This window comes from Saccostrea cucullata, unplaced genomic scaffold (genome assembly GCF_032062105.1).
Source record: "Saccostrea cucullata isolate Sc308-1 unplaced genomic scaffold, CSIRO_AGI_Scuc_v1 ctg21, whole genome shotgun sequence".
Lineage (NCBI taxonomy): Eukaryota > Metazoa > Mollusca > Bivalvia > Ostreida > Ostreidae > Saccostrea > Saccostrea cuccullata.
The window spans coordinates 195,001-471,338 of NW_026931375.1; the positions used below are offsets into that span (position 1 = coordinate 195,001).

At 33.6% G+C, this 276,338-nt stretch overlaps 21 protein-coding genes and 6 non-coding genes across 45 annotated transcripts; 15 read left to right on the forward strand and 12 right to left on the reverse strand.

Annotated features, from left to right (window-relative positions):
- Window positions 1-1,395: 1,395 nt before the first annotated feature.
- On the reverse strand, window positions 1,396-5,379 carry LOC134232421 (large ribosomal subunit protein uL11-like). Its single transcript, XM_062714368.1, has 6 exons — window positions 5,208-5,379; window positions 3,537-3,610; window positions 2,401-2,581; window positions 2,035-2,142; window positions 1,749-1,840; window positions 1,396-1,527 (listed from the first exon to the last, which is right to left on the reverse strand). The coding sequence occupies exons 1-6, from the start codon at window positions 5,242-5,244 to the stop codon at window positions 1,522-1,524; spliced, it is 498 nt and encodes a 165-aa protein (XP_062570352.1). The 5' UTR covers window positions 5,245-5,379; the 3' UTR covers window positions 1,396-1,521.
- A 7,924-nt stretch (window positions 5,380-13,303) lies between these two features.
- Window positions 13,304-14,454, reverse strand: LOC134232441 (uncharacterized). The gene is made up of 2 exons (XM_062714407.1): window positions 14,435-14,454; window positions 13,304-14,257 (listed from the first exon to the last, which is right to left on the reverse strand). The coding sequence occupies exons 1-2, from the start codon at window positions 14,452-14,454 to the stop codon at window positions 13,540-13,542; spliced, it is 738 nt and encodes a 245-aa protein (XP_062570391.1). The 3' UTR covers window positions 13,304-13,539.
- Window positions 14,455-14,765: 311 nt separating this feature from the next.
- LOC134232422 (uncharacterized) lies at window positions 14,766-33,401 on the forward strand. Its single transcript, XM_062714369.1, is given in 10 exon segments — window positions 14,766-16,049; window positions 18,178-18,242; window positions 25,465-25,582; window positions 26,981-27,072; window positions 28,289-28,461; window positions 28,801-28,904; window positions 29,206-29,334; window positions 29,665-29,770; window positions 29,923-30,006; window positions 31,778-33,401. Coding segments are annotated over 10 exon segments (2,211 nt in total). The 5' UTR covers window positions 14,766-14,885; the 3' UTR covers window positions 31,954-33,401.
- Window positions 33,402-34,215: 814 nt separating this feature from the next.
- On the reverse strand, window positions 34,216-35,922 carry LOC134232445 (leucine-rich repeat-containing protein 1-like). Its single transcript, XM_062714412.1, has one exon. The coding sequence runs from the start codon at window positions 35,920-35,922 to the stop codon at window positions 34,216-34,218; it is 1,707 nt and encodes a 568-aa protein (XP_062570396.1).
- Window positions 35,923-42,476: 6,554 nt separating this feature from the next.
- LOC134232423 (kinesin-like protein KIF21A) lies at window positions 42,477-93,712 on the forward strand. Of its 8 annotated transcripts, XM_062714370.1 has the most exons (40): window positions 42,477-42,784; window positions 47,000-47,173; window positions 47,784-47,826; window positions 49,701-49,883; window positions 50,016-50,072; window positions 50,171-50,263; window positions 50,522-50,650; window positions 52,733-52,891; window positions 53,118-53,233; window positions 53,391-53,586; window positions 53,853-54,045; window positions 54,259-54,325; window positions 54,416-54,697; window positions 54,848-54,998; window positions 55,204-55,294; window positions 57,960-58,354; window positions 58,730-58,906; window positions 59,256-59,288; window positions 62,136-62,229; window positions 62,525-62,616; window positions 62,942-63,010; window positions 63,120-63,191; window positions 63,478-63,597; window positions 65,019-65,120; window positions 65,388-65,547; window positions 68,226-68,271; window positions 69,330-69,386; window positions 72,398-72,488; window positions 74,334-74,348; window positions 76,893-77,131; window positions 77,430-77,588; window positions 86,983-87,120; window positions 88,327-88,466; window positions 88,759-88,942; window positions 89,192-89,353; window positions 89,535-89,652; window positions 89,780-89,950; window positions 90,154-90,353; window positions 90,619-90,662; window positions 91,457-93,712. In XM_062714370.1, exons 1-40 carry the CDS (start codon window positions 42,726-42,728, stop codon window positions 91,564-91,566), a joined length of 5,181 nt encoding a protein of 1,726 aa, XP_062570354.1. In that variant the 5' UTR covers window positions 42,477-42,725; the 3' UTR covers window positions 91,567-93,712. The 8 variants fall into 8 exon arrangements, with proteins under 8 accessions (XP_062570354.1, XP_062570361.1, XP_062570360.1 ...); XM_062714377.1 differs by lacking the exons at window positions 72,398-72,488; window positions 74,334-74,348 and adding an exon at window positions 71,751-71,763; XM_062714376.1 differs by lacking the exon at window positions 90,619-90,662.
- A 2,985-nt stretch (window positions 93,713-96,697) lies between these two features.
- Window positions 96,698-109,003, forward strand: LOC134232424 (putative ankyrin repeat protein RF_0381). Of its 2 annotated transcripts, none has more exons than XM_062714380.1 (22): window positions 96,698-96,816; window positions 98,586-98,681; window positions 100,800-100,913; window positions 101,992-102,225; window positions 102,466-102,555; window positions 102,650-102,745; window positions 102,891-102,989; window positions 103,496-103,567; window positions 103,961-104,053; window positions 105,599-105,700; window positions 105,808-105,900; window positions 105,988-106,113; window positions 106,256-106,372; window positions 106,548-106,655; window positions 106,822-106,890; window positions 107,235-107,324; window positions 107,497-107,580; window positions 107,707-107,793; window positions 108,105-108,206; window positions 108,431-108,544; window positions 108,651-108,746; window positions 108,828-109,003. In XM_062714380.1, exons 1-22 carry the CDS (start codon window positions 96,790-96,792, stop codon window positions 108,915-108,917), a joined length of 2,199 nt encoding a protein of 732 aa, XP_062570364.1. In that variant the 5' UTR covers window positions 96,698-96,789; the 3' UTR covers window positions 108,918-109,003. The 2 variants fall into 2 exon arrangements, with proteins under 2 accessions (XP_062570364.1, XP_062570363.1); XM_062714379.1 differs by lacking the exon at window positions 103,961-104,053 and adding an exon at window positions 104,956-105,048.
- A 2,968-nt stretch (window positions 109,004-111,971) lies between these two features.
- On the forward strand, window positions 111,972-119,016 carry LOC134232425 (uncharacterized). The gene is made up of 9 exons (XM_062714381.1): window positions 111,972-112,016; window positions 114,475-114,618; window positions 115,378-115,523; window positions 115,719-115,802; window positions 116,099-116,226; window positions 116,447-116,574; window positions 116,722-117,772; window positions 118,114-118,308; window positions 118,560-119,016. The coding sequence occupies exons 1-9, from the start codon at window positions 111,982-111,984 to the stop codon at window positions 118,632-118,634; spliced, it is 1,986 nt and encodes a 661-aa protein (XP_062570365.1). The 5' UTR covers window positions 111,972-111,981; the 3' UTR covers window positions 118,635-119,016.
- Window positions 119,017-125,703: 6,687 nt separating this feature from the next.
- Window positions 125,704-141,857, reverse strand: LOC134232426 (four-jointed box protein 1-like). 2 transcript variants are annotated; one of them, XM_062714382.1, is made up of 7 exons: window positions 141,542-141,857; window positions 137,392-137,545; window positions 135,506-136,401; window positions 128,978-129,154; window positions 128,246-128,420; window positions 127,765-127,923; window positions 125,704-127,459 (listed from the first exon to the last, which is right to left on the reverse strand). In XM_062714382.1, exons 3-7 carry the CDS (start codon window positions 136,227-136,229, stop codon window positions 127,033-127,035), a joined length of 1,662 nt encoding a protein of 553 aa, XP_062570366.1. In that variant the 5' UTR covers window positions 136,230-136,401; window positions 137,392-137,545; window positions 141,542-141,857; the 3' UTR covers window positions 125,704-127,032. The 2 variants fall into 2 exon arrangements, with proteins under 2 accessions (XP_062570366.1, XP_062570367.1); XM_062714383.1 differs by lacking the exon at window positions 141,542-141,857 and adding an exon at window positions 139,513-139,695.
- A 3,493-nt stretch (window positions 141,858-145,350) lies between these two features.
- Window positions 145,351-146,140, reverse strand: LOC134232442 (complement C1q-like protein 2). Its single transcript, XM_062714409.1, has 2 exons — window positions 146,011-146,140; window positions 145,351-145,810 (listed from the first exon to the last, which is right to left on the reverse strand). The coding sequence occupies exons 1-2, from the start codon at window positions 146,138-146,140 to the stop codon at window positions 145,395-145,397; spliced, it is 546 nt and encodes a 181-aa protein (XP_062570393.1). The 3' UTR covers window positions 145,351-145,394.
- Window positions 146,141-150,455: 4,315 nt separating this feature from the next.
- Window positions 150,456-163,151, forward strand: LOC134232431 (dolichyl-diphosphooligosaccharide--protein glycosyltransferase subunit 2-like). Its single transcript, XM_062714394.1, has 20 exons — window positions 150,456-150,534; window positions 151,245-151,438; window positions 151,788-151,883; window positions 153,508-153,616; window positions 153,777-153,840; window positions 154,026-154,140; window positions 154,621-154,710; window positions 155,026-155,133; window positions 155,622-155,690; window positions 156,176-156,297; window positions 156,734-156,851; window positions 158,655-158,746; window positions 159,263-159,377; window positions 159,583-159,663; window positions 159,777-159,881; window positions 161,162-161,245; window positions 161,571-161,666; window positions 162,015-162,090; window positions 162,438-162,567; window positions 162,764-163,151. The coding sequence occupies exons 1-20, from the start codon at window positions 150,525-150,527 to the stop codon at window positions 162,783-162,785; spliced, it is 1,896 nt and encodes a 631-aa protein (XP_062570378.1). The 5' UTR covers window positions 150,456-150,524; the 3' UTR covers window positions 162,786-163,151.
- On the forward strand, window positions 154,174-154,415 carry LOC134232452 (small nucleolar RNA SNORA73 family). The gene has a single exon (XR_009984780.1). It is a non-coding gene; the product is annotated as a small nucleolar RNA SNORA73 family (small nucleolar RNA).
- On the forward strand, window positions 155,847-156,092 carry LOC134232446 (small nucleolar RNA SNORA73 family). The gene has a single exon (XR_009984775.1). It is a non-coding gene; the product is annotated as a small nucleolar RNA SNORA73 family (small nucleolar RNA).
- LOC134232450 (small nucleolar RNA SNORA73 family) lies at window positions 157,025-157,268 on the forward strand. The gene has a single exon (XR_009984778.1). It is a non-coding gene; the product is annotated as a small nucleolar RNA SNORA73 family (small nucleolar RNA).
- LOC134232451 (small nucleolar RNA SNORA73 family) lies at window positions 158,126-158,369 on the forward strand. Its single transcript, XR_009984779.1, has one exon. It is a non-coding gene; the product is annotated as a small nucleolar RNA SNORA73 family (small nucleolar RNA).
- On the forward strand, window positions 158,943-159,185 carry LOC134232447 (small nucleolar RNA SNORA73 family). Its single transcript, XR_009984776.1, has one exon. It is a non-coding gene; the product is annotated as a small nucleolar RNA SNORA73 family (small nucleolar RNA).
- On the forward strand, window positions 159,920-160,164 carry LOC134232448 (small nucleolar RNA SNORA73 family). Its single transcript, XR_009984777.1, has one exon. It is a non-coding gene; the product is annotated as a small nucleolar RNA SNORA73 family (small nucleolar RNA).
- Window positions 163,152-163,544: 393 nt separating the features above from the next.
- LOC134232437 (tumor protein D54-like) lies at window positions 163,545-180,373 on the reverse strand. Of its 4 annotated transcripts, XM_062714399.1 has the most exons (8): window positions 180,209-180,373; window positions 176,560-176,669; window positions 175,674-175,822; window positions 174,493-174,552; window positions 170,424-170,483; window positions 168,434-168,535; window positions 168,063-168,123; window positions 163,545-165,485 (listed from the first exon to the last, which is right to left on the reverse strand). In XM_062714399.1, exons 1-8 carry the CDS (start codon window positions 180,252-180,254, stop codon window positions 165,360-165,362), a joined length of 714 nt encoding a protein of 237 aa, XP_062570383.1. In that variant the 5' UTR covers window positions 180,255-180,373; the 3' UTR covers window positions 163,545-165,359. The 4 variants fall into 4 exon arrangements, with proteins under 4 accessions (XP_062570383.1, XP_062570384.1, XP_062570386.1 ...); XM_062714400.1 differs by lacking the exon at window positions 174,493-174,552; XM_062714402.1 differs by lacking the exon at window positions 170,424-170,483.
- A 159-nt stretch (window positions 180,374-180,532) lies between these two features.
- LOC134232443 (splicing factor 3B subunit 6-like) lies at window positions 180,533-183,537 on the forward strand. The gene is made up of 5 exons (XM_062714410.1): window positions 180,533-180,605; window positions 180,825-180,941; window positions 181,276-181,332; window positions 181,853-181,996; window positions 182,954-183,537. The coding sequence occupies exons 1-5, from the start codon at window positions 180,582-180,584 to the stop codon at window positions 183,041-183,043; spliced, it is 432 nt and encodes a 143-aa protein (XP_062570394.1). The 5' UTR covers window positions 180,533-180,581; the 3' UTR covers window positions 183,044-183,537.
- A 2,968-nt stretch (window positions 183,538-186,505) lies between these two features.
- LOC134232427 (zinc finger CCCH domain-containing protein 13-like) lies at window positions 186,506-190,305 on the reverse strand. Its single transcript, XM_062714384.1, has 4 exons — window positions 190,187-190,305; window positions 188,460-188,733; window positions 188,057-188,224; window positions 186,506-187,098 (listed from the first exon to the last, which is right to left on the reverse strand). The coding sequence occupies exons 1-4, from the start codon at window positions 190,191-190,193 to the stop codon at window positions 186,702-186,704; spliced, it is 846 nt and encodes a 281-aa protein (XP_062570368.1). The 5' UTR covers window positions 190,194-190,305; the 3' UTR covers window positions 186,506-186,701.
- Window positions 190,306-190,541: 236 nt separating this feature from the next.
- On the forward strand, window positions 190,542-195,792 carry LOC134232428 (kelch-like protein 2). The gene is made up of 7 exons (XM_062714385.1): window positions 190,542-190,671; window positions 191,517-191,979; window positions 192,318-192,826; window positions 193,078-193,306; window positions 193,603-193,743; window positions 193,998-194,190; window positions 194,411-195,792. The coding sequence occupies exons 2-7, from the start codon at window positions 191,580-191,582 to the stop codon at window positions 194,631-194,633; spliced, it is 1,695 nt and encodes a 564-aa protein (XP_062570369.1). The 5' UTR covers window positions 190,542-190,671; window positions 191,517-191,579; the 3' UTR covers window positions 194,634-195,792.
- A 789-nt stretch (window positions 195,793-196,581) lies between these two features.
- Window positions 196,582-214,529, reverse strand: LOC134232429 (coiled-coil domain-containing protein 60-like). 5 transcript variants are annotated; one of them, XM_062714389.1, is made up of 20 exons: window positions 214,482-214,529; window positions 213,850-214,156; window positions 211,031-211,111; window positions 210,650-210,726; window positions 210,347-210,416; window positions 209,737-209,864; window positions 208,489-208,587; window positions 207,872-208,024; window positions 207,544-207,666; window positions 207,060-207,150; window positions 205,071-205,290; window positions 204,762-204,873; window positions 204,572-204,629; window positions 204,357-204,457; window positions 204,109-204,249; window positions 203,589-203,759; window positions 203,199-203,289; window positions 202,276-202,320; window positions 199,534-199,849; window positions 196,582-198,614 (listed from the first exon to the last, which is right to left on the reverse strand). In XM_062714389.1, the coding sequence occupies exons 2-20, from the start codon at window positions 214,129-214,131 to the stop codon at window positions 198,610-198,612; spliced, it is 2,364 nt and encodes a 787-aa protein (XP_062570373.1). In that variant the 5' UTR covers window positions 214,132-214,156; window positions 214,482-214,529; the 3' UTR covers window positions 196,582-198,609. The 5 variants fall into 5 exon arrangements, with proteins under 5 accessions (XP_062570373.1, XP_062570371.1, XP_062570370.1 ...); XM_062714387.1 differs by lacking the exon at window positions 202,276-202,320 and adding an exon at window positions 201,527-201,559 and having other exon boundaries at window positions 196,582-199,849; XM_062714386.1 differs by having other exon boundaries at window positions 196,582-199,849.
- Window positions 214,530-225,839: 11,310 nt separating this feature from the next.
- On the forward strand, window positions 225,840-232,868 carry LOC134232430 (uncharacterized). 3 transcript variants are annotated; one of them, XM_062714393.1, is made up of 7 exons: window positions 225,840-226,006; window positions 227,988-228,175; window positions 228,421-228,530; window positions 228,776-228,832; window positions 229,028-229,138; window positions 231,092-231,256; window positions 232,538-232,868. In XM_062714393.1, the coding sequence occupies exons 2-7, from the start codon at window positions 228,004-228,006 to the stop codon at window positions 232,571-232,573; spliced, it is 651 nt and encodes a 216-aa protein (XP_062570377.1). In that variant the 5' UTR covers window positions 225,840-226,006; window positions 227,988-228,003; the 3' UTR covers window positions 232,574-232,868. The 3 variants fall into 3 exon arrangements, with proteins under 3 accessions (XP_062570377.1, XP_062570376.1, XP_062570375.1); XM_062714392.1 differs by having other exon boundaries at window positions 225,840-226,010; window positions 232,210-232,584; XM_062714391.1 differs by having other exon boundaries at window positions 232,210-232,584.
- Window positions 232,869-237,388: 4,520 nt separating this feature from the next.
- LOC134232444 (uncharacterized) lies at window positions 237,389-238,537 on the reverse strand. Its single transcript, XM_062714411.1, has one exon. The coding sequence runs from the start codon at window positions 238,535-238,537 to the stop codon at window positions 237,389-237,391; it is 1,149 nt and encodes a 382-aa protein (XP_062570395.1).
- A 4,371-nt stretch (window positions 238,538-242,908) lies between these two features.
- LOC134232436 (G patch domain-containing protein 11-like) lies at window positions 242,909-243,930 on the forward strand. Its single transcript, XM_062714398.1, has one exon. The coding sequence runs from the start codon at window positions 242,943-242,945 to the stop codon at window positions 243,723-243,725; it is 783 nt and encodes a 260-aa protein (XP_062570382.1). The 5' UTR covers window positions 242,909-242,942; the 3' UTR covers window positions 243,726-243,930.
- A 136-nt stretch (window positions 243,931-244,066) lies between these two features.
- Window positions 244,067-247,150, reverse strand: LOC134232435 (uncharacterized). The gene is made up of 5 exons (XM_062714397.1): window positions 246,652-247,150; window positions 245,306-245,557; window positions 245,120-245,194; window positions 244,749-244,839; window positions 244,067-244,330 (listed from the first exon to the last, which is right to left on the reverse strand). The coding sequence occupies exons 1-5, from the start codon at window positions 246,911-246,913 to the stop codon at window positions 244,072-244,074; spliced, it is 939 nt and encodes a 312-aa protein (XP_062570381.1). The 5' UTR covers window positions 246,914-247,150; the 3' UTR covers window positions 244,067-244,071.
- Window positions 247,151-250,063: 2,913 nt separating this feature from the next.
- On the reverse strand, window positions 250,064-254,216 carry LOC134232433 (uncharacterized). Its single transcript, XM_062714396.1, has 5 exons — window positions 254,145-254,216; window positions 253,447-253,549; window positions 252,981-253,120; window positions 252,482-252,610; window positions 250,064-250,959 (listed from the first exon to the last, which is right to left on the reverse strand). The coding sequence occupies exons 1-5, from the start codon at window positions 254,214-254,216 to the stop codon at window positions 250,294-250,296; spliced, it is 1,110 nt and encodes a 369-aa protein (XP_062570380.1). The 3' UTR covers window positions 250,064-250,293.
- A 17,002-nt stretch (window positions 254,217-271,218) lies between these two features.
- On the reverse strand, window positions 271,219-274,170 carry LOC134232432 (uncharacterized). The gene is made up of 4 exons (XM_062714395.1): window positions 274,041-274,170; window positions 273,598-273,737; window positions 272,376-272,504; window positions 271,219-272,104 (listed from the first exon to the last, which is right to left on the reverse strand). Exons 1-4 carry the CDS (start codon window positions 274,081-274,083, stop codon window positions 271,433-271,435), a joined length of 984 nt encoding a protein of 327 aa, XP_062570379.1. The 5' UTR covers window positions 274,084-274,170; the 3' UTR covers window positions 271,219-271,432.
- Window positions 274,171-276,338: the final 2,168 nt, after the last annotated feature.

The window sequence follows — 276,338 nt, forward strand, 5'->3', positions numbered from 1 at the left end:
GTACTTAAGGCTGACCACCGACATGACGCATTTTACTTAATGTTGCCATTACGCATGCCCCAAAATTTAATTCGAATTAGCTTCGCTTAGCGTTCACACGGAGCTAATGCGAATTAATTTAATGCGCAGTAAATTAATTCGAATTAAACTAATTCGCATTAAATTCTCCGTGTGAACGCTAAGCGAAGCTAATTCGCAGTAAACTTACGTTTAATTCGAATTAAACTCTCCGTGTGAACAGGACACAAGAAAGAGACACCATTTAATTAATTAAACAGGTTCTTCCACAAGTACCCCAATCATGTGCTTTGGAATAATTTTAATCGACATGGGTTGATACAGATTTTTGATAAGAAAGGGAGGGGGGTCTTAAGGCCCCCAGACAGCCCCAGTTTTTAAAATTACGTTGGATTTATAAACATCATGTTAAAATCTGGTGTAAAGAAGTTCTATATACATGTACTAGCATTCACTGCAATACTTAATAAACATTGGAATAGAATTTTTAAACCCACTTATTGTCCCCCGCTTTCGCGAAAGCGAGGGGACATTAAATATCATCGTCTGTTGACCAATCTGTAGTTCTGTCGGTCCGTCACAAAAACTTTAACCTTGGTCATATTTTTGAATGAGAAAGGATGGGGTTTTCATATTATTATATAATAAATAACTTATGATTTTGACCCCGTGAACCCGAAGTTTGACCTAACTTTAAAAAAAAAATAAAGATAAGGAGCCTACCAGGTACTAAGTAATTTGAATTGGCCATGCCGTAAGTTTTGAATAAGATTAAGGCTTTCATATAAAACATGTTTATTACCTGTTACAAGACCTTTCTGAATACACTATGATTTTTCACTTCATAACCTTGAAGTTTGACCTACTTTTCAAAAACTTGCACCTGGCTTTCATATTAAACCTGTGTATTGCTTGTGACAAGACCTTTCTAAATAAATATACATGTACTTTGATTTTTGACACAGGGACCTTGACCTACCTTTTAAAAAATTATATTTTACTTTGAAGTGGCCATAACTTTTGATTGAAAAGAGATAGGTTTTTCATATTAAACATGTGTATTACATGCAGTTTTGTTGTGAAATTAGTGAATTAATAAGTTTGTAATACTTTGAAATATATGGTAAAAAATCTCGAAACAGCACACATTTTTGTGCGCAATAAAAATGTATTCTATGGGTGGCACTGTAGCTCTCTGGTTGTACTTTTTCAGACCAGCGAGCACCTGGGATTTTGTTTACACGTATCTGTGTTCAAAAGGTCCGGATGTTGTGCATCAATTGAACTTTTTTTGAACACAAAGGTAGAGAAGCCATCTTGATAAAATTAGTCTCCAAATCGCAATTCCTATCAGTACAATTAAAATTTCAAATGAATTCACGCCCACTGCAATGAAAATCATTCATCCTGAGCAAAATTCTAATCTCTGTTCTCAAATAAAAACAGCAAGACATTTTCTTTTCAATATTTTTTTAATTTCTATTTTCCTCGTGGACACAGTCTCTACTCCTGCAAAAGAAAAGACAGAGAATGAAAATCAAAAGTCACTTTTTCAGTTCTAAAAATCATAACATCTACATGTATGAACTGCATTGCATCCGCAACATTAGTTACCACTTTTTTCCATTGAAGTCTTAAAATGAACAGGGAAAAAATTGCTCAATATGAAGAGGGGTGTTAGGACTTTTTTTTAAAAAGATATTTTTTTTTTTATAAAGAGGAGAACTTACATCTGGTACTTCGATCTCGCCTGAGTTGATTTTATCAATGATATCGTGAGGTGGACACCTCTCAACAGAGCATCCAACGGACTGTGCAGTACCTATAAAGATTTACAATAAATGTCTGAGGAACCAATTCAAAAACCTTACCTTCCGCCACTGTAGAAACATCGTTTTTTCAATTTTACATACCATTCAAAAATCTAGCTGAACAGCGTTTTCAATGAATAGTCATAAGCAAGAAAACAAATTTGATTGATTTTAATTCCACTTTCAGAACCCCTGGATGATTTACCTAAGATTTCTTTACAGGTACCAGCAAGTGATTTAGCCATACTTCTCGGACGCATCTGACGTGCAATACCGATGATGTCATCCATGCTCAGGTTTCCACTGTGTTTCACTGTGAAAGCAGAGAGAAACATCCACATTCATTTATGACTGATATTACACACAGTAAACATTTTCAATGTCACTTCCGTATTAAAATGAAAATGGACTTAACAAACTTTACCACTTTTGCCAAAAGATTTTTATTATGCTTAATTTAGCAGACTGAAATATCTGGAAAGCTAAAACAAATTATTTACTTAGAAAACTTTGAGAATGGGTCCTAATTAAACTTCACTCAGCAAAAATAAAAAGAGTTGAGCAGTCTTACCATGTTTGACCTTCTTCCTGTCTCTGGGTGGCTCCTTCAGAGATTTGATGATGAGGGAGGAGGCGCTGGGCACCACCTCGACCTTGGCCTGTCGATTCTGTACCACTAACTTCACCGTTATCTTCAGTCCTTTCCAGTCTGTTGTGCCTTTGGCAATGTCATCACCAATTTTCTTTGGGGACTAAAATTTAATAAATATATAAAAATTAAAAAGAATCATGTTTTGATTACAGTAACACATTCTTGAATATACACATAATTCGTTATATGTTTTCTCAATTGTGGTCAGGCTCTCTTTGTCCAGTTAAAGCAAAGTTGTGTTTAATTCTAAAATGTCAAGAGGCCCATGGGCCACATCGCTCACCTGAGTAACTTGGGTGAAGCAGTTCTCTACCAGATTCCCCCTCTTGCTATACCTATCATGCCCCAATACCCCCTTCCCTTTTATGATTCTAAAACTTTAGAATCTACACTACCCAAGGATGCTTCCATATAAGTTTCATTTTTCCTGGCCCAGTAGTTCTTGAGAAGAAGATTTTTAAAGATTTGTTCGATATATTTCTATGTAAAACATGGATTCCCTATTGTGGCCCCGCCCTACCCCCAGGGGTCATGATTTTAACAATTTAATATCTGCACTACCCAAGGATGCTTCCACATAAGTTTCAGCTTTCCTGGCCCAGTGGTTCTTGAGAAGATTTTTTAGTGACCCCTATTTTGTCTTTTCTTGATTATCTCCCCTTGTAAGGGGACTTGGCCTTTCATTTTAACAATTTAAACTCCCCTTCACCCAAGGATGCTTTGTACCAAGTTTGGCTAAAATTGGCCCATTGGTTCTTGAGAAGAAGTCGAAAATGTGAAAAGTTTACAGACAGACGGCGGACAAAATGTGATCAGACAAGCTCACTTGAGCCTTTGGCTCAGGTGAGCTTATAAAAGTTTATCTTTACATAATTCTACAAAATATTTTCACAATTCCTAACATCAAGAGATAGTTTACATTCATTAATAACATGAACAGCTAGCTATTAATATATATATTATTTTCGGATTTTCAAAACGTTGGGAATCTTTTATATTTCTTATGGTTATGGAATTAAAACCAAACTCTTAAAGTAATTTTACTATTAACTCACCAGACCCAAGGGACCAATCTTAGGAGCCAGGGAGGAGGTAGCTGGAACTTCTCCACCGACTGCCTTCACGTAGACTGAATGACAGAAAAAAGAACATTTATTTCTCATGATACCTACTGCCTTCACGTACACTGAATGACAAAGTAAAAAAATTTACCTCTCATGACATTCATTGGCAACAATTCCCAATACATACAGAGTACACAAATTCACGCTTAAATGCAATGTCATTTACTACAGTCTACTTGTCCAAACTTTTTGATTCCTCTGACTCAGACTCTATTGCCAATGTGGCTGTCAGATGGGTTCGATCGCCGGTGGCCAGATAGCTCAGTTGGTATAGCACCTGACCGGAGTTTCAGGGGGCCCGGGTTCGAATCCCGGTCTGGTCCGCTGCATTTTCTCCTCTCCCATTACATTTGCTGCTGTGCCATTCCCTGGAATTGACAGGTGAAAGACCTGCCAGGGATGAGCCTGGGTTGGGGTCTTTGGAGGGCCAAAGACCTTTAAGGAGGGAGAAATGTGGCGGTCAGCCGGGTTCGATCGCCGGTGGCCAGATAGCTCAGTTGGTAGAGCACCTGACCGGAGTTTCAGGGGGCCCTGATTCGAATCCGAGTCTGGTCCACTCAATTTTTCCTCTCCCATTACACAGAGTTCTTGAAATCTTTTTTTCACTGTCAGTCATTTGGACTGACTGCCATGGGAAGTTTGTCAGTCCAGAGAAATTTATATCGGTTCAAAAAAAAAATTTAATAAAAAGATGAAAACTGTATTTGAATTTTATTATGAATTATCAATACATTTTGCACCCTGCGTCAATACACACTGCACACTTCATGCCGATTTGATCATTGTATAACAATTTTTGTTGAATTCTTCTTAAGTTTTTAATCTAGTTCAATTTTCTCGCCTGGCTTACCCTAGCACCGTCAAAATACTTCAACAGTTAATCAATCATAGTTTGGTACTTGCGTTCATCAAAGAAGCCATTACGAGATACTGAAAAGCGTTTAATAGATTATGATTGGTCGGTTATATGGAATTCGTACGAAATTTAGTCGGATTTTCACAAGTTGCTATTTCAACATCTACTAGTCATTTGGACTGACACAGAACGTAAAGTTATCGGTCCTTGGTTGTTTTTATCGGTCCTGCTGACAGGACCGAAAGATTTCAAGAACTCTGCGTTACACCTGCACTATGTTGGTTGATTACCCAATACATGACTATATTCATTCTTGTGTTTTAAATCATAGATCATACCCAGTAACTTCACTGCTTTGGTTTGGCTGAGGAAAGATAAATTTACACTACTAGTTGCTTTTTGACATTTACCGCCTTATTGCCTTACAGCAACAGCTTAAGCACTCTGACTGTATAAAGTTGTTAAGTGTAGAGTTAGAAGTAAAGCTCTCCTTCTGTTCATAATTCATAACAATAATCTGATTTTCGTCAATTGGTTTGGTAAAACAAAACAAGATCTAACTCAGAAATAATTTCAACATGTTTAACGACAACAATGTATACAAACCTGATCACTCTGTCTACATCAGTCATCACAGACTGCTAAATATACCATCACGTCGAGTACACGACGATACTGGGAGGGAACATGTTGAAAAGGGGGGTCTATTCATAAGCGAAGTTTTTCCACATGTAATATTATCTTACCAATCATAATAGCGGTTGGATCAAATTTGGGACCCATCTTTGTTTTATCTTTTTACTTTTACAAATATCTAGATGACAGTTATGGTGTTGGATGAGCCCAGCTGGACACGACCAATCGCAAGTTGCACCACACCGTCGAAAAGGTATGGGGGAAAAGGAAGTTGGCTTGTTTACTTCCGTTTGAAATTCTAAAACAGGGAACCAATTTAGGCGGCAAATTTAAAATTAGGAAAATTCTGTTACATGTACAAAATAATTACAATATTTTATTTTATGGATCATAATTCTAAATATTTATTTGCATAATTTTCAGCATCCTATTCTCTTTTATTCAATCAGCATATGTACTTATATGTCATTGACGGCCCTGAATTAAAAAAAAAGGGGGGGGGGCACCTGTTGGGATTCGAAGTTATGCCTATGCAAGCTCTTCACGGAAAGGCTTTTTTCTCTTACTTACTTCAGCTGTAATTAAGGGAAGAAAACACGCCTAAATATTTATTTAGTAACCTATTGTATATATATTTGGTTTACAAAAGACTCCCCCTTTTTTCACTCTAAATCCACCATTAAAATTGATTGAAAATTGATCAGTTCAAACATTTTTCGAACATTTAATGTCATGATTTTATTCAATGTCACTAAAACTAAAAATCTATTCAAAGGCGGACGGTGTGCCCCCCCCCCCCCTCCGTTTGTTTTTTGTATGTAAAATTTAGTGTTGTCACGATGATCGATTTATAATCGATGATCGGTCAGAAAGGCTGTCGATTTTATAACAATCGATCAATCGGTAGATTTCAGCACATATCTTTTTTTTTTTTTTTTTTTTTTTTTATACAGTTTTCTTCTTACTTTTATTTCAAGAACAGGCTCTTGCATGTTATCAAAATATATATCTTTCAAGGGTTGTCCTTTACTATTTTAAAATACATGTACTTAAAATCTGTTTAAAATAAATCAAAAGATAGTGATATTTGTATTTCTAAACTGAAGAAACTAAACTACATGTGTAAATGAAATATATTAGTTTTCAGTATATGGGGGAATTCACCTGTCATTTCATACGGAATCACAAGGAATATGCAATTTTAAATGTCTCATAACAGTTTAAAAAAATAATTCCATATACATACATTTTAGATGATCATGTAAATCAAAACCTGATCTGTCAATGCTTGCTTTTCCCAGGCCAAGTAATTCCTAATCATGCAAAAATCTGTATTACTAAAATTGTTAATCAAACTGCATACATACTGTTTTTAGAATTTCGATCTGTACAATGCACCTTCACTTACACTTTTAACAATAAAATTCTAATTTTTATGAAATATAATGACTATTTTATGCAAAGGGTTACCGATTCGATTATTGACCGATGATCGATGATCAGTTGGTTAGGGTCAACCGATGCTACCGATTAATCGATTCTGATTTTCAACCGATTTGACAACACTAGTAAAATTTATATGTCCTAAAATCAAGGAAAAACATCTCTTATTTGTAAGAACTTGTCAGCTTCCGGGGCTTCGCCCCCGGACACCCAAAAAGGACCTTGCCTTAGACCCACTGGGGGCTTCAGTACAGCCAACTGACACTCTGTCTTCTACTGCGCCCCCCCCCCCCCTCCACCCCGTTCCGAAATTTCTGGATCCGCCACTGCTACTTACGCTACCTTTCTGCACAAATGTCATAGATTATATACCAATAATTATAACTGCTGTTCAAGTTATAATTTAGATGATATCTGCCATTTTCTTCTTCGTATTAAAATACATAAAATATTTTAAGCTTACTTTCACCAAATATACATCATTTAAAAAAGGGGGCATATCAAATGATTATTTGACCTTTTACATCTGCATGTAGATGCACAATTTTCCGTTTGTATCATTTGTATTGTATACTGTACTATACCGTAAATTTCCACTTGTAATGTACAATTCTTTTATTTGCATTAATATATATTTTTTGATTTGAACTCTTACATGCACAATTTTTTTTTTCATTGTATACATGTTTATTTTGATAATTTGTATCCATGATTTTGATCCATTGCTTTGTATGTATTCTTATTTGTATTGCATAATGTCTTAGTTGTATTCAATCATTTTTCATTTGTATAATTGAGTCTTTTTTATGGTTTAGTTACGAAGGATTTCATTCCTGAAAAAAATGCATTGTGACTACGCACTTTGAAATTTTTTTTAAAAGTGCGTTAAATTTGGGACAAAATCAACGCACTTTGAAAAAAATTTTCAAAGTGCGTTAAATTTGGGACACACTCAACGCACTTTGAAAATGTTTTTTAAAGTGCGTTAAGAGTGTACATAAACTTTTTTACCATGTGGACATTTAACGCACTTTGAAAAAAAATCTGTATAAAACAAATATTCTAGACTTAGATTTTAGTAATTGAGAGAATAAATTTTTAGTAATTATATCTTTCGAAAAACGTTTTAATTTACATGCATTGATTTACCTTCATTGAGAACAAGGAGAAGATATAGAAGGTCTCTCAGCCAAACTCTTTTTTTTCCCTATACATATAGCCGTCGGTAGCATATTGAAAGTGTCACTCCAAGGTAAGCCCCAATTTTTAATGTGTACATTATGTATATCTTTGCAAAACATTTGTGTGACTACCCCTCCCCCCCCACTACCGATGCCTATATATGCTACATCCAAATAAATGTATTTGCATAAGTGATACATGTATGACGATAAAAACTTTCAATAAATTTTAGTTTACATTAAGTGCATGCAAATTGGAAAAAATTAAGTACAGTAAACATTTTAGAGAGAAAGAATTTTCGAAGAATGGAGAAATCTAAATCGCTCACTTTCGCATCCTAAAATGACCTGATCACCGAAAAGTTATCCAATAGGTTCAATCATTTATCATACCTAAGATTTTCAAGAATATTGACTAAGACATACACATTTTTTTCAAAGTGCGTTAATATGGTCGATATCAACGCACTTTGCAAAGAAATTTTATTTTTTCAAAGTGCTTTGATTTGGTCCCAAATTTTTTTTTTTTTTTTTTTTTTTTTTTTTATTATCTTTTTTTTTTTATTAATACCAATTGTCACAGTATACATGTTTATAATATCTTATTAACATCAAAACATCATTAATACATATAGTAAATAAATACAAAAAAAATATAATAATGACAATTGAGATTGAGAGGAGGAAAGAAGAAGAAGAAGAAAAGAGAGAGAGAGAGGTGAGAAAAGGTGAAAGAAGAACAGAAAAGCATGTTCATAGAAATAAAATAGTGGTCTATGTATGTCCAAGCATTGCAAGAAATCTTTAGGTGTCTGGTTTCAGGGTCTTACATGAGTAGAAGCCAGTCTTTCCATTTATCATTAAATTCATTAATTTGATTACTTTTTGTTGCACTATATTTCATCGTAGATAGCAATGTTTTAATATCTCCACGTAACGCTTGTAATCTTAAAACCTCATTCCGACATTTAGTTCTGTATATAAATGATTTAATACATAAAAATATTGTATTTAATTCAGTATTGTTGGGTTTTGGATTCCCAAATATGAAATTACAACTACCTTTTGGAAAGTCTATATTATGAGCTTCACAAAGAATGGTAAAACTATGTAAAAGCTCCTGAACCTTCTGGCATTCCCACATAATATGAAAAATTGTTTCCTCACATGTCTCACAGAAGCTACATAGTTTAGTATCCTTCAAACCTATTTTATATAACATTTTATTTGTAACTAAGATATGTTGATTTATTCTGAATTGTAGCCATTGCAATTTAGAACTTTTTGTACATTGAAAAGGAATTTTGTATATCATTTCCCATAGGGAATCTTCAATTTCAAAATGTTTACTCCATTTTACTTTTGAAACAGGCAGTATATGTTCTGTATTCAGAATATTATACATAGCTTTTGTTCCTTTTTTACATAGACAGAATAATTTTAAATAAAAAGGTAGGATGGGCCTTGGGTTTACTCTTTCTTTGTTTATTTTTTCTACAGCCATAGCTTTTTTTACTGCTTTCTGTAAACTTGCATATGTTAAAAAGTTGGTTTCTATATGAAATTTTGCTTGTAGATCCTTTAATTCTAGAAAAGTTCCCTTTTCATCTAACAAGTCTGAGATAAAAACTACACCATTAATAAACCATTTGGAGTAAAAAATGGGCTTATTGTCAATTTTAAGTTTTTTATTGTACCATAATGGTTGAGAGATAAAATCTTCCCATGATTCTATTTTCATTTTGTCTTCTATATTTTTGAAAGCAATTAAAGTATCTTTCCAAAAATCATTAGTTATACTTTGTAGTATTATTTCAATATAATTTGAACCAGTATTAAATAACTTTTTAATATTAAAAGCTTTTTGAACAAGTGATCTCCATTTAGACTCCTGTCCATTGAGTAGTTTTTTAATCCAAGATGATTTTAAGCTCTTAATGTAGTTATTTAAGTCAATCATATTCAATCCTCCACTCTTGTAATCTTGAGTAATTTGTTTTCTTTTTATCTTGTCCACTTTTGATCCCCAAAGAAAATTAAATAGAACACTATTTAGATTCTTAACAAAATTTTCAGAAGGTGAAGGTAAAGCAATAAAAAGATGGTTTAGCTGTGCTATTAATAATGATTTTATAAGTGAAATCCTACCCAAGGGGGTAGTACGTCTTTTACTCCACTGTAGTATTATATTCTTAATTTTGACCAATTTTTTGTCATAGTTGAGTTTTGGAACTCTACTTAAGTCAACATCAAAATAAATACCCAATACTTTAAATTGTGTTGACCATTGAAAATCCATTTCATTAAGAGGTTTTTCAGATGAATATTTTTTGCTTCCTATCCAGACTATTTGTGTTTTAGAGAGATTTATTTTAAGTCCTGATAATTTATAGAATTGATTTATTTCTTCAATGCAATTTCTTAGGGATTTTTCTGTTCCATCTAGTATAACTAATGTGTCATCTGCATATTGAGACATTAGGTATTCCTCCCCATCAATTTTAATCCCTTTTATATTTTTATTATTTTTTATTTTTAAAGCTAAAATTTCTGCACAGAGTAAAAATATATATGGTGAAATTGGATCACCCTGACGACAACCACGGCCTAGTTTAAAGAAATTAGATAGGTGGCCGGCTTGATTAATTGCTGATACAATATTACATTGAAATAATGAAACCCATCTTCTTAAAGAAGGACCAAAATTAAAGAATTTCAGGGCTTTATCAATAAAATTCCATGACACAGTGTCAAAAGCTTTTTCAAAGTCAATCATTAACAACATTCCAGGAATATTTTTTTCTTCTGTATAATGCATTAGATCATAGATTAACCTGGTATTTTCTCCTATGTATCTTCCAGGTACAAAACCTGTCTGGTCTGAACTTATAATTGTATTCAAGATATTTTTCATTCTACTTGCTATACAGCCAGATCCTATTTTATATACAACGTTTAATAATGATATTGGGCGCCAATTTTTTATGAAAAATTTACTTTTTCCTTCTTTAGGTATACAAGTGATAATTCCCTGTTTTTGTGTAACAGAAAGCTCTCCTTTTTGGTAACCATAATTTATTGATCTTACTATGAAATTTCCCAGCTGTTTCCAGAAAACTTTGAAGAATTCTGTTGTAAAGCCATCGCTTCCAGGACTTTTATCATTTGACATATTTTTCAAAACTAATAATGCTTCATTTAAAGTTATCTCCCCTTCAAGACTATTCTTTTGTGTATCACTAAGTTTTTCTGCAGCAATGTCCCAAGTATCATCATTTAGATCAACATTTGTCATATCAGAATTAGCCTCATAAAGTACTTTATAATATTTTTCGATTTCAAGAAGAATATCTTTCTGATTTGTTATTTCTGAATCAATTGATTCATCTTTAATCAATTTAGGGATTATTTTATTTGTATAGTGTCTGTTCTCTAGGTTTAGAAAGTAATTAGTAGGTTTTTCTCCTTCATTCATCCATTTTACTCTAGACCTTATGATATTTCCCATAAGTTTATGGTCTCTTATATTTTCCAATTCCTTTTTCTTATTATAAATTGTTTGAATATTTTTATCGTAGTCTTTTTCCAAATTTTCGATTTCAGAAATTAACTGATTTTCTTTCTCATTGCTTTTTTTTTTACATAACTAGAATAAGAAATGGTCTTGCCTCTAATTTCCATTAGGAGTGTTTCAAGGAAAAGCTGTTCATCCGTAGTAAACTGAATTTCTGAATCTGATATTTCTTTGATATATTCTTTAGAATAGATAGGTAATGCATAATTTTCCTTTGTTTCCTGAATAACTTTGTTGACCGTTTCAATATATTTAATATCTTTAAGAAGTGAGTTATTAAATTTCCACAAACCTTTTCCATGAGTAAACTCATTCAATTTAATCTTTAGGCATATTGGTGAGTGATCAGATTTATAACTATTCAAAATTCTACTTTCTTGAATACTATTTAAAAAAGAATTTGATATGAGAAAGAAATCTAATCTTGCTTGTTTACAAGGGGAAGGTTTACGCCAAGTATATCTTGTTTCATCAGGATGCATTTCTCTAAAAATATCACTGAAATCATACTCAGAGATGATTTCTAGAACTTTGCTTCTTGCCTTTGGGTTATTAATATGAAGATAATTAAAATAATCTTTTTCTGGGTCTAAAACTAGATTAAAATCTCCTACCAAAATAACATCTTGATTTGATAAGTCCTTTACAATATTTGACAATCTTTCATAAAATGAGGGTGTGTCCTCATTTGGTCCATATATTGAAATTAAACTCAGACGCTTGTTTTCAATTGTTAAATCTAAAGCCAAAAGATTTCCCGCGTCATCAGCTATTCTATTATGAACCTTATGTTCAAAATTATTATTAAAAAAAATAGCAACACCTCTTGACTTTGACGAAAATGAATTAAAATAAGCCTCGTATCCCCATTCATTTCTAATATCATTCTCCATATCACTTGTAAAATGGGTGTCTTGTAGACATAGAATATTGCATTGAAATTGCTTATAATATTGGAATACGTCCTTTCTCTTTTTAAAATCATGAAGACCCTGACAATTTGCTGAAACTACTGTAAACCCAGACATGAAATATGAAATTGAACTGGTGCAAAAAACTTGGACAAATATTTACTCACCATCAGAAAAAGTGTTGCTCTAAACATGCGAAAGATAGAAGAGAAGATAAAAGAGGAGATTAAAGAATGGTTTAGCAATAAAGACACATGCATCATAGAGTGATAGGTGTGCACGTCTTGTTAGAGATTTAGTCGATAGGGCAAAGACATTTTACAAATCATATCGGATATGCCGCTTCGAGAAAAAAATAGTAAACCAAAAAGGGTAAACATTTAAATCGGGTGCGTCGATTTACCCAAAAGGACCCAAAAGGACCCAAAAGGAACCCAAAAGGACCCAAAAGGACCCAAAAGGAACCCAAAAGGACCCAAAAGGAACCCAAAAGGAGCCCAAAAGGAAATCAAAAGAACTCAATATAATATATTACGATACATTGAAAAATAATAATTTGAATTAAATTATGAATATTATATTATAAATTTACCTAAAAATTGGCAAAAACATACATTTATATTGTTGCAACTTTTCTTAAAGAAATAACATACGACTTTTATAACACATCAATCATTAAATCTGGTCAGATATGCTTTGATTTCTTTTAGCTGAATTTAACAAAGTGCACTGTATTATTCTATTTCTCCTTCTGTTTTATTATATCTTATTATATGATATTTGATAAATAAAGAAATAAGTTTATTTAATGACATGTTCTAGGCATATGGTATCGGGGATGGGTGGGGGTGGGGGATGGGGGGGGGCTCCCACCTCAACCCAAACACGCACTTTACCCTCAAAAAACTAGTTTTAGTTTTAATAAAATATGAAAGTATTCATTATATATCCATTTAATCTCTTTATTTCAAGTCCTTTTGGGTCGTTCTTAATTTCCTTTTGGGTCCTTTTGGGTTCCTTTTGGGTCCTTTTGGGTTCCTTTTGGGTCCTTTTGGGTTCTTTTGGGTCCTTTTGGGTAAATCGACGCACCGTTTAAATCCGGAAAAGTATGAATATATTTTCCAAGTTGAAAACTACTTTTAAATCCGGCTTTACCCATTTATATATTAAACAAAAATAATATTCTTAATAAAAACTTTCGTTGTATTGAATTTGAAGGGAAAACGGCATTAATATTCGTACTTAGGCCTATATATGAAAAATGAACATATTTACAAGATCAAAAAGGTCACCTGATATTATAGTTACCGTCAGTCTTAAACTGTTTGAAAAGTCACATTTCTAAAGAATTGGCGACTTCATTAATCACTTGTTCCATAATTGAAAATCTCTGGGGTCCAATATGGGCATCCCCCATCCACCTTGTGATAACGAAAGCTGCATTGTTTATATTGTTTTCTTTCATGTAGCGCAGCATCTTACGCCCAGCCCCGTGTTCTGAATCGTCATGATAATTTTCGTGAACGGTACCGTTCTCTGTAGATAATCTGTACACCAAAATTCGGTTATCAGCACTTGCTGCATAGGGATCTATTAGGACTTTGCTGTACATCTTCTTCACATCATCCACATTTTTAACTCGAGCACCGAAAGCCATAAATTCCGAACCGTCCTTTTTGATTGGGTCCGAGTTTTTTATTTCAACCGAGTCTAGGTGTTCTGTCTCTTCAGGTGTTACCAATAAAGCATCTGCATTTGTGAGAAATGGTACGTCATCTTTATATGTGGAGCCGTTGGGCAAGATGACCTGATTCTTTTGAATCTTAACAGTGATGTTTTGGCTGCGCAAACTATCTGCCGTATCAAACACCTTGTTTCGAGCGGAAACAATAGATGCAGGTTGCTGCGTTGTAATAAAGAAAGGCAATGGTTGTTTAGCAATTTTCTTTAGCTTTTGGGCATTAAGAATTGTGTTGATTTTACTACGGTCAGTCAGCTTTGCGGTAATGGATACAGGTCGATCGGAATTATATTCTGGACGCACCCCATTCCTTTGGTCCCAAATTTAAAGCACTTTGAAAAATTTTTTCAAAGTGCGTAATTTTTCAAAGTGCGTTGTAACAATGCATATATATACAAATAAAAAAATATACAAATCAAATAACTTTTTTATTATATAAATTGAAAAATTATAAAATACAAATGGAAGATTATCGAATTCTTTTTACAGAAATGTTTTTGTTTTCATTTGCGATTGATTTGTTCAGTATAGTAAGGAACCCAGCCACTCATGTTTGCACTTAAATTTGATTTTTTCTAATATCAGGATTATGCTTGAATTAAGCTTCTATATTTTGCAATTTATATCAGATTTAATTTTTATCAATATCCTTCATGTGTCTATTTCTTTCCATTTTGGCAATATTTTTATCTTCCTAGAATTATTTTAATTTTGATAATCAACATATTTCTTTTATGGAAAATCTGACCCTTCTTCATCTTCCGGGTTGATAGTAGGCACTATATCTGTATAAGGAAGTACTCAATCCACTCCAGTAAAACTCGAAGTTTGAAAAAAAAAATATCAACACTCCAAAACAAACACAGAGTTATTGAAAGTACTCTAAACGTTTTCCTGGATTAACTTCACTTTTTTTTCATTTTAAAGAATACAACAAGATGGAGTGGCTCAACCAAACCACTAGTGACCGATTTCAATCAACAGAGGATTTGAATCATTTTCTTGCTCACAAGTATCAAATCAACACAGTATTGGTATCAATATTGTTGAGTATCGGCGTTATCGGGAACTCGATTGTGATCTTGACTTATCATTTTCGAATGAAAAACAAAAGAGATGATCGTTATTTCATACCATGCCTTGCGATCACAAACATGTTGGCGTGTATATCTGCTTCGGTCATGTCAGTGACGATGAATTCGATTCCAGCCATGTTTACGTCAGCGTCGTTGTGCAAGGGTCTCAATTTCGTCACACGATTGACTTGTGTTGAATCGTTGACCATGTTGCTGATAATATCGATGCAACGATACAAGAAGATTTGTACGAAAAGAAGGAATCGATTCTCTTTGCTTTGGAAGCGATTAGCAATCATGATATCGATCATTGTGAGTGCGATATTCTCGTTTCCTACGCTGTTATTTTATGGCATACAACAAATCAAGAAACCTAAATACAACAACATTACAGAATTTCATTGTGAGCTAACAACTAACAGTGACCACGCCCAAAATGGCCTACACGCATATTTAGCTCTTGTTGCTCTGTTGTTCCTCGGGATCGTAATAAGCATCAGTGTCATCTACACCCTCATTGGTAAAAGAATCCATTCAAACATACAGCCGCCTCAGAAGAACGCAATGTCCACCTCCTATGACAGTTTACATTATAATTCTTTGTTGAAGTATTCCAAATCAGACAGTAATCTACAGAACAGGCTCCAGGCGCCCCTGGATGAGTCTTCCGATGCTATATTACAGAAGTTTACCGAGAAAAACGGAGTTCCTCCAAAAAGAAGCCAATCAGAGGCTGGAAAAAGAAAATACACCGTGTCAGAGGTCAAAAAGGCGCGGTCAAGATTGGGAATATTTGTGTTCCGATATTATTATATGTTTGTCTCCATATCTTTTGTGACCTTTGTATCTTTTATACCACCAATCATCATCATGGTACTGGAAGCTATTGATTCGGAAGTCATTGGTGACATTTCTTCAGACTTCGGATTTAATGTCATTCTACTTCTCCGCCGTAGCTATCTCTTTAGTTACACCATTAATCCATTTATGTTTGGTTTGTTCGATACAACTTTCCGAAAAGCCCTAGTAGATGTTTGTCAACTCTTTCGTCTTCCATTTAGCCTGCAAAACTAAATGATTATATGCAAGCATATCACTTATTTTAAGTTCTTGTTAATACAGACCTCACTTCAATGGATTATGATACAGTCGGGCTTCCGAAATTATCAATAATTATATGGCTGATGTATAGCTGTTCTATATATAGTTCTACTTCATGGAATGGTTTTTCTCTGTGTCATGCATGTTATTGATAGAATATCTTTTCAAGAATACAAACAAAGTTTAAAACGGATAAAACTTAACTTTCAAAATCAAATAACGCTTTAAAATTCATATCATATACATTATTTAAAACTTTATCAAGTTCGGGGGGGGGGACTTACGGTTCAGTGAGGAACTACATATTTTAAGTATATCACAAGTTTTGTATAGTACACGTTTTGATATATTTATTTTATTTTATTTTTTGACATACTCAAGAATGTTCGATATTATAGTATATGGCTATTTTTTAAATAAACAAAATATCATTTGAATTTTTTTTTGATTCACTTATGTATTACAGATTAAAGAATATCTACCTCTGTATTAATTATATCAAGGGAATTAGCAGATAGTAGTAACGATTGTAAAAAGAGTATGCATATAACGCTTAGAAACTAAAGACACATTGCAGTTTCGGAAAATGTAGTGTTGAACACATTTAAGATCTTCCTTCCACGTTTAGTGGAAATACCGCAAAAATGAAACACGGTTCATCAAATAATATCTTATCTGTTGGAATCATTATTTACATCCCTATCTCATATTTTATTTTTTCGAGTTGAACACTTTAAAAATCATATACGGAAACGTTGCTTTTGAATTCCCCCGTTAAAATACTCAGTAAAAGTAATGTAGTCCTCAAGCCTGCATTTTTGAGGAGAAGACTCAAATATGGGAAGATTCTAAGTTTTTCATCCCCAATTATGGTCCAAGATATCGCGAGGACGGTACTAGTATTGGAAGGGACTAGGATGTGATGCATCCCATGCACCAGTTACGAAAAGCTTCGGTGATTACAGATATAATGCTGAATAAGTTCTATCATATAAAATATTGATTAAGTTCCATCACGGTTAATTTGTTGTAATTAATTGGGAAATACAATTTTAAAATACTTGGTTATAAATGTGAATAAGTTTAATTTTGTAAGTAATTCACATAAAACAAACGCAATACATGTAAAGTATACATTAACGCGACACGGAAAAGTATTCGAAGTTGTTCTTAACTTCACAATACCTCCATTTGATAATTATAGCAAGTTGGGGCAAAAAAAATCTCACTTGGGAAAAGAGAATAAAGTATAAGTGTATAATTATAAGTCTTGTCCAAAGTACATGAAATCTAGTGCAGATTTGGAACTTACTCCCTTTCAGTAGCTAGCGCAATAAGTATAGCGGTATATCTTCTTTGTAAGTAATAAAATGGGATCATGGACCAATATTTACAATTTTTTTTACAAATTTTTAGAGCGTCGTTTCTTCATTGATCTGAAGTTATCAATCCATTCTGTATGTGTGCCAATCTGATATCTCTTGTCTGGAACATATTTTTTCTTCCCTCTGACTCAGTTTGTCTCAAAGTTCACCCATCTGGTTGTGCGATGACCTTGAGAGAGAGAGAGAGAGAGAGTGTGTGTGAGGGTGAGGGTGTGTGTGTGAGGGTGTGTGTGTATGTAACCAGCATCAATTTCTTGGACACAATCCTAAAAATGATAGAAGACAAGAATCTGAAGGGGAGGGGGTCAAATATGTGATCTCTGGCTATTGATAATTTTTTTGATATTGTTCTTCACCCTTTTAAAGTTTTTGGGGGGGTGTATTGTGTAATAAGAAATTTATTTGTTTAAAATGCTAATTTGAGCTGTTCTTTATTTTAACTGTGAGTTTATGTAAACGGACATAGAAAACGCAAAATACACATTCCTGAAACCATATGGTCTATTATCTGCATTATTTAACATCGGGATCGTAATTCTTATTTGTAAACTTCCGTCAAATTTTACCTGAATTTACCTGTTTAATATTTCTCATTTTTCTGAACCTCTCATACTTTTTTCTGAATTCTATGTTCAGTGTAAGTTAGAATGGGTTGTTTGCTGACAAAGCTCGGGTTTGGCCGAGCCCATCACCATGAGGAACTCGTGGAAGAGCCACCCAAACAGTATTCATGGTAAGTTTACACCGGTATCGAGCGTAAACAACAATAGAGCACAGGGAACTCTGATTGCATCAAAACTATTTTTGCACTATTTCAGAGCAAGAATAAATACACTTGTAGCCTAACGCAAAAATGCATTGATAGGCATAATTTTTAGCATTAAATAGTAATCTCCAGGCCCCGCATAATCTCTAAATGCTAAATGTATATTTACTATAGCATGAAATAGCCATATAGGCCAAGATTTATTATATTGATGGTGCACAGCCATAATGGCTAGTCCAAAATCTCTGACGTTTTCCAGCCTTTTTTAAAAAGATTTTGATATTTTACCTACCAGGAAAACGTCAAAACCGGCGCCATTACGTAAACTGGGAATTTGTAGACTCCAAACGAAGGAAGCATTCTTGGGTGAATTTTTGTTACTTAACTTGCGAACCGAATTAAACTTATATAATATCAATAGTACAATACTTTTAGTACTTACCAACATTGTTTTTATGGTTCATTTATAAAATATACAATCCAATAAAAAGATTTTATCAGACTGTCGAAATTTGTTTTCATTTCGTGCATTTTAAAATCTTGTTAAAACCTGTATTGAAATATGGAGTGATGTTTTTCTTTTCATTGCATTGATGAGTACTACAAGCATTGTGGCATTGATAAATTCTGATTTCGGCATTTAGTTCGTTGCGCAAATATAGAAATTCAACTCCGGTTGTAGAAGATCAAATTCCCAGTATTTGTAATGGAGCCAGCTCTGACATTTTCCTGGCATGTAAAGTGTGAAAATCGTAAAAAAAGCCTGGAAGATTTTTCAGACATCTGTTATAGCGAGCTTAGATACCTTGAGGTTTCTAAACTGAAATCTCTTCATACAGCATGTAGCATTTGGGGCATTTAGACAATGGACACTGACACCACATGATCTGAACAGTGTTTAATGAAGAAATTGTTTTATTTATTACTACAGTATATTGCAATTAAGATAAGGCAAGCTTATTTTTTGTTGACCTTTTCTTGCTATTCTTGTGGGAACGTAGCTTCTAACAAGTAATTTAGTTATGCATTGTGGGTCCAGATTCAGTTACTGCGGAAGAAAATTCTGTTGAAGGATGAATGTGCAGTAGTCAGAAATTTCTCAATGCAAATATGACATAAAACATAATTTGTGTAATTTTCAACCCTTGCCCTTATTTTCAAAAATGTTAATTTTTCCTTAAAACTTTTAATTGATTGAGAAGAGATTATGAGGGCTTTCATGTTTGACATGTGCATTTCCTGTGACAAGATATTTCTGAGCATGCTATGATTTTAGACCCCTTGAACTTGTAAGTTGACCTTCAAGATCTTCAAAAAAATCAAATTCGGTGATAACTTCAGAATGACATATGAAAGGGTGTTCATATTTGACACAATGTGCCACAAAAAATGACATCTCACCCACAAAGACACCGAGAGCGGGGCACCACAATTCTTTGATTTTGCTTGTTTTATCACATGTCATGGCATTACCTACTGGTGGTACTTTTAATTGATTTATTGTTCCATTATTTGCATGAAACTTATAATAGCTCAAAGAAATTTTACTACTTGCTGGAAATCAATTGTATTATAACACATAAATGACATTTGTATAAGAAATGTACGAAATAACATCAAAGTTGCAAGACATGTTCTTATATTTATTGGTAGGGAGTAATTATGGTAATATTCTACATATCTTATTGGAAGTCTGTATCCATGGTAACACAGCAAGAGTTTTTAATCTATATGATGCTTTGTAAATGATTTTCTGCAAAGTTCTTATTTCTAATAGGAGTGTTCTGTCCTCCAGTTACAGACATAATTTTCTAGTTTTTCTCTGCATCATGACATGATGAAGTATCTTGTTTCAATTTTATGACTTTAATAAAATTAATTTCAGTATTAGTTTGTATTGGCAGAACTATCATGGATGTTTGATTTGGACATCTTGAAAAATCATTTGCTCAGAATTTTTGCTTGGTAGATTCCAGTCCCATTGGAGGGGAAGGAACTGACCACCGGTGGCCCCCATCCCCCAACACTGAAGTAAAACTAAAAACTCTTGATAAAAATATCAATCAGCTGTGAAGACATTTTTTCCCGAGCTTCTAGTTGAAAGCGCAAGTGAGCTTTTCTGATCACCCATTGTTCATTGTACATCTGTAATTTTTTTCACACTTTCAACATATCCTAAAGAACTTGCCAATTTTAAGTTTTAACCACACTAAAAGTTATAAAGATCCTTGGGTGAAGGGAAGTTTAATATGGTGGACTGGGTCAGTAAAGCTGAAACTTATTTGGAAGCATCCTGGAATAGTGTAGATTCTAAATTGTTCAGATCATGACCCCCAGTGGTAGGATGGGGCCACAGTAGGTAAAACAAAGGGGAAAATCTGGTGAAGAATAGCATGACCAAAGTTACTCAGGTGAGCATTGTGAATCATGGACCTCTTGTTGTAAAAGATATATCAATGAACCAAGAACCCAGTTTTTGCATTAGAGATGTAAAAATTCATTGCAGAAAAAGAGACATTTCTTATTTTTGTTCAAATTTTTTTTTCTGTTGAGGTCATTTTGATGAGGCGAGAGGCAATTCCAGACATTGTTTTTTAAAAATCAATTTTTAAAAGTAAAGAGAAAAACGTGCCATCTCGTAATTACTTTTTCTATCCTAATGTGTATACCCACTCTCACTGCTAATTAAGAGTGCAGATCAATATTATAAAATTTATCTTGTAAAATCGTCATTGATAATATAAACTTCAAAGTACTTTCATTTTTACGCAAATTTCTGTAGTATTCTGAATTACCCTAACAGGCTTGGATTGTTACAGACTGGTTAAGTGGTGGTAGTTATGATGGCTCTAAAACCACTTGAAAAGAAGCCCCATCTTCCTTGTCATCAGACTATCTGTGTGGTTCACATCGTAAGTTTGTAGATAGAAGTACCGGTATAACCTCACCCCTCTCAATTTAAGTGTAGACTGGAGTCAAATCTGAATGGCCAAATTCTCCTCAAAGTTAGAAGTACACTACAGAAATAAATGACCTATGTGTCATTTCCATGAAATGAGAAGGTGAGTTCGTATGTTTTATGAAAAGATTCAGAATTGAGAGTCTGACTTTGTATTTATAAACATACGAGGGTTGTTTGAAAAGTTCGTGGACAACTGTCATATCTTTTTTATTTGACGTCATATGTTATCCAAATTTGGTAGAAATATATTAACAATAAATCCAAATGATATGTATTAGATTTGACAAAATATTACTATTGATTAAAAACTTATCCAGATTTTAAAAATGCAAAAATCGGATCGCGGAGCAGGTCAAAATTTAGTCAGTTACAGAAAATACAATAAATGTTTCTAGTCATATTCTCTGTAAAATGTAGGAAAAACGAAAAACAACCTAGAAATTCAAATTAAGAATTGTTACATTGATACGTGTACCAAATTATGGTTTTATATTTTGTTTTGTTGAAAAGAAATCAACTTGAGAAGATAAGTACTCCTTATTGAAAATGACAAAAACGATGACGTTTTAGAACGTCACGGGGCAGCAGATACCGAAGCAATTTTGTGTTTTTCTCAGGAAAAATCCCGAATAAAGTCTAAAAACGTTGAAGGAATCAAGAAAATATGTAACAGGCGAGTTGTGCATGTGTGTACAAATAGTACATGCAATATTTAAGAGACAGAGACTCTGTATCAGATGAGGATGACGGTTTTACTGTAAACATCTGAACAAAACTTTAAAATTTGAAACGTAAATGAAAGACAAAGGCGCTTCAGAGTTGCTTATCCTGTAAAGGCAGAGTTAAGTACTAAAATAAATTAAAACCTTAACAAAGGAAATTATACAATGAGTTCAATTCTTAAAAAAATAAATGTCAAGTATTAGAAAAAGAATTTAATGAATGGGCATTGGAATATTCTGTGTGAAATGTATAGGTATAGTATCTATTATAAATTCTCGACGCTATGTGTTGACGTAACAGTGCCGTTTTCTGTGCTCCGCGGGTACAAAACATGTTGATTTTAAAATGAAGTAAATTTATTTGTGTTAAATCGAATGGAATGAAACTTTACAAATCAACAAAACAAATATTTTTACATATTATAATGTGCTTGTTTTGAATTTCCAGTGAGTAATATAACAAAGATGGACATCGTCCACGAACTTTTCGAACAACCCTCGTAGAAATAGGAAGTCTGTAAGGAAATTGTTTGGGAATTTGCATTGTGAATTTTCACAAGGACATTTTATATTTGTAATATTCCTTTACAGGTTCCTTCTGAAGCTAATAATCTTTTCCTTGACTAACTGTAAATGTTAGGTACTTTTTTCCACAGGGTCAAAATTCTGTGAATTTATCACAATTTTCAGTTCAATCTGTTGGTAGAAAATTCCGTGGATTTCTAAGACTGCCACTATATGCCTCAAATGTACCTCAAGTATGCTGGGACAATTTTCCTCAGACTAGATTACCGGGTAAAATATTTTAAATGAACTTTTGAAGTTAGGGAGCTTAATTTGTCTTTTACCCCCACCCACAAACAACAGTTATCCCCCTAGGGCTAGGATGGAGTCATGAAAAGGGTAGAGGGTTTTCATGGAAATGAACATTTCTAGGCTGCAATACAATAAGTAAAGTTCCTATTGGCTTTGTTCACCATTTATATGTACATTGTTTGAATGGATTTTTGAACTTGACCACTGTCCATTATCTTCATTATAATCTCAGTAAACTGTGGAATCAAATTGTTGAAATCATGGCTACGAAAAGTGGTTTTATTTTCGAGTATCTACTGTAAACCAAGTATTATACGCGTGCGATAAATATCCGCGAGTTCCGCGAGTAACCTCTGCTCGCGGATATTTATCGTCGCGAACCAGTTGTTCATTATATTCCCATATCATGATTTATTTAGAGTTATTTGCCCGTTTTTCAATACCGATCCCGACGGTTCAACAAGTAATCACGGAAGAACTTTACTGTTAGTGTACAAGAAGCAGTTGAAATTTAATTACAAACATAAAAAAAAAAAATAAAAACGAATGGCAAATCTAAAACTATTTGTTTAAAAATGATTAAAATGTCAATAATCATTTCAGCTTGTGTTATTATTGTTCATTTATTGTTACAGACGAGTCAGAGATAGCCTGGTTAATTACGGCTAATTATGGCCCAGTCCTGCTCTGTCCCAACCATTTATAATAATTGCCCCTTGGCCGTGTAGATCTTAAAAAGCGTCGATTTAATTACCCAATTAGCATGAGGCACTTTTACAATTGAGTTTTAAATCAATTTTAATCTCCTAGATTTTTCCCCGATTTTCGTTTGAGCGTTGTGAAAATGCGTATGAATGCACAGAATGTTTTGAATAATGCGTAAGCAGACCTCACGCTACCATTTTACCTAGTTTATGGGCGGATATAAATTTTTTATTTGATTCAAAAATACTCGTGGAAATAAAAAGAATGTGACCACTCGTTCGCGGAAATAAATCGTCGCGGATAAGTTCTCTGGCGGTCAGTCGCGAATAAAAAATGACGCGTATAATAATTGGTTTACAGTATATTTCTTGGGATGTTAATGATCACTAGGGCTTCTTGGTTAAACCTCCTCCTCTCTTTTTGAAAGTTTATATTTAATAATGGCCATAAATTCAAATTTATACCTTCGCTTTTGTGCTCTTTAGTGCATTGCATAATTTTGTTTAATGAGCTATTTGTTATATAATTGATGCTAAATACAGATACTGGAATAGTAAATTGTGATATAATTTCAAAGTTAGTAGCTAAAATATTGACAACGGTAATTAGTTTTGATCAACTTTTGACAATGTCGCTTTGTTCAATATTGAATGCTGGTGAAATTTTATTTGCATAAAACATGATGTGTTCCTTCCTATTATGGCAATTTTGTTTTCTTGGTAATTTAAAGCTGCCGTTCCCCTACCAATTTCCTTAATGTCAATAATTTATAAATATTTCATGCCCCTAGTGATAACAGGTTTACAGGTATAATCAGCGAGAGAGGGGGAGAAAGAGCCGTGTATCTTTTCTATTCTGATCATCAAATGCTCATTCATTGATTAGACTTTGATCTCGGGATCAATATTAGATGTGACAGCAGACTTCTGTGTGAGATTGTTGTGGATAACACAATCTCCCATGCTAGATTAATTTCTATGGTGAACCGATGAACATTCCATACTGATGGTGAAACAAGTATATTGGAATGTTTCGGTTGATTTCGTTGTAATGAGACACCCAAAATTATGATTAAACTGAATGGACTTCAGTTTTGAACTTTGTGATATTTCCTGGAATTTTTCTGTTTTTAGCCATGTGGGCAGTTGATGGTGTAAGATGTAATGAGTTGGAGAGGAAATATTTCTGTTATATTAATTTGTAGTGATATTTTTTTTTTAATTAAAAGAATGGATTTGTTATGATTATCAGGAAGTGCACTTATATGATTGTGACATTATGATGTATTTTCTGGAATTCAATTTATGGACCTGAAAAATCCATACCAGGATGCTTCTTGTACGTCATATTCTGATTGAAGATTTTCGTGAAATATGTCGCTAAAGGCAGTCAATAATTTTCACACACCTTAGTGACAAAATTGAATGGACCAGGTTTTCTATGCTGCGTTATTAAACAATGAAAATCATTGCTTGAATCAATTTGGCTGCATATTATGAACTGTTTGAACATTTACTGTGAAAGATTGAGGGCACGTATTAAGAAAGCCAGGTACAGAAGAGTACTAGTATTATGTTGTCTCTAGTTTCTTTATGTTATATAAATTTAACCTCCATTTTATATTCTTATAAAAAAACAATCAAAGGCAAAATTAGCACTGGCATGCCAGTTCCACTTTCCCCTTTGAAATTTTTTTGCTTTAATTTATACATTTTGTTTCATTGACTTTATACCCTCAATGTGTTGCAACATTCATCCACATATATCAAGGTAGATTGCAAAAGAATTTTACAGTCCAAAAATGTTTGAACTGCCATTCATCCTCATATAAACAAAGAAATCCTAATACATGTACTAGTATTTTAAATGAATGCATGAAATGTTATTGATATCTCTCAGGTCCTGTTTTGAGTAAGCAGATGTATGTTCATCACTGTACATTGATGTGCTTGAATTAAATCAATGGAGCCTGATTTATTTTTAGGGACAAGAGAAGGGAGATAAATGTGAAGGACTATATGATAGAGAACCAGTCAGATTCCACCTTAGGGAGGGTACCAGGCCAGGTCAATGGACAACAGTTTGTCATCCAAAACTGCAAGGTATTCATGTTCATCTAGGTGGTATTGGTCACTCAGCTCTCAAACTAGCATTGTGGGCTCACCTGAGCTGAATGCTCAAATGAGCTTTTCTGATCCGCTATTGTCCGTCATCCATGCGTCTGTTCATCTGTTTGTCCATTTGTCTGAAATCTTTTCACATTTTTAACTTCTTCTCAAGAACTACGCGGCCAGTTTTTACCAAACTTTGTACAAAGCATCCCTGGGTGAAGGGCAGTTTAAATATTTAAATGAAAGGCCAATATCCGTCTTCCAAGGAAAGATAATCAAGAAAAGATGAAAATAGGTGGGGTCATTAAAAAATCTCAAAAACCACAAGGCTAGGAAAGCTGAAACTTATGTGGAAGTAACATGTAGTAGTTTAGATTTTAAATTGTTCTCACATCCTGTAAACTCATGCCAATTTCAACCAAACTTGCCACAAAGTATCCTTGGGTGAAGGGGGTGGGGCCATATTTTAAAAACAATAACCACTGTCCAGGAAAGTTTTATTTTGAAATATATAGGAAAAAGCAAAATGGCTGACCAAAGTTTTACATAGAAATATATAGGAAAATTCTTTAAAAATCTTCTTCTCAAGAATGACAAAGCCATAATTCCATATTTATGGGACCAGGTATTGTAGATTCAAGTTTGTTCAAATCATTACCCCCAGGGGTGAAACAAAGTTTTACATAGAAATATATAGGAAAATTCTTTAAAAATGAATGTCAAAGCCATAATTATCCTCAGGTAGTGGGGTAGTGTAGATTCTAAATTGTTTAAATCATGACCTCCTGGGGGTGGGGTGGAGCCACAATAGCAAATCCACATTATACACATTGAAATATATAGGAGAAAGAAAACCTTCCTCTCAAGAACACTGGGCCAAAAAGGCTGAAACTTATGTGGAAGCATCCTGGGGTGCTGTAAATTCCATATTGTTCAAATCATGACCCCAGGCATAGGGCTGGGCCACTATATGTATTACAAGGGGTGAATCTGTTGATGAACAGCATGGCCAAAGTTACTCATGTGAGCGTTGTTACCCGTGGGCCTATTTTATTGTTTATAGGGAAACTGGTATATGTCTGAGACAGTTCTTTATACAAATAAATATTATAGATGGTAATCATTTAAGGATATTGTATGAAAAATTTCCAAACTCTGCAATAAAAACTTCCTTATTTCTGAAGATTTTTTTCCTAGATTACTTTCTTTTTCTTAAATGTATGATCAAAATTGATGATAGGCTTTAAGTCTTTTTAAGCTAGGCCTTAAAGTCCTAAATTTTAATTAATTTTTTTTTGTCTTCAAAACCCCCATAAATTTAAGCTACATTTTGTGTATATTAAATTCATATATTATTTATTACTCAATATATTTTTGTTTTCTTTTTAGAACTGTAATATCTATGTGTTTGACTACATAGCAGCCATTAATATAGATGATTGTGTGGACTGTAATATATTTCTAGGGCCTGTAAAATCTAGGTATGTGTCATGGTGGGAAATTTAGTTTTCTACAATCACTTTCTTTGTGTGCAGAACAAGACAAACCTTAAGGAGGATTAACCCTGAGTGCATGTACTAAAAGAGAACTATTCAATTTATGCCAGCGTTGAACACATGACAGATGTGTTATTAGAACCTTATCATTTACCAATATTCTGCTAAAACCTAGCGGTATAAGGGAGTAATACTTATAAAGCCTATAAAACATGATGTAACTCTTTTATCTCCCATAAAAGCCACAGAAATTGATTAATGGTACATGTATTATTAAAACAAATGTTGGCAGAATTTTGGGGAAAAACATTTGCTTTTTTTTCAAAAATAAAAGGTTATAATTGTTTGCATTAGTGTAAAAATAGAATTTAGATAAACTAAATTGACCCCCCCCATTTTTGATGAAAAACAATTAACTGAACAGTTGTTTTTCATAAAAACATTACCTGGAGTCAAATTTGAAAAATCATAGAACATGTACATGTATGCATGTACAATAAAATGAAAATTGCAAAATTTTAAAAAGCCTATAAACAATACAAATATATTCCAGAGGTGGACCAGGTGCCTAGGAGTATTAAGCATTCCCTGTTCATTATAATATTATAATATTTTCCTGATAATTTTTGCTATCAATTTTGAAATTCAAAATTTTAACTAAAGGTGCAAAACAAAATTTATATAGAGAAAACTCTTATTTTAGAGGAAACCTCCTTGATAAAAAAAAGAAGTCCTGAATTAATAATAAATGCAAACATTTACATTTTTGAGTCTAAAAGTGCCATATTACTTAATGGGAAAAAAATTCACTCAGTGATTTAATCAGATAGCAGTTAAAATAATATCAATATCAGAGCACAACCCATTTCTTATACAGTATATTTACTGTATATGGGGTTAAAAAAATTTTGTGAATCCCCCGTTTAATTTTCACCCTTTCACACTTGCAAACAATTCTGCCACATTTTTAACTCGCCCAGTACTAGTTTTGTTTAAGAAATAATACTGTATTCTTTGAATTTGCCTTGTTTTTTAAAGGGGAGATAATTTCCCTGTATACAGTATTAATAATTTTTCCTGATATTTTGTTGAGAAAATAATAGAATTTCATTTTATCTGATACAAAAATTTGGACCATCATAATATTTTTTGATAATCATGACATTGTTAACACTTGTCTCCCTTTTATGTCTGTTTTCAGTGTTTTTATACGGGATAGTAAGAACTGTAAAGTTATTGTGGCCTGCCAGCAGTTCCGCACCCGAGACTGCAGTAAGGTGGACATATTTCTCTGCTGTAACACACAGCCTATTATTGAGTCATCCTCCGGAATGAAATTTGCCTGTTACCAGTACCACTATCCTGAACTCAAAAGTAAGCACTGCAGGAATGGCCATAATAACATAAAGACATTTTCCAATGTAATATAACTTGAAATATTGATATTTACTTGTTGATCTACATTCTGTACAGTAGTCATTAGTTCCAGACCAATTTTGCTGAGTTTCGAAAGAATTTAGTGAATACTGTTGAATCATTAAAATTTGTAGGACCAATATTCAGGGAATAAATCTTACAGGTTCATGGGGATGCAATTTTGTGTATTCTCTTTAACTTATAAAAGGAAATATGATAAAATGATCAAATCTAATATATGTTGAAACTTAGCTTATTGATTGACAAATGCTGTAACTATAATTTGGATATTTTCAGTGCAATTCAAAATGGCTGGTCTGAGTGTGTTCAGCAATAACTGGGGAAACATCCATGATTTCTCACAGGATCCAGATGAACAGCACCACTCTCTTCTACCAGAGGTCAGAGGGACTTAGAATTACACATCTTCTACTAAATAGTTAAAATAAGCTACAAGGCATTTGTCCATTGCATACTGGTACTTGCAATGAAATATAATGTGAATGCATGACTGTAATGATTTATATGAAAATATATTGCAAGCAATTCTACATAATCTTACATTGCATTCCATGTTTGTCAGTTTGAGGGTCAAACACACATTATATGAATCAGAAAATTCATATTTTCATTGATATTTGCTTTAAAAAAAGAATGCTGATAGTGAAAATGTCAATGATCAATTTAATTCTTTTACTCTAGGACTCCAAGGTAGAGAATTTTGTGCCCCTCCCCAGTACAGAACAGTTTCAGTCAGTAACCGTGTCCACTTCTAGGGTGGATAGTGTTGTGCCATTAACACTGGGTCCCAGGAGAAAGATCTCAGATGAGGTAAGGCACCAGATCACTTTAGTGCAGTCAGTGTACATTAAATATATTCCATGAATAAAATGTCGGACAAGAATTCAAATACTTTCTAGCCTAACATAAAATTTCATCAATTGGTGGGGGAGGGGGTGGCTTTAAAGGTACCATTCAATTACTCAGGTACATAGATGACTTGACAATATGTATGTTTTAACAATTTGGATATCTGGACAATTAGAATATCTGAGCAGTTGGTATGAGTCACATCTTTAAATTTGAGGTGGGAAATATGATAAATTTATTCACAAATACTTAGGAAATTGATTATTAGATGCATGTTTAATTCTCTTACAGTCCTGTTTGGTTGTATTTTTCAATGATGGCAAGAACTCCAACATCACAAGAGCAAGACAATTCATCGATAAATTATATGAAAGCAATGTAAGTTTATACTTGTTAAGCTAATAATAAAACACATGAAAATCTTCTTCCATTAAAAAGAGCTTTATAATTATATGCATCTTGTAAAATGTTGCAAACCACATGCTTCAAAAATACATCATAATTTATTTGTTCTTGTCTGTTTATTTAACATATATCCTTAATATATAGACACGAGATATATCGCGGAGCCCAGTGATGCTATATCACAAAAATGTGGATAGTTAGAACTATACATTCCATTTGTTCAAAGAGGTACTTATGCTCTCTATTTCTCTTAGATATTACACTAGTGTTAAAACTTGTTTGCTCAAAATAAATCGGTGGATAAATCATAATGGACAAAATGAGGGGAAGAAATCTGCTCAAAATTAACACAGCTGTTATTGAAATGTTTTTACAATTGCTCACTTTTTTATGTAGAATTACATCGTAAAGGCTAAAAATTGAGCTGTGTCATTTACTGTTTCATGTTTTGTCCGTCGTACCGTGCGTCTGTCTGTTAGGAGGTCTGTAAAACTTTTCACATTTTCGACTTCTTCTAAAGAACCACTGGAAAATAATTGGACACTAAAAAGTTAGGCCAAACTTGGTACAAAGCATTTGATGGTTAAAAGTAAAAATTTAAATTACACGTTTATGCAAAAGAAGGGCCAAGTCCCTTCACAAGGGGTATATAAAATAAATAAGTGAAATATAAAAAGGGTGGGGAAATAAATAAAAAATCTTCTTCCAAAAAAAATCAATGAATTGGCCAAAAAAGCTGAAACTTATGTGGAAGCAGGCTTTTTTTTTTTTTTTTTTTTCCTGGGGTAGGTGGAACTTTTTTTAAGCCCATTTGTTCAATAAAATGATAATATGTACTAATTCTTAATTTTTGGGGTAGAAATGGGGCCACAATGTATTTAACTTTAAAAATGTTATTAAAAAGTTAACATACTGTAAATATATAGGAAAAATGTTTGAAAATATTTCTAATAAAAACGTCATCTGGGCCAGAAAAGCTGAAACTTACATGGAAGCTTTTTCAACTTGGGGTAGTGCAAATTCTAAATTGTTAAAAATCATGACCCCCGGGAATAGGATGGGGCCACAGTGGGGAATCATTAATTTTTTTTACATAGAAATATATGTTTTAAAAATCTTTGAAAATCTTCATTTGCAAAGAAATAATTGGTTTATTTCAATGCAAAAAAAATTTTTATATGCAAAAGCATCCTGATACAAGTCGTATTGTTCTAAATTGTTCGTATTGATATCATGACCCCCGGGGGTAGGGCAGGGGCCACAATGGGGAATCAAAGTTTTACATAGAAATATATAGGAAAAATCTTTGAAAATCTTCTACTCAAGAACCACTGAGCCAGAAAAGCTGAAACTTATGTGGAAGCATGCTGGGATAGTAAAGAGGTACTTGTTCTTCTAAATTGTTAAAATCATGACCCTCGTTTTTACAAAGGGCGGGGCCACAATCACATGGGAATCAAAGTTTTACATAGAAATATATAGGAAAAATCTTTGAAAATCTTCTTCTCAAGAACCACGGGGCCAGGTAAGCTGAAACTTATGTGGAAGCATCCTTGGGTAGTGTCAATTTGAAATTATTCAAATCATGACCCCCGGGGGGTTGTAGGTTCCGGGGCCACAATGGGGAATCAAAATTTTACATAGAAATATGTATAAAAAATCTTTGAAAATTTTCTTCTCAAGAACCACTGTGCCAGAAAAGTTGAAACTTAAGTGGAAGCATCTCAGGGTAGTGTAGATTCTAAATTGTTCTAATCATGACCCCTAGGGTAGGGCGGGGCCACAATGGGGAATCAAAGTTTTACAATGTTGAATCAAAGCATCCTATGGTAGTGTAGATTTCAAATTGTTTAAATTATGATCAGTTAGGTAGGGTGGGGTCACAATATGTATTGCAAGGGGTAATCTGGTAAAGAACGTAATGGTCAAAGCTTCTCAGGTGAGCAATGTGGCCCATGGGCCTCTTGTTTGGTTTAAAATATGCTTCTCTTTTTTGTAGGATCTGTTATAGGCTTAGAATTTAATGGTGAAGGCTGTATAGATATCATCCGTGCAGCACTTAATGCATTCCAGCAGGAAAATATCTGTGACTTTTTCTGTTCTGAAAGTCGCTCAGAAGCTGAGAAAGAGATTGAAGACTTTTATAATTATGCAGACATGCAAATGGCTGTTTGATGACGATTATGGACAATATTTTAGAACTTAAGTGTTGTGAAAGTCAATTTGTACTTATTTTTAGAAGTGTACATACAATGTACAATATTTTTTTTAATGTAGTTCTCTTCAATAGATCTGACAAGAAATGTCTCAATTAGGCCTCGTTGTGGCATTAGTTTCAACTGTGATGTTAGCATTGTAGAACAAAACGGTGCATTTATCATATCAAGCAAAGATACAATTTATGATTAGTATTTGTGAAGAGCTGAAGTGTTGTAGCTTTTTACAAACTGTAAACGTTGACATTTATATGTGGTGAATTTTACCATCAATGTTAGAAGAAATTGTTGTTGTATAATTTGTTTAGCATAAATAATTCAGGATCATGGAAATGACCACCACACATACAGATTCTGGTACAGTTTTATATGGTCAATAAGTATCCTGTTAACAGTAGGTAGTTAGAATTTTTAATCTTTGTAAACCAGAAAATTGTAAACAAAAAAAAATATTTTTCTCTAGGTTCTTTTTTTGCTCAGTACTTTGTTTGCAATTGGGATATTTCATACAAAGCCAAGAACCTTGTGATGTTTGCTATGCCTTTCCTGGACAGGGTTGTACTTTAAATTGATATTTAGGTTGTTAATCAAATTAATGTTTTGTTATATGATAATGTTTTACAGTTTAGTATTTTGTGGTAGTTTGTAGCATATCATTATTTATTTTACAATGAACCCACCAAATGAGATAAATCAATCGCAGTAGTGGTCTCCCTTTTATAAATTACAAACACAATTGTACACTTGGTCATTTCGGGTTTTCCTGCCATTGATTGCATATATGGGAATTTACCTTTAGATAGAATATAAAATGTTTATATCATGCCATTTGAACAAGCATACTTGTCTGTACTTTTTTTTTTTTTTGCAAAAGTATCCTAGATTTCTGTACATGAAGTGGTTGCTTTTTCCCTGTACATGTATTAATTTACTCACAGAATTCCGTCCTTTTATTACTCGTTATCTGAGTTCTTGATTTATATGAGATTTGCAAGTTACATTTTATTATTACTCTGATAGATTTTAATTATATTCTGTAGGTTCAACACAATTTTTGTGACTTGTATGAAGTACATCTTGCTTCATGTTTCTATTTATTAAACATATCATAAAACATGCTTTGTATCAATGCCTTCATTGTATTTAAACATTCCATTGTTATTAATTATGAAACTTAAAATCAGATAACTATATTCATGGAAGTAATAAACATATAATAACATGCAACTTTTTAATACTGATATAAATTGTAAAGAATACTGTACATTTTAAGATGGTGCAATGAACACACATATTTAAAAAAAAGTAACATAGTTTTACATGTACATGTACATATATTTTCATTGAAATTGTCAATGTCATATGTGTAATGTGAATTGATAGAAAAGTAAATCCATTCAAATTGTCTTGATTTTTCTCTGTATTCAACTTTCAAAATGTAAAGGGTGACCAAAAAAATCTAGTCATTATACATGTACCTTCTTCCTACCAAACTAGCTGTTATGATTTCTTCTTAATGTTTTAATACATTTATAAGCATTTTTTCAACATTTATATCTTCATCTAACATTGCATTCAATAAGACATTCCTCATTCCAGACGACTGTGATTGCTATGAAGTTTGAAACGCTGCTCACAAAAGTTTTAATTTCACGGAACTTTTAGTCATATAAAGTGATCTGTGCTTAGATGTAAAATAGAATAGATTTGATTTTTACCGTAAAATCAAGTTAAATCTTTTTAGTATAAATTATATCAGAACAATATAAAGTTAATTTTATCATTATTGGAATATTTGCAGTATTTTCACAAGTATAATTTATCTTATATCTTGTGAGAATTTTTTACGGGACTTTTTCAAAAAAAAATTTTCATTCTGTTTTTTTTTAATATTGGGGGAACTTTTTTGAAAATCCTCTCGAAAAATTCAGTAAAAACCGGTAAATAATTTCCGATACCCCTCCTCTCAAATAATTGTCAAGTGTTTTATTTAGAAAACATATATCGATAGAATTGCAGAGAATATTCTAGGAAATGCGGTTTAGTCCAGTGAGTATAGTACAATGTATTTAAGTTAAACTTAATGCAACCTGAATTAAACCTCTGATATATTTTTTTAAATTGATGTCAAAATTCCTCAGATAAATTCAAAATTTTGATTCGAGTACGATGTACACAGCCAGAAATCGCCATCATCCAATGTCAGTAGAATGATGGTTCCTCAAACTGCAGGATGCAGAAGTTGTTTGTTGAGCAACATCTCCACTTGATTACAAATTCCCAGCAACTGGAAATCAGCATCACCTGATCTAAGAGTGCCGTTGTCATCTTCGAACGCCATCTGGTGTCTAGTCTCTCTTCTACCGGAAGTTGTCGGTCTTTCTATCACGTGTCTGTCTCCAACGTGCCGTGTGTGTTGTCTGTCCGTTTCTTCGTCTCTTCTGTAGTGATGCATGACAGAATCGTGACCATTCTCAATATGACGGAGAGAAAATCCGTTTTGTAACAATTCATCCAAATGTTGAGATTGTTGTTGTCTTGGCCTTTTACGGAGGAATTGGTTGCTACCTGGCGAGGCCTTCATTGGCTTGTGGTTTGAAACTGGAGATTTGACTGATCTCGGTGAAGGCTTGTCTTTCTTTACCTTCACTGAAAAACCCTGAGGCCAGACTTGCATTGGGGAACCTTCTCTTTGTTTCATGAAGTTTCCACGAACGTTGAAGTAGTCCAGTTTAACCATTTTGTCAATGACTTGGGGGAAGCTTGTCAGTTCATTGTTACCGAGGTCCAGCACTCGTAATTTTTGAAGTTGTATGATTTCATGAGGAATAACCTGTATTTTATTCCCGTTCAATTTTAGCTCTTCTAATTTTGGACACGAAAACAATCCCATTGGAACGTTGTCCAGTTGATTGAAACTGGCATTCAAATACTGCAGCTTTTTCATTCGTCCAACAGAAAGTGTGTAGATTCTGTTTTCGGACACATTTAGGTAGTGCATGTGCACAAATCCTTCTGCAAAATGCTCGATTTCATTACCTTGCAAGTGCAGTACTTTTAGTTTAGAAACTGTGGCAAAATGATGTGAAACATGCCGAATTTTATTCCCAGCAAGATTTAAATATTTGAGGTCTGGAAGATTTGTTATACTAGGTGGTAACATCTGAAGCTTATTAAAGCTCAGGTTTACCTCTTTCAGTTGTTTCAAAGAGTCAAAATCTGGTGGCAAATTAGAAAGACCATTTCCTCGAAGCTGAAGAACTTTCAGTGAATTTATATGACAGACGGGAAGAGGCAGATGCTCAAATTTGTTATCTGCAAGGTTCAAATAATGGAGCTTAGCCAAGAGGGATAGAGAAAACGGCAAATACCAAAGATGGTTGCCATGGAGGTCAAGACATCGTAAGTTCGCAAGAAGACTGATGTTGTGTGGAACACTTTCAAATCGATTTTCCCCAAGCCGAAAATATTGCAATGCTTTCAAAGCTCCAATGTTTTGTGGCAGAGAGGACAGTTCATTATTGGTCAGATTGATATCCTCCAAATGTATACAGTTCGTCAGTGTTTCTGGCAAGCGACTGATTTTGTTATCATGAAGATAGAGTACTTTTAATCTTCGCATTCTTCCAATGGCACCAGGAATTTCCTGTATGGCATTGTGGGATAGCTCAAGGTGCTGAAGACCAGTGAAATTCAGGATATCCCTTGGGAATTCCGTCAAATGATAATGATTGAGTTTTAGCTCTAAAAGACCCTTTTGATTTTTAGCCACTGAGTATCGCGTCGGCTGCTGGGGACGAGCCGAATTTCGCGGTCTTGCCAAAGGACGTCTTGTTCTATATACAATCTTACCGTTCTTTGTCCGATATGGTCCTGACTTTGTAGTTATCGTATTCCATGTGCCGTACTTTGATGTACGTTTGGACATTATCTACATTAGAAAAAAATATCGCAAATACATCGGAAATATATTTTATAACTCAATATGCATAATCTTGACCATTATTACTATCCAAAGGGGTGGTGGTTGTCTGGGTTTACTGTAACGCCCAAAGTGATTAAGATTAAATAGAACTTTTTCAGCAAAGAGCTGGACAAGACTTTCGTTCAAACAGAAAAAAATTCTTACCTTGAAAAGATCCAAAGATGAGTAGCATCAGGTAAATTTCCTTGTACCATGTAGATATATTGATTTCAGAGCTCCCTCGCACCATTACCTATTGACCTCGACATGAATATTTAACGCTCTTTGATTAAGTGTCTCAATACATAGATCCTCTACCTTCCTGTTAAGAGTCAGTATTGATTAAGAAATATCAGAAAACAATCATCAAATTAGTTGCAGTAAAAGGTATAGATATATCAGATGCATTAATGTATTATTTAATGAATGCCATATATTTTTTTCTTTGCTACTGTGTTCTACATTTTTATAAAGAACGTTTGTTTGTTGGTTTTTTTTTTGTGTTCTTGTTTAACGTCTTTCTCGAGAATTCATCACTCATATGCAGACGCAACCACTTGCAGGTGGAGATCTTCAAATTTTGTCCTACTCTCGACGTTCAGGGCCATTGAACAGTAAGGGATCTTTTTCGAGCCACCATCTTGGTTTATACGGGTTCATCCGAAGGACCAGTCTCCTCGTCCCACAGTGGGATTCGAACCTGCGGTGCAAGGATCAACTCCAGTCCTTAATTGTAGACAACTTTAGAGCAGACGCTCTAGCCACTGCAACACGTTGGAGACTATAAAGAACGTCACTTAGCTACTAATGCATACACTGCTTCTCTGACAATAGTTTATGATACAGCAATATCTTTTTCCGAGAGGGATTTCTCTAGAAAAGATATATCTCTGCTCCTAAAAGAGTCCTCATTCTAAAAGAGGGATCTCCTTTATATAGAGGGGATGATTAACCGACTATCTATTTTATTAAAATCATATCATTTTCCTTGACCACGAATTAAGTTAATAAATTCTTCAGTCGCATGCGCGGGTTGTGGTTACATGTAGAACGTCTGCTGTAGAGTTTTATGGAGTTTATCCTAATATCGCGGCTACGAATCCCACTATGAGACGTAGAGACCGGTCCTTTGGATCAGACCGTATAAACCGAGGTCACAAGTCGCAGTAGGTACTTGCACGAAAAAGATCCCTCGTCCGCTCAATGGCCGTAAGTGCCAAACATAGGTCAAAATTTGGCCCTCCACCTGCAAGTGGTGGTGTCTCCATATATGAGGGAAAAAATTCTCGAAAGGGACGTTAAACAACAAAACAATCTGTCAATAAATTACTACCAGGGAGACAAGAGAAGAGATAGCTTTGAAACCTGGAAAGTATGAGCAACCGTAGCGACATATAACAAGAAAAGAACAATGCAACGGACAACGACAGCGATTTTTTAAAAATGGAAATGTTGGCAGTTGTGAAAAAGTTTGCAAGAAACAACGAGACCTTTATGATTCATATGAAAAGGATGGGATGTGAGTCATATCCGCAGTTAAAATAACGTGTGTGGCAACCTGATGAAATGGACAAAAGGTAGGTTAAGGAATGAAAACTACATGGACCACATCATCCAACTCAGGCAATGTTTACAATGTTTTACTAAGCCAAAGGGATCTTGCAACATGGATATTGACAGATGACCCATAGTTTGTCTTTTACTTCTGCACCAAATCAGTCATTTTGAAACGCATTCAGTAGTTTCTGGATGTAAGAATCACTTGGAGAGATGATAGAGTTCTACAGAAATAACTACGGGTTACTGAAAATCACAAAAGAACTAACTTTGTCTTTTTGTAAAAGAAAGGGGAAAAGACATAAAACTATTCCTCGAAGAACTAGTTTGCTGGGGAAGCAGCAGATTAGCAGATGTGGGTTAACCCGAGAAAAAGACCTGATTTAGCAGTAACAAAAATGGGTTCCGACTTCTGGTCAGTGGCAACAATGTAAGAAAGGCCATTCTCATGGAAATGATGGTGGCATTGTGATCAGAATGGATGCATATACATGTAAGTGAAAACCCGACCCTTAAAGTAACTAGTACAATGTACTTTTTAAGGACTGTCAACACAATAGATTGAGGCAGTAAAATGGGATAGAGAGGAGTATCATTTGGATTGTGGAGAAAAAAAGGCAGATACTAGTACATGTTCGCAAGTGGATAAACATTCAGTATAAAAAGAAGAGTGGTGATGGAGACCGGAATGGTTCCAGGCTGGAACCTGATCACGTATATCCAGTTGGAACAACTCTGGATTCTGTAGTGGATATCACCAAAAGCAGCTGATAAAGGAATATCTATCTGATGACGAAGCAACACATCCTATCTATCATGATCAGGTACAGGTACATGTAACTCTTGCAATTTATATCAATGTCAAAATAATGAGATTTGTAAGTTTGCTACATTTATACTAGGGTCAAATGCTGGTATTGGTCTCGAAAGATGCCTCTAAGTGTCACTAGGTGTCATCACTAAAATCGAGAGTTAATGCATACCGTCTCAAATAGGTTCTGTCACCACAGAAAATCATATGTCACACCTCCTTGTCATGGTGACCATGGAAATGCTTCGGTAGCGGAATGTCAATGGCGAAAGGCGAGATTCCAGCGCCTTTAAATAACCATAACAAGTGACTAATGGAAAGAAAACCTAACAAAAAAAAACCAGTCCTCTGAATCCAGTGGAAGAGCGTAGGGCTAGCATTTACACTCAGTAAAAAAGCTAAAAATGCAAGAAACGATACTTAAAATGAGCGACGAAATTTGGCGCCGTTAATAGAAGGTTTTTACAATGCTTGGATATGTAGCTCTCGGTTTTATCTCCGAATTTTCTCAAGCAGAGAGCTGCCGTTAACCTTTTAAAAGATTTCTGCACTTTCAATATCTAGTCATCGGAGGTTCCATCATTCCACACAATAAGAGACACGAGTTAAATTAACTCTGCCAGATGTAAAGATGGAAAAACAAAAAGATCATATCATAATGATGCGAGAGTGGACAAGAGGTTTGCTTGATGTTAAGTCAATAGAATCAACCAGTGTCAGGATACTCAGCGAAAGAGGAAATTGAAGACATAATATAACCAACAAACAAGTCAAAAAGAAAGCTTGGAAGGACAAGAGACAGTTCGTCCATGACATGACTGGAGAGACAGAGAGAGCAGCCTGACAGAACAATATGAAAAAGCTATATGAACACTGTCGGGAAGAAATGTGAACACCAAAACCTTCAATGAAGGACAAACAAGACAAAATTATCACTCGTGTTGGGGAAGAAGGGGTAGAATTAGATGAGCGAAGCACTTTAAGTAAGTTCAGAATCGACCACCACCACCCAGTCTTGCAGCATACCACCAACTAAGGAGTAGCTTTACATCAATTCATCACCACCATCGAGAACAGAAATTATCAATGTTATAAAATTACAGTAAAATGGAAAGAATGCTGGTCCAAATAGTATACAATGTACATGTATTTCCCCCTTATACACTCAAAGATATTCCAAGTCAGCAGTAACTGCAAATATAATATGAAGAGGAAAAGGTACCAGATACACAAAAAACAGGATATCTGGTTAAACTGCCATAGAAAAGGGCCTTCCGCAGTATCACTGTATGGATATTGGTGAGCAGTCATGTTTTATCCAGTGCCAGCAAGATTTTAAAAAGAGTAATCTCGGAAAGATCGGAAAGAATGAAAGTTTCATTGGACAAGAACTTAAGATCAGAGCAATCAGGGTTCTGTCAAGGCAGATGATGTACAGACCAAGGACCATACTGTCACGCTTCGTATTATTAATGAAAAATCCAGTGAATGTCAGTCTACTCTTTACTCAACATTTGTCGGCTTTGAGAAGGCCTTCAATAGTGTAGATAAGGTAGATATGGAGTTCCACCATAGTTAATTAGCATCATCAGGAATCATTTTGGTGATGCGACACCTCACATCATCCAAAGTTAATTAGATCCAGTGTGGAAACAGGGATGTTTGGTGTCATATGCCACATGATAATCATTATCAGGAAACAACAAAGGGCAGTAAGACCGGAATTCAGAGATCCTCGGAAGCAAATTGAAAGTGTGGAAACAGGATCAAGAAAAGTAGTGCTGCATCTTCTCACTAACCATATTCCAGATACCCTTTTTTGTTTGACTGTCTCTGGAAATGCATGAGCAATGTTCAACTATACTAGGTATATAGGAAAAAAAGTGGGGGGGCTAAGCCCCCCCTAGCCCCCCCGGTTCCGACGCCTATGCAGAGGACAATTAACAAACAGTTCTCTCTCTCTCTCTCTCTCTCTCTCTCTCTCTCTCTCTCTCTCTCTCTAGCATTTCTATACCAAAATGAAAATAAAAATCAGATGTTACTTTATAAACTGGTAGGGTTCTTACAGCTGTTGCACACAAAACTTCATACCTGACAAACAAGAAACCAACATGCAGCTAGTCTTCGGACTTTTTATGAGTTTGACAAATGAGTGGTTTTCCCTTTCTGCCAGGGATGGGGTGGATGCCGGTAAAAATGAAGACTTGATTAATGTCGTACGTGTAGAACGCTGATTAAAATCAGATCTTTGATTCGTTCCAAAATTAAGATAGTGGCTAAGGAGGAGAGACTATCAGAAGGGTGTAGATCTAGAATTTTTTTTCCCCTAGGGATAAGAGGTTCCACATGTAATCTTCTTGACAAATTGATATCAAAGTCGGATTTTTTTTTCTAAGAAGCGGGGGTTTCGCGTTAACTCTAACATATGTTAGACTCGGAAACTAAAAACAAAACTAGTTGCACAGACCTGAAAAAATTAAAGTTTACAGCTATGAAAGGTTAATTGACATGTAGGAGGAAGAGCTAGGTGTTAATGTATCATTTTCTTATATATCCCTTGACTCCCCCTTATACATTTTAAAGGGATTCGTATTTCCTAACGTGGGCAAGGTTTTAATTTTTTTTCCTGTTTGTTTTTTGACATAGATATTACCCCTACTAAAATTCGCGCAAATCAGAATTTCTGAGAGAAGAAAGATAACTAAAAATTCACTCGCCAGTAAGCAGATTAGAGCATTAATTCCTAACACAGCCTCCAAGAGATTAGAATAGTTCCCCACAAAACTGAGACATCGTTACAAAACTTTTGAGGGACAGTTTTTCATACAAAACTGTTAAAAATCAGCTCCCCCCCCCCCACACACACACAATTGTGTTGTGCATAAAGCGTTGTGAGAATTTGCATCATCCACAAGTTTTTAGAGTCACCCCCCCCCCCCAATACTTTAAAGTCAGAATTCTCCAAAAAAAATTGAAATCAGACAAATTTTGGCCTGATCGAGTCTTTTTCTTAGAGTATGTGGATCATAATTTCAACTTGTCGCACATCGTGAAAAATATCAAAAATTGGATATGTTGTGAAAGCATATCCTTTTTTTATTTCTTTTAGTTAACTTATTCTGTAACATTCCACAAACCAAAGTTGAAAACTTAGATTTATTCACGTTGACCATACATGTTATACTAAATGAGGGTTTTTGAAACATACATTAAAAAAATTAAGGGATAAGAGGTGCAGTGTGTTATTTCAAAATTCGAATAGCTTCTTTTTTATATAAACAGTTTACTTGCTTAATTTTTTTAATGTATGTTTAAAAATTCTCGTTTACTATTACATGTATGGTCAACAAATGACTCAGATGAATAATCACAGGTTAGAGGGGTTGGGGTTGGGTGGGGTATTGAAATGAGAACAAAGTGTTGAGATATGGTTACTATAAAAATATACCAAAATATTTTTACAATAAAAAAGAGAGGGTAGTAGCCATGTATTGTATGTTGCTTTTGTATTGAACACGAATGTCAAGGTCATTTGTTAGAACCCTAGGTTTTAACGTATTTGCAAAGGGAAAAAATGTATCTTAATCTTCATTATTTCTTAAAGTTTATGATTTTGTTTAATCTTCAAGTTGTAATACTCTGCATAGTTGACTTCACTGATCCTTACACTTGCATGTAATCTATGTATTTTATTATTTGTCTTTTATATGTAACATGGTTGTATGCCAACATTTTTGGTGAATCAATAAAGAAATTGAATTGAATAAAGTAATTTTTTTTAAATAAGGGATAACTATATTGATCTTTTCAGCCCATTATCCAGAACAGCAACGATATCAACGCTGTCAGTCCCTACCAATTTTCTGGTCCCTGTAAAAAAAGAATGATTAGTAAGAATGCTCGGATTGCTTTTTTAAGGAAAAAAAAACTCTTTCACCCCCCCCCCCCCTCTCCCGTGTTTGCTTTTTGAAACTTCAGAAAATACCAGTAGGTAAAACATTCTATAAATTATTTAAATTTTAAAAAAGGTAATTTCCAGTCACTCTGCTTTCTACTTTTAATTGAGACTCGGAGAGAATATTATTTTAGTAGCATTCAGGGAAAAAAAAGTTTTCCATCGTCGAGTTTTGTAAGAGTAATCTCCCTTAATCAGCACTTCCGACAGGGGTCACTGCATATGCTCAACAAAATATTGATAGACGGGGAAATCGGTTACAGAGTGAGAACTGTTCACATATTGCTATGATTCAACTTACTGAAGAGATTTATTGCAAATTTTTACAGATTGTAACATGTGAAACCCCAGTGTAGGCCGTCTTTGACGGCAGAGTCGCAGTAGAAAGTGTTTTCATTCACAGACCACGTGGGAAAATATGAACTGTTTTGAGATCAGACAGCAATGATGACGGAAAGCAAAGATTCTAAGGAAGATGATAGCAGTGTGCGAGTTGCACTCAGGTATTCTGAGCTTTCTAACTCTTTTTAAATTATGCTCATTGTATTAGATATAGTTTTTACTGTACAACTGTTGAATTCTCCATACCAGTTTATTATTTGGCCTAACGTTCGAATTTTCTCAGAATAAAAAAAGTCAAAACAACAGTGTAATGATCAAATGGTTCAAGATCAAATTGAAATGTTCAGTTGTAAGTTTCATCAGTGATTTTTAAGGGTGTTCTGTTTATGAATTAGTACATATCTTCACATAACAATGACTAGCACCAGTGGTATGAGTGACGGAAGCACATGCATTTCTGAAAAAAAATTCTTGTCATCTTGAGAAGAAGTGGAAGGCATGAAATGAATGTAAAACTCATAGATATCAATGATATGCAGTGATATTGACCAGAAACAAGGTATCATTCTGGGCATATTTGACAGAAATTAGATTTTATTAATAATATGGATAGTACATGTTTATCAGTGCATGCAGCACCTGGGTAAGGGTAATGAACAGGTGCATAGCCTGAGTGGAAATGAAGTGGATGTTGAGATTGACAGGAGTCTGGAGCTGATCTTATATAAGTGGGCTCAAAGGCGAGGAGAGGGGCAATGCCATGAAAAGCCTCTTAGTTTTACCAAGCATTTTACCCATTTTCTTGCAAAAAATCAGACTATTTCGCTTTTCTTTAGGAAAAACAGGGCTTTTGTTTCATTAAATGACTTAATGAATATTTCCAATTGATTTGAAACATATATTGTTAGAGGTTACATTTTTCTCCAAACAACATAATTGCTTGTTCTTCTGATCTTCTCAAGCTCTCTAATGATTTCTATTTTTTTTTTTAAATGATGTGTATATATGGGTTACATGCACTTTGACTTTGCATGCTTGCATTTTCGAAAAAGCATCTGTGTGTGTACAGATGAATGATAGTCCTGGAATGAAAATTTCATCCTCTTTAAATACTTGGTATAATTTTTCTCCTCCAAAATATATCAAAGGCTCAAATTTTTTTATCATTATGAATATTATGTTTAAATATATCATATGTGATACACCCTGATAAGAATGGCAGAACTATAAGCTGATGAAACTTATTTTTAAGATACGTTTGTAAACAAGGTAAACATCTGCTATTAAACTAAGGTCACTAACATATCTATTTAAATTTTCTAAAACCAGGAAAGGAGACTGTCCTCAAGTCAAAATCATGTAAATTGCATTGACTTTAACTGAATCCTTAATTTTAAGAATTGTGAATGCACTTTACATGCATGAGAGTTAAATATTTTAGATATCATGGGGATTGAAATTCACTAATTCTTGATAAGATCACGGTGTCCTATCCACTTGGACATGTAGTATACCATGTATACCTAGTAGTAGTATCTGACATAATTGTGTTCGAGATTCCTAGGTTCAGCTGTTTGACATGGACCTCTGTCTTTCAGCATTCCTCTGTATTCTTAATTTCTACAGTAACCTGCATTAGTTTGACCACAGCTTCATAATTCCCATCCGTTTACTAGTCAGTTGCTTTCATTGTCATGATTGTTGAAGTTATTTGTATTTGGGAACATAAAGTTAAACCATTTTAGAAGGTTCACACCTACCCATTTGGTTTTACGCCATTTGTTTAGATTTTAGATCATGTAGATGTTTATAATGCAAATTCCATCTGTTCTAAAATCAAGAACCAGAAGGGAAAGAAATGAATATCAGGAACATTTTATTTTGAATATAAATATTTATGAAACATAAAGATGAAGCAATGAATTGAATCTATTTTTATACTTTATTACATGTACCATACTTGGCAAAAATTCTGTGATATATAGAGGAAGCTGTTTCAGTGAATTAAATTTTCTTGGTTTTTGGCATTAAATATTGTCCTTGACATCATAAAATTATTATGCAGATACTTATGGGCAGATTTGTATTATAGCACTGACTCTTAAAATTGCAGTACATATACACCAACATATATCGTGCCATACAGCTTGTTCATGTTATTTTGCATACATAACAAATTTCCTTGCAGAACAACACACTTGTTTAATTATAAACAAATTAAGTAGAAATTGTTGAATTGACAATCCTTTATAATAATTTGTTGCAAAGACAAGAAGTTCATTTTTTGCACTACCATTTTATTAGAAATCACAAATGAGAAAAAAAGATGCCATTTGAGAAAATTGCAAGCAGTATTAAATCTACATGTATAATTGTATGTAACATAAAAGTACATTGAGATGCCTGTGCCCCAGTGTTTTATTGTTTTGAATAACCACATTAACACAGTGTTTGCTGCCCAAGGGATTTTCAGATACACTAATATATCTACAGATCTTCAACCCTGTGTTAATGAATTTGACATGGCGTGTACAAGTATCATGTAATGAAAGGAAACAAAGGTTATGAATTATTGTAGAGGTCCGTAGGTGTGGGCTACTAATGGTGTTTTTCTTCTGGCTTAAGTCGCCAGATATTTAACTATTTAAGGACTTAATCATGTTGTTATTTGTCCAGATGTTTGACCGACCATCAAAGTAAATGAGAGTCGTTCATTGTCATGTTCTAGAGGAAGTTTATTGAAGACCAATATTTACCATCAGAGTATCCCAAAATAAATATAGAATTGTGGTTATGGCTACTCTAAGATCCCTACATCAATTTTAACGTCATTTAAATTGATTTAGCAGTATTTGAAAGCATGCAGGATTACGTAAATGTTATACAATGAGTATAAAATTCTCTCTTAGGTTTGTTTGCAAAAGTCTCCATGCTTTTAAAGTGTCTTTATATACAGTTACTAGTATCTTATATTGGAGAGCATGATTCACATTGTAGATATAGACTACTACATGTAGGTAACAGGGAATTAAGAAGTTGTTTAAACAGTTTTGAAATGAGGATTTTATTAAGATGATGAATGTAATCCAGCTAGAGGGAGATTATAAATGCCCAATTTCATTTAACTTTGATTGTAAAGAAAGAATTTGGAAATCACTTTTTATGCCTGGGGGTCAGAAAGAATGACATGATATATATCGAGATTTTAAACTTACCAGTAGTTAATTGTGTTGACCTCAAAGGTGAGGTCCACCTTACCATGACCTCAAACTTGTGTGCCCTTGTTTAAGAAATACCTTCTAATGTCTTCATGGACAATTTTTTTCTTTGCTGTCTTACAGAGTATTTAAGTATGTATAAAATGAACAAACTTGGCAAGCTCATTTAGTCTTGCATTGTGATACAAGTACAATTTAATTCATTTGCAGCAATATATATGCAGATACTAGCTAAGACTCCTCATTTGTCCAACAGAAGAAGCATATATTTAGTTTACTTGTTAGAGATTCAAGGGCACACTGTCAAATATAAAATGACACAGTAAAATACAGTTATTGTGTCAGAGGATGCTTTTAATGAATTTATGCTTACACTGAAGGGATTTTCATTGCTGTGGTCCACAAATGTTCTCAATGAAAATGGAAATTGAGCAAACCCCTTGATCTAAATTAAAACATATTTAATTGAGAAATTTTCAGGGGCCAAAAAAGGGCTTAGAACCTTGCTCAATTCAGGCAGTAAAAACCTGCATAATTATGCAAGAATTGATATATATAGACTAGAGGTACTGTGAGCAATGAGCTCACTAAATGATACCCCCCCGCCTCCTATATGGTTATAATGGCAAAGTCCATGTTTTGCTGTGGCCGGGAAACGCAAAATATGTGTTGGATCAAAAAGTAAAATAGGAGGTGCACAATGGCAATATGTAATAAAGATAAAGATTATGTGAAAGTTTCATTAAATTTCACTCAGTGGTATAAGAGGAGTTACGGATAAGAGATGGGTACCCCAAAGCGTAACAGACAGACGGACATACCGATTACAGTATACCCTCCCACTTTTCAAGCGGGGGTATAAAAAAAAAATGATTTACACATTATATATAGCTACTTCGTTTTAGGAATAAATATTTTTTTTGGATGAATACAAGATCTTTGTTAAATTTGTTAAAACTGCAATATCTTTTTTAAAGTTTGAGGTTACTTTAAAAAGATTGTGAGAATATCTCATGAAGATTATTCTTTCATATAAAATGGTGTAAAATGGCAGGTATTGTATTTATTTAACATAATAAAAAATAATCATTGGTTCAAGAGGCAATTTGCAGAATTTGTATTATTAAATTTTGATGGATTGATTTTTAAATTTTTTAGGATCCGCCCCCAGCTGGCTAAGGAGAAGATTGACATGTGTCAAGTCTGCACCACCGTGGACGCCACCCAGGTCATCATGGGAAAAGACAAAAGTTTTACCTACGATTACGTGTTTGACATGCCGACCATGCAGGAAACTATATATGGTGACTGTGTTAGAGCTCTCATTGAGGGGTAAGGACATCAAAGCACATGTACACATGGGTTTCCTGTCATTATATCGACAAAAACAAAACAAAATGTTCCGGAAATGTCAATGTAGTTGTCATGACGATTTGCAGACATGCACACCTACTCACTTATGTCAAATATTTTAATCTCAGAAATCAAGATTTTTTTTACTCCAGGGTGAATCTGACAGAGTTAAAATGCAGCTTATTTAATGCGGCGCTATATGACCTAAAAATTGTATTTTTTGCTGAATATGTGGACATGGTGTCAAAAATTCTAAATGGTGCTCAGTTATATGGCTTGAGTCATGTTTGAAAATACATATTTCATATTTTGAAGAATTATACTGCTTGAAAATTTGCATAAACATTGTATGATTATTAGGAAAATAATATTTGATTTTGGGGATACCAAATTTTGTTATGCATTTGAATTTTTAAAACATTCGTATAGTTTAATTTTTTTAGAAAACAGCTTACATAAACATTGTGGTGTAAAGAGAAAAATATGCTCTTTTAAGCAAAGAGCATTTAATTAAAGATTTGCATACATAAATACAAATTATTGCCTTGCAGCTTCTGCACCTATGCAATATTTTGATTTTCTTTTGTAGGTGCTTTGATGGCTACAATGCGACAGTATTTGCCTATGGCCAGGTAGGTTTTTATTTGCAGAAGGTGATAAATGGGCTCAGATATATTGATACAGGTCTGTTTAACATTTTAAATGTGTTAAAACATGAATTTTTTATCCAAACTCTACACCTATAAGAGATCTTATTTTAATTGACAGCTGTGTGTGAAGTATAAAGTTTGTATATATTATAGCATTTACATTCTGTGTAGAGAGGTTATCAACCTAACATTCAAATGGGTTTAAATTTGTTCTTTGTACACATATTACTTAGGGTAGTGGGTGTATTGAAGATTTTATTTGAAAAATTAAGTGGGGGGAAATTGGCATTTTTTTTTTATTTGAAAAAAATATTTTTCTTTAAATAATGTAGCTCCTTAGAGAAATTAATACCGTTTTTTAAAATCACAACTTTGTTTTTTAAAAGGATTTTTCTATATTTTTTAATATAATGCAAGAAAATAATAATTATGGAGCAATATGGGATTTTCAAGAAAAAAAATTGTTTGCTCCATTGATTCTTTGCATAGTTGAACTAATCATGATTTGTTGACACTTATGTGTTCTTGATTGTTAACATATAGTGTCTTTTGATGTGAAAAGGTAAAATTTAAAAAGCATTTCATCTTCCTATCAAGATATATATACCCAGAGGCCTATTTTACGTGGTAAACAAATAATTCTGTTTACGCTGCTTGTCATAGAGAATTTACAAACGGACTCTCCTAAGATAACCATAATGTAAAACTAATGACCATAAATCCTCTGTTTATTTGCCAATTCTGAGCTATGACAGTTAAGTTATACTTGTTCTTCGCTGTTCAGGAATCCATATATTTGGTTAATTTGATCTCGGAGACAGTACAGAGCTTTCCATTGACCAGGCATATCATGTAGCCAGTATTGATTATTATATCAAGAGTAATGAATAATACATACATGTATATTACATATATATTACCTAGATATCACTTATAAGCTGGAGAAAACATTACTAGTACGAACTGTACTGGCTGTGCTTTGCTTATGTATCTATAAGTGCAAGTGTACATAGCGAGACTGAATATCTCATTTATAAAGTACCTGCAAGTGTAATGTAAATGAGTATTTAAGTTTCTTTTGTTTCTTTGCAAGTATGATCAAGATAAGAACAAACTTTACCACATGGTAACAGGTTATAAACATTTAATTATAATGTCAGAATTAAACTAAATACAGAAGCTGAGGCATATACATTTCTTGGTAAATAGGAATGAAATGGGTCAATGGGTAGTCATATAAATATATATCATATATTTATGTTGCATTTTTCATGCAATTATTTCGGGAAATTAAAGGCTATGTAGCATAATGGGCTAAATGTGCAGAAAGAAGAGCATCTCTTTGATAAAGTGTTCTTCCATTGATTTTTGGTCTGACTTGGTTCTGAGATGGTATGTTATCGCTCTAGTGCAGTTCCCTTGTTTTTTGCTGATGGCGATCAATTCATAAGCCAGCAGCAGTACCATTAGTCATTATATTATGTCATAGGTACAACAGGATGCAGTCACAGATTGAATAATTCAAACCATATAGTAGGCTATTTTTGTCCCTATCCATCGCTTTAACTTGGAAAAAAAAGACTTTTATCACATTAAATGACAATAGTTCCAATTAAATTTGGCACACAGATTTTGGATTAAAAAATACACATAATACAACTAAAAATTTGATTTTGTAAACTGAATTATAGGAAGAGGGATGCAGCAGTTTTACTTTAACATTTAAATCACTTAAGAATAAGAAACTAGCTTTGAACTTGAAATTCATATTGACAGTAGTTGCTCCTCTCTTACCTCTAAGCAATAAGAGTGGAGTTAAATGTACATATACTTTAATACATACTTGATTGTTACAGACGGGCTCTGGTAAGACCTACACAATGGGGACAGGGTTTGATGTGAATCTCCCGGAGAATGAGGTGGGGATCATCCCCCGGGCTGTGGACCACCTGTTTAAGGGCATCGAAGAGTGCAGACAGAAAGCCAAGGAAAAGAACATCCCCCCTCCCGACTTCAAAGTCAACGCCCAGTTTATTGAGGTCAGTCAGAATAAAGGTTTAATATTGTCAATTTAATTTTCTTTGATTGTCTGGTTATATGATATTGATGAAAGGAAAAATTCAGTTAATTACAGAACTTAACACTTGTAATTTGGTAATTTGTCTTTACAGCTGTATAATGAAGAGATCCTAGATTTATTGGACAGCACGAGAGACCCAGAATCACGGGTAAGGTTTTGTTAGTTTTATAGATCAGTCCCTCTGAATCAATGCATGTTTAGCAATGTGTTTCCTAGTGATATTTAATCAATTATTTCTTGATTCAGATGAGAAAGTCCCATATCAAGATCCATGAGGATGCTACAGGAGGAATATACATGGTGGGCGTGGCAACACGACCCGTCCACTCCCTGCAAGATGTAGGCTTATTTTGTTGTTATTTTCAATCAGTATACATCAAAGAGTTCCACTGACTATAAATAATCTTAACCCCCTCTTTCCATATCTTAAAATTTTTTTATTACACAGATTGATTTTTCTGCAGCATACTTTAATGTATTTTATGCTTGTCTTATGTATTCCATAAGAATCGTAAATCACAGCTGTTACTCTAACATCAGCGTAGAAGAAACTTTGGTAAAGTTATTTAATAATTGATTTTACTGTGTGCATTACAGACAATGGAGTGTTTGAAGAATGGTGCTTTATCTCGAGCTACGGCCAGTACAAATATGAATTCGCAGTCTTCCAGATCCCATGCTATATTTACATTGCACATCAAACAACAGAGAATGGTGCATGATGAGGTATTCCTTCAATTCTGTCAAAAAAAGCCTGAAATATTGCACTAACATTTTGGTTGGGAAAAAATCCCTTAATTTTATAAAAATGTATGCATCCTCATATACTTATCCATGTACATGTTTGAGTAAGATTTTATATGTTATACAATTCTTCTTATTCATCTTAACCAGACTTGTTCATTCAACACTAAAAAAACATTCAGCTTATACATTAAAATAACAGCATTTTGTTGACAAGAGAATATTTGATCAAGAAAAGATATATTATCTATTTGGTGGTAAAAATGCCTGTATGATTTTTAGCTCACCTCAACGAAGTTGGGGGGAGCTTATGTGATACCCTCGGCGTCGGCGTCGGTGTCGGCGTCGGTGTCGGTGTCGGCGTCGGCGTCGGCGTCCCAGGTTAAGGTTAAGTTTTTTGGAGCAGTTTTCTTTTTAATTACTTCTGTGTCCTATACTGATTAGACATGCATGGAAGATGGTTTTAGTGTGTTTTATTGTACCAGACAAAGTTTCAGATGCTGCAATTTCAGCAAAGGAATTACCAGGTTAATGTTTTTGGAGCAGGTTAACATTTTTGGTGCAGTTTTTGGTGTGGGTTTCATTTCCAAGTAACTATAAGCCCTATGTTGACCAAACTTGCATGGATGATACATCTAAGGATGCATACTACCGGGCTTGCTTCGGATGCTGAATCTGACCTACATTTTCCAGTTGAGTGAACAGGTTAAAGTTTTCGGTGTAGGTTTCATTTCCAAGTAACTATAAGCCCTATGTTGACCAAACTTGCATGGATGATACATCTAAGGTTGCATACTACCGGGCTTGCTTCGGATGCTGAATCTGACCTACATTTTCCGGTTGAGTGAACAGGTTAAAGTTTTTGGTGCAGGTTTCATTTCCAAGTAACTATAAGCCCTATGTTGACCAAACTTGCATGGATGATACATCTAAGGATGCATACTACCGGGCTTGCTTCGGTTGCTGAATCTGACCAACATTTTCCAGTTGAGCGAACAGGTTAAAGTTTTTGGTGCAGGTTTCATTTCCAAGTAACTATAAGCCCTATGTTGACCAAACTTGCATGGATGATACATCTAAGGATGCATACTACCGGGCTTGCTTCGGATGCTGAATCTGACCTACATTTTCCAGTTGAGCGAACAGGTTAAAGTTTTTGGTGCAGGTTTCATTTCCAAGTAACTATAAGCCCTATGTTGACCAAACTTGCATGGATGATACATCTAAGGATGCATACTACCGGGCTTGCTTCGGATGCTGAATCTGACCTACATTTTCCAGTTGAGCGAACAGGTTAATGTTTTTGGTGCAGGTTTTATTTGCAAGTAACTTTAAGCCCTATGTTGACCAAACTTGCATGGATGATACATCTAAGGATGCACACTACCAGGCTTGCTTCGGATGCTGAATCTGATCTACATTTTCCGGTTGAGTGAATAGTTAAAAGTTTTTGGTGCATGTTTCATTTCCAAGGAACTATGAGTTCTTTAATGACCAAACTTGCATGGATGATACATCTAAGGATGCATACTTCCAGGCTTGCTTCGGATGCTGAATCTGAACTACTTTTTGTGGATGAGTGAAAATGTTAGTTTTGATGCATGTTTCATTTCCAATAAACTATGAGCCCTATAATGAGCAAACTTGCATGGATGATACATCTAAGGATGCACACTAATGGACTTGCTTCGGATGCTGAATTGGACATACATTTTTCAGATAATAGACAAGGTAAAAGTTATGGTTGCAGGTCTATTACCAAAAACTATAAGGCTTATATAACATTGTATAAACCAAACTTGCACAAATGCTGCATCAAGAGATGAAAACTCTCAAATTTGCTTCAGATGCTGGATTTTCATTACATTTTCATGAAGAAGAAGTAGTTTAAATTTTTTATGTAGGTCTATTTCAAAGTATCAGATCAAAATTGCTTTTAAAAATATTTTCATTTTTAGAATGTATACTTTTTGTTGGTTAATTGTGTGACTTTACCTTACTTAAAGACCGCATTCGTTGAGGTGAGCTCTGTAATCTCTGATTACCTATGTTTTTTTCTGACAGAATCTCATAGAGGAGGGTAAGGACTCGGATGCCCTGAATGAGTTTGAGACGCTGACAGCTAAGTTCCACTTTGTGGATCTGGCGGGGTCAGAGAGGTTAAAGAGAACGGGAGCCACTGGGGACAGGGCCAAGGAGGGAATCTCTATCAACTGTGGACTGGTCAGTACATGTGTACTAGAACTCTGCTAGCATACTTAAGAGCGTACTGAAACATCGAGATTTGTTCTACTGATTTGCTATGTTGAGATTTTAAAAATTTCGTAGATTTTTCCTTTCCTACATCAAATAGCTCATACTTAAATGGTCAGCAATGGTAATTGTTGCAAAAGACGTGTAAGTCAAAGAAACGAGTACATTTCATAGATCTTATTTTTTTTCTTACTAGCTTGCCTTAGGAAATGTGATCTCAGCTCTTGGAGACAAGGCCAAGAAAGGTTGTCATGTTCCGTACAGGGACTCTAAGTTAACTCGGCTACTGCAGGACTCGCTCGGTGGAAACAGGTAGGAAGAAAATACATGTATTGGCTGCAGATTTTACTGTATTTTGAAATTTGACATGCAAATCTTAAGAGAATCTTTATAAACAATGTGTGTTTTATGAATATATTACGTTATATTATATTATTTTTGTGACATAATCTGACATTTTTGTTTCCAGTCGGACCCTGATGATTGCCTGTATATCCCCGTCAGACAGAGACTTCGTAGAGACACTGAACACTCTGAAGTACGCTAACCGAGCTCGTAACATTAAGAACAAGGTGATAGCCAATCAGGACAAGGCTTCTAAACAGATGGCCGCCCTGAGAGCGGAAATTCTTACACTTCAGCAGGAACTGAATGAATACAAAACAGTAAGCTGGAGAATTAAAGATTCAGTTTCTGTCTATATGTTAGAGTTTGCTGTATAGCAGAGACAGCCTTTTTACATTTTGAAAAGCAAAAAGTTGGTTAAGAACAGTGCATTTTACAAATGAAAATGTTAAATTCTAATACAGTTAATTTTTCATAGTGGAAAATCTTAAACATAAATTGTAACTTAATAAACCAAAAATGTAATCAGTATACATGTAACTGAATATTTTGCTTAGATATTTACTGTTTTACAAAACAATTTCAGGGGAAGCGTAGGGTGGATGAAGATGGAGTGGAGACAGTGAATGACATGTTCCATGAGAACACTATGTTACAGACAGAGAATGATAAACTGAGACAGAGAATCAAAGCCATGCATGAAACCGTGGAGATGTTAACCAAACGGAACTCAGACCTGCTGGCTGAAAAGGCGGTGCTGGGGGTGTATAATATATCTGGTAATGTCACATGAAGACAATTGTTGATCATATATTAACTGCTAATCAGTTAGAAATTATTGAAGGAATAACAACATCTGCATTGGCTTCACATCATCCACGGATTGTTAATTTTAAAAAATGGTGAAAAATGATTTAAATATATGGTTTATTTTTAACTTGCTTTAAGAATTCAGTATTAACATAAATGAGTTATGTCTTTAAATACTTCAGAGGATGCAAGGGACAGTGAAGTAACAAAACTGATAGAAAGTTATGTCAAAGAAACAGAAGAGCTCAGGTGATTATGGAAGGCAATATAAATGATTTTAAAAGTTCTTAGTTTCCTATTCTTTAATGATCTGCTTAATCTGTGGTATGATTTCTACAGGGCTAAGCTGTTGGAAGCTGAGCACACAGCTGATCAGTTCAGGAGGAAGAATGTTGCGTCTCGAATGGGGAGCAGCCTGTCCCTGATGAACGAGCCCGTGAGTCCGATCTCACCGGGTCACATGACCGGGAGTTACATGGGGTCAATGTCAGGTCACATGTCTGGGAGTTTTATGGGATCAATGACAGAGAGCCGTCTCTCCATTATAGAGGAGGCCAAGCGGGACGTCAGCCGAATGAAGAAACTGAAGAAAATGAAGAAGAAAATGTACTCCAAAACTAGGTCAGTTATTTGAAATAATCATTTTAAAAAATGATGTATGAAATATATTTATCATTGTTATGCATGAGAAGTAAGTGGTAGTCCCAAAGTCGTTTAAGTTCAGTATGTTTACATCTATGATTAAATTGAATTATTACTGAATTATTTTAGTGAAAAAGAGGACAACTTCGATGATGAAAAGGATCAGAATGAGGCAGAGCAGAATGGAGATGACATGAATGAAGAAGAGGGAGAAGATAATGAAGAAGAAAATACTGAAGACATCAATGAAGGAGATGATGAGGATAGATTAAGTGCAGATGTAAGTCATTAAACAAAAAAATTTATTACCCTAGACTTAGCTTTGTTAATGGGACATTTGTCATAGTATAGTCTTTGATTATCTATGCGTTTCTTTATAATACTTTGTTTTGAAGCAATTCTTAGTTTGCAGAAAAATTATTTAAAGTAACAGTGCATCATGCATGTTGTCTAAAAAAGTATTTACCTTTCTATCTTTTGAACAGCTGAATGGAGATGATGAAGAAGACGATGATATGGAAGAAGAGCTGGAGAATCTGTCTTCATCAGATTCAGACTCAGATTTTGAAGATAAAGGTAAATATCTATGTTTATTTACTTACATCTAGTTATATGTATAATTAATGTATATAAAATACTATGAAGAATTGTAATTTTGTGTATTGAACATGCAGCCTTTGCGGATCCTTTGATGGAGTACCTGTGGTGTTATGGAGGTGAAAAGTAGCTTCCTGTGTGTGTGTGTGTGTGTTGTTAGCTCACCTGAGCCGAAGGCTCAAGTGAGCTTTTCTGATCACATTTTGTCTGTAGTCCGTCTGTCTGTCTGTCTGTCTGCCTGTAAACTTTTCACATTTTCGACTTCTTCTTAAGAACCACTGGGCCAATTTCAACCAAACTTGCCACAATGCATCCTTGGGTGAAGGGGATTCAAGTTTGTTCAAATGAAGGGCCACGCCCTCATTCAAGGGGAGATAATTGGGAATTAATAAAAATTTGGTGGTATGTTTTAAAAATCTTCTTCTCAAGAACCACTGTGCCAGGAAAGATGAAACTTATATGGAAGCATCCTCAGGTAGTGTAGATTCAAATTTGTTCAAATTATGACCCCCGGGGGTAGGGCGGGGCCACAATGGCCGACCAAAGTATATAGAAAAATCTTTAAGAAATCTTCTCAAGAAAAACAAAGACATAATTGATCAAATTTATATGGAAGCATCCTCAGGTAGTGTAGATTCAAGTTTGTTCAAATCATGACCCCCGGGGGTAGGGCGGGGCCACAATGGCTGACCAAAGTTTTACATAGAAATATATCGGAAAATTCTTTAAAAATCTTCTTCTCAAGAACCACTGTGCCAGGAAAGATGAAACTTATATGGAAGCATCCTCAGGTAGTGTAGATTCAAATTTGTTCAAATCATGACCCCCGAGGGTAGGGCGGGGCCACAATGGCTGACCAAAGTTTTACATAGAAATATATAGGAAAATTCTTTAAAAATCTTCTTCTCAAGAACCACTGTGCCAGGAAAGATGAAACTTATATGGAAGCATGCTCAGGTAGTGTAGATTCAAGTTTGTTCAAATCATGATCCCCGGGGGTAGGGCGGGGCCACAATGGCCGACCAAAGTTTTACATAGAAATATATAGGAAAATTCTTTAAAAATCTTCTTCTCAAGAACCATTGTGCCAAGAAAGATGAAACTTATATGGAAGCAATCTCAGGTAGTGTAGATTCAATTTTGTTCAAATCATGACCCCCGGGGGTAGGGCGGGGCCACAATGGCCGACCAAAGTTTTACATAGAAATATATAGGAAAATTCTTTAAAAATCTTCTTCTCAAGAATAACAAAGACATAATTGATCAAATTTATATGGAAGCATCCTCAGGTAGTGTAGATTCAAGTTTGTTCAAATCATGACCTCCGGGGGTAGGGCGGGGCCACAATGGCCGACCAAAGTTTTACATAGAAATATATAGGAAAATTCTTTAAAAATCTTCTTCTCAACAATAACAAAGCCATAATTGATCATATTTTTATGGAAGCATCCTCAGGTAGTGTAGATTCAATTTTGTTCAAATCATGACCCCCGGGGGTAGGGCAGGGCCAAAATGGCCAGCCAAAGTTTTACATTGAAATATATAGGAATTTTTTTTGAAATCTTTTTCTCAAAAATTGCATAGCCATAATTGATCAAATTTATATAGAAGCATCCTCAGGTTGTGTAGATACATGTTTGTTCAAATCATGACCCCAAGGGGTAGGGCGGGGCCACAATGGCCGACCAAAGTTTTACATAGAAATATATAGGAAAATTCTTTAAAAATCTTTTTCTCAAGAATAGTAAAGTCTTAATTGATCATATTTATATGGAAGTATCCTTAGGTAGTGTAGATTCAAGTTTGTTAAAATTGTGACCCCCAGGGGTAGGGCGGGGCCAAGATGGCCGATTAAAGTTTTACATAGAAATATACATGTATAGGGAAATTCTTTCAAAAATCTTCTTCTCCAGAATAGAAAAGCTATATAATTGATCATATTTATATGGAAGCATCCTCAGATAGTGTAGATTCAAGTTTGTTGAAATAATGACCCCGGGGGGTAGGGAGGGGAGCAAAATGGCCAACCAAAGTTTTACATAGAACTATATAGGAAAATTCTTTAAAAATCTTCTTCTCAAGAATAGCAAAGCCATGACTGGTCATGGGACTACTTTTGGATTTAAACTTTTCAATAATAAACCAATATCTACTTTTTCCTAGCCACAGTGCTCAGGTGAGCAATGTGGCCCATGGGCCTCTTGTTGTTTTAATTTACCTTTTTGTGCTCTTTATTTTAGGTTTTGTAGTATTTTAAGTTCTTAGCAATGATTTGATTATACAGTGTATAATTCTAGACTTCAAGAACAAAGGTTCAAACTCTAATTAACATGTCCCCCTCACCCCTTCTTGTTCCCCCATCTTTTAGCCTATTTAATATCCATACAGCAGTACTAAATGAGTTTCCATTTTATTTTACATTTGAGCTCTACAAATATTTTGTTTATTTTTTAATCTGACAGGTTTATTTGTGCATGTTTGAGTACTAGTATCTATACTTTACTACAGATGTTAAATATACTTAATGTGAAACTTACATTTACAATTTTAAAAAAAGCACTACCACATATCATCAATGATGTCTTATTTAATAACTATAAACTATTGAAACTGTCAATTTATAATTATTTTACAATTTTTCCAGATTCAGATAACCTACATGAGGACCTAGCTGAGCTTACGTGTAGTATATCTATAAAACAGCGGCTTGTGGAGGAGCTAGAACAGGCTCAGAAACAGGTCCAGGCAGTCCGTCACCAGTACGAGGAGAAAGTCCGTCAATTACAGTCCCAGATCCGAGCCACGGAGGAGGAGCGAGACAAAGTCCTGTCCAACATCAGCAGTGTGGAGAGCGAGTCCATGGGAAAGGTCAAAAAGGTCAAGGAGGAGTACGAGAAGAGACTGACCACCCTCCAGAACGACCTGAAGAAGACAGAGCAAGCCAAGCGTGACTACGCCCGCATGCAGAAGCAGTCATCGTATCATGAAAAACAGCTGAAGACCCTGCAGCATGATTTGGCAGAAATGAAGAAAACTAAGGTACTTTGTGTATATCATGGATTTGAAATACGAAACTTTAGAGCTATTGAAAATTTTCTCATAACAGTGCATATAGTGTGTGTGGAGTTCCTCTGTAATTTTCTCGAACATAAATGCATACTAATCCTTAAATAAAGATAAAAATAAAAAACTCTGATGTTTAATAAGGATTTAGAAGAATGCAACAGAAATAGAAATTTAAAGGAAAAAAAGATACAAAGTTGTTGAAAGATATACCCTTTTGACGCATCCTCGAAAATTGTGTCTAAAGATAGAGTTTTAAACATAAAGTGGAGGGAAGTTTGTGACTTTGTGAGAGTGACTTTAAGTAAATTTCGTTAAAGCCATTAACACAATTTGCCTTTATGTGTGTAGGTGAAGTTGATGAAGCAGGTGAAGGAGGAGTTAGAGAAAGGTAAAGCTGTAGAGGCTCGGAGAACTCGCGAGGTGGCTCAGTTACGTAAGGACCAGGTCCGCAAAGAGAACATGATCCGCAACCTGGAGAAGGAGAAACGCCAGAAAGAGGCTGTACTTAAACGCAAACAAGAGGAGGTAACTCTTTATGTCTTCACTCTCTATACATCTGAATTTGGGGGATGGCTAAGGTACATGGTTTTATTTTTCCCTGTTTTTATTTCTGATGTATGGACATTTAACCTAACAGATAATGAAATTAATGTTCATGACTATTTTTTAATAATTTTCCCCCCATTTTTTCATGTGAATTGAACTGGACAATGTGTTATGCACCAATATACATTTCATTTCTTCCTTCTTTGATCCCTTCAATTTTGCATAGTTATTTTTATCCATTCATTTTCATACACTGCTATACCTGTGCCTATGCCTTTTATATGACCTGATGTTCAATAATTTTCTTGATGGAAACCCATTCTTTCAGTTGAATGCCAGCATTGAAAAAATCACACGAGAGGTAACATTGTACCGGCTTATCACTCATGCTACGTATTCTTTACATGTTACACTGTACTTCATACTACTGTAGTCATAAATATCAATTAGGACGGGTATATAGAGTCAGTATATAGATGTCTTAGAGATTTCTCTATGTTCATAATGCAATCTTTTTTTTTATTATTGGTAGATCCTCTGATTTTTAGCTCACCTCAACGAAGTTGGGGGGAGCTTATGTGATACCCTCGGCGTCGGCGTCGGCGTCGGTGTCGGCGTCGGTGTCGGCGTCGGCGTCGGCGTCCCGGGTTAAGGTTAAGTTTTTTGGAGCAGTTTTTTTTTAAGTACTTCGATGTCCTATATTGATTAGGCATGCATGGAAGATGTTTCTAGTGTGTTTCATTGTACCAGTCAAAGTTTCAGATGCTGCAATTTCAGCAAAGGAATGACCAGGTTAATGTTTTTGGTGCAGGTTAACATTTTTGGTGCAGTTTTTGGTGTAGGTCTCATTTCCGAGTAACTATAAGCCCTATGTTGACCAAACTTACATGGATGATACATCTTAGGGTGCATACAACCAGCCTTGCTTCGGATGCTGTATCTGACCTACATTTTCCGGTTGAGTGAACAGGTTAAAGTTTTTGGTGCAGGTTTCATTTCCAAGTTACTATGAGACATATAATGACCAAACTTGCATGGACGGTACATCTTAGGATGTATTCTACTAGACTTGCTTCGGATGCTGAATCTGACCTACATTTTCCGGTTGAGTGAACAGGTTAAAATTTTTGGTGCAGGTTACATTTCCAAGGTACTATGAACCCTATAACGACTAAACTTGCATGGATGGTACATCTTAGGATGCATACTACCAGCCTTGCTTCGGATGCTGAATCTGACCTACATTTTCCGGTTGAGTGAACAGGTTAAAGTTTTTGGTGAAGGTTTCATTTCGAAGATACTTTGAGCCCTATAATGACCAAACTTGCATGGACGGTACATCTTAGGATGTATTCTACTAGACTTGCTTCGGATGCTGAATCTGACCTACATTTTCCGGTTGAGTGAACAGGTTAAAGTTTTTGGTGCAGGTTTCATTTCCAATTTACTTTGAGACATATAATGACCAAACTTGCATGGATGGTACATCTTAGGATGCATATTACAAGACCTGCTTCGGATGCTGAATCTGACCTACATTTTCCCGTTGAGTGAACAGGTTAAAATTTTTGGTGCAGGTTTCATTTCCAAGGTACTATGAACCCTATAATGACTAAACTTGCATGGATGGTTCATCTTAGGATGCATACTACCAGACTTGCTTCAGATGCTGAATCTGACCTGCATTTTCTGGACGAGTAAACAGGTTAAAGTTTATGGTGCAGGATTCATTTCCAAGTAACTTTGAGCCCTATAATGACCAAACTTGTTTGGATGGTACATCTAAGGGTGCATTCTACTAGGCTGGCTTCGGATGCTGAATCTGACCTACATTTTCTGGATTAGTGGAAAAGTTAATTTTTTTATACAGGTTTCATTTGCAAGTAACTTTAAGCCCTATGTTGACCAAACTTGCATGGATGATACTTCTTAGGATGCACACTAATGTACTTGCTTCAGATGCTGAATTCGACATACATTTTCCCGATAATAAACCTCGTAAAAGTTATGGGTGCAAGTCTATCACCAAGAAACTATAAGGCTTATATAAACCAGTTGCACAAATGATGCATCAAGGGATGAAAACTCTCAATCTTGCTTCAGATGCTGGATTTTAATTACATTTTTATGATGAAGAACTAGTTTTAAGTTTTTATATAGGTCTATTCCAAAGTATCAAAATTGCATAAATTTTGCACTTTTGGAATGTACACTTTTTGTTGGTTAATTGTGTGACTTTGCCTTACTTAAAGACAACACACGTTGAGGTGAGCTCTGTAATCTCTGATTACCTATGTTTGTGTCTTTCAAGTAGAATCGTTTGTTTAAATCAATAAATGCACATGTAAGAGAACTTCTGTATGTGCTGTATTAAAAGTAGTGCATTTATTTTAAAAATTTCTCCTCTGTGTTAAATGATGTTCATTTCAGAAAATCAGAAATTATAGATAAAATTTGTTCAAAACCATATCTTATGTATATGTGTATGGTATGATAAAGTAGCAGATTATGTATTTTACATGTGGTACTGGTGTCTTAAAAAACAAAGCATGAATTGGTTTATTGATAATCCAGTAGGGATGTGGAATTGGGTATCTGGAAAGCTCCATTTTATGTAGATATGTCAGAAAGTGTCTTTAGATGTCTCCTAACTGTTAGGAAAAGCCAATTATTGTAATGTCCATAAGAATTTTAAAAATGTAAAATTCATTCCTTCTGGTAACAATTCATTTTTGATAGTCTTTTTTGTTATTAAAGAAACAGCTGAGAACAGCTTGAACAATATAGCTTTCATTAGCCTGAATTAATATCTTGTGTATCCAGCATTTACATTAAATAATAATATTCAAGATGTGCAAGCTTATTGTTTTTGTTGTGCACCAATTTCTTTTTTATACAAGGAGTTATAAAGAAAGAAAATTTTAAAATTCCTTTAGGAAGTGTATTTAATTAAAATTTTATATACTCTCTTCATTATACATTATATCTATGTTACATACATGTATTTAAACGTGTATCCCGTGTGTTAAGAGTCTGGCATATTGCTTATCAGATTTATGTGTATGTGTACAGCTTTTTAACATTGTGTCTTTTCACTACATGGAAATGTGTACTCATGCATTGCTTTTGAGTTGATTGTGCATTAATAAGATTATTTTAATTTCCTATAATTGAAGCACACTTCCAATCTTTTATTTCTTTATAATAGGTTGAAGCTCTGAGAAAAAAAGACAAAAAACCAATGTCATCCATGGCTGCTGGTAGAATAGCTAAATATGACCGTCCCAAAACCATACCTGTGGGTAGGTAGTCACTTAGGACACGGGTTTCAATTTGTCAAATGGAATTAGGAAATACTGTAAAGGTTGAAGCTGTGAGAATGTGGAAATGTTGATGAAATTAACAAATGAGCAAAAAAATTTCAAGGTTTCCTCTCGTCAACATTTACATTCTTGTTCAAGAGCTTCTTTTATTATAATTAGATTGTCAGAGTTTTCACCCACCCCATTTTCTTAGATGTCAAAATTGCCATACTTTTTAACTCTTCAATATTACCATGTTTTATGTGTAATTGTTGTGAATTCAATATTATTGTAGCTCCATTTACCTCGTCCTCACCTCGTAGGAAGAAGCGTTCAGAGTTCAGCGCCAAGGCCGCCAAACAGAAGTGGGATACACTGGAGAAAAAGGTTCAGTTGTTTATCTGTAGGAATGAGTAAAACCTGTATAATCATCAGAAAGAAAAAGATGCAGTTGTAATCTATATGAATGAATGTACAGTAAAAGCTGTATAATCCACACACCATAGTTCTGTAGAGATTGACCAGATTAGACATCTCTCTAGATTACACCACATTGAAATTGAATGTATTCGACAAGATTTTGGAGTATACAACATCTAGATTAGACAAGTTTCTCTATATATTTATCATTACCCTCTGGAAACCTGCTGGTATCCACAATGAACATTTCTACTGCTACATTATTACATCATATGTCTCACTTTTTGCACAGATTTCTAATGTGATAACGAAAAAACAGACCATCATCAACATGGAGAAAGATATGGATATCTGGCTAAAGGTAAAAAAGATTATCACATTTGATTGTTTACATTTTGGTTATTTATACATGTACCTAGGATGTGAAAATGTACATGTATGGAGAATGCATTGGCCATTCTATATTGTAGGAGAGAGAAAGTGTCTGCAAGAAGCTCGACAAATTCTGCAGAAAAAGAGATGTAGCCATTAAAGAGGGCAAAGTAAGGGTATTTATAGAGTAACATTGTTTCACTGAGTATCTATCAAACTGAGTTTTTGCATATACAGTCAAACCTCAGACTTGAAAATACCAAGAAAAAAACTTCGAGATGGCAGATTCAAAATATCAAGGGTAAAATACTTTAGGAATAAGTGGTTGGGACTTGCATATCCATGGTAATTGAGATTATAATGTTCAAGGTACCGGAGTTCAACTATAACTAAAGAGAGGGGATTCTTGCTTAGATGTGTTACATGATCTTTATTTCTTATATTTATTTTTATCAGGATGACTCGGTGATAGGAGAACTGAACTGTGTAATAGGAATGCTGCAGGGTCAGGTCCAGTATACACAGGAATACATCTCTGAGTGCCAGTCACAGATCATGCAGATCGAGGAAGCCAAGGCAAGCTTTCTAATTACAAAATTATTTTTATTTGATAGAATCTTTGGGAATAATTTTTTGTACATCATCTTCGCCCATACATGCCAACTTTTGAAAATTCCCATGAGGGATTTAGCGCATGATGACAATTTTCAAAGCTTTAAATTCGCGACATTTTGTCGTGAAATTAAATGATTATATGAAATGATCTTTTTGAAATTTATAATATATTGATATCACTTATCAATACAACTTAGGAATTAATTTAACACAAAAAATAATGTTTTCTTTCCAAAATTGAATTATTTTTTGCTAAAATAGGTGCCTCTCTCACTAAAGAAGGGGTATTTAGTTACATATGTAAACATTTTTTTTCTACCAGGACACATAATTTAGTGAAAAATTGAAAATTGTTCAACTTTTAAATCATTTTTTTTTTCAAAGGCTAAAAAAAAAAATAATGAGGTTTTGATACTGTAAAGTCCTGTTTCTGGAAACATTTTTGAGATTTTTTATTTATATTTCAATAAATTAGAAATTCTAATAAGATATTAAATTTACAGAAATTTATACCACCTATCTAAAAGAGAATTATTTTTTTTACAGTCATGAAATTTGTCAGGCTTAATGGTGCCATGTGGGTACTTCCTTAAGTCATGCACATACCTTAACATATTACGTTTGGGAGAAGGGAGGGAAAAGAAATTCTAATTGACATACACTTGATTGTTTCATCTTAATTTTTTCATAACATTTTAACTGGCAAACTTTACAATATTTTTCATTACAGGTAGATAAAATCTGCAGCTACGCTTTGTAGTTTTCTACTTTCGTTTTCAAAAAACGATCTCTTTGGATTCTGATTTTATGGTTTGATTAGTATTTTATTGTCTTTAATGTATGTTTTTAATAAAATGAATAATAGTTATCACGTTAATCTATGTGTTTCACCTTTCACACCCCTTAAAACTGACAAGATAATCCCCTAATTGCCCCAAGCTACAAACTACTCGTACCTGAACAACTGCGTGCGTTCAAGCATGAAGTGATTTCCTGTGGCTAGGCCTAATTAACACCTGGTTAAATAAACAATGAAACCTATCTGTGTGCATTGAATAAACAAGTCCGACATTGTTATCCCGATTGTCAAAATTCAGCGGTAGGGAAACTTTTAAAATCTGAAATTTTATGGTAATTTTTTTCAAATCGGGAAATTAGGGCAATTTTTCTCTCCCGATCGGGAAGGCAGGATGAAAGGGTAAAATCGGGAGGACCCCGCCTGAATCGGGAAAGTTGGCATGTACATGTATGTCTTCACCTCTTGCTTAAATAATTAATAAAATGATAAATATCTACATCATATTCTACATTAATCTTTGTCTTTCAAGTGGTGTGAAGACTGACTGTTGTACCTTTTATAACATTGTACCTGTATTTTGTAGGAGGATAATGAAGGGTTTGATACCACAGATTTGTTCAATAACTGCTCTTTAGAAGAAACCAGATATTTACTAGAACACTTCATACAGACTTCTATAGGAAGGGTACAGTATTTAGTTTTGCTGTTTACAAAATGGCAGCAAACTTGCATTCGTGATAATGTATTAAGTTTGAGGTAAATCCTTTACATCTGTGTGGAGGTTAGTCAATCCTATTGCAGCCCAATGGGGCTTGGCTCTTCTTAAATCCTGTCTGTGTCTTTGAAGGAAGTTTATCAGTGTATATCCTGCTCTTGTAGGCCCTGGCTTATTGTTCATAATGTTACTATGTTATGTAGGGTTTATATAGGCACAGTTAATTCTATTCAATAGGGCCTGGCTCTCTCTCAGAAGGAGAATGAGTTGAAGGAGATTAGAGAGATGCTGCACCAGACTGAGTTAAACAACACTCTACAGCAGGACCTCCTCAAACACATGATCAACGACCAAGTGGGCATCGAAGTGGACAATCTCATGACCAATGCTGCGGATGGTACGTTTCTTTTTTAACACATAAAAACTGATATGAAACTTTCTACATTCTTTTTTTTATCCCTAATTGCCCTAAGATTAAAGATCAGAAGGTCTGAGAATTTTTATAAATTTGACTGACCCTACCATTGCTGTCATTGTAACTGTTGAATTAAATGTACAGTCAAACCCCATTATCTCAAACTCAAAATTGATACATGTATATCTGGGGGTTTAAGATACTGAAGTTAGACTTTGTAATAAAAGGCAGTTGGGATTTCCAGCTGACTTTAAAATATCTTGGTATGAATTTCAACTGTTTAAGAGATAAAAACAAAAATGTTTTGCAAGGGATGGCTTCAATTTTTTGTTGTTGCAAAAATCAGACTTTATGCCATTGGTTATGTAGAAGTCTGCTTTAATTTAAATTTAGCTTTGTTTGCAGATAGACTTTGACTGAAAATGTTAATCATATTAAATATTTTCAAAATATTTTGTTTGAATTTTGACACTATATTTCAATAGGTTGTCCTATTGTCAGGTACCTTTAGGTTTGTTTGCATTGCTATTAGGGCTGAAACGATACGCCCCCTCCACGATACGATACATATTGCAATACTTGTGTCACAATTCAATTTTTTCAATACGATACAATTTAAGAACGAAACTATTCATAAGGTTAAAGGAAACGTATTCAGATTTCAAAAAAAAAGAGTAAAAGGTGGTGATACAATAGAAATATACTACCAGGGGTATGCAATTTAAAAATTCAAGTACTAGCCCACTAGCCCCAAGTAAAAAGTTACTAGCCCAAATACAGGGACAAAAATTAAAATAAAACTAATGTTGAAAAAAAATTAATCATTGAAAAAGTCAGGGTACTAAGGTCATTCTTTTGAAAATTAAAATTTTATTCTCCCTATTAAAATTAAATCATATAAAACTAATGATTATGACAGAAAATAAAAATGAATTTTAAAAAATTATCTAAGATCTTTCCTTTTCTGATTATTTTGCACTAGCTCATTTAGAATGAAAATAAATTCATTTTGTTTTCATATTAAATCCTTAAATACACTAGAAATATATATTTCATGTGAATCACACTGATCTTTCAGTTGTTTGAGTGATCTTAAATAATTTAATGAGATATCTGCATGTATTTACAATAAACGGAGGAATGGAGGAAATTCGGATTAGGAAAAAAACCGATCGTTTTTGGAAGTAAATAAGTCAGGAAGTACTGCAAAATGGAGAAAATTATGGAGATTTATTGACAGTAGGAGCATGCTGCCTGGAAAATATTCACTGGTTTTGAATTTGATATCAAAAAATGAGTAAAATATCGGTTGTACTTTTCATGTATTACATGCGTAGTTATAATTTTTACTAGCCCGAATTTACTAATTTGTTAATAGCACATCTCTGATACCTGTGGTTCTGTTGATTAAGAACACTTTATTCGTATAAATAATAGCAGAGGCAGCCTACTCTGAAACTTTACCGTCCCAATTTTCTCCCTCGTGTGTGTCAAACTGTTAAAATAAGGTCGAACCCGATCTATTTCAAAGAGTTAACCAAACCCGATTATAAAAAACGTATTGAACCGAAAATCGAGATGGTGAATCGAACATTGAACCGAGCACTTATATCGAACAATATCGATATTTCGGTGAATCGTTTCAGCCCTAATTGCTATTCATTCTTGGGTTTACAGATAATCCATAATTTCTCAATTTTTTAGCTCTACTGGTCAGAGACCAGAAGAGCTTATGCGATAGTAATGCGTCCGTCGTCCGTCCGTCTGTCCGTCTGTCTGTCTGTCTGTCTGTCTGTAAACAATTTTTCAAAATGCTACTCCTCCTACAGTTTTAGTCTGATTTCAATATAACTTGGCACACAAGTAGACTACACTAAGATACATAATTCTGTTTATCGGTTTTTGATTTCGATGAACGGTGTTGCCGTGGTTACTAAAAATAGAAATTTCTGTGAAATTCTTTCAAAATGCTACTCCTTCTACAGTTTTAGTCTGATTTCAATATAACTTGGCACACAAGTAGACTACACTAAGATACATAATTCTGTGTATCGGTTTTTGATTTCGATGAACGGTGTTGCCGTGGTTACTAAAAATAGAAATTTCTGTGAAATTCTTTCAAAATGCTACTCCTCCTACAGTTTTAGTCTGATTTCAATATAACTTGGCACAAGTAGACTACACTAAGATACACAATTCTGTGTATCAGTTTTTGATTTCGATGAACGGTGTTGCCGTGGTTACTAAAAATAGAAATTTCTGTGAAATTCTCTCAAAATGCTACTCCTTCTACAGTTTTAGTCTGATTTCAATATAACTTGGCACACAAGTAGACTACAGTAAGATACATAATTCTGTATATCGGGTTTTGATTTCGATGAACGGTGTTGCCGTGGTTACTAAAAATAGAAATTTCTGTGAAATTCTTTCAAAATGCTACTCCAAATACAATTTTAGTCTGATTATAATATAAATGTTGCATGCAAGTAGACTGCACTAAGAACATAAAGAGACTTAATCAAGGATCATTATTCTATTTATTGCTGTTGAAAAGTTTCAATTTCCAACTGCTTAAGTACTTTTCTCTTCCTTTGCTATAAGTACAAACCAGTAGAGCTTCAGTCTCGACAGAGACTTCTGGTTTAAAATTTCAATTTAAGATTTGGAATTGTCTGAGGAATCAGCCTCCTCCTCACCTGCCGACAGGTAAGTCACACTTGTTCCTGTGTCGCATAGAGCGCTTCATAAACAATGCTTTAGGGCATCTCTTGTGAATTTAACTCAAGCGTCATCTAAAGTATGTTTTTAAAAAGCTTTTGCATAAGTTTATATTGAGTAACTGGCATTTTGAGAAATTTTAGATATTTTCTTAGATAAAATGTTTGAGAAACCCTGTTAGGCTTTTGAGAAATTATCCTGCTATTAAAAAAATCTTCTTTGATACAGTTTACTAACAGTTGAAAAGATAGTTTTGAAAATTGAAATATTACACTTCATTTTGTAATTTTTTTCCTCTTTAGTTTTGTTTTTGTTTATGTGCATTTTGACATTTGTTTATCCATTTTCCACCACGGTTTTGATGCCTTTCTGTTATCATATTGTACAAACCACTCATTTTCCTGGTAATTCTCTGGTAGTTGAGGTTAACATGATGTTAGTTATGGGGTGCTTGAAATATCAGGAATTTAAGTGTCATATAATATTATCATGCAAGATTGGTAGTTAGTAGAAAGGCAGATTATTTAAAGTCAATTTTTCTTCTGTATTCAAAATGTTTCAGAAAACGTTACACTCTTAAGTACAGGTAGGACTTTATTTCAAGCCTGTTTTGGAGAACACTCCACAAGCACCTGCTATACGGACATTTTGCCATGCTTGCACACACAATACACTGATTGAGAAATGAATCGATTTAGACACATATTGTGATTTTACTCTGAGAACACATGACATAAGGGCCTTATAAGCTTACATTGTGAGGGTTGTCATCAAGGTCAGAATTAAATTGCATGATTCCTGCATTTCAGTTGAAGTTAAGCTTAGGTGTGTAAATGTGAGTTTATTTGGGGTTATTTTTTACACAGAAACACTGAGTTAAGTCAATTTTTAAAAATTAAATGTAGTTACATCTAGTGTCTATCCATAACACTAACTGTTAGGGAAAGGTGGTTTAGGGTAAATGTTTCCAAGGTAGTTATAATCATTTTCTTGCTGCTTTTATGCCTCCTTTGGGACAGGTTTACATTTTAATCCCTCCTTTTCAGAGTGAGCAGCAAACCCAATATTACTGACCGTTCCGCAAACTTTGAAAATTTAATTAGGTAATATGAGCTCTTAATCAACAGCCTTAATTATATCCTGGGTACTACTTACGGCTAATCGGTCATCTGTCGGCTTTTTCACTTAGTCTCATTGCAGTCAGTATTTACATGTATATATATAGTCATCGCACTGTCTTGCTGCTCTAAAAGTGAAAGTCTATAATATATGTGTAACTATATAGAAGTAACATACATGTATAATCTACATTTGGATTTTTTTTCTAATTTGTAACATGGTCACTTTTTTTATTTCTTTATTTTTCACTTATGTCTCGTAATAAATTTAATGTTATAATTAATATCATTAAACTTTCATTTGTAAGCAGAATTGGAATATTCTTTTTTTTATATGAATAAAATATGTCATAATTTGAATTATATACCAGTATGTATGGTGGATATCTTCTTGCATATTTAATGATAAGCAGAATTTGGCACACATACTCTCAAAACTACTTGGACAATAGCATGAAAATATTTGTATAATGCACTGGCATATCCTCAAGAGAATATTATATGTATATGACGCAAGATATAATTTGAATTGGACTAAAGCACTGGCACTGAAAATTAGGTTGGGGAAAACGCATGTGAGAGGTGGTGAAAAGTCAGGTAGAGGCGCACTTTAAATTTTCTTATGCCAGAGATTTGGGATTAGTCTCGGATGAACTTTAAGCAGTGCATTCTTCTGTATTGCCATTTCTAATTTTTTACAGCTTAGCAGAGCATTTAACATTTAAAATCATAAAATATTTTTAAATTTTATAAGTTCATATAAAACATATTCAGTGAAGGTCAGGCAACTTGTATCAATATAATAAAACATACATTTAAACACAGAACCTTTAATACTGCTTACATTGATTTCAATATCTATTTTTGAAATATAGTGACACGAATTATAGCAATACTCGTAACTTTTGTACAATTTCTGGTTATTGACATTTTTTTAACATTTTGATTTTTTTCTTTTTTTATTCCTGCTGCTTGCCCGGTACATTTTGGGGTACCTTGGATTTTCCTCTTTACTATGAAATCTATGTTGTTTGGATGTCAATTTCTGGCTTAGTTTTGACCCCTATGTCTTCACCATTCTGGTGCTGATAGTTTGTTTTATTATGGAGATTCTTAGTTTATGACGACACAGATTTGGTACGTGAAAGATGTATTATTTTTTCATGTGTAACTTTTTTTTGTACTTTATCTCTCTGAGTATACATGTAAATGTTAGTGTCAATCTGGTGATCTGCTATACATATAGTTCTATAGTTTTTCACTATATAGCCAGGGGTAAGATCAAAACCGATTTCAATTTTGGTATATATTAATTATATAAATGAAATAAACGAAACAGTAACACAGCATGTATGTAGCAATTTGATTTAGTTTCTGTTACAGAAATTAGAATTAAAAATGACAAAATGATAATATATTGTAAGGGTTAGATTTAAGCAAGTCATTCACATCACTCTATATTATAACTCTCTTAGGAACTGTGGTACCCTGGTACTTCAGAATTCTTGTTCATGGATAAATATGAATATCAAATGATAAGTTTGCTGGAAAGGTTGGGGGTGTATTTTTACTTCATGATTTATTCAAAAGCAAGAGAAATGCACAAAATTTTGGTTCTGACATCTACATAATGATAGTTAACAGTGAAAATAACTTCCTAAGTTTATTGGAGATTTGCAGTTAGAAGAACTTGGATAATGACTGCAATCGATTATTATTGACATGGAGGCTTATTTACTGGGTATTCTGAATTATATCTTTACAGGGTTTTTTTTTTATTTGCATACTTTAAAATATACATGTACCTTGTTCTTTATTTGTGAAATAATATGAAATGATGCAGCAAAATCATTAATGTGTATCCCATTCACCATGTAAAGATGATTATGTTCTGCAATAATTTGACATAGATATGTAAAGTAGTCTCCATACGTAAATAATGTGAATAATTGCAGTCGATTCTGAAGTCCACTTCACTGCAAATGTCCAATCTGACTATTTTGCCATCATTATTATATGTTTAGTAGCTGTATATTAATTTACACTATCACTATTTGTGACTATCAAGTTGTCATGATACTGTTATGTCTAAGAAGGAAATGCATTATGGATTTGAATATTGGTCTCTGTTAAATCAAATGAAAAATCCGACCGGCCCATTCTTGTAAATCACCTAATATACCTGCTATTTTGGATAAAATTTTAAAAGAGTATGTACAAAATACATGAGAGAAAAGGTACAAATCGTGATTTGAACTTCATGAAGAATGTAAAAATTTGTTTGCAGAATTGAATTAATTTATGATAATGATATTTATGTGTATATTGCAATATATTTACATTTAACAGAAAATTCAAGAAGGTATGGATTATAAAATATTTGTTAAAATAAGCAGCATATTTTTCTTGATTTCATAATCTGCAGACTCTGCCTTTTTCTATCTGTATACTCTCTGCATTGTAATATTATTAAAATGAAGGTCTTTGAATGGCCTATATCTGAAAGATTCAGATAAGTAATGTATGCCAAGTCAGAAGAAGGATCTAGGGAATCAGTTGGTGCACGAAACATGCTACGATTCCAAAATGCATTTTCTTTACTTTATGTATAGAATTCAAATGGAGATCTGATAGCTAATTATGTCTGTTTGCGAAATAGCTCAATACTTTATGATAATTCTAATATTCTTTTAACTTGTTCACTGTTCCCTATATGCAAGATAACTCGAAAGTTTGACCATCAGATCTCCATGTTAATAACTGTATACTAATTTTATAATCTTTATAATGCCTTTTTGTTTCATTTAGATTTATTTTGCAGAACTTTATGAATGCTGTTCTGTTTATATTTGTTTTTTTTTTCTGTATTAGCATGTTGTGTTTTATTATTTTCTTCTTTCTTTATCCTTTGCTCCCCTTTACTGCTGCTGCTGATGTTGGCTTGGATTTATTTGCGATTTAATGCTGACGATTTTGTTTCCTGCTGCGCTCTTCAGCATGTTTGAGAACACTCCTGAGGTTTCTTCCACTGTGGTTAACAGTACCGTCAGTGTGCCCCCAGCTGAGCCCCCCGTCAGGGGAAATAAGGTAAGTCGTACCCCCCTCAGACAATAAATCACCCAGGGTCATTCCTGTCTGGTCCTTTATGGGAGAGGTTATTGGATAATCACATCACCACAGGCCATAACACAGGGTTTACACCAAAGCATGCATCTGTTCCAGTTAAATATTTGTTGAAATTCCTTCATTGCATGTTCATGGTCACGAGCAGCATGCATTCAACATTATTTGACATGTATTAGAGTCTACATTCAAAGTATTGATGCATGTTTCATGTTGTTCTAGTGATGTTAATTGTTTAGTGGTACATAAGTATTATGTAGAATGAAAATTTACATACACGTACATGTATCTGCATGTCCTTTTAAAATTTTCTTTCTGTGGCCCAAGTTCCCCTACCCTTCTTTTAAACTGAATAGATCACATGGAGTTTTAAGGTTGAATAATGGATAGTTTATGGAGGTGTTATTTGTTGTAGCTCCAGTTCTGTGTTTGAAGGAAGAAATGAAACAAATAATTCCAAAATTCAATGATAAAAAGGATAGGAATCAACAGTTTTGGTTGGAATACAAAACAGTCAGGGCAATAGGGCATTCTTTGTAGTCAGTTGTAGTTCACTCAAAAAAGTGCCCTAAATAGGCACTCTTGTTGATTTTTGTAAATCATATGGTTTTCTAGCTGGTCTTGCATTCGCCAGTCTATTAGGTTGTTCAAACATTTTACCATATGAATTTTTTTTCTGGGCATATCTTATTGCAATTTCTCTTTGTTGTCAAATTAAAATTTTTACCTTAGTTTATATTTGTAAATTTAGTTACCTCTTTTGATTTAATTGTTTTTTATTTGAATTTATTTTTGTCCTGATAGTTAAATACTCAAGTATATAGTTTTGTAATTTACAAATTGTATCAATCATATAAATGTTAGTGCTATTTTGATCTATTTTTTGCTGACAGACTGTTTAGGAGACAGGTTAAGTCCAGTCCTGTGTTTTATAATACGCCCTTGTCAGCCTGTCAGTTCTATCCATCTTTAGAACAGGTACTAACTCAGAATCCATCTCTCTCTTTCTGTAGAACATAAGTAATGCAAATGTTGAATGGAAAAGATTTTGTTGAAATACTTGAAAAGGGGGGGGGGGGTATCATATGCCCAAATTTTTTAACAAGGTTGTCCACTGCCGTAAATCTGGAAATTTTTTCGATTCCCTTTTCTGCACTGTATATTTTGCTCACCTTAAGTAAGTGTACTGGTTATAGTTTATAGTGCATTACTATAAGCCCAAATTTGCAAGCAGGATGATGCATTTAAGAGTTGTCTAGGTCTAATGACCATTCTGCAAATGCTGACTGACTGAGTTAAAGTTTCAAGATGAGTGGCCAGGATAACTTCTTGAAGTTTGTGTATTCCAAAGTCACAAGAAGCCCTTCTTGAGCCAAATTTGAAAATACATGTTTGCGTTTAGCGATGCTTATTACAATACTAGTACTGCTTTTGATGAGCATCTTACCTAAGTTTATTTCTCAAGCAAAATTTAATCTTCTATGTTTATATTATTTATGAATTTCTCTGATATCATATAAAAGGGAGAGATGGAATAGCTGTTGTGATTAAGCTATGTAGGTAGAAGGTTTATTTGATGGTGTCATTGTTATTGCTTTAATTAGATTATTTTTGTGTGAGGTGTTTTTATTACTTTTTTGTCATTCTTTGTGCTGGCTGTGTATTCATATTGGTCATCCATAGAAAATATTTTTTAAAAGGTTGGGTCAGTGTTCGATTAATTTCCCTTTTCCATAGCATGCAATATTCATTGGCCTTTCAATATTGTACTGTATCTTGGCATGACAATCTTCCTAACCAATGTTTTAGGAGTTGGCTTCACCGGTGAGTAAAATGGAATGAACACAATAAAAATTTAATGTATATTCTTATTTCTTACTGCATACATTATGTATTCATAATATTGTATATTACATAGCACTATTTACACAGTTTATTTATTTAATGATATTTATATATTTTTTTTATTTTACATTTTTTGAATTTTCTCAAAGGAGAACAAGCTACCAATTCTCACAATTTCACATTAGGGTGAATTACTGCCCAGATTTTCTTTCAAATTTTATCACATTAAGCACTGACTTGCATCTTTTATAATTTACAATGTAATGATAAAATACCAAGTAGCTTTTCTTTGGAAAATTACCATTATGTCTATTCATGTGATAAGGCCTGCATGGGTAAGAGATTAATGAAAAATTAGCCATTAATTAATATACAGCTGTTGTCATAGTTGCAGAGGAAGCCTCGCAAGTTTCAGACTCCAACATTATCTTTTCTGCGGAAGCAAAAATCAGCTGTAAAAGTTAGAAAATGAAAGTGATTAACCATTAAATAATGAATAAATTGATCACTGCATGCAACATATTTTTAGAAATCCAAACATTTACTGCATGTATGTGATGTGAACACATTTAATTTGGTTGTTGTAAACTAAAAATGTGCATTAAATTGAAGATTATAAATTTTTTGTCAAACTGAATAAACACAGTTTAGAAATATAATAACAGTAAGATTTCAGTGATGTCTTTACTGCATGGTTTGAAAAAAAATGATGTGAAAATTTTTTCTTGTATCTGACAAATTGCATGGTATAGATTCATCCTTTATTAGAAAGGGGGAGGGAGCATATAAATTATTCAAAAGGAAAGCATTGAATATTATGAGTTTTTTTTATCCCTGGTATATATATATATATACATCTAAAGTAGAGTAGGTAATGTATATTTTTTTTATAAAACTTATATGCTTATACATATTGGTGATAACAATTTAACTGCATCAAAAGATTTGACTAGCTTTTTTTTTTCCTCAAATCCGAGTTTAGATTAGTTTCATAGAAATAATTTAAGATATGTTTTATTCACATATGCTGATACATATTGGCTTAACCAATTTGATTTTTAGCTCACTTGAGCCAAAGGATGCTTTGAGCCGATAAGTCTGTTATCATTGTTGTGAACTTTAACATTTCCATCTTCTTCTCCAGAACCACTGGACCAATTTCAACCAGAATTTGCACAATTAAAGTATCTATGGGTAAAGGGGATTCAAGGGACTCAAGTTTGTTTCAAAGAAGGGTCATGCATCCTTTTAAGGGGAGATATTTGAGGAAAGCGAAAATTTTTTTCTCAAGAACCACTAGGCCAGAAAAGATGAGAGCTTTACACGATATTGTAGCCTCAAGTCATTTAAATCATGACCCCCCCAAAACGGGATGAAGGTACTTTAAGTGATCGTTTTACAAAGGAATACTTATGAAAAAATCTTTTAAAGAACAACAAAGTCATGATTAGTCATATTTACATGAAATCTTTCTTAGGTAGTGTAGATTCAGGTTTGTTCAAATCATGACCACTCAGGGTAAAGTGGGGCCACTATGGGTAATAAAAGTTTATTAAATTGGAATACAAAGAAAGAAATCTTTAAAATATAAAAAGATTATGCCATGATATATTTTCTTAATTTTGCATAATTATGAATATATTGGGAAATCATATAAGGTACGGAAGGGCTTTAGTTATTCAGGTGAGCCTTATGGTCCATTGGTCTCTTGTTTTCACTTCACACATGCAAATTGGTGAGAGTTTTTCAACTTTTCATATTTTCATGGCCTTAACATTACCCTAATCTGAAAGAAACAGGGTACATTTCTTTTCTTGTTGCATTGCTAATGAACCCTGGGTGGGGCATTTGTGTCCTAAGAACTCAGGGTAAATCTTATTTTTTTATCGGTTTAATACTAGTACATACTTATTGACTAGATGGATTATTTTCATAAATTGGAACATTATTAATTTTAGTTTCAAAGTTGGTTTTGAATTCACATAGTCAGCAGGTATATTAATAGGTTGTGTATCCATTCTCTAATATTGCATTTAAAATTATTGCTCAATTTACTATCATGACAAAAGAACTACCCAAAATATATTTATAGTCAACATTTATTATATTATAGCAATGATTTGTGTACTTAATCAGTAATTGGAAAAAAATTAGACTTGGCTTATTTTTACATTAAAAAAAACCCACTATCCATTGTATTAACAAAATAACTAAGATTAAGAGTTTTAGTTTTTTAAATAATCAAGGATTTTCATGTTTCACAAAAACTTTTACTATAATCAATTTACAAAACATGCATTTAGTTTGTCATTGGAGGAGGGATATATAGCTTAAGATATTTTCTTTTCTCTTTAAATATATTTTAAAATCTGAGCTTTTTCTGTAAAGAAACGTGTGTTATTTACTATTTTAACTTTGAGTAGTAAACTATAAATCAGTTTTCTCCTTTTCCAGTAGGATATATTTATAGGACAATGATGTATATTTGTCTGGTTGGTTGACACAATATTTTCTTGTTACCAGGTCAGAAGGAAAACCCCTTTACCCCAAGAGCTGCTGTACGCTGATGGAAGTGTCACACCTCTTTTACCTTTGCCAGAGACCCCAGAAGAAGAAGAGGGGAGTTCTCCCAGAAAAGAGCCCCCAGAAGTCCCTCCCAAGCCCCTCAGGAAGCTGGCTACACAGGGGGTAGACAGTCAGCTGATGCCACCCCCCAGAACCACGGGAATGATGAAAATGTCCTCATCCTCCAATCTGTCAAAGTAGGTGTTTATAGTTTTGGTTCCATGATTTCTTTCTAGTGAAACTTAGTGATTTTGGTGGAAAAATTAACCAGAAAAAGTCTTGATAGATGTATCAATTCAGAAAATGCATACAGAATTTTTTTCATCAACTCAAGCCATGAACTGGAGTACGCTCATAGCTCTTCAAGATTGAGACAAACTCACATTAAGCCTGTTGGTTGCAATGATCAAGGTTTTGATAATTGATGTATTAAGTAAATTTCAGTGGCTTATTTTATCTTTTTATCAGAGTTTTGAGATAAATGTAATATTTCAGGATCGGTGTTGAGTCGGCCCCCAAACCTGCCCGCCCAGACCCCGGTCCCTCCCCCCGATTTCAGAGGAAGGACTACAGCAAGCCTAGTCCTGAACCCTCCCCTGTGTTCCGACGGGAAAACAACAGTTCTTCCAGCCTCATATCCAGGTCTAGCTCCATGTAAGTCAAGGATTTATAGTTATATTTTACTTTATTTAAAGTATATTTATTAACAGTATGTACAGACTGCTGCTGAATGCTTGGAAAGTTGAAAAATTATAGCTAAAATTATTTGCTTTCACTTGTTTTCATCTTTTGCTGTTGGATTGAGTTTTATCAGTGATGTTTTCTTTTTGGTCATAATCCAAGGAAAAAAACAGGAAAAAGACTTGGACTGATTTTTTATTTACATAATGAAAACTCATTAAAGTGTGTTTATTTTACATCTAATGAATAAAACCATAAGCATGTTAATTGTCCTTTTAAGTTGGGAAAGCATTATGGATTTCAGACGAAACAAAAAACACAAAATCCATAATTGCAATCCTAATGAAGAAAAAAATTCTTCAATTCTTTAGAATGAATCATCACTCTCATTCAAGAATAAAAGAAATGCCTTTCTTTCTTCAGTATGTTTTAAATGCAGTTGTTGCAGCCTTCCTGTTACGTTGCTGCAGGTTTTGCCTCTTGCTGTGACACAGCCATTAGTTCTTTGTGGCCCATGATGTGGGCTAGTCGATATTCCTCGACCTCCATGTGCTCGATCATTCGCCGTGACCTTGACATTTTACGTAGGTAGCTCTGAAGCTGTGAATTGCTGGAACGTCGGCCAAGTCTGCTAGCGGTGTTCTGGGGAACTCCTGCTCGACTTGCTTTACTCTGAAATAGGAGTGTAGAAAAATCTCAGAATTGAAGAAAAATGCTTATTATTATAAGATTATGGAAAGAAATTAAAAGTAAATCTTGACTCTAAGACAAAATAGAAATGTGAGAAGTTTTTAAATATTTTTGAGAAGCATTTTAGGTTGCAAGATGTGACAGTTTATTAAATTTACATGTAACAATTATTATTTACAGTGGAGCCTCATTTATCCGGACGCTTTGGTCCTAGTCAATTTGTCCTGATATGTGAAGCGTCCGGATATCTGAATTACCATTAAAACAAGAATAAATAACAAAAAAAAATTCTGTTTCGAAGAAAAGTCGTCCGGATACTGAAGCATCCGGATATCTGGCGTCCGGATATCTGAGGGTCCACTGTATATGAATGTCAGATCATGCTTGTCCTCTCTTCCATACATTACATAAGCAAAATGGCATGGTAAGACTCTAAGACCATATGATTACGAAACTTTCATCCAGAAATATTTAAGATTTGATAAAAGATAATAACTAGGTCACTTGTATGAACTACATGTGTGCAAATTAAGTGATACTGCAGCCAAGTAGGTCAAACACAGATTGACCTTGTACCCTAGTCTGAACCATTTAAATCTGATACATTCCATGTCTCTAAATTTATATAAGTACTTTGGTTCTTAATATCTTAAAAGAATCATTAATCTGTGTATTGATTTGCTAATGTGTCCAACTTGTAACTCATCATAGAAAGTAAAATGTAGAAGCTTATTAGTAGTGATTTGATAATGCATTTTATCTTTAAAAATTTCTTCGTATAAAGTTGGCAGCAATTGTTTTTTTACATGTATTTTCTAACTTTCTAAATTTTAACCTTTTGTGGAAAAAGGAAAAATATATTTTGTCTTTTTCAGTTCTTTATGAATAATAATCAATGTGAACAATAATTAACTAATATTGAAATATTTTAAATGCTAACTTTTTCACTCAAAATGGACAATTTGGGATCTATATGACTGTATCAAGAGGTGTTATATCAAGATGCATTTAGTAAGATATCTTAACCTTTTATTATCTAGAGATTAGATATCTTACCCTGTTAATATCTAGAGGTTTTTTTGTCTGTGTTAGTAGAGATGTGATGTCTATTGTATAAAGATTAACTTACCCTGTTACTGTCTGTAGTGTTCAGTGATTCCTGACTACTGAGTAGAGACTCATACGAGCTGAGATGGGTACGTCTACGTGGCATCTCACCAAACCGTAAATGATGCTCGTTTTCCTGCATTCTCATTCTGACAGCATGTAAGATTTCAGATAATGTCTTTCTCCGTACATCAGGGTCCCTTATTGAAATGTACAGCATTTTGTGGTCGGCCGTTTCCTTGGGATTTAGGTGCCGCCTGTTTCCGAGGTCCAGTGGAGGCAGGTAATGTTGCCTCTGGTTCACACTCTGGTGTTCAGATTTATCTTCTGAACCAGATTGCTGGGAGTTTTTTGAATCAGTATCAGAATCACTGTCCTCAATCCTCATGTCTGAATTTTCTCCAGTGAACACAGCAACTTGGTTTTTGGAGGAAAACTTGACTTTCTTTTTCTCTCGAGATTTTCCTTTTTTAGGAATGATTTTATCACTTCTGTCTGGGTCCTCAATTTTGGGCATGACCAGATCGTCCTGTAAAAGTTCCTGGGCAGCAGCGATGCCCTGGGGTGGATTTATGGGGGGTAAATTGTTCAGAGAGATGTGTTGTCCTGAGTCCCATTCTGAATTTTTATTTGTCCAGGTCAGAGGGGGCTGGTTTGTAATATTTCCTTCTTTGATACTCGGAAGCTTCAGAATTCCATCCACCGCCTTTTTCTCCTCAGAAGTTTCAGAATTTCTAGAAGATTGTTTGGTCTTTTTCTTCCTGTTCTTTTTTAATTTGTGAGCTGCAACATTTGGGGCGTGGAATACTCGGCGACTTTTGGACGTTGTGGATAATTCGGTACTTCCTGTAGATGTGGGAGTTTCGCTGCCAGACAATCTCAGCTCCTCCATTTCGTGTCTTAGACTTGCAAGGTGATGAAGAAGTTGCTGCTTCTCAGAGGAGTAGGTCTTCATCGTCTGTCGCAAGTCATCCTGCAGTTTTTTAGTGGACCGTTGCAGGAAATTGCCGTACATGGTGTGTCGGATAAAAACAACCCTGCAAAGTAATTTTGATAAAAAAATTGTTTTTATCTTCACTTCATAGAAAATATTGAAGTCTGAAGTAGAGAGAATCTCTTTCTAGAATAAATTTTTGAAAGAAATCTTTAAATGTCTTAAAAGATTTGCCGGCTCATTGGATAGCTTAGTAATCCCTTGCACAAATTATGACCTACCAAATCAAGAAAAAATTGCAGTTTAATCCCCTGTTATAATATAATGGTGTTGAATATGATTTTTATTAAGATTTTTTAAACCTATTTAGAGGTCAGTGAATTTTACAGGTATTAATCTTCCGAACTTAATTATAAGGATTACGTCAAAGAGGATGATAGCAGGAGTGCTATAATAATTTGTTACGTATGTTATTCATATTTCTAAAAAAAATATATTGATGAAAGTAATTCTCTTATTTAATTTCAAAGATTCTATTACCCCCTTATATAATTAATAATTAAAAAGATCATACCTCTAATAATTCAAAGAATCCTGCTATTCACTTGATTATGTCTAAGGTCTGTTTATATTTTGTTCAAAGTGACAAAATTTTCTTGACGTGCATCGATCATTTAAATGAGAATGAATCGATTTAAATCCTATACAAAGTCGCTGCCTGTTTACATGTTTGTGCCACCCAAAGCAAACCAGATACATAATGGATTGATGATGTTTTTATATTTTTTACTCAAAACAGATTGATCTTTAATTGATTTTTGATGGTTTGGATTAGCAGAATTCTATGGGTGATGGCTTTAAGCTTATGATTTTACAGAAAGATAACATCAGTGCTATTTCATTCAATTTTCGGCTTTGTAAACAAGATAAAAATCATTAAATAAAACATTGAGGATGGGTGTAGTTACTGATATCCTGAGTGGCAAATATTTGAGGATGAAACAGTTCAAGTGTAAACAAATTCTTACTTAATATTCACAAAAAACTATAATGTGTTTTTTTAGAGAACAAAAATCAAATTAAAAATTTTTTGTAAGATAAAAATTATTTTTAAAAAGGGAGGCATATTAAAGAAAGAAAAATACTTGATAAAAAAAATTACCAATTATGTAAAAATTTACCTATTAGCAACATAATTATAACTCAACTTACCATATTACAAGGTTCCCATTTAGGTTTAACAGAATGCAAATAGCAGACTCCAAAATGAAGTTAATTGATTGCCAACACGGCTGATTTTGTTTGATTCTTGAAAATAAATGCTTCCTGTATTTCTACTTTGTCTTACACAGAAGCAAGATAAAGTGCTAAATGTCAATAAAATTTGACAGCTAGCAGCCCAAGTATTTTTCAAGTAGCTAATTCAGTCCCTGGCCCGATTTTCTTAACTCCCTTTTGATCACCAAAACATGGGACTTTCATTATACGGCTTTGACGCATGGATTCAATATTGACCATACATCCTATATTGGTTTTTTTTGTCTGTTAAACAAACTGAATCAAATCTGAGCAATTTTGATTTTTGAATTATTACTATCGATTTCTTTTTTTCTCCAAGACAGCAAATTGAATTATGAAAGCATTAATATTGCCTTTTTAAGTCTTATGTTCGGATGTCGGAGGGATTTAAGAAATGCCCCAAAGTGCTGGTTTTATTGTCACCTGTGTAGGGAGCTAGGCAGGTACATTGTTTATCGACCTGGCTACCTTACGTCAAAAGGTTCTTATCAAAAAGATATTTATTATATATAGAAGTCTCCTCTTCGGGCTTCCTCTTACACAATGAATCTCAACCTTCATGTTGATATTTCTTTGGTTATTACTTCAAACTTTATCATTGAAATTCATTATGTGAATAGCTTAGGATTAGTGATTAGTGATTTCAGTTTGATATTTTGTAGAAGGGGTCTTAAGACTTTGTATAGGAAATAATGTTTGTTTTATTAGAGAAGTCTTGTATTTTTGAATTGCTCATGTTTGAGATGAAAAGATTTACCTCAGGGCAAAAGGTTTCTATCTTGCCAGCTAATACTTCAAAGGACATTGACAAATCTTGAAGATTCATTGAGTACAGTGTTTTGTTCAAGTAATAAAAGTAACTATACTTATATTCAATAAAAACAACTTCTTTCCACCTTCTGAAATTGTTGAAAAGCAAAATCCATTTATCATTTCCATTTCCTACAAATCCCTGAATCATCGTTGAAATTAAGAAAAGTAATTAAATGATTTTTTTTATACGTTCATTTAAATTTGGGGTAAGGGGGTGGGGAGAGGTATGAGGTTATTCAGTACCCACATGTTTTATCATATATCCCACTCTTATAGGAAAAGATTGAAATAGAGAGTTTTATTTTGTACCATGATTGTGTCTAATGAAGAGGTTGGTTTAGATTGTCTATGGGGTCAAAGGGCTTCTTTTCTTTTAATAAAATTGTAATAATTTATTAGTGTTTCATTCAATAACAGGAAATTAAAATTTTGAGTTTGCATATTCATATTTAAACAAGGAGTTGGTCTGATGAAGAAAAAAACTTGAATGGGTTACAGGGTCAAAATGTACCATGTCCTTATGTAAAAATTGCATTGATATTTACAATGGTTTGGGTTAGAACCTTCTTACTAGATAGAAATTGATATACCCATAGTTGAACTTGAGTATATATTGAACATTGATTTCTCAGATACCATGGATAAGTGTCAAAGTGATTTTTAAGTCCCAATTACTTTTTGTGTATTTTAAACTCAAGTCTGGATACCACAATCTTTTTCTTAGGTCCCACTGCATGAGTTCAAAATAAAAAGGTTTCACTGTATGTAAGCCACACAAGACCAATTTTCATTTTACCTTTCAGATAGTTTGCAATTTTTTTCTTGGTTTAGTGAGAGAGAAAAAAATTCAAAAATTTTTGCAAAGGAGAAAGCACTTATATGCTACATATATAGACACATCTCACTACGAGTATAAAAAATCTGCTTACCTGCGACTTGTCTTTGATTTGGATGTAAAAACAGCCCCCTCCTCCTTGTGTCTAGACATAAGTTCAGCTGTACCCAGACGGGCCTCATTGAGACAGTCGGGTAATGTCATGTTTCTGTTGGAGGACCGTCTCTCTTCCTTTATGTACTCAGTGGACTTCTTTACCTGATAAGATGGGGATGTTGTGCTTTTCAAAAAAATATGTATATATATAATTTATACAAAAAATAAGTTTAAAGTGACTTATTAATCCCCCCCCCCCTTTTTTATTTTAAACAGATCTTTTTAAAAAGATTAATTTCAGATACTGGTAGCTAAAAATTAACTAGAAATATTTAATATTAAATTTTTAATTGATCCTTGTTTCTAGTCCCCTCCCCTTTTCAGTCAAAATTAAACAAGAAGGAAGTATATAAATATGATATAATTGCATGATTAGATTCAGAATAGAAATCCATTCATTTTTTAATTTTAAAAAAAGATTTGTTCTCTAAATTACCAAATAGTCTCTTTTTATAAAACAGTCTCAACCCCCACTCACCAAATATTTATGTCACTTACTTTAATTTGGAAGAGTAAACAAATTTTCCTTCAAAATTAGATGAAGCAATAATAAAGAGAACACTTCTTTCTAAGTTCAAAAATTTATAAATGAAATATTAACTGTCATGAAGTTTGATTAACTTAAGATTGCAATATATGGAAAAATTTTCCAGTGAGTAATTTAGTCACAATGTAAATTGAAAAGTGAAACTATTTTATTGTTAGCTTTTGTGTGGTCTTGACTTTCAGAGTCTTATCTTTGAAAATCAAAGCTTTTATTATTGAAAATTTACAAAAATGACAGTAAAGCACATTAACTGAAGTATAATTAAAATTCACAGTCAATGAGTTCATTACTAAAATGATTTGATGTCATTTGGTGTAGCCATTGTTTTAGTCTAGACAAATAAACAAAGGTATTCCATGTGGAAGATTCCATTGAATGTAGTTGAAGCTTAGAGATTTGTTCCTGCGATAGAATTGTAAATTTAGTGGGGCGTTGTCCATTTTGTTTATTTATTGACAGCTTCAAAGTCACTGTTAAATTAACTTTAGAAAAAAAAGAATGTGTTAACTATCAAAGCATTTAAAAGAAATTTAAAATCCAATATATTGTAATTTGCTTGAATTATGTACAATATACAGTTCTTAAGCTTTGTTTTATCTTGAAGAGGCTATGTCCTTCATGTTCCACAGCAGACAATGGGTACCTGATACAAAAATCTGTACATTAAGTATACAGCTAACTCCACTTATATTGAAGTCGCTTATTTTGAAATAAAAATTAATCCCAAGTTTTAGCCTCTCATATTCTTTGCATTAAAATAATGGTTATATTGAAATCTGCTGTATTGAGGTATTCACTTTTCGTCTTTTAATATTGCTTTTACAAAATAAAATTATTCAATTTTTTTTTCATTTTCATGCATACAGACATAAGGAGGCTAAAAAAAAAAAAATAAAGGAACCCCATAGAAATAGAAAAACTTGAACTTTGAGACTAAATAGGAAATTGATATGCCTGAATTCGAAAAGCTAAGAATTTTGGGATTAACTCAAGTACACTTACGATAATAAACAAGTAGCGTTCAGCAGTAAATTGACTGGTTGGGGTCCGATGATTTTTCTCCAAAACCCAAAAGAATGTGATTGGGAATTTTATAATGAGGTTGAATATTGTCTTCTCAATAAAATAGAAAGAAATAATTTTATATAAAAGATTAATGTTCCATGTAATCTGTTCAATATTTTAGATAAATGATGACCGAATTAATTTGTTCCGGTTTGATCTTCTTTTTTTAGATTGGGATGAAACTGTGAATAATGGTGGCTTCACGATTTTACTTAAATTGAATTACAGATATATTGAAATAATTTGCCTGGTCCCCTGAATTTCAATATATCCGGAGTAGGCTGTATACAGTACGTATCTACTGACAAGAACTACCTAATATAGATTCATGGGACACAGTATAAAGAAGTGGTTATAGTTAAACAAATTGACACAAAAGAATCACTAGTAAGAATTCACTGTTGATTGTTATTTTAAAACCTAGAGCAAAATAAATTTTTAGGCTATTTCAAATTAGTCAATGAAAATTCAGTTTTATTTTTAACAGTAACAGATTTTATTTAATTTTCAGTCCAAAAAAAGTGGCATTCATTTTCTTTGTAAAATTAATGAAATTTGAGAAGATCAACAAGCAAGATAATCCTCATTGTATGGGCCCACACTTTACATCAATTTGAATACCGTAATCTATAAAACTTAACCATCCTACTAAGCATTTTGTTTTTAAAAAGTTTTACAATTTTATTGATATGCCATTTGTTAGTATGCAGCGAGAATTGAATATTTATAAGTATTTGGAATAATGTCAGTGAATTTTAAGTACTTACACCCACCCACATCCCAATTTCTAGGGTCACATAGAAACAACTTTCTTGTCATACATTTACGGAAACAAACTCTGAAATTGTTCTAATTTTCAATTTTATTTTGTTCTACAGGTCAATTTTGTTATACTAGTATATGTCTCGGAATTTAAAAAAGAAACTATATTATTTATTTATATATTTATTTTTAATAATCCATGATTTTGAAAACAAGATACCTATCAAAAGTTAAACACAAGAAAAGTTTTCTATGAGAGTACTTGCCTGTTCTGTGTTAACTGTTGGTCCATGACTGTTTTATTTTCTGATTAGATTTAGGGACAAAATAGGGGGAAAACAGAAAAAAATATTCATGATAAAACATAACAATTTAAGAAAACAAACTGTTTAACAACTCCTGCTGTTTTGTGTTCTCAATAGATTCCTCTAATTACATTTTGGCCTGTAAATACCTCTTTTGAGAAGTCCTCAAGTACTTGTAATGGGGCAAGGGATTGGAGTAATTGTTCTTCAATGGCTGCTATCCGGGGTTCCTGAGGAGATGCTGATTACGATACAGTTCTTGTTAGCGGCAATCTGAAGTGGTGGCAAAAATAACCACCTTGTGATTTACAAGACATTGATTTCTGGGCCGATTAAGCAATTTGTTTTGTTCTTCAATCATAATTTCATCTCTCGTTATCTCGGCGCTGAAGTGGGCTTTATCTGAGTATGTGGCCAATTTTGTCATACTTTTTGATATCTAAAGCTATGTGTTATTGTGTCAATGGCAATCTTTTTCTGTTATAGATTATGGTACAAAATATTTGACATGAAATGTTTTTATAAATATTTCATATATCTTTTACACATGTCAAAACAGATGATTTAATTTTTACCTCCACAATAAAAAAAACGATGACTAGATATGGGAACCATATCACAAAATTTTATTGATCCTCAAAATCCAGAATAATAAGGTTATTGTTTTTTGTGTTTGTGAGATTTTTTATGTTAAAATAGTCCATAACATTTCAAAACTTTGTGTTTTGTAGATGTAATCTTTCAAATACCCCAAATCAACTCCTTATTTTGTGGGTTTATTGTTTTCAAAATATGATTTGTAACTGGTATCTATTTTTAGCTGTTATGCAATGTTTACTATTCCTATTTTACAGAGACGCTACCTCCTCTGATACCACCCCTCCCTCCTCCCCCACACTGTCTCGGCGGGCCAGAGACCGACCCACAGATGACAATGTGTTCTCCAGGCTTACCAGCAATACCAAGCCACCAACTCTACAACCACCAAACAGGTAATGTACTGTTATTGTACATAACTCAGTGATTGCACAATTAAGAAAATAATCTGTATTATCACAGTTGCTAATGAATTGACTGTCAAAAACTTTCTCTCCAAAAAATGAACTTTTCATTGAAATATCATTCAGTCATGCAAAAAAGAACTAGGATAAAATAATCACTTTCTTGGACAGCAACTTCTCATCACTTCTCAACCAAATTCACACAACAGGTACTTGCTAGATGACCTGATCTCTCACACACAACCATCCACTCACACAACAGGTGCTTGTCACTGCATAACCCACCCACTCACACAACAGGTGCTTATCACTACAAATCTATCCACTCGCACAACAGGTGCTTATCACTACAAATCTATCCACTCACACAACAGGTGCTTGTCGCTACAAATCCTTCTACTCACACAACAGGTGCTTGTCACTACAAATCTATCTGCTCACACAACAGGTGCTTGTCACTATGTAAGCTATCCACTCACACAACAGGTGCTTGTCACTATGTAAGCTATCCACTCACACAACAGGTGCTTGTCATCCACTCACACAACAGGTGCTTGTCATCCATTCACACAACAGGTGCTTGTCACTGCATAACCCATCCACTCACACAACAGGTGCTTGTCACTACATCATCCATCCACTGGTACAACAGGTGCTTGTCACTACATCACCCATCTACTCACACAACAGGTGCTTGTCACTACAAATCTATCTCACACAACAAGTGCTTGTCACTACAAATCTATCCACTCACACAACAGGTGCTTGTCACTATGTAATCTATCCACTCACACAACAGGTGCTTGTCATCCATTCACACAACAGGTGCTTGTCACTATGTAAGCTATCCACTCACACAACAGGTACTTGTGACTATGTAAGCTATCCACTCACACAACAGGTGCTTGTCACTATGCAAGCTATCCACTCACACAACAGGTGCTTGTCACTATGTAGGCTATCCACTCACACAACAGGTGCTTGTCACTATGTAAGCTATCCACTCACACAATAGGTGCTTGTCATCCATTCACGCGACAGGTGCTTGTCACTGCATAACCCATCTACTCACACAAAAGCATAATACATAAAAATTCTCTTGCAAAAATTCTCATAACACAAAAACAAAGGAATACTTTTACAACTCTTCTGTCGTATACCTCTCAAGAATCCAACAATTCTAATTTTATATCACAGAGGGCAGATTGTTCCAAACACTGGGAAGGTTCCCCCCAGTAAGACGGCCCCTGTGGTGTGTACACATACAGCGGAGGGCCACAGTAAGGCTGTGCTGTCACTGGATGCCACCGAGGACCTGCTTTTTACCAGCAGTAAAGGTGAGAACAAGTGATGCTTTTTGTGCTTTTTCTGATTCAGGTGGTATTTTGGGATATTCTTAAAAATCTTAAGTTATATCAGTTTAAATTCAAGGAAATGTTTCTGATAACCTATTTAAGATAAAAATAAAAATATTCTTCTGCAGGGAATTCAAAAAACTAATATTAATTCTTACTGCATGAATTATTTAAGGAAATCTTTAACCTTCTTAATTTCTTGAAGCTCTGAATGAAAGTATCATAAAAAAAGTTTTACAGCAAGTAAGCACTAAGCCATTTCATTTTTTTTCAGACCGAACTGCCAAAACCTGGGACCTCCACACAGGGAAAGAAGTTGCCTCCTATACAGGTCACCCTAACAATGTTGTGTGTGTGAGGTACTGCCCGCAGTCTAAGTTATTATTCACTGTGTCTCAGTCCTACATCAGTGTCTGGGACACTCGGAGCTCAACCAAACAGTGCATCAAAACTCTCAGGTATATTGATTCATATGTCTTAGTTTCTGTTGTTTGTTTAAATAAAATTGCAGTGTACAGTTTATTCATACCTCAAATGTCTTGTAATGTATTTATGTGTTAGGGTTCTGATTATAAAAATGCAGGAAAAGATACTTAAAGCAGAATTGTGTTTCTGCTTATGCATCTGTTGCAAAGTCGTCTCTCTGGATCAGAAGTTGTTTATAACACATACAAGTATAAATCCTAATAATGTCTCACATTTTGCAGTTCCTCTGGATTAACCCATGATGGTTGTGTAAACTTTGGATCCACTCGTCAGATTGAGCTGGCTCCAGGAGAGCATCACATTAATGATATTGCATTAAATGAAGACGGGACAGCTCTATACAGTGCTGCTGGGAATGTAGTCAGAGTCTGGGACCTAAAGAGGTAAAACAAAACTCTATGAAAAGGGCAGTATTTCAAATTATAGAGCAGAAATATCTGAATTCTTTTTCAAGGATAAATCTTAAATTGAATTTTAAATGTGTTAGACTTAGAATAGCTGATAAACACTATTGTATATGATTTATTGAATAATATACATGTAATAAATGATTGTCTTGTACAGTTTTTGTGCTATTGGTAAATTGAATGGTGGTCATCAAGCCGCTGTAATGGCTATAGCAGTAGACAGGTGGGAGACAAATGATATTGTTCTGACAGGATCCAAAGACCACTACATCAAGGTATCTCCTAACATAAAAGATATTAAAAGATATTGTTTTTTGTGAAAATGTAAGTAAGTCAAACTGGACTCAACTTTAACTATGAAGATGTTAACTTACATTACTGTTATATCTTGGTATGTTTCAGATGTTTGAGGTGGTAGAGGAGAGGGCGGGTATAATGACCCCAAAGTATAACCTAGAGCCTCCCCACTACGACGGTATCCAGGCATTATGTATACATGAGGATACTCTGTTTAGTGGATCCAGGGATATGTGTATCAAGAAGTGGGACCTGTCCACACAGCAGCTAAAACATGTAAGTCTCTACCAAGTGTTGATAATCCTCAAATAATTTTCATATTTAAAAAAAAAAAATCCCTAAAATGACTTTTTTCTTGCTGTCTATATGATGATCTGCCAGGACAAAAGTGCTCTAAAAGAGAAAAGTTAAATTAGACTTATAATTTATGATACCTGTGATTTCAGTTTTTATTACTTGATATTTTGTGTTACTTTTAGTCTCTGAACTCTGCTCACAAGGACTGGATATGTGCTCTGAAATTCATGCCAGGAAACAACATTCTGTTCAGTGGTTGTCGAGGGGGGTACCTCAAACTATGGAATATAGAGAACTGTAACCAGCTAGGAGAAATCAAGGCCCACAGTAGTCCCATAAACGCCATAGCAACCAACTCCTCTGCTATCTTCACAGCCTCCAAGTAAGTACATATGTACTAGATGTTTGATTGTGAAATATTCATTTTCATGTCATTGAATAAGAGATGTCTGATAGTAAATTCAATCATTTCAGTGCATGTGTTTTTGGATATTTATGCATTTGAGAAAAGTGTACAATTGGATGGGTTAATATTGCACATATTTCAATGCATCTTGGTAAAACAGAAGCCTAATTGAGATGTGGGAATAAGTCATTTATTATTATATGGAAATCAAAAATGTGAAGTAAAATTCTCTGTGTTTCAGTGAAACTGAAGTGAAATTCTGGCAGTACAGGAGAATACAATCATGTGAATTTTATATTTGACCATTCTTTTATTCAAAGCATGCAATGCTCCACAAGCAAAGGGAAATAACTTCTTTTGTTATACCATTTAAAATTGTTCCTTTATTAATCTATACTGCCATTTCTAATGTTTACTGCTGAAGTTTACATCTATGGCAAACATAATAGCCAGTGCAATATGTCCCTGTAAAAAGTGAAAGGTAAAAGATTTATTGACCCTGTTCTTGCATGGGTAGAATGCATTTTGCTGACCCTCAAAACAAGCTGTTTGTCTTCAGCTTATTGGCCTAACACAGTTTTCTTGGGTCCAACAAAATGAATGTTACCTTTTAGCCCAGTCAATAAATTTATACAGCTGCATGCTATATGTCTAAAGTCCAATATTAACTTCAGTACTATGAATATAAAGGAATGAGTAATGTTAAACAGGATGACTTAATTTTTTTATCATTCTCTTTTTTTCCCTGTCTTTTGCATTTATTTTATGAGCAGTTCAAAGTTTGCATTCTTCACAGTTGTAATCAATTCATTTCCCAAGATGACATTATCAAACATAAAAGTCTGGCTAGACATAAAAGTTATACTTTTTATTGAGCCTGTGTACATTTCCAAACCTTCCAAGTTAATTTTTTGTAGTGTGTGGCTCCAAAAGACATTTAAAAATCATTTAGAATATCTTTTATGAAGGATAATTTTTAATAATTTCTTTTTTCAACATTTTGGCAATTTCATTGAACATTTTTCTTCTTTATGTTAAATTCAATCATTTTCTGATTTCATTTTGCTTTGTTTCCATAGTGACCACACTGTGGGAATCTGGGCCATCAAGTCCGGAACAGACGTCAATGAAAACGGGGAGAATTTGGAGTAGACCTGGCAGTAAGTCAGGTAACAAGTCCCGGGTCTGAAAGACTCATCTAGCCTCAACAGAGAAGTTCTATCCTCTTACATACAAACTGTGTCGGAAATGTAAAGTGCTGATATTTTGATAATGTCAGTGAATTAAGTCTCTTCTAAAGACTTTGAAGGAAAGTACAGTGCAACATTTCAAGTCTGGGAAGATTTAAAGAAATGGCGATAATGTTCTTCATGATGATTTCACAAACACAGGATCAAACCAAGGAGAATTATTCATTGTTTACATTGGAAAGGAACCAGTATTTTTTCATGTTGGAAAGTGTCATCGTACATTAAAAATGGAAACATTGTAAATTGTTATTCTGTTGTTAAATTGCTAAGGTTGTGATGAAATTTTGCCGCAGCTTTAAACATGTCTATGGTGCAGTTAGCTAAGCTTTACAGTTGTAAATGTGGACACCCTCAGAAAATAAATGGTGCAAACAACTCATTTGTCCTGCCAACACATTGGTTTTTTTCTTTTAGTTCAAAGTTTGTCTTGTTAACTTTGAATACAGAGTCTGTTTTACTGAGATTTGTATTCTATGACCAGAAATAAAGTATTCCTAAACATTTGTGTAAGTCTTCCAAATAGAAGTTGATTGTTTTGTCCTCAGATGGTCAGTAAACTGATAATATGAATCATGCATTTAATTTTTAGTACAGGGGACCAATTTCAAATTATAAACATTTATAGACATTGAATGTAATAGGATTTTTTATGATTTCTGTTGTTGTTATGCTCATTTTGATGTGATACTTAACAGAGAATTCTGAATAAATAGGGGAATTTGCAGCTTGAAAATGGAATGTTCAACAAGCACTTTCTCAGTTTTTCTGTACATTTCTAAGTTCCATTTATGATACATGTACATGTACAAAGATAATCCACCGCTTTTCAGTGTATATGGTAGCGGGCAGTGCCTTTGTAAAGCTATTACTCAAAATGAAAATAGTCTGTTGTGTTATATGTACATGTATTTATGTTTGTTTAAATGATATTAAAAATTTATGCTTCATTTTCATATTTCACTCAGTCATTTTAATGTGTTGTGTATTAATAACATTCCCTCATGTCTCAGTTTATACACATTTTGTATTATTCTTATGTTAATCTTCATACTTTGTAATATTCGTAAAGTATGATTTTTTGCTTTGTTTATATTTTATAATTTTGTAATTCTGTGTATCATTGTTTTCCTTAATTTATTCTCATAAAATGTATTACATGATAACCTTTATATAATTGTCAACATGAACAAATAGTAGCTGATCTCACCAAGGGAAATAACCTGTATGTTGTTGATCTTTGAGGCCACTGTGTCAATTGTTAGTTTGTTATATTTGTAATTACCAGAAATGTAAACAATTTATTGTGCTAAATTTGCAAAAGTACTATGTGCAGAATCATAACTTTGCCACTTTACTGGGAATAGTCTCTTTTGATATATATATATCATGTACACATTAATTTAAGAAAGAGTTGCACAGAGTCAAAATTTTCAAGTTCCCTTTACTCACCATGTTAAGCATATTTTAAATGTAAAAAAAAAAGTAAAGTCTCTGTATTTTTCCTCATTATATACATAATATAAAAAAATACTTATTTTATCAGCTTGCCTCTCTGTTAAGACTCACAAAGTTAGGGAATTCAATTTTCTTCTGAATGAAATGTGTTGTTTTTCAAATTATTGTGTGTTTTAGTTAACTCAGATCTGATACTGTAACAGACATAATGACCTAATTTAACCCAAATGTTATTATAATTCAGTCCATTTTATAATATATATTTATATGCACACAGCATCCCCAAAGAACAAATAGGATATATGATATCATTTATAATTTAAGTTGGTACAAGGTTTGTTTTTTTAAGAGAGAAACCTAGAGGTAATAGAAAATTTTAGTTGTCTCATTTATTACAGTGTATTAGAATTAGTAGTAGCCTGTATTTAGTTAGACTGTCTCAGTTAGTTTGTCTTATTTGTTACCAAAGTATCACCACCCCTATGTTGGGAGGGTTATGAAACTTTGATCTTATTTCAGGGAATTGTTTCACGTTTAGAACATGTGTAATTGTTATTGCTGGATCTATTGTCATTTTGAAATGTTTGCTTGCTAATAAGTAACATAACTAAATAAATATTTTATATTTCATAGATGTTCTTATTTTTAAAAGAGAGAAGTATGCTTTCAAAGTTTTTATATTTCAATGTCTCTAAATGAAAATTTTAGAAATGAAGATACAGTATACTCTGTAAATACTGGTAGGTTTTCATCATTTCAGGAGATAGATAATCCCCCCCCCCCCCCCCCCCCCCATGCAGTGTACCATCTCACCATCGATGTTTGAGTCTTTAATGCAATGATGCACTAATAGATGAAGGTATAGTGCGATGACGATGGTGTGACAATGTGATTACGATGCTATGATGAAACGATGACAATGGCTCGATAGTTTGATGATGATGAAGCGATGTTCACTTCTATCTTTTTCATTGTGCTATCGCACCATCGGTATCGCATTGTTTCGCCATTGCTTCACCGTCATCGTGCCATTGCATTATTACACCATCGGCCCTTAAGCCGATGGTGCAGTTATGAACTTCATTGCCCTATCTGGATTCCATAGAAGAACTAATTTTAAATAGATTGATTGAGGACCTACTACAGAATGCATAGAAATTCATCTTAAGAAGTATTTTAGATGCAGCATCCAAAGCTAGGTGAATATGGTCCATCTCATTTAGTCCTATGTAAACTGAGGGAATAACTGCCACATAAGCAACCTCTACCCTAATGATGGATAATACCTCTCCCTATCCACTTGTCCAACTATTTAAAAAACAAAAATATTTTATATATACACCACTTAGCCCTATCTTAACCAAAAAGCCTCTCTTTCTCTCTCTCTCTCTTTTTAAATTCAAGCAAGAAACAAGATGTGTTTGTGAAACACTGATGCCCCCGTATTTCAAAATAGCGAAGGTTAAGCTTTCTCAAATGCAGATCAAATATGTTGGTACCAAAAGTAGGCCTTTTCACAAGAAATACGAAATATAAAACGCTAGATACACCTGTTCCAGGGTTATGACCAAGGTTAACATTATATAAGATAGGACAAACTCCGGGTCAAGGTCAAAGGGTCAAGGTTGTTGGTTTCTAATGAATGGCCTTGTCTCAAAGAATACGTATGGGAAGTATGAAAGCTCTAGCCCTTACTGTTCAAAAGTTAAGGCTAAGGTCAAAGTTTGTAAAAAGTAGGTCAAACATCAAGGTGAAAGGGTCAAGGTTGTTGATATCAAATGAAAGGTCTTGTCACAAGGATTAAATTTGTGAAGTATGAATGCCCTAGTCCTAACCCTTCAAAAATTATGGTCAAGGTTGTATTTTTAAAGTAGGTCAAACTCCAAGGTCAAGGTCAAAGGGTCAAGGTTCTTGGTATCCTATGAAAGATCTTTTCACAAGGATTACATTTGTGATGTATGAAAGCCCTAGTCCTTATTGTTCAAAAGTTATAGTCAAGGTTAAAGTTTTTTCATAGGTATGAAAAATCTCTAAAGTCAAGGTTAAAGTTTTGGTATTCAGTGAAAGGTTTTTGAAAGAAGAATACATATGTCAAGTATAAATGTCCTGGTGTCTATTGTTCAAAAGATATGGCCAAAGTACATGTAAAAGTTCAAACTTTTTGTGTTAAAGTGGGTCAAACTCCAAGATCAAGGTCAAAAGGTCAAATTTGGTTGTACCCAAAGAAAGGTCTTGTCACGAGAAATACACATGTGAAATATGAAAGTCATTGCTCCACTAAATCAAAAGTTATAGGTAAGGTTAAAGTTTTTGCGGACAAACAGGCAGACGGACGGACACGACAAAAACTATATACCCCCGAAGCTTCGTTTACGGGGATATAAAAAGAATCATTTTTAGGTTCACACATTTATGCATATAAAACATTCACTTCTCAAAATAATCAAAACTGGAATAAGACCTATCACGTCCTATATTTAACTTGAGAGGATTAAATGCCTGTGTTTAAAAGGTAGTGACAGGCACTACCTTAAATCTTTAGCGTTATTCTCCATTGTTTCGAAAGCTTATCTAATTTCTCTTTGCAAGTTGAAAACGTCACATTATCAAATACAATATATTTGTATGAAAATTTTAATTTAAAAAAATCTATATTTTGTAAATACTATTATTTATAGTGGTGCCTCGTGCCGCATATATGATAAGGGGTTTGTTTACATTTGCTATGGCGATCAATGAGTTTTAAATCTACTATACGAAATAAAATATGGCGACTTTAAAACACAGGTCACAACACTGACACCGTGATATACGGATGTGCAAAACAACTCCACAATATAAGTTTGAGGATTAATAATTAAACAAGGTACGTCGCTGCAAGTATAGCTAGAGTATATTTTGCATTTTCAAAGATCGATATTTCCTAAATGTCTAACAGTTGCTGAACATGTAAACTCAGTAGATATAAAGACGATTGATTTTTTTTTTTTATCTTTTAATTTCTTATGTAAAGTGTTCCAACCATCCCATCTATCAACCAACCCCCAAAGTCGTCTTCTGCATTTGCAGCATACGTTATAGTTTTCATTTAACTTTTGACATAGTAACCTCTGCTCTTTGTTCAGAGTAGTGAAATTTGGCTGCTAGGTGCATATGATAAATGTATGAGACATTTATCTAAGAAAAAATCGCGCATATATGTTTGTTGGTTTGATTCTTTCCCCATTGGCAGCTATGGTATGGACCGTGTAACAACAAAAACACCCCCTCCCCGAAATATAACCTTCTAAGAATCTTTGAATAATATTCAATATTCATCAAAAAAAAAATTGGGCATCTACCTATACAATTTTTCTCCATTTTTTATGTCAAGTTTTGGAGATTGTCCCTTTAACGGTATTAAAAAAAATACTTAACTTAAAGTACATATTGTTTTATTTGGATGTCTATTGTACCTAAAAAAAAAATCATCTTGCATTACTTCAATCGCAGACATAAACAAAATCTTTTCTCAATTCCTTCCATTTGAACACATCTAGACGACGATTTGACTCGGTGAAGCGGTCTGAAGTGCCAAACGCAGTTCTTAACCATTTAAAATCATAATCCTTTTGGCAAAACTTCCTTACAGCCTAGATTTATTTGTCTATTTTCAGTACAAATATCCTCCTAGCAAACCAAAAGTGGGACTAGCATATTGTCATGTGATGGACGTCGAAAATATCTCAAATAAGGTCAGCTCCCATGTTGTTGTTTTTTTAATTCTTTCACAAAATCCTGTTCTGTCTTACAAAAGAATTGCAAGAAAATTAAATGTATCCATGTGGTTTATTCTGTTAGCAAGATAGACATCTATTAAAATTCCTTATAAAATTATTTTGCGTGTAATTTTGTTATTTTTGAAAGGTATCTTTATTCTAGTTAACGACTCTTTTTGCCAATTACCACAAGAGAGAGAGAGAGAGGGAGAGAGAGATATACTAGTATATATATATTAAAATTGTCCATTATCATTGTATAATAATTGCATACATGTATACCCAGCATATGATCGTTGCGTCTATTCAGCGATGAGTGAAATATTTTAAAAGTGCATTGGAATAAAATAAATACAAACTATTAAATGTTTGCACAACCCTTTTTGTATTATTTATCCAATAATCGAAATATTGCTAATAAATGGAGTTTGCTGCGTATGTTTGCCTTTGTTCGAGTATATTGTTATTGAATAAATAATCTAGGGTGCTTTTCTGTTAGAATGAATCACTCAAATTCTATCAATAAGTGTGCATAAGTTTAATCTGTAGATAATCCCAGGAAAGTTAATAGTTAATACAAGGTGTGGACGACTGAATTGGTTTTTCAAGGAGGTCTAAATAATAGTTCACTCTTGATAAGGTTTGTCCAAATTTGTCAAATTAATGTCAAAATAAATTCATTTTCATCTGATTCATGTTACAAGGCTGTCAAAATAGCTTCCATATTTAGAGACGGTTAAGTAGATTTCTATCTTCTTTTTTTATTCAATCTAACGAATCTATGCATGAATGTTTAAAGCAGATCTAATTACGCTTACAAGATAAGCAAATTATCTGTGGGAACAAATTATTTAAAATGTCATTGATTGTACATCTTAAATGTTACGTAAAAATACTATATCGGGCCTTTAATAAATATATTGACGAGCCCCCAATTCCATTATAGTCCATTTAATTTATAAGTTATTCATTATTCATCTCAATCCTTAAAAAGCCTCATGAACTTTTATAAAATTTCGAAAGCAGATTGGTATTCTTAGCGACTTGTCCCAGCATTTGAAACGGTTTAAGGGTACCTACCACAAACAAAAAATGGATGCGCGGGTTGATATATATTTTTTGACTGATTTTGATTTGTATTGATCTAAATAATAAATCCCTGAAATATAAAGAAATAGGTTTTCATTGGTGCTTATTTTGAATTTTATTTTGCCTTCTATATATTTCCATACAAAATTTTGCACAATTTTTTATATTAAAATACTCTACTTGGTAAACATTATTCAGGTTGTCAATTTAAATGATAATATATGAGAAATAATGCTGATCACTGAAAAAAGTTTGTTTGTGTTATTTATCCTTAAAGAAAATTCAGATTTTTAGTATTTTGAATTATTTGTTTTATATTAAAATATTGCCTCGATAAAGGGGTAAAAATCTTCACAATCTCCAAAAGGGTTTTCTAATATTACAATACTTTTGTTTGTAGCTCTTCCTGACTGTTGCTTGTTTAGGGAAATGAACTAATAAAGAAATTATTCATCTGCAATAATATATACATGTATTGGGAAAATGGGCAAGCAAAAGTTTTAACAATGTATATCTCCATAAAATTTATAGTTCTTAGGAAGGAGGTGCGGGTAGGTGGTGGTGCTGGTGGGGGGGGGGGGGGGGTTAGATTGTTTACATTATGAACAGATGGATTTAAACATGAAGGAATTGGCATTTTTTATTAACTCTTGTAGCTTCATTACCACATCGAGGAGGGAGAACTAAGGGAGATACAGCTATTATTGGACCCCGTTCTTGACAAAACCGTTATTTCAGAGATCGAAGAAAAGGTATGCAACATTTTATGAAAGCATTTACATGTTTATGTACGAGTATTGTGTATTGGATCAAAACGATTTTAAATTTTGAATTTCGATTGACATTTAAAAGATTTACGCATAATCTTTCTAATCTATATTTCGATCAAATAACAAACATTTCAGTGAAGCAAGACAGAAAATCAAAACCATAAAGGGCTTGTGATATTCATTTTGTAATTCTATAAGGTTAAGAATTTTAAGCAATAAATTATCGTTATTAAAGTTCATCTAAGAAAATGTAACTGCTATAGTATATGAAACCATGAATTTTTTATCAACCCAAAAAGATTGTGGCGAAAAAAATGAATGCAATGATTATTATATGTCCTAGGAACTAGATATCACAAACAAAAATGGCATAGATACGAATAAGCATGCAGTTTTTAGCTCACCTGAGCCGAAGGCTCAAGTGAGCTTTTCTGATCAAAATTTGTCCGTTGTCTGTCGTTGTCGTTGTAGTCGTTGTAGTCGTTGTTGTCGTTGTTGTCGTCGTTAACTTTTCAAATTTTTCAAAATTTCAACCAAACTTGCTACAAAGTATCCCTGGGTAAAGGGGATTCAAGTTTGGCAATGAAGGGCCACGCCCTTTTCCAAGGGGAGATAATCATGAATTTGTTAAAAATTAATGGCATTTTTAAAAAATCTTCTTCTCCAGAACTGCTGGGCCAGGAAAGATGAAACTCATGTGGAATCATCCTCAGGTAGTGTAGATTCAAGTTTGTTCAAACCATGAAAAAAAATCAAGTTTTACATAGGAATATATAGGAAAAATCTTTGAAAATCTTCTTCTCCAGAACCAGTGGGCCAGGAAAGATGAAACTCATGTGGAATCATCCTCAGGTAGTGTAGATTAAGTTTGTTCAAATCATGACCCCCGGGGCAATGGGGCCAAAATCAAGTTTTACATAGGAATATATAGGAAAAATCTTTAAAAATCTTCTTTCCTGAACCAGTGGGCCAGGAAAGATGAAACTCATGTGGAATCATCCTCAGGTAGTGTAGATTCAAGTTTGTTCAAATCATGACGGGGCAAGGGTGGGGCCAAAATGGCCGACCCAAGTTTTACATAGGAATATATAGGAAAAATCTTTAAAAATCTTCTTCTCCAGAACCAGTGGGCCAGGAAAGATGAAACTCATGTGGAATCATCCTCAGGTAGTGTAGATTCAAGTTTGTTCAAACCATGACCTCCGGGGCAAGGGTGGGGCCAAAATGGCCGACCCAAGTTTTACATAGGAATATATAGGAAAAATCTTTGAAAATCTTCTTCTCCAGAACCACTGGGCCAGGAAAGATGAAACTCATGTGGAATCATCCTCAGGTAGTGTAGATTCAAGTTTGTTCAAACCATACCCCCGGGGCAAGGGTGGGGTTAAAATGGGACCCAAGTTTTACATAGGAATATATAGGAAAAATCTTTGAAAATCTTGTTCTCAGAACCACTGGGCCAGGAAAGATGAAACTCATGTGGAATCATCCTCAGGTAGTGTAGATTCAAGTTTGTTCAAATCATGACCCCCGGGGCAAGGGTGGGGCCAAAATGGCCAACCCAAGTTTTACATAGGAATATATAGGAAATATCCTTCTCAATTACCACTGGGCCAGGAAAGATGAAACTCATGTGGAATCATCTTCAGGTAGTGTAGATTCAAGTTTGCTCAAATCATGACCCCCGACCCTGGGGCTAGGGTGGGGCAAAAATGGCCGACCCAAGTTTAACTTAGGGATATATAGGGAAACCTTTTAAAAAAGTACTTCAAAGCTATGATTAGTGATATTTATATGGAATCATAGTAAGTGTAGATTCTAGTTTGTTCAAATGATGAACGCCTGGAAGGGGGGGGTAGTAAATTCAAGCCGGATGTGCTCAGGTGAGCGCTGTGGCCCCTGGGCCTCTTGTTAAATATTGATTATAGTCTTTTTTCATTAAATGTCAGATAGTTATTATTTTTAATATTGACTCGCAGGCATGGTCTCTTCGACTGTTGGCTAACAAACATTGATGCTATGCACAAAAAAATCATTAACGAAGAAACTAGACAATAGACAGTCATTCTAAGATCCATAGGAATCTGATTTTATTTGCAGTTCCTACAGAGACATCCCGCTACAGATCCCGTTAATCTCGCAATATCACACAAACACGAACCGATTGCAATCTACCTGGTAGAGAAGGAATTCAACACTGATAGAATTTTTCACGTGAGTAGATTTCATAATTTAGTTTTCCTCCTTTAGTTCTTATTTTGCATGTTTACTGTGATGGATTTAAAGGAATTAATAAACTGAAAATGTTATCAGCTTCGCATAAGGCTTAACGATTAGAAATAGGTCCTACGGATGGATACGTGTAATGAAAATTATGTCAAAAGATTGATTTGAATGTTATGGAAATCAGTAGTTAAAAATACATGTAATATATAAAGGTAAAAGAAATACATGTATAAGTAAAGGTAATATCTGCTGAAGACGCCATAGAAAATAATCTGAAATGCTTTCCGAAGCACAAATAACAAATACAATGTTTTCTAATTGACTAGTGTAGAGCTATTTCCACTGTCTCGTTATATCGTGATTTTAGACCTAGCCAATCTTCATTCATTATTTACAATGATGAGACAAGATTAGAAGTCACAGTAGCCATATCGATTGTAATAAACAAACCAAATTCCTGTTCAACAATTTGTTTCATCTCGTGAGAGAGTAATTTTAAAGGAATTTTAAGTGAGAGAATGAGAATATTTGGAAAGGAATTGGATGGGGAAGGGGGTAGAAAATCACCACCCGCATACAGGCTTAAACTATGAGTCGTGACAATGAGGTATAATAAATTCTGCCAATGCTAACACTAGATTCTTAGATTTCTGTACTGAATTTGACTATGGAATATTACATCTGCCTGATCAGTACATAGGGGATGCTTGCTTATATAAGACACCTGATCCCATGTTATAAAGGGTGGACATTACTCTGTGATATACTCTATGTGATGTTGGCATTACACTCACATTTTCTTGAGTGATAAAAATCACTATTTTGAAAAAAAAAAAATTAATCTACATTGGAGGTTGTAAATCCGTCCCCTCTCCCACATTAAAGATAAAACATACCCTATTTGACTTATACATGTATCAACCACGTTACATATTAAATAAGCACTAAGAGTTTCTGTTTTCTGAATTCATTTACTAGTTAATTGTATACTGCTGTTGAAAAATACCCCCACCCCCGGAATCTCTGATCCACCCCTAAACTGATTTTTAAAAATCTTTCTACCTAGTGGGACAACCAAGACTGTGACCAGTGGTGCTATTACGACCACGGCATCGATATCTGTGCCTCTCAGTACACGGCGGCGGATCACGCCGAGAAACAGAACCTGTACAAACTAAATCAGCTGATCAACGAGATCCGCCAAGGAAAGAGAAAGCCGGGCCAGAGTCTGACGGTACTCAATATCCCGAACTATGTAAATAAACCGGCAGTCAAAAATCAGGAAGTTAAATCAGAAAAGGTAAACATTTACAACATAAAATTAATAAATTGGGAACAAAAAAATATTGCAATGAAATTGCATGAAATTTTCTTTTCGTTACAAAACATAAATGAATGATTGTGTGTGTTTTGAAAAAAAAAAAGTGTGGGATGTAATTGAATAATAGAGATATTTAAAATTTAATTCTAATTGTAAACACATGGACATATATAAATATATACTTGATATCAGAAAACTTGATATATTGCTATTTTTCAGCATATACTAAACATGGAGGCGCCCAGGAGAAAAGACGTAGAAGAAGCCCATGATATACTCGACAAATATGGCAAAACTTTCTCTACAAAGGTTACATAAGCTAGATCACTCACAACGAAATATGCATTTTTTTAATGGTGACATTCAAATGTTTTGTCATAATTTACTTTTTTCCTTTTTTAAGGACGGAAACACTCTCCTTCATTTGAATTTGGACAAACCTAGAGTCTATATCTACATTTTTGCAAGTGCTGGTGTACCCGTAAACATTCAGAATACGGTAAATAAGTTGATTCTAATGGGGTCGGTGATTAAGTAATCAGAACAAAAACCAAATGTATACAGTTACTCACATATTATTGATTTTCTACTTAATAATATCCTAAATGTGCATTATTTTAATGGTGATATTTTTAACTGTACAGGATGGTGACACTGCTTTACATATAGCTGTCCGCAGTGGACTGTTGAATTCTGTAGAGGCTCTGTTACAATGCTCTGCTGATCTGAATATGAGGAATAAAGTAAGAGTATTTGAATAGAAAATCACTTTACTCAGTTAGAGTGCAAGTATTAAAACCGTTGTGTGTTAATCAAGTTTTTTTTTTTATATATTGCAATACAATGGAAACTGTAAAGTTGATACAAACTAAAACACTCAAAATTACTTAAGTGTGTGTTTTTGATCAACTCAATCATTTTTTTTTGTTTTTTTTTAGGCACATGACAGTGAAAAGGGCTCTAAAATATGATTCTCATAAGAATAGATATGTTTACAGTATTTGTTACCTTCTCCTTTGGTAAGACTTGGCAAGGCATAACAATTCTCTCACAGGAGACAGGGAAAATATGAACTGTTCAATAAATGTTAAAAAAAATATCGTTGAAGAAAAACGTTTACACGTTTACAAAAAGAAATATAGTGTCAGTTTCTTGTAGTAAGAGAGGGTACTGTATTTCCTTCTTTATGGGGTTTTACTGGTCGTATCAGACATTTGATATGAATTTTCACTTCCGTTTTATTTGACAGATGGGAATGACAGCATTAGATGAGGCAGATCCTAAAAGAGAGGACATCTTAGCTATGTTAAACACTTTCAAGGTACAATATTTTTATCACTTCAACCTAACATAAAATGAAGCAAAGAGTATAAAATACACCTGGTGAACTATTATATTAATGAAATTTACAAGAGTAAAGTTTCAATTGACAGTTTCTTGGACAGAAGTGAAAATGTACAAAGGTACCCATCCACAAGCATGTTGCTTTCAAATACATGTATACATAGATTTTATGCATGGAGTGTTCATGTTTCAAACTGTTTTTTATCATACAGGTCTTAGTTTTATTTATGCAATATGAATTTTAAAGTGAGACTTTTGAATTACATATAATAAAGTTTGTGAATGATTTTGTAGACTAGACCAATTTTAGTGTTGAAGATATTGATATGAGCTTTAAATAATGTGGTGTTGTTTGTAATTATTTCACTAGCCCGGTATTGTGTCTGCCATTTGCAAAGGCAATACTAGGATTGTAGAGATATACAAGCGCTATTGGGGTAGCACAGAGGCGGTGACTAATAAGGTACACAGGGATGACCAATTAGAATCAGCTGATCCTCATTGTCAGCGCCATCTAGCGGATATAATTTCTTTACTACTTCTGAATGATTATGAATATTGCATTGTTCCAATTATAAAGGCATATTCTAATTCAAAATATATATTTCAAAAATTCGTCTTTTTGGAAAGTATCCATATATGGAGACATTGATTTTAGGAAACCTGTGTTTAAAAAGCCTGTGTCATATCTTGGAATTACAGGACTTTCTTTTCTGTATAAATGTTAATAATGATTAAAAAACGGTTAATTTAATGAAAAAGGCAAAAATATTTTGACACTTGCTTTTTGAATAAATGACAGAACAAAAAGAAAGAAGGAAGAAAATATATTCTCTACTTTAGAGTAGAAGGCGCTGACAAGGAGATGGAATGCTGCACCACTAATACGTAATTGTACTACTGTGTATTAGTTGTTTGTAGCTTCTATGTCGTTCCATCACTATATAGCATGTGTAGATTGTCTTCGTTTGGATTTCCGTCCCCAGTTTAAGTGACGTGGACTGATTCATGTCGCGGGAAGACGGTGGTGTGTGTGTGTGTTTAAATAAAGTTTTAACCGTTGTTCTTTTTTATGTGTCTAATTTCCTGAATGTGATGTTTGACTTTCGCAGTTACAATGACTTTGGCATTTAAAAAAAATCTTTTTAAAACTTTTTTTTCAAATTAGCAGGCGAAAGTATCCATGTTTTTTTCGATAAAATAAGTATATATATAAAAAATTGTTTAAGACATCGTAGCTGCGTCGTTTGAATTTGTAATTGTGTCTAACCACAGCAGTAGAGTGGATCCCGCCCCTGGCGGCCCTCAGTGTTTGTTAATGTATTTTAGATGTGTATGTTAGTGTGTGTTTCGTATACATTCTAGCCCGGGATAGTGGATGCTGTTTGCTTGGGAAAGAACCAAATATTAGATCGATTACTGAAACGCTCTTGGTGCAGTTTGTGCAGCATTGTCAAGGTAACCGTAGAACCGTTGACCTTTGACCTGGTTCTAAATTTAGATATAGCAAAAGTTATTAAATGAAGTTTGTTAGTAATAGATTAATAATAGAATGCAGCTAGATGTTGCCGTGAAAAGTTTTAGTATATTAAATTTGAAATGTAAATGTAGATTTGTTTGATAATCGTGTAGGTTTTAATGAGACCTGGTTATTATGCAATAAATTTTAAGAATATATATTACATAATATTACGCGATAGAAAGTTCCCCCCATTTCGAAAAAAAAAAAAAATAACATCTAACATTAAATATCAGTGTCTAATGAAATATATGTTATCTACATTGTCGTGAATTAACTTAATTGGGTAAATGTTGCATGAATTTTTGTCTGAGCTAACATGTTTGAATTTGAAAATGTTTCCTCATTTCTTGCTTAAATCAAATATGCATGAATTTATCTCTGAAAGCCTAATTTAAAGAAATATTTTTGATGAATATCTAAAATACGTGTCAAAAATTATTGCCATTGATATATTAAACTCTAAAAATGATGTATTTCTTTTATCAGGAAGGTCGGACTCTTCTAGAATTTGCGGAAGCGAAAGCCATGACAGAAAATGGAACAGTCACTAATTGTTTCCGGATTCTACAGGAATATAGAAAAACAAGTGTCAGTATAACCTTATTGTCTGTACACAAAAGTATCAATTCATTGTTACTATCAATATTAAATAAATATATATTATTACATATATATTTATGTCACCTTATTTATAGGAATTGACACACGCTATTTTATGTGAGGATGTTGACACGGTCCGAAGCATAATTCAAACAGAAAAGGGTTGGACTGTGAACATTAGATTCAAGGTATTGTCAAAATCCTGATTTTTTTTCCATAAAACTATTTTTACCGGCAAGTTTCCATTCGTTTATTGAGTGCTGATTATTTTACAGGACCGAATTGGAAAGACTTTGTTGTCACAAGCCATAGAGGCCAACAACCTGGAACTGGTCACTCTGCTAGTGGACGCTCCGGCCAGGGCCAAGATTAAAGGGGTCAGAGTCCGGGAACATGAAGGGGTCAGTCAAACATGTCAGCTTTCATTAATTGTATAGACATAGTAAAAATCGAATAATAATAATAATTTATTTTAAACTTCCGATTATTCCGTCCCCACATGGATTCAGTTTGTCCGTATATCCTTTTATAATTTTTTTTCAGACAAACGTGACAGTGCCATTATTTCACAAAGCTCTTCATCCAGATATCAACATAGATATCGCTAAATATCTACATTCCGTTATGAAGGAACCTTCGGAACACTCGGAGAAAGACAAGGTGAGTGAGAAGCATCAAGGAATCACGTGACCAATTTTATTCCTATTTTGAATGTTAAATCGAACTTGGACTTGTCTTGGACTAATACTTATGCAGAACCCGTCAAACCCTTGAAAATCAGTACCATAGAGTTTGATAATGGTTTTTTAAATTGACGTTCTTTTTTTCATGTAAGAATGGTAACACTGCAGTATTGCGGGCTATAGAGAATGGTTGTTCTGTCAAGTTCATTCAGTGGCTGATCCAGTGTACCAAAGGCTTCTGTCTAGTGGACAGAAATAAGGTAAGCCAGATAAAGAGGTGCATTCTTAAAACTAAGTACTCATTCAATTTCATTAGGTAAAATTTGCATAAATGAAAGCTTTTTCAATGATTTTTTTTTGTTAGTACACTGGTTATTTGTTGTAAGAGCTCAACAAAAAGATGAAATTACCGTTTTTCTGTTTCAGGATGGTCTGACTCCGAGGGATTTAGCAAAAGCCCACAATAGGGAAGACGTTGTTCAAATGATAGACAAAGTGCGTTATAGGCTGACAATACATTCCTTGAATACTCTTTGAAATATCCCATATTATTATAACCAAAAACTGTGATATCAGCAATTGAAGAGACGCAAATTTTGATTGGATTACGTCTTTAAGTAACATTAACTTCAAATCAATCAAAGATCTTTATGGAAAATCGTGCCATGGTTCACATTGAATCGAAGTTTTTTAAGTGTTCTTGAAAAATAATCCAAAACATTTCTAAATCACAACAACAACTACATCAATAACAACAAAAAACACAAAAACAAACGATATACGTAGTAACCAGAGCTAAATAACAATTTATTTATATGTACATGGTTGAATATTTTCAGTATATCATTGACAAAATGGTACCAATAGGGATACCGAAATTTTCTGGGTGCTTCCTCAAAGAGAAAGATATTGTCAGTATTAAAGATGAGGTGGGTAGCTTTGTTATATAAAATATAATTTCATAAAAGAAGCGTTTGATTTTAGCCTCTGCTAAAATTGTTTCTTTCTGGCGCATAGAATAACATCTGTCATTATTATTCAAAATTATCAACAGGAGATTGTAAATTAAATCGTAAAATATTGTCCTCTTCCCTCTTGCAGCAAACTGGAAAGACGTTAGCAGAAAAAGCATTGGACGACGATAGGTTCGATGCTCAGAAGTGGCTCAATTTTCACGATGTACAGGTTAGGATCAAACTTAATATTAATCAATTTAATCATTTAATTAAATTTGAAAATGTCATTGTTGATTGTAATTAAAAAAAAGGGTGTGCATAAAGTACCTTGAATATTGTTGTTTGGTATTTTTAGAATCATGCGATTCGCCTTTTTGAGGCAGCTTCTCTAGGAAATGTTGATATTGTGGAGAAGACATACGACTCAAATTACAAGGACAAGGTAAACAATAAATGATTTAAATAAAATATCAATGTTTATTGTTAGTACATACTTTATTAAAATAACATAAAATGCACTGTCATGTGCAGATTATATCATGTTTAACAATTCAGGACTGAAAATGAGTCAGCCCTGTTAGTCTTCATGATGAATTTGCATATAATTTGGTTCAATGGTTCAAGTCTTACTAGTTTATAATACATGTATACATGTGAAGTTCAAAAACGTACCAGATTTTGTTGATAAGTAGACCACGATTAATTTTGACTTTTGCAAGACTCAAGTTCTATATATTTATTTGCCGATTACAGAATGGCTACACAGCCATGATACGGGCGGTGGCCTTCCAGCAGTACGAGGTCGTACGTCACCTGTGTATAACCAGACCAATCCTCAAATCCATTCCGGATAACGTAAACATTTCTTTTGTCTTCTATTCAATTTTTGGACAAATATTTTTGAATTCATAAGAAATTCTTTAATTTGTGATTTTGTTTTCATTTTTGTTGTTTCTCATAAAAACGTTAAAAACGGATATTGTGCTCACTTTGCCAATTTGGCACTCTGATCCACAAGAGACGGGGCTCTCCAGAACCTTTCAGGCTCTGTTTAAACATAATGTACCCTTTTCTTTTAGTGCAATAGATACCCACTACATTATGCATATGCGCTACCAGAAGCGTATGGGAAAAAGTTAATTGAATTGTTACTGGAGCAAAATCCACAAGCAATAGAGCAAAAAGTGGATAAAGTAAGAATCTCTCTCTCTCTCTCTCTCTCTCTCTCTCAACATTAATTTGTACCATTATATTTGTTCCTTTTATTTAAGAGGTTAAAAAACTTTATCCATTTTACAGGACGGTCGATCTCCGGCAGATTACGCTAAGATAAGAGATACTCTGGAAATACAAAAGATGTTGTATGATGCCAGAACTCTGGATCTTTACGGAAAGGTAAAGTGATCAATATATCATCAAAATAAAACTGGTATTTTTGTTTTCATGATTGATTAAAATGGATATTTTATTTTCTAGAGAGGACCACCTTTGGGTCCATGGCCAGATGGTGCTAGTCGCAGACCGCCAGATGAAAACCAGCCGATGGACTTCCTTGACGTCATGTGATTTGACATCATGTATGCAGAACTTTCTTGTGATAAATTGATGTGCTATTTAACAGTCTCAGCACCTCCAGTGGAACATTTTGAATGTTCTTTTTTTTTTTACTATTTATATGAAATAAAAATATTTTTTCTACTATCCTATTGTTTTTATTAATAATTACATGAATCATACCTTGAAATAATAAGATAAAAGAAAATGTATATATATATATATAACGTGTGTACTATAGATTTAAGATTTCTGACTGACAATGTTTGTTATTTTTTAAAAGTCAGGATTAAATTTTAATCAAAGATAATGGTATATAAGTCAAGCAAGGGTTTGTTTGTTTTTTGTTTTGTTTTATAGATTCTTTATAATTGCTTATCTCTTCTTTTTTTTTATTCATCAACCCTGTTCAGAATTACCGTGTTTAAAATCATTAATGCAAATGTGACTTTTTTTATGATTCCAAATTTTGAGCTTTGATAGTTAATGTTATCAAATTCTCCATTTCATTGAAGTCTTCAGAAAAATCTGTCAGACTGGAATTCCCATGGAAGCAAATTGTGCCGGTTTATAAGAGAACTACTTTTGTATTCGTGTAAAGCAGAATTTATTCAAAATTTTCTTCTTGGAATGAAGTCTCTTGCTGAGTCCTTTCTTTCAACATGGGTACATATTTCAGTACGATGTTTCATCAATTAACAATACATGTATTTGTTTTCATATACCTACATTGATTCGATATTGTAGCTGTATCCCTTGTAAACTTGAATAAAAAAAATCATGCATCTGTTTCGTAATTGTGTCCCGATAGTAGGGCCATTTGCAACAGAGTAACCATGGTAACAGTACGATTGGAACAACGCGCTAGCGCAGAAGAAACACAACGCTAGCGAGAAGTACATGTACATGTAACAATGAGCATATGTTATGTCAATGCGCTAGCGCGTTTATGCCAACATCTCACGCTATCAACTGGAAGACACACCCATATTCAGGTGATCACAGGGACCTTACGAATGGATGATGTAAACACCCCCCCCCCCTCTCCCAGCTTCTGAGAATTTTATTAGACACAAAAACTTAGTAAAAATATATGATTTCCTACTATCATAACCATTCTTATATTTTGATATCTATATCATTTGCCGCATTTTTAAGATTTAGAGATTGGCTTTATACGGGTATATAAAAATAATAGTATTTTTGGAAACGAAGTGTACAGAATATTTTATTGGCACGAAGCCCCACAGGCGAACTTGTTTCTGGATTTTACGAAATTTTTAAGTCATTTTCTCGCAAAAGAAATCACGATGTCATCGAGCAAAAATAACACAGTGATATTATTATACATGTATGGTAGAGAACGATAATTTATCAAAAATTTACGCATATATTGGTATTGGAAAAAAGTTTCCAAGTGTATCAAGATAAACACAATTAGCAATTTCAATATCGTTATCATTGGAGTTTAAATATTTCATTATATAAATGTGTTCTTTGGATTACTTTCATATTTGATCGCTGAAAATTGTCAAGCTTCAATTATAATATAATTCTTTAAATTGGTAACATCAGTAAAAAAGCTATATTATTATTTATTTTAATAATTTAAATTGTTGAACGACATTTATTCATTACCTCTACGGAAATTAAAAATCTTGTATATACGTCGTCCAAGACCAACTTTTTCTTTGGACAAACAAGCTTTCCTTCATCAAATATTTGGACATAATCAGGATTACGTGGATTAACAGTTCAACATTTCACAAAATCTATAATGTTGAAAGATGTTTTTTGAATTGATTTTATAAAGGACTAAATTTGAATGTGCAGACATGCTGAACAAAATTTGAATCGAAACAATATTTTTTTATAAGACGCAAAATAATTTGAAACACGGGTAGTGCCTCTTTTTCCCCGAATAATTTTCTATCTTTCTTTTTTTCCTTCTTTTCTTTTATCCCTCTTTCTTTCTTTCTTTTTTTTTTGGAAAATGATGTGTACGCACTTGCGTACTTGCGTATAGGCAGCTACGCGCCTGATTTTTATACAAATACAAATATTTTATTGGCACAAACCACAGGCACTTGTTTCTGTAATAAATTTTTAACCCATAGTATAATAATAACACAGTGCTATTATTATACTATGGGTTAAAAATTTATTACAGAAACAAGTGCCTGTGGCACAGACACAATTACATGGCAAAGGCCCACTGAACATCATTAAATAATGTGTTCATAATTTTTTATGAATTGAAACTGTGATTTACGCAAAAAGTCTTTAAAGACTAATTTTAATAAAAGGGGGCGCGCGCGACAAACAAGTTGATGAAACAAGGACACAACAGTCTCGTTTACAGTCAACATTTCACAAAATCTATAATCGATACAATGACGTTGTCAGCAAATACAATCTATCATATTAAGCTGACTGTTTTTTCAAACAAAGTGTTGGACCATTGTTTACACACAGAATTATCTAAAGATTTTTTGTTTGTCTGAGACAAGGAGCAGGTGTGACAGGTGTGCAGGGGATGGCTTCTTATGATCTGATTTCACCTGTATTTGAATGTCCGTGCAAGCTCAGTTAAATTATATATTTATTTATATATATCTGTTTCATTTATTCATTTACTTTATTTTATTTATTAAAATAGAAAATATTTATTGATTCAAATTAATAAACACTGGTATAAAATAAAATAAAATAAAATAAATACATAACTTTATTATTAATTTTATTATTAATTGATATGTAATAAAATAAACAATTAATACATGCATTCATAAATTAAAATTCATAAATTCTATTACCTGTTTATTAATGTGACGTAAAATGTTTTTTTTTTAAATAATAATGATACGGTATTAAATGTGTTTATAAACCTATCCCTTCATAAAAGAATGGTGTGTTGTTGATCCTTGGGTCCCGATGGTCCATTAGACTCATTTAGCTTCAAACTTTTGTGTGATTATGACTCGACCTCGTGTTTCGTATTATTTGATTGGTTTACCTCTTGCTGATAATCCAATGAAAAAAAAAGTTTCATACTCTGCATGCATTTTCTTTCAAAATGGCGAAGAGACGTGACGGGAAAATCCTTCCTAGGTAATGAAAGTTGTTTTCATATAAATTTCAAAGAATTTAATGAATGTTTTGAAACCAGTCATAAACTGTCAGAGGTGTATTCAATAGTTCGGCGTATTTTCCCGGCTAAATCAAATTCTGTACCAAAGCATATATATTTTTCACCAGTACACAGTAGTCGAAAAATAAAATGTTTCAATTTGAAAGTGAAAATAAATGATTAAAAACAGGAGTCCCCCCCCCCCCCCGAAAAAAATTGTTTTAAACCAGTGAGCTTCACTTTTTGTAGCTTTTTAAAAGTAGCGCGCGAAGCTTGTTTAAAAAAGATGGCGAAAAAATTGTTTTTACTAAAATGGTGCATTTTCCAGCATTCTCTTTACTTTTTGTCTTTCTAAGGACCAATCATCACAAATAAAGAACCAGATATCAAATTACATGTAATTTAACTTTAACACAAGATTAGACTTTGCTTTAAAAAATTGTTACATCTGACTGGTCAAGCAGTTGACCAGTTGTCTTTTAAATGCATTTTCAATTAATTTAGTCAAGCGATAGTTGATGTGCAATTTTAAACACTTTCAAAAAATCAAACATTGGGTTCTTTTCGAATTCTAATTAGTGCTTTTCAATTTACTTGAGTGTGTCTGTAATGTACAATTTTTTAAAACGCTAAAAAACTATCAGTTTACAAATGTTAACTGCATTTTACCGAATTTAGGCAGCACCGTAACTATGCAGTTTTCTGTTGTTGATACTTGACTACATTGTACTGCCGATTTACTTCACAGAAATCTACCGCTTTTGATTACAAAAGTTGTGTCTAAAGTATTTTTGGTTCGCTTGGGTATCCATTTTTGAAGCCACTCTCATAAAATCTCGTTAGATATCGCGTGATTTGACTCAGAAGCATACAAACGCTTTTTTTGTATCGATATGTACACAGATTTCAAGCACAAATTTGACAACGACAACAGCAAAAGATTACCAGTGATTACATTGGTTACGATAAATTTAGTCAACATCACTGCCATGAAAAAGGAGATACAGCTTTTAAAAATTAGATGAAGCGTTTGGCATCGTCTATAAAAACACAGGAGCTGCCTCACAATTTTATCGGAAATAAACATGATAAAGTCAATAGAAATCACTCGATTGACCAAGTCATGTGGCACATCTCAGCTTTCGTTTTCGATCATCACGGGAAATCTGATTTATATAACGAAAGATAAGAAATTGTTTTAGATATAGTTTAAACCATGTCATCATTTGTTTTGTATATAACAACTGAATGAACATTCAGAATTATTGCTTCTAGGCTATATTGGCAAAGATCAGGACTCTTCAAAGGGCTAAGTTAAACAGCCAATCTAAGCAAAATGATGAGCATGAAAAATATTTGAATTTGTACAAAAATTTATGTCAAACTTATAGCAAATGTTTCTGTCTTCTTCTTTGCAGTTGATATTTAAGATTGAAAATTATTGTAGGTTTCATTTAAGGCTACATACGGTGTCTCTTATTCTCTTTATATATTACATGAAATATGTCGCATATTTTATCCAACTGCAAGTTCATAACGTAAAACAATGCACACGCATTGCTACCGCTTTTGAGGTCTGAATTTTTCAAATTTGTATTTTTCCAAAAAATTATTATTTTTCATCACAATAGGTTGAACATGAATTATGACGCTACTCCTCCTACAGTTTTGGATTTGGATTTTGATATAACTTGGCACACAAGTAGACTACAAAAAAATACAAAAAATAGTGCATTGGTTTTTGATTATCGTAAATGTTATGGTGTTGCCATGATATATACGCTGAAAAAGCGTGCAATAACATTTTGTGAAATTCCAATTTTAATTTTTTTAACGCCTTTTCCTATTTAATATTTTTTATAGCCTTGTGTATTTTCCTTCAAGTATATATCCTTTTGGCACACAATAGAAACACTAAAGAGATACATAAAACAGTGCATCGGTTTTTGATTTCGATGAACAGTGTTGCCACTCTGTGTTACTAAAAATGCAGCAGAATATTCTGTGTATATATTCCTTAGGATTTTAAAATAACATTGATTTTGGCTACATACATATCAGTAACAGTAATTTAGGCCTATATATGCACACATTAATGGAATGTTTTCTACATTCCGGATAAAATTGTTATAAAGAACAGAATTTACAAACATTATCATTATGCTTATTGAGAAGTTAAGACAAATATCAATTATTACATTTTGAGATAACAAACTCAGGAAATCAATAAAAGGGTTCCTCATACATCTACCCTGAAAAAAAGATAGGGAAAACAAATTGTTATATTCAGCCTAATGCCATTTCATTCATAACAAGTGTCCATTGATAATTCTGTGTGAAATTACTGTTTTAATTATAGTTTTAATCAGATGGGAAATAATGAAAGTCAACATGAGTAAAAACTGATTTTATGAAAGATACATATTATTTCTGTTTCAGTGAAGTGGTGGAAGTAGAAAGTCTTTTGTTAAACTTAAAACAAAGAACCAAAAGGAAATTGGCAGATCGTGATTCAAGTGAGGAATCACATTATTCCTGGGACAGAGATGCTTTCTTCCAAAGGGTGCAAACCTTCTCAGTATCCTTGTTAAAACTGTAACTTTAAATCTTAAACAAGATATCGTTGGTAACCCACAGGTGATTCACATCAATTCTGTCTTTTATCAGATGGAGCTTGTAAGTTGTTGACTCAACTTTCTTTACTTTTACTTTAAAAAGATTTGCTTTATATTTACATATTATATTTACATTTATTATATACTTAGTAGTAAATACACCGATTCTGCATGGTGTGATACAGGTGACGTCACAATACCCCATATCACAGACCAGTCCAAAAATCCATATCAAACCGGAAGTAACGTTTTTATAAAGTTTAAAAGTTAACTTACTTGATTTTATTTAAATATTCATATAAAATAATTCTTTAATGCCTTCAGCCCTTGGGCTGATATAGGGTCACTCGGGCTGATATGACATATGATATAGATTTTAGTATGTAATATTCTCTATATAAAGTTAGATTTGCTTTATTTTTACTTAAGTGAGATTTGCTTTACGTTTACACTATGTCTGATTTTTTTTTTTACACTAAGTCAGATTTGTTCTACTTGATTTCCTGATTTCTCAAATATAGTTGAGTGTACATGAGTACAGGTAGTAATTGACACTTAGACCTTTTCATGAATTGAATAACTAAGATCAATACAAACATTTATATCTTGAGTTCCAAATAGCTGAAAGCTTAGATAAGGATTTTATCCATTGGGATCTTTAGTATTCATTATGTAGGCAATGATGTGTCAGATTGGCAGTTACTTTTCCTTAATTTACCCATATTACTACATGGTTTGGAAAGCCTGAAAGATTATCTCCCCTACAGTGTGCTAAGTATGGCTGGAGAAACACAGAATCAGACATGCTGCAGTGTGGTGTATGCCGTGCAGTGATCTGTGCCACATTACCTTTCAACTTTGACCCCAAAATCTGTAAGTTCATGTCAGGTTATATCATTTACATGTACTTAACAATTTTAATTTTAGAAAGTTAGAACTAGTTGTAAGGTGTTTGTTTTCCTCTTGCTGTATTTTTAACCTAGATAGATTCATTTTCTACTTTATGGTTCTTGAGTACAATATTTTCTTTATTCTGTATATGAACATATTTTATGAATTCTTTTTCAGATAAAACATGTGTTAAAAATTTAATGGACAAATTGAAGTCTGGCCATGAACAGGCTTGTAAATGGAGGTCAAACCCTACTCCAGGTAAGACATGAGAATTATCACAGACAGTATGCACTTAAAACATTTATAAAGAATTTATCAGTAACTTTATTCGTATACTGTGAAACTTTAAAATATACAGTAAAACTCGGTTATAACAAAGTCGCTGGGACCTATGAAATTACCGTACTTCGCTATATCCGTGTAAGGAATTCGTTAAATTTATGAAATGGGGGATCGAAAGATAACTTTGATATATCAGTAAATTGGCAATATCCATGTTCGTACTAAACAAATTTTATTGTAATTATGTAATGTATTAAAGTATTACGTTACAGATTCTGTACTTCAAATTCCCATGGACAATAAAGAAGAGGTCATTAAAGAATTCAACAAGAGACTACAAAGCCTACTGCCTTGTAGAAGTAAACTTCCTTACATCAACATGGCAACCATAGAGGCTAAGGTATAAACAGAATATAGGTCAGGAAAATAGAAAGTAGTGGATCATTTTCATAGATTGGAACAGAAAATATCACATTATCATCATACTACATATATCATTATAAATATGTTTGTTAATATATTTGTTAACTTAATTGTATCTTTTGAAATGTAAAAATTTCCATAGTTCCCATATATTACCAGGTAGTCTGTTTTATATTCATAATTTTACTTTGTTGCAGGGAGTTACAGATGCAGAGTTGACAACACTTGCTGAGAACTTGATGAATTCTGCCATTAACAAAGGAGTAGATGATCGGGAACTCATGAGAAAAGCTGCTGTTATCTCACTTTGTGGTTGGAAAATCAGGTATACAAGTATTACACACTCTGAAAATCACTCAGTGATGATTTTAATCATAACTCATTTGATTCAATAAGTTTCTTTTTTAAATTATAGACTAGTAATTGAAGCATTACAAGTAATGATCAGTAATATTACTGATGTGTTTAACAGGTCAGACGATGTGGAGGACATCTTGTCCTGTGACTTCTGTAGGAGAAACATTGGGTTGTGGAATTATAAATCTCCACATTGGCACCAGACTCATGTCATGGCAGAGCAAGACACCACAGAAGGTTTAGATCAGACAGAAACTATAGAAAGAGTTACACAGATTGAGAAAAACTTTGAAGAAGTGCAAGACAGCATAGAATCTGTAGAAAGAGTTACAGAGATTGACAAAAGCTCAGAAAATGTGCAAGACAGAGTAGAAACAGTAGAAAGAGTTACAGAGATTGACAAAAGTTCAGAAAATATGCAAGACAGTTGTACAGACAAAGACAATGATGAAAATGGACTTGAAAATTCCGGTGAAAATAAAATATCTGACAGTGTGCAAGAATCTAGTGCTGAAGTCCCTCAAACAGAAGGTGAATCAGATATTGTTCAAAATGGTGCTTTGGTGCAAGATAAGGAAAATAAAGGCCAGGGTGGTTGCAATGAGGATATAAATGAATCAAATATGGAGACACATTCTGGTGATACATGTACAGAGTATATGACAAAAACGGACAGTAATGGTACAGAGGATGAATGTATGACTAAAGGAGACAGTGATTTAAGCGAAGAGTCAAAACCTGATGTAGACATTCAAAGTGCTAAAGACTTTACAGATACGGATGCTTTACAAGCCAGGGACACTGATGATGTTAATGGTGAAGATAGTGCAAGACTATTAAATTCTGATCTAGGTGATGATGTGAAAGACTTAATTGATGACAAAGAGAAAGTTGAAAATGATGACCATATCTCTAAAGATCAAGGAATACAAGAAAGTGTTACAGAAACAGTTACGGAGAACATTGAGGAAATGAAATCTAATCTTCAGACAGAATTGTCCAATGGTAATTCCAAAGAGGAAAATGTTACCAAGGAGGATAACTCTTCAGACACCTCCCAGGATCAGACTGAGGGGCCTCCTAAATCCCCTGACAGACCCTCCAGCACCACACAGACAAACAGTACCTCAGACACGGTGGAGAGACCCAGAAAGAGAGTAAAACTAGTAAGCTAAATCAACTAATAATTGAATCGGTACAAATTGTAGAGATGAATCTTTGATATTTTTTTCATCAGTTCCAGATTTTAACCATTGTCAGATTCCCATATGTGATCTCTGCTATTACTTTGATGAGTAAAGACAAGATCACCTGAGGGTATCTGACAATGAATTTTAATTATGATTTTCTAATACAAAGAATTAGAGGACAGATTAAGAAAAGCAAGAGCCACATAATTTTCTAAATTACTATTTACAGTGTGCATTCATATATTCTCATATGGTATTATTGTGTAACTTCCATTTAAAATTAACAATATTTTATATTTTTTGAAATACCTTTGTAGGAAGAAAAAGAGAGCTTTGATCCTTTGGCAGAACATCGAACTTGGTGTCCTTGGTTACAGAAGTCATGTGACACGAGTCCCTGGAAACGGTCTGGCAGTGAGGGAATGTTACCATGGAGGAAAATACTGTATATAGTGTGTCCAAGTCTGAAGGAGGAAGGGGAGGAAAATTCTCTCAGCTATCAGTATAAACAGGTACATTATACAGTCAAACCTTATTAACTCAATGGGCCCAGGAAAAAAAATGAGATATCTTAGAATTCAAGATATCCAGGGTAAAATATTTAAAGAATATGCTGCTTGGACTTCCAATTAATTTGAGATATCCATGGTATTCAAAATATCTGTGTTCACTGTTCAAGATACTGAAGATCAAGTAATGATTTGTTCTGTATGATGTATACATTGAAATTGCAGTGTCTTATCTTCCTTATTTGTACTTGTAGGTTTCTCCAGTTGCAGCGTTACAGAGGGTGTGCAGAATTCTTAATGACTGGACGAGAACAGAGTCAAAAGATTAAATCAGCTGTATGGTTGAAAACAAGTACATGAATATGAACTTCATTGATAGGCCAAATATGTGACTCTTCAGTTTTAGAGCACAGGACTAAAAGATTAAGATATTGAATGTCATTTACAGCAAATCTTGCTATTTCCTTTGATCTTGTTACAGATTTTTTTCCTCTATCTGGTTGACATTCATCATTGTTAATAAAATAGTTTTTTTCTTTTTGTATTGGTTCTGCAATTTTTAAGCAATTATATAAATTTTTAAGCTTTCTCTCTCAGTCATTCAATCCGAGTATAAAGGCTACAGCAGAAAAAATAACAACTTATTAATCAATGTTTGTTTTCTATGCTGATTGAAAGTATCTTCAATAAAAATTCATTGTTTTGACTTGATATGATTGATTTGTTTATAGGTGTGTGTTATTATTTGTTCTATTTAATTGAAAGATGGTGTATCACATGAGAGTAGAGGTTACCTTCTCTATCTGTCATTGTTATTGCAACGCATATATAAATGATGGATTCCCATTCTAACCCTGATACAAATTCTGGCATCAATAGCAATAATATTTTCCCAAGAGAAAATTCTTTTTTAAACAATGTAAATTTTATAAAACTCCTACTGAAATGTTAAAGGTTATTGAGGCATACTTTAATGCCAAAAATTCTCTTCATCAATAACAATATTTTTCTGTTCCACTTTCTAAGCTTAACTTTTAATGTGTTCTCATTTTTGGGCACAGTGACTAGTATGGTGGCATATTTTAGTCCCTACATGCAAGATACTAGTACCTGGTAAATTATGTCAACATATGAGAAAAGTTTGTCAATAACTCAATATGCAAGATAGTTTTGTCTACATGCAAAATGATGACATTCAATTTACTAATCTTTTCGGAGAGTAAACTAACTTCTTTATGCTGTATATAGACATGCAATTATTTATGTCAACATGCAAGATTATTCTGTACTTAGATGTGTCACTTATATCAAGATGCAAGATAATTATGTAGACATGCAACATAATATTTATGTCAACATGCAAGACCTGCAACTTATTTGTATCAATATGCAAATTATATGTCAACATGCAAGATATTTTAAGGTAATAAGTTGCATGTCAGCATAAATATCTTGTATGTTGACATAAATAAGTAGCATGTCAACTTTAGTATGTAATGTTGCATCTTGGACAAATGATGTCAGTTACTAGCATAAAGATGTTAAATTGGACTCTAAGAAGACTGGTAATTTGTATGTCTGATTGTTAACATAATTATTTTGCATGTAGACATAATTTTATTGCCCGTTTACAAACTTTTCTTGCATGTCAACATAATTTATATTGCATGCAGGGAGTAGAACTATGTCTCTCTATAGCTTGGCATCTTATAGAATTGAAAAAATTATAGCAATAAGATTGTCTTTCAAAAAGTTTGCTCACCCTTTCTTGACTCAGGATAAATTTTGGGTCAATAAGTAGATGGGAAATTTTTTCCAGAAAATTTCAACATATTCGTTGAAGGTATAAGAGGAATAAAAAGATAAAAGGATTACTGTGTACTGTAATTAAAAAAAATTAGTTGGGACAGTTGGTCGCACTCGAAGTTTTTTTTTTTTTAAGAAGGCCTAATTAATGTGCACATAGTTATGATATGTACTGTAAAAGTATCAAAATCATAAGACCTATAGCTTTGGATACATGATTCCAGATAAACGTACTTTTAAAATCTTTTTCACAAAATTCATTTTACCTTCATATTTTTTTCTTCGAGAACTACAACTTTCGGGCAATTAGGCATAGCCCATCCGGAAATAGATTTTCCTTCAGTATTGTGAAATATAAGAAAACAATTACACGTTTTTCTACGCATTGAAGGTAAATAAGATATTTTTAAGGTATTTATAGACCATTAATGTTGAAATTGTTTTAAATTTCACATCTGTTAGAGAGTAGGAATAAGACATTGACCAACAAAAAGTAAATAACAATCAAACGGACTACTAACTGCTGGAAATCCCGAATTTCCTCGTATTTATATTTAAAAAAAAATGTCTTTATTTGCTTTGGTGTTGTGAAGTTTTGTTTTACAGTTTTATAATTACAATGTTAAATTCTTCATTTATTAGATAAATAAACTTTTATTTTAGCATTTTAGAAGACTACTCTCTCATTCTTTACTCAAATTATTGCACAAAATTCAGAAGTCCATCAATTGTTTGTTGTTTTTTTTTTTTTAGACATATATTATATATTTATTGCATGATTGTGAGGGAAATTTGAAGATTTATTCATGCAGCCAAGAAAAATCATATTTCTTGAGGGGATCGAAGGAGTGTGATATGATATTTCTTGGCTGAATAAATCTTCATATTTCCCTCATGATCTTGCAATATATTAATTGTTTATTACACTGAAACAAGTAAAAACTTCTAAATAAACAAACTATGGAATTCGGCGCTGCTCTCAAATTCACTTTCAATTTAAATGTAAATTTACGGATTACTTTCTGATAAATTTGAGGTACGTGACCCATAGGGATGTGCGATTTTATCGGTATACCGGTATATCGCAATTTTTAGTTTCGTGATACGGAGACCTAAATACCGGTCTTTAGGTACATATTTTAAAGTCCAGAAATTATTCATTTATTTGTTCAATCTTTCAAATTACAATTACAGAAAGTATTAAAATGTTGTAAAAAGTGAAAAGAACAGCATTTTACCAACCAAACATAATTGATTTTATATACATAAAATTTTCAAGAAAGTAAAATTTTGTTTTTCTAGCATATTTTTTAAGAAAAATAATGACTTTTCATATAAAATCATTGTAAAAATTGCTTTTAAAAATATCATGATATTATCGTGATATTGTAGGAAAAAATCGTGATATATCGCGATACGAAATTTTTGGCGATACCCATCCCTAGTGACCCAGGCCACATTTACTGTACTCTCGAGAATTTGCTTCAAACAGGTCAGCACAATACCTTGATCAATGTATTTTATGTAATGAAAATGCAAAAAAATCTTTAAAAACTAAATTTAAAAGTCGAATTATGAGTTGTGGTCAGTGTGTCCACTTGTGCATGAAAAGTACTCGGATATTAAAAAAAACAGCATAAAAGAACGTCTCCTCACCCAAAATGCTTTTATACCAATTTCTTTGTGATTTAGTACTTTACATGCATGAGTAAATTTACTGACAACAACTCAGAACGTGACTTTCATATTTTCATTACATAAAATACCTTAATCAAGGTATTTGTAAGCTATATACATTTATCAGGGTATTTTGCTGGACCTGTTCAATGAACAACAACTATTGCTGGAAAATGCACTTAGTATCCAAAGAGGTTGAATATTTTAAAAAGCATGCTGATGACAGGAAAATATGTTAATTATAATTTACAGGGGTGTGGAAAACGATCAAGTGAAAAGTTACTAGCCCAAATATAGGGACAAAAATTAAAATTAAAAAAACTATAGTATATGTTGAAAAAAAATTAATTTTAAAGTCTCCAATAAAATTTTTTTTGAATAACTATAATCATATGAATTTAAAAATCTTCCAGCTTTTTTTTAACATTGCACATAAGCTCATTTAGAATGAAATTTAATTCATTTTGTTTTCATCTTAGATAATTAAATACACTAAAAATATATTGTTGATGAACCTTGCTTGAGTGATCGTAAATAATTTAATGAGATATTTACTGTGATTGCAGTTGTTTTATGTAGTAAAATTTAGCAAAATTGAAAATACTCATAGGTTAGCCCAACCCAAAAAATAGTTAACGATGTCAAATGATAAAAAACAAATACACAGAATAGTTATATTTATAATGAGATATCATATTTAATTAATAAAATTCTTTTTTGAATAACTATTCATATGCACATCATCTATTATGTTGATGAACCTTGCTTCAATATACTGTGATTGCAGTTGTTTTATGTAGTAAAATTTATTGCTCATAGGTTAGATAGTTAACGATGAAAAACTCACAGTTTAGTGAGTTTACCTGTACATGTACCGGTATTTGTATTTTCTAGCTCTTGTAATAGTGCTTGTACAAATAGATGTAAACTAAAAATAATTGTCACTTCTTCACAGGTTAAGAAAAAATGATTATCCCAATCCGCTGTTTTACATGTGGAAAAGTTATTGGCAATAAATGGGAAGCATACCTTGGATTGTTACAAGTGGAATACACAGAAGGGTAAGAGCCATGACGTTATACTGATTTTAATTAATAGTACATCACCAAATGATCTGATGATCTCTTTTACATCTGAAATAACTATTTTATATCTTGAGAAGTCATACATTGAAAATTTCCATTTGTTGGTTGTTCCATGCTTCTTTTGTTGAATCCCCCAGTAATCTCCCCTGGCTGTTTAATCAGTTGCATACATAACTAAACCGTATGACTTTAAGTTTGTAGATTTATTATACTTAAATATATTTAGCATTTTATAAAACTTTTTCAGTGATGCTTTGGACGCCCTTGGATTGAAGAGATACTGCTGCAGAAGAATGCTGCTAGCTCATGTGGACCTCATTGAGAAATTACTGAACTATGCACCACTGGAGAAGTGATTCAATGGAGCTTTAAAAAAACAGTGAAATGATTGCAAAGTACTGGCCCCTTTGTAAAAAGGGAGTTAATTTGGGAGATTTTTTGAAGAACTGTGCATGATATGCATTTGTGGTATGGAGAGGAAGAGAAGAAAAAACTAAATTTTCATTTTGTAAATACATGATCATAATGACATTGTAAATAGATCATTCATTTCTCAAAAATAAAAAGTAAAACTTCCAGAAATTGTCTTACTTAAATATTGTGGATGGATTGATTGATAAGATTGTGTTTGCTGTTCCATTTCCATTGCAACATACGAGATGTCACCATATGCCGTTTAAGGATCTTTATTGTGCCAATGCCTGACATAGGGTCACGGTTTTATGGTCTCATCTGAAAGACAACATTGAAGTGCTTGATGTTTAATGAAGGAAAAGGAAGTTTCTTTTCATCTAGTGACTCTACTCAGGTTTTTCATGTTATTGTTTGCAACATATTGCATAGTGTTTCTTGAAAAGCTTTTGACAAATATTACTTTTTAGCTCACCTGAGCCAAAGGCTCAAGTGAGCTTTTCTGATCAAAATTGTCCGTTGTCTGTCGTCGTTGTCGTTGTTGTCGTCGTAAACTTTTCACATTTTCATCTTCTTCTCAAGAACCACTGGGCCAATTTCAACCAAACTTACCACAAAGTATCCTTGGGTAAAGGGGATTCAAGTTTGTTCAAATAAAGGGCCACGCCCTTTTCCAAGGGGAGATAATCATGAATTTGTTAAAAATTAATGGCATTTTTAAAAAATCTTCTCCAGAACCGCTGGGCCAGGAAAGATGAAACTCATGTGGAATCATCCTCAGGTAGTGTAGATTCAAGTTTGCAAACATGACCCCCACAACAAAATGGCCGCCAAGTTTTACATAGGAATATATAGGAAAAATCTTTAAAAATCTTCTTCTCCAGAACCACTGGGCTAGGAAAGATGAAACTCATGTGGAAGCATCCTCAGGTAGTGTAGATTCAAGTTTGTACAAATCATGACCCCCGGGGCAAAAAGTTTTACATAGGAATATATAAGAAAAATCTTTAAAAATCAAGAACCACTGGGCCAGGAAAGATGAAACTCATGTGGAATCATCCTCAGGAAGTGTAGATTCAAGTTTTTTTTCAAATCATCACCCCTGGGGCAAGGATGGGGCCAAAATGGCCGACCCAAGTTTTTCATAGGAATATATAAGAAAAATCTTTAAAAATCTTCTCCTCCAGAACCACTGGGCCAGGAAAGATGAAACTCATGTGGAAGCATCCTCGGGTAGTGTAGATTCAAGTTTGTACAAATCATGACCCCCGGGGCAAGGGTGGGGCCAAAATGGCCGACCCAAGTTTTACATAGGAATATATAGGAAAAATCTTTAAAAAACTTCTTCTCAAGAACCACTGCGCCCGGACAGATGAAACTCATGTGGAAGCATCGGGTAGTGTAGATTCAAGTTTGTTCAAATCATGACCCCCGGGGCAAGGATGAGGCCAAAATGGCCGACCCAAGTTTTACATAGGAATATATAGGAAGTATCTTTAAAAATCCTTCTCAATTACCACTGGGCCAGGAAAGATGAAACTCATGTTGAATCATCCTCAGGTAGTGTAGATTCAAGTTTTTTCAAATCATGACCCCCGGCCCTGGGGATAGGGTGGGGCCAAAATGGCCGACCCAAGTTTTACATAGGGATATATAGGGAAACCTTTTAAAATCTTCTTTTCAAGTACTTCAAAGCTATGATTAGTGATACCCGGGGTATTTATATGGAATCATCCTCAGGTAGTGTAGATTCTAGTTTGTTCAAATGATGAACGCCTGGAAGGGGGGGGGGGGGAAGTAAATTCAAGCCCGATGTGCTCAGGTGAGCGCTGTGGCCCCTGGGCCTCTTGTTTTGCATATTTTCCTAATTATTTCCTCTTGTTCAAGGGTCAAATCCCTATTCTCAATGCAAATACAATTTCTTGGCATAGCCAAATGATTGTGACAAAGATGATAAAAATTACTAATGGCTTCTCAAGAGATGCCTCATGTTCCAATGTTAATGCACACCACACAAAAGGGCCATACATGTAGCCTCCTCCAATCTGAGCTCAGAAGGGCTCATTAGAAAAGTACAATTTGCACCAGCAAAAATTGATAGTTGGCTGTAAAAATTGATTACATTTATTGGTGAAGATATCTCTCAGTTTTATATTCTATATACAGTAAAACTCTGTTAGTACGAACACGAATATTGCGAATTCATAGATATAGCGAAGTTATCTTGGATCCCCAGCTATATAAATTTAACAAATTTCTTGTATGGATATAATGAATTACTGATATAGCAAAGTAATTTCATAGGTCCCAGTGACTTCGTTATAACCGAGTTTTACTGTACATGTTCATTACCAGACTGGCAGAGATGTATAAGCCAGTACTAGTTCTTAGCTTTCAATTCAACTTTCAGTAAGAAAACTTGGTTTTCATATTGCATTTATTCAGTAACAAAACATTAAATACAAAGCTCACAATAGCTTCAAAATAAATAAGTGGATTTATAAGCACTTTTTTGAACTGTTAAAAATTTCTCAAGACTAAATGAAGTAGCACCATTCAGTGGATTGTCTATGAAAATTTAAAGTACATGTACAGGTATTGCCCGCTTTTTTTTAAATGCACAACATGGTGACCCTTATAGGTTCACAGAAACATTTAACATTTCTGATAAAAAATAATGTCTTGATGTGGTATAATTACAATTCATACCATAATTCATCCAAAGTATTTAACAGATGTCAAAAGATTCAATATAAGAGATTCACATGCAAATATTTTGAAAAATTGCAGGTATTCATTATCCAGACTTGATTTGTCAATGGAATTTGACAAGGTAAATTTTTGATAAGTAGGCATGCTTAAAAATTTTAGGGGTACATGTAGTACACAGTTGCTTGTGTAAAATAAAAAGAAAATCATAATGAACCTTCTACTTCAAATACCCCTTAGCTGCTTCAAATGGTCAGCTACTGATTTTTCTATGTCCCATCATTACTGAAAAAATCATTATTTTCTATTAAAATGATAATCCAACTGTTACCTTGAACGGCCAACTTATTGTACAGGTATCTTACAATGTATGTAGGTATGAGTCCATCAACTTATTATGGTAAGTTTTCATATGATAGTATAAAGTTTAAGCATTTAATAAAAAATAATGATAAAAAATTTGGGCAAAAGATTCCACAAAATATAAACAAAATCACACTGACTTAATTATTAAAAAAAAAAATACTGAAAAATATACCATTAAATACTGAAGAATGGAATTCAATAAATGTAACACACATTTATCATTTGGATGATGGTTACTGGAATAAGTACCTGGTATGAGTATGTGACATATAAGTAGATTAATGAGGTTTTTTTCCTAAGTTTGAACCAAATTTGAAATACCACATATTTCTATTGTGCATACAATGAACTGTTACTAAAATATTCCCTTTCAACAAAATACATGTTTATTATGACAGCACTATTGTAAAATATCTCAACAAAAATAGCAACACTAAAACAGAAAATCATACCTTCACATAACACTAAAATACATTTACCCATTCTCTCTTTCAACGAAAAAAAAATGACAGAAACATTGTTATACGAGTTCTTGGAAAAACACAGAGACTATTTTAGGACAGAGCTGTACTGATTGTACAATGAACACTACCTTTTGCCTGAGTGAAGTACCTTTGGTTTGTCTTTAGAGTTTTATCACAGATTTAGATTATGGTATGGCTGATCACATGTGTCAGCTAGCACAATGATTTATCCATTTATAAACCTCAGCAAGTCTTCTTTGGAACCACATTTGAAACCACTTTTGAATCAAATTCGACTTGTAATTAGGTAGCACCTTCTGCAGAATTGGATCATGGGACATGGCATACTTATATAAATAAACATGAGGTTGATCCTCCTTTAGAAGTCTTTGAATAGCAGTCACTGTGGATTTCTGGAAGATGCAGAAAGTCTGTAACATCTGTTGATGGAATTTGATGAACCTACTGCCTCCCAGTTCTTTGTGGTACATCAAGTCATAGGCATCCAGAAGACCACTTTCATTGTCAATCAACCAGAACTTGTTGGTTTTGGTGGATTTGAATAGATTTCTAATTCTCTCTGTAATTATGCTTGGTTTCTTCTGCTCATATGCTGCATCCTGCATACTTGCAACCCTACAATAATAATAAGTTACTCGAGTGTAAAGAAACATGATAATGGCTTTTATTTAATTTGTTTCTTTCACACATTTCAAGGGAAATAACTCTTCTTCCTCCAAAGAAAAAGCTTATCACTTATCTTTCTGAAGAAAACATTTCTGAGATCCAATCAATCATGTGTTTTAGTTATCTAGATAATGGATTTAACATATATCTTAGTGTCTACCATATAACAGCTGCCAATTTTCACAAAGAATTTTGCCATGGAGGCAGCAGTTTCTCCAGGATGATTTATCTCCCTTTATCTTTTTCTCTCTCACCTGTCATAGTTCCCAGTCAGGTAGTCAAACAGGAACAAGCTGCCCCACTGCTGTAGTTCTATCACCTCCTGCAGACTGGCATTCTTAAGATGGACACCATGAATGGGCTGCCCACTCTGATAAGCCTGTAGGATCCTTTTGGGAATTTTGACATAAGAACTACAAAAGAAGTGCAAGATCCCTAATAATCATATATTATGATACATATATATATATATATACACTTATCTAAACATGTTTAATGATGGGCATAAAAGGGTATATATATTCACTGGAAGACATCTTGTATTTATACATATTAACTTCGAAGACATTGCTGTATGAATTACTGTGTTCTCGATGTTGGAATTCCCTACCACTTAACCTTTAGCATTTTATCCTTGACTTCTTAAAGCTTCAAATTTCAAACACTTTTCTCAGTCCCATTGAATTTGCAATAACAAGGTTTGACTGTACCAGGTACAGCTATAGTGACTTGTACCTATATGTGTCCATGTTAGGGATCCACTGTATCAGAGCCACTAGCTGGTTCTCCTTCCAGTTCAGTCTGTCCAGATTATGCTTTGACCACTGACCAGCAGCGGTGGTGGACAGGACCACAGCGGGGACATTGTCCATCCCCAACAAACGAGACAGGTAGAAGGAGAGGACCTCCCCTAAAACACAGGAAAAACCACAGGCTCACCATCCAGAGTTATCTACTTTTGATATTCAACTACCCATTAGAAAAAAAGATTGGTTTTTACCAAACTAGTTACTATTAATAAAAATCAATTTATCCAGAATGTGATAGAAGAAAGATATCACCCCAATAAATCCATTACTTTATCATAATTGAATTTCTACATCTTTCTTTTAAATAACTTATTACTCCTTTTAAATAACTAATTACTCCTCCAACAGAGCATGAGTGACCTTTTCCTGAACTCTAAATAATTTCTATAAAAAAAAATATTTACACTGAAATAGGCTACCTTCTGTTGTATGTCAATAAGAAAGCTTGTTAGCATGTTTATTTATTTCATAACATATACAAGCAGAGTGATCTAATAACATTGTTCATGAATCATCCTCTCCGCAGAGTAGAAAAGCAGCTGTACCAAACTGTCACTGAAATCTTGACCCTATGGTCAGTAACCCCTCTCCCTGCCCTTACCCCCCTAAATGATGAGCCAAACACTACAATGTGTCTACAAATTTCTGCTAATCTTACCTAGAATGAACCTGACATGCGAGTCTCTGTATCGAGCACACACGATATTCTTGTTCTTCAGCGTGATGTAAGCATTCTTGGGTCGTCCACACTTATTCCAAGAGGCCAGCTCCACATTGTCCACAGACTGGGACTGTATACTTGTGGTGTAGTTAAAAACTTCTTCATCTGAGAAACCTGGAAGAATGGAAAATAATTATTTTATTACAAGACTTTTAGTACACTAAATGATTTTTCCTATATATTTTATATAAAAGCACTGAAATTTTGTACAATGGATGTTCCACATAACAGCTTTTCTGGCCCAGTGTCTGAGAAGAAACCAAATTTTTCCAATATACACTATGTAAAAATTGATAATTGTCCCCCAGGGTCATTTGTACAATATTTACACTACCCCAGGGTGCTTCACATAAGTTTCAGCTTTTCTGGCCCACATTTTCAAAGATTTTTCCAATATATATTTCTATGTAAAAAAAAAACATTCTAAACTATTTAGAATCTAGCATTATACCAAGATGCATCCAATAAGTTTCAGCTTTTCTGGCCCAGTGGTTCTTCTCTCTCTCTCTCTCTCTCTCTATATAAAACTTTTGCATTGTGTATACGGGGGTCATGAAATTTGAACAATTTAGCTAAAATACACTACCCCAATGCACATAAGTTTCAGCTTTACTGGCCCAGTGGTTCTTGAGAAGAAGATTTTTTAATAAAACCAGAAGTCTATCTCCCCTTGCGAGGGGATACTTGATTTTAACAATTTAAATTCCATTTTAAGGATGCTTTGTACCAAGTTTAGTCAAAATTGTGTGCCAGTGGTTCTTTTGAAATGTGAAAAGACAAAAACTGTAGAAGGAGTAGCGTTTTTAAGACAAAATGTCCACAGAAAATTCTATTTTGAGCCTTAACCATAGCTAAAAACATTTTAGAAATCAAAAATGATAATCACTCAAATTAATTCATTACTTTTTCATAATTTAGTTTCTACATCTTTTTTTGAAATAACTATAATTACTCCTCCAACAGAGCAAGAGACCTTTTCCTGAACTCTCAATAATTTCTAAAATAACAAGAATAGATATGGGTTACCCCATATCCAAAGATATTCGACTGTTAGATTTAATATGTTTAACAGTGTTTATAATGACGTTAATAAAAAAAAACTGCACTGTCTAATTATGGAACTGTTGTAAAAACAGATGTCACTAGTTCTAACAAACAGTACACATAGGCCTACATGTACTTGTGTCCGCAAGACCAATTTTAGCCTTGGTCTACACACGTGCAAAGCTGTCACACGCATCCAGCGAGCTCGGAGAAACACGTTTTGTTTAAGGAAGTTTTACAGAAAACTTTTCTTTTTTATTAGATCATATGGCAACACCGTGATTAATAAAAATTAAAATCCCTGTTGAACTATATATAGTTTGTTCTAACATTTTCATCTGCAATGATCAACTTGTGTTTAAAATGGCCAAGTTATATTGAAATCTAAACAAAAACATGGAAAACCTTTTTTGTTTTGAAAATAACTGAAATATACTAATGTATTTGTCGCAGAAATTACTTACATTATTCAAGTTCTATATATAATGGTATAACCATGGCAACACCATTCATCGTTTTGCCACACATACCCTACAGTTTACAAAGTGTACACACGAGCAGGCACACATACACATACAAAGAATGATTAATTTTTTCTTTAAGAACAAATTGTATGATAATTAACGGGCTATAAACATGTACTTAATACAATTGTTGATATAGTATTATCAATTCATAGGTGAAAAGATATGAATCGAAGAATGACCTAATTATTCTCTGTTATCAAACATGTAAAAAAAAAAAAAGGCAAGGAAACGTAGGAATATTGATATTTTTTATTTGCATTTCGGGGGGAAAGTGACTTTCTAATGATATTGTGCGTTATTTTTGATTTATAACGTATGACATACACAACTAAATACTCTTATCATGAACAATAATGTTGTATCTACTTATCATGATGGAATTATTTTGGTCGGACTAATATGTGTGAGCTGCCGCTGAATACAGTTATATATCTTGCAAAGATAGTATGCATTGATCGAATATATGAAAAAAATATTTACACTGAAATAGACTACTTTCTGTTGTATGTCAGTAAGAAAGCTTGTTAGCATGTTTATTTATTTCATAACGTATACAAGCAGAGTGATCTAATAACATTGTTCATGAATCATCCTCTCCGCAGAGTAGAAAAGCAGCTGTACCAAGCTGTCACTGAAGTCTTGACCCTATGGTCAGTAACCCCTCTCCCTGCCCTTACCCCCCTAACTGATGAGCCAAATTCAATGTGTTACAAATTTCTGCTAATCTTACCTTGTGTGACAAGTTATATTGAAACACACCATAAACTGTTCTTCAAGTGATGTAAGCATTCTTAAGGTCCACACTTTTCACAAAAAATTCTACTTTTTAGTAACCACTTGTGTGTAGTTGAACACTTCTTCATCTGAGAAACCTGGAAGAATAGAAAATAATAATTTTATCAAACAACTTTTAGTAAACAAAGTGTTTTTAGCACATAAATTTTGCAAATGGACAGTAAAACATGTCTTATTCAAAGCAATGATGCCATAGAAATTGAAACTGGCCAGATTAAACAACATTTTTGTAGACATGTAATTAGAAAACATTTTAAACTATTAAATCAGCTAGGAGGGACTAAAATACACAACATCAGGACGTTCTTTTTTTTTTTTGACAATTTTTGCTGTACACATATCGAAATAAAAGCTTAATCTCAAACCCAATTACTGCCCCTCTGTTTTTTCAATTTTAATTAAAAAAAATGAACAACTAAATTAAGTTGAACATACTTATATTTTAAGAATAAGATATATTTTTTAGCACATTGGCAATTCAAATAAAATGGTGGCTCACAGGTTTCTAATCAGAACATATATATTGTAACACCAAAATATTGTTTATGAGAAGAAAATAAAAAATTCAAGAGTTCACACTTTGACTGCTAAATAATTCATCACAAAGAAAGCAATTAAAGCTGAATTGATGTACAGTGTACTTTGTGTTAGCCTTTAAGGAGCTTGAGTTATCTAAAATGTTTGATGCTTATTATAAGGTTGTTTTCACCACAAAACTCAACTCCTCATATTAAATCAAAATAGCAATGCTTTTAATGGCTAAAAATAACTTATCTTGAAAATGTTTTCATGTAATTGTGTGTAAACAACTAATTCAAAATAAGTGTTATGTGCATTAGAATGAATATTCTGTTCTATAAAATAATTCAATGTTCCCTTTTACATGGATCAAAAATTATTTTCTTCAAGTATTTTCAATTTCAAACTAGATCAAGGAAATAGTCAAATTTGTTGTATATATATAAATATTTTATGCCCATTTTGACAAGTCAAACCCTTTTCAGCAGAGCTAGTAAAGCAGTATGCTTTCTTAATTGAAAATTATGTTATTATCATATAAAATCATTTATTTCTTGCACATCAAATAGCTCTGAGTTCCACAAGTATATGAACATACATGTAGGATGTTTCAGCTTTGTTTAACAGATAACAGGATTTGATTATGAAGTGTTTCCTTTGAGTGAGTAGAAACTTATCTCACCATCTAAGGTTACTCCTTGTAATAAACAAATTACCTGCTTGATTTAACCATTACAGTAATAGATCTTTTCTATTAAAGCTGTGTTTCTTTTGGTGCGAACACAGCTGTTTACCCACGTTATTAAATTCTTCTCTATCAGGGTTTTTGTTAATGCTTGCTGGCAGCGATGCTGATACCTTTCATGCAAAGAGGAGCTTTTTCCTCTTGGAAACTTCCCACATGTAATATCAAAGATGAGACCAAAAGTCTCATTAAAATACAAATCAAATGCAGCATGCATGAAAAATCCAATATTTCTTGAATGTCAGAATTTTTCATTAACCCTCGATCTTCACAAAGATTGCTTGGTACATATTTTATATTCTAAAATATCATGCGTTCAGGTAATGAACACAAGTTGGAGCCCGGCTTTTAATTAAGGTGGTGAAAATAATGAAAGAAATTGGAGTGTTCTTATCTTTGCCATTTTCCTTTGAGGTGTCTATTTTCAAATTGAGCCTTGCATGCACCTCTCTTGAGAATATTCTGTGATAGATTGAAATTCATTGGCTTATGGCATTCTGTCAGTGTAAGATTAATGAAAATAAAGTTCAACGATATTTGCTCTCTTGCATAATCATCATCAATTAGGGCCTAGGAAATGCTACAATATACATTTAATATATGAATTCAAACAACAGAATATGAATAAACACATTCAGAGTATTTGAATGATACTATAGAGTGAAATTAAGAATCTCTGATTAAGATAATTGAATTAAAGTAATCAATGGAATGAATTTATTCACAGAAACTATCAATTTGAAAGCTATAGCTGTGTTCCAAGAGCTGTTTTGTGTGGAAACCTGGCAAATTAATAAACATTTTTTCCTTGAGTCCTTAAATTGTAAAGATTTTTTTTATATCATAAACTTATTTCTTTTTCTTCTATCAAAAGAAAATTACAAAGAGAGTCTCGAACCATTGAGAAAATTACTTTATATCTAATTAATGCAAAGTTTCAATAAAAATTTAGACACATATTTTTAAATATTTAATACAAATACCACCATTCCAAATAGAATACACAATTTGAAGAGCATTTCTAAATTTCAGTAGAATTTAATTCATATAAGAAATTTAAGTGTGTCAGAGAGAGAGAGAGAGAGAAAAGAGAGAGAGAATTTGGGTGGGTGGGTGTTGACAATTTGTATTAGGTATTCAGGGTACTTTATTGGAATGGAAATTAATGCAATATAACTTAATAGCACAAATTCGCACCAACTTTTTGCACAGTCAATATCTTATTCCTCAACACTCTGACACTGCTCAATTAAATTACTATATGATGAAAACTGAAAAACATTCTGTAAACAAAATAATACCTTTTAAACATTATCTAGGGGGGTATATAAACACACGGAATGAGTTTTTGCATCCACTATGATCAATCTGCGATAGATCTTACACATGTTCCACAGATCTCCAAAACGAACACCGATGAATCTGATCCCCCAAAATGATTTCATGTAAAACAGGAGAAGAAATGTGTTGACCTCCGACCCCTTTTCGAGCTTCACAGAACACAGGTAATACCTATCATTTACCTGGCCAGCTACAAGCTCTTATCGCCTCATACCTGTCACAAATGTGTTTTACTGTCGCGGTTTAAATGATTGGGACTTTTTATAATTTAATATTTGATCATTTAACATTTAGATCCTTATCAGTTCCTGAATTCAACTAAATGGCTCAGTTCACTGGGTTCTTGCCTCTCAAATAACACCGGGTATAGGTTTACTATTCACTGCTCTCCCAACAAAAACCGGGTACTTAGTATGCAGCCCCTATGTTCAATATATGTGTGTTAAAAAAAAGTTAATTTATCTTTTTCATTTCAGCCATTAAACACCCCTTTCGCGATCACTATCTTTTAAAAATATTGTAAAGATATCCTGCATTTTATAACTTTTTTGAAAATTATCTTCATTCATTTGTTATAATACATAAATATTTATGTTGTGAAAACATGATAATGCAGCTCTTGAGCATGCTTCATCACCGAGATTTAGTGGTACGTATGTCCTAACATCTACCTTTTATTATATGTGTCATGAAGGAAATGCTGAGAAATATACTATTTAATAGATAACATACATCAAAGAATGAAAGTCATTCTAATTTTTATCCTCCTTCCCAAAATTAATTAAGAAAAAAATATTAATACAGCAAAACTTGGTTATAACAAATTGGCCTATGAAATTACTTCGATATATCGATCCATAATTCATTATAACCGTATAAGAAATTCATAAAATTTATCACTGTTTATATAGCTGGGGATCCAAGATGACTTCACTACATCTGCATGAATTTGCAATATCCGTATTCGTACAAAACAAGTTTTTTTTGTATACATTTACACACAACTTTATAGATTTTTGAAAAGAATTTCCAGGATTGCTTTTCTAAAAACTAATTTTACTGGAAAAATTTTCAAATTTAATTTTTTTTTGGGTTTAATTATTGCATTAACTTTTCCCATTGTTGGCATCTTACTCTGTGAATTAAATTTCTTACTAAAACAGATGGTCCAGTTTTCATCAAATTTGTATCATAGGTTTAATAAAAATTTTATACGGTAATTCATATGATTTTTTTCCTTTCAAATTAATAGTAATTCAAAATAATTAACATGATTTTTTAACCTCTGCATTTTACATAACATGCATAAGTGAATGTAAATGTGCTATAAAAAAAAGCATCCTCTTTTCCAAGTCAAACAAACCATTCATGATGAATAATATTCTGAGCTACCATTTTTCACTTCCCCATTACACAGGCAGATATTTATATGATCCTATCTATAAAAACAGACAACTCCTATGATTTATATCAATATTTTTCTTGAGGGGATACCTTTGGGCACCATTTTCTCTACATATGCACTCCAGAAGATCTGCTCAGAAACTGCTCGCTTCCCAGAGAATTCCTTCCTATCAGATTCGGCCATTTCTCCTACCATTTGTTTCCCATTAATAGGAACTTCTTGGAATCGCAAAGGTGGTTTGGCAAATATGAGCTTGGACATATTCTGGAAATCATAAGGTTCAAATATCCTCTGTTTTTTTAAATGAGGACTAATTTTATGGTTATCATCAAATTCATCATCTTTGTTATCCTTGTCATCATCATTGTCATTGTCATCGTCTTTCATTGATTCTACGTTTGTGTATTCTTCATCACTATCATCTTGTTCGATATCTTGTTCAATGTCATTTGGAATGTTGTTGTGGGACGTAAAAATATACTTTCTATATGAACCCTGATCTAAATTAACATTGTCTTGGTCACTTTTATCAACCGCTGATTGAGGTTTTCTTATTCCCTGCGCAATATAGGTTTGCGGGTCTTTGAAAATAAATTCATTTTCACTCTTTCTATTCACAATCTTTTCGGAAAAATTCAATTCATGAACCAGCAAATTTAAAACGCACAAAAATCCCATCGTCATCAGCGAGACTGTCACAATCAAAATCCGCCATGATCTTCGGCGCACTTTTAGTACCATGGCTAAGTACACGTAAAGTGGCCTCATCCAAACCCAGGCATTGTAACAAAGAGTATCAGATCGCAAACACATCAAGATCCATATATCACCTAACTGAAGCAAAATTTTCTTTCGGTGTTCGCATAATCCAATAATAAGCCTTCACCATAAATGGTAGTGAAACATCTCCCCGGTATCAGATGGTTCTCCATTTGTAGCGATTAGGAACTATTTCTTGTGTGGTTTCTCAGGAGACCCATCAGACCTGCCAATAAAGGAGGAAAAACATTTCAGTCTGGGACCACTCGCAAATAAATCACATCTTACAATTGGTCAACTTTCATCGATAATTACCACAATTGATTTTTTTCTAGCTCTAACTAGAAAGAATGTTTTTTCTAGATACATCTTTCCTTCCGTAAAACTTTTAGGTAAAGTAAAATACCAATTTTCTTTTTTTTTTTTCGCTGACAAAGCCTGCTGTAAATTTCAACACCACATGGATGAAACAGGAATGTTTACTCTAAGGCACTGAATTTTAAAATCACACAAGTTTTCTTTGAGATCTGTTGACTTAAGTATCAGATTCACAATGGATATTTGTCAAAGATTGTTTGACCAGTTCCCCTTAACTAAGCTTTGATAGATAGAAAAAAACCATAGGTGTCTCACTGCTCAACAAAGATTCCCCACAACAATGTCTTTGAAGTGTTAAAAATTCAGTAATTACTCCGATTAAAAATGTTTACTCAAAATCTGACAAATCCTACCCAAAAAAGAATGCTCGCAGGAAAAATCGAAATGATGCAATTATTATACTTCTAGGCATGATACATAATTTATCACAAAACTGCAAATTTGATATCTATCCAATAAAACAACAGACAAAATTTATCGCACAATGATTTTATGCCCCGTATTTTGTTCGAGTATTGACATTTGGTTAAAAAAAATAACTAGTTAAAATAATTACAAGTGTATCTAATGTCTTAATTGATTTTGGCTGGAACCAGTATCCCATATAGTCATGCAATCAGTGCAATCAAAAGCTCACTGACTTCAAATAGCAAATGATATCGATCGATCTTAAGGGTTTTTTCCCCCATCGCTCTTGATTTACGGATATAGTTTTCTAATGAATCAAAAATTGCAGGAAAAATCATAAAAGCAAGATACCAGGCACTTTAATATTACTTTATAAAAAAGAAAATAAAAGAAGCAAAAGAAAGGAAAAATACAACTCCTTTAGAAATACCTTCAAAGGCGAAGTGACGTTTCCATGGTGACAACTGCATCCTGCAGTTTCTTGTTGGTTTCAATTCCCTGGTTGACTCTTTGGACAATGTCAGCCTGTCTTCGTACCAGCCCAGGAGAAATTAACTGGTGATGCGTAATTAGCTGCTGGCAAACTGGAAGAGAAGAATAATGCACCGGCTAAATGACAATAACTCATGAAGTCAGTGTTTGCAACTAGGTGTGCTGTTTAAACCCAGGTGTGTGAGGATGAATAGGTTCAACCTGAAACTTGATCCCAATAAACATTCCATCACAGTCATGCATGCAATTCACACCAAGGCAAGAAATGGATTGTAACAATGTTGCTATTCAATTTAATTAAAGTTGTCCAAAAACCCACAGCAATATATTAATATCCTTCTAGTACAAAGATATTATATCACTTTACTGTGTACGGATTTCCCCCTATATAATTAGTAAGGAAACAATTCATCTTCATGCAGTATGAAACGGATATATTTGACATTTCCCATAAGGATATATATATCACAATCTATATAACATCAATGATAACATCATATACTGGTAATTATTATAATTATGAAGTGGTAATAATTAACCTATACAAACAACTTTCTGGGCAGCTGCATGCACAATATGACAATGGTCCTAAAATTTGTTATCATAGGATAAAACAATTGGGAGTAAATGCTATAAAGTTAATTAACAATTAATCTATCAAATTTCTATTGCCTTTTTTGTAAAATCGTGTCCCAATAGTTTCAACAAACATAAATACCCATGGATACAAAAAAAATACCTTAAAAATTTCAATAAATTCCTCTACTATATATACACATACAGTGATTTTAATAGATTTGATTTTTGAATTTTTTCTGCACATAACTGTAGGTGGTCATTTATTAAATGGATGACCATTATCTGAAAGAGTGTCAACTCTGTTCATCCAATGACCATGTCCAACAGTAGATCAATTATTTATCAGAAAAATCACAAGTGGTGTCAATCAATAATAAGTTATCATTGATAGCAGGGCAGCAGAAGGGAAATCGTGCCAGCTCACTGTGTCTGTGGCCAGGGATTAAAATAATAAATCTGAAAAAATCCATCATTCAAAAGAGTTTTCACAAATAATGGTTAACAGCTTAAGCTATGTCAGCTGTCTTTTGGGACATAAATAATTTTATGAAAAGGCAGCTTAAAATGAAATCTGTTTATCCTTGGGCAACAGCTGAGAAAAATCTCAAGATTTATTTTTGGACGTTTTTTCAACATTTTTGATTTAAAATATTTAAAAGTCTAAAAATCTGCATTAGAAAAATAAAGCACTTTTATATTGTTAATTATTTCGCATTGATGATAACGAGTCAGAAAATATCCCTTGAATGCAAATGTTGTATTTAGGGCACAGTTGCATGACAAATAAATTATTCAAATCCCCTTACAAGAACTAAAATGTTTCAATGGCTATTCCCAGCATAGAAGAATCCTTGTAGTGTTTGAAAAGTATTACTTCCATAACATCAGTGATAAAACTCTGGATTAATACTTGGGCATTAATTGATATGCCATATTGATGTCCAACCCATTGATGCAAGGTCCATCTGCTTAACCAAACAGGAAAATTATTTCCCCCTTGGGAAGCCCCCCTTTTGTGAGTCACTTTAGATCATTTGGGTCTTCATCAGTGTAATGGAGTTTTCACACTAGAGCCGTCTAAGCACACAATGGTACAATCCATTTTCCAGGAATGTAAATGCAGAAACTGCAGGCAAGAATGACAGGTCGGCCTTTTTGTGCACAACAATAAATGTGCACTCCATTTACTTCAAGCCTCTCACAAATATCCCAAATGATAACTTTATCTCTTGTCATCATTAGAACTCGTTACAGAAACTTACAAGTACTGCTCCGAAAAAAAGAAAATGTGTGCATGCTGAGAAGACAAAAAAAAACTACTTGCATCATTATCTAGCAACGCAACTTGGCAAAGCTTGTTTATTTGTACTTTCCAGTTTCTTTTAAAAAGATTTTTTTTTCTTGTGCAGCAGTTCAGTTTTGACATCATCTGGTTTACATTTTCCAAAACAAAATTTCAAAGGACACCAAATTCCCTTACCTCAGATCAAGTTTTTATCACATCCCCTAAGCTGGATGAACTAACCCCATCCTCCTAGCTGGCTACAATTTTGTTCTCATAATCTTATAATAAACATCATTTATCTTCATTATCAGTAATTAACCAATTGAATGGCCTCAGATGTGCTAGACATTAGCCCCACAAATCTCTCTGTTTCTTCCCTATCTCCTACATTTGATAATATATATATCAGGTGGAACTGACTCCAAATTGAGCATTAGTCTTCTCAGGTTTCTTGTTTAATTGCTTTAAAAGCTGCAAGAAAATGCCAAAAGACTGATTTACAGGGCATAAAACTGTAAATTTTAGCTGCAAAAAAGATAAATTACACCTCGAATTTCAAGTACAAGACAAGATTTAAGATCCCCTTTAAAAGTTTACTAAACAGTAACCATGAAGTTTTTGTTTTTTTGCACTGAAAATGAATTTTAGCTTAAATGTTATATAATATCGATATATAAATTTTATACCCCTTTCCCTTTGATTTTATTTACTGGTAAGGTAATTCACATGCACCAGTGTAGAACACACAAGGAGAAACTTTTGACATGTTAAAATTTATGTCAGAACATTTTTTACTTGCATTTTGAAACTTTCCATATAATAAGCATGAAATGTTCTTGCGTTTAAGTTTTGAAAAACTCATTATTAAAAATATCAATACATTCATCCTTATTCCATTATTATAAATTAAGTATCAACTTGAGGGCAATGTGAATAATCTGACTGAGTTACAAATCATGTTTACCAATTGCAAACTTCAACTGTTTCTAAGATCTGGAGACAAGTGTTAAAAATGCTATAATATAGAAAAATTAAGATAAAATTTTTGCAGTTTAAAATTAATGCACATAATTAATATCCATTTATTTTCATTTAATTAAGTTACATTGTACCCTTTTAATTCTTTTTTATACCAAGAAAACCCTTACCACACATGTATATTACATGCATGTATGTTACAAATTTTGTCTCATTGATCAGCAGTGCATGCAAGAAATTATATTTTCTGGTCATTTTTAAAAGTTTTAAAAAATTCTGACAGTTAAATCTCTCTCTCCTTCTCTCTCTTTCTGAATCTCTGACAGTTGAATATAACTAATTTATATCATGATATCACAGGAACAAAAACTTTCCTATTTTAAAGAAATTAAAAAGTGTCAAAATCCACACTATACTTCCACCAGCTATTCACTCAAAGAGAAATAAAAATGTAGGCCTGAGATACTTAATCTGGAAAGAGTAAATTCATATTTCCTTTCCCTTATTCAACGAACAATAAGTAATTTTCTAACTTTCCTTCATGATAATTTTTTTTTCAGAAAGTGTTTTCAACTTATACTCCTTTCAAATATATATTTCTGTCTTCATAAATTTCGTAAACATCAACTTCCCTGAGTTGAGTGTACTTTGAATTCAGATATTCGAACACTAGAGATTAGATAATACAAGAATTCTAAATAATTTATGCATTTATAAAGCATTCTATCCGAAAACGCATATGATCTTTTATCATCATCTTTAAATAAACTGTCAAACAAATAAAGCGAAAATTTATGTCGAAAACAAAATCGGGTAAAAAAAAAAAAAAACTTCCCCAGACACTGGGTATTATCAGGGAGACAGTGGAGCTCCGCTCTTGTAAAACAAACATGCATATCGGCAAATATTCCCCGATAAAGCGACAGATTTCACAAAGGCCAGGCGAGAATTAGAGATTGTTCAATTTTCTTCTTTTCAATTTTTATCACCCGTGTATACGAAGTCTGAGCGTCTGCAAGCAACCAAAATAAAAGTTGTAGATAGAAGTCAAACTGTACAATAACATTATGGGGGTAAAATAGAAAGTAAGTTTAGGTATACCCAACAAATGTTACACACATAACGGGAGGAAAATTGCAAATAAAACGAGGATAAGAGTGGTTCATACAAAAAAGTTTCACGAGCAATGAAACGCCTGCAATGGATAAAAAAAGCCATCCTTCCAAACAGAAAATACCTTGCTTACCTAGATTTCGATGCTCAACATTGATGGATGTTAGTCCAATCTCTTCTGACCCCCGTCGCCGAAGGTGTTAAAATTCACACATTTTTCTCTCCTTTCTTGATTGGACACATGTTTTGAGGCACCAGAAGGGAATTCCATACTACGTTATCTCTGCCTTCAGTTCCAAAAGCTCCGGGGAGTTTGTTGAATTTATTTTGAGAGAAAATCGAGAACCCTAATAATTTCTTCGTTCAAAGCCGTGTAACATTGCTTGAATTATTTATGTAAGATAATGGTTCTTCCCATCCCTGTGGATAGGGTTATTTTCTGTATCTGTTAAGAGATTTAATAAAATATATTTCGTATTGTAGGTGATGTGAGAGGGTTATCTTGCCTCTGGTTACCCCAAACGAAAGATGTTGGAGTAAAGAGTTAACGATGTCCTCTGAGAAGAATTAGCAAATGAATGACAAATACTCTATAGAAGATTATAATATTAGTAACATTTTATATATTGATCATTTTGTAAACAATATAAAACATTCTCTTTCTCTCTCTCTCTCACTCTCTTTCATTTGTGGCACCCTTACACTGCCATTGTGATGTCACTAGCATCTGCCTTATTGTGACGTCATAATTATTACAACACAAATATATTAAAGTGACGCCAAAATTACGCGAGTTTCGGGATTGTAACTCTCCTACGAAAGAGGCGCAAAAAGTACCCATTTCAGCATGGAGGTGGGACAGGTGGTCTCTACATGTATACAAACGTGCATAAATAAAAGAATGATATTAATGACTTCTAAAATTTTAAATTGTTATAGAAAGATAATAATGTTAGGCAGTGATGCATTTGATGATTTTATCAAGCTCAACTATGCATATTTACAAATCAACTATCAATTTTCGGGTACTTGAAAACGAAAGAAACGTCGTAGTCTTTATAAAAGGTACTAGAAACCGATTTTCTTTATTGTACGAACATTTTAGGAAAAGTTAGTGTTTTCAAGTTATAATAAGGAAAAAAATCAATATGTCATTTAGATTCCCGACGTGCAATGATCAGATGCATGTGTACCGTATTTATTAGAGGTCCATATCTCTTCCCTCATCCGAAAAGTCTCATATCCACTAATATTTTCTTTTTTGTTTCGATTTTTTGCTGTAAAAAATGATGCCCTTACTTTAATTCGGTTATTCTCAAGTTGTAGAGTGCATTTTGACAATCGTGTAGTTATGATAAACCGGTATATCGATGATGCGATGTATCCAACATACACAGTATCAAATATCTGTCCCACCTGTTTGTTTACGCGGCAACGAAACCCCCCTCCTCAACCAAAGAGCGCACCAAGGGAGATAATCTCGAAACTTGCGAGAACGTCACAATTGAATTACTTTTACTTTTTTCTGTACTTGTATACGTATAAAACTTAATTATGTAGAACAAGACGCAGTTTAATAATTCAATCAGAAAACTTGTGATTCTGATACCTATGTATTAAAAAGAGACAAATCAATCCAAAAGAGATAAACCCCTATTTATAGGTTGTATGTAATATAAATATACTTCCTTTGTCTGAAATATATAAAACTTCCATGTTCAGTCCTGATTTATCCATTTTTCATTGAAAAGGACAGTAAGGAATGTAACTTTTCGTTGAGTGGTACCTACAAAATATATCTCTAGGTAATCTATTTTTTTAAAGGTTAAATATTGTAACGCAGATCAAAGGAACTCGTTCCTCAATTCTGTGGAATTTTTAGACACGTTTCATTTACTGTAGATATAGTAATGAAACGTGCCAGAGTCCTCAAATATGAACGAATTCCTTTCATAAAAGTTGAAGTAAACTCAATCCAAAAATTGGAACACCGACTCTTAAATTGATAGGAAAAGTCAAATACATGTGTATATATGAAAGAAAGAAGCTTTTCTTGACAAGCCCTTTCTTGATTTCTGTGTTCTTTAGTTTTATCTTGTAAGTGTCAAACGTATGTTTCGAGAAGATATGTCAATTGCATTCAGAATTCAGCGCGTTTGAATGTGGTGGTGGTGATGGGGGGGGGGGGGGGGGGCGTTAAGAGACATTGCTCAAGGCTGTTTCACTATTTTCAATTTTGTGTCTTTTATTAAAGCCCATAATATACATCCTAGATAACTAATATATTGCTTTTATTAGGAACGAATGTACATATAGATACAAAATCTATATAGAAAAGGCGTGGAGGGGGAGGGTGTCACCACATAACAGGAGAAAGATTACAGTTCAGGAAGTTTTCACAACCGACTCCCCAGTGCTTGTGTACAGTACATTGTAGAAAGTTGATAGGGCTTCCAATTCTGCAATGTTTAATGAACTCTTTTGTTGATCTCTCTTAATAAGTGTGTTGTTGTCTGCTTGAAAAGAGAGGTCCCCTCTAACTCCATTTATGTTTTATGAGATACATTGTAATAAAATATATCTAAATCTGATGACAAAGTTAGTTGTACTAAATAAGATGAAAGTACAAAAAGAAAGATAACTCAATCAAAGAGTACTAGTATGTTGCGACAAATGAATAAAACCATTAATTTTTAGACGTTCAATTTTAAAATATGTGCCAAAAATGTTTGTACACACTGGAAACACAACCAACCCTCCCTCCCTCAATCTTTAAGTCTGGGGAATGACATGAACCCAGAACTATGTTCTTTTATTTTAAAGAGAATGAGCAGAAGCAATAGAGGAGTTTGGCGCATAACACAGTCGCACTTCTCAGTTGTGAATGATTTTGAAATCTTGTGAAGTTTATATCATGCGATGGACCGATTGATAATCCATATTTGCTGAGGAATTTAGGTTTTAATATAAAGTATGACAACCCCCATCCCCAGTTTTGTCGTGACCTATTTTGGAAATTTCACTCACTGTATATAAGTCTTACAATTATTTCAATGCTTCGGATAATAAGAGGCTGAAAGAAACCAAATTTCGGCAGTGATGCATCTTGAGTTATCTTTTTGGGGTGGGGGGTTTCAACCTGAAAGTAGGTCAGTTTGATATATCTTTTTTGGAGTTTTATGTTTTTATCTTGATATTTAGGATACTGTAGGAGGATTAGAATCATCAAACTTTCTTAGTTAACTAATTTTTGCCTTCTGAAGATGTCAGCCAAGAAGTCGGTATCGATGACATTTATACTGTATACAGCGTTATTTTTGCCCATTCACACGAGAGAACGATTTACCTCTTTAAATACGCACATACACAAATGCATTCAAGACTTTGGTTTCGCATCGTTTTTAATTCACCCACTTTTGACGAGGTTAAAGGGTGCGAAAATACTGAGTATACAGTATTTCAATATTTTAGTTAATAATAAATTTTGAAAAATCCATGTTTTTCAGTTAATGCATATTTGATGTGTTGATCAATAAGTAGGTCATGGTGACCTTCTTTCAGAAATTCAAGGCTTGATCTAAAAGTTTACAATACATTGTATTAAGATATTTAGAGAAGAATTGACAGAATTGTGCAGTTTATCATGTAGTAGTTGCAGAACTACATAAAGCGTTATGGCTGTATTACTATATACATGTATTGGTCTTTTGCCATGAAACCAAAACGCTACAGTTCTGCAGCTATAATCATGCAGTAGAGTGATTCTAGTTTAAAAATTGAATTCTTCCCCATTTCCCTGTAAGGTGCGAGGTTTAAATTCAAAATACATGTATAGGCTATTTCAGAGTTAAGCTAAAAAAAACATTTAATGTTGCGCAAATATCCCTCTTAATCGACATGTGAATAAGTACGAAAAAAGACTCTTTCATATTCTTTCAAAAAAAACAAAACCTTCAAGACTTACAAATTTAAATTTACTGAGGAATTCATACATTTGGACTGAGAAAGAAACCCGTAAATGTTGAATACACTCCGTCAATAACGCTCCCCGAGCCGTGCTGTCCGCCTCGGACACGTACGTACACGTCATCCCCAGCGGCAAGTTGTACCACTACGGAGTTTGTCCCAGGACCATAATAACCGGACCCTTCTCCAGAATAAATGTAGCACAGTGGGACTCCATTATGCACTATTTCTGTCTCAATGTACTTGTTCGGCATTGCGACAATTGACACCGTAAAAAAGTAGAGGCCCTCGTAAGGCGCCGTGAAATGTCCATTTCTTGTGCTGTAGCGATGGTCAACGTTGGTGACTTCTCTTCCAAACACAAGAACTTGGCTACTGACCACTCCAATGTTTCCATTTATAGAAGCAGAAAATCCAACGTTTGAAGAAGCTCTCCCTGCACACAGAAGCAAAAATGTCAAAAATCTAAAACGATATTATAGAGAAATGTGATAAGAAAAAATGCTTTATGCTTTATAATTTTGGAAGGAGGGGGAAGCGAGTGCAATGATATCATAGTGCTTATAGTCAGACCATCTTTTTCATTCTGAAGTTATCTCTCTTATCAAGGGGTCATTTGACCTTAAATAAACTTACTTATTCTTTGTGGCTGTCCTATAATTGTATGATTTAACAGCTGAGGGCGTTTTGTGTTCTGATCGTCCCTCTGAATACCTTTGCCTTCTGAAAGTCCATTTTTAATTTGTGTCTTCAATTCTTTCACCATATTTTCTTGGTCGTCAAGCTGCTTGCGAAGTTTTCCATTTTCAACTTTAAGATCACCTACCTCAGTTTGTAAGACTCTAACTTCATTTTTAAGCGATCCGTAGTTTGCTTCGAGAAATTTAATTTTTTCGAAAAGGAATTGTACTTCCTCTGAGAAATCCTTAGATGCAGAAGCAAAGCAAGGAGAGACGCTTATTAAAATGGAAAACAAGACATAATGTAGTCTCATTGTAAGAGAAAAAAAACTATGCACGAGAAGGCTTATCAATTTCCTTGCACTGTTGTATATTGTCTATATATTATCTGTAGTGCACCTGTATTTTCTCAGCGTTCTCCATAAGCACCTGTCATAACATTTTTTTCTAATTAAAAAAAAAAAAAGAACCCATACATTAGATATGGGTTATAACTAGTATTATTTAAATATTTAACGTCATGTGCCCGTACCTTTGACTTCATTTTCATGCCTTTGACAAGCACAATTAATTAAATTAATAATATTCATTAAAAAGATAGAAAGAAAGAAGATAGAAAGCCGGGAAAGAAAAATGTTAGAAATAAATAAAAAAGAACATTGAGTTAAAACTGAAAAATTCTTTTATTTTTAGCATGTTGGCCCCGCAACTGATGCATGGTGGATGGCTTCCAAGTTCTTTCATGCACAAGTGCTTGGGGACGGGACCCCCTCCCCAAGGTTCTGTGACTTTTTTCACATTTTTTTTTTTTATAAAAAGCTAGTTTTAGCTTGAATTTTGGATTTTTCAGTCGTAATACGTGAATATGTCCTACAAAAATATTTTATTTAAAAAAAAGTCAAAGAACCCTTGGGGGTACCTAACGGGGGGGGGGGGGGAGGAAGTCCCATCCCCATGCACCTGTGCTTTCATTTACTTTACAAATAAAGTTGTGTTTGTAAACACTATGCGCCCGGTGGCAACAAAGTTCCAAAAACTGTTTTAGCATATAGGTTACAGTCAAGGTCACAAGGTCCTTTATCTTAATGTCATTTCAAAGAACTTTATAAGTGGAGTATGCATACCAAATATGAAGTCTCCATCTCCTATGGTTCAAAAGTTATAGTGAAAGTTCGAAAAAGCTATTTTTAGCATATAATTTACAGTCAAGGTCACAAGGCCATTGACCTTGGCGTCATTTGAAAAAACTTTATTACGAAAAATGAAGTCTGTATTTCATATGGTTCAAAAGTTATGGCGAAAGTTCGGAAAAAGCTATTTTTAGCATATAGGTCACAGTCAAGGTCACAAGGACATTGACCTTGGTGTCGTTTGTGTGAATTTTACTAGTGAAGTATGCATAGCAAATATGAAGTCTCTATCTCCTATGGTTCGAAAGTTATGGTAAAAGTTCGAAAAAGCTATTTTTACCATGTAGGTCACAGTCAAGGTCACAAGATCATTGGCCTTGGTGTCTTTTGAAAGAACTTTATTAGTGGAGTATGCATAGCAAATGTCATCTTCGCTAGCCAAGGGTTTCTGAAACGATACTCTCCTCATGAACCCTTGGCATACGGTGTTGATAGAAGTTGGGTGTTTTTTTCTCGAGTTCTGATTGGGATTCGGTAAAACCTGGTCGACCAATCAGCAATTGTTTTTTGTAAATTACGATATTTGCGTTCGGAATACTTCTTGACTTTTTAATCTGGGGAATGAAAACGCAAGTAAACAACGATCCATAAGATAACATGTAATTCTATGAATAGCTACGGTGTCATCCAATATCTTCTAAATATGTGATTAAAAATCTATATTGAAGTTCAGATTTGTACTATAAATAATAAATAAGCATAACTCAATTATTGCTTCTTGATTATTCTTGAAAAAACTTCTGATTTATTTTTCATGCCAAGAAATCTCGTCCGATTTCGACAGCGATGGAGTCAATAAAAGTGTAATTGATGCAAATCACCCATATTCCCAAAACGCCAGCAAGACAATTTACGGCAGCAGACTTCTGGGGGTGGATCCTAGGTTTTAAGCTTTCTTAGTTAAAGAAAAAATAAACTTCCACCCCAGGAAGTAGTACAAATACCCTAAAAAGTTACTGTCAAATATCTTTATTTACAAAATACGTAAAATGCCAGAGACACTGGTACCATTATTTATTTTAAAAAAAATTGGACTAAAGAAAATAAGAAAAAAACAATCAAAAGAAAATATTCATTTTAAAATGAAAATATATACATAGCCAATCGGGTAACGTCTACCCATTCAGTACTCGTCTCACCAGGAAATGATGTAAACTTCCGGAAATTTGGTACTCTTTTATCTATATTTCGACGCGGTACTTCCACAACTACCCGATGTCAATTTATTTGTACTGAGAAAAAATATTCTGAAATTGTATTACGTAAAAAAATTGAAAGGCAGCTTATTTTATTGAAGAATTACTTTACTATAATTAATTTCATTCCCCCCCCCGCCCCCCCCCCACCCGAAAAAGACAATGGGGGGGGGGCAAAGGCTTCTAAATAACTAGTATTCTAGTCTACCTATAATTTTAACCCAGTAAATTTTAAGATCCCTCCCTCAAAACTGCAGACATTAATTGCTTCCGCACGTCTCCCAGGGGAAAAATCACAGATTAATGTTAATTCGGCTTTTATTGAGTTTGCTATACGGAGAGAATGCTAAGGTTTTCTTGGCATGTTTTAAAACACGCGTCTTTATTTCTGTCGATGACGCAATCTATGCGTACCAGATAGATTCGAGATCACGTGACGAAAACAATCCCGTCTTTTCACTTCACCGTATGCCAAGGGTTCATGAGGAGAGTAGCGTATCAGAAACCCTTGGCTAGCGAAGATGAGCAAATGTCAAGTCTCTATCTCTCAAGGTTCAAAAGTTATGGCGAAGGTTAAAGTTGACATAGACAGACACATACAAACAGATAAACAGACAAACAGACCACAGGTGCTTGAGGACAGGACCCCCCCCCCCCCACCCACCCCCGCAATATAGACCCCCGGGCCTGTTAGACTTTTTTCACATGAATTATATATGGATGACACATTTGTGATATAATCTATCCTATCCATTCAGAAAATTTGCTTAAATAAACATTTTATAAAAATTTCTACCCCACTCTCTATATATAAATTAACAAGGTTGCCAACTTCGTCTGCAAACCGAGAGGCACTGCCGAGAATTTTGGTTGAATCGTCTCATAAATCTAAACAAAGCCCTAAAATCAACAACTCGTATTGTAAATTGAATATTCTTTTCATTGACCACCAACTCTCATGAAGGTTAAGGCACTTTAACAGTCGTTATGGTCAGTTTTCCAAAAGGATGTCAGGCTACAGTCAGCGTTTCTGCTTAATGAACGGAAGTGACGAGGAGACCACTTTTTACCGAAATACACAGTTCTGCAGAAAGTCTGAAACACTGTTTTGAGATAAACATTTGAAGAAATTTGGTTGATTTACATTTTAAAAAATGTCTTTCAAATGTATTGGAAGAATAGAGTTCTAAACTGCTGATGTAAATGAAATATTTCTAATTATTTTTAAATACCTGATTTGCATGTAACGGTTTTGAGAGTTGTGCCCTTTTAAAAATACAATTTATTTAAATACCTTCTTTTCCGTAAATATTTCGTATAAAATCTACAAAACATTTGAAAATAATATCTTTATGAAGAATTCGTTCAAAAAACAAGAATATATCTTTTGTTGATATCTTACACACATGTTTGGTTATATGGGGAATATGGGAAATTAGTCCTCTCCTCATCACTTCCGTTCGATAAGCTTTTTACGGAGTTGGCAACCTTGTTGATTTTTATATACAGTGTAGGGTAGATTTTATAGAACGTTTGTTTTAGGTAATTCTTCGATTTGTTGGTATAGAGCTTATCACAAATATGTCAATGAAAGATTATTTATGAGAAAAAAGTCGAAAAAGCCCAGGGGTCTATTTCGAAGGGGGGGGGGGGGGTCCTGTCCTCAAGCACCTGTGAAACAGACAGGACAAAAACAATAAACGCCTCAGATCTATCGATCCGGGCGCATAATAAAAATTTTCACACTAGAATAAATTCCGATTAGATAAGATGTAACACTTGGTACCACATTACCTGAATATACTGATTTGACGTATTGTATTGCAGCAAAGGTGGGGATTTGTGGCACGCCAACCAGCTATTCCATCATGAATGAAAATTTCAGTAGTAGAAGGTATGTTTTGAGAAAGTCAGGGTAGGCCTGACCCCCTCCCTTTCTGATACTACGTACTGTAATTCGAGTTACCATTCTTTCTTTTGATCCGCGCCACACACTGACACAGACTAGGTGGCAGCGCCAAGCGGAAACAATAGGAATCAAGGGCACGTAACTTACACATTGCCGACGCTACACCTCAGAAAAAATGGCGAAGGGTGAGTGAAGACGGTAGTTTGCAGAAGATTGTGCATGAAACTGCATGCACAACTTATTGTAATGATTTCATTCGACTATTATCTTTTATTTATTTTAAATTGACACCACTGAATATGTTTCATGAGTTATTTATTCGATTCCAGTTTTGTAGTGAAAACCAACCAATGAAAACTGCCACGTGTTTCTCACTTGTTGGCCGGTTTTCTAAAATCCGACAGAGAGTCGTTTGCAAACAAAGAAATTGTTAAATCTCTTTATTGTTCGGGTTTGATCATGAGGTTTTGAATTAGCAATTGAATGTGGCATGGTGACATTTTATCAGTAATATTCTACCTCCCCCCTTTCTCAGTTCACTTGTCTGTTTTGGCAAGTCACATGTGCCCAGTACAAGTAATTTATACACATTCAAACCAAAAATTTATAGTAAAAAACTAAGGCATTATTTTTGGTATGAGTGTTACAAAGTTGGTCGATAGTTCGCTGCATTTGTGTAATATTGTTTAAATAGCTTCCTTATTCAACAACAAAACCACAATTAACCCCACACCATTATTTATTAGGTTTGTTACTGACTGTGCACAAATACATATATTGGGTTGTTCAAGTCCATTGAAGGCTCAGTGAACAAATCATTTATATATATTTCCACCTCGTGATTTTCAGAAAAGTTCAAATGAATTGCCGACACTGAAATATTTTTCTTCTTCAGTGACGCCGATATTATACTTGTTTGCGGTGGCCGTTGTGGGTCAGGCCCTCACACCTTCAACATTCCTGACAACAATAGACCAAGAGAGACTGAAGAAGGTGTTCCAGTCCAGCACCCCCTACACAGATCTCCCCACAGTCCACTACTCAATACTAGGGCTGAAATTACTGGGGGATACCAGTATTAATAATAAAGTCAGTTTCTCCTTGTTAAATTTTTGTTTATTTTATTCTTGAAAAGATAATACATGTATCTTGAATAGGAAGTTTCATAATTTTTTAATAAACGCTAATTTTTGTTGCTTTCCATGTTAAATCAGACTAGAAAATTAGGTAATCAACAATCTGCAAATTTTACTAATGATGGAATAGGATGAGGTAACTGTCCAGAATTTTACATATCAACAAACTTTTATTTTATTTTATATCAAATCCACAAATTCTGATCCCCACAGAAATAAATGAAACCAAATTAATATATCTTGAGAAGAATGAGGGTTCTGATAATATAAAATTGCTAATCAGTAATTGTTTTTTTCCTCAGGAAATATGCAGCACTATAACCAGATTGGTAGATAATAAGAGTGTTGCATCACTTTATCATGCATCTGCTGCAGCTAAAGGTGTAGGCAACTGCAAGGTGAGTTCTCAAAATAAAAAAAAATTCTACAGACTGAAATTGTAGATGTTATATATGGTTAATCTTTATATGTTTGAATGTTATGCATCACAAAAACTTTTGTATAATATACGAGGGGCATTTCAAAAGTCCTGAGAACTGTTTAATAAAAAATTAACCGTTTTACGGATATTATTGAGTTTGATATTATTGGAAAGATCAGAAAAATATACACATATTGTGACGTCACTTTATAATTTTCATGACGTAATATCTCCTAAAATGACGTCACAATATAGAATGTTTAGCATACTGAAAATTCGCGTTTTTATCCACATGGTACGATTTTAAAAGTGCTGCCAAAGGCTTATTTGAAAAAAAATATTTCAAAGAAAATTTTTATTTGCAAAGAAGTAGAGCAGGACTATGGTACTGTTTATCAACAATTCTATATTTCATTGTTTGGTTTGTTTACTAGCATGGATTATGTACGGTTATGCTATCATCGACATTCATTCAAGATTTTAAGTTACATGATACGAAAGGATTTTCGGTCTTTTATATAGTTCTCCATTGTATGAAATAAAACATTTTCAGTATAAAACTGAACTATATTAATGCAGTTTTCAACATATATATTTTGAGTAACAGTACTCTTACCGTTTACAAATAAAATGTACAAAAGTCTTGCCCCTGACTTGTTTCTGTGCGTATTTTTTCGTATTAATTCAACTTCGGCCCCCAAAAAACGCGCTACTGCTTTTAACTTTGACTCTAAAAAAGGTTTATAAGTAACACGGACATGTAGAATCTTATTCAATTTCTATGAAAAAATTTTTGCGAATATGTAGAGGTACGGTGGGGTTAGAACTGCGCCCGCGCCATTTTGGATTTTACGAGAAAATAAGGGGCACACTAACCTGAACTTCTCTTGAGCCTTCAACAATCCCACAAATCTGGGTAAGACACCTGACGAATTGATGCCATCAAATTTTGTAACACGATCGTCTATTTTTCTTTGATTGCAAACTTTGCCTTATTCTCACAGTTAGGTCTGTTTTACGCAATATTTTCAGCATGATTCGATAAAAACATGCTATGTTTGACAATCGCTTTAACCATTTCAGAACAAGAAGATCTCCAAAATAGACCACCATATGATAGATTGTAGTCTATGTAAAGAACCAACTGACATTTGCGTCCGATAGCTTGCGCCAGAGTAATGAGCAAAAGTTGTATTTAAAATTTTACGTTGATGAAATTGTGTCTTTTGTTACGTCATTTTTATGGCCAGTATTGTAAGCATGCGGAAGTATGACGTCATTTTAGGAGTTATTACGTCAGAAAAATTATAAAGTGACGTCACAACATGTGTATATTTTTCTGATCTTTCCTATGATATCAAACTCAATAATTTCCGTAAAACGGTAATTTTTTTATTATACAGTTCTCAGGACTTTTGAAATGCCCCTCGTATTTTGCATTTAAAAAATGCTTAAAATTTAATGAAAAAGAATATTAAAGATATTTTAAATAAAGCTGAAAAGCATCATTTGATATATGACATACAGTAATATCAGATTCTCATGTCTCTCCTATTTTCAGAATTCTGTAATTTATACATTGATTTTGACCTTCCTTTCAGTTTCCTGTAGGAGACGCTCAGAAGGTACTGAGTGATGCCATCAAGGACTCTGTTCCTGTGGCTGATATATTTTATGCATTCTCTGCTTTAAAAAACCTAGGTTTACAAGGTATGTTATTCTACACATTGTCAATACCAATTTTCAAGATCTTATGAACATTTACACCCTAGTGACTCATGCATGACTGTCCATTTGTTTATGTCGTAGTCTGAAATCCAGTAATGTCTATCATGTAATTGAAATGAATTTTTTTGTTCTGTTTTTGCAGTTGATAATGCTAAAGTAACATCAGCTTTAACAGAGGCACTTAAAAAGGATGATTCACCTTTAAGGTTATTTGATTTTTGTATCGCTATTATTGAACAATAATAGTATATCATTGTTTTCATGGATATTTTTTAAAAGTTACAAATAATTTTTAATATAAGCATTCAGATATAGATATTGACAGTAGCTCTGTTTTATCATAGGTTAGCCAGGAAATAGACAAGTACATACATATATTTTGCCATTTCAGTGCTGGGTATGGATTTTTTGTGGCCTCTCAGTTAACTGGAGACACAAAGAAAATATTTGATAGCATTGAAGATATCATTGCACAGGCGGATGAAGTTGATGATAAATATTTACAGGTAAGTCTGAAAAAAATCATACATTTTTAAAACCCAGTGTTGACACTTTCCCCCCATTGGACTCTGTCTGACTGTGGAGGAAGTTGTCTGTGTGGCATATGGGAGCTGAATGTCTCCTTGGAGACTGGAGGTATATTCCCTTTCCACATCATTGGAGAGTAACCATGTCCCCTGACCCCTGGGGGTCGGGTGTGGACAGGACCCTGTATATTCCATCACCTTCTCAGATGTCACTGTGATGATGACTGGGGAGAAAAACCATACAGGGTACAGAATAATTCATATGTACATGCAATTATGTAGTTGTTCACCACTGATTCTTTTAAAGGGTGTAATCATATTGTTGATATTGTGGAAAGTAATTCTTGTTATTAATTGAGTGTATTGAAATGTGTTTTTGTGCATAATCTGTCATCACAATCATTAAATTTTATTGTCTACACTCTCCCTCTGGTATTTGGAGTTTTTCTTACTTTATAGTTTGAGGGAGGGTTATACACCACTGCTGTAGTTGTAGATGGAGCATACCAACTGGCAATTAAAGAAAAGAAGGCACCAACCATGTCAGATGTAAGTGTCAAACTGTTTTATATAGGCATAAGTTTATCATCATCAGTAATTTATTAAATGGCATGAAAAGGCAGATATGGATATTTTGGGAGTACCAAATCCAGTAACATTTTATTGATGACAATTCTGTTAGTGATATTGTCCGACATGTTGCTGGAAGATCAAGTTCACACAGAATAAGCCATGGTATTGATTACTATTCATACTGTGGAAGAAGATGTGAAAACAGGATGAAATTTAAACTTGCATTTAAACATGGAACTGCCTTACTTTGGGTATTCATTTAATGAAATGAACCTTTCTTTTATTGGACAGGACAAAGTTGTTAAGTTTGCCAACTACTTCTTGAGTAGAAAACATGTTCACCAGCTGAGAGCAGCCTACCAACTCGTCTCTGTTATCAAGACCCTAACAGATAATCCGGTAAGTACAAACATTGTAAAGATTATATATTTAAGGAATGAAGCTTATTTCAACTTATGTTATCCAATATAACATAACTTGGGGCAGTTTACGCTTTATAAACCGCGAAGCGGTTTATAAAAAAGCGTAAACTGCCCCAAGTTTTGTTATATCGGATAACATAAGTTGAAATAAGCTTCATTCCTTATAATTTAATTTCAGTGTAGACAATGAAACAATATTTCCTCCGGAAAAAGGTTTCAATTTGAGCATTATTTTAAAAATAACATCAAGTGCAGTAATACGTTTTTGACGTAACTCATTGTGACGTAGGCAAGTTATGTTATACAAAATATTATATGTTCCTTAGAATGATTCATAATAGGAAATTAAATTATTTCGGAAAAAAAAGTACAGCATGTTTTATCGTTTTATTTTTATCTAAATAACAACTTAGTAGTGGTTGTAAAAGAGTATATTTATGTGTCTTCTTTTGCAATCAATTGTAGTTCCACATCCCTGTGGCCATTACACTGGCAAGTCCAGTAGCAGTTACATCATCATCACCAAATGTACAGGTAGGTTTCCTAAATTCAACAATATTTAATTTACATAAAAAAAATTATTATTGTCAAAGGAGGGGATGGGGTGGGGGTATAATATTGAAGTTTGAGTGGAAATAAGCTAGTGTTAACACTGCCTGATGGGAAATTATTTTTGAAACTAAATTTCACCCAATGTTGACACTTTCCCCCCAGCTGGACTCTGTCTGACTTGGGGAGGAAGTTGTCTGCGTGGCGTATGGGAGCTGAGTGTCTCCTTGGAGACTGGAGGTATATTCCCTTTCCACATCATTGGAGAGTAACCTTGTCCCCTGACCTCTGGGGGTCGGGTGTGGACAGGACCCTGTATATTCCATCACCTTCTCAGATGTCACTTTGTGATGATGACTGGGGAGAAAAACCATACAGGGTACATTTAAATCGACAGCAGTCTGAGAGATAAAGAATAAAATTTATTTTTGAGATTGTTTTTACAGAAATGAGTTTCTTTTATTTTGAAGATCAAAGTGACCAATCTATTGGGAGGAAGCATTGGATCATTGACAGTGACCGCAGACAGTGCCAAACATATTAGCAGTGAAGCCATTGTATTGAGCAAAAAACCATTTACTGCAAAAGATAGGTAAGAAAATGGTAAATTGTATCTTTATAAGGAAACTAATAAATTTATTGGGGTGAATGAAAAAATTTGACATTATCACAAAATTTTGTTGATTAAAGCAGGGTTATTTTCGCCCTTTTGCATTGCGAACAAGGTTGTTAAAGTGTGCGCCCCATTTTAAATAAAAGAGGGAGCAAAAATTTCCCTGTATACAGTAGTCTTGTTACCCAGAATTCAACAATATAATTACCCCCAGGAAGAAAAAAGTTACATTAGGGAAAATGAAAAACCATTTTTACCCTGTACGTTCAGGACCAGTTATTGCATTTTGTAATGATTTTAAGAAAAAAAAAACATTCAGAAGCCATTTTAAAAATATATGTATATATATCTATGAAATGAAATCTCAAACATTCTGATTTCCATTTCAGTTCATTGGTCTGATTTGCTTTTTCAGCTCCACATATGAACTTAACTTCATGCAGGCTAAGCCTGTCCGTGGCTTCTACAAACTTACCATTAGTGCAAAACCCAGCAAAGAAGACAAGAAATTACTAGGCCTGACTGGAGCTCAGGTAATATTGTGGAAGAAAAACTCTAGAAAATTTAAATCATCCTGTTAACGGTGAATAGCAACATTCCAAAGGTGGATGCCAAAAAGTAGTACTTAATATGAAGTTAAGCTGAACATTTAATTTATTAAACTCTTAGGCTAACAATCCTATGGGTTAACTGTAGAAAGTTAAAACCAATGTTGACACTTTCTCCCGGTTTGACTCTGTCTGACTGTGGAGGAAACTGTCTGTGTGGCGTATGGGAGCTGAATGTCTCCTTGGAGACTGGAGGTATATTCCCTTTCCACATCATTGGAGAGTAACCTTGTCCCCTGACCCCTGGGGGTCGGGTGTGGACAGGACCCTGTATATTCCATCACCTTCTCAGATGTCACTTTGTGATGATGACTGGGGAGAAAAACCATACAGGGTACATTCTTTATTTAAAAAAGCCAAAACTTGTTATCTCAAACTTGATGGGTCCAAGAAGGTACTTTGAGATATTCAAGCATTCAAGATACTGTTAACCAACTTTTATTCGCGACGACTTTATTTTCGGTAAAATGTTCGATTAATTTTCATGATCAAGCCTTTTTTGATCTGTTGTTAGTAAACACAGAGATGTTAAGAACTGGTTTGCAGCGAAAAATATTCATGATGATGTGGCTAACGCGAACTTCGCGAAAATTTCTTGCACACGAATAAAAGTTGGTTTACAGTATCACGAGTAAAATGCTTAAAAAAGTTAATGCTTTGAAATTAATGCTGGACTTCAAATCACTGACATATCTATGGTCTTCAAGATGGGTGTTGGTGATACTGAAGTTCAACTGTACAACATTGACAACTTGATTTAGATATGAGGTGCATGTAGAAAAGATGTTTGGATAGACTTGATCCCTATGCAATTTAATACTTTCAAGTCCAAGATCCTTAAAACGAGGACAGTTTTGTTTGCAATATTGTCTGACATGTTCTTGGAAGATCAAGTTTCACACAGAATAAGCCATAGTTATGTTTTTATACATGCTGTGGAAGAAGTTGTGAAGATAAGGCAACAATTAAAAACCATGTTTGTGACATGTTTTGCCGTCATGTTTGAGTTGTTTCACTCATTTAAAAAAGAAGTTTTATTCACAATTTGTTGAGAATTAACAAAAAACTGTTTTAAAGCAAAAGGATTCGATTACACATTTGTTTCATGAACTTGCTTTATAATTTAAAGCAGAAGCCTAACTTCAATCAAACTCATCCTTCCTCTTTTACCGCCACCCCTGACACACACACTAATTTACCCAATGTTGACACTTTCCCCCAGCTGGACTCTGTCTGACTGTGGAGGAAGTTGTCTGTGTGGCGTATGGGAGCTGAATGTCTCCTTGGAGACTGGAGGTATATTCCCTTTCCACATCATTGGAGAGTAACCTTGTCCCCTGACCCCTGGGGGTCGGGTGTGGGCAGGACCCTGTATATTCCATCACCTTCTCAGATGTCACTTTGTGATGATGACTGGGGAGAAAAACCATACAGGGTACATTTCTAGTAACCTTTGACACTCTTTTTTGTGGTTTTCTCAATCACTGAAAATATTTCTAGACAATGTTAATAAATACCCTGAGGTAGACATTTGTTACACAGAGAAAACAGCTCTTTGTGTAAAGAAAAAATCAGGGATATTATATGGAGGCCCCGAAACACTGTAAGCATGCATTTCAGATTTTACAGTGTGTGAGTCTCCAAACATATTTTTGTAATGCATTTACAGGTATAAATAACACAATTTATTTTTAATGGAATTTATGAAGTCTCTTTCTGCATTTACAGGTTGAAGTAAAGGTGACTACGCAAGTTTCCATTGAGAACGCAGAGATAGGTATAGCAGATAGGGACCAAACTACAGCAGCAAGAACCACAAAGTAAGCTCTCTGTCACTAAACAAAGCAATTCAAGTATTGAAAATATCGTTTTAAATTTTGTGTAAATGCAATATCAACATGGATTCCACATTTTCTTTACAAAGCTGAAATATCTTTTTTTTTAAACAGAAGACCAAAGTATATTCATTTGAAAAAAATATGGGCTCATAAAATTGAGGTATTAAAAAATATTTTGCCAATGTTGACACTTTCCCCCAGTTGGACTCTGTTTGACTGTGGAGGAAGTTGTCTTGTGGCGTATGGGAGCTGAATGTCTCCTTGGAGACTGGAGGTATATTCCCTTTCCACATCATTGGAGATTGACCTTGCCCCCTGACCCCTGGGGGTCAGGTGTGGACAGGACCCTGTATATTCCATCACCTTCTCAGATGTCACTTTGTGATGATGACTGGGGAGAAAAACCATACAGGGTACAGAATTAGATTAACAAGATAAGAACCCAAGAAAATAATGATTCTTTGCACACAAGTTATGCTGATTTTTGTTGTGTTTCAGACTTCAGTTCCCAAACAAGGCATCCAATGTCTTTGAGGCTGACTACCATCAGAAGATAATCCTAAAGTTCCAGCTGAAGGATAAAGCTGACGGCAGCAAGATGTCTGCTCACCAGGTGGGGCATTAACATCATAGTACACCAGAGACATGTTCAACAGTGCGAATGTTCCTTTAATTCCTTATCCCTCCAACAGAAATGTTTGCGAGGGCTCATAACATTCGCTCTGTTGAACAGGCCTCAGTAGTATGCTTAGCTGATAAGGATTGGAGCCTAAAGAAAGCTGAGGGATCATGTTTATAGAAACATTTATATTTTTCAGACTTTCCTGAAACTTACCAACAAGGAGACAAACCAGGAAATCATTTTTGTTGCAGATGCAGCCAGCAACAAGTTTGATTTGGTAAGATCTGAGATTCAAGCAATAAGATAAAGATAATGACAAATTGTTTGAAATGAATGGCAACCAGCCTTATTTTTGTATGAAAAGTATAATATTAATGTTGGTAATTTTAGGATATTGGCAGCAGTTCTAGTCAGTTTGGATATCTCTCTGGAAAATACAGCATGGAGCTGATCATTGGGGATGCTGTTATTGAGAATCCGTTCTCATGGGTCATTGTAAGTAAAATTCTAAGTGACTATCTTTAATTTCTAAACCAATGTTGACACGTTTCCCCCAGTTGGACTCTGTCTGACTGTGGAGGAAGTTGTCTGTGTGGCGTATGGGAGCTGAATGTCTCTTTGGAGACTGGAGGTATATTCCCTTTCCACATCATTGGAGAGTAACCTTGTCCCCTGACCCCTGGGGGTCAGGTGTGGACAGGACCCTGTATATTCCATCACCTTCTCAGATGTCACTTTGTGATGATGACTGGGGAGAAAAACCATACAGGGTACATTTATATTACACAAAGTAATGAAAATATTTTAAAACAAAAGTAGTTTTTATGATGATATTTAAATCACCGCTTTCTTCATATGCCCTGAACCAAGAACTTCATGTATCTGGCATAGGAATATACATGCCAATTTTTGTGTTTATTCCATAAATTACTTGAAAATCATACAACTTCAACAGTCCTATACATAGCTGCCAACTCACCCACTTTTGTCGGGTTACTTTTTGACCCTTAACCTGATTATTTTTATATGATATGGTGGGTCATACTTGTCGCCCGAATCCACGATTTCCGGATTTGGTTCGTAAATTAGGTTGTACTTTTAACTTCCAGTTGCAACCCAAGCTTGATCTACGTAAACAATGCCGATGACTATGTGCAGTAGGCCAGTGAATTATCAGCGCAGGTGTAAACAATTAACTAGTATTGTTTAGACAAATCAAAATTTAAAATGGCTTCCGATAGAACAAGATTGTTATCAGGACCCGCAGGATAAATTTGAACAAAGAGACAGAGAAACAATATTTATGTAACGTTACATGTCAAGGAATCTTGGAACTTTCATTACATAAAATAAAGTGATCGAAGACAGTGTAGGTCTTACTGTACATTTAGTACACATTGCACTTGTTAATTAAAATAATTATGCCTAAGAGAGAGGAAAAGTAATTTCAAATTTGAATTACTTTCAAAGTTAGCACCAGGGACCTATATAATAACACCTGCACAAGTCACAATATAAAAGCAGGGGTTAGAGTCAGAGGAATCTCAGATTAATGAGTTGAATGCTTTTATTTCATAAATGCTTAAATCGGAGTATTTTATCTAGATATACAACTAAGCCATATAATTCTGTAGATGTATGCATACTTTTAAACACGCTTTGAAATCCAATAATTTCACAGTATCACTGCCATATCTAAAGCGCGGTGCCATTGTGGCCCTTCAGGCCTTTGATTATATTTATGTACATGATCTTTATATCATTTGTTCTTGCAGGGTGAGGTTAACTTGAACTTCCCAGAGGGCCAGGCACCAAAACAGAAATCAGCTGATCGCTATGCAAAGAAACCAGAAATCAAGGTAAAAGCCAGCAAGATTTCATAAGTTAAATAATGTATGAGGGCGTATTTTTGTTTCTGTTATATTTTTGCTCCCCCTCATCAAAAGTGGGCAAATTTAAAATTGAACAATTTCAAAGAAGGCGGAGATATCACTGGGTGAATTAAACCATCTGTGAGTGTGAAAAGGTAAAAATAACCCTGGAAAATCAATGTGTCCATACTCCTCTACTTGTCTAAAATATATGCAAAAAAGTGGTACTTTACATTCAGTAAGCTAGAATACAGATTTTTTCATGGTTGTTAAAATTTTCTGGTATTTGAATGGTGGAATTTCTCTCTTTCAGCACATGTTCCGAGAGCCCGAGAAGCGACCCCCGGCAGCTGTATCCACAGTGTTCACTGCCCTTGTCCTAGCACCTGTTCTTATTCTTGTACTTTTGGTAAGACTTAACTCTTTATTTTTAGATTCAAGTTTTCAGGTTATTTCTGTCCAAATCAGAGAAATTTATCTTTGGATATGTAAATGAGAAGCATGATTTTATCTTGCTCAGTGCTCACATTTTGGGTGTAACTAAAATTGACATTTATTACAGTCTTTGAACTTTAAAATGTGACTTTTGAGAATTATCTTGATATTTGTTATTACATGTACTTTGTAGTCATTTACAAATGTTGGTACATGTTTGTATATATTTAAAGTTCAATTTCTATGTGCTGATGAGTAAGGTCTTGAAATTATTAAAATCAACAAGCTTATCAGATTTTATATATAATGTGTTCTTTTTCAGTGGATAAAGATTGGAATCAATGTTTCTAATTTCCCTATGTCCATCAGTGCCCTTGGATTCCACATCTGTCTTGCAGGTCAGTAAAGATGCATTTTTAACATGAAATACCTGTATGCTTTGAGAGGAGAATGTGTTATAAATAATTACCTAATTCTTAACATTTATCTAAACAGCATTCTGATTGATGAATTGGATCTTATATAAATGTTAATAACAATTTGTAAATTTTCTTCTTCATGAATTGACTGGGAAGTGAAGTATCAAGATACTCAAGACTATGATTGTCTCCAATAAATATTGAGGCTTCTTTACAAACTTTTTAGCCTCCATGATCTTTATGTCTATTTATCTTTATGAAAAAAACCTTTGAATGCTCTGGATCATTTTGTTGTGTACTTAACTTGATAAACTGTTTCATTTTAGGCATCTTTGGATTGTACTACCTTTACTGGGTCCAGCTTAACATGTTCCAAACCATTCGATATCTGGGGGCACTAGCACTGCCAACATTCATATTTGGAAATAGATTATTAAGTGGAATAGCTTCAAAAAGGTTGGTCTTGCATCAGATTAATTTTAGCTCACCTGGACTAGAAAGTTGAGATAGCAAATAAGTATTCTTTACAGAGAATGGAGCTTTCTTAATGTGTATGAAAAAATTGAAAAGGAAATTGGAAAAGGTACTGTAAGTTGTCATGTTAAACTTACAATGTTCTCATTTAATTGTTTTTTTTCTTCTTCTTTTTCAGAAAAGGCGAGAAGAAAGTGTGAATCTAAAGTAATATATTAGAAGTTAATAAATTACAAAATAAATTTATTTTTATGTTTTGTATGTATTTGTTTATACTTTCTCTGTGAATTTTTTTAAACTTATTTTTTTCCTTTGTTTACAAGTAAGACTGTTTGAAAATGAAAATGGAATATATGATTTTTATGTACTTTTCTTTAGTGGTATAAATGTTAGAAAAAAAATCAAAACTTTTATTTTCAGTATTTAATACTTGAGTCTGTTGAAATTTTTTACAGCAAAAGAGTGCTCTGGTTGTTAATGTGGTTATATAAAGAGGGTCATTTCTTCATTCACAGTGGACTGTCATTCATTTCTTTCATGGAAATAAATTTTATATACCTAAATGATTTGCTTTCGTGTACTCCTTGTTATGGAGAGGATAAGTGAGCATATAGCTCTACAATTTTTGTAGTTTTTAGAAAGCATGGTGAAAAGACTTTGTATTGCAACGCTCTTTTGGCAAAAATCTGGATAAATTAACCCTTGCAAAAAGGGAACCATTTAATTACTTGCACAAGCTGAAAGCTAAGTGAGTTTTTGCCTGTTGTCAAAGTCTAAACTTTTCAAGTAAGCATCTTTTCTCAAGAAGAGAAAAATGGAATGACCAGACTGGGATTTGAGCCTGGGCCTCCAAAATATCCAGTCATGTGCTCAATCTGCTAATAAAGACACTCAAAAGACTAGCATCTGGAAATGATGACCAGTTGAGATGATTTGAATACAAATTCATTATTACAGACTGCAACTTACTCACATTTTATTTCTCATATGATATAATTTATAACATTATAAACACAGGAATGAATACATTAATATTACAACTGTAGTAATAGCACTGACAGAAAAGGGATTTAGAAATAGTATTTATATACAATTGCTCCACAAATGTAATCTGCTTTACAGAAAGCTGAACAGACGCATTTCATTTCTGGTACAAATACACATTACAATCTTTATGATATCGCTGACACCTCAACTGTTCATGGGTTTTGAGAATACTGTGGACAGTTGCTGGGATAGAGAGACAGACAGAAGCAAGATGGAAGACGCTGTATGTTTATCCCTTAACCAGAAGATTAAATGAGAAAAAGGCTGACTAATGGTTACATAATACACTTAGCTTTTACTCCTCCTCTCAACTCCCCATTACTATATGCAAATTCCCCAATACAAGTTTCTTGAAATAAAATTAAAGTGCCATATATTCATCAAAAGTTTACAATGTAACTTTGTAAAGGAATTTCAACTGAGCTTTCTATTAAAATAGAGGAAAATACATGCATTTGAAGATGTTGAAATCCATGCAATCTTCATATAAAAATATACCATCACATCTTTCAAATTATTTTTAAATGTATAATTAGATTGCTTTTGTTTATCACAGCCAAAAACTTAACACATGCAAGGCAAGATATTTATTATGTCCCTACACTATTTCATTTCTGAGCAGTCTAATTCTGAACCTTCACATAGTTATTACCCTTTAACTTTGAATAAAATATATTTTAGTACTGTATCACCCGTTATTTACAGTATCCAACTACTCATGTTTACTTAGATTATACATGTACACATTTTCTCTCTCCACTTGAAGCTATATGTACTTACATGTCCACTTCCAAAAGTTACTGATAATGCAGATTTTTATATGTTTCTTATACTGGTATTTTATTAAAAATTGGAACAGAAATGTGAAAAAAGCACATTCAAGACATCTATAAATATGCAGAACGTACTAAGCTGTGATAGTGATAGCTGAATGTTGGAAATTCTAAATCATATAATTTACACAGTCAACAAGCACCATAAGCAATGTTTACAGGTACATAACTATCTAAATGTTGTTTCAACACCAACTTGTAAATGATTATTTTAAATATGAACATTTGGTCAGAGTTATCTACCTTTAAAGAGCTAAACATATATTGCAAAAATAACTGCCACAGTGACTATTTTTCTTGATGTCCAACAACTTGTTAATTAAATGAATGAGAATGAAAATCTTAAACAAAATGCTTGGGGAAAAATGTACACAATAATGCAACTAGAAAACTAATGCTCGAAAATGTGATGTTCTATGTAATAAATTAAGATTAAAAAATATGCTACATTGACTGCACTTTATATCAAAAACAAATGTTATTGCAGAATAAATGCAGTAGTATAAATTAACAACAATTTTTATTAACATCACAGACTATGGTATCACTGAATAAGTTATAGAAAAATCAGTAACTGAAAATGCAAGTGTCTGTGAATTTTTAAAAATTTCTTGAAATAATTTTCAGCAATTTTTTTTACTAGTTATCATTATTCACATCTTTTTTTTTTTTTGGACTTATTTATAATTTAAATAAATATTTGACTAATGCTTACATTTACACAGAAATGCACTTTTAAAGCAGCATGATTTTTAACCTACAGCATACGTACATGTACAATTTTATAGACTTTGGTCAATTAATTTACATGTCAATTCAATTCAGAAGCCACTGTTGTGAAGCAGTGCAGATGAATTGTGTTGTAACAAGAACATTAAACGACAGACAACTTCTTTAGAGAGGGACTTTCTCCTCGGGTAAGGATGTGGGCTGGCCTCCGTTAGCAGAATTATTGCCTTCCGTATCCTTCTGAAGAGCACTCTCAAAATTATCTTCCGATTTGCTTCCTGTTACTTTGGCCTACAAAAGTCATTTCAGTATTAAGTATTTTGTAGAAACTTGTGCGATAACTTATGATTTCTATTTTATACTTGTAACTAGTAAGTTAGAAGCTAAATATTAACTTTTCATACAAAATACAAGTTTTGAAAAATATAGTTAATAAGTATACATGTATTATGTTCCCAATAGAGTTCTCGGGTACAAGAAATAATAGTTTTTGTGTCTTTTAAGGAATACAAAATTAAAAGCAACAAGGAATCTGACAAATCTTTAATGACAATGACCTTGACCTATGACTAAGTGAACTCAAATTTTAAAGGTGATTTTTATTTTTTTTGCATAATTTGACAGAAAGTGATAATAAAATTGGACCCATAAGTATGAAGCATTATCATATAAAATAGAACTCATGGACATACAAGTGTATTAATCTTGTTTAGCTGACTGTTGACAATTGAAAATGAGACACATTGATTCATAAAATAACATAGACATAATATAATTTAATCACATTTTGATGTAAAAAATATAAAAGCTCTTTATATATTCTGTTTCACTGAAGCATGACAGATTGGTGGACAAACAGACAGCGTGAGTTCTCAGCCAACCTGCATTTTGATACAGGGCCTTTCTTCATGTGCAGGATAAAAAGAGGTTAAATAATTTTATACACTGGTAGCAAATAATGACTGTGAAATTCACTGCATGCACTTAATAACAATACCACAAAAATACATATGGAACACATGTTTTTCAGTTACAATACATATAAAAGTAATAATATTGTGCATAATAACTACTATCTATATATCTTTTGAAAAATATGGCTACTGAACAGAAATTCCAAAACAAAATCTTGAATGATTTACAGCAATTCTTTAAATGGATTTAGGTGCTCTAAACTAAAATCTAACAAAAAAATGTGTAAGGTCATTTTGGTATAGAAATATTTATACTCTGTAAAAGACAACACTGATTCAGATTCACTCACAAATCCAATTCTCTCCTTCAAACTTTCTATAGATCTGGATGTCTATATTAAATAGATTGTCTATCATCATTAGCCTTTGGTTTGAGCAAATGTATATGTTCAAAACCACCCAAAGTTAAATAACTGCTCTTTTGTTGTGAACATATCTTAACATGCATGGTCAATTTATTGTATTAAAATTTAACTGGAACATTCAGCAATATGATTGTACCGTACTGTTAGTAGGATATTAAACAAGAGGCCCTGGGGCCACAGCGCTCACCTGAGAACATCGGCAAGGAAAAAGCACATATCAGATCAGAACTGAAAGTTTACTGAGTTTAGAACAAACTAGAATTAAATGGATGATTCCATATAAATATCACTAATCATGGCTTTGAAGTACTTGAAAAAAAGATTTTAAAAGATTTCCCTATTTAATTCCTGTATAAAACTTTGGTCGGCCATTTTGGCCCCACCCTAGCCCTGCGGGTCATGATTTGAACAAAGTTGAATCTACACTACCTGAGGATGATTCCACATTAGTTTCATCTTTCCTGGCCCTGTGGTTCTTGAGAAGAAGATTTTTAAAGATTTTTCCTATATGTTCCTATGTAAAACTTTTAACGGCCATTATGGCCCCACCCTAGCCCCTGGGGTCATGATTTGAACAAATTTGAATCTACACTACCTAAGCATGATTTCACATGAGTTTTATTTTTTCTGTCTAAATGGTTCTTGAGAAGAAGATTTTTAAAGATTTTTCCTATATATTCCTATGTAAAAATATTTTCAGGGGTCATGATTTGAACAAATATATACACTACCTGAGGATGATTCCACAGTTTCATCTTTCCAGGCCCAGCGGTTCTTGAGAAGAAGAAAAATTTTTATTTTATACTCCATTGGATATACCCTAAGGGGTCATTTTGAACAAATTTGAATCTACACTACCTGAGGATGATTCCACAAGAAATCTTGAGAAGAAGATTTTTTAAAAAGATTTCTAAATCCCCTTGGAAAAGGGCATGGCCCTTCATTTGAAGAAACTTGAATCCCCTTTACCCAAGGATACTTTGTAGCAAGTTTGGTTGAAATTGGCCCAGTAGTTCTTGAGATGAAGATGAAAATAAGAAAAGTTTACAACAACGACGCCGACAACAACGACGACGACAGACAACGGACAAATTTTGATCAGAAAAGCTCACTTGAGCCTTTGGCTCAGGTGAGCTAAAAATGATGGTGAATTTTCTAGCTTAGCTATTAGGTGGATATAAACAAGTATGAAAGGTTAAGAAAACATGAAAGAACACTTATATCTATAAAATATTCTATGGATATAAATTTTTGACCTTGACCTTTTGACCTCAAAATCTTTTTTTAAAATCACTGCGAGCTGTAATGAATTTCCTTGCAAAAGCTCATAGAAAAATAAAAGTTGTTATCTGGAAACCATTTTTATATAATTTTGTGAAATTTGGAAATGAAATCAAAAGAAGTCTCACTGGGAGTTCCTATAATCTTTTTTTAATGAAATATTGTGTAAAATGAAATTATAACTGTATTATTTAGCACTGTTGAAGACAAATGACTCTTTATTTAAATACTGCACAATTTCAACTCACCTTCACATTTGCATAAGCACCTCCAACCTTTTCTTCCATAGATTTAAAAGTACCAGAATTCCTGCAAAAATATTCACAAATTCAGAAACTTTCTAATGCTTATATTTTTTTGTAAAATGGTAAGAGACAAAAAAAAAATAAATAAATAAATAATTTCACAATTGACACATTTCAATTTTCCCATTTTTGGAAACAATTATCTACTTCTTTACAAAGTTATTCATAAGAGAAATAATGAAGGAAAGAAAAACTGAAATATAGCAAAAGTCTCTGTTTTCAACTGGAACATTTCAGTATCTGCCTGTATTATAAAGTACAAGCCTCTCACGTTCCTTAAGGGTCTCATTTTTTCAGCAACATTCTACACATACCTAAGGTCTCCTATTTTCTTGGAGACAGAAGAAGCCACATTGCGCACCGTCTCGTTAGTCTTCTCAGAGGCAGTCTTCATAGCAGAGGAGGTCTTCTGGTATCTACAATAGATTAACAATTATTTTATTTACAACTCACACTTTTTTCTTTTAAAGATTCAAAATAAGAGAACTGTTCATTAATCTAAGTGAATATAGTGTATATAGCTTAAATCTATATGAATCAAGATTTAAAAGAATATACCTGAATTTCAAATAAAAATTTTTTTTTCTCATTTCCTGTCCTAGCAAAAGGCATGTAGTTTAGGTGGAGAAAGGGGGCAGCCACTATTTTCCAAACATAATATAAAATCTAAGTATCCCTTGGTAGTGCATTAATAACTCCCACTCCTGAAAAGATTTGAAATTCTTTCTGCTTGTTAAAGATTTTTCAGACAGGCTATCAAATTATTTTTTCTAGCTGGCCCCTCCAACTTGCAAAAGAGAAACTACATGCCTGCATACATGAAAATACAATACTGGACTGATTATCAAGTAGGTACAATATTTAATAGCACATTTGATTATTTCACCATCTGATTTACCAGGTATGTGTGCATGTAATAATCATGTTTCACCAAAAAAGTACATGTTATTAAAACACACCATGATATTCAGTAGATAATCTAGGCTAAATAAAAAAAATCTCAAACACTGATATCTCAAACACCATGGATGTGCAGAAGTGACTGGGAGTCCCAACCATTAACTCTTCATTTGGACAAGTATTTTATTTTCAATATCTCAAAGTTTTTCTTGCTCCATTGGGTTTGTTATTTTCAATATCTCAAAGTTTTTCCCGCTCCACCGAGTTTGAGATAATCAGGTTTGACTGTAAATAAGCAGTTAATATCCAGCAAAATATTATAATTTTATAGATGGATGTAGTCATGTCCCCATAGATGCTGATTAAGAGTTAATGGGCACAAACATAAATACATGTATATATATATAGTGAAAGCTGTAATTGAGCTGAATATGCTAAATATGTAAGGTTGCAGCTTCCATTCTGTATTGAATACATGTACATCTATGAACAAGAGCTGATACATGTCATTTTATCAGCAGCATTGCTTATAAAAAATGATCAATTCAAATTCACTTGTTTATTTTAAACATTAGCAATTTCTGAAAAGCTATACTATACTATTGCATTTTTTTTAAACTGCATGTTTAGGGAAATGAAATACATGTCTTTATCAATATACATGTATTGAATAAGATAAAGTTAGTTATTAAAAATAAAAGTTAAGAATATATCTACCCAGAGGACTTGACTATATAGAGGGGCAGGTAGTTACTTTACAACAAGCTATCTATCTACAATATTTGATCAGATATCAGGTATCAACCACTTTGTATATCAGTTTAATGTAATATTCAATGTGTGTTTTTGAAAATGCCCAAAATAAATTGCATACTTTTTCAAATTTAATATTCTAGTAAATGTACTTTTTGGTGGTTTCACAATCACTTTCAATCCATGCCCCCAAAATGTAGAAAATAAATTTGAAATTGCATACTATATTAAATTTAACATTAAGACCAAGAACATACAAATTACCGTTTTCCTGTAGGCCTGGATACATTTTGTTTTTGATATGTCATGACTAATTTTCTTACTTTTTCATTGAAAATGACAGTTTGTCAAAAGTTGGTTATTACACCTTTTTTGACCAAGCTAAAGTTATGAAGCATCATTAAAGGAATATTGAATTTTCATTTCATCTGAATCTAAAAAGTGGAAATTAATGAAAATTCACAGCACTAGTGCAACTTCTCATGTCAAAAATACCTGAAAAGCTTTGTAACATGATTTCAACTGTGATGGAAAGGTACTAGTAAGTTAATTTTGAAGCCTGAATTACAGAATACACAACAATTAGTGGTTAATTAGAACTAACGAAGACAAGCATTACTGAGGAATCATGCCACACTCTGGACTACTCACGCAGTGGAATGTGTTATCTTGTCATTTATATCATGAAGTTTTTCATTTGTTTTCTGATACCTGAAACAATAAAGTCAATCCCCTAAGTATTTGTCCTCTCAAAATAAACCATCCACACAGTATTGCAAACTTGTAAAATAGATATCTATTTCAATATCTCTGTTATGATATAAAAAGTTATATTGCCTTCATGTTGTCTCTGAAATTTAACATGCTTCTCATAGTGTAATTTCAAATCTACCTAATGTTTCCAGCAATAAACCACTCTAAAGGATAAATAATGTATGTGTACAGTAACACCTGCTTCAATCATCAATTAATCAGAATCAATTGCTTCAAAAAATATATTGATAGATCATTGTGAGACCCTAACCTTTGCCTGAAGCACAGTTAAGGAAAAAAGGCTTTTTTATTGTCAATTTTGAGCGCACAAAAAATGCTAATGACTGCTTTATGATGCATGAAAAATTCTTTCTGATTATTGAAATTATTTTCATATACCTAACACTGTGTGCAAATAAGCTTCTGATTTGGTCTGTAAGATTTCAAAAAAATGTGACCACTTGGGAAATTCTTCTATAGCCACACAGAGGTTATCAGTAATTGACATACAGGGACGAAGTATATTGGACCGAATTATCTTTAAAACCAAAATGGTAGTATAAATAAGCAAAATGTCGATGATTACAATATCAGGGTCTGGAGGATTACTAACAACAATTATGAGGAATGTTTGGTTGTGGAAACAGCGCAAGAATATGTACGAATATGTAAGGAACACACGGTTAGTAATATTTTTAGATTATAGCTTTAAAAACATGGAGAAATAAATTGCTCTGAAAACTGGCCGAGCGTCTCAAATGTGTTTTTTGTGCGCAATTTTTAAATATACAGTTTTTTCATTTATGGGTGGCACTGTAGAATTTGGCTAATAAATCAGTAACAATGAAAGACAAATATACTTTTGAATAGAGAGATTTATCAAAAAACAGATACATTTTTAAAATTCAATCTTTAATCTACAGGAGGCAAAATTTTAATGTTGAAAGGTGTACAAAAAAGTTGATTTATAAAATATAAATGTGCTAATATTTACATTAAAATATAATAATTAATCAGATAAAAAATCAATTGCATTAAAAACATTTAACAAGCTTTCAAATGATATATACTTTTAATATGTTATCTTTGATAATGAAAGAATTACCAAATTATATTTTGCCCTTTGGAAAGCACAGTTAAGATAACAAGCAGGAATATATTCATGTTTCTAAAATTTTTGAATTTGGTGTTCACCTTTAATGTTATTGATATACAGAATATATTTATTTCAGCTGTGAATCACCTTTAAAATTTGTGTTTATCATATGCCTAAAAGCTAAAGAAAACCAGGAAGGGAAATTCTGATTGTTTATGCTTGTTTCCACATTATATAGTCACTGATGCCTTCATCTTTGTCTCAATATCAATTAAGTAAACCTCTTTCATTCTCATTATAAAACTAAACATCATTTATGTCAAGTACATTGTTACATTTTGATGCAATGTACTCCATATTTCATGCAATATTTTGAATGCTGTATTATATGTTGACCTTTGCCTTTGAATTGACAAGTAACTTGCAGGAGCAAGTATTCAATGACATCTTTTTATTGGTTTAAATAATTAAATTATAGGCAATTGATTTAATACCAATTTCAACAGTTTTAGTTTATCTTTTGGTGATTACATTTACTTTGCATGGGACCATATCACCTTATGCAGTGTCTGGTCATTAATTTTATCATTTAATTTTTCAAGTCACTGATAAAGCTAAAAATATACGGTAATTTTAAAAGAAACAACTGAAAAGAAATAAAACCTTATGACTTTGACAAGACTGTAGCCCTACTGGTCTTTATCCTATTGAAATAGCTTTATATTTAAAGTATCTGCATTTTTTTTTTTACTTTGAAATTTTACTTGCCATTGAAAATTCCTGCATCAAAGCAGCAAATATAAATAATACAACTTTCTTATAATAATGACCACACTTATATAAAATAGAAAAAATAATAATACATGTATTGATATCTTTTATTACTACTTGCATATGTTATCCCCCCTCCCACAAAACCCAATGGTATTGACATGTAGAAAGATTGTTGAGATTGGCTGGCAGACTGAACCTTTACCAATTGCATATAAATTAATCTCTTCTGGTCTTTGTCCAGTCTCTGTAGAGCTAAAATAACTGAAGCAATCAGTAAAACTCTCACACACATGTTAGTATACACATCCAATCATGTAACACAAATGACTGATGCTTATTGAAAGGAAGACTTCAACTGTTACAACTTGGCACTGTTGTCCTTATTGTAAAGGAAACAAAAAGGTCATTCTAAGCAAATGCTAATTTTCTTCTATGCAGGCTTAGAGAAAGAGAAAAAAAAAGAAACAAAAAAACTGAACAAGAGAACTCTATGAGATGGTTAAGGGATATCTCTATTCCCTAAACTATGTTTTTAAAACTCAAGCTTATAATTCTTCCTCATTAAAGTTTTACTGTAAAAAAAAAGTTTCAAGCTCATACCTCTATTTATACTTGATGTCAAGTTTTGCTGCTGATAAAATGTTTAATAAAAATATAAGCTTACCAGGTATTATAATATTTCATGCAAAATACGAGGGTTGTCTCAAAGAGTTGTAGACATGGAAAACAGTTAAGTTTCTCTTTGCTTAATTAAATTTCTTTCCTTGCCATAGCAAAAAGTAACATTTTATGATCATGCATTTCAAGTTTCATGATGATATCCTATCTAATAAGAAAATTATGTAAAAATAAAGATAGAATGTAAGTGTACACTGGCGCATGAAAGCAAACGTAAATTACGTCTCATATAACATCACAATCTCTTTGTCTGCCTCACTCGCGTAAATTAACATTCAATATATTTTTTAAAGTGATAGACCACTCTTGACTAAGGGACTTATTCAAATTCACTACTGTCCGTTTGTTTTTTAATCCGATTCAAATTTCAGTCGAAATTTAGTAGAAAGATCGCGTTACATTGTAGGCAGCAGAGAATACACATTTTTTGATGTCGTTCGCGATCAAGATTGTTTCCAATAGTCTGCGTTTAACAAACAGTACTCTACTTATTACATGCCGTAACTATTCACGGTATAGAGGTAAAACTCTAATTGAATATTGTGCCATTTAAAATTAACTCCTTAAAAGCAAATGTAATAGTTAATTGCGTAAATTATTCTGAATTTTGTTCGTGCGCCGACAGGCCTTATCGACCTTCATATAAATCGTCCTAATATTATTAATATGAAAGATATATACTTAAAAATTCACAATTTTAAAGAACATTGAATATATTATGTCTATGCAAAATTTGGTTAGTATTAGTCGCATGTTTAAAAAATTATAAACATTGTCTACGACTTTCTGGGACAACCCTCATACAAAAATGAAATAAATTGTTAGAAAAAAAAACCCCTCCAAATTCCAGAAAATTGCCCACAAAATTGTAAGAGAATGCATAAGAAAAAGTCTGGGAAAGACCAATTAGCCCAATGTGGAATAGCAGCATTTCACTAGTAGCATTAGCAGCACAGACTTATAAGGAGCATGATATGGGGACTTGGCATTTGTACATAAGGCAAGAAAGCTGTTACAGGAAGAAACCAAGTCTGTTGGCATATCATGGATCATGATTATTCATTCTAAACACTGCAAAGCAGTTACTGTTATGCATGTCCATATACTGATCCACATGCAAACATAAGTAATAAACATGCCTCGAAAAATTTCAGTCCTTTTCTTTTTTTTTTATTTTCAGTTTTGCATTGTCATGTGTTTAAAATATTACTGATATTTATTTATTAGAATACTTAGATTACCTATCATTTCATTAACACTTAAATGTAACATTAAAAGTCTTCCTTTATGTGTAAGCATCTAATTTGTTAGTCTATAATATCAGGTAAAATTTTCATTTTTGTGCAAAATTGCCAAACATTTTGATATGCTTAACAAACTTGATTGTACGATTATGCAGTATAAACCACATATTCTTACACTGTAGAGCCTGTTATTTTGGCTTGGAGATTCGAAAGGGATTCATTTGTCTTCTGGAACCTAGGGTACAATAAAAATCAACTTGAAAATTTGCGCTTAGGCCATAATAGATAAATTGCTAGATTCTCATCCGAATTTTTTTAAAAATCGAGGCTGGTGGGCGGCATTTATTTTATATTTTTTATTTCTTCAATTTTGCAGATTTCTCATTGACCTGGTCAATCGGTGTAATTTCATCTCAATACCCGAATAAAAGTCAGAGTAAAGGTTCAATTATCTATTAATTCACATCATCACCAATCTTTTTCAACCCATGACCCTTGTTTAAAATATATACGCATGTATTACAGCAATTACTATCTTTTCAGCTGTCAAAATCGTGTCGACTTTCGCGGGATTTAAAACGAAAGTAGAATGGTTGATGAATATCGATCCCGATCAATGAGAATCTAGGAATATTTTTATTATGGCCTTATAAAAATATTACAAAGCAACTGCAAATTTCTTACTATCCATTAATGTGTATATTAATTTTTGCTGCTATAAAACTTAGTTCTAGGCTATGTATCAAGGCATATAGAATCCATGGTCAAATTGATCCTTGACATCTTTTCAGCTATGAAAAATTAATGGAAGGTGCGATATATTGAAGTCTTCGGAGCTAAGTGAATTTAGTTTTTGTGATCACAGCAAAGAAAATTACAAAAGATTTCAAATGAATTTTAATAAATTTCCTCAAGGGAAAAAGAATATGTTTGTGTCAAATGAAGCCATTTTTGTTTTTTTATGTCAATTCATAGCAGCAGTAAGGCATTTGTTCACGATTTAAGGCTTTAAAGGCAGCATGCATGTGTTGTATCTTTATTGCAGGTAATGGTTTAATGATCTTTCTGCGCATTTATATAAACAGACAGTTTTTAAATTCTAATGCTTGAAAAAGTAATTAACTAATTGCACAGCCGATAATAGAAACCTGTACTTGCCCTTTTTAGGAACGATTTTTGAATTCTTATTTTGAATAAAACCTAACCCATCAATTAATGGTTAAATCAAATCCAAGCAAACACATATACTATAAATAACATGTTTATGGCAGGAGGTACCCATAATGATAAAAGTTGTGACACATACAAGTAAAGCTGATGAGATAGACATGATATTACGTATACTTATGTACTTACGTCTCTGACTGCTGGATGGACTTTATACCCTCCGAAAAGTCGTGCTTAAACTCCTGGAATGGAGTAATGCCCATCTTTCTCTTTAATTCAGAGGCATATCTCACTTTGGATCCTAAAACCTGTCTGAGTGTGGTTATCTCCCCTTCAACCTAATGAACACAGAAAAATAAGCCATCTATTTAAGATGATGTGATGATACATTAATCATATGGATAAAAAAACATTTCTTTTTTTCTTAACAATCATTTTTGTTTTTTTATCTATGTTATTGGATAAGTATGCTATTCTAGAAATATTTTTTTTGTTTAACTGGTCCATACAGTGAAAAAAGATAAAGATAATGAAAAGTGATTTATCTACAAAAAATTTCTACCTACAAAACCAGTTTGTGATAAGGCACAAAACATGGATACTCTGAAATTCCAGAGATGGGATCAGGAGCTAAGGGGGAGTAAGCATCCCCTGTACATCTGTCTGTGTTGTTGTAAACCCTAAGTACTGATCAGGTGGATGGAATATTCTGTAGTTAAATTTTGTATAAAAACAAAGGCCTACTAACAAATATATGAAACTAAGAATAGCCCATGAAAGCTCAAAAGCTTATTTCCAATAGGGTCTTCTGGATGAATGTTTGTGCAAGGGGGTCATTTCTGTGGGAGGAAACTGGAATTCTTTGAGAAAACCCATGTGTCCAAGATGGTAACAACCTTTGTCGATTATGGGGATCGAATTTGAGAAGCGAGTGTGCTACTACTGCAATACCTGGACACCCCAGATACAATTGGTATGAAAAACTTCAGCCAAAATATGACCCAATGATAAGTAATATTTGCTAACAGGGCCATTATAATTTGTGAGATGCTGACATTGATCACATGACAATTACCCTGGCTAGTTCCTCTTTCCACTCCTCCATCTGCCTCTGTTTCTCCTCCTCAGTCATCGGTTCCTCTTTCGCATGAGTCGCCCCCTCCTCCTCCTCAAACAAATGCTCATCTGAAAAAAGAGTATCTCTTACGTAATATGTCTGCAGATAGTCAACCTAGTTATAACCCTTACAGAATACTGATACAAATCAAGCAATCATGCTGTTTGACTTATAAACAAATACATTTCAAAACATTCATCAAATGTCAAAACATTATCTATTTTTCAGTGCAATATACCTGCTTCAGTCAAATCAGATGCATCAACATCTGCATCACACTCGGATAAAAATGTCCCCCCAACAATGTCATCCTCTATGTATCCGTCAAGGTCACCGTGTGACCCCTCATCATCTGACTGTGACCCCTCAAGGGTCAACTGCAGAAATTTAACATAATTTGATGGTTCACTAATTTTCAATTTGAAATCCTCATCAGTTTCCCCATTCTCAATGTTCTGTAACTCCTTACAATTTTTATCTTTCTTCTCTTGTTTCTTTTTCACCTTTGATGAAAACATCATCCACAGAGAGATTTAATTTTCCAGACAACAAATGAGATGAAGAGTCCTCAACAATAATATTATATCACCTTTTAGCTAATTCTGCAGGATAATTTTAATGTTTCAAATATATATGAATTTACAACTGCATTGCACCGGTACTGATAATAGTGATATGCATTTTATCAAGTGAAGTGTAAAATGACATGTACCAGTACATATATATCACTACAGATAAATCATACAATCAGAAATGAAAGCTTTGAACTGATAAACCCCCAAAACTGACTGCACACACTTATTCACCTATAGATATTGGTTCAGGTTGATTATTAGTACAAGTGCATATATGCCTATACTCTTCTGAGAAAAATTAATAAATTAATAATTAATTGTTAGTCTCAATAGTGTCTGAAAACAGACTGGTTGTAAAATTTTTACGTCAGAATACACTATAAATCAAATTCTACCAATCCAAATTAGCCTATCATTAGAAATTTGACATTCTCATTGATCACTGATATCTGGCAAGATGAACGGAAAAAGCCATTCCTCAAGTATTCATCAAACATGTGGAATCAGAGGCAATGGAGACACTCCTTCCTCTAACATGACAAGATGAGTTTCAATCATCTCAATGCCTTCCTCATTAAGACTTAACTCCTTCGCACCAATCAATATTTGACAAGATACTGTATGAAGCCCACTCTGTTATATTCCCAACAATCACGGCTAAGGCTAGTATCTTGTTATCCAGTTTAGTCAATCTGTCCTCACTAGAAACATATGGGAGCTAATACAATAGAAGATTAAAACAAGAAAACTGTCCTGTGACAACCTTGTCATCTAAGAATGTATATTCCTGGCCACGTGAACCCATCAATGAGTCACCATTAATTGGTTAAGCAAGACTTCACCTGCCTGTCAGACATTATATAATCTGCCCCAGTGAACCCATTTCTCAGTAGTATATAAATCAACTGCGACTTATCATTTTCAATCTAACTTGTTTTCTCAAGATGTATTCTTTATAATTGTCTGGTTTATGTTATAATATTTTGACACGTTTCTACATTTGTTACATCTTGCCTTTGGCAATTTACATATTTAGCTCATATTCACCAAGAATATCTCAACTAGACCTTGATTGTTTAAACATCCTTGATTTCACTTTGTACATGTACCTGCACACTGATCAACTGATAAATACATATTTGCAAAGTGTTATCAAGCTGCAATAGGAAATATGTAAACCTTAATATAAGTCGTAAGAATTAAATAAATAGACCAAGAAAAATGGAAGCTAAATAGATGCATTAAAACACCCTGAATACCAGGTACACAACAGTTACGATAGATCATAAAATTCTGCTATACAGGTGTACATGTATATTAATGCCAGTCCTACATCAAGTGCATTATTTTTAGAGTCTGACTGTTGCTTGTTTTATGAACAGAGTGCAGTCAACTTGGTATTTTGTTGTGTTCCATACAAAGTTAAGTTTATAAGAATTAAAGTACTGACTATAAGCTGTGTATGTTATTGCAATTTTATTTTTGTGTTGAAATGGATTAAAAACTGTCTCAGAGAGGGACAATAAACTGGACAATGAATGAAATTGTAACATATTTCTAAAATTAAATATAAAATTTTGTTATTGAAGAATGCTTATATGTATAGAATTATTTCTATTTGTTTTGGTGGAACCTTGAATTTTTATAATAATAGAATTTGCATGACTATTAAAGTATTTACAATCTACTGAATCTAGATAGCACATTTACTATTTAGATCAAGCATTCTTCATCTATTGAGTTCTACAATTATAAAATGAGCTAATAAGGACATGTAGTTATTTGCAAATGCCACTCGATCAGTATAAATAATGTAGAAATTTCTTTGTTTTAGAACTGTTGCTTTTTCTATTAAATGTAAAACAATTATAACTTTTTCCAGATGATCTGAATGATAGCTAGGTCTTTCAGTTTCTCAATGAATAATACTGGATAAGAAGGAATATTTGTGTATTACTAAATTAAATTCCCTCTGGAAAGAAAATTTTAATCAGGAATTATGCATATATAAGCCACATAAATGTCACAAAAGTGTCCCAGAAAATCTCAGAACTTTCAGCCCTACAAAGGTTCCTGCTCCTACATTGAAAATAATCTCAACAGAAAGTGAATTATGATGTTTAATTGAAATTGCTGATTAATGTCCATTCTAAAAGACATCATCTTCTCCACAGCATGTTTTTACACATGTCCAGCAAAGCATTAAATGTGACAGATAGGGAGATAATGTAGCAGGCAAGACCTGGATTAAACTTTAACCCTCTGAACTCTATATACAGGTCTTCTGATAATGAACTCATGGAATCTCCCAGCAACATCAATTTCAGAGCCATGTTCAATCATGAAAAAACCTGTTATCTAATGACTGTCAGAGTGTAACTCTCATTCCCTTATTCAAGTCCAGGATCTCTTTCCTATAGATCTACCAGGATTATAAGTAGCCGAATAAAAAATATGAAGTATTATTAAAGACAAATACTTATTAAAATTAATGGCTGGATCAGCTGTTGAATATTAAATAATAAGAATCAATATATCATCTGCCTAGAGCATGCCTTGCTCAGTTTTGCCCGGTTTATATATTTTTTGTCATAGGTATGGTTAAAATTGTTTAATCCTTCAAAACAGTTGTGTCGTGGGGGACAATAGACAAATGTAATAACTTTTCTTGTTAACCAGAGATCAAGTAGTTTAAGCAGGGGCCAATATACTGAGACGGTCCCTGGTTTAAGGAGGTGCACAATCAATGAAATCACAGTATGTCATCACATCTAGGATCATGTGAGAATGACAGTGCACTCCACTGAAAGGATATTTGTCATCAATTTTACAGCTTCCCATATTTAGCCACATAAAAATTAAAATTTATTCAACCATTTCAATTCATACATTTTTATTAAAATAAATAAAACACAATTTTAAGACCACCACACGAAACGTCAAAATGTAAACAAGAGCCACGTTGACGAGGTCAAGGTAAAATCAGCATGAAAACTAATTCTGCAAAAAATGAAACACAATAAATAGGTTACCTTTATTAAGGTCCACTTGCTTTTCGTCCGTTGGAGAACCTGCCATTTTCTGTTTTATCCCGTACTAATGAGTAATGTGTAGTTTTTGATCGATCGTTTGGTTTGCTACAGAAGGAAACTCACTGGGAAAAACAACTGGGAACGAGTTATCAAGTCTAATGACGTATATACAAAAATTGATTTCATTTATTTTTCTTTTTATCTTCACGATGATTTTAATTGAGACTTATAATCATTTCAGAAAAGATAATTTAAAATCAATTGTTTATAAAATATTAGAGTGTAAAAATCTAAATCATACAAATGTTATATATAGTAAAAAAGAAAAGATAAAAACGCAAGCGCTACATAGATTCAGATTATCAAAACAGCAATGGCGTTAACAAGAAAGGGAAACGTATGTAAACCGATTTATTTTTTCATTTAATTATAATAGAGAGTTCTTAAAAGAGGTATCAAGGCAAAAAAGTTTTCTTTCATACATGTGTGATTTTGTACGAAATATTGATCATGTTTATGTTTCTAATTCTATTGTCCCATAAATCCTTCAGGATTTGTACAATATTTTAGAACAGAAACTTTTTTGAAGAGAATTATTTATGTTTTTATTTTTCAGGTGAGGCTTCCTCCAGAAGTCAATCGTATTCTGTATGTCAGAAATCTACCATACAAAATAACAGCTGAGGAAATGTATGATATTTTTGGAAAATATGGAGCCATAAGGCAAATACGAGTGTAAGTTCATGTATCAATAATCTGCAGATAAATGTCGGTGAATAAAATATGCATAGTACTCTGCGAAAAGTCTAGGTGAAATGTAGAAGTCCATACTATTGAAAACAAGACTTACTTTTAATATAAATCCAACAAAATTACACTTGTATTTACATCACCAATTCAATCATGGTTCTTCTCTTCTTCTTCCGGTAAAGTGAAGGGCCGCTGCTGCGGCATATTCTCACTATGTTTAAAAGCGTGTACGTGTATATGGAGACATTTTTACACTATTAAAAACTGATAAAAACGTGACTGCATGATTTATGGTGTTTTATATGTGTGTCTTAAAGGACTCCAGGGACATGGCCGTGATGGTGTTTTCTGGCAGCTGGTTCCATATCCTGATGGTACAAGGAAAGACGATTCCTTGTAGTCATTCACGGCAAAATGAGATCCTGTACCGGTGTTGGTGTCTTGGCTGTTTGGCTAATGCATCTGGCAACAAGGGAATGCCAATACGGTAAATCAGATAGCCTTTGCTTTAATTCTGCGTTGATGAATTTCCCATTCATGTCGATCATCGTTGTGACACTACTGGTGGTGTTGTAGTTATTGGTCACAAGTGATTTCTCTGCACAGCTTCTAGTTTGTCGATGTTTTTCTTTGTGTGAGGGTCCCAGACAGTGGATGCATATTCTACCTGGGGTCTGACCAATGTCTTGTAACACTTGTCCTTGATGTTGCTGGGACAGAATAGATAACACAAAAAGGCAGTGGTGTTGTTTGATTTACACTATCAATATGATGGTTCCATGAAAATGTTGACCCCTAGGTACTTGGCCTTGGTGGTAGTTATATGATGAATATGGGGTTATTTCCGTTTGGTGGTGATACGGATAACCTCTTGTCTGGGTTGAAATGCATTAGCCAGTCTGTTTCCCAATCTTGGAGGTTGTCAAGGTCCGTCTGGAGTTGTCTGGCATCCGCATCTGTAGTGATGGTCCTATACAGAAGGCAGTCGTCCGGAATAACCTGGCCTTGGACCTCACTCTGGAGGGTAAATCATATGATGTCAGGAAAATAGGACTGTTCCTTGGGGAATGTTACCGGTGCGGTTGGTGAAGAATGGCCCTCGACCAATACCTTTTGTGTTTCCGGACAAGAAAGCTATCCAATTAAACGTACCCCGTAGTGGATTTTTATCTCTCATGTGGGACCTTGTCAAATGCTTTGGAAAACAGTAGCACTGCATCGAATATATATTTTATGGCGAGGTCCTGGATTGTTGTTATTAGTTGGGACTCACAGGATCGCTTCTTCCTGAACCCATGCTTTTAGGATACTGTGATGCTCGAAGAAATTCATCAGGTGGCTGTGGATGATGTTTTTACCTTGCAACACACAGAGGTCAGGGACACAGGACGATAATGCTCCTTTCCTTTATAAAATCTATCCTCAGGTGTTTGAAAAAAATGGATGCCTGGAAAATATATATTTCTTTCAAGGCAACTAAAATTGATTATTAAAAAACACAAATTGAAACCAAAGGAAAGGTTTATATCACATTTTTGATGCCAAGAATGCATTCTCTCAGGGTTATGTGTGGCTAGGACTTCCAATAACAAGGTAAAAATGCAAACAGTCAAAATGAGATCTTGTATCATTTTACAATGCACCTGTCCTTTGATGTCATATACTGTTAATCAGATGTTATTTGAGTGTGATGAATATCCTCATGTTACTGTCTCTTTCTTTTATTCACAAATGATTATCGCTGCAAACCTTTGATGTACAGAATGTTCCTAATGTCGCGAAAATTTATCGTCGCCAATTGATTTCAAACTGCCGAATCATGAATAGATAACACAAATAATAGTTGATTTACAGTGAAGAAAATTTCTTATTTGATAATGTAAATTTTAAAAAATCTGTACTAGCATTTTATGCAAGTGCAATGTTGATATATATATATATAAACTGCTTTACAAGTTATGCTTGTCATATGGATCTCTTTTATTTCATTTTTAGGCATTCAAGAAAACAGATGATACTAAAAAGAAAGAAGACATCGAAAAAATGAAACAGAAATATGGACTTTCGACACCAGAAAAGAAGTGAATGTGATATGTGCAATTGTAGTGGATATTATTGTGACATTCTTTTTATACGTTGTCATCCTCACTAAACTTGAATATCGCAGATCACACAGATAGATAAACTCACATCTAAATGAGTACTTGTTAAGGCATTCTTTATCGAGACAACTGTGCAAATTTCTCATACTATCCTTGTATTTTTGTCAATCAAATCTCCATTGTAGGTGTTTTAAAATATTTGTTAGTGCTCACAGTTGTTTATAGAAATACATGCCATTGGATAGTTAAAGTAAATATGGCACAGTTATTAACATTTTAATGTAAGTAGCTGTGGTCAAAATGTTCTGAAATGGTTGAAAATGTAAACTCATCATGGTCAAGAAAATTCATTTCATATTGTCAAGAAAATTCATTTCATATTTTACATTAAACAAAAATTAGTTATTATATGTACATGTACTGTGAATTCACAGTACATTTTTTCACTGAAATTTAATAAAAATAAATTTTCCACATGGTTGTAACTGTTTATTTGCATGAACTGAACATGAGAATAATAATTTTTAGTAGCATTATTGATGTGTAAGCCCTATTTTGACCAAAGGACTTTATTCGGTATTAACCAATATTTGCCCCCCAAATCAAACTTTGATGGAGATATATTTAATTAAGTCCTTAAACAGGGGAGTATATGCTGACTTCAAAGCACTGAATAATTTCATAAGTAATGACGTCATATGTACGTAATGACGTCACAAACATGACGTAAATTTCAGGTTTTTATGAATTTTACAGAAAAAACGTACAGATTTCGTCGATATTTTAAGTAAAAGTCACCGAGCGCATGTGTGTTCAGGATGGATATTTTGATATAATGTGTAGAATGATAATATCAATGAAATATGTCAATATTGTTCCTGAACACACAGCTATAAATTTTAAAGCTAAAATTGTTGAAATTTTGTCCATTTTGTCCTCTTTCTGAAAAAGAATATAAAATCAAGCATACACACAACTGTTAATTTATATATACAATTTATTGAATTCAGCACATTTGAAGAATAAGCAAACATCAATATAAACCAGTGCTGTTTTAGTACTGACAAGACTGTACCAAAAGAAAGCATTTTAAAATGAAAGCGTGTTCATAAACAAGCAGACACACAATATATATACCTTACTGTGGCAATTAAACCCTACTTACAAGTATTATGCAAATAGAAGATCAATGCAAAACCTTCCAATATTCTTGCGCAAAAAATGTGCTAATTTTAAGTGATAGATGCTTTAACATGTAACAGCCTTCTTTTCAGCATCCAAACTTATGAGATTATCTGATGGGTATTGATTGTAATAGCCTGTGATATTAGGAATAATACATGTTTGAATAAGTTTGAGAGTAATTGAATATCAGAAGATGGAGAATAAGGTAACATAAAGTATTGATGAATTGCTATGTTGATGAGAGAAACTACATACAGTTAAACCCTAATATCTAGAACACTGCTCTCTATTACTATCATGGATGCTGATATGTAGAATGAATAGTTTTCTCTATGTATATTAAATTTAATATTTTTATATTTCTAATCCTTGATTATTTTAAAAAGTAACTTCTACTTTTTGAGATAATGAGTTTTGAATAGTACACAAGCACTTGTTTTGGAGATAAATCTTTAACCCAGAGTATAATAATTACACAAGGTACCTAACTCTGAATTACAGTGAAATTATTATACTCTTGGTTAAAGATTTATCTCCCAAACAAGTGCCTGTGCTGTAGTATCTAAAATCTCACTCCTCTTGTTAAGCTCACAATTACATTACACATATTTAACAGGATTATGGAATAAAATCCAACACAAGAGGCCCAGGGGCCACAGTGCTCACCTGAGCACATAGGCTAGGAAAAAGCACATATCAGGTCAGAACTGAAAGTTTACTGAAGGGGGGGGGGGGGGGGGGGGGGGCTTGAATCTAAACCCCCTAGGGAATCATAATTTGAACGAACTAGAATCTACACTATCTGAGGATGATTCCATATAAATATTACTAATCATGGTTTTGAAATACATGTACATGAAAAGAAGATTTTAAAAGGTTGCCCTACATATTCCTATGTTAAATTTTGATCAGCCTTTTTGGCCCCACTCTACCCCTGGGGGTCATGATTTGAACAAATTTGAATTTACACTAACTGAGGATGATTCCACATGAATTTCATCTTTCCTGGGCCAGTGGTTCTGGAGAAGAAGATTTCTAAAAGATTTTTCCTATATATTCCTACCCCTGGGGGTCATGATTTGAACAAACTTGAATCTACACTACCTGAGGATGATTCCACATGAGTTTCATCTTTCCTGGCCCAGTGGTTCTGGAGAGGAAGATTTTTTAAGATTTTTCCTATATATTCCTATGTAAAACTTTGATCGGCCATTTTGGCCCCACCCTACCCCTGGGGGTCATGATTTGAACAAATTTGAATTTACACTAACTGAGGATGATTCCACATGAGTTTCATCTTTCCTGGCCCAGTGGTTCTGGAGAAGAAGATTTTTAAAGATTTTTCCTATATATTCCTATGTAAAACTTTGATCGGCCATTTTGGCCCCACCCTACCCCTGGGGGTCATGATTTGAACAAACTTGAATCTACACTACCTGAGGATGATTCCACATGAGTTTCATCTTTCCTGGCCAAGTGGTTCTGGAGAGGAAGATTTTTAAAGATTTTTCCTATATATTCCTATGTAAAACTTTGATCGGCCATTTTGGCCCCAACCTACCCCTGGGGGTCATAATTTGAATAAACTTGAATCTACACTACCTGAAGATGATTCCACATGAGTTTCATCTTTCCTGGCCCAGTGGTTCTGGAGAAGAAGATTTTTAAAGATTTTTCCTATATATTCCTATGTAAAACTTTGATCGGCCATTTTGGCCCCACCCTACCCCTGGGGGTCATGATTTGAACAAACTTGAATCTACACTACCTGAAGATGATTCCACATGAGTTTCATCTTTCCTGGCCCAGTGGTTCTGGAGAAGAAGATTTTTAAAGATTTTTCCTATATATTCTTATGTAAAACTTTGATCGGCCATTTTGGCCCCACCCTACCCCTGGGAGTTATGATTTGAACAAACTTGAATCTACACTACCTGAAGATGATTCCACATGAGTTTCATCTTTCCTGGCCCAGTGGTTCTGGAGAAGAAGATTTTTAAAAAATGCCATTAATTTTTCTCTAATTCATAATTATCTCCCCTTGGAAAAGGGTGTGGCCCTTCATTTGAACAAACTTGAATCCCCTTCACCCAAGGATACTTTGTGGCAAGTTTGGTTAAAATTGGCCCAGTGGATCTTGAGAAGAAGATGAAAATGTGAAAAGTTTACGACAACGACAACGACAACAACGACGACAGACGACGGACAAATTTTGATCAGAAAAGCTCACTTGAGCCTTCGGCTCGGGTGAGTTAAAAACTACTGGTAGCACATTGTACTTTGTTTAACTGAAATCTTTACAAATAATTGAATAATATAATGTAAATTTAGAATCTTTTTATTAAGGTTAGTGTATCTGCACTGTGTGAAGATTTTTTTTTCAAACAGACATTAAATGATCCTTTAAAATCTGATACTATACTTGTGTAACTGCACTGTGTGAAGATTTTTTTAATTCAAATAGACACTTGGGTATAAACTTGATAGTCTGTCACTTCTGATTCCTCCACAGAATTATCTAATTTATCGTCAACATCTCCAATTCCTGCCCAGTCTAACACTGTAAAACAGTTCCCCACTGTTAAGTTGTCTGAGACACTAGCACTATTTAGACTGGGAGAATTATCACAATCTGCACCATTTGTCAATTCAATTTGTATTTTGGCATCAGATTTTTTCCTTAAGCTTCTTTTGTATTGTCTGTCACGTTCTTTTTCTTTCTGTCTGAATTCTTTATTATTTAGTCGAGCGAGTCTTTTCCTCTCTGCGTCCCGTCTCCTTTCTCTCTCCCTGTACTCTGGGTCCTTCCTTCTGTTCTTCATTCTTTGTTTGGCTACTATTTTCTCCTGTTCCCTGAAAGGACAACAGCAACATTTAGAAGATGAATAAAGGTACATACACATACATATAACGATAAAGGAACTTTGGGAATGGTGTTTAAAACTTCTTTCTTGTATGTGGAATTGAAAGGACAGAAATATTTGTTTAAACCATTATTTTATAATGAAATTGAAAAAAATCAATCTAATTAAAATTAGATACTTTAAGCTTCCGCATTTTGTTATGGCTAGCGACATAACAAAATACAGGTGCGTAAAGGATCTAATTTTAATTAGATTGAAAGACAATTGTGTGTCAAAATATGACCCAATGATAGCTTTATTTGCTAACATGGTTATTATATTGACAATTATAGAATTTATGAAATGATGTGCGTAAAGGATCTAATTTTAATTAGATTGATTAAGAGTGCAATTGTGTGTCATACAAATATAGACATTGGAATAATGAATACAAAAAAACATACATAAAATAAAATGATAGCATATCAGGTTTATTTGCTAACATGGTTTTATTCACAATATTGACAATTTATAATAGCAGCTTAATTTATGAAATGATGTGACTTGTTAACACATTCAAAATGTTGAAATCCCTAGGACATGTACCCCCCCCCCCCCTTTAACACCAGAACCCTGGGGGCATAAAATTAATTTTAACACTTTTCATTTTCTCTAATTCAATTTATAAAAAATTTTCAGTATCAGATGTAGATAAATTTCAAATGAATAACTAACAGCATTAACATGGTTAAAGCGAATATGCTTATAATGAATTTATGCTTACAGCAAAATGATTTTCAGTTCCTGTGGTTTAAAATCATACTGTATTCTTAACAGATATAATGAAATACATTTATAACGCATCAAAATCGCACAATCCTGACACTTCACTATAAGGGTGTTTTACTATATTCTGTACAAAATCTAAAAAATTTGATTGTAACTAAGATTGAATACATTAACAATACCTGTATTCTTTGTTAGCCCTCTGTTCCCGTTTGTATATCTTATCCTTTTCTCGTTTTGTATGTTCTTTGACCGTCAGATGGCAGTTTTCTGGGTCAGTGTTGGATCTTAACCCATTATCAGGAACAAGTGCTATGTAAGATTGAACAAAAGTCTCCTCACACCCATCTCTGTAAAATAACAAACAGACAATTTGTAAACACAAAATCATAAGTCAATGTAATTTTGCATTGGAATAATGACAGAAAAAAAAAACTGAAATAACAAATTGTATTCTTTGCAAAAAAATATTTAAGGAACTCAAAAAGAAAAAACACACCAAATAATGTTAGATTAACTGAAATCTAGAAAGCTTAGCTTAATTTTGAATTTTGATCTAAGTTAACCTCAGAATTTTGATCTTACCTCAAATCAGATGGAGTGATTGTTGAAGGATCCTCAAGAGATGGCTGAAAATTTTCATCACAAGATAATTCTATAGTGTTTAGAACATCAAGATCTCCAATGGGTACAACATGGGGCTCTACGTAATCATCACAAACACTCTCTTCATCTGTAGTTGTTACGATAATGGTTTCCTGAGCAACATCTTCTGATAAGACCACTTCCTCAGCTGTATCTTCTGAGACTTCTGGGTTAGATGGAACAAAATACACTTGAACTCTATTGCTGACTTGATCTACAAAGCAGATAATAAATATAGCAAGAAGCCCAGGTTCCACATTGCTCACCTGAGCAACGTGACTAGGAAAAAAGCAAAAATCAGTTTAGTACTGAAAAGCTTAAATACATAAGTGGTCCCAACCTACCCTTTAAAAGGTTATGATTTGAACAAACTTGAATCTACACCACCTGAGGATGCTTATTTATTTCTTTTTAATAAACTATGACTTTTTTCTCCTAAAACTTTCATTGTGGCCCCATCCTACCCTTGGGAGTCATAATTTGAACAAACTTGAATCTACACTAACTGAGGAAGCTTCCATATAAATATGACCTACCATGGCTTTGCTGTTCTTGAGAAGATTTTTTCTCTATATTTGTATGTAAAACTTTGACCGTCCATTGTGGCTCACCCATCATTTGAACAAATTTGCATCTACACCACCTGAAGATGCTATCACAATTCACATTAATATGCACAACCATGGCGTTTGCTGTTATTAAGAAGATTTCTTACTTTTCTTATATATTCCTATATTAAACTTTGACCATCCATTGTGGCCCCACCCTACCCCTGGGGGTCATGATATGAACAAACTTGAATCTTCACTATCTAACAATGATTCAACATGAGTTTCACCTTTCCTGGCCAACTGGTACTTGAGATTTTTCAATGATGCGATTAATTTTTTGCTGTTTTTTAATTATCTCCCCTTGGAGGAGGACACGGCCCTTCATTTGAATAAATTTAATCCTCTTCAACCAGGTACATGTATACTCTGTGCTAAGTTTGGAAGAAATTGGGCCAGTATAGTTCTAGAGAAAATGAAATTGTGAAAAGTTAACAATGAAAACAACCCCAACAATGACAGACAAATTTCTATCAGGAAAGCTGATAATAGTGAGTGCAGTGAGCATTGCAAAGCGACATTCGTCACTGCGAGATCTAATGACAATGCCTGGGCAAATAGAAAATTTGAACCACTGCACATTCATTCAATAGAATTTTTTCCACAGTTAATTGGACCCACAATGCATCGCTTCAAAGTGCAGATAAGCTAAAGCAATGCCCTTGTGAGAATAACAACAAAAAGTAAACGAATAATAAACATGCCTTGATTTAATGAATTTATTGCAGAAAAATACTTAATAAAACGGTTCTTCATTAATATCAGCCCTGTTCAGGCTTCGGTTTGGAAAAGCAACATGCATACGACGTCATGTGACGTTAGAGTCTTAGACGCACCGAATGTCATGTGCAGTTTCACGAGCCCGATCTAAATGATACTAAATGGATAAGTACCTGCGCTCGCCCTAACGGTCGCACCGTCAACATATTAGCAAATACACTTTGTCATATCTCTGGTATTTTAAATCTATCTGTTAGAGAAAACAATTTTAATCTGTAGATTCATGATAAATCATACATCTTTGTTTCAAGTTGTATGTATTCAATCTGGCATACTTACCAGTCATACCAAGAAGTAATCATTTGTATTGTCTATTCTATATTTAGATTCTGGTCTAAAATATACTCTTTTCAGGATTGAAACAAAGTTTGCCAAGCAAAACTCCAAACTAAACAAACCGGAAACTGATATGAAAATCTAAATGAAAAATGGGATTTTTTTTCTTTCCGGATATGAAATATGATGAAATCCATTAAAAAAAAAATAACTGTAATGAAGGAAAAAAACACGCATTCTATAACTTTGTTATCAATGCTTAACACATTCAAGAAAGTTTTATTCTTTGATATTTGTTAGGATTACTGATGAACTCTTTAAAGAACGATTTAATGAATATTAAACCGGATATTATGTTATTTTGCTTCCGGTTTGAGTAGAGGAAGTAGCAAGATGATTTTCATCATTTTCTCCTCTTTGCATGCGGTTCAAGTAGCGAAATAGAAGTCAACATCACGAGCTTATTATTTATTTTACTGGAAATCATGGTAATATTAACTTAGAAAATGTTGATTCATGATAATATTCTTTAGAATTGCACAAAAAAATTGTGTTTGACAGATCAGCTATCTGATGCTGAGGATTTGTAGTGATAAATGCCTTGACATTTAATTTGCTGACTACATTAAAAGGAAATGAACATTCTCTATTTATTGATATGTTTTAGGTTTATCTTCAAGTTGAAATTTGTAAATCAGAAAGCTCAGCTTAGAATACCTCCCATAAACTTGCAATGTAGCAAAAATTGAAGAATCGCTCCGAAATGATTTTGAAGAATACAAAAGGATTTACTCTGAAAATAACTTCCAAATTAATCATAACAAACCTTTCTGAGGTTGTGCATGCCTTTTACAAATAAAGACGAAAATGCTAGTAATTTTCTTAACTTTGTTTCTCGCTTCAAATTATAACATGCCATGTTTAATTTGGAACTCTCTTGATTGTTCATAATAAATGCACTGAGTTCGAATTATCGCCCGTGTCTGTTTTGCAACATTGTGTCTAAATACTCGGAATGAATACTATGGTTAAACTGTTGATTTTTCTATCAATGAAAAATTTCACCAATGACTGAAGTGAATGAACATGTTAACTTTCATCAGAGACATAAGAATGTTTAATCATCCAAATGATAATATCCTGCAGACTCTTTATCGATAAAATGAGTTCTTTGTATTTGCAGTGTACCAAACAAACACAGACCATAACTCTTACATATATGATATTTAAGCAAGTAAAATAAATTATGTTTGCATAAAATACCCGCTTTAGATGCCACAGGATAATCTGATACATTTAGTTTAATATTCCATGGTTATTTTGCTTTTTGTAGAATTTAAAGACTCTTGATGGTTCCATTAAAGTGAATTTATACTAAAATTCAGCCATTTGGAAAATGATTGAATCAAGAACATTTTTTGTATCTACTCAAACTCAAAATGCTTTCAAGGTCATGCATGAGTTACGACTTCGTAACTTATTGTGTGACGTCATACTCAGAGTCGATGGGAAGGATTTCACTGGTCATAAAGTAGTGTTGTGTGGGTGCAGTCCCTACCTCTGTGCTATGTTCACAAATGGAATGTTGGAATCAGAAAAAACACAAGTTGAAATACAGGGACTGGAGTCCTGGGCAATGGGGGAGTTAATTGAATTCATGTACACAAGTGTGATCGAGATAAATGTGGACAATGTACAAGGAATTCTGCAAGGAGCCAGTTTACTGGGGTTACACCAACTGAGGAAGATGTGTGCCACATTTCTACAGTCTCAGCTTACTGCCTCCAACTGCCTTGGTAAAGTCATCATAAATCTGTATGCAGTGAAAATTTTCACAGCGCTTTTTTATAATCATTTTATTTCCATCCCTTTTGCTTTCCCTAAGTGGGGAAATTTAAAATGGGGCAAATTCAAGAAAAACAACATAATCCCTTATGCAAATCATTTTTAAAAGCAGGACAAAATTGGTTGCAAGTGTTAAAGGGCAAAAAATATGGGGCAAAAAAATCATGCATACAGTAAAATTTACAGCAGCATTACCATTTAGTGTTATGGTGGTTTGGATTTGTATCATGACTTTCTTATTAATATTATCATGACAATGTGTTAATATGTAATCTCTTTTTAACTGTAGGAATCCATGGACTAGCTGATATGTATATGTGTGGAGAACTAGAATCTGCTTCAAGACATTTCATCAATCAGAACTTCTTGGAGGTCATTCACTGTGAAGAATTCATGCAGTTATCATGTGACCGTCTTATTACTCTGCTCAAAAGTGACAACATTCGGGTGAACAATGAAAACCAAGTTATGGATGCAGTTAACAACTGGATTCAATGGGATCCGGATAACAGACATTCTGAAACTTGTCGTCTACTCCAACACGTCAAGTTACCACTGTTAGGTATTTCTCATTTAGAAAACGTAGTTGTGCAATTAGAATGTGTGAAAAATTGCCCCAAGTGCCAGTTGCTGATTAGCAAAGCTATAACGACCCTGCACGATGACACGTCCTTACAGCTGATCCGACCTCGTGCCATGCCCATCAGTATATATGTCCTCGGTGGCCGGAATAGTGCGGACTGTCAGTTACCCAGTACCGAGAGATACGATTTCCTTCTAGATCAGTGGACACATGTTGTAAGTAAAGTACCAAGTAGCCTCATGTTTGGGCAAGGAAATAAAAATGAGCTAAATGCCTATTCTCTTATATCTTTCTTTAGTTGTCCTTTTAATGAACTAAGGAATACTCAATTCAATGTCATTGTCGTTAATTTTTTTTATACAAACATACACCAATATTGCCATAAACTTACTAAAGCATTCATTCCCTAAAAAATCTCTCTCCCTCTTCAGAAAAAAAATTGAACTGAAATTTTACATTTCTCCAGAGTGATATGAACATAGCTCGTACAGCAGTAGGAGCATGCAGTATAGAGGGCATGCTGTATGCTGTGGGAGGGGAATGTGCCTTAGCTGACACTCAGGAGGACACGCTATACTTACGCTGCGTGGAGTGCTATGATCCGGTACTCAGACAGTGGGTTCCTAAACCCGACATGAAAATAGCCAGGTCATTTGTGGCAGTCGCAGCAGTTGGAAAGTACTTGTATGCAATTGGTAAGTTGCTAGATTTGAATGGTGAATGGTTATGGTATAGCTGAATACACAAGGTGTTCCTTGAATAGCTCTGAAGAAATCCTATTGTCCATTTCCTGGTACTTTAGATAGTAATAAAACTCTGAAAGCTGATAATAAATTAATTTTGTTTAGTAAACTTTCCGAGATTTTAGGGAGGAAATACAGGAAAAATTTTAAAATTTGTTTGTTTGATGTTACATTTTATCACTGTGTATTTAATTAAAAGTTTTTATTTTACATTCATGAATTAGTTTATCATTTATTTTATTTTTCAGGTGGAGAGGATCGTGCCACTAGTTATAGCATCATGGAAAAATATGACATTAATTCCGAAACCTGGTCATTTGGTCCGAATATGAAGAGAAAACGAGCCGGAGCAGGTGTGTGTGTTTGTGATGGCAGGATCTATGTAGCAGGTGAGTTATGATAGCTGAGTGTGTTCCAATCAAATATCAAGATAAAAAGAAATCCACAATATTTATTATGAAAGGGAAAATGAAATAGAGATGTTTATTTATAACATACAAGAAAAAAACATACTCTCAGATGACAATAGACTATTTGGTCAGTCTGAAGTTTTTTGCATACAAGATCAGTGAAAAAGTATCAGTGGAGTATTAATGTCTTTGTCCTCTTTGATTGTTTATTTTAAGTGTATATGTTTATTCAGGAGGATATGACAAGACTCTTCACATGGATCGAGCCAGCGTGGAATGTTACGACCCCAATACTGATGACTGGACGTTTGTAACAGAGATGGAAAAAGCTAGATCTGGTCTCTCTGTGGTCGCCATTGACCACAACATCTACATGATAGGAGGGCGATACAAAACAGCTGATCAGTACTTTGATGTGGCAGAAAGGTACAAATAAACTTCCTTTTTTTGATGGGCAATTTTTTACATTAAGAAAAGGTGTTTTCCCCACATTTTGGGCTTAAAATACAACAGATATTCTCAGTAATACATGTATCTTTAAAATGGCATATTTTATCATTCGAGTTTGAAAATCTTTAAGGTGATAATTTTTTGGGAGGGATTGAATGTGGTTTAACTTTTAAAATGTAACTTTTTTTCTTGCTAGGTATAACACCATCACTAACCAGTGGACCACTCTGTGGTCTATGAACCAGCCAAGAGCCTGGCCAGGAATTGCAGTGTATGATGGGAGAATTTATCTGATTGGAGGATTTGATGGCTCCTACAGACTTCGCAGTGCTGAGGTGTATGACATTGATAGAGACAGGTGGTCATTTATCAGTAATATGCTGGTGGGGAGAGCAGGGTGTGGGGCAGCCATAGTGTGAGGGAACCCCCCCTCCTCTCCCTCTCTCCGTGATGAACAGAAGAGGTGCTGATAACTTCCTAGTCTTGTGGTCTTTTTTTGTGAGGATCTATTGTGATATTTCTATAAACACTCCCTGCACAAATGTTGTGATATATCATTTGGGCATTGGTAAAATCTTTTCTTATTCCTTCAAGGCTGTGATGTAAAATTAGTAGGGAAAAAGTAGGGAAATTGTGTTGTAAATTAAGTACACATGTAGTGTAATCAGTGCTGTTTATTGGCATACATATACAAGTATATTGTATTAAGTGCTAGTTGTTTCAGATTTACTCAAGATATAGTGTATTGTAACTTAATTGATTCAGTCTGACAATTTTTATCAGTTGCAGGTGCATTGACATGAATATTCATGTTATTCTAAAAAATTATCTACGATAGTCTTCCAAAGACTTTGGACAGAAATAATTCTCATTTTGAATGTTCCAATGTCTGCTGTGATGGACTTTTTTATTTGACATTTTTCAAATGGAGTCTCCTTTTGTTGATGGAAGTGCATAAGATATATGTATATGCTGCGGAATTGATTGCTTTCTTTTGGGAAACATGGTCTTGCATTTCATCTATTGTGAATGATGTTGTGGTATTAAAAAGTACATTTTTGATGATGTCCTGAAATGTTTTATATATGCTCTTGGGAACATGTACAGTATATTGTAAAAGAAAATCATTTTATATGGAGGCTATTTCTCTCTTGAAGAAAAGTTGTCAATGTTGACTTTCTATTATTAAACAGACTGAATACAAACAGTTGAATTATGTCACTATTGTGTCAAAGTGATCTACAGCGGAATTACATGTAAATTAATCCATCTTTGAGATTTCCTTCAATTTAATTGTAATGTGTACATTTTCATTTGGTGGATGAATTGCCTCAAGGCACACTGTTGTAGTTTTTAAGCTTATAATTTTCTCAACATCATTGATCGTTTTGTTTTACTATGCTAAATAAATGATACTGAAGCTTTCAATGTTTTTCATTTATCTACTATAAAAGTGATAAAATTGGACTTTCTAAGAGTGATTGTTATATCTATTGGAAAATAGCTTTTGCATTTACTGTGTTTACATGTTCTCTGCAGTGATTATCATCCTAGCTCTGCAATGCAGCCATACACAGCCAAATGGTTCTCATGTGACTATCGCAAAAATAAGAACTTCAGAATCATGTTATTAATGTTAATCTCATTAAAGCTGAACACTACTCGTAAATAGGCATAGTCTGCCATATTTCCCATTGTTCAACACTCTCCCTACAACCCATATATAAGGAGCAGATCGCTTATCAGTTCAATGTATTTTGCTTTAGAGGTCCGACGAGTGTAGACGTACACCTTTCACTGCGTGCTACTCAATCTCGATGAAATTATCAAACTTTACGTATTTTTTCCAAAACAGGACAAGAGTGTCTTGAAAAATACAGGTCAATACATTATTTACAAACATAAAATGCACATGAAAACACGAAATAAACACAAAAAATCTAAGACCTCGAAAAGAGTAATACATGTCGGCCACGAGTTTCGAGTGTGCAATCAGCTGTAACGAAATCGAACGGTTTATATACCCGTCTGACAGTGCCTATTTATGAGAAGTGTTCAGCTTTAAATTCACATAAAATTTAAAAACAGTGTATTTTGCTCTTTTCACATGAGACTCTAGATCAGATTATTTACAGAGCATAGATAGTCAATGATATCATGGTTATATAAGTTTTAGCTCATTTCCATTCTGAACTGAATGGATAATGACATCAAGTTCACAGAGTAACATCGAGTTACTGTCACAATTTGACAAATAAATTCAGCAGTTCCTTTTGGAGGTAACATTTTCTGTCTCAGTTCTTCTTGCTTTGAAACTGAATGGAGGTCAGATCCATGTGTTTAAAAAAAGACAGTTTCACAAAAACACATATTTCAACAACTTTATTTCTCAACATACATCGTATGTAAAACTCCTTTCCAAGGGAGGTAACACAACCAGCTTGAACAATATCAGAGAATACAAGAAACACTAACATATAAATACTTGTGTTCAAAACATTCACTTGGCAGAATTAAAATACATAAAACTAAGCCTGCACTCCCTGATTAAATAAATCTTTATAAACAAAAACATAATCCCTAAAATGATAAAGTAATTAATTGAGACAAAATGTGAATAATGTGGTCATGGTAAATTTTATAAAAAACAAAAAACAAAAACAGATCACTAAATTTGGGCAATGTTTTATTTTAAAGCAGATAAATTTATACCAATAATGTATTCCTATACAAACAATCATGGCGAAAGTAAAATCTTAAAATACTGAAGAAAATAAACTTATTTCCTACATTTAAAAGAAATCTGTAAGCATTCAATTCAAGATACAAGTAGGTATGGCAGATTTTAAAACATGACCATCAGACATGGCATTTGACACATTATCATTGTGTAGGAACTTTTTGTGGCACCATTGTCAGGACTTGGGACCTAAAAGACAGAAATTTATAATTCTGTGATAACTTTTTTAAAAGTTAAGGATTTCTTACTCCAAAAAGACCGGAAATAATTCAAATTATCACAAGAGGGAAAACGCTTTATACATATTTCATTGAAAATTTTAATTAAAACTTAAATTTTGTAAATCAATACAATAAAACCTTATGCTGGACCAAATAGATTCCATTGAAGATTCATTCACTATATATAATACATTATAACAGAGCAAACTGGCATAAAATTAATGCCATAAGAAATTAACTTTATGAAGAAATTTGAGATTCTCGAGAAGATTGAGCAAACTTTGAGAGGCAAAGAAAAAGTGTTTTTTTTAATTTAATATTCAAAAAAAAAAAAAAAATTAAACGATGTTGCAATTGCATGCAAGACACTGTTTAATAATGTGCTTCTGCAGAATTAATGTATTAGTTAATCACAGCTTTATAATTTTGACACAGTGATTTTATAACTGAGACAGAGGTATGTATTTAACACACTACTTTCCCTATTCAATAGCTGTGTCCATTTGAGGACTTTTTAGATATTAATTTAATATCATTTCTGTATCACATCAAAAAACATAACTGGTAATTCTCTAATTTTTCAGTAAAAGGAAACCATTTTCTGTGCAAGGAAAAAAATGTAGTAATACACATCTATACACTAGAAATAAAAAAAAACATTACATGTAATCTAAATTGAATGGTTTACTGATAAATGAACTTAAAGAAGGAGAAACATTTCAATACATCTAAAATATATGTAAAATGCAATAAACAAAAGTATCAGAAGCACTTTCTTAGCTTTGCTACATATATAATAAATTCTTTTTAGTGGCTAGTTGGGTGAAATTGTGAATCCTTAAAATCCTTAATAAATTCATGTCAGTGAATATTCTATGGACACTCTTAAGGTTTTAAGGACATTACCCCCATGATGTCCTATTAATGTCACTGTCCGATCTACATCATCTTACTCAAGGTCAAATTTAAATCCCTTCATTGAAAACATTGTGTATTCTAAATACATTCTAAAACACTTAAAGTTAAAGTCTAGACTTAATATACATGTATATTTAAGACTAAAATTATCTCTATTATTGTATGCAGTAATCATTTTCTGCTTTTTGAACAATACCTAATTGTACAGAAATAATGACACTTTCGTTTTTTTATAAAACAGTTAAATATTTGTGATCTAATTAAATTTTTGGATGCTTAAAAAAATTACCCTGAGATGCAAAACGAACATGAGATATTTTTACTGATGTATTTCCTATGTGAACATAAATTACATGTGAGTTAAGTGATTGAGATGTGATGTGGACAATGTAATAATGTAAGCATAGTTCTGTGTCACACTCTCTAGACACACGACGAGCCACACTAGTGTTCACATCTGAATACATGTGTATAACTTGAATAAACACACTTAAAGTTACCTGTCTCTCTCTAAATCTAGGCTGCAAGACAAAACGAAGCATCAGCAAATCTTGTTAATTCCTTAGCACTTAAATTTATCTAACATTAATACCCCCTATATTTACAACATCATAAATATGTCTTTTGAAAAAATTACAATATTGAACATACAGTACATCTTAGAATTTAGCACAGAATCCCCATGCATTTGTATGTGTGCATGGGTATGCTTTCTTTTAAAAATGCATGAGCACAAAATGGTAAATTTTGTACACAATTTACATTAATAATACCCTGTTTTAACATCTGTATTTTGGTGAGATTTCAAATAATGAGACTGCACAGAGTAAATTTGACCTTGACAAATCAATAACATTAATTAGATAGCAATTCAATTTTCCTGATCTTTGTAAAGCTTAAGAGACATTGCAAACAAGCATACAATGATAAAGTATAATCAGTATAAATCGTAAAATCACGTAAATCTGTTGTATGGAACAACATTACATATATGAATGCTGATATATTTCACAACCATATATAAAATTCTGGTCTCCGGAAGCAGAATTGAGCAATATTTTATAAAGCCGCAGAATCACAGTACTGTTATAAATATGAAACTATATATAAACGTATCACAGACTTGTGCTGTTGAGACATTAATGAATATAAAAATAAAATAAAGAAAAAACAACAATCGCAGACATGGATAGGATTCTAATTTTAAAATATCCATGAAAAAAGGCTATATAGAGAAATGATAAATTTCATTTCTTTAAAGCTATGTTCAAAAGTGCTTTTCATAAAGCTAGTACAATTTTGTTTAAAGATATTCTGTTTGGCAGCTTAATAGTTCAGCCTATCTCATAGACATAGGCCTGACTACTACCCACGGGTTGGCCACAGTAACTGTGGTTGATGTGGATAATGGCCGCCCAAAAGAGGCATAGCCGCTCTTACTTCTCTGTCCCCGGGGGTGAAATCCGCTCTTGGCACGGTTTGTGTAGGCGCTGGGGAAGCGCTCCTTGAGGGCTACTTGTAGATTATCTCCCTCCTTGCTCTTCTTCTTTCCCACCGGCGCTGTCTGTGGGCGCTGAATTTTTGGGAATTGCTGGGAGAACCATTCCTCAAAATCCTCCACGCTCATTTCCACGATCTTCTCGCGACAGAATTCTATGGCAGCACAGATGTCGGGGCTACAGATCTCCCATTCACGCAGTCTCTCTAGCACTTTAAAGAATGTTCTCTTACTCAACTGCTGGCCAGCTCCCTCAATCTGACAGAATAAAAAAAAATAATCCTCAAGGCTGATATATATGTATGCAACTTATTGATTTTTTTCTGTAATTCAAATAGTAATGACTGTATAATGTTAGTCATATGAGATATAATTGTTCATACTGAAACAATCAAATAATATTTTCATAGTTGACAATAAAGAAGAGTACTTAATTTTTCAATTTAAAAGGGAGTACACATGTATAAAACTTATAAAAATAATCAAGTGAAATTCTTTGACCCTTTGTTGTATTCTGACCATGCAGTAAAAAGTTTTGTTGGGGAATTATGGTTTACATAAAATAGATGCATTTCATACTCTTGATGTTCTCATGCATGTACACAAACGGGTCATCAAGTTTGATATTTGATTTTGTCCAAGGATAAATTGATTTTACATATCTATATAAATACTACAGTGGACCTTCAGATATCCGGACGCCAGATATCCGGATGCTTCAGTATCCGGACGATTTTTCATCAGAACTAAATTTTTTAAACGTTATTTTGTCTTTTTTAACTGGTAATTCAGGTATCCGGACACTTCACATATCTGGACAAATTAACTAGGAACCAAAGCATCCAGATAAATGAGGCTCCACTGTATTATAAAAGGGGACAGGTGAATTTTCTACATCTAGTGGTTTTCGTAACAGCTGAACAACTTACAATCCAATGTACAGTGGAGTACATATAAATATCCTCTGAAATCAAAGAGTCTAATACTTCTAAGAAATGTCTGAATGAATATTTTATCTTTTATCTACATATATATTATCTCTGTACATGTAGACAGTAAACATGTACCCTATAGGTATTAGTTTAAATGAAAGAAAAATGTTAGTCTGTAAAGCAGTTTCTTCCTGTATCTAAGATATTATATACATATATATTTTGAATGAATCTTAATAAATTAATTGTTCAAAGTAAAAAAAAGTCAATGATATAAAAAAATTAATAGTGAATGCATATGCGTGAAACACCCTGCTTAGTTATATAATATCTGATCCAAGCTCAGTGGTTGAATTTCACCAATCATATTTTAAAAGATTATCATAAATACTTATATGATATAGCATTTGATACCATAAATTGTCGAAGATTTTGAATTTAATATTTATAAGTGGTTGCCTTAAGAGACAAATGGACTGACAGCTAGACAGACAGACAGGTCAATTACTATATGCTTTAATCAGTTAAAAAAAAGGAAGTTGAAATCAATACAATAATCTCAAAAATGTGTTTTCAGTGAACATGTCAAATTCAACATCTTTAATTCTATAATATGGCTTCAGTGAAATGGAGCAAGCAATACATATTAGCTAATTTTGATGAAAACAAGTGAAGATCATGCAAAAGATTTACCACCACAAGAATAGCACTCGAACTTAAATATAATTGTTTAGAGTTGCAGAATTAATTTATAATGCTTCAATTGGCTTGCTAATTGTAATGGGATTGGGACTTTGTTGATCATTGTAAAAAGATTGTAAAATAGAAGACTATGAACTGAAACTAATTGAGCTAGAAAATGAAAAATACAAAATCTACCTATTACACCTGTATTAATTAAAGCATTTAAAAAAAAAAAATTGTGTAAAAAAACTAAAAATTTAAAAATGATTTTAAAACAGGGTAGAAACAATTATTTCGAGTGCCATTCCCTGGTCATTACCTGTAAAATGGTCGCTCGTCTCTGATCACGGGGCTGTGATAATATTACAGTGACCAAAACATAAATGTGTGTTATGTACACCAAAAAATACAGAACAATTACTGATACCGTGTTCCGGCGAGTGGTCAAACCCCTCTGAAGCTGAATGGTATCACATAAAAGTAAATTTTAAATATATAAAGCCATTGGTATACAATTCATAGTCATTCCTTGCTATCAAATCAAAAGACCAAACAGATTAATGTCAATGAAGTTAAATGTCTAAAATAATTAGTCTGAAGAAAGCTGGACATTTCTCCTTTCCAGGCCTGCATCATCTGTATGTCATTTAAATGAAGGTCCTTTAATATTATTACAAATGTACGTCACTTTACTATTTACCTAATATAAATAAAAACCTGGAAAAAAAATCAAACAAACTAGCAAACAATTACCTACACAGTTTCACAAACAAACTGGATCTGATTGGAAAACAAATTATGAAGCATGAGGGTGCTTTAAGCTAAATATCACTCCAGTACAAAAGGTGAAAATTGATTTCTTCGTATATACAAAAGTACATTCAACAGACAGTAAATATCTACATGCAAATTTTCTATGTCAAAAACTACTGTGGTAAAAATAGAAATAGGCCTGTGCTTTAATGTCCTATATTTCACAAAATCAGCCATTGGGGTGCAACCGTACTTAGTTTCTAAGCAAAACACATGGTGACATCATAAAAAGAGGTCTCAGTCAAGGGAACTTACTCTCATAACAGTCACTTTTTTCCATACTTGATTGGGATTTGACATCTATCAATATAAATGCAATCAAATGTTATGAAATCATTCCAAAACTATAGCTATAGCACTGTGAAGTAGCACTGATCTATGTCTTGCAAACTGGCATTTTCAAATGCAAATCAAGGCTCCTTCTTTGCAACAAAAACAAAAAAAAACCCTACACTTAATCTTTGGGATCCAGAGTGACTTTATTCATTTGTAATTCAATAAAATGCAGATTTTTCTTCATATTAATCTATTAATAACATTGTGAAGTAATATGTGTGTATTACTGTGTATGTTAGATATTTTTATTACATTGTTAAAAGTAGCATACTTGTATTTGTTAAGTACTTTTCATGGACAAATGACTTGAAGTACTGGTACTATAATGTCTTCAAAAAACTTATTATAAGCCAAAACACATTCATTAATGTTTATGACATCAATCAATGACATTCAACTTGATATAGAAATGTTCATAAATAAATTATGTGTTCCTGTTCTCAACATCTCCATTACAAAGACAATTGGCACAGACATAAAAAATGTGACAAAATTATTGAATATTAACAGGGTTGGCTAAAAACTGATTTTTTTCCCCATGGTTTAAAGTTAATACATTAGTAACATACAAAAGTCATGCCAAGGTTATTTTGATAGTTATTATAAGGGTTCACCAAAAACCAAGAGAGGAGCAGTTAAACTTTCCCACATAGCCTTTCTTCTCTAGCAGTTAATTTACATGCTGAAACTTGTTAACCAAGAAGCAAGTTAATGTCCAATGATCAAGCATTGTTTATTTAGCTCTCTTTTTTTATACCTTTTTCCCCCATGAATTAGTATGATTTAGCCAATGGTTAACAAATCTCAAATGATATCATGATAACACAATAAATATATCTTACCAGTCCATATCTGGCTAGTTTCTTCATTATCACTTTGTAGTACCACTCATCCTTAATCTCATCAGGGGAATTGGCCATAAGATCTGCATACCTGAAATATTATCAACATGTGAATACCCTTCTTCTGTAAGAAGTATTGTTAATCTAGTTAAATGATGTTCTTCCAAACACACAATTCAAGATTTCAGAAATTATAAATCTAAATTTACATAAAAATCATTCACAAAATTTTACATGGGTAAACTGAGGGGGGATAAACCTTAAGTTGGTGAAGATTAAATTTTTAAAAGAAATTTGTGCAGTGACCAGGATACTCATTTTAAATGCTGTGATCACCAAGTTTCTGAAACTACAAAGAGAACACATTCGATACAAGGCAGTCCTTCTTACCAGTTTCCCTTGGATCCCTCCTCTTGTTTCTTTTTGAGCAGCTCTTGGTTCGGTCGAGTAAACATTCGGTTGCTTCGGTCTCTCATTTCCTGCACTGCTCTGTGGAAACTGCTACCCTTCAGCTGGGAGTTAATGGCCAGAAACTTGTTCTGACAAACTGCAAACCTCTGTCTGTAAATCAAAAAAATAACATTCATAAAAAAATTCTTGAGAAGACAATAATCCATTGTAAATGAAAACAGAGACTTCTAGAAGTTATACAAGTCCAGAATAGTAGATTTCTTCAAGATAATTCCTTTACTTTTGAAGTGTACATTTTGTGATACATGTATTCTAATATCTAAAGCGAGCTGTTCAAATGCTGGGAGTAAATACACAGTACAATTTAAATCATTGTTTCAATGCACACAGTGGTAATTTGTTTAAACTTCTGTCTAGCTAAGTATGCATTCTTTTCTACCTTTTCTAGTCTCTACCTGTACACTCTTTTCTAATTTTTCTAATCTCTACGTGTACATACTTCTCTAACTGTTCTAGCTGTTCGTGGAGTTGTAAGGCTGCATCCTCCTTCCTCTCCTGAAACTTCTGGTGCATCTCATTGACAACATTCTGGTATTTACAGCTGGCTCTGTTGTTCTGGAACTCAACCAGCTGGGGAGAACTGAAAGCAAAATTATATTGCCATTACCTGTAAAGCTCCATGTTTAAAATTGGAATAAATTGAACCTTGGTATACAGTATACTGTTTTAAACTACTCTTTACAGTACCTTTTGGGGCGTATCACAGCTGAGTCTGCTCGATTTGATCGAGATGACTCGCGCTGATTACTGGCTGAGCGACCTCTTTCAGCTGATCTTCCTCGTTCCCCCTATGGAAGAAAGTATTCTACATAGATCTGTTGGTATAAACAATCTACATTGCAATAAACACAGAGGTATCAAATCTAAGAGCATTATCGTGTTTTTTTTTTCCTACAACTTACCCCTGGGTCAGCTGATTTCCTTGGTGATTTCTTTGGAGAATGTTCTCCATCTTTACCCCTGTGAATAGAAACATCCAGTCTTCACACATATTACATGAGGATGAGCTTTATCAAATATTTCCTCCAAAAATGCTACAAAATGCTTCTAATAAGGTTTATAAGGTATGATAGTCTTTAAGGATGAAGCTACCTTTTGTCTTTTTTGTGCTCCTTCCTGACTCTGACAGGGTGAACAGGTTCCTGAGTTTCATCATCCTCATACAGCTTTGTGGAGATGTCTTCATTCAGATACTTAAATATACCTAAACACAGGAAAATAAACATGCCATTAACAGATAAAGTTATAATCTTGTTATAGCATGAAGAATGGATGAATTGTGTTCCAAAAATGATAGAGATTGGAAATGTGGTATGGTATCTCACAAAATGGTAAGTGTATCAAATGGATGCTGGGTTTTTCAAGAGACCAATAAAATACGGGATTAAGTAAGACACTTACTGACATATTTCCCATCATCCTCTTCCTCCTTCTCTTTCCCGTCCACTTTAGACGTGGATCCCATACTTTCATCCACGCTGTTGTCTAGGGAACTGCTGACTCGTAAATTAGTGGACCCGGACACGTTAGCCATTCCCAGAAAGTTAGAGAACACACTATTTCGGTGGCTTCCTGGCTGCCTTTTCATGTTAGTTACTCTTGTGCTTTTCCTCTTGATGGCCTAGTATGCAAAAAATTGAAATTAATTATCTGATAAGGACATTATTAAAACATAGGTAATCAGAGATTACAAAGCTCACCTCAACGAATGTTGTCTTTAAGTAAGGCAAATTAAGTCACACAATCAACCAACAAAAAGTGTACATCCAAAAATGCAAAATTTATGCAATTTTGATTTTGATACTTTGGAATAGACCTATAAAACATCAAACTTGTTCTTCATCACGAAAATGTAATTAAAATCCAGCATCTGAAGCAAGATTGAGAGTTTTCATCCCTTGATGCATCATTTGTGCAACTTTGGTTTATATAAGCCTTCTGGTTTCTTCGTGATAGACCTGCACCCATAACTTTTACGAGGTCTATTATCTGGAAAATGTATGTCAAATTCAGCATCTGAAGCAAGTCCATTAGTGTGCACCCTAAGATGTATCATTCATGCAAGTTTGTTCAACATAGAGCTCAAAGTTACTTGGAAATGAAACCTGTATAAAAAAAAACTAACCTTTTCACTAATCCTGAAAATGTAGGTCCGATTCAGCTTCTGAAGCCAGCCTAGTAGAATGCACCCTTAGATGTACCATCCATGCAAGTTTGGTCATTATAGAGCTCAAAGTTACTTGGAAATGAATCCTGCACCATAAACTTTAACCTGTTTACTCGTCCAGAAAATGTAGGTCAGATTCAGCATCCGAAGCAAGTCTGGTAGTATGCATCATAAGATGTACCATCCATGCAAGTTTAGTCATTATAGGGTTCATAGTACCTTGGAAATGAAACCTGCACCAAAAATTTTAACCTGTTCACTCAACCGGAAAATGTAGGTCAGATTCAGCATCCAAAGCAAGTCTTGTTATATGCATCCTAAGTTTGGTCATTATATGTCTCATAGTAACTTGGAAATGAAACCTGCACCAAAAACTTTAACCTGTTCACTCAACTGGAAAATGTAGGTCAGATTCAGCATCCGAAGCAAGACTGGTAGTATGCATCCTAAGATGTACCATCCATGCAAGTTTGGTCATTATATGTCTCATAGTAACTTGGAAATGAAACCTGCAACAAAAACTTTAACCTGTTCAGGCTGGTAGTATCTTCAAAATGAAACCTGCACCAAAAACTTTAACCTGTTCACTCAACTGGAAAATGTAGGTCAGATTCAGCATCCAAAGCAAGTCTGGTAGTATGCATCCTAAGATGATGTACCATCCATGCAAGTTTGGTCAACATAGGGCTTATAGTTACTCAGAAATGAGACCTACACCAAAAACTGCACCAAAAATGTTAACCTGCTCCATAAACATTAACCTGGTCATTCCTTTGCTGAAATTGCAGCACCTGAAACTTTGACTGGTACAATGAAACACACTAGAAACATCTTCCATGCATGTCTAATCAATATAGGACATAGAAGTACTTAAAAAGAAAACTGCTCCAAAAAACTTAACCTTAACCCGGGACGCCGATGCCGACACCGACGCCGAGGGTATTACATAAGCTCCCCCCAACTCGTTGAGGTGAGCTAAAAATGAATTGAAAACCTTAAAGTTTGTGCATCTTTCTGATTTTTTATTTTAGAATATTAGTATTAATAAATGTTATTTTGTTCTGGTTTTCAAGAAACTGTGATAATACTGACTAAAACTTCAGATTATGTAATTAAAGATTTGTTTTAAGGCACAAAGCATGTTTTAGTAATAGTTCCAGCTTTAACTTTCACCCAGAATCTTTGTAATACATGTACCATTATGCTTTCTAAATGTGACTTACTGGTACTTTAGGAGATATTTCCAGGTTGACCAATTCTTTCCATGTCATTCCTTCATGATCTCTTGGAAAAGTTTTGGTGCCTCCAATTTCACTATAAATTAAAAGAATTCATGAAATATCAAATAATCATTTCCTATGTTACTGGTAATCTAAACATGTATAGCTTTAAATTTTTGGTATCCTACATTCAGAAATCCTTCATGACACGTACAGTACTGTAGATTCCTAAATATATACGCGTGGAATTAATTATTGTGTAATTTCGCAAGACGCACCAATCGCAAAATAAAATTACTCGCCTTTATTTTTATGGTTGTGAAATTTATGTAAAAGCTCTTGATCAAACGTCCATTCACGAATTATCATTCTCGTGTTTTGATGTTGGAGAGCAAATTTGCGATAAAAAGTACTCGCAAAATATAAGGAATCAATCTACAGTTTACAATTTGAATTTTTTTTAAAAATCAATTAGATAAGGACTTACTTTAACTTCCAGCTAGATGTGATTGGAGACATCGTGATAGAGTTATCTCCCCCTGTTCTGGCATGTAGAGCCATTGCCTCTAAAATCCAATGCAAAGCACAAAGTTGCCGGAAAAATGCATCTCTAAAACATCAAATAAATGCTTAAAATAAGTAAATTTTAATGGATGGACCAAGCTTTATGACAGTTTTTTTTTGTTGCTATATGTAAATTTAGATATCTCCAAACCTGAATACTAGTAGAAATACATGAACATAAATATTTCAGCTTACAAAACACAAAAATTAAGGCCATTTTCTTAAAAATCAATTGGAATATATATATTTACTTTGCTATGTTTTCTTTGGTTTCTATGATGTTAGTGTGTTGGGGGGTATAAGGACGAGGGGCCTTGATTTTTTTCCTTCTCCCTGGGGATCTGGGGGTGGTAGTCAGGGAACGGGAAATTCCCAGCTCAGTTTCTTCATCCTCCTCCCTATGACTAAAATAAATAAAGGTATTAATAGATTTATACTTATTTAGAAAGAATTCTGCTTAATATAAGACTATCTTTGTTCAATACTTTAATTTATGTATTCAGTCACGAGTGATTATTAAATACTTAACTTGGATATTGATCTTTCAGATTAAACAATTATAAATTTAAAATCATACATGTATTAAAATATCTTATTTTTTCAGATGACTAAGAAAAACTGGTTCATGTATATCTGAATATATCTACATGCACATTTATTTCCATTCCATTAACTATGATGATACACTGTACATGTAAATTATAAGAGAGAGTTATATATCAATTTAAAAAAAAAATACAAGTAATGGAAAACAATTTAGTGCTATAGCAAGCAAGAGAAAACTCATATTATCATTACACAACTAATGTAAGCCGGATAATTCAAAAAGTAAACTATCAGATCAGTCACCCACAGCTGAGAACTTTACCGATGGAAGGACACCCGTCCCCTGGGGTCAGGGGACTCAGAGTCGGACTTTGGATCCTCCTCGTCCGTCAGCTCCTTAATCTCTGTGTGTTTCATGAAGCTAATTGTAAAAACAAATACCCAGAAAACATCAACAATCAAATCTCTTGTGTTAAAGCAAAGAAGTAGAAAGACTGGCCATATGTTTTACCTATCTTTTTTTTTTAACTTTATAAATTATCAATTAACTTTAGTATTGCAAGCAACAATATGTAAATTACCAGAGAAATATTTTAAGTGTGTCTTATTATGCAGAGTAAATTAGAAAAAAATTAATTATTCCAAAATTTTATTTATAAACCTTGGATATCTAAAAAAAATTTTTTTATAAAGTATGGGTTCAAATGAATGTTGTTTCCATTTCACAATTTTAATTACATTCCTAAAACTTCACTTCCTTTTAAGCATTTTAAGTGTATTAGCTGTAACCATGTTTTACTGTATGTACAGCAAAACTCGTTTAGTACGAACACGGATATTGCAAATTTACGGTTATAACGAAGTCATCTTGAATCCCCAGCTGTATAAATTTAATGACTTTCTTATACGGTTATAACGAATTACGGTTATAGCGAAGTAATTTCATAGGTCCCTGTGACTTCGTTATAACCGAGTTTTACTGTATTAGTTTTTTCTCTCTTTGTTGTCTACAGATGATGATTTTGGCCAGTATTTACTCCATTATATTCTGAAGCACCTCAAACAACAGTGACTCTTTTGCAAACAACTCATACAACAATTCCAAATGTCAAGTATTGAGAGATTATAATCTGGCTGGGTAGAGTCATTTAACACAATGAATTTTTGCATAGAAAGCCATTAGGGAGCGATGATGTATCATGCCATCAGTTTACTTCTGAGTAAAATAAGGGTAGGTAACTCTGTTTTTAATTATATTTCAATGCAAAAAATCGCCCAATTACAGAGGCGAATATTGATAAGCAAGTTGATTTAACTGTACCCAGCCAGGTCACTACGTAATTGGAAAATAACAAAACATCCACTCTTTAAAGTTCATAAAACTGCAATATACTTATAAAAGCTCAAAATTTTTAAAACCTCAAACTCTGAATAAATATATCTCCTCTCTTTTCTTCAATCCATGCACGCAACAAACATAAATAAAAGTAAACAACAGAACCCCGTGGAACATGTAATCCGACTGGATTATATGACCAGCTGGATTACATGGCTCCTCCTCTGTCCTCACCTGGATAACTCCACGTCCTCCTCAAACTCCTCATCCGACTCCTCCGAGGAGGAATCCAGTTTGGGCGGCTGCCACTCACTCTTCATTAGCTCTGCCCTCTTCTGATTCATCTCATTTTCTGATTGTTGCTAAAATAAAAAATTGAATTATAGGAAAAAGTAAATAAGTAAGTTAAAGTAAATTTTATCTAGGGATGGCATTTTGTACAGTGAGCAACAAATAACATGAGCTCTGTAGAGCTCTTAAACCAACTATCACAGCTAAAAATATCACAGAAATAGCAAATATATACAGCATAAATTAATAAGGCATGCATAAAGACATTTACAGGACCAATAATTTTACTAATATAGTGTTTTCCCTTAAGAACCAGCTTCTGGCCAAATTGACTGCTTCAATTGACAAAAATGCCACTTTGAAATAATTTTTTTTGTAAGATCAACAGAGATTCTGTTCATAAACCTCAGTCTATAGCCTGTTACAACTGATCTCTAACCCTTTACTTTGAAATAAAGGTAAAACACTGATAATACAAAGTTTTGTGTTAGATCATAAGATAAATACTGGTAGCAAAACAATATTTTTGAAAAAGAAACTAGTTGCTTTATACCTTGGCTGCTTGTTCAGATTTTATAAGATCAAATAATCCATGTCCAAGTTTAACATTTCGAATCATATTCCTAAAAAAGATAAAAAAATCTTCAAATATACATTCTTTGTAAAATTTGAAGAAAAAAAACACACATTTTAAACTTGAAATTCTTTTTCTCCCCTTTATGGTAGGTCTGCTGCCAAAAGAGATCCAAATGAAGCTTATTTTAAACCATCAACTAGTTGACAACTACTTTAGTTTATTTTTTTTTCATTTTTCACTTTGACCAAGACTCTTACAAAAGTCTACAAAAATGCTTACCGTCCATGGATGACTTCCCTTTGTAGTGTGTTCATGTCTTTTTTGGACCTCCTGAGAACAAAGGAAGCTGCAGACACCTGCAATGTAGATATAACAGCAAGGTTTTACAAGGAAACCAACAATATCAAATGAACAGCTAGGAGTTATAGATATTTTAATATTCCCCATAAACAGTAGTTGTAGTTTTGGCAGTCTCATTTTTGAAAGAATTACCAGGGTATTCCAAATTTTGTCATTTTATTCTCTGCAACTTTTAATAAAGTGTAAATACTAGTACACATACTTAGGACAAAAATTGTCAACTTTAGAGTATATGTACCCTGTTGAGAGTATTTATTTTTTTATTTTGGAATACCTCTTGAAATTTACAAACTGTTATACCTGTTTCTTTTGTTGCTGGAGTTCAGCTGAGATGTCATATTCGTCTTCATCACTGCTACTGCTCGTCTCCTCATCATATTTCTGTAAGTGTTAGATTTTACTTGCATCACAGAGATATCTTACAGACAAAACTGACCATTTTTATTGCTTCATTTAACAAAATAATACCGGTATTCTGATATATGGGTTATGCCAATGTAAAGACCCACAAGAGTTGTCAAATTCTGCTGATTTCTAATATTCTACCAAATCTTCATTGCTCCCTTGTGGACACATGTATTTGCTCTTTTCAATTTTTAATTTGAAGTAAATATTTGTGAAGTAATAGATGCAAAAAAAAGGGAAATTTACTCATTCTCTAGTACACTGTATTTTGATATAATCATTTATATTGCAACATGATGAAAAATAAGAGATACGGAGTTAAACCATTATAGTAAGTATTAATACCGTCTGATAACTTAATTTCAAGATTAGAATCTTGTATTTAATTCTTATGGTTATGACTATATTGAACATGAGATTAATTCTAGCATGCAAATAAATAATGCATTTAAAAACTAAATGAATGTTTTTAAATACACTGTAGACTGTTTACTGACTTTCCCGTATGCATGCAAAAGTTAAAAATGTTCATGCTTTAATTAATGCTTGCCTATAGCTAGGATATTCTTATTGTTAGGATTGGCCGATGTTTTATTATCCACTTAGCAAACATAACGAAACTGAATCAAGATTAAAGGTAAAATGCATTTTTCATTCTTTATTTAATTTTATTAAGGAGATTATTATTAAACAGTTTAATGACAAGTGGATTTGTTGAAATTTTTAAAAAGCTTTGACTTAAACCAATTGAACCTGGTGTTGCATTTATTAAATATCTGTATTATTTGCTGGTATTAACAATTGCAGTCGATGTACAGTTCATAAAGGACTTTTTCCATGCTTATCATTTTTCATAAGTTAGAATGAGATTTTCAAAATAAGCTAATTTAAGGTTAATAACTAACAAATTATTTCACATATAATACCTTCACAGGATTAAATTGCATCTGTCCACTCAAATAATAATAAACATTGAAAATCACATCAATTTATCATGACTTAAATATAAATCTTCATAAAATAGTGTATCATCCAGATAGAATTACATGTAACAAAATATTGATTGACATCCTCATCTACAATATTTGAGCACTGTATATTACAATATGAGAGAACATGCCATGTACTAAATTTTAGTACTATAAGAGTTTGATATCATGCATGTACAGCTTACTTTTAATTCAAGATATATCATATCTATAAATGGTAGTTTCTTTAATTTAAAATTTTCCTAAAGTCAATTGCAGTCTTTATAATGATACTTCTATACTTGTTCAGGATTTCTTTTCTCCTTATTTTATATTTGATTTGAGGTACATGTATTTCCAATCATTACTTCAAATAAAATGAAAAAAAATGTGTCAATATTTTCTGAATGCATTCACTTATTTAACCTAGTTATTTTAATTTTAATTTTCTTTTCTTTTTTTTCCCATCATCAAAATGGCAATATTTCATGTGCTTCATAAACAGCATCATACATGTCATTGGAATTGCACTTGACTGTCTTCTAGTCAACATGCACAAGCATTTTAAAGACTAGACTCTTCCCTTTCAACAGAATACTACAATAAATGTTTCTACTGCATTGTGCACATAAAAAAATAATTTCTCTGCAAGTTAAAAAAGGTGCATACATTACTCTCTTGCTGAGTAGACAAAACAAGCTAAAAAAGATACACTTATAAGTAATGCCTCATAATTTTTTTTATAGCCCCTATACTTGGTACTTGTCAATGGCAGTACCGATAAAAAGAACAAACAGTTTAAAGTGTTCCCTTCCCCTTTCACTTTAGATTTATTGACACAATTTCAAAACAGAGACTAAAACTCTATAGGGAGAAACCTTATTTGTCAAACTTAAACACTAGCCATTGAGATTTATTCTGCACAATACTCTATCAATCTTTCAATTTTACAAGCTTTTGAAGTAATAAACAAGATAAAACGGCCAAATTTAAATAGCCCAGCAAACCTAATGAAAGTGTGTTATCTTGATCAATTGACAGAAAAATAAGCTTTGACAGCTCTTGTGAGCAAAATAAAAAGCCTATTGATATATAAGTATCAAATATTTGAGAAAAGAAATGAAATTTATTTTAGCTCATGGATTTTACCATATTTTAAAATGAGTGAAAATGAGAAAGAAAATCATATTGATTGATTTAAAAAAAATCTAATACAAATACAGTTTTTCTTCATATCATTGATTTGCCAAATCTGCAGAATCATGTATAAATTTTTCAGGATGCTTTTTAATCTACACACAAATCAATTTCCAGTTCTCTTTAACTCCTCAACAGAACATGAATCTCATCTGATATTAACAAAAGATAATTACAATCTATACTTGATATCAATTTAGAATAGGGACAGCAAATATCATAATTGTCCTTAAAAAATCAATAACAAATTAAGCCAGCTGTCATTCACTTATGGTCTTAAAGCATTTTTTTATTAAGTAATTTGACTGCAATTGTCTTTAAAAAATCAATACACATGTAGAAGTATTTCTATCAACTATCTTCAACATATGTATTAAATAAAAACAGATTTCAGCAAGTAACTGAGTTAACATTTTGATTCTCAATCTGAGCACTGATGAAAAAAATTACAAGTACGAAACTTAAAGATGTGCATGTTTTTGAATAAGTCATTGCAGGAGTACCAGAGTTAAAAAAACTAATACATGGATTCAATAAACATAAACTTACACTATCCCACTGTCCCAGAGCATGAAGAATCATCCTCTGCTCATCCAAATAGAACGGGTCCCCCAGTCCTTTGTATGGCACATTTGGAGCAGCAAAGTAGCCCTGGGATGTAAGCTGAGACTGGCGCCGTCTGTATTTTTCCTCCCTGGCATCTTTTGGAGAGGGAACCTGTGTTTTGTAAGTTGCCAAGCTCCTTGCTGCTATCTTAGCAGTTTTATCATAAGGAACAGGAACTGGCTTTGGTTGGATTCTCCAAGGATTGCTTCTACTTGCTGCTGGCATTTTTTTTTACTTTTATTTCAGATTTCTAAAAAGGAGGAGATTTATCAGTTTGTGTTTCATACCAGTGAGCTAAAAGGGGATTAAGTATCAAGGTTAAAAACAAAGAAACAAACTTTGCTTCAGCATTTAACATTGTACAAAAAAATCAACAGAAATACAATATTAATTTAATATTCAAATAACAAATCACTGTAAATAATTCTGCAATAGTGCAGTACTTTTTTGGTAAATTAAAAAAAATCTCTTATTCTTATCCATTTTCATAGGGTCTTTTATATATCTATCTGTCCTATCTGTATATGCAAAGGCTTAAGCTACTGTATATGAGCGATAATTAGAAAAAAAAATACCTTAATCTAAAATATTAAATCACTTTCAAACAAATCCATCACACAAACCATATATGGCAGGAAATTGGTACTGCGTTTTTAGGTGATACTTTTGTACCCTAGGGTACACCTCTATTTATCCTTTACCAATAAGGTTACAATTAGGGTACAGTATAAAACCATTGGAAAATGAAAGTAGAAAATTTCTGAAGGACTGTCAATGTAGCCGGGTTACAATGGGTACAGTGGTTACTTATTATTAACATGATTAACAGTAATAAACCTTTTCAACTTTTATCCTAAAACTATTTGGGTTTTGAATTTAAACAGGGTACAGAGGGAACTATGCCTACAAAATCACAACAATTGACATTTTCATAACTTAAAATGTTTAATTCATATTAGCATGATCATGACCTATGGCTTCAAAGGTCTACATACAAAAAAAAAAACACTCATGTAAGTATTTAAGAGGGTAAAAGTCAGCTTCTTACCTTTAATTATGATATAATAGTCCAGATTTTTGAAGTTAATTAGCTAGACACTGATAATTATATTCCAGACTTGAGCATTGCATGACACACCTGATACTGTATACCTATCGCAAATGATTTACCTGTACCCACAAACTCTACTAACAGTACCTGATGGTGTGTACTATACACACTGATCAAATCATTGTGATCATGCTGGATTGTGTGATCATTTACTTCCATTTCAGGCCAGACTAATTTAAATTACCCTATACACTGTATTTATCTTATCCAATTCAATTTTGATTAGTAAATTAAAGTTATATAGTAATTTCTAAACAACGTTATTCTAAACTTTATTAATATTTTTGTAAATAGTACTAGTACTTTGAACAGATCATTTAATACGTTTTTGAACAAAAGTATATAGGTCCCTGCTATCATGGGCTGGTAGATTTGAGATTTTTACCAGCACAGAGATTTTTTTTTATTTAAGCCCCTCCCATCACCATGAATATAATATGTCACTTGTTCTGATAAAAATCTGCATTGCAAAACTCAGATGCTTTAAAATTTGTATTAAGAATTTTTATCCAATTAATTATATTATTTCCAAAACTAACATAGTTCAATACTTTATAAATAAAAGACCATGAGCAATGAAATTGAATCAAAAGGTTTTTCAAAATCGATTTAAAGTAATTAAAACCAACAATCCTGGTGTATTTTTAGCTTCTGTGTATGTCATTAAATCATAAATAAATCTGGTGTTTTCACCAAGATATCTTCCTTTTAGGAATTCAGTTTGAGTGTCTGAAATCAAAAGATTCAGAGTATATTTTATTCTGTAATTCAGTAGAGTTATGGTCTCCAATTTTTCAAAAATTGTCTTGGTTTATTCCCATTAGGTATGCATGAAATTATCCCTAGTCTTCGTGAAATAGAAATTTCTTTTTTTTTTTGACAATATACAATTTATAGCTCGCATAATGTACATAGACTTTCAGATCACTCCAGAAAAATTAAAGAGGTGATTTTATCTAATTTTGGAATTTCAGTTAAGTTAATAATTTCTTCTAAATCAATATCAATCAGTTCATAATCTGTATTAGAATAAAAATCTTGATAAAACTTTTTGACTTGGTTCAAAATTTCTGATTGATCATATAGAAGGTGACATTTTTTTTATTTCTTGGTTTACGGATCCGCCGACCTGATTTTTTTTAAGTCTCATGAATTGATTGAGTACTTTGGATTAGAGGAAATTATTTTTCTTTTCTTTTTTTTTTTAAAAATTAAACTAAATTCTAGATCAGGTTTGGCATAGGACATTTATATGTTCTTTCAATGTAGCTCTTAAATATAGCAGTATATACACGTACCCCTGTAATACGTCATGTGTATATAAATCTGTGAAAATTTTGATAATCTAAATTTAAGGCTCATAAGGTACGTAAACATTGGGTTTGGGAAATGTTTTGCAGTTGAATTAAGTTGCAAAAAAATCAAGTCCAGTGAAATTTTTAGGTGGGAGCTAGTTTAAATGCATGTAAACGGAGAAAGAAATAGAGAAAATAACAGACTTTTAAAAGTTTTTTTTTCAATGGATGGTACTGTAGCTCTAGGTTTTCCATCCCAATTTTTCTGATCAGAGCTGCAGTCTTGCAGCTATATGTAACGAGCAGGTGAACTTAGGTGTTAGTTTTTATATATAGCATGCATTTTATTCTTCTACATAGGTATCATAAAAAGAAGAGAATAATTATTAAGTAGAAAATAGAAGGAAAGAAGAGAATTAAATTAATTTTCACCCAAATTGCAAAAAAAAACAAAACAAACAAACAAAAACAAAAAAAAAAACAAAAAACAAAAAACATTTCTTTCAAACATAGATGTTTAATAAATTAAAACTAATAATGAATTTTGTGCAACAAATTAATTATGTGATGTACTGTAGTTGACGGATTTAGAATGGTCCTGATTGGGATTTTTAAAATTTTGATTATACACATGTATATGCATATATATGTATATACATATAGTATGTACAAAATTCATGATCTGCATTTAAAAAATCTAGTAAGCAATATATTATAGAAAATATATTAATTATGGAATAAAAGATATTGAAAACTTGATACATTTTAGAATGCGTACAGTTACAGGTACATATATGCAGCAGCATGTGCAAAACTTTTGACATTGGTGTAAACAATTTTCAATTAATGCAATTTTTAAGGTTACAATTGCAAGTATTTTGAATTTAAAAGCATATGCCTCTGGCCTCTGATTTGTTAATCATTTTTACAGAAATAAAGTGAATAAGTGTGCAAATTTAAGTTTAAAAACATTAATTAGAAAGAATCTATCTCATAGTAAAAAGTTTAAATCCCCCCCCCCCCCCCTCAAGTAGAAATTGAAACTCTATATTAATGTTTGTTTCATCTAAAAGATGACTTAGTCTTAGATCATGATTATATCATGCGATCATAATAAATTACTGCTTAATTTTTTGGTAATGAACACAAAGAAATTTTGACAATAAATATTACATTTAAAAAGAAAAAATTAAAGTTAACAAATAAGATTACTTTTATAAATAAAGTTCATCTACTTTTTGGGGATTACTTTAGGATATGAGCTAATTTTATATTTACAGCAAATAATGTATAGAGGCAGTTGTGCAAATAGGAAAATTAATGAAATATGTTGTGGAGGGGTGGGGGTCAACTGAAATGCTGTTGTATGTGTACTGTATAAATTAGATCTATGGAATCTGAGGAAGATCAGGTGATAATCCACCTGGTATACACGTACCTATGAAGTCACATGTTTATTGTTCTCCTGGCCAGGTGTCACACTGTAAAACCTTCCAATTCGCATAGAATATACAAGAAATATACAGTTCTTTTGTCATGTTCAGGAAAGGTGTGAAAAGTAGAACGGGTCTTTTAATTTGCAATGAGGTAAACTTGTTTGGAGGAGCTAGGGTTCACAATTATTTTGAACCAGATTTTGGTCTACATTGCATGTACATATTTTTCACCATTTCCCCCCTTGGAATAAAGGTTTTGAATAACAAATTTTAAAAAAATATTGATTCATTTGTTAAATTTAAAAAGTATGTGACCCCCTTCCTTACTACAGCATGTAACACAGGCACTTGATGTTTTAAACCTTTCTTTTGCATAAATAAAAAATCCACTATGTATTATACAAAGTAATTTTTTATGAAAATGAAGAAAGTTTAAAACATCAAGCACCTATGGCATGTAAATAACATTTTTTTACAATCAAGTTTTACAAAAAAAAATATATACATATAAAATGGTGTGGCATTCTTCCTTAAGCCAGAACATGTAAAAAAAAAAAAAAAAAAAAAAAAAAAAAACAAGAGCAAGCGTTGTTCATGTGATACGCATATCAGTATTGTACATATTTGTCCATCAATAATGACAGTTTACAAACATAAGAATTAAATTTAAGCTATTAACACCAAAAAAAAAAGTGAAAAAATTCCCTATTTTTTTAAGACTATGAAACCTAAATTAAATTTTGGGGGGATTTGATGGGTTTATTAATTTTGTTAGAACTTTATACAATATTATAGATATTTATATCAGTGACTCCATGTCTCCTTCTCCATTTTTTTTCTTTGCGACAGGAAACAAGAACTTATAAATATAGCCAAACAAAACAGAGAGAAAGAGAGGAAAATTATTTTTTTTAGTAAGATATTCTGTGAATCAACCTCAGATAAGATTATGTTTTAGAAAATGTTTTAGCCAGGTTTCAAAATACTGAGAAAGAAATGAATAAAAACTGCTAAAAAACTAGAGGTACTATGAGCAATGAGCTCACTAAATGATATACCCCCCCCCCCCCCACCCATATGAATAAAATGGCTGTGTCCATGTTTTCCTCTGGAAAATCCAAAATATATGTCAGATCAAAAAGTAAAATAAGAGGTGCACAATGGCAATATGTAATAAAGATCCTGTGAAAGTTTCATTAAATTTCCTTCAGTGGTAATTGAGAGGAGTTGCGGATAAGAGATGGGTACGTACCCCAAAGCGTAACAGACGGACGGAAATACGGATTTCTATATACCCTCCCGCTTTTCAAGCGGGGGTATAATAAACATAATCCCCATATTGGATTGGTGCAAACCTAAATTTACAAGCCCCACTGTATTTTTCTACTATAATTGTTCAGGCACTGTGTGCATGCTTTTGAAATCATGATGAAAATGCCAGGGGCCCATTTCACAAAGCCTACTTAGGACTATCTCTTAGGAAGGAACTTTTTCCTAAGTTCATTACTTATATGTTTCACTAACCTGTTTCTTATCTTAGGATATTCCTAAGTTATGTCGTAACTTTAGGAAAGGTAAATCAATGACTTAGGATGAAACTAAATATTGTGACTGCATATCCAAAATTTCTTATGGAGAGAGAGAATGTGTTTGGGGAGAGAAAATTCAATGAACTACTAGTATATGGATGATTGATTTTTCTCCAGGTCAAACTGCTTTACTTTGCACGGAAATACTAGGATTTCAATAATTGGCAAACAATTGTGTCAAAATTAGTCCAAAGTATATAAAAATAACAGTTCACAAAACTGGAGTTGGCGAAATAGATGTACACATACTGGAATAATTCCCCATCATTTGAAGAGCACGCCTTTGTTAACAAAAAATAGCATATGATATGATCCAATTGTTAAACATGCATGCATACATAATGTTTTTATCTACATGTACATGTATATTTATTTATATATTACTAGTATTTTAATGGATATTAAAGGTACTTGGACACAGATTTGCATGAAGTCAATATTTTCGCTATAATATCACGACTTACATATTTTAATTAATTGCATTTCACACAAAAATTAATTAAAAATCTTATTTCATTTAAAAGTTATTAAAACTTCAAATATTTTGGCGGGTTTGTTTGACACATCCTTGCACTTGCACACTCATGTTATGTACACAGTTTTTGTGAACAGGGCACGAGTTCTATTATTATTGATGTTTACAATTCACCGGGTGCATTCAATGGTTACAGATTGCTTACCACAACTGCACGGACTGACAATATATTGTGTGTTTGTTTTGCTTTCGAACATTCCGAGTTTTCTGGATTAAAGTATTAATATTTTTCATTTTTACACAATGAGATTAATTGCCACTTTTCCTAAGGATTAAGAATAGAATTAATTTGTTAAAGAGCAAGGATGTGTCAACTTGCTCCTTCCAAAAGTGATTAATTTCCTGGCCCCTTGGACAGAGGTACTTGGGAGGGGGGGTTAACATAGTCTGAAATAATCTAATGCTTTGAAATCTGCACATGATGAAATAATTTTTTTTTTAAATTCCAAAATTTTGAAAGATGTGGCCCCAGGGTCAGTGGTTCCTGTGGGATGGGGAGCTCAACTGTGGACCCGCCCTAACACAAGAAGCCCTGACCCAGGGGCCCTGAAATTCACTAAAAGTCGAAATACATTTTCTCTTTGTTACTCTGATCTACCTCTGGGTATTAAGGTAGTCCGATCCTCAGGTTTATAAAATTAGCAGTTAAGTAATCAAAAATACTCATAAGAGTATCTCTGAATCCACAAAGTTATGTAAATTTATCCACAGTATTTCTTTTACGTTAATGATTAAAGTTAATCATATTATATAGGGAAAATTTTCAAATCTCCAATATTTTTGCAGAAAAAACGAATTGGAATATATGCAATGCTTTTTCTAATTGCATATTGATCAACAAATATATTTTAGGTTAAAAAATGATAGGTATCCAGGCATTCGGAGAAATTGTCATGATTTTTATACTTATTTAGTAATTTTTTGTCTTCTATTTCCGTCACGTATTCTATAATACATAGTGTAAAAGGCTTTTGTTATCATTGAAAGACATCACAAATCACTTCTCATTTCATATCATGCTAATAAGCATTGATATCTATGGCTGGATTCAAGAAAATCTTATTTCTCTAAAACTGTATTAATTTTTTCTCCTTTTATAGGGTACAAATGTCAACTTTTATAGGACCTTTTCTAAAACTTCCAAAGAGCTTGAATCTTATAAAGATAAATAAAATGAAAATTGTTGCATGAAAAAATTTAATTTGTAAGCTTCATTTTGATGCAATTCAGTTTAAATATTAATTTTTGGAGTTATCCTTCCTGGCTGAGGATCGGATATCCTTAAGTAACCAAAATAAGCATGCCGAGTGTATAATTATGATAAGCAATGGTGCCTCTTTCAAAATTGTGAATTTCATGGCCTCTAGATTAAAACATGAATCAAATTCAATTGTTGGAAAGTTGTTGCATGAGAGCTTACTAAGGCGAAATGGGAATGCTAGATTTTACAGTTAAGGCGAGATGGGAACAAACCCTCAGGTGACCTACATATCATTTATGTATAAGGCCCATAATAAATAAGTCAATTTTTCAATTTTCATGATCTTCCTGTATTGCAGTGTTGACAATGAACATGATGAAAGAGTTTACTAGGTTCATTTGAATGATTTTCACTAATCCTTTATAGTTTATATTTTGTGACATCACTGCATGTGTTAGTGAAAGTTTTATTTTAACTAAATTCTTTCTCAGATTGTGCAAACTTAGCTACTAGATTAAATTACAATTGAATATTGTACATTATCATTAAAATCTTAATTAAAAACTAAGCACGGATTGTAACTGATAAAGTTAATCTTTAACAGAAAGTAAATGGACATATTCATGTAAGATTTTTAACTTTTAAAATTCTAAAACTAAGCATTAATGTAAAGCAATGTGAGGTTAGTTTGGTTTCAGTCACCATTTTGGCATCCACAGTTACATCTGCGGATTTTCTAAAGGCCATGACCTAGATCTAAACAAATGCACAGATCCCGTGATGCATTATATGGTATATGGCATGGCTTTTTTGACACTGGTTTCCAAAATCATATTCACATTCCTGCCGGTGGCCGTAGACGTAGTGGTAATTGGAGATAATCTGTAGTGTGAGCCATGCCCCAAGATATGGGTCCATATCGGCCTAGTAGACCATAAAGTATCAGTCACATTATCCAGCGATGGGGTATACTATGGGCAACCGATGCGTTTTTTGATAAAAATGGTGTGGTTGCCAGCCGGACTTACAAAAGCCCAGCGTTGAATTGCTAATCTTAAAATGTTTTAGGGTAACCGGTCAATGTACAAATGTATATTACATTGCTCATACATTGGTTAGTCTGTCGTCTATGGGCCAATGTTTGTTTGAACATGGACCAATGATCGGCTGATGTCTGTTGCCCACCACTCAACCCCCAACGACATCAGATTCAACGGACAGTTGATCGGCCATCCATCAGCCAATCTTTGCATTTAAGATGTGTTAATGATGGATTGCTGAAGAGGAGATATGTGGGGCATTGGTGGAGACATTGCTGATTTTTAACTACAACTTACCAGTATTTTCCACCAATGACCCCCCATCGATTCACCAAATGACATGGGTTTCTCATTGATAGTACATTTGTATACCCCATCACTGGATAATGTGACCAATAGGGCTGGGCAATAATATCGATATTTCAATATACATGTATTGCGATACAATAACAAAAAATATCATATCGCTGTACGATTTTGTAATATTGATATATTAGCAATATGCTTAGATTCAGGAATTTTGTCATTAAATAAAAAAATGGACTTATGGAAGTTTGTTATTAAGCCAAACAGTAAGACAGAAGTTGTTTTGTGGGAACATTCCAGAGCTTATCATAGTTATATGTACATTCTGCATGTAAATTAAAGTAAATATGATAAGAAAATTCTATATAAATTACATTGAAAATATTGCAATACATATCGCAATACAGTAAAAAATATCGCAATATGAAATCAGGGGCCAATACACAGCCCTAGTGACCAATATTAAAAGTACACTATTTTTGTTAACTAAACCCAATGCCATCTGAGTTGCTGGTATAAAGACGAATAATGACTTTCAAAGAATAATGATCGGGAGTCAATTTTCAAATGTTCAAAAATTCCAATCTCCTAAAACCTTGTATCCATTATTTTTAATTTTAACTTAGAAAATTTCAGCCTTCTAAACCCTTGTATCCATATCTTATAGTTTTGTAACCTGCTGTACCCATGTGTACCCTTTGTACCCACTGTACCCTGAGCATCGGCTCCATAATTTTTAATTTTAACTTAGAAAATTTCAGTCTCCTGAACCATTGTATCCATTTCTTATAGTGTTGTAACCTGCTGTACCCATGTTTACCCTTTGTACCCACTGTATCCTGAGCATCCGCTTCATTATTTTTAATTTTAACTTAGAAATTTTCAGTCTCCTGAACCCTTGTATCCATTTCTTATAGTGTTGTAACCTGCTGTACCCATGTGTACCCTTTGTACCCACTGTACCCTGAGCATCGGCTCCATTATTTTTAATTTTAACTTAGAAAATTTCAGCCTTCTAAACCCTTGTATCCATTTCTTATAGTGTTGTAACCTGCTGTACCCATGTGTACCCTTTGTACCCACTGTACCCTGAGCATCAGCTCCATTATTTTTAATTTTAACTTAGAAATTTTCAGCCTTCTAAACCCTTGTATCCATTTCTTATAGTGTTGTAACCTGCTGTACCCATGTGTACCCTTTGTACCCACTGTACCCTGAGCATCAGCTCCATTATTTTTAATTTTGACTTAGAAAATTTCATCCTTAAAATCTAAACCCTTGTATCCATTTCTTATAGTGTTGTAACCTGCGGTACCCATGTGTACCCTTTGTACCCACTGTATCCTGAGCATCAGCTCCATTATTTTTAATTTTAACTTAGAAATTTTCAGTCTCCTGAACCCTTGTATCCATTTCTTATAGTGTTGTAACCTGCTGTACCCATGTGTACCCTTTGTACCCACTGTACCCTGAGCATCGGCTCCATTATTTTTAATTTTAACTTAGAAAATTTCAGCCTTCTAAACCCTTGTATCCATTTCTTATAGTGTTGTAACCTGCTGTACCCATGTGTACCCTTTGTACCCACTGTACCCTGAGCATCAGCTCCATTATTTTTAATTTTAACTTAGAAATTTTCAGTCTCCTGAACCCTTGTATCCATTTCTTATAGTGTTGTAACCTGCTGTACCCATGTGTACCCTTTGTACCCACTGTACCCTGAGCATCGGCTCCATTATTTTTAATTTTAACTTAGAAAATTTCAGCCTTCTAAACCCTTGTATCCATTTCTTATAGTGTTGTAACCTGCTGTACCCATGTGTACCCTTTGTACCCACTGTACCCTGAGCATCAGCTCCATTATTTTTAATTTTAACTTTAGTTAGAAATTTTCAGCCTTCTAAACCCTTGTATCCATTTCTTATAGTGTTGTAACCTGCTGTACCCATGTGTACCCTTTGTACCCACTGTACCCTGAGCATCAGCTCCATTATTTTTAATTTTGACTTAGAAAATTTCATCCTTAAAATCTAAACCCTTGTATCCATTTCTTATAGTGTTGTAACCTGCGGTACCCATGTGTACCCTTTGTACCCACTGTATCCTGAGCATCAGCTCCATTATTTTTAATTTTAACTTAGAAATTTTCAGTCTCCTGAACCCTTGTATCCATTTCTTATAGTGTTGTAACCTGCTGTACCCATGTGTACCCTTTGTACCCACTGTACCCTGAGCATCGGCTCCATTATTTTTAATTTTAACTTAGAAAATTTCAGCCTTCTAAACCCTTGTATCCATTTCTTATAGTGTTGTAACCTGCTGTACCCATGTGTACCCTTTGTACCCACTGTACCCTGAGCATCAGCTCCATTATTTTTAATTTTAACTTAGAAATTTTCAGCCTTCTAAACCCTTGTATCCATTTCTTATAGTGTTGTAACCTGCTGTACCCATGTGTACCCTTTGTACCCACTGTACCCTGAGCATCAGCTCCATTATTTTTAATTTTGACTTAGAAATTTTCAGTCTCCTGAACCCTTGTATCCATTTCTTATAGTGTTGTAAACTGCTGTACCCATGTGTACCCTTTGTACCCACTGTACCCTGAGCATCGGCTACATTATTTTTAATTTTACTTATATAGATGTTACACTGTCTTCCTACCACTGGGAAGCATCTACTTTCGTTTTCAGTAGGAATAAATAGTGTACCCTTTTTGTAACCTTTTCTCCATACATTTAATAAGGGTGTACCCTAGGGTACAAAAGTATCACCTAAAAACGCAGTACCAATTTCTTGCCATATCTAACACAAACTGCAGTAAATGTCCACCTTGGTGTCATCTCTATATTCTGTTTACCGTGCCACTATTCATTAGCAAAGCAACCGCCTTCTCAGATGTCTACCAATGCATTCCAATTCTTTAAACACAACAGGATTGGATATCAGCATTGTTTAACAATACCTTCCACGATTATCTTCTCATCGGTTCAAAACCGGAACGTAAATAATGACGTCGCATGGATACGATGCTATACCGGAAATGCAGAATGATTTAGATGATTTCTGTTTTATTTCCCATTGCAAAACATTGAAATGTTAACAATTGTATAAAAACAGTCAGCTTCGCTTACTACATAAAATTTTGACTTTAACAATATTAATTATTTTAAAATTTTTAATAAATAATTTGCCGGAGAGCATTATCTTGACCGGTTTTAACATTTAGATAATTTTAGATAAGTTGTACCTGATCTTTTTTTCGCAATGTATAACACTGGATCCTGCTGTTAAAAAAATAAATGATGTATTTTAAATATAATTCCATTTATAAAAACGCTATGAAAGTAATATTATTTTCTAAAAAAAAAAATACAAAGTTTGTTTATTGTATTTTTGTATGGCACGAGTTGTCTAATTCCGAACGACCCTTTCTTTCACATGACATTTTGTAGTTCATCAACTTTCAACTTTCAAGCTTTTAATTTGAAATCGAGCTCACATGACACAGAGAGTATAGTCTGCTTAGCGTCGAGTTGTAATTGTTAAAAAACCATAAAGGTCAAGTGCATCATCATGAAACTACAGTAAGTAAGTAATTATTTTTTGTACTGTTTACAAAATTTAATGGATATCTATCTCAGTATCTGTCTATATACAGAGCTGAGCTGTCTTAATTCCTTACATGTGGGTTTAGACATACATGTCTAAACCTTGGGTTCTGAGAAAGGAAGAAGCATTTAAAAATCAGAATAAGGGTGGAGAATCATTTTGAAGAAAAATCAGTAAGTAAGGCCTCTACTATAATATAATATGATGTGAACTATATATATAATAATATATGATGTGACTTATCTCAGCAAGATGTCGAAGGAACTAAAAATTTGGTCTGGTGTCCCTCAACATCTCAGCCCAGTTTCACATAAAGTGATTGGGTTTTTTTTCCCGGACTTTGACCACGTGTTTCAATCAATACAAGCTGAAAATTAATTAGCTGCCTGCTTCAACTTTTTCCTATGGACATCCTTTTAAATCTTCATCACTATAAAACTTAAGTTTCTTATCTTTAATAAAAGGTTTAAACCCAACAAAGTATAAAGTTTCATAGAAATATCCCATTCGTCTAAACCTATGATGCTGAAGAGTTCCAGAAATAGTCTGCTTCAAATACCTCATTCTTAGGGATGTGCGATTTTATCGGTATACTGGTATATTGTGATTTTTTGTTGTGTGAAACATTTCCTGATAGGGAGACCTAATTACCGGTCTTTAGGTACATATTTTAAAGTCCAGAACAGGGTTCAACATTAACGTTAGTCCATTAGTCTCAGACTAATACATTTTCATTTGGACCAATAAAAATTGCAGCTGATTAGTCCGAACGGACTAATGAAGTTTTCTGGGAAAAAAAAGAATTTACCGATGTTCAAATTTTCAACAACTTTCACTGGAAAACCCTGTTTTTATTTTTAGCTTTCTAGCTTCTTAGCAGGAAGTTAGGTAATTCTGAGTCAATTCGGCACTTAACTTTAGGACTCATTGGTATGATATCAAACATTTTAGCAATCATGATTTAGGATGACACATAAAGAAAGATGTCGGATGTTTAGATGATGTAATCATGTATGGAGAAAAATGAATGAGATCGGGAATACGATCGTAGTTCCTGATTGTGAGATTTCAACGAATTCTTCTTATAAAAAAAATGATAAACTTTTCATGTAAATGCTTTGTTTATTTCAAAAAGTATAAAAAGTACATTGCAACATAAATTCTATTTATTTATTTTTATTTTTGACGGACTCATAAAATTGCCCGCGGACTAGTAAAAGTAAAGAAGCACTAGTCTGGCCAGACCAAAGCCTAAAAATTTTAGTGTCGAACACTGCAGAAATTATTCAATTTTTTGTTCAATCTTTCAAATTGCAATTGCAGAAAATAAAAAAAAATGTTGTAAAAAGTGAAAAGAACAGCATCTTACTGTCCAAACATAATTGATTTTATATACATAAAAATTTCAAGAAAGTAAAATTTTGTTTTCCTAGCATATTTTTTAGAAAAATAATGACTTTTCATATAAAATCATTGTAAAAACTGCTTTTAAAAATATCATATTATCGTGATACTGTGGGAAAAAATTGTGATATATCACGATACAAAATTTTTGGCGATGCCCATTCCTATTCATTCTACTGCTATTTCGTATAGAAATGAACTATAGTACGAAGCACTGTATGTATACTTTAAGAAGCGGGCTTCATGAATACAGCTAAGAAATCATTTACACATACAATACACTGAACGGACATGAGTTACCCTAATTCATGATTACGCAAATAGCTCCATACCCAGTGATTATGCCAAATTATGTATACATAGGTATTGTAAAGTAGTGGCAATTATTTTTTTGTATCTTTTAAGCTTCTGAAAAAACTAAATATTCACAATAACTGAAGTTCGGCCCGGAAATAATATGTCCAGATTATTGTTGTCTGGATTAATGAGGCTCCACTGTTACAGCTTTTTAGGTCACTTCTCATGCATTGCACATTCTTACTTTTTAACAAGGGAATGACAGAGAGCCATGAGGGACAACATTAACACAGACACTGTACCAGACACTGGTATTATAACTGTGGAGACGGAGGAAGTAGACGAAATCCACTTTGGACACATTCCCCAAACTCCCTCACACAGCTGGCCTAAAGCTATAGGAATTGTACAGATTGCCAGTGGATTTTTTACTACTATATTAGGTAATGACTAAAGCAAAATAGTAAAAGGTACTGATTTTTCATGAAAGTGTATAGGATAAACATGAATTCTCACCCCTCTGAAAGAATCAGCAACCAAGATACAAATGGCATACAACAATGAAATTTTGAATTCATATGATATTTTTGTCTTATGAGATGTGCGCTTTGAGTTTCTTTGCACATTGTTATGCTTCAAACCTTTGTTTACCACTATCTGTATTTATTATGTTTGACTTATTTTTCAGCTGTATTGGAGGTATTTTATTTGCCCCTTGTAAATGAACTGGATAATCCCTACCCTCTGTTCCTGGGACCTAGAAACTGCTATGGAGCTGGTCTCCTGGCGGGGGCATTTGTAAGTTTTGTATTCCTCTGAAACTGTACACACTAGAAGATTTTGTGGAATCATTTCAAACCATAAAACTATAAACTTAATAAAAAGAAATCTTCACATTATGTTAAATTATTTGCAAACATTCAACACACATGCATGTTTTTGCACAATAAATGCAGTTAAATATACTATAAATACCAGTGGCTACCCCCTGAGAAAAAAATCTGAAATATTACAGAATCAATGTCTTTGATTTCTGCTTTCAGATGGTGTTATTAGGCAGTACTGCAGTTAGGGCCTCCATCAGTAAGAGAGCAACCTCGGTATGTATTAAGTATAAACAAAGTTTTATGTCATTTCTTACTATTATGTTGTACACTTTCATAGAAATCACACATTAGATTCTATAAACTTTTGTATACTCTATGTCAATTCAAAATGATAGAAATTCCTGTTATCTATGTTTCTTTAGAGTTCGTTGAAATATAAGGAAGTTCTGGGGGTTTTTTTTTTTACAGATAAAGAAGTTTTTTTCCTTGACTTTGTTTACATTGGTGTTATACACAGGAATTACTTTGTTCCTGATCATTGGTTATGCCAAACACTGGACTTCACAGGACGCCAATAATGTAAGTAACTAACAGGAAATCAAAAGGATAAAAGGGTTTAAACAATTAATACTGTTGATACATTCATTTATACAGTAAAAAATGGAAATTTTGCAGTGAATGTCTTGAAAAATGAATATACATGTACTGATTAAAAATTTTGAAAATCCAATTTTACAAAATGTTTGTAAATTAATTTAAACATATTAGAAATTAATACACTGTATACCAGATTATTTTTTGCCCTTGAACACACACAAACAATATTCCCCTTTTTATGTCTTCTTGAATTCACCCCCCTTTTTTTGTCAACTGATGGCAAAGGCAAGAAGGGATGAAAATTTTTTAAAAATCCATAAACAATAGTAACATGTATTTTTAGGTCTTTCCACCTTTCTGTGGAAAGACCTATTGATTTTCTTCTGTTTCTTATTATTCTTCTTCCCTATTATTCTTTTTTTTCTTCCGCTGATTTTTTGTTTCAACATTTATCGAAAAGACTTTTTGTTCATCGTAAAGGTCATTAAAAGTTAGGAACAAATTTGACCCAATGCCTATGAACTATGACCCCTTTCAAAGTTATTGCCCCTTTCCCAAGAAATGCTTGTTATCGCTACTCCTCCAAAACCGTAAACCGTAGAGGTATGAACCTCCACTAATGTCTTCGACTAATTGAGAAGACTCTGGAATCTATTCATTGCGAAAGTATTCGGTGACCCCTTCAATGAGTTACAGCCCCTGAAAGTTTTTGAATTTTACAAATAATTAGATATTTTCAAAATGAGAAGTTGTAGAGACATGGGACCAACTGCATAAGATTTATTGACCTTTGACCTTAAAATTCATGTAAAGGTCAAAGGTCAAGGTCATCCCAAAAGTGAGAAATTAATCTCTTCTTATATCTCTTTTGTCTTTTAACATATATTTAGGCCATATAAAATTGAAATCTTTGTTCTCAGGCCCGCGCGCATCTGTTTTGAGGTAGCCGCAATGCCGATTTTATTGTATTTTTGATAAAATAAAAAGTTGGTATTGCGGAGACCAATCCAGGAAAAAAAATTCCGACCTCATTTGTTTCGTAGTTTAGTGTTCAAATATCACTTCCGGTAGTCATTTACAATGAGATTTTGGCTACTTCGTTTGAAAATACATTCGAGGACATTACCTACGATGTTTACACGCTGTTAAGCAATGGGTAAAGCAGAAATTTTGACCAGAAATGGAAAGTATATCTGTGATTTAAAAAATTATCTTTATATTAAAGAAAATTCGGAAATTAAAATTAAAAAAAATACCTCCCTCATCTACTTTATTGCCAATAAAATGATAAATAAAAATGCCGCCCTCCCGCATCTGTTTTGGAGAAAATTGGCCTGAGAACCAGGGAATTAAATTTAGATAGCCTTAATGTCTTTGCATCATTGATATGTACTCTTTAAACTATTTCAATGATTTCATTCTTGTACCTTAAGATTGACCCTAATAAAAGTTATTGCCCCTTGTGTGAATAACCTTGTTATTGCTACTGCTCTGAAACCGTAAACAACAGACACATGAAACCTTCACTAATGTCCTAAGGGACTTTAGGCACAACTTTTATGTTCAAGTGCGAAAGGATCTGGTGACTCCTTGAATGAGTTACTGCCCCTTAATGCTTTTGTGCTTACCATCAAACATTATAACTTTAAAACTATAGGTCATAGAGGCATATAATTAATTCCAATGTGACCCTTGACCTTTGTCCTTGAATATTACTTGAAGGTCAAAGGTCAAGGTCACCTCCAAATTTTTAAATTTTTCATTTTTTCTTCTTTTAAGCCATTCCTGGTTTCTTTTTGATGAAATTTAATTTTAAAGAGATAAATATTAAATGAAATTGAAATTCAAAGAAGGTGGAAAGACCTCTTATTGTTCTTTGAACAATAAGTCTCCTAGTTTTGGTTGAATTTTTTAACAAGTTTCTTTTGTTTACAGGGGGACAATTATTTGTATGAGATACACATTTTTGTGACCATCAGTACTATCATGGGACTTATTTTCGCTGTGACGGCCTTCGTGCAGTATTACGAACTTGTGTGTTTCGGAGAGTATAACTTACACCATTCCCTTCTTCTCTGTCTACTACCCTGTATATTTCGGGTAAGTCTGTCTTTTTGGACATCTTTTTCTTTTCATTATAAGTTCACTATTTGCTTGGTATTGAACAATTTTAAGGATAACTTTGCCTTTTGCAATGCTTGATATTTAACATAACTTGAAACAATGCTATGCAAACTCTAAATTTTTCTTCACTAGCAAATACTATAAAGTAAGTCAACTCTGCAAGATTTAAACATTTGACATTCACTAGCAAGAAACATGCAGACGCATTCACTGCAGTTGATATCTCTTGCATATATAAAGTAAACTGACAACAAATTTTATAATAGTATTTCATCAGCATAATATTTTCAGAACAAGAGGTAAATCTCTCCTATACTGTACATGTATTTTAATTAAGTTTAGCTGCAGAACTGTAGCTCTCTGGAAAAATAACATATTGCCAGACCGGAGAGTTACAGTGCCACCCATTGAAAAAAGTGTATATTTATTGTGCACAAAAAAGTGTGCCGTTTATCAATTTTTCTCAATGTTCTTAACTTATTCTTTTACTATTTACTTAAGAAAACATGCTTTATACATGCATCCGTTGTAAATAGCCCTCGTGGGCCTGACATTGAGACAAAGGAAAAATTTGCGCTTTGTGCTGATATCAAATGTGAGAATAGTTGATTAAGTTAAAGAGATATTTTGTAAAAGAGCTTTTGTACAGTTGAAGTAAGAATTAGGAGAAAATAATCCAAAATCCAGCACAACTTTTTGTGCACAATAAATAAACAGTTTTATCTATGGGTGGCACTAGCTCTCTGGTCATCTATCCCAATTTTTCATACCAGTGAACTACAGATCTGCAGTTAAATTATGGTATGCTTCTACATGTATAGCCACATGGCTTTAACTTGAGCACCTGAGTTATTGCTACTTGCTTATTGCTATCTTTTCAGCTACTGAGTTATTGCTACTTGCTAATTGCTATTCTCTTTTCCTCGCAGCGACCCTCAAGTCCATCTACTGAAAGCCTTGTCAGTAATCCGATCTGATGACAAACGTTTCTTTTGGAAAATGAATTTAATTATTCTCCACTGTTTGCCAAGACTGTCAGTGATAATTAGCTTGCTAAGGATCAGGCTATGTTGAACACTGCTTCAGCAAATTTATATTATAGTGCTCTTCTGATATGCATAATACATCTATCTTTAGTTTATACTTGCATTGATATCAGTGTAATAATGATTTTTTTTAACATTTTGTTTAAATGAATATTTATTAAATGTGTTGGCCTAGGCTATATTCAGATGCTCTAGATTTTTTTTTATACAGTCTCGTGTTGAAGACCACAGTTACCAAGGATATTAATTTATTATTTTGTAAGTAAAGACAAATTTATTAATTAAATCATGTACTGAATGACAATTCAAATGATATGTATTTATATTATTAATTTTATATTTATGTACATTATGTAATATATTTATCCAATTTTGGATACAGAACTAGTCCAAATCTGCAGTGTAGTGTAATTTATGATTCTGATATTTTTTTTATAACTTTTTAGTTATTTACTCTTCTTTTATGAAGAAAACTTCCTCTTTGAATCAAATATTTACGATTTGTGAGAAAACTTCTATGTAAGTTCACATGTTTTTCATTTTATAAAAGAAACAAGGGCATTTGATTTAGGGTAGAAATCTGTTTCTTACTAACTTGTGGAGTATTTTATGCAAATAAATGCACCAAGAAGTTTAGCTAGAATCTTTGTAATATTACATGTATATGATAATTTATTACTAAAGAAAAATTATACTGGTATCTATACTTCACTATTACATAACTTGAATATTACTCAGTTACAATGAAATTGCATTGCAGCAGAGCAATGTTCTTTCCTGCATTCTAAAAAAGTACATTATCAACTCATTTCATATACTGATAATGAATCACATTTGTTTGACCCGCATGATTTGCTATACATGTGTATCAAAGAGAGAATGCCTGATCAAGTACAACCCATGGTTTACATCTGCTACCATGATGGCATTTAATTAGACATGTTTTGTTTATATTTTCTATGTGAGCCACACAAGAACTCTTTTCCCCAAAAAATTATAGATCTGAAGCATATAAATGTCTCAGTTATTTGATGGAGTCACATTTTGACTCTTTATGTAATATACATGTAATGCACAAATAAGCTGATCCTAAACTGCAGGTACTCAAATTAAAACAGATCTAAGGGGTGTTTAGAAAGTTTGTTCCATGATGAAATATTTTCAAAAATTTCAAGTAGAGCTTAACAAAAGAGATGAATTTTCAAGTTTGACAAAATTGCTAGAGTGTGCTTTAGATTTATAGCAATTCATTTCTAGCAGGAAGTTATAGAACTTTTATTCCAAATGAAAATATATATGACATCATTAAAGCACCCAAATGAAAGAAATGCTGGTCATTTTGAGTGAAAATAAAGGATAATTTACTTTTGTTTTTCATAGCTTATCTTGCAGCACACAACCTGATGAGTGTAGAATTAATTTTTAAAAAGAATAAGTAAAATTTCATTTTAAAATTTTTCACAGACTTGATAATTTTTGCATTGTATTTGAAAGGATGTTTTGGCCTGTATGCTATATATATGTCACTAATATGCGTCATCCCTAATTTCTCTGTACATGCATCATCTGTTTTAATACCTGCCCTCCCCTTATTGATTCAACAAAAGTCACTTAAAACCTTATCAGTAGCAAGAATGGACTCTGTAAACATAAAATATCACAGATTGTAAATAACTTCACATCGTATTTCTTTTTGAAAATAAAAGAAAAATTTGGAATGAACTTTCTTAACACCCTTTATATACTAGTAATGGATAATGGTAACACACATGTTAATATATTAGACGTTTCAATAACTTGTGAGACTGCTTGTTTGATTTATTTTTTGTTTACATTAATAAATATGAAACTTTCACTATTGTGACTTGTCCATTTGTGGATCCAGGAATTTTTCCAGGGGGGGGGGGGGGGGGGGTTAGCCATAATTTCTCAAGCATCATTTGTATTACACGTACTCTTTTAATAGTAAACGATTTCTAGGAAGATCCAAGGTAGGTGGCAATACACTCTCTCTCTTTCTTAGCCCACTGAGTCATAATGGTTCTAAGTGTGTTAATCAAAATGTAGGTCATGCTGACCTACCTTAGGAACTCGGAGGCCTTAGTATTTTATTTCCAACAGACACAGCATTAGCTCTACTGATCTAAGATAAGAGGAGCTTATGTGTCCTCTGTCCTCCCGTCCCTCTGTCTGTCTGTCAGTCTGTAAACAATTTTTCAAAATGCTGCTACTCCTACAGTTTTGGTCTGATTTCAATATGCATGTGTAACTTGGCACACAAGTAGACTTTAAGATACATACCGGTAATTCATTTTATTGGTTTTTGTTTTCGATGAAGGGTGTTGCCATGGTTACTAAAATAGAAATGACTTTGAATTTCTTTTTCAAAATGCTACTCCTACAGTATTGGTCCGATTTCAATATAACTTGACACACAAGTAGAATACGTTAAGGCGCAGATTTTTGTTCTAAATGAAGGGTGCTGCTATGATTTTTACAAATGGAAATTTCTTCGAAATATTTTCAATGCTATTCCTCCCACAGTTATAGTCTGACTTCATTATAACTTGGCACACATGTAGACTTCACAAAGATACATTATTTTATATATTGTTTTTTTATTCCATTGAACGATGTTGTCAAAGTTAATAAAAATAGAAAGAAGGTACGGTTTGAGCTTTACTGAGCTCTAAAAATTTAATGTTATGACATGGGCTGTAATATGAGTTGAGTAGATGAATATGATAAATCAATAATGAATATGGCATGTGGGAGGAACTATATTCTGGATATATGACGCTCTATATAGTTTTGACGCTGTTTACGGAAATAAACGAAAACAAAGACATGCATGCCGTATATGGTTGTGTAGATAAATTATCGTAGAAGACAATGGTAATAAAAAGTTTGCCAGTGCATTTCATGAGTGTGTTTCTGAGGAGGGGGATACTGAGTGTAATTCGGAGTTAGATATTATACTATGGGTTCAAAAATTATTTCCGAAACAAGTGCCTGTGAGCTATACAGTCTCGTCAGAGACTTCTTGTCGCAATTTTTTTTATACACGTTACACTTTAGAATCTTTTAAAGTCTTAGTGTATCTCGATTACAGGCTTAATGTATTGAATTATAATGACGAATTTCAGCTAGCTGACTTGTTTCATACCATTTATTAGACCTTTGTTTTTATATATACTCATTTTGACTATAAAACGACAGGTCTATTTGATGATTACTTAGGGGTCAAGGCAGGTGTGGTTTGTCGACAGTCAGGGGATGCTTACTCATCTCTTGCACATGATCCCAGCTCTGGAATTTCCCAAGTTTATACTTGAAGTGTTTACAGACTTACAGAGTGATCTAAATGTTCTTGATCACATATTTATATTGCTTGGAGTTTTTATGAGATCAAACACTGTTCTTTTAATATCTTTATAGACCATTTTAAATTTTCATTCATGTATGTACTTAATTGTACTTCGACTCAGTGTGAGTGAATGTAATTACACTGTATATATCAGGTATTTATGGGGGGGGGGGCAAAACCATAAATTTGAGTTGGGGCACTATCAACTACACTGTACCATAATTTCTTGACAAGCCAAAAACTGGGGGGGGGGGGGGAGGTCATCATGGTAACTTTGTTTTTTTCCTAAAGTATTCTATAAATCGGCAAAATTACAAATTACCCCCCGCCACCCCGGTTCCTACGGCCATGATCCTGCAGAGTTGTAGTAGCTGTACTTAAAATTCCATCTGAAGAATATTTTATAAATTAGGTTAATCCTCTTCGTGCTGGATAGCACATAAGGCCGTCATCAGAGACTTCCATGCTGGCCTGTCCTGTGTCCATTTCTGTATCTGTCCCCATGTCCAGTGGTTCTTTCCCATCTCTTTCTCTACAGATCTTCTCCATGTTTCTTTTGGTCTTCCTCTCTTTTTCTTGCCAGGTGGTGTCCATTTCAAAGCAACCCTTGGGATGGAAGTTGGGTGCATTCTACATACATGCCCTATCCACAGCCATTTTCTTCTCTTTATAACTTGAGATAGAGGGGTGGTGTTGGTCTTTTTGTATAGCTCCTCATTTGAGATGGTATTTGGCCAGAAGATGCGCAGTATTCTGCGAAGGCAGCGTGTCTGGAAGGTATCTAGCTTGTTTGAGATGGTTTCAGTAACTTTCCATGCTTCAGCACCATATAGGAGGACCCCAAGCACGTTGCTCTTGAAGATCCTTATTTTGGTGTTTGTGCTGATCTTTGCTGACCTCCAGATGTTTCTTAGTGCAACATACGCTCCTGTGGCTTTTGAAATTCGAGCTAGTACATCTACCTCTGAGTTCCCATCTGTGGTGATCTTGCTTCCTAGATAGACAAATTCTGAGACTTCTTCTATTTCTTCGTTATTTAAGGTGATGGGCTCCTCTGATTTAGTATTGACCTTCATGATCTTGGTCTTGGTGTTGTTGATATTAAGGCCAATCTTCCTTGCTGTTTCTGCTAGTTGTTTTGTTTTTTCTTGCATGTCACGATGGCGGTGTGATAGCAGTGCTATGTCGTCTGCAAAATCCAGGTCTTCTAACATCTCTGTCATGGCCCAAGTAATTCCCGTCCGCTTATTCTTGATGGTTTCTCGCATAATCCAGTCAATGCAGAATGTAAAGAGAAGAGGGGAGAGCAGACATCCTTGTTTTACTCCAGTCTGTAATTCGAACTCCTCTGATAAGCTTGATCCACAGATAACTCTGGCATTTAGGTCTGTATACAACATCTTAATGATGGAGATGATTTTGTCAGGGATCCTACAATGACCAAAATTTTTTCTAAGGCTAGGCGATTAACACTGTCAAATTATTTCGTAAAGTCGATAAAGTCGATGTAAAGTGGAGAGTTCCATTCATTGCTCTGCTCTAGTATTTGTCTTAGTGGATATCTGGTCAGCACATGATCTCCCCTTTCTAAGTCCTGCCTGTTCTTTCTGCAGTAGAGGGTCTGCTATGTATGTGATTCTGTTTAATATCACTCTGCTTAGCACTTTCATGGATACTGAGAGCAGCATTATTCCTCTATAGTTGTTGCAGTTGGAAAGGTCTCCTTTTTTTTGGAAGTTTTACAATAAGGCCTGTTCTCCAGAAGGTTGGTGTCTCTTCTGATTCCCAGATGTTCTGTAGAATATTTGTCAAGATGGTAGGTGTCCAGTACTCTTCGGCCTTGAGGAGCTCTGCATTTATCTGGTCAATGCCAGCAGCCTTTCCATTTTTTAATCTCTTTATTGCCTTTTTTACCTCTTCTATACTGGGTGGATCTGTATTAATGTCCAGTATGTTAATGGCTGATGTTATCAGGACCTCATTTCCTGTATCATTTATATTGAACACTTCCTCAAAATGTTCTTTCCATCGTTTCTGTATATCTTCTTCTTTGGATAAGACATTCCCTCTTTTATCTTTTACTGGTAAATCTGCTGTCTGAAATTTACCTGCTAGTGCTTTGGTGATACGATAGAGGGTTTGTATATCTTGTTTCGAAGCTGCTTGTTCTGCTTCATTAGCTAGTTTTTCAGTGTATGCCTTTCTGTCTGCTCTTGCATTTTTCTTAACTTCTTTGTCTATAGTTCGATATTCTGCTTGGAGCTGGTCTTTTTGTCTCTTTGATTTAGTGGACAGGATTTTCTTTTTCTTTTCTTTTCGTTGTTCTACTATTTTCCATGTGTTCTCTGATATCCATTCCTCTTTTTTCCTCTTTCTTGGGCCAAGTATTTGTTGCGCATTTTCTAAGAGTATCTCATTAAATGTTTCTATATCAATTTCATCTGGGTGTTCCATAAGAGCCTCAAACTTGTTCTGCACTTTCAATTGAAAAGATTTCATAACTTTTGGATCTTTAAGCTTTTGGATGTTAATAGGAGGCGGTCTTTGATCTTTCTTCCTTGATTTCCTTAGCTTCAATTTGACTTTAGCCAGTACTAATGAGTGGTCACTTCCCATGTCTGCTCCTTGCTTTGCAACCACATCCAGGAGGCTACTTCTCCATCTTTTGTTGATGATGACATGATCAATTTGGTTTTTCGTATGTCCATCTGGGGAGTTCCATGTTGTCTTATGGATATCTTTGTGCATAAATATAGTTCCACCAATTATCAAGTTGTTTTCTTGGCAGAAAGTGCACAGTCTCTCTCCATTGCTGTTACATTCTCCTAAGCCTTGCTTACCCATGATGCTTTCTTTGCCTTGGTTGCTTTTCCCAACTTTTGCATTTAAGTCTCCCAAGATAAGCAGGACATCGTGAGATGGTGTATTGTCTGCTATCTCTTGTAAGCTGCCGTAAAAAGAACTTTCTCGTCGTCTTCTGCGTCATGTGTTGGTGCATAGCACACCACTACAGTAAGTTTGGCAAAAGCTGAGTTAAATCTTGCTGTTACGATCCGTTCATTCACAGGTTTCAATTCTAATAGACTTTCTATAAACTTCTTTTGTTGTGACTATTGCTACTCCTCTACTATGATGTTCGTCAATTCTTCCAGAGTAGAGTATTTGATGTCCTGACACTAGTTGTTTTGATCCCTTGCCTGTCCAGCTAGTTTCACTTACTCCAAGAAGCTCGATCTTGTAATGCTCCATTTCTCTCACCACTTGTGCTAGTTTTCCTGTTTGGTAGAGGGTCCGCACGTTCCAGCAGCCCACTCTACGTGTTATTTTTGGTCGAAGGACATCTCCTATCAGGGTGGGGGATTCACCCGTCATAATATCAGTATCCTGAGTGGTTTTTATAAATTAAGATGTAAGAAAATGCAGTAAACAGGCGCGTAGCCAGGCGTACGTTTGTACGCACAAACGTCCACATCATTTTCCAAAAAAAAGTAAAATAATAAAGAGAGATAGGAGAGGAGAGCGAGACAGGCGTAATATTTTAAAGTATACTCATCATTTTTGCAAATATTTTTTTTATATAAAATCATTACATGTAAATAATTTTAAGAATAGAAAAAAAAAACTTAGAAATAAAATACGATATTATACACCTCACTGAAATCAAAAGATTTTCCCGGATTTTGGTTAACTATCGAATATTGTTGAGTTTTTTCAAAGTGTAATATTATTACATTCTTAAAGTGTTTCTCTATTGCAGATTTCACACAATAAAACCCCAGTCGGCTCGAGCTCCCTTAAAACAAACAATGATTTTATTTAATGCCAATAATTTCAATTTCTATTACTGGAAATGAACTTCCAACCGTAATGCTTAACTTCTGTAACGATATCCCCCCCCCCCCCCCCCCCAAAAAAAAAAAAATTCAACCTAATATCGGATTCATGGGAGATTTTAAAAATCATAATTCAGCTTTATATATAAACATCAAAAAATTAGTAAAATTCAGTTTTAAAAACTGAAAAAAATTATAAGGTCTAAGTACTGACATCCGTAACACTACCTTAAAACCACTAGTATATTATACATGTTTTTATAATTTTTGCTAAACGTTAAAATTACCAGATTTTTGAATATTTATGAACATTCATTTTAAAATGTATACAATGAACATACCCGATAGGTAATGTGCAAGCAAATTAGTAGAAAAGAATTCTTCTGTCTTTATTATTTCAATCTTTAGAGGTGTATATTTTAACATTAATGTAAGCCTGACTATCAGTCAATTACATGGTCTGTTTAAACCAGTCAACCACTCTAACCAACTATCCACAGGCACCTGACGTTACTTATTTTTCTTCTAATAAAAAATATATATATATATATATATATACATACCTTTCTTATTACGTGTGATTTATATATATTTTTTTTTTATTAAAAGAAAAATAAAAAGGTGCCTGTGCAACTACCATATGTTACCATGCATATTTTGTGGAGCTTCAAAAGTCTAAAATTGTTTTAGTGGCTTCGTCAAACAACGCTATTTGACAGACCCTTTCTTATTTTTGAGTGTTTCTCCGCATTTTGTACAAAAAAAAAATCTCAAACGTGGCTACGTAAAAGTGTTAGATAAATGCTATCAGGACTGGAGGGTCAAATATGCACATCGAAATCGTCGAAAATTCACCAGCTTCCGAGCCCCCACTAGGGCTTCGCCCTGGACCCAATGGGGTCCTTAAGGCGGTACCCAGCCCCCCTGCCTATATTCAGGCGTCCACATCAAAAATACCCTGGCTACGCCCCTGAGTAAAAATGCTTTGAATTAAAATGTATAATGCGTGAATTTCTACATTGCAAATCATTTACTTTTTTGAGAAATAAATGTACACAAGAGATTATAGGTCACCTGGGCATCATGCAACAGCTTTCCAACAATTGAATTTGGTTCGTGTTTTAAACCCAAGTCATGACATTCACAATCTGAAAGACGCACCATTGCTCATCATAACTATAAACTTAGCATGTATACTAGTAGTTTGGTTACTTAGTATACATAGACAGAATAGGAGAACAAAAAAAAATGCATTTCAACTAATCAGTAATATTAAGCAATAATCAGTAGTGTCCCCACCCCACAAAAACCCCTGACCCTAGGTCCACACATTTCACATGTATTTTGGAAAATGTACCATTGATCATCATAAATGGTTGATTAATATAATGGAGCAGATTTCAAAGAATTAATTCATTTTCAGTATTAATTGGATCCAACCCTCCCCCCCCCCTCGTCCTCAACCAGAACACCTGACCCTGGGGCCATGCATGAAAATCACAATTTTCAAAGAGGCACCTTTCCTCATCATAACTTCATTATGTACGTAATTAGTTTGCTTAATACCCAGGAGCAAAGAAGATTTTCAAAGAATTAATGCATTTTCACTATATAATCAAAGAGCCTCGCCCAAACACAAGAACCTCTGACCCTGAGCCATGAAATCCACAATTTTAGAAGGGACACCTTCCTCATCATGACTAAGTATGTAGTTAGTTTGTTTAATACCAAGGAGCAGAGAAGAAGACTTTCAACAAAGAATCACAGCATGTTCACTATATAATCAATACAGCCCCCCCCCCTTACATCAGAACTCCCGACTCTGGGGCCATGAAATTCACAATTTTGGAAGAGACACTCTTGCTCATCATAACTATACATTAAATAGTTTGTCTAATTCCCAGGAGGGGAGCGAAAGTTTTCAAAGAATTAATGCATTTTCACTAAATAATCAATAAAGCCCCGCCCTAACACCAGAACCCCCGACCCAGGGGCCATGGAATTCACAATTTTTGGAAGACGTACTCTTCCTCATTATAACTATGTACTTAATGCATTAGCTTTATACCCAGGAGCAGAGGAGATTTTCAAAGAAGTATCGCAATTTCACTATAAAATCAACAGAGCCCCGCCATAACTCCAGAACCACTGACCCTGGGGATATGAGATTCACAATTTTGGAAGAGACACTCAGGGAGAGAACAAAAGAAATTAATTACATCATATACTTTATACCCAGTGCTATGAATTATTTTAAATTCTTTATTTATTATATTTTGTTAAAATGTCTTTTCTAATTCTCCAGACATTTTTTTTTAGAGATTTTAAGCATTCCACTTTTTTTTCAATTTATTTTAAAATTTTTTTAACAATTTTTAATTACGCATTGAAGTGGTAAAATTTTTTTTTTGGATTGAACGTTTTGAGCTATCTTAAGACACGCCCATTTCTTTAGAAAGGAAAAATCGGTCAAATGATTCAATTATCGAATACCTGTAGAACAGGTATTCAGGTATTTATTTAAATATATTTTGTTTAGCCTATGGTTTCAAATTGACAATTTTTTTCTGTAAAAATATAATAGAATCTATGATAATTAACTATTTCTTAAAACCCTATATAGCACGTGTTCGACCGATACATGTGTTATGCTAACTCCAATAAACATGATAGAATCATAATTATGTACAAATTCGTTGCAATGCGTGTTTTACAAAAGCGGGGACTCTCTCTATATTTTTTTCTTATTTAAAAACCTTCAATTTAGTGTAACTCATGTTGTGTGTCGCGGAAAATGGGGTGCCCTATATAAAACATTACGACGAATATTTCTTTCTCGTTTCTAAAGAAATGGGCGTGTCGTTATGTTATAATTGACGGTCAAAGCATGACTCAGAACGTTTCATCCAAATGGAAAATTTTACCACTTCAATGCGCTTCATTGTACCTGGTCTGGGTAGCCCTGTCAATCAAGTGCGTGAAGGTCCATCATTGGATGCTGGAACTTGATTGACACTTACTTACTGGTCCCTGTGTATACCCATGGGGGCAGGTATCATGAAAATTCACATTTTTTGGTTCCCCTTCACCCACAGATGCTATATGCCAAAGATTGAAAATGGTTCAGTGGTTCAAGAGAAGAAGCTAAAAATGTTCAAAAGATTAGGACCGACGTACGACGACTGACAAAAAAAAAAAGATAGCAAAACTCAGGTGACCTAAAAAGGGGGAGGGCTACATTATTGCAGGTAAATGAAATGGTAAAGTTTTTAATTGCATCCTGTTAAAGTGTGTCGAAGGGAGAGATTTGAACTGTTCTTGATATCATCCCGGAAATTTTACATCCTATCAAATATACTTTCACTTTAGCGTGCATGCTTAACTTCCTACTATTTTATCAACCAAATAAGAAAGGTATGTCAGACGAAGAAGATTATATGTCCGAGAGTTTCTTGCAAAATCTCGTGGATAAAAGACCCGGACTTGTGTTCTCTTCAAAGACATCACGAGCGCATAAGCAGGAAAAGAAGAAAAGGGAGAAAGATGACCAAAATCGAGTCAAACCCAAGAAAGTTTTAGAGACAGAAAAACGAGAAGAAGGTTTAAAATCTGCCATTACAAGTGATAATAAGGGGTTTGCTTTACTTTCGAAAATGGGATATAAACCGGGTATGGCTATTGGAAAGAAAGGTGAAGGTCGCTCTGAACCTGTTCCTATTGAGTTAAAGGCAGGAAGAGGGGGGCTTGGCAGAGATAATGAAGTCAAGAGGAAATTAGAAGATTTTAGGGCGAAGTCGGCAATAGCCCAAGAAAAAAGACAAAAAGTCATGTCAGAAGCAAAACAGAACTTTGTTGGTCGGATGAGTAATAAGTTTTCAGAACAAAGAGCAAATAGCGATTTGTATAAAAGTCAGAAAGTGTGTGCTGATCTTGATGCACGGATTAATTTAGCAGAACCAGAGAGGCAATTCTTTTGGCCCGATACTTACAAAAAACAAGATGAAAGTGATGAAGAGTCCAATGAATGTGAAAAGACAGAGGAAGATTCACTCTTGAGTAGTGTAGAACAATTGGAAATTTTAACAGATTATCTAAGAACAAGACATTTATATTGTGTTTGGTGTGGGACTGCTTATGAAGATGCACAAGATCTAGAAACCAATTGTCCTGGTAACACAGCAGAACTTCATGACGATTAAAACTCTTAAAGGATGAACAGTCTCTATACAACATTTGTAACATGTACATTCAGCTTTAAAGATATTAGGTTTATTTTTGAATGCTAGAAAATAATGATTATCAAAATGACTTGTGTACATTGTATTTCATTGTTCATAACTATACATGTTATCATAAAATAATTTTGCTGTACATGAGAAGAGAAAATAAAGATACACTGTACCATGTCACATGTTAATATGCAATATTTCAATTTTAAAAGTGCAGTTTCATCATTTTTAAACCAAAATTATGTCTTTGGTATATATTTCTATTGTTTTTGTTTAATCCGGTTTTGTATTAATACCCAAAACCTTTTTTTTTTTATTATTGCACATCTTCTGTATTGACATGATTGACTGGTATTTGCTGATATGTTGACCTCGATGAGACCAAATTATCCAACGGAATTAAATCAGTAATATCTTGATATATACAGGATGATAGTCTCTCGGCTCTATCGTCAATAAAGAGATTGGAAAAATCCAAAGTTGTATGGTAAAAAACATTGGATTCCCTTATATTGTTAAGTTCTGTATTGGGTGGTAATGTAAAGATATAAGAATGTTCTCTTTGCTGCTTTAATCTGAAAAGAAAAAAGTATATTCAAATATATAGAGGCACATTTACAATATGTTATAATGTGCTATCAGAGACGGCCATAACATTTTTTCTTATGTCTAGCATATATGTACGTATATTTTTTATTTCCTTATTTTTATTTGATAGAAGAAAAATGATTTTGAGAGCAGATATACAGTGCAGATGTTCATGATATAAAAATAACAGTTTTTGCACAAACCTATGATGTCATAGGAGGATGGAAATACCTTAAACTATTTTAGAGGAACTTGAATTATTATTTGTTAAAATGGAGTAATATGTGAAATAAAAAAATCTTACAAGTAGCCCTGCTGATAAAACCCATTTTACATAAAAATAAATACTCCCGAAGGTATCAGTCTATTAGATTGCCAAAATACTCATTTGGAAGTTACATTTACCTCTTTTTCCTCTCACACAAAAAGGCAGCAAAAACAAGCACCAACAGGAAAACTAAAATGGCAATGAAGAGTTCCCGGATGTACCTGAAAGCTGTAACTTTGATTATTATAAAATAGCATATGATTATGCTATTTTTATTATTATATAGTGTGCAAATTATGTTTGAGTGAAATTATGAGAGTGCAGTCCTAACTGCACAGCATTTACAGATATACTCTGAAAATGATATGGCAATATCAAATGTATTTGTAATTTATTCATTATGAGGAGAAAACAGACAAACAATCAGTATGGGAAAATTTGTAGTGATGTCCGATTGTATTCTCTGTTTTTAACCTCGCAGTTGATAATGAAATGCACTTGTTAGTACCAATGTTTTCCTCTTCCCCTGTGCTGTGTAAGCATGCTTTGGGCGTTAAAGCAGCTGTTGGCAATGAGACTATGTCTAAAAAAAAAGGAAGAAAAAAAACTTTAACGGTTAATGGCATTCATATTATTACATTCATTTCATTCTTGATAAAATTAAAAAAAAGGTCCTAAAAAGTTGTCTTTTAACCTTCGGTGACATTTTTCACATCTGTCGATAATTTCATAATGGTGATTATTTTTGTGGTCAAGTTGTTCTGCGTTGTGTTGGCTGTTGGGTCGAATTTATTCAACTGGAAATCTTTCGCAGAATCATCCGTAGTAGTAAAATTTTCTTCGTGGTAACCATTAGGAGTGGACAGAACTTTCGCCGCCGTCATATCAGTAACATTTAAAACGCTCTGAGTAGTTCCAGCTGAAGTCATGCTTAATTCTTTTGAATCTGTAATAGATTTTCATATAAACAATTATGCGTTAATTAATTCTTTTTTTTTTTTCGATTTCTAAGCGCGATTTATGAATAGGAGTATATTCACTTGATGAACGACCACTAGTACAAAAATTATTTTTCGTCAATAGTCATATGCAGCCAAACCTGGTTATATAGACCTAAAATCTAGATATCCGAGATACCTAAGGAAAAAAAATAGTCTCTTCAAAATCACTTCTGCCTCTGTTATTAGAAGGTCGTGAGTTCGAGCTTATCTTAAAGATCCGTGTTTGCTCTGCTTCAAAATTTGTATTGTTTAATAGACTTTTGAATTTTCATTTTTGAAATGAATTGTTTCACACAACTTTAAGAAAGAAGATGGGGGATAAGGCGGGCAGAATACATATATCGCGACAGATAAGAAGTGAAAAATTTAATCTTAATAAAATCCAAATTTTATATCATATTTCACCTAATATTAATGTATACTTAATGTACAATCTCTATAATTTACAAAAATCTAACAAAGACTGAAAATATTTGCCAATGAAAAAGCATACACATACTTTAAAGCACAGAAACGATCATTTTTGCATACTTTAACAAAATTTTTCAATATGAGTGGGTCTTTGCTCCATTTTTTGAAAGATAATCCTAAAAGTTTGTGATAAAATAAATATTTGTTGGTTTACAAAAAATGGAGCGAAGACCCACTATACCTTAAAAGTACACTTTTGTGACAAACCATTCGCATCTTATTGCTGGGGGTTCGAATCCCATGTTTACCATCTAATATTTTTAGAAATGAAATTTTTTAAGAGATTTATTTTCTCAGAAAATGTTTTTTTCTCTCATAATTTCATTAAATTCAATAATGAGAAGTAAATTTAAATACTCAATTTACATATCAAATGTGATTTCTTAATATCTGACGCTATAGGCATTCTGCCCGCCTTACCCCCCCATCTTCTTTAAAACTCACCTAAGTATTTCATTGCAACTTCGAAACTTCTCAAGGCATGCCGGGGAGGGGGGGGGTTACAGTCAAAACTTAAGCTATGTCTAGAATGTAAAATTTTAATGCACAACAATCTTTAAAATCTTACCACTGAATTCATGACATTCCGTATTGTTACAACGCCTGCTCTCTATATCAGTAGGATTGCATTTCTGGGTACAGTTCCCACAGTTCCTTACACGATGTTGTATTTCACTACCACCGCAGTAGGTCGGACATTCTGCCCACGAGGACCACTCACAACCCCCTACCGACGGAAAACAATGCAGGAGTAACCCCACCAACCATAAATATAATCCTGATAATGCCAATGGTAGTTTAAGAAATCTAATGTTTTCCAACTTCGGCATATGTAAACGCGTTCTATTACTGAATCAATTACATGTCGAAATTGGTATGAACGTGCTTTAATATATTCCAAGGAAATGAGGAAGAAATTTATGAATTCATTTGCACTGGTCATAATATAATAGACCTGCAAATGTCACAGGAAAGGGAAAAATATTTAGTATACCGGTACAATTTCCTTTTTTTATGAAAGGTACTAGTGAAAGAGGGATACTTGGGGTCATATGGTTCAATATAAACCTGAATGGCAAACGACATTGTTAAAAAATATTCATGGTTCAAAATAAGCTTTCAGATCCATTCTTTTCCCCACTTTTTCTGGTCATGCAAATTATATGCTTCACAAACTCTTTGTCGGACGATATCTCTCAGCTGATCAACTTTTTAACAGAAATATGTTGATCCAATGTTATTACATTTACATTACCCGCATATTCTGGAAAAGTTAGGAACATACTGTTAGTCGTTATTTTGAAATAAAACCCGGATAAAAAAAATTCTGAACGCATCTGAAAATAACCAGTATAATATTAGTTCAGAACTTATCAAATCTTGTCCACTTCATCTGTCATATCCCCTTCTTTATTAGGCTAACGCAGTGAGGAAAGGGTCCTACTTAGTCTAGCATTTCAAATAATTCTTATAGATCAATAAAATCATTTTTTTTTTTCATGTGTTAATTATTCTCTTGAAATATTTATTTCAGTACTCATCGTGCTCAAAATTTCATGTAAAATGGTCTACTTTGAAGTTATACTCGGTTTTGAATACACCCTAACTTATCAAATGATATGGTCATGTTAAAGTACATCTCAAGTATTTTATCGATCTTAAATTACATATATCCTGCCTACGTCAATTACAAATAACACATGTAGATTGTGCTCATATATAGAACAATACTTCAACAGACCATTAATAAAATAAAATAATAATAATAAAGAAAACCAAGTATCTCTCTCAACACCCAATCATCAGTTTAGGACATACACAATGTACCTTACCTACTGATAATTATTTAAATATAAGATTTATATAGTGCCATCAAATGTTCATAGACAAAAAAATCAGCATGCATTACCAGGGGTTTTGAAAAGATATCAATTAATGAAAATGCTTGTATAATTTAATGAAAAATATGCAAAAATTACTAAACATATCTTCTCAGTGTTTTGTTTATCCAATTTTTTTAAAAAGAAGTGTACAATAACATATGCATGTATAGACAATAAAATGTAGCACACAGTTCCTTCAAGTATTGGACTCTTCAACTCCAGGGAAAAATGCAATTATTGGGGACGTTCAATAAATAATGTCATTAGCTCGATGACATACAACATAGAAATCATATGACATTAAGCTAGACTTTCTCTAATTATTGTATCTTTAATGAATTGATAACAGTTTATGTGACCACTTTTCATCACATAGTTTCATCGTGAGAAGCTGGGAAACAAGGGCTATTCGAGACACTGCATTAATATAAATGAATGGTAAAGATTCAGTAAACTAGAGTGAAAATCATTAAAGCTGCTGTAAAACGTGTTAAAAATCCCAAAGAAATTTTCACTGAAATATGTGACATTTACATCAACCAATGCCTGTTTTATAGACAAATAAGCAAGTGGATTTCAATGATAAAAAATTATATAATGGGCATCAAAAATGGGTACCGTCCTTGCCAACAAAAATTATAACAACTTATGTACTATTTGCCCAATTTCAACAAATAATATCTGATGATATATTACTGACTTTAAGATACATAGCAAATTTGATAGACATCATATCGGGAGTAGTTTACAATGTTTTTAAGAAACGTTTGACGGTAAAAAAGCTTGGTACTCAAAGATCACCCTGTATTTTGAAAAATGAGTGAAAACGACAGCCTGTAGGAATGTCTTACATGTAACAATTATTTTAAAATATCAGTAACTGTAGTTATCCAAGTTTGTTTCATATTCAAACAGATAATGGAACATGAATCTATTGCTTAAAACACTCAATACAAAATTTACCATAAGATGTACTTGATAAAAACAGCAATGGTCCGACAAGAGCAAAGGTATGCAAGAACACAAAGACAGATTTATATGCAATTTTCTTAAATATTAGTGGTACTGTTGTTCAATTTCGTATTCGGGGAGAAAGCAATCTTTTTGCAAAAAAATCGAAAGGTTTATTAGAGGAAGGACCTAGAATCAGGAATCCACTACATTAAATTTCTTCATGACAGCGTCCAAACCCTGCACCCCTGAAGAATAAAGGGGTTTTCGGGATAAAAAGAAAGTTAATATTTTTTCACATTAACAATATTCGCTAGATCTTTTACATTTTGACTTGGTTCTATTTCCAAACTTGAAAAACCACTTTTCAGAAAGAAAAAAAACAAGTCCAGGAAATCATTGGATCTGCTATTTTCCAGTATACTAAGGGTCATACCCAAAAATGTGTTCTAAATACAATTAGAAATTAAATAAAAACTTTAACGGACATCTGTTTTAATCAAAAGAGATTAATAAGTAAAATCATGTAGACTAAATCATTCAAAAGCGTCTTTTGCTTCTTTCCGAGCCCCGATGACATTATTTATTGAACGTCCCTCGTAAGTTCAAACTATGTTGTGTATGCCTTTAATTAATCAAATATCCCAGGGTCTAATTCTAGAGGGTTAAAATCACATGTTGAAAATGGGGCTCTTGTAAATTGAGTTCTCTTCATTAATATAGCTAAGGGGTAGATCCAATTCCCTTTTTTTTAAGGTTAAAAAATAAAAACATTGGTCTTAGTCATAGTACACTTTATAATTATCCACTCTCAAAGTAGAGGAGGGTATATAGCAACTTATTCGTGTTTTTGTGTCATGTCCTTGTGAAATAGATTTGATGTCATTTGCACTGGGAAAGATATCCAATGCTCTCTCTATTTATAGATATGCCCTTTGCGAGGACTCTGCTTTGCATTGCCCTTGTAATTTTAGTATATTAAAAAAAAAACAGTGGAGAATGCATATTTGAAGATTAATGGCGACAACTGAATGGAATTAATATGTTGCTATTCAATCCACAAATCTTATTCAAACTAGAGGGAAGTGCAATAGCTGCAAATACAACTATAGAAAATACTTCAATATTTTATTTATAGGAGTTGAATTAAAAATAACAGAGAAAGATAGCTTATCTACAAAACCTAATTTTTAAAAAAACATGTTTTCAACAGAAACATATACTCTATCACTGGTTTACATAAAAACTTAGAAGAGCATATGCAAACTAAAACTTTTTTTATTGACTGTACATGAAGACTGAAAAGTGCTTATCAGTTTCAAATGAAAAGTGGATATAGTATTTTTGTACCAAAGTGTCTCTTTCAATCATCAAAGTTAGTTTCTATCACACCATTTTTCTATCACTTGCTTCTGTAAGAAGCAATATAGAAGATCAATATCTTTCCTTGTGTATTTGAATGCTTTTTGACTGATAAATCTTCTGTAACCACTTTTATGTTCATATGTGTATTCTACAAGATAAATCTGTTGTCCTTGTACTAACAAACCAAACAGAGTTCCACACTTGTCAAGGCTTAACAGCATTTTAAGATGAAGTTCCTGTAATTTCCTGCTTTCAAGTTCAAAAACACTAGCCACATCAGCTATCAAAACTACAGTATTCCTGATAGTAACAGAAACATCTGGTGTCACTTTTTGAGAAGTTTCCCTCAAGTCAAATGCAACCGTGTTCTGATTTTTTAAGAACATTTTGTACTTCTCTTTAGAACTTAACACTGTGTTCATTTGGAATTGATCATCTGTAACACAAGACTGTTCTTCTGTGGGGCCTTTCAAGATGTACCCACACCGATCCAGGAAAGTATCTGATCCTGAGGTGGAGTAGGTTACATTAACATTGTCTATTCCTGTGAACAACATCCTAAGGAAAGCTGCAGTAAATAGTTTCCCTCTCAGATCCTGAAAACCCTGAGCCCTGGCCTCCCAGTAAAGATGTGCAATGTCAGAGGGATGCACTGTAGAATCTTCTGTTTGAATGGGCTGAAAGATTACAAAAATAAGAATGTGATATTATTGGCCGGTTGCGTATCTATGTCTCAGATAAGTACAGCTCTGTGGTTGATCCGTGGATCACGTAAGCCGGGTTTAAACCCCAGTTGAGTCGGGTTTACCTGAGTCGCATTTCTGTTGCACGCTATAAAACTGAGTAAGGTTTACCTAATCTTGACTTACTCATATAAAATGTTGAAGGATAATAGGTTTTCTAATATTACAGCACTTCAAAACAAGACAAGTTTTAATATTCTAGTAACTGGTTAAAAATTAAAAGGATATATTTAAAAATAAATATATATATTGATGTTAAATTGTAAATTAAAAATGCAATACAATTTAATTCAAATCACGGCATCTTTCATTGAAAATCAAACCATAAGAAAACATAAAATCGCAAACAGAATAAAGCTTTTGCAAAAGACTGAAGAGAAGAAAACAGGGATGGGGTCTTTGGAATAAGTAATTTAGAAACAATACCAAAACAAAATATATAGGTAAATAATAAAGGAACAATGTATAAATTTAGATTTTTAGTTTAAAATCAAATGAAAAAAAAACTTAATATATAATACATTATTTTGGAGAAAACACGTATTAGCTGTTTTCTAGAGAATTTTATACAGCGGCGAAATTATAGGGGACGGACATGTCCTCCCTCCCCCGGCCCGGTTCCTACGGCCATGTAGATAGCCTGATTAATCAGATAACTGAAAGACTTTTTATCTCTAGGGAATTCGGCATTATTAGAAATTATTGGAATGCGTATCATCAGCTGTTCGAAAGTGTAAAATTCGTAATTTAATTTAAATTTGGTATATTAGAAAGTTTCTATAAAATTCCTGTTTATGTACATTTATGTATTTTAAAAGTATCTTCCAAACCTTTATACTACAGCTACATCAGTGTTAAAACGGCACATTGAACAGCTATTGAAGAGTTGTGCAAAAAGAAAATTCCCCATGCAATATGGCCATAAATTTTTTTCTTGTAGAATAGCTTTTTTAATACTGCAGAATCTATCAATGCAATTATCATTACCATAAAACATTTCTGCAACATCGAAATATTTCAAAATATCGAAATATTCTACCCCCAAATCCATGGAAACGTTATAAAGCTGGGTTTAAACCATCCCTACACCAGGTTTAGAACGTGCCGTAATTCTGAGCCGAACTCAGCGAATCCTCATATGCGTGCAACGCAAAAACTTGGATTTAAACCTGGAATCATTGATCGTAGGTTTAAATCCAAGATATGCAACCGGCCATATGTCTGATGAAACTGACCATGAAAAGTTTTTAGGGCAAACAGAAAAGTACATGTAGATAGGATTAGGAATATTCATACATAACTACAAACTGTGTTCAATACATTCTTTTGTCCATATTCAAGAATTGTTTGAACGTATAACTACAATATTTCCAGAAAACTTTAATTTTTTTTTACAGAAACATTTGGAAAAATAAAAGATAATAATAATCTATTCCAAGAGTTTTAATGTACTTACTGATTGCAGATCCAGCATGCTCTGTGAAGATTCTTGGGGGTCCTCTAGTTGTGCTGCTTTATACGCCATTGTCAAATGATGAATATCTGTCATCACTCTCTCATCCGTTAATAAATCTGTGTCTGTATTCTGGAAGTAGATTTCAAAATGTCCTTGAATTGTCATAAATTTTCTGCAGGAATTTTCCCCATCATTCTTAATATACATGTAAGGCATATAGTGAATTAAAGAGTAAAAGAGATTCTGCAAAAATTATGAGCCCGTGGAAAAAAGTATGTCTACAGTATACACATATGAGAGAAAGAGAATAGAAAATTTTGTTGTAAAAATTCTTCAAAATTTATTTTCAGAAATACATGTAAATCTGAAAACACTTGACATAATACATTGTTATGTCACAGCTTTACATCACTTTTTCTAAAATAAGACTTATTTTTCACAGTAATCATGGTAACACATTGCATCTAAAACTTTATACTGAGTTGGTTTTCTCACAAACCTTTTGATACCAGTCTTCATCTCTCCTTTCCACTGGTCTGAAATAGAACCAGTCATCGAACACGTCCCCGGAGTAGTACATCATTCCCTCCCCGGCCAGGGCTGTAAACACCACCTCCTCAGTCTCTCTCACAAGGAAACCTTAATTCAGATAAACTTGTAGTCAAATTCATATTGAATGTTGATTAGACTAGAGATCTAAAAAAAAATTCTAGGACAAGTTTCAAATTAAAATGGATGATGAAGCTCTCTTAGCGTTTCAAAGACTTGAAGAAATTTTTTTTGAACACAAGTTTGAAAACAGTTCTCATCAGAAAGGCCTCCTGTTATACTTACATATAAATGTCTAGTACTTAGACATTATCAATGGCAGGTCCAGAGCATGAAGCTCACACACAGGACATGTACAGTAGGATATTGGGCCTAATGGCATCTTTATAAGATAAAGTAATATTCACATATTTCACCTTCACTCAAGTCCTCCCAATGAACCAGCATTGTTCTCTTCATTGCCAGCTTTTCCCTTCTGTGATTTGAAAAACTCCTGAAAGCCTTTTTCCATCTTTTGGTCTGAAACAATAGAAAAGCTAAATATCCTGTATGTAAATGTCTAAATATCATTAAAAACTTAACAGAATTCATAGTCAATTTAATTATTTTTCACATCAGACTTCATGTAATTCTTTTATTTACCATATGAACATATACCTATATGATATGGTGTTCAGAAATTTATATAAATTCGTTTTAACAAATTTGACAATACATGTATGTTAAATCAGCTTTTATTTTATTCTAATAAGAACTTCAATCTTTATTTTTTGCTTCCTATGAAAACATTGGTGTTGCAAGAAGAAGTACACGGTACTTACTATAAACGATAAGTACATATATATTATTTACATATAAATCCATCTCATTCGAGTTTTTGAAATCTTTGTCTGTAACAAAGTTGTAAGTGAAATTTCTCTTATATTAGTACATGGCGAAATAACTTTTTCTGAACTCAATATTTATCTTTTTTTTTTTTTTTTTTTTTTTTAGAATTTTTAGAAACATACAAAAATGTCTGTTGCAACAAAATAAAGAGGTGACAAATTAAATGCAAATGTAAACTCTTCGGTCTTAGTCAAAATCTAGAAAGATTAAAACTTTAAGAACTTACCGTTTCTTCAGTTTCGTCGTCCGAAATATATTTTCTTCTCAGACTTCTCTTTTCTCCAATGTTTGACGCCATTTTTAGAAAATTTGGTTTTCCGAGCCCGATTTAAAAGATAACGTTAAGCGAGTTGACTTGATCAATCGGTGTTTTCAACCCATTCCTATTTATTTTAAAAATATATTTCCACTAATAAATAATAACAGATGTTTTGTTTGATAATTAAATTTAGATTAATTAACTATGGCTGACCTTCTACTGAGGACATCGGCGGAACGAATTAATAGTAGTAGTTTTACAAGTATGTTTAAAATAATTAAGTTACTTTAATTTCTGGACACTGATATATTGTCAATAGTGTGACAAAACGTATGAAGATAAAGAACAGACTCCCGTAAAAATAAATATTGTGATCATTGCAAACATGGACCACTCTAACTTAACATCAGAGATGGAATCAGGTGCCATGGAGCAGAAAGCATCTACCGAGAGCTCTTTGTCATTATCACGCAAACGAAAAAATTCGTAGGTATTTCAGTGTGAAAATCATGACATAACAATTTAAATGAAAATTTTAGTGACCATTTGACTTAAATATAGGTTGTATCTGCTAATAAGATCACTGTATCGACCATATAATTTGTTAAATGTTGCCTTATGGAGGTTGTGGAGGTTAAGCAAGCCAAAGCAATCTTCCTTGAGGGGAAACTTTTAGAATCCGCTATAAACAGATACATAGAAAGATACTCCCGATGTCGCGTGAGAGCGGGGGAGGATGAGCGACCTGTTTAGGAGGATTTAACGGAAACAACACCAGGGCGACCAAGGACAGAGAGTTTGAATTTGAGCACAATTCATGTAGTTGTGGAAAGACCATATTAAAAGAATGTTTGTTTGTTTGTTTGTATGTTGTTTAACGTCCCTCTCGAGAATTTTTCACTCATATCATTGGCGTCGGAAGCAAATTGAAAGTGGGGGACTAAGTGTAAAATTTTTTATATCTTCAAAAGAAACCTGACAAGCAAAAAAAAAGGGGGGATGTCCATTTTCCAAACACGAAAATCCTATTTCGTGAGGTATGTGTGTGTGTGTGTGGGGGGGGGGGGTTAGGTTCGACCTTCAGTACCAACATTTTTTTCAAACACCACTTTCCCCATTTTTAACATATACTGCGCCGTGTCTGTGGAAAGTTGGGGGGGGGGGGGGGGGGCTAAAGCTACAAAGCATTGTTCAATGTCTATACTACGTATATATTTGGAAAAAAAAAGCTAAGCCCCCCTAGCCCCCCTGCTTCCGACGCCTATGCATATGGAGACGCCAGCACTTGTCGGTGAAGAGCTGCACATTTTGTCTAATGCTCGGCACTCAGGGTCATTGAGCAGCGAGGGATCTTTTTCATGCCAGCACCTACAGCGACACGGGACCTCGGTTTATACAGTCTCATCCAAAGGACCGGTCTCAGTGCACGTCCCACAGTGGGATTCGAACCCGCGACAAAAGGATTAACTCCTTGCTTCGGATCCGCGACTCTAGAGCAGACGCTTTTTATAAAATCACTGCGCCACGCGGGCTACCTCTTAAAGAATGAGTGGGGACTGAAATGAACAGGGACTGAAGATACACATGCGCTCCTATTTAGCTACTGACGCAGCATACAGGGCAACCTTGTGAGACGGAGGAGGAGGTGGTCCAGGGATCTAACCACAGCGACAACAACGTCCAAGTGCCAGTCAACGAGGAGGCAGCCAAGGGAAGGGGTAACACCAGATAAGCAGACACGTTAGCCCAGGAGGCAGCAGGTTGAATCAGAGAGGAAAGCAAATATCAAGTTGTCAGCCAACAGAAATAAGGAAGAATAGGAGAGGTTTAACAATGATGTAGATACAATTCTAAACGCATCACTGGCAGGAGGAATCGAAAAAAAGATCAAAGACATGGCAACAATAATATACAACGTAAAATTGTACAGATTTAGAAAGGAAGTAAAGCAGAAATCAAGAAGAGTAGTGAATAAGAATAGGAGACAAAGAGAGATGACCAATCTGAGACGTGAACTGCGACAACTGGCAAAACGAGTTAGAACATCAGAGAAGGGGGAACGACCTGCATTGGCTGAATTAAGGACTCACATATTATATTAAAGAGAAGCTTAAGATGATTAGAAGGACAGACAGAAGCAGGAGGAGAAAGTGAAGGAGCGAGCAAGAGCAAGAACGATTTACATATTATATTAAAGAGAAGATTAAGATGATTAGAAGGACAGACAGAAGCAGGAGGAGAAAGTGAAGGAGCGAGCAAGAGCAAGAACGATTTACAGCCAATCCATTCCAATTAACATCAAGACTTTTAGGCAGCAAAGGATCAGCAAAGCTAACAGCGGGAAGAAAGGAAGTCGAACAATATTTGAAGGATATGCACAGTATCTTAAGAGAGACAAAGATGTAAGAGAGTTTGAGAAGCTGATGCAGCCCGACCATTTGTGCTATGAAACAGAACCTAAGCTGCGAGAAGTCAGAGATGTCATCAGGAAGGCCAGAGAAGCTTTATCACCAGGACCAAACGGAATCCCATACAAAGTTTCCTCTCGGCCAAAATAGCCAGGAAAATTTCCCCTTCGATGTTCAACAAGGAAATCGTGCGGAACTGCTTAATTAACTTTTAATTTTCCTCCTTTGCAATGAAGTATCCCTCAGCCTGGTGTCAGCTAACTGCCCCCTCCTCCACACAACTCTCAGATTTTTCCATCAACATTGGGTTAATTTCAGACAGTTCTTGTGATAACATCATATATGCTGTCTAGCAAGTACATATACATAACTTAGTAGAAAGGAGGAGTGCCAGGAGTCTAGGGGTGTGTAGAGCATACAAGTGTTCTAACAAAGATTATACGGGAAGCTAATGAGATGAAAGGAGAACTGGCAGTAATCTGGCTGGATCTAGCTAATGCTTATGATTCCATCCTCATAAGTTAGTCAAACTTACACTATAGCGCTACCATAATTATATCAGACAGGATACTGAAGCTGCTCATGAGTTACTTTGACAGGCTTTAATTTAAGTTACTACATAGGACTTCAAAACACTGTGGCAGCGCCTAGAAGTAAGGATCGTCACAGGCTGCACAGTATTAGTAATTATGTTCTCTGCAGCCATGAATTTGATGATGAAGTCGGTGGAGAAAATGAGCAGAGGTACACGGATGAAGGCAGGCGTGAGCCCCCTGTCCGAGTGTTCATGGACGACATGACAATGAACACAAATACAAACATAGAGACCGTGAAGAAGATAGAGGATATCATCAGTTGGGCCCGTATGAAGATCAAGCTAACACAATCTAGGAGCCTCGTAATGAAAAAGGGGAAAATCACCGGAGAGTAGTTCAGGGTTGGAGATGGGGATTATCCCATCAGTCTCAGAAAAACCGGAGCCTGTGAAAGTTCTTTGATGATTCACCGAGTGATAAAGAGAATGTTAGCGACGCCAGTAATCAATTTGAGAAGTGGATGAACACCATAGACAAAAGTGCCTTACAAGGAAAATACAAGGCATTGCTATACCAGCACGGTGTACCACCACGAATTATTTAGTCTCTACTTGTGTATAATTTGCCAGCGACACCAGTTGAATAAATGTAGAGACAAATCAGTGAGTTCGTTTGAAGATGGCTCGCGGTTTCCAGAAGCTTTAAAAGCATTGATTTATACAACACAGGAACAAAGCTGCAATTACCACTGACGCCAATCGTTGAAGAATTCAATGTTACCGAAGTCAGGCGGTTTCTGATGTTACGTGACAGTACATAATCACTCCAGAGTACGGAAACCAAGAGTGAACATCAAGATGGGCAAAAAATGGTCAGCAAAGAAGACAGTGTAAGAGGAAGAGTCAGAGTCACGCTTGAGACAAGGGAAATTGGGAAGTGTGGCAGTAGGCAGACAGGGAATTGGTATAATACCATTAACAAGATGGGGGTACATCGTCGGAAGTGGAGAAGAGGGAACTGGTGCGGAAAGAAGTGCGCAAAATGGAAGAGCACGAAAGAGTTGTGAAGGTAGTTGGTAAGAAGAAGGCAGGGAAGCTGGTAAATCTTGGAAGGTGCCCGACAGAAAAAAGTTATCTTGGAACGAGAACTAGATAACAGAGCCCCAGAGACTTCAGTTTCAGCTTAAGTTAATTTATGGCGTGTTGCCAACCCCAAAAATCTGACAACATGCGGCATGAGGGACGATCCAAACTGCTATCTTTTGGTAGACCAGCCAACCTGGAACATATTTTGTCTTCGTGTTCAGCAGCTTTTACAGGTGGAAGATACACATGGAGACAAGAAAAAGTCTGTTATTGCAGACATGCTTGAAAATGCTGGGAAGAAACCTCGGAAGACTAAGGAAGTTTGTAACTTTGTAAAGGCTTGGTGAACAGAGTCGTGCTGGGGGAGTGGAAGGAGGTGCACTGTTGGGGACCGCCAGTGACTGGAAAATGTAAGCAGATCTCAACAGCCGAATGCAGTTTTAACAAAAAATAGCATCTACCAATCAAAGACCAGATATTGTTATTTTGTCTCCTGTAGTCCGGCTTTTTACTATGCTGGAATTTAAAGTGCTGGAACTTAAGATTGAAGAAACCCATTAGCAGAAAATGAATAAGTACCAGGATACCGGTTGTAGATTGTCAGTAAAGAGGCTGTAGAGTAGGGTGTCTCCTAGTGGAAGTTGCAGGGCAATCTTTGTGGAGGGCCTTGCGGATTGTTGGAACAGGCACTGAGAGACGGCAATTCACTGGATGCCTGGTCAGAGAGGCAAAGTGGTATCCATGTGGATATGGAAGAAAAGAGAAGAACAGTGTATAGTTCAACACTAAGACTCCGCGTGTTTGCCTGTGAATGAACATTTAATGTGTTGCATTGAAGGCAGAGAGCTGAGTGGTTCCGGGCTGGGACTTTATCATCCCAGTCAGCGTACCTACGGAGGTTGTAGTGGACAACGCCGAAATAACAATTGAAGGAGGATCCACCTGAGGACGGGACCATGACGCATCAAATATCATCAAGATGTATACAGGTCTAAGTTAATGGTATATTGCTTAATTAATAAGGAAGCTGACGATAAAAAAAGTTGATATCATAATGGTTACCATAAGTTTAGCTGTTGTTTTGTCATTAATGTCTTTACTTATCGTCACATTTCTTGTAACTTTTTATTTAATTGAAGAAGAGGTTTACTATTGGACAAATATTACTGAATCGAAAAGAAAGCGGGACTAGGCGAATTGAATTTGATATTGAAAATTACTCGTGTAAGCCAACATGACGGCCAGTTATGAAAGTAACGGAAACGATAGTAATTGACAAGAGCAACACTTGTAAACTACGCCAACCTTTTAAAAAAGTTTAACATTCAAAGTTCTTTAAAAAAAAACAAATCTTGACACTGACGCCAAGCTTATATCTGGATTATTCAAAAAGATGAATATAATTAACAAAGAAAATACAAGGGTCTGGAAGGGAAAATTTGGAAGAAAACAAACACTCATTACATATCCTCAGTTTCTTTACTGATTCTTATTCACTCCGCAGCTCTATTAAGTATTGGGTCAAAAATGGATCGACTCCAGATCTCCAACACCAGGTCCATACTGTCACGACACGCACTTTAAATGAGATCAAACTACAGAGTGAATATACAGATATTCGGGTGGGTGGTTGGGTGGGAAAATAACCGAATTACCTACAGTTGTACCTTCTCTTTAAATTTGACGTCTATCTCTACCAATCTGGCATGAAAGGAACCCCGCTGCTGCGCTCAATCACTTTACGTCACTGAGGATAACAAACATATTGCCAGTGACTGTGTAAAATAACAAAGAAGATGGGGGGGGGATTAGGCGGGCAAAGTGCCTATCGATCGACAGATAAGAAGTGAAAAAATAAATCTCAATTATATCCAAATTTTATTTGATGTTTCATCTAATACTAAAGTATACTAAATGTAAAATCTCTACAATTTACAAAAATCCAACAAAAGCTGAAAATATACTAGTATGCCTATGGAAAAGCGAACACACATTAAAAAAAGAACAAAAATGATCATTTTCTCATACTTTAACAATTCTTTTTAATATGAGTGGGTCTTCGCTTCATTTTTTTTAAAGACAATTCTAAATGTTTGCAATAAGATATACATTTTTGGTTTACAAAAACATGGAGCGAAGACCCACTATACCTTAAAAGTACACTTTTATGGCAAAACATTCGTATATTTCCGAGAAATACTTCAAGTCCATTAAATCAAGGGTCGTATCACAAACATGATTTAAATACTCACGATCATCATGAGCCATGTAGTATAGTGGTCAGAGCGTTAGTATCAAAGCAGTATGATTCTTCGGATTTTTATTACTAGGGGTTCGAATCCCACGAATACCATCTAATATTTTTATAAAAGAAACATTTTTACGAGATTTTTTCTCTCTCAGAAGTTTTTTTTTTTCACATAATTTCACAAATTTCCATAATGAGAAGTTAATTTAAAAATTCAAGTTTGAATTATTGAATATGATTTCTTAATAACTGACGCTAAAGGCATTCTGCCCGCCTTGTCCCCCCCCCCATCTTTTATTTTTGTATCCCAAATTTTAAAAATCAGCATCATAAATGAAGATCACAGGCAAAGGTTCTACATTGTCATTCATATAAATATGATTAAAAAGTTAACCGTTTTCTCTATACATGTATTTTTGAGTTATTGATAAAGAGGAAATAAATTTGCTCAATAAAATCACAATTAAGAGTTCACAGTAACACCTCTTCTTGCTGTGTTTTTCTTACTGGAGTATTGCAATTGTCTCCGGTGTTTCGCTGTTTTCCACTGGTTTGGAATATCCTGATGACGTCATCCTAGTGAAGTTATTACTAAACAAAGTATCGGCCCGATCATCCAACACCTCGATGTAGGAGTGCAGCTTAGGTGTTATATTTAAATAATTACTTTCTTCTACTCTTTTGCTTTTTTTCCTTTTATTTTTTGAACGATTGGCTCGCTTTTGAGCACTTCGTTTGGACGAGACCACAGCAGTTCGTGAAATGGAATTGTCAAGATGTAAAGATTTCTCTCTTGATTGGGCTCTCTTTCCGACATCGAGTCGACATTCCATGGAAATATTCAAATATTCGCATTCAACATCCATATTCTCGTTTTCAGATTCCACAATTACATTGCCATAGATTGCAGGTTCACTGCCGTCTCTCATGCTTGATCTCGGTATGGCATACCCTGATGACGTTGTGCTTCTTATGTAATCGGTTAAAGTTCAAGCTAAAAAACATATCCCCTCTTTGATTGGATATAGATACCGGTAACATGGGAGATCCAACCCTTCTACATCAACAATAAATAATTCTATACTAAATTACCTGTAATACTAAGAGAATATATGCTAAGAAAAAAAAATACGGAGGATGGGGATGCCATGAAAATTTTACTAAAAATAAATTTTGTTCCAAAAACTAATTTAAAATGATCAAATAAATACATTCAAAGGAATTGTATGGTAAAAATTACTATTAATTCAATTTTCTTAAATTGTTCCAATGAAAAAAATGAAATCCCACTCGAGCCTGTATTACAATATGTTGTAGACTTTTCCCAATAGCATTATACCCAATGTTGAAGAAATTAACAATATTACATCGACAGTGATATTATGAATGTAAAAGGAGGGGGATTGTCCAAACTCGAATCCGATTTCGCCGTTGGGGAAGGGGGGGGGTAAGTTCAGACTTCTTTCAGTGCTCAGTAGTCAAATTCGTAAACAATAGGACAAAAGAATAAGGTAGTGTATTATGTTTTATTAAGAAAATTTGATACTGAAAGAAGTCTGAACCTACCCCCTCCCCGACGGCAAAATTGGATTCGAGATAGGACAATCCCCCTCCTCTTTTTGCTGACTAGTGTTTTTAAGGTAAATTGATTTTTTCCCCCTGACTAACCCCCCTTTTTAAACTTTTAAACGAGTTGTGTTGGGACATACGAGTCGTATGTTGTTTTTTTTTTCATTTTGATGTGTTTGATATTATGTTTTGAAGTAATAAATAGGAAAATATTGTTTGCCTAAATATTTTAAGCGAAAGAGTGTAAATCTAGAGCGATAGATTATTACTTAATGCACAGCATTGCCTCATAAAAAAAAGCATAAACGTGTGTTAGAAGTATTTTTTCATTATTCAAATGGGGGGGGGGGGGCACAGCTATATTCTTTTCAGTTGTGGGCACTTTCAATTACCAAATATTCTTTGACAAGCAAAACAAAAGTCTTTAAGGCCATGAAAGGTCATCTATTCATTTTTCTCCGTGACATTGGCTAACTTGACACCTAATATAAGCTTCTCACATTTCGATGCCATTGTCTTAACCACATGGCCTCCTATGGACCTCCCATTATTGCGTAAAATATACTGGTATCCATACAGTTTCAGTTTCAAATAGATTTCGTCAAAAAATTGTAATGGAACTGTAATTTCGCACAGAAAAGTCAAGCACCTTTTAGTGTGCATATAAAGAAGATACAAGAACAGCACAATTCACCATTTTTTATTAAATTATTAATATTAACACGCTCAAACGTGACACAGATGCAAGTGATGCAACAGAACTAGCTTCCCTGATGACTGATAGGAAGAATTGCCGCGGACATGTCGTTGGTCGTCTAAGGACGACCGAGTGAGTGAGTGAATGATTAATACAATATACATTAATCTTCTTTTTTTTGAATTTATACTAGCGGTCGTTGTACATGTAAGAAATATACAAATATTAAGTTTCAATTTAAGGTACGGTATATAAACCATTTATAAGACAATCCTTTGAAATTATTTACCTCTTTATTGTGCTTCTACTTAAAATAACTAAGACACGCGAAGAAAATGAATTGTTTAAACATTGGAAACTTAGTGTTTTAAACATTTTTAATAAAATATTCAAAAAAGTAAAATTTTAAATATCCGCTTGCGTGGAAATAGCGAATGTATTTTTTTCATGAATCTTTATAAACGGAATAAACGTTTTTAAACAACAAGTTTCTTGGTGTATCTGAATTTATTGCTCATTCAAATTCTTCGGTGATACAGAAAATACATAGTGTTTCGTAACAGTTATACGGAATAAAGTTATGTGTGTGTTGGTGAGTAAATGCTGACCCATTAAAAAAATTATTTATTTAATATCGGGATTGATGTGCTTTTTGCGAGGGAATGTCCCGTTTTGCGCGCGGTGTTCTTCTTGGATTCTCTCTCTCTCTCTCTCTTCCTTTTAATGTTTAAGTGCTTTATATATTTTATATATTGAGTTAGATTATTTTATATAAAAAAATAATTTGTATGGATTTAAACAAGTATATTTTCCTTACTGAGTATCTTATAAACCGTTCCTAGATTCTGTCTAGACCCACATCCCCCTTTACGAAATAACTAGATCTGCTCTAAAATAGTACGAAAATGTTAATAAAATATGAAATACCTTACATACTAGTCGCTTTGAAGAAAAAAATAAATATTTCCACAAGTTTATATTTCTCTAAACGATTGAGGTTATTTAAATAACATCATATTTTAAGAATTTTTGGAAATTGAATTAGGCGCAGTCAACGTCATTACGTTTTCAGTGAGTAACGTTATAACGTCGTTGAAAGTTGTTTTGGTTTGGCTTACTATAATACTTATATAAAATAGTGAAAAAGTGAGATATTTTCAAAATTAATGTATATTTGTACTCAGAAAGAGTCAGGCTATCAAAATTTACCAAAAACTCAATTTATGAAAATTTGACCTTAAGGGCCCTTTTCTCGTGACGGCAGTCAATTTACCGGTATTCATTATGAAGAAAAAATAAAACAAACAGTATGGGAAAATTTGTAGTGATGTCGGATTTTGCTCTCCGTTCTTAACCTCTCAGTGGATATTAATATGCACTTGTTAGTACCATTGTTTTCCTCTTCCTGTGTGCTGTGTAAGCATGCTTTGCAATTGGATGTGAAAGCACCTGTTGGCAGTGAGACTAGGTCTACAAAAATAAAATATGAACTAAGCCGTTTAATGCCGTTCTCATTGTTACATTTATTTTTTGTTATTTATTTCATTCTTTATAAAATTCCAAAAAAGGTCCTAAGAGTTGTTTTACAACCTTCGGTGACATTTTCCACATCTGTCGATAATTTTACAATGGTGATTATTTTGGTGGTCAAGTTGTTCTGCGTTGTGTTGGTTGTAGAGTTAAATTTATTCAACTGGGATTCTTTCACAGAATCATCCGTATTATTTAAATTCTCTTCCTGGTAATCATAAGGGGTGGACAGAACTTTCGCCGCCGTCATATCAGTAAAATTTAAAACGCTTTGAGTAGTTCCAGCTCTAGCCAAGCTTAAATTATTTGTATAACCCGGATTGTAGAGTTCTTTTGAATCTGTAATAGATTTTCATGTAAACAATTATGCATTTAAATTTTTTCTGAGATTTCTAAGAATATTAACTTGATGAACGATCACTAGTGAACAAAAATGATTTTTCGTCAATAGACATATATAACTGTCAAATCTGGTTATCTCAACCTCAAATATAGAATTCTGAGAATTCGAGATACCCAAGGTAAAATCAGTTGTCTTTAAAATCTCTTCTCCCTCCGTGATCAGAAAGTCGTTTCAAACTGATGTCTTAGAGGTCCGTGTTTGCTCTGCTCCAAAATTTGAATTGTTTAATGAACTTTTGAACTTGAATACTGTTCGTTATCTCTATTATAGTATATATTTCATGTTGTGTACATTTTTTAAATGAATTTGTTTCACACAACTTTCAGAATTTTTTAAGCTCATTGAAGTATTGCATTGCAACTTCCACATTCCTCAAGGGAGGGGAAGGGAGTTTTACCGTAAAAAAATTAAACGACGTCTAAAATGTAAAATTATAATGCACAACAATCTTTAAAATCTTACCATTGAATTCATGACATTCCGTATTGTTACAACGCCTGCTATCTATATCAGTAGGATTGCATTCCTGGGTACAGTTCCCACAGTTCCTTACACGATGTTGTGTTTCACTACCACCGCAGTAGTTCGGACATTCTGCCCACGAGGACCACTCACAACCCCCTACCGACGGAAAACAATGCAGGAGTAACCCCACCAACCATAAATATAATCCTGATAATGCCAATGGTAGTTTAAGAAAGCATCTGGTTTCCAACTTCGGCATCGTGTTCTGACTAAATCAATTGGCATGAAAGTGCATTAATATATTCCATGGAAATGAGGAAGAAATTCAAATTCATTTGCACTGGTCATAATATGAGACCTGTAAATGTCACAGGAAAGAGAAAAATATTTAAATACCGGTACAATTTCTTTTTTTATGAAAGGTACTAGAAAAATAGGGATACTGGGGGTCGTATTGTACAATATGTACTTCAGTGGCAAAGGCAAACGACATTGTTAAAAATATTCATGGTTCAAAATAGGCTTTCAAATTCATTTTCACTTTTTCTGATCACGCAAAGTATGCTTCAAGCACAAACTCATTTTTTAACCATGTCTCTCAAATGATCAACTAAAAATATTTATCTACTGTTTTGCTTGATCTTTACTGAACTATTGCATTTTACATTAGCTGCATTATTATGGGCTTGTTAGGAATACATACTACATGTATATCGGTCATTATTTTGAAAAAGAATCCGGATACAGTGAGGTTGCCAATAACGAATCGCACCCGTAAACGAATCACTTTCAGATGAAAATTCTGTATTTTTCTTATCAAAGTCCAATACTTAGCTTAACCTACCCTATCATGCTAAATTATTCTTGCTTTTATCATTTATCATGAAATTATTAAATTCAACTCATTCAATGTCCTAATCTTTAAAAAACATGAACAAGCTTTTTTTTGACGCAGACCAGAAGCGTACATGCAAGCAGACTACTTTCACTTTTCGGTACCGCTCCAATGTGAATCGTACATTCTAGGTAAACAAATTTGGTGCAGATGTTTAATAAAATTATGTGTCTAAAAGCACTGAAAGCGTCATACAATTTCTAAATCAGAAATTAATAGTATTCGCTTTAAAGTTGGGGGGTATTTAGGTTTCCAATAACGAATCGCTGTTTCAAGAAATATGAGATGCAGGGATCCTGTCCAAATTATAATTTTTCGTATGCGGTTTTTTGCACACCAGTTACAAAAAAAAAAAAAAAACGACAGAAGATGTCTACCAAAAGCGTACAATAAAGGTGGTTAAAATACACATAAACAAAATCAGCAGCCAAAATCAGTAAGAAGTGCAGAGCATGTGCATTCGAGAATGTCTCCCGGTGGAGCTAATGTGAAGACATCGACGATAGCGAAATAAAAATCGTCATGATTACCAAACAAAATTAAGATTTAGAAATTTTATTTATTTATCCCTTTGCAATTTAAACTTCCCTACTAAATCATTATTTCCAACAATACCCCGTTTGCAGTTTTCCTATTCCCTTAAAAATTATTTCAAATAATCAATTTTTATTTCTTGTCATGATCAAGATCAAGCTCGTATAATATAAAATGCATATTGTTAACAATACTTTTTCAATTCAACATCAAGCTAAATAAATTATAAACAGCTAGAGTTTTATGATACCCCCCTCCCCTCTTTTACAACATATACTAATTAGTAAACATTTGATTCAAATTACACATTGAGAAAATGATATGCAGACTGCAGCCTTTTGCCTATATGGAATATATGCCACTGTCTTCACGCAAAAGAAGAAAGAGCACTATGAAAGCAGCAGAGAAGAATGAGCTGTCTTATTCATTTCTATAGAGACGATGAACAGTTGAAGTAGACCATATAAAGTGAAAGGACAACCTCCAGTATTTAACAAATTAGAATACTGGTATTTAGTCTGCTGTGGATGTTGGAATGGAGAAATCCAGCAAATGAATCCCAACATTATTATTTGTAAAGTTGTCTCTGCTCATTGGAGGAAATTTAGGTGTTGGGTCTCGACATTTTGAAAATATAATTGTTCCTTTCAGCTTTAGGTATCTCTGAAGCCAGGCTTGAAGGAAGCAATTTCAGCTGGTGGGGGAGGGGTGCAGAGCCATACATTTTCAGTTGAGGAGGCACTATCAACCACCAAAATTCCTTGACAATTAATTAATCAAGCATAAAAAAGGTCATCGTACGGGTTTTTTGGGGGTTTTTTTTTGAGGGGGCACAATCATATATCTAGCGATATATTTTCTATCTAAATAGCGGCAAAATTATAGGGAGTGGGCGTGGTAGCTCAATGAGTACAATTCTTGAATCAAAAATTAATTCTTCGGCTGTTTGCAGTTCATCACATATAAGTTTTTACGTCCTCTTATATCAACTAGTCATTTGCTTTCCCTATGATTTCATTTGTTGTTTTTGCATTAATTGTCGGATGCAAACAACTCAAAAAATTCCTAGCTTTTCTACTTTTTTTTTGGGGGGGGGGGGGTGAAAGATTTTTAAGGCATAGTAAAACGTTACGTAAGAAGGGTATTTTTAAATTTACACGGTCCCGAACCAGAATACAATCAGCTTTATGTCACGTGATTCGGTAATGGAGAAAATGATCCGCTAAAGGAGAAAACCTCATTCATACAAGTACAACGATAATTTTTTATTTAATCAGCGGTTATTGGGAAAATATATATGATGTTATAAGTAAAACATAGTACCACCAAACAATGTTGTAAAATGAATTTAACTCAAACTCAGGTACGTATGGCACGCCAAATTCACAAAAATGAGATAATCATAGTTTCACAATCGATAAACTAGGTTTATCGGTTGTAAACTATAGTTTACAAATCGTAAACTATAGTTAACAACGTTAATCTATATTTCACATCTGTAAACCATAGTTAACGCGATAACCTATGTTTCACAATCGTAAACTATACTTAACACCGAAAACAATTATTTGCGATTGCAAAACATAGATTATCTGATAAATACAGTTTCACGATTTGTAAACTATAGTTTACAAACCGTTAACTGTAGTTAACGATCTGATAAATATAGTTTCACAATTTGTGAAACTATGATTAACAACTCTTAACTATAGTTTACGATTGTAAACTATAGTTTACAAACGTGAATCTATGTTTATCAACAAAATCTATTGTTAACGCTTATTACAGACAGATGAACTTAGATTATCATTCGTAAACTATAGTTAACAACCGTTAAATACAGTTTTACAGATGAAAACTATACTTAACGAATCGTTAACTATAGTTTACGGTTTGTAAACTATAGTTTACAGTCGATAAACCTAGTTTATCAATTGTGAAACTAGGTTTATCTCATTTTTGTGAATTTGGCGTGCCATAGGTACGAAATATCCAAGCAAATTTACTAAGTGATTCGATATCGGCAACCTCACTGTATAAAAAAAATCTGGAAGAATCTGAAGATGAACCAAAGTGAATTTTATTTCAGAACTAGTCAGAATTTTAGTTCATCCCCTTCTTTATTAGGCCAGTGGCAGTGAGGAAAGCGTCCTACTTAGTCTAATCTTTCAAATAATTCTCATACTCTGATCTATAAAATAATATTTCTTCATGTGTTAATTCTTAAAATTCTCTTGAAATTTTCATTTTAGTGCACATCATATATTTAACGTTCTAATTTCAAGTCATTCTCGGTTTTGAATACACCCTACTTATCATAAGATATTGTCATGCTAAAGTACATCTCAAGTATTTCATTGATCTTCAATTACATATATCCTTCCTACATCAATTACAAACAAGAAAACATTGATGTAACCATCAATTGTCGCCCGGGAAATACATAAAGTAAACAATGGAAATGACTCTTGATCATCAAACCGCTTCGATATGTGTGAAAAGGCATGCGTCTAATTGATGGAGACGATAGTCGCGAATATTTGGAAAACCTATAGTCGGATAAATGTCAAACAAAAACGATACCATATTAAACTTCAATTCCTCGAGTAAATCTTGGCTGCATAAAATATAAATTGAAGTTACACACATGCATCACCTATATTCAAAAATATATCTAATTTTTATTTTTAGAATATAAAACACGAACTGTACAGAGTACGTTTTTATGCGAGAAGTAAAATTCGATGTTCTAAAAAAAAAGGGACCTGTCGTTTTTTCGACAGTAAATGTTAAACAACTTTATATATTAAATATGAAAAACATATACATTTTTACAGATTCACTTTATGGAAGTAAATATATTATGTATCTCGTAATTTATAAAGGGAAAGAACATTCTGATTAACAATCTTTTCAATGTTTAGAAAACCTTTAATTCTGAATAACTACTCCCACCCCAATCCCCATGTATCAACACTTAAACTTATATGCACAGAGCAGCCCGGTCTTCCGGGCTGCAATAAGATATAGATTGTGCTCACAGAACTGTACTTCGATGAACCATTAAAAAAATAAAATAATGAAAAAAAAAACCAAGTACCTCTCTCAAAAACCAATCATTAGTTAATCTACTATCCGAAGGTCCAATCTAGAGGTTTAAAAATGTTTAAAATCACAGGTGTTTAAAATGGGGGTCTAGTGAACTGAGTTCCCTTCCTGCATATACATTGTAGTTAAGGGGGATCCATTTGATCCAATTCCTTTTTTTAAGGATAAAAAATAAAAACATTGGTCTTACTAATAGTATACATTATTAATATCCCCTCTCAAAGGAGAAAAAGGGGATATAGCAACATATTCGTGTTTGCATGTCGTGTCCTTGTAAAACAGATGTGATGTCATTTGCATTAGGAGAGATATTCAATGCTTTCTCGATTTATAGATATGCCCTTTACAGGGAATGCTCTGCTTTGCCCTTGTAATTATACCCCCGCTCCGAAGGAGAGGGGGATATACTGTTTTACCCTTGTGTGTCTGTCTATCTGCGTGTCCGTAACAAATTTTCGTCGCATCTACTAATTGTAGATGCTTGAAATTTTAACACAAGATTCTCTGAGGCATACTATACGGTGGGATACATTTTTGTTCAAATTCGATGTCAACTTCCTGTTTGTCTGTGCGTCTGTCCGTTTCATACATAACAAATTTTTGTCGCAGTTTTTTCAGCAACTACTCATTGCGGATGCTTGAATTTTAATACAATCTTCTCTGAGGCATGCTTTACAGTGGAATTGATTTTTGTTCAAATATGATATCAACTTCCTGTTTGTCTGTGGTCTGTCCGTTTCATACATAACAAATTTTCGTTGCAGTTTTCTCAGCAACTACTCATTGCAGATGCTTGAAATTTTAAAATTATCTTTTCTGAGGCATGCCAAACGGTCGGATACAGTTTTCTTCAAATCCGATGTCAAATTTTTGTTTGTCTGTGCGTCTGTCCGTTTCATATATAACAATTTTTTATCTCCGTTTTCTAATCAACTACTCATCGCAAATGCTTGAAATTTTAATAAAATTTTTCCCAAGGCATGCCATACGGTGGGATACATTTTTGTTCAAATCCTATGTCAACTTCCTGTTTGTCTATGCATCCATCCGTTTCATAGATAACAAATTTTCGTCGCAGTTTTCTCATTAACTATTCATAGCAGATGCTTAATTTTAGTACATTCTTTGTTGAGGCATGTCATATGGTGGGATTAATTTTGATATGAATCTGATGTCTTCACATTTTTCTGTGCATCTGCATGTAATTGAACTTGTGTGTTTATTTACATCAGAGCGGGGGTATTACTAGTGAGTATTGGCTCACAGATTTCTTGTTTTAGTATATTTTTTTAAAAATGGGGAATGCAGATTTGAAGCTTAATGGAAACGTAATCTCGACAAGATTTGTAGGGACTAAAATTTTAGGTCTGACGTCCTTCCCGAGGGACGTCAGACCAAAAATTTTAGTTCCTACGAATCTTATCAAGATTAGGAAACATGTTGCTATTCAATCCACAAATCTTATTCAAAATACAGGGAAATGTGAAAGCTGCAAATACAACTGTAAAATACTTCAATATTTTCTTCCTAGGAATTGAATTAAAAATAACAGAGAAAGAAAGCTTATCTACAAACCATGACTTTTTAAAAATAAAAAAAACATGTTTTTAACAGAAACATATACTCTATCATTGGTTTACATAGAAACTTAGAAGTGCAAACACATAACATTTTTTTATTGACTGTACATGAAGATTGAAAAGCTCTGATCACTTTCAAATGAAAAGTCGATATAGTATTTTTGTAGCTAAGTGTCTCTTTAATTAAATCATCAAAGTTAGTTTCTGTCACACCATTTTTCTATTACTTGCTTCTGTAGGTAGCAATGTAGAAGTGCAATATCTTTCCTTGTGTATTTGAATGCTTTCTGACTAATGAATCTTCTGTAACCACTTGTATATTCATATGTGTATTCTAAAAGATAAATCTGATGTCCCTGTACTAACAAACCAAACAGATCTTGACCACACTTGTCAAGGCTTAACAGCATTTTAAGATGAAGTTCCTGTAATTTCCTGCTTTCAAGTTCAAAAACACTAGCCACATCAGCAATCAAAACTACACAATTCCCAATAGTAACATAAACATCTGGCGTCACTTTCCGAGAAGTTTTCTTCAAGTCAAATGCAACTGTGTTCTGACTTTTTAACAACATCTTGTATTTCTCTTTAGAACTTAAGTCTGTGTTCATTTTGTATTGATCAACATCACAAGAGTTAGGCTGTTCTTCTGTGGGGCCTTTCAAGATGTACCCACACCGATCCAGGAAAGTATCTGATCCTGAGGTGGAGTAGGTTACATTAACATTGTCTATTCCTGTGAACAACATCCCAAGGAAAGCTGCAGTAAATAGTTTCCCTCTCAGATCCAGAAAGCCCTGTGCTCGGGCCTCCCAGTAAAGATCGGCAATGTCAGAGGGATGCACTGTAGAATCTTCTGTATGATTGGGCTGAAAGATTACAAAATTAAGAATGTGTAATGGAACTGGCCATGAAAAGTTTTCAGGACAAACAGACAAGTACATGTATATAGAATTAGGAAAATTCATACATGACTATAAAATGTGTTCAATACAATCTTTTGTCCGAATTCAGGTATTGTCAGAACTTTTAACTACAAGATTTTTAGAAGACTCTTGTCATTTTTTTTTGGTACAGATAAAGTTGGAAAAATAAAAAAAAGATAATAATAATCTATTTAAAGAGTTCTAATGAACTTACTGCCTGCAGATCCGGCATGCTCTCTGAGGACCCTGGGAGGTTCTCTAGTTGTGCTGCTTTATACGCCATTGTCAAATGATGGATATCTGTCATCACTCTCTCGTCCGTTAATAAATCTGTGTCTGTATTCTAGAAGTAGATTTCAAAATGTCTTTGAATTGTCATAAATTCTCTGCAGAAATTTTCCCCATCATACTTAATATACATGTAAGGCATATGGTGAGTTAAAAGTAAAAGAGATTCTGTAGGAAAACAGTATGTCTACAGTATATTCATAAGAGAGAAATAGTATAGAAAATTTTGTTGGTTAAGATCCTCAAAATTTATTTTCAGAAATACATATAAATCTGAAAACACTTGACATAATAAATTGTTATGTCACGGCTTTACATCACTTTTTCTAAAATAAGTTATTTTCGACAGTAATACATTGCACAGACCTCCCTAACCTTCCGCTTTTGGCGTAATTCTTCCGCTTTTTACCACAATATTACGCTATAATGTGCCTCTTATATTAATTTTACGCTTCTGATATTTTGGTTTAAAATCCATTATGAATGTCTAAATTTAGAGTTAAAGTAAGTGCTGAAATGAAAAGAGAAGTTCTAATAAAAGTAATTAATAAAGGACTGGTTTGATAAGATACGTAATATACCTACTTGTTACATGTAAACTGCATGGCATTGCGAAGATTCGAAAGAAGGCACTACTTACATTAACTATTAAATGATATTGCAGTAAATACAGCCATTTCTATGCTCAATTTAGTTTTATAAGCATTGCTTAGAACAAGATAGAGAAATGTGAGTGTCAAAAAGAAAAAAAAATGCAATGTTATAATTTACGATATGTGTAAACATGCAAATGCAAGCCTTCAATTAAGTGATTAAATACAAAGTGACCAAATGCTTCATTAAGGGTGTACGGTTGAATTCAGTTTGATACAGGATACTGGTATTTTACAACACTTTTTTGCCAATAGATGACCCGAAAAAGAAAAGTTTATGCCAGCTTTGTTTAGTAATGTATAATATCGGTTGTTTTGAAAGAAAATAAAGTACATTTGTATGATAGTAAACAACAAAATAGGAAAACATGATTGATTACGCTTTTACCTCTGAAATTCCACCAAAAATTTACTGAAATTACACCCTTGCAATGAAAAAGGTAGGCAGGTCTGATTGCATTTATAACCTTATCCTGAGTTGGTTTTCATACAAACCTTTTGATACCAGTCTTCTTCTCTCCTTTCCACTGGACTGAAATAGAACCAGTCATCAAACACGTCCCCGGAGTAGTACATCATTCCCTCCCCGGCCAGGGCTGTAAACACCACCTCCTCAGTCTCTCTCACAAGGAAACCTTAATTCAGATAAACTTGTATGAGTCAAACTCATACTGAATGTTGATTAGAGATCTAAAAAAAAAAAATTCTAGGACAAGTTTCAAATTAAAATGGATGATGAAGCCCTCTTAGCATTTCAAAGACTTTAAGAAACATTTTTTATTACAAATTTGAAAACAGTTCTCATCAGAAAGGCCTCCTGTTACTCTTACATACATGTAGTACTAAGATATTTATTAATGGCAAGTTCAGAGTATGAACCTCAAATAAAGGACCTGTACAGTAGGATATTGGCATATTTATGAGAAAGTAATATTCACCTTCACTTAAGTCCTCCCAATGAACAAGCATTGTTCTCTTCATTGACAGCTTTTCCCTTCTGTGATTCGAAAAAATCCTGAAAGCCTTTTTCCATCTTTTTGTCTGAAACAATAGGAAAGCTAAATACCCTGTATGTAAATGTCAAAACATTATTAACAAGAGGCCCATTGGCCACATCACTCACCTGTGAAGCTTTGACCATTCCGTTCTTTACCAGATTTCCCTCTTGTAATACATATTGTGACCCCACCCTATCCCACTGATCATAACTTCGAAAATTTGATATCTACACTACCCCAGGATGCTTCCACATAAATTTCAGCTTTTCTGGCCCAGTGGTTCTTTTGAGAAGATTTTCAAAAGATTCTTTCCTATATATTTCTATTCTTGAGGTTCTTGAGAAGAAGTGGTTCTTGAGAAGAAGGTTTTTAAAGATTTTTCTTATATATTTCAATGTTAAACTTTGATTCCCCATTGTGGCCCCGCCCTTCCCCCGGGGGTCATGATTTGAACAATTTAGAATCTGCACTACCCCAGGATGCTTCCACATAAGTTTCAGCTTTTCTGGCCCAGTGGTTCTTGAGAAGAAGATTTTCAAAGATTTTTCCTATATATTTCTATGTTAAACTTTGATTCCTCATTGTGGCCCCGCCCTACCCCCGGGGGTCATGATTTGAACAATTTAGAATCTACACTACCTCAGGATGCTTCCACATAAGTTTCAGCTTTTCTGGCCCAGTGATTCTTGAGAAGAAGATTTTTTAATGACCCTACCCTATTTTTGTCTTTTCTTGATTATCTCCCCTTGTGATGAGACTAAAATGGCCCTTTATTTTAACAATTTAAATTCCCCTTAACCCAGGGATACTTTGTGCCAAGTTTGGTCAAAATTGGCCCAGTGGTTCTTGAGAAGAAGTCGAAAATGTGAAAAGTTTACAGATGGATGGACAGACAGACAGACGGACGGATGACGGACAAAATGTGATCAGAAAAGCTCACTTGAGCTTTCGGCTCAGAAGAGCTAAACATTTAACAAAATTCTTTGTCAATTTATTTATTATTCACCTCAGACTTCATGTAATTCTTTTAATTTCCATAATTATGAACACATACATATGATAGTGTTCAGAAATTTATTACACACTGGTCACACACCCGCTTGAAAAGCGGGAGGGTATATAGTTATCGGTATGTCTGTCCATCCATCTGTCCTTCTGTTACGCTTTCGGATACCCATCTCTTATCTGCAACTCCTCTCATACCACTGAAGGAAATTTGATGAAACTTTCTCAGAATCTCTATTACATATTGCCATTGTGCACCTCCTTTTTTACTTTTTGATCTGACACATATTTTGGTTTTCCCACAACAAAACATGGACACTCCCATTATATTCATATGGGAGGCAGGGGGTATCATTTACAGTGGCGGATCCAGAAGTTCATGTGGGGGGGTTTTGAGGCCCAAAGGGCCTAAGGGGGAGGGCACAGGAGGGGGTGTCCCCCTCCCATAGGTGGGGGTTCGAAAATTTTGTTTTAACTGGTTCTAAATGGTGCATTTTCCAGCATTTTGGGGGTACTTTTTGTAGCTTTTTTAAAGGCTGATCATCACAATTTTTTAATAAAATGTTTTCAATTTAATTTAACTTTAACACAAGACTTTAGACTTTGCTTTAAAAAATTGTTAAATCTGGTACCCGACTACATTGTACTGTGACCTTGTGACTTCACTAGATGCACGGACTACCCGATCTCTGAGGCACTCTCTCTGTTGATTACCTGTGTATTGTGTGCGTTCAAGCGGAAAGTGATATCCTGTTACGTAGTTGTATATTTCACAGTTGTAAAAACAAAGGGTTCATGTTTATAAGAGTCTTATCAATGCAACAAAATGATAAAATGACACTTGTAAAAAAAAAAAATCAATGAGCGGGGGGGGGGGGGGCCCAAAGCCCCCCCCCCTGAATCCGCCATTGATATTTTAGTGAGTCATTGCTCACAGTACCTCTAGTTTAAATTCATTCAAACAAATTTGATAATGCATGTATGTTAAATCGAACATAAATATACGTTTTGAGCTTTTATTTTACTGTAATAGGGACTGATCAGTCTTTTTTTTTTTTTCTTTCTATGAAAACACTGGTGTTACAAAAAGGACGTACTGGCCTTTGGTAATATACTATAAATGTTAAGTAGATCTACATAAATATTGTTTAAATATATATCAATCTCATTCGAGTTTTGAAGTCTTTGTCTGTAACAAAGCTTTAAGTGAAATCCCTCTGTATACTAGAACAT

Excerpts from the sequence above, each read along its gene's own strand:
- LOC134232423 (XM_062714370.1), top strand. The coding sequence starts at position 42,726 with ATGATGACGGAAAGCAAAGATTCTAAGGAAGATGATAGCAGTGTGCGA. Across the intron at positions 47,827-49,700 it reads CAGTATTTGCCTATGGCCAG|ACGGGCTCTGGTAAGACCTA; the intron begins GTAGGTTTTTAT and ends TGATTGTTACAG. Across the intron at positions 65,548-68,225 it reads CATGACCAATGCTGCGGATG|ATTTGGAATTGTCTGAGGAA; the intron begins GTACGTTTCTTT and ends TTTCAATTTAAG.
- LOC134232442 (XM_062714409.1), bottom strand. The coding sequence starts at position 146,140 with ATGGTGAAAGAATTGAAGACACAAATTAAAAATGGACTTTCAGAAGGC. Across the intron at positions 145,811-146,010 it reads AGGACAGCCACAAAGAATAA|GGAGAGCTTCTTCAAACGTT; the intron begins GTAAGTTTATTT and ends TTCTGTGTGCAG.
- LOC134232437 (XM_062714399.1), bottom strand. The coding sequence starts at position 180,254 with ATGGCAGGTTCTCCAACGGACGAAAAGCAAGTGGACCTTAATAAAG. Across the intron at positions 176,670-180,208 it reads GCAAGTGGACCTTAATAAAG|ATGAGCATTTGTTTGAGGAG; the intron begins GTAACCTATTTA and ends CTCTTTTTTCAG. Across the intron at positions 168,536-170,423 it reads AAGATAACACATTCCACTGC|ATACCAGAAGACCTCCTCTG; the intron begins GTGAGTAGTCCA and ends AATCTATTGTAG.
- LOC134232431 (XM_062714394.1), top strand. Across the intron at positions 155,134-155,621 it reads AGACCCTAACAGATAATCCG|TTCCACATCCCTGTGGCCAT; the intron begins GTAAGTACAAAC and ends AATCAATTGTAG. Across the intron at positions 159,664-159,776 it reads CCAGCAACAAGTTTGATTTG|GATATTGGCAGCAGTTCTAG; the intron begins GTAAGATCTGAG and ends TGGTAATTTTAG.
- LOC134232433 (XM_062714396.1), bottom strand. The coding sequence starts at position 254,216 with ATGGCGTCAAACATTGGAGAAAAGAGAAGTCTGAGAAGAAAATATATT. Across the intron at positions 253,550-254,144 it reads ACGACGAAACTGAAGAAACG|ACCAAAAGATGGAAAAAGGC; the intron begins GTAAGTTCTTAA and ends CTATTGTTTCAG. Across the intron at positions 253,121-253,446 it reads TTGGGAGGACTTGAGTGAAG|GTTTCCTTGTGAGAGAGACT; the intron begins GTGAAATATGTG and ends ATCTGAATTAAG.
- LOC134232441 (XM_062714407.1), bottom strand. The coding sequence starts at position 14,454 with ATGAAAACAAAAACATTTCT. Across the intron at positions 14,258-14,434 it reads ATGAAAACAAAAACATTTCT|GAATGGGGTGCGTCCAGAAT; the intron begins GTAAAAAGAATT and ends TTGGGACCAAAG.
- LOC134232426 (XM_062714382.1), bottom strand. The coding sequence starts at position 136,229 with ATGTGTTTGCGATCTGATACTCTTTGTTACAATGCCTGGGTTTGGATG. Across the intron at positions 129,155-135,505 it reads AGAGAAAATGGTGCCCAAAG|GTTTCTCAGATGAAGAAGTT; the intron begins GTATCCCCTCAA and ends CCATTCTTCCAG. Across the intron at positions 127,460-127,764 it reads CTGACTGGGAACTATGACAG|GGTTGCAAGTATGCAGGATG; the intron begins GTGAGAGAGAAA and ends TTATTATTGTAG.
- LOC134232445 (XM_062714412.1), bottom strand. The coding sequence starts at position 35,922 with ATGTCCAAACGTACATCAAAGTACGGCACATGGAATACGATAACTACA.
- LOC134232425 (XM_062714381.1), top strand. The coding sequence starts at position 111,982 with ATGGCGAAGAGACGTGACGGGAAAATCCTTCCTAG. Across the intron at positions 112,017-114,474 it reads GACGGGAAAATCCTTCCTAG|TGAAGTGGTGGAAGTAGAAA; the intron begins GTAATGAAAGTT and ends TTTCTGTTTCAG. Across the intron at positions 116,575-116,721 it reads CTTTGTGGTTGGAAAATCAG|GTCAGACGATGTGGAGGACA; the intron begins GTATACAAGTAT and ends TGTGTTTAACAG.
- LOC134232432 (XM_062714395.1), bottom strand. The coding sequence starts at position 274,083 with ATGAAGAGAACAATGCTTGTTCATTGGGAGGACTTAAGTGAAG. Across the intron at positions 273,738-274,040 it reads TTGGGAGGACTTAAGTGAAG|GTTTCCTTGTGAGAGAGACT; the intron begins GTGAATATTACT and ends ATCTGAATTAAG. Across the intron at positions 272,505-273,597 it reads AAGAAGACTGGTATCAAAAG|AATACAGACACAGATTTATT; the intron begins GTTTGTATGAAA and ends ATCTACTTCTAG.
- LOC134232443 (XM_062714410.1), top strand. The coding sequence starts at position 180,582 with ATGGCGTTAACAAGAAAGGGAAAC. Across the intron at positions 181,333-181,852 it reads GCTGGTTCCATATCCTGATG|CCAGTCTGTTTCCCAATCTT; the intron begins GTACAAGGAAAG and ends GAAATGCATTAG. Across the intron at positions 181,997-182,953 it reads TGGAGGGTAAATCATATGAT|GCATTCAAGAAAACAGATGA; the intron begins GTCAGGAAAATA and ends TTTCATTTTTAG.
- LOC134232435 (XM_062714397.1), bottom strand. The coding sequence starts at position 246,913 with ATGCCGAAGTTGGAAAACATTAGATTTCTTAAACTACCATTGGCATTA. Across the intron at positions 245,195-245,305 it reads TGTGAAAAATGTCACCGAAG|ACATAGTCTCATTGCCAACA; the intron begins GTTAAAAGACAA and ends CTTTTTTTTTAG. Across the intron at positions 244,331-244,748 it reads TTGTGTGAGAGGAAAAAGAG|ATTAAAGCAGCAAAGAGAAC; the intron begins GTAAATGTAACT and ends TTTTCTTTTCAG.
- LOC134232428 (XM_062714385.1), top strand. The coding sequence starts at position 191,580 with ATGATTGAATCAAGAACATTTTTTGTATCTACTCAAACTCAAAATGCT. Across the intron at positions 191,980-192,317 it reads TACTGCCTCCAACTGCCTTG|GAATCCATGGACTAGCTGAT; the intron begins GTAAAGTCATCA and ends TTTTAACTGTAG. Across the intron at positions 194,191-194,410 it reads TACTTTGATGTGGCAGAAAG|GTATAACACCATCACTAACC; the intron begins GTACAAATAAAC and ends TTTTCTTGCTAG.
- LOC134232421 (XM_062714368.1), bottom strand. The coding sequence starts at position 5,244 with ATGGGTCCCAAATTTGATCCAACCGCTATTATGATTG. Across the intron at positions 2,143-2,400 it reads CAGGAAGAAGGTCAAACATG|TGAAACACAGTGGAAACCTG; the intron begins GTAAGACTGCTC and ends CTGCTTTCACAG. Across the intron at positions 1,841-2,034 it reads TACCTGTAAAGAAATCTTAG|GTACTGCACAGTCCGTTGGA; the intron begins GTAAATCATCCA and ends AAATCTTTATAG.
- LOC134232424 (XM_062714380.1), top strand. The coding sequence starts at position 96,790 with ATGGACGTCGAAAATATCTCAAATAAG. Across the intron at positions 107,581-107,706 it reads TCAATTTTCACGATGTACAG|AATCATGCGATTCGCCTTTT; the intron begins GTTAGGATCAAA and ends TGGTATTTTTAG. Across the intron at positions 108,207-108,430 it reads TCAAATCCATTCCGGATAAC|TGCAATAGATACCCACTACA; the intron begins GTAAACATTTCT and ends CTTTTCTTTTAG.
- LOC134232429 (XM_062714386.1), bottom strand. The coding sequence starts at position 214,131 with ATGCCAGCAGCAAGTAGAAGCAATCCTTGGAGAATCCAACCAAAGCCA. Across the intron at positions 207,667-207,871 it reads ACCAAAGAAAACATAGCAAA|AGATGCATTTTTCCGGCAAC; the intron begins GTAAATATATAT and ends TTGATGTTTTAG. Across the intron at positions 205,291-207,059 it reads AAATATCTCCTAAAGTACCA|GCCATCAAGAGGAAAAGCAC; the intron begins GTAAGTCACATT and ends TTTGCATACTAG.
- LOC134232436 (XM_062714398.1), top strand. The coding sequence starts at position 242,943 with ATGTCAGACGAAGAAGATTATATGTCCGAGAGTTTCTTGCAAAATCTC.
- LOC134232444 (XM_062714411.1), bottom strand. The coding sequence starts at position 238,537 with ATGGGTAAGCAAGGCTTAGGAGAATGTAACAGCAATGGAGAGAGACTG.
- LOC134232427 (XM_062714384.1), bottom strand. Across the intron at positions 188,225-188,459 it reads ATCACTCCATCTGATTTGAG|AGATGGGTGTGAGGAGACTT; the intron begins GTAAGATCAAAA and ends GTTATTTTACAG. Across the intron at positions 187,099-188,056 it reads AGGGCTAACAAAGAATACAG|GGAACAGGAGAAAATAGTAG; the intron begins GTATTGTTAATG and ends TTGTCCTTTCAG.
- LOC134232430 (XM_062714392.1), top strand. The coding sequence starts at position 228,004 with ATGAGGGACAACATTAACACAGACACTGTACCAGACACTGGTATTATA. Across the intron at positions 228,176-228,420 it reads ATTTTTTACTACTATATTAG|CTGTATTGGAGGTATTTTAT; the intron begins GTAATGACTAAA and ends CTTATTTTTCAG. Across the intron at positions 228,531-228,775 it reads GTCTCCTGGCGGGGGCATTT|ATGGTGTTATTAGGCAGTAC; the intron begins GTAAGTTTTGTA and ends TTCTGCTTTCAG.